Source organism: Drosophila mauritiana, chromosome X (assembly GCF_004382145.1).
Source record: "Drosophila mauritiana strain mau12 chromosome X, ASM438214v1, whole genome shotgun sequence".
NCBI classification, from domain to species: Eukaryota; Metazoa; Arthropoda; class Insecta; order Diptera; family Drosophilidae; genus Drosophila; species Drosophila mauritiana.
The window spans coordinates 7,017,895-7,275,902 of NC_046672.1; the positions used below are offsets into that span (position 1 = coordinate 7,017,895).

The window sequence follows — 258,008 nt, forward strand, 5'->3', positions numbered from 1 at the left end:
ACTAAAGCAGTTATATTTTCCCAAATTGCCTTAATACCGGCGATTTCCACAGTTTCTATCGACGAAGTTTACCGTGCATAATTTATCGAATTCGACATGTACTAAATTTAAGAATGAGGTTTTAATGCATTGTGTTTAACATATATAGAACATATATATAAAGCGAAAACTGAATAAACAAAAATCCATGAAAATTCAAAAAAAACACACGAGTTATGATTTATTTGGCAACATTTTTGGTTTCAATACTGATTTCTTCCACGAGAAGCAGCGCATAGGCGAACGGAAACCGAAACGAAACGAAGCAAACTAAAACTATCATTAAATCTTAGAAAATTAAATGTAGCTATAAAAAAGAAACCTTTATACTAAAAAAATTAAACCAGGACATTGTCTCATTTGGCCGAGAGCAATAGCAAGGAGCGAATTAAAGGAAAAACAAAACGGAAAAAAACAAAAATATTTTTCAAATGTGTGTAATTTTTTGAAAGTAACAATAACGAGAATACGAAAAGGAAAACAAAAACACAAATTTAAAAATTAATAATTAAATGATAGTTGTCTGTGTTACGAAAATACAAAAAATATAAAAATACAATTGAAAAACTGTAAGCGAGAGAGCGAAAGCGACTTTTATTTTCCCATAAATGATTTTATAGCAACGTGGAACCTACATCCCAGCCTAAAGGTAGGCAACCCATAAAAATCGCAAACGATCGTGCGACGAAAAAATTGTGTTGCCTACAATTAAGGGTAGGCAACACCCAACGCCAGGTGGCGCTCTCATTTCCGCTGTCTATGGTAAATGGGTCGAAAATACCAGAAAAGATGTAGGGAGGAAAATGAGAGCGATAGAAAGAGAGCGCCCAGCACATGACCCCCATTGGTCACCCACCTCACCCCCTTGCCCCAATTCCTCGTGACCACTCGACCAGCCGGTGACCAATCCAAGCACCACCAACCGCCCCAATTGTCATGTGCGGAAACTTCAATTGGCATCTGGCATCTGAAAGCGAGACCGAAACACTGCCCAAACGGAACCTCACACATGCGACGCCGCCAGCGCAGTCGCTGTCGACTGCAGCAGCAACCCTCCACCCACCACACAACACACACACACACCCATCGACGCCCACTGACCAGTTCGAACGAGCTCGCGGTCGAACAAGTTCGACGCCTCTGGCTCTTCGCCGGTTGCAAACGGACATCGAACGAATGGGCTTCACTTCAACTCGAAAATCTAGTGTGTAACGTGTATAGGCGATCATAATCAGTAGCAGGTGTCTGCTGAAAACCAACTTATCGTTGGCCTGGTTATTTAAGCCATCTTTAAAAATCTTCAAAATGTGAATTTTTATGGCAAATTTCTGGATTTTTGGTACCCCCTGGAAATTCTTTTCGCCTGAATCAGAGTTCATTTTTTTTTTACAGAAATAATAATTTTTTGGCTTGTGAGTTGTAAGACGGTAAAATTTAGAAACACAGATAAAAAACATAATAACCACTAATTGCCCTTTTTAGATGATTTGGTAAACATTTTTTTTTTCGAAATTTTCACTTTTTTATAAAGGGTTATAACACATTTTTTTTTTGAAAAATGGTAAAATTTAACAATTTTTAGCTGGGAATGCCACTCGATAGAAAATTAAGCTACAAATTCAACAAGGTATGTCATTCCACATTTGAACTAACCTTACAAAAGTTATGGGTAAAATTATGATGTTTTTCTTACTGAAAATCACATTTTTTTTGTTTATATTTTCGGCTTTATATTAGTTTTTAGTTGTAATAGTTTTAGTTTTTGTCGATAGGAAATTAAGCTGCGAATTCAACACGGTATGGCATTCCACATTTGAGCTAACCTTACAAAAGTTATGGGTAAAATTATAAAAATGTTCTTAAAAATCAAGACACATTTTATGACAAAATTATCGATATTTTTATTGGTTTTTTAGTTGTAACTTCGCAAAAAATAGACTCACGCATACGAAACATACTGTTTTTTGTAGCTGAAAACCTAACCTAACGACCCATTACTCATTTTAGAGGATTTGGTAAAATGAATTTTTTCGAAATTTTCATTTTTTTTGTAAGGGGTAACATCACGTTTTTTTTTTTGAAAAATGGTAAAATTTAAAAATTTTTAGCTGGGAATGCCACGCGATAGAAAATTAAGCTACGAATTCAACAAGGTATGGCATTCCACATTTGAGCTAACCTTACAAAAGTTATGGGTAAAATTATAAAAAATTTTCTTAAAAATCAAGACACATTTTATGCCAAAATTATCGATATTTTTTATTGGTTTTTTAGTTGTAACTTCGCAAAAAATAGACTCACGGATACGAAACATACTGTTTTTTGCAGCTGATAACCCAACCTAATGACCCATAAACCCTTTTAGATAATTTTGTAAAAATAATTTTTTTCGAAATTTTCACTTTTTTATAAGGGGTAACATCACGTTTTTTTTCGAAAAATGGTGAATTTTAAAAATTTTTAGCTGGGAATGCCACTCGATAGGAAATTAAGCTAGGAATTTAACAAGGTATAGCATTCCACATTTAAACTAACGTTACAAAAGTTGTGGGTAAAATTCTGATGTTTTTCTTACTGAAAATCACATTTTTTTTTATATATTTTCGGCTTTATATTAGTTTTTAGTTGTAATAGTTTTAGTTGTTGTCGATAGGAAATTAAGCTGCGAATTCAACAAGGTATGGCATTCCACATTTGAAATTTATATTTTGATATTTTTCTTACAACAAATAGTGACAACATTTTTTTGCATAGATTTTTTGCTAAAGCAGCGATTTAGTGGTGTTATATAATAATATACTAATATAGTAACCTATGACTTTCTGCACTTTGCTCTGCTCCAGATCGGACTACAAGGACCCAGTATTAAATAGTCTCTATTGGACTGCTTTTTGTTGGAAAAGCGGCGTACCGCGGTTGAAGGTGGGCAATTAATAACAGGGTCCTGCCGAATGTGTGGACCCCACTTGGTGCGCATTATTCATTCTCCATTTGCAAGGGGTCCTGAGTTCTTCGTCCTTGGTTGGGGCTTTAGTCCATTCCCTTCCCTTCCAAAAACTCGAAGCGGATACAAGGACTGCGATTCGGTCTGTGGCTTTACTTTCAGGCGGGTGTGGGAAGGGCAGGAATTTTGGAGGGACATTGGGGAAAATAAAGCTGGAGGGATGTGAAGGCGACATTTGTTCGTGCAGCGACTAATTCAAGTATGTGTGTATAATACACATGGCGGGTAGCTCACACACATGCGACCGTCTCTTTCTCGCTTTTCCTCTCCACAAGGGTGAAACTTTTACAGTTAGCTGGCAGAGATTCTTTTCTGATGATAAATTAATTTATTATGTTCGAATTGAAGCACTCGCACAGCTACCAATGTGAGCGGATGTAGCCTGTATTTGTATCTGTGAACGGAGTCTGCCAGGATATGCATACACATACATATGTACTCAAAGTGCGTGTGTGTGCCTTTCAACCCTTTCGAGTGTGCACAATTACAAAAACAACTACAGGAATAATGAACAACACCATCTGACCACTTGAATAATTTCAAAGTGGCGGGCGGCAGAGGGGATCTCTTGCGCCGGGTGATGTTTTAATTGAAACCCTGGCCGGGAATGGCTGCCACAGCTAGAGCAAAACCACCCAAAATCCACCCACAGCCATCGTAAATGCGAAGGGTTTATTTGGGCACCGTTAAGCAAACATGGCGTCGTCCACGGGGGCTACGCAGATCTTGCGAGATCCCCGGGCCTCCAGCTTAATAATATATATATATATGTATGGAGCACAACTTTTACACTTCTTTGCGCATTGTTTTTTATCATTAGACGACGCTTTTCTTTTTTCACGTTACCAAAACAATAAAAAGTCTCCGTCTCTGTTTCTGGCTTGCCAATGCCAATGGAATGATACCACAAACTTCTTGCACAGACGCGTATCGAGGGGGCGGAGGGGTTTGGTCAGAGGGGGGCTGACGAATGGAATGAGTGGGTGTCTCACCCGGAAAGCAAAGAAAGTCAAAGAACAAATGTCTATGGGTCCAAAGTCAGAACACATTCATATTCGCCAGTTACTACATAGGCGACTGATCAACTTTGCTTAACCCTTCTTTCATGGTCATTTAAATTAATGATTAAATTTCAGAATACGGAAATTCGATTGGTAAGATATGAAGCGAATTATGTATAAATTTGTTAAATATTTTGAAATAACTTCTATACATTTCCACTTTAAATTTTTGCAGTCATTCATGTGATTATTGATACATGCATATTTCAAACGGACTGATACACCCGGATTTCCAGGATATGCGGACAAACCGTAAAGGATGCACGCGCATTGCCGCCACAAGCAAAAGGCAACCGAAAACGGGAATGAAAACCGAAACTGAATCCGAATCTGAAGCGCAGACTACAGCGGCTTTTTCGTAGCCATTCCATTCGTTTCGTTTCCGCAGCTCCATTTTACACAGAAAGAAATATAAGCGAACATTAAGTAACACATTTATGCGCATGATAATTTGTTAAATGGTCTTCGTATATTAAAAAAGTGTATGTCACACAAATATATTTCTAAAAATAAAAATATTAGTATGTTTTCAAACTGTTGTGCTTATTATTCCAAGTGTAGTGCTTGGGCAGTGGGCAATGGAACCCTGCCGCCTCAGCCTCTTCGGATCCCCCTATCCCCCTTTCCCCGCAGGACACACACACGGACACACACATTATGTACCCGTGCACATGCATGTGTGAGTGAGTGTCCTGACGCTGGATATCGTGCTCTAGAGACCAAATGGAAACTTAAGCCTTTCTTTTGTGCCAGCTAAGGACTCTCATACTGTCCATGAACCTTTGTGGCGTCATAAAGCGGGGGGAGGGGATGGGGGAATGGGTGGATGGAGTGCAAGAGCGGATGGTCGAGGTCCTTTCAATGCATCCTTTTTGGTGCGAGCGAATTTCGTGTGCAAGTGAGTGTATGTGTGTGTGGAGTGCAAGTGCACATTGTCTTTGCATGTGTGAGAGTATGTGTGTGCGGGAGTGCCAGTGTGCGTGTCCACACACGGCAGGACACCAGGCACGCTCGTTCGCGCACTCGCTGGTTCGTTAATAAGAGCCCCAAAGCGCAGCTCCGGCGGCATCCTCCGTTGTCCTCAGGGGAAGGCTCTGGCCCCCGACATCCTGGTCCACCCGTCTCCTCTCCCTGCGGATGCACAGCCACGCCCCCAGCGACCGCCCCCCTGCACAGGCGCTGGCTAACTTGCGCCACTGCCCACACACACACACCTGCACGGAAAAAAGGATACAGAACACAGAACTCCTTCAATATATCCGACATTACTTTAATACAATATATAATATTAAAAACTGATTGAAGAGCTACAAAACCCAAAATTTGTAACTATAAATGACAACCTTCAAGTATTTAGCCAAATACAATTTTGTATAAATTCAAATACTTTCATACAGCTTAATTTAGTTAAATAGTTAATACAATTATTATGTTACTAGGGGGACTTATTTTCTTCACATGTAGGAAAATGAACGAAGAGCCGCAGTGTGAGTGTAAAAAAAGAGAAATAATGAATAAAAGAATCATTAAGCCGGCGTGTGTGCGAGTAAAAGAGTGAAGCGGGGGAAGAGGGGGTCAGGAAAACCCCCTGGAAAACCTGGCCAGTGGAGAGTGCAACTTTTCCGCTCGCCCCTCGTCGCCCGCTCCATTCTCTTCTTGCATGGCTGACATTCAATGACTTTTCTAACTTTTCACTGGGTTGTTTGCATTCTTTAAGCCGCCCCCCTCCCACCGGAGCCACCTTTTTCAACCAGCTCCACCGCCGCCGCCACTGTTTTTTGTTGTTCCTGGGACTCTTTCAAACAAAAACGCGAATGCGAATGCAATCCCGAGTTGGCTTTGCCTTTGTAGTCCGCCCATTTTCCCGCTTCTCTTATTTGGAAAATCCATTTGTCCACCTGGCCCACGCACACACACACACACACACGCCCCCTATACACACACACACATAGCTGCGTAAACACCTGGACCAAACTTTGTTGCACAATTACAGAGCTGAAAACGCCAAGATAGATGGGCAGGCAAATTAAAAAAAGTATATATAAATAAAATGGAAAATAAAACGTAGTGTCACTGTGAAAATGGTGGAAAAAGTATCGTGTTTTCGGATCCTGCTTCTTTAATTAAACTCTAATTGCGTGATTAGTGAGAATTTAGATGGTGCGTGCCTATGACAATTGCCCAGGGGTAAATAACCAGCAACTCAACCCTTTTGGGAACTCTGTACTCGAGCACATGCTGAAATTTTTATGACAACCAAAGAGTTGCGATGCACTGAGATAAGAAATGCTCAAAATATGCTATATACTTATTTTTAAAAATCCTGGGAAATACAAAGTGCAATGTGTTCAAAAGATATTCCAATGGTACTCCCAAATTAATTCATTTATTAACAACCCCTTTAACCATATTTAACATCTTTGCTTTGAAACTCAATAATATTTGTATTTTTTTGGAAATAGGAAGTAAATCTTTTCCCGTGTGCACAATTTGCATGGCTTCACGTTTTTCGCAGAGCTCACCTGAGAGAAAAATCAACCCAACACGGGCTCTAATTAAATTCCACACTCGGCTTAACCCCCCGATGTTTCCTGTTCCGGATGATGGTGATGATGCTGTGCATACGAGTGGATTCACTCTGTCTAAATGGCATGGCCAAAGGTCAACAAGTCGGCCCAGCGAAATCCCCCGAAAATTATGTCGAAAAATAACTAGTTTTCCAGCTCATTTGGAGAGTGATCTGTGGCCCAGCTTCCGAGATCAGTGGGGTTAATTGGTTTGATCTCTGACCCGCTGACCCGACAGCTTCCCCTTTTTTGCAATGAGATGAGGATGCTATTGAAAAAAACCAGAAAATATATACAAAAATTTGCCACTTTCCCCATTAAAAGCCCAAAGTACATTCAAATGAGCCACACAGACACACAGCAACCCCTGGAGCAGGACGAAGGACCAAAAGGACCAACAGACCAGAGAGCCAAAGGACCAAAGGACCTACATGGACCGGTTCTTTACTGCTGCTGCTGCCGCTGCGGTTGGATGCCTTTTTGTGCTAATGTCGCACTATTTATTAGCCTTAGGATTAATAAATTTTATTTGGTCACCGTCTTAATGAAATCAGCCGGGCAAAAACGGGGGGATTTTTGCAGATTTCGGATTTTGGAAGCCATTTCAATCTGCTTTTTTGGGCTGCCCAGGGGGCATATATGCCCCATGTGTCTCCTGTTTGTTTGTATTACTCACGCAATCGCACTGCCCTGAGATATTGTATCTTCACACACACACACACACACTCCTACAAACACCTACACACTCACAGTTGGGCAAACCACACACCCACACACAGAGGCATAGGCAGGTTGCCCTTTAAAAGGGTATTTTAGTGCTTTTTAGATTTTGTTAGCCACTTTGTGAATGCTTTTGTTAGGGTTTGCTTTCCAAGTTAAGTTTATAGAATTAAGCTGGTTCCTTACTAAATATTTAATACATCGTTCGCCATATTATCTATTTAATTGTTAATGCACAAATTAATTGATTTCCTTAACAGCGTTACTATTATATTGCATCCCCTTTTTGGGAGCCCATGCCGATGCCTCCAAACACATTCACATCCACATTGGGAAAGAGCTCAGAAGTTGCCAATTTGCCTTTTTGAATTTACGCATAGCTAAAAGTATCCTTTCGGTAACCACAAATATTTACCCAGCTCAAGGCTCAGGTCCTGCGGTTGCCTCTCCGCCAACCAGACGCGAATGCGGATGTGGATGCGGATGTGGAGATGTCCTGTTCCTTGGCCTCCGGGCAACTTGCAACTCGCCCGCCGGCTCCCTGGTAATTTTCAAAATCTGTCGGACCATCATTTTCAATCTCTCCCCCGGCGAAAGGGCCAGAACTTATTTTTCCATCACCAAGTTTTTGGACCAATGCTCATATTTACACATCCTTGCCCGCCTTCGAGTGTGTGCGTGTTAGTGTAGCTGTTTGTGTGTGTGTGTGGAAGGGACTTTTGAAATGAGATTAAAAACGGCAAATTCCTGGCTGAGGGCTGCCGGCTCCTGGCTAAGAGTAATGAATGCGGTTTCTGCCCAAGTCAAATTTTAGAAAGTGTTTTATTTGACTAGGTCTGCGATGCGCCCCTCGGCGCAAAAACACAAACACACACATACACACAGCCAGACGAACCACACACTCTCAGACCAAAAACCCTTACATACATATATGCACTCACACTTGGCCAGACGGAAATTGGAAAATTCGGTGGAAGTCAAAAAAAATACGGCTGAGAACATATTTAGTGGCGGCGAAAGTGAGACACTTTAATTAGATGCCCTATGCTTGGGAGTTTAGTTTCAATATTTAAATATAAATATATATTCTCTAAATATTTTACTTCAGGTCAGAGCTTTTTACTACCAACTAAGAGAACTAGCCATACTGACCAAAAACTACCATTTAAAGCTATATTCAACAATACATATGTATATCTTTGAAATCTAAGCTGCCCCCGGGCGTACAAAGTTCATGAACCGCCGTAGAGGCGCTATCGAAACGTTTATCGGGATGCGGCGGCCTATAATCGAAAACATTGAAACATTTTGTAGGCATTTATGCAGCTCATAATGATTTACGACGCGATGTCGAGGCTCCGGCAACGAGCACGTACATGCCACAAGCTGCTTCCCGGATTTCGTGTTTCTGGCTCTACATGTTTTTTGTGCATATCTTTTTTTTTTTGTATTTGGGCAAGGTCGCGAGTGGTAACCTTTAATCTCGGCGTGCGTGCCTCCCAGTTTTTTGGTGGCCGAGCTCCGAGAGTTCCTGTTCCGATCGCGAGTCCTTTTCTATGACGATTTGTAGCCAGGCAGCTGAAGACGTGAAATGTTTTTGAAACAATCGAAAGTCCGCCATGACAGACCCACTACTCCCTTGAAAACTTGAATATTCCGAATGGGTGGGGGGTGTCCTTTTTTGGAAACAAGTTTCCGCCGGGGGTTGCAAAAGCGTCGAATGTCCTGCCATCGAATGCAAAGCTGTAGCTCAGCAAATTACCAAAGGCCAACATGCCGGATGACCAGCGGCCAACCCACCACACCCTTGGATTCCCCCGATTCCCCGCGAACCCCATGATTTCACGAAATTATTGAGCCAGCAGGACTGCCAGAGCCTAAGCCAGGACACCGCACCACCCCACGCCCAGCGCTTCCTTGGCCCGTTGTGTGTAAATATTTTGAGGCACGCGTGTGTTCCTTGCTCTCATTATAAAGTTCGGCAATTCAACCCCAGCAACAACTGCGATTCCAAATGCAAACTACATCATTTTCATTAATGCGTAGCATTTAATAATTTACAAATAGCCAACTGAACTTCAGTTTAAGCTTTGACTTCGTTGTTGTTTTCCCATTCGACTATTTGAAAGTCCTATTGCATGATATTTTGTTTATTAATGAAATAATAAAAATATAAGCACGATTGTGTGGTTTCTTTACTGATTCAGCTTATTCAGTTTGGAATGCTCCAGACATGCATTTTAATATTTCAATGTACACTAACATCTTTTTGCAACCTAACTTAGGTGCTCTACCACATATAATACAAATAATCCAACCAGGCAAATTGTCTAGCAATTGGACTCTGATATCTCTGTTAATTTGAGATCTCCATATGAATAGTATATCCGTTTTAAAAGTACGGGAAGCATTATATGAATTCAGTACACATCTTTCGAATTCAAAAAAATACAATTCCTTTAATCAAAATTAATCTGCTATTTAGAAAAGTTAGGAAATCTATTCGTTTATCATCCTCAAAAATAAACCAGACATCTCTCAGAAGAACGACATCTATTCCCAGATTACCAGAACGAGAGGGCAAGCCTATTAATTGATTATATAATCGGAACAATTGCCTCGTAAGCTCCCAAATGAGATGCGTACATCGGCGGGCGGCGTGGCTAAGTCGCTTTCTAATTATTGGTAATCCCGAGGCCAACGGACATCTTGGAACCCATTCAACCGGGTTGAATAGTGGGCGAGAGCGAGAGGCAATCGTCGGTAGAGTGAGGCGGAGCATAATGGCGGCAGCGGGTGGATTTCTGGATTTACGGCTCGATGGTCCGCTGTCCGTATGTCCATGTGGCCGTATATCCCTTTTGTCCGCGCATCCCAGTGTCCCAGTGTCCCCGTGTCCGATTGTCCACGAAGGATGGCCATAGCGCCGGTGGTGTTTGCTTGCCGGCAGCATTAACCCTTTTCCAGCTCACGAGCACACATACCATGGAGAAGTCGCTGCCTTTGTGTGGGTCACCCACTCAGTGCGCCTGCCTGTCCGCCATCACAAGGACTCGTCGTGGCGAGGGGAAGGAGGTTAAAACACAGGCAAGGACCCATACTCATTAAAAGATTCTGACCATTTGAAAGAGAATTTAACCTTTTGTCTTCCCAGGCATCCGTTGGCTCTATGCGATATATGTATGTATGTAAGTCCTGGCGCATCCTTTCATGAGTGCGTGGCTTTTTTGCCTTCTAATTGTCACTTGATGGCATGCATGGGGATGTATGTGTGTGTGTGCAGTGGGTGTAAATTAATTTGAGACTACTTGAAAAATATTTAAATAACGCATGTGTGTCTGCGTGCGTTGGAAGGGAAAAAGTATTCCAAACAAATCACAAACAGATATTTCGGCATCCATTGTTTTAGGTCTAGACAACATTTGCCATTTCCTCTCTATCCCAGGACAACCCATCAACATCAACCCATTTCATCTGCCCCACCCACCTCGCATCATTTCGATGCCCCGGGAAGTCCCTCTTCAAGGATTGTCAAATATCGTGGGTTCTCCCAGGATTATAAAGCTAGCTTTTCCTGATGTCACATTCTCGGCCCCTGAAATGTATGTTATGGTATTTTGCGATTCAAACAAAAGCAAATGAAAGCGAACATATTCGTTAATCGTTTTTATACAATATTGGTAGCTTGGGAAAATTGTTCATTACTAAAAGCTAAACGCCAGCCGGTAAATTATGTTCCATGTTAATTCTGCATAAAATTAAAAGGTAACAATACTTAACCCTTTTATGACCATCTACGAAAAGAAAGTTGTACCAATTCTAAATGTAAATTTGAAATTGTGATTTACAAGCTATTGTTCGATAGAAATTAAAAACTTGCCGAAACCTAATCCGATTATGTAAATAACCCACCAAGCTCGCATTTCACCCGTCAATATATCACATCTATAAGTTACATGAGCTCTGGCTCCGATTCATTTTCCCTTTCTCTAACCACTTTGGCTATATAGTCATCTCTCTTGCTCTTCTGGCTGCGAGTCCTTCGGTTTATAAAATTAGGGGTTGATCTACGCTAGAGATCGTTCGCAACCCCTAAGTTTTAGGGAAGTCCGAGCGATTGGCCGCTAGAAATTCTGATCAGATCGGGGAGTTGATTTCCGTGTGACCTCTAGTTTTCGGATAGGGAACAATATTCAGGACGTGACTGTCAGAAAAGGAATCGTACAGAATTTTGGAATTCTAGGTTCCGCCATCAGTTGTAGACATTCCCTCGACGAACTAGGCAGCTGCTTCGGCAGCGCCAGTGGTTTAAACAAGATTTTAAAATATATATACCATATAATGATAAATAATACGGATTGAGGTTCTTAGGTAGCAATTGCCTTACATCGTGTAAGTATTACTTAGATATCTAGATATTTAAAAATTTTGAAACATATTTTCGATGTTCAATTCAATGATTGAATATTAAAAACAGAGTTTTCTTTTGCAATCAAAATTAAAAAGTTGGTAAAATAATAATAATAATAAAATAGCACTGGTTAACAAAATTTCAAATTGAACGAGGATTTAAATTACTTTTCCAAGACGCAACCCCTATATAACCATTATTGGCTTAACCCATCGACGCCTTAATCAATTTGAACTCTGTCCCGCTGCTAATCAAGATGACCAGTAGCAGTGATCTCGACCCAGGATACCGAGTCCAAGGGCCAAGATGACCAGCGACCAAAGATCGGGAGCAACCCCTGCCGAAAGGCGACGAAACGGGTTCCTCAAGAACCCTCATAGGGGGTTCATCTTAAAGGTCCTTGAGATGGCAGTCGACACACTTCGCCAATTGCCCAGTGGTCAAGGGACCGGGGCCAAGTGGCAAAACCCCAATTAGGCATTTTCATTAGTGTCGGAAAATGCAAATGATTGATCGTATTTCCCTCGGAAAAACCAAAGACAACTGACAGCGAAATCAGCGCTAAAATTAATCATGTTTGTCCGTCAAAAAATGGAAAACTTTTGCTGGCACTGCGACCTTGTCGGGATGCGAAAGGACTCGCCAGGACTATTCGAAAAAGTGGTCGGAGGTGATGATGCCGGCGGTGTCGGGTTTCCAATGCTGTCAGTGTTGTTATTGCTTTTTTATAAGCCATAAAAAAGCATAAAAATTGCACATTCGCCGGCTGCCCATTTGCCAGATGGGCCACTTGACGTCGGCGAATTCCCGACGGGAGTTCGGTCTCCAACTTTTCTGGGCCATAACTCTTCGAGTAATTGACAGATTGCAATTAGAAATCGATGCAAAAAGCCTAGTGGCCAACATAGCAAAAAGTATCGAGTTACAATTCGAAGAAGAAACGAAACAAATTTGCACCTTTTTTAGGGGTGAGAGTTGGGGCGATTTTCTTTTCGGCCGGGTGGAGTCAACTGGAAAACAGTTGATTTGGATTATGGATTCTGGTTTAAGCTGGGTCACTTTAGGGATGTCAAAGAATGCTCCCTTCGGGAATTCCAAAGTGTTGCCTGCTGTTTGGACACTCACTCACAAAATATGCAATATTATTTTCGGGTAATCGATACGTAAGATGTGAATATTAAAAAAAAACTGAAGCATCGTACATATACGATTTTAGAAATATTTATTCAAAATGTGTTCAATTTCCTTATATAATTCATTAGGCAATCGATTTATGCGACCATGATTGATTTTAAAAACCAAACCAATCGGGACATTACATTGTGTGCTTTCTTAAAAATAAAAACCACACTCCAAAACCCTTCATATCAATTCGCTTTCGCTACATATGCTTGTTAGCCGATAGAAATGTGTATATCGAATTTCAGTTAATCACAAAATGAGCCCAATATCCCGGACTAGGGATATTCAATGGCCTGGAATCCCCCCACACATATGCGGGAATAGACCCAAAAATTGGAAATGGACGTGGGGCAGGGACTATTCAAATAAGTGAATGATAGATGGCGAGGGGGAGGGATATACATACACATATGTCTAGAGAAGGGGGGTCGAAAAATGCTTGTTGCCGCAAAAAGCCTTAACAGTGGCCATAAAATACCCCATGTTTCGAATAAGAAACCCCAGCCACCAGAAGTGACAGAGCAACCCTCTCTACATATGTAGTAAGCCTGTATGTAAGGGTCTATCCCTCGTCCAAATGCTCGAAGTGACCGGCCGAATCGTAAAAATGTAAGACGAAAACGAGCTCAAGAATAAAAACACATTAGATACAAGCAAATATCCTTTCCGCAGTCGCATGTCCTTTGCACACACAAACACTGGCGCGCACATACAAATTTATCTCCATTTGACCCTCTTCAAAGTGCTTTTTATAGTCATTTAGTGTTTTGGCCCTCCCGTCAAGTACTTTTATTGTACACGTATAAATCCAATTCGGCATTCGGCGGCATATATGTAGGGTCCAAGGATCCAAGGACCCAAGGATCCCCGTTATGTTTGTGGGTGTTTGGGTGTGTGTGAAAAGGTAGGACGAAACGAAACGAGAGTCCAACTAATGAAACGGAACCAAGAGTCGGGAAAGGACCAAGGACCAGAGACCAGGGACCATGGAACCCAGGGACTTTCCTTGGACCGCGGCGCCCAAAAGGACCACAAAACACATGCATACACAATGCCCACGGCAACAACAAAAACAGCAACAGTTTGGTTGTCAAAACTACACCCGGAAAAGGCAACCCACACGCATACACAGCGAGAAAAGCCCTTTTATGTTGAATAAAGCTATAAGGTTACTAAACTACTTAATTTGTTTTCAAAATATTTCAAAGAGTATTAAAATAAATACAATAAATTACTTAGAAAGAGTAACATATATTTTTAGTTAATTTATCAATTGGGATCTTGGGGAGCATAAATTTAGTTGAAACTTTTTTCCCGGTGGACATATGCAAAGCAGATGCCAAGGTCCTTTGCCGGTCGGCGTGAGTCCCACCCAGCGAGTCCTTTTTAAAATTTTAAGACATGTAAAAGGTCCTGCATCGTCCTGCGCGACGGCGATTCGGCAGTATCCAACTCCCGGCTCCCAGTTCCAACTTGCAACCCCCCGAAGGTCCAAGGATGGGCATTCGAATATGTATCGCCCGAAAGGATCTATAGTCCTGGTCCTGGAGTCCTGTATGTGTGTGGGTGAGTTTATGGCCTTGTATGTTGCCAATGTTATGGTATTGGGGCTGGAATATCTGTTCGTTCGTTTGTTTGTTTGCTTGTCGCTCGGTTGGCGTTTGTGTGCGTTTGTCCTGTGTCCTGTGCTGTCCTGTCCGGCCTTTCCGAATTTTCCCCCTTTTTTCCGGCCCCTTCCCCACCCTCGCCATGCGGAAAACCAACCCAACATCACCGCATCTGCAAATGTTGTTGTCCTTTGGGTTGTTATTATTTTAAATTTCTGTTTTCAGTTGTTTTTTTTTCTGAGTTTTTTTCTTGTATCTTACTGTCCTCTGTTTTTTGTCGTTGCTATTTGCATGTGGTCGGCCCTTATCCTTTTGGGCCATCGCCATTTTGGTTCACTTTTTTGTTACACAGCTTCTTGTCCTTTGTGGCAATATTTTTTCTGCTCATATTTTTAAAATAATATTTTGTGGTTAATGCTAATTTAAATTAATTTCCAATATCCTTGTTTTTCCTAAACGACTAAAGATGCTTAGTAAGTTTCAGCCTTTGAAGCCTTTGGCCTTTCTTGCAAATCAAAGAAGCCTAGTCTATGATATGATTTGGGCTATCCACAAGAAGGCCCATTTTCGAAGCAGAAGCCGCAGGAATGCGACCCACTCACAATTTTTCAACCACTTTGCACAACACAAGAAAAAAAGGAGAACAGACAAAAAATGAAAACCCTTTAAAAAACAATACACGGGCTGTAACAGGGCCATTAATTTCCCAATTTACAGTCTATTCGCAAGCCGTTGCCAAAATTGTTTAAGGTTTTAAAACCCACATACATAGACACACACATGAAGATACTGATAGATGTGTGGGTGGTGTGAAGGGGTGTGAGTGTGGGCCAGTGGCCATATGTCCATTTTGGAGAGGAATTTCCATCCAACGAGGTGTGCGGTGCGTGTGTGTGGGTTGTCTTCTTCAAGGACCGCCAGCGAATGGGGTGGTAAATGCTGCCCAAGGGACTTGTAGCTGGATACCAACAAAGTTTTTCAAAAAATAAACGAAACGCAGAAGAAAATACGAAGGAGAAGCCGCCAGGAGCGCAGCAAGGACAATCGGCCAGGTGGATCACACCAATGCCCTTCCTGATCAAAAACAGAGAAATTTCGCTAAAAGCATGAACTCTGTCTCTCCATAATATTTGAATTTTTTTTGGAAATTAATTTCTTATGGTGTTCCAAAAATTATTTATATAGTACATAAGATCCAAGCCCAAAAAAGTACTATATAATAGTAGGGTGCTTTAAGGTCTAGCAAACCGATTCTCCTGACCGAAGGCAGCTGAAACGCAAAAGAAACGCCACCACATGGTTTTATTATATTGTGAATGTGATTACCTTAAGGATATGCAATAAGCACACACACATACACATGCCCAAGAGGCAGAGATCCGGGAACTGGGAATGATGTGTGGAGATAACCAGCGTCGGCGGAGCAACCCATTTCGAGGCTGGACAGGCGACGACCCATCTACCATCGCCATTGCCATCTGCAGCCCAACCGGATCCCCATCCAGAGACCATCCTCCATATCCTTGCCATCCTGGCACATTGCATGCCCAGCAGTCAGTCGTAAAAGCCAGCCGAAGGGGCGGTGGTTGGGTGGCTGGGTAGCTGGGCGGATGGGCGTTCGGTTGGGTGGGGCTCTGAATGAAACGCCGGAGCCACAAAGATACGCGAGATACGGATGCAGAAAAAGTATCTCACAGATACAGATACCGCGCTGAGCGCTGCATGAACATTTTCAATTAGTGCAGACAACGCGGGGCCGAACGAGGGGCATTTACGGATTTCTGAATAAACACAACTATACATTTGTTAGCCAATTACTAAATCACGTTGTCTCGCAGATTCCTATATATATGCAGTTTAAGTGACCTCAATCAAAAGTGAAGAAAGTTAAATTATTTTCATCAGAAACATGTTTGGAATGAACAATAGATAATTACATTTGCAATCAATCGATTGCCTATCTATAGTGTTGTAATAAATGTATGTAATATTTGCATCATTTGCATGAATGCGAAAGTCCCTCAAGCTGCCCTCGCTGACGTCGAGTCATGTGCATGGAATGAGTTGCAGTTGATGCAGAATATGAAAAAAAGAATAGGAGAAATGAAAGAGGATATGAGGGAGATGTATGCAGATGTCATGTGGACCGTGTGCAGCACGTAGCATCTGTGGACCGTGGACCACCTTGGCGAGTCCTGCGAGTCCTGTCAACCGTTTTTGCAGCCTTTCTGCACGTTCATCCTGCCAACTGCAACTGTGCGAATCTTGACAAGGGGCAGGGGGTAATGCGTAATGGCTAGGAGCCGGGGTAAAAACCGAGGCAAACCGAAAATCGAGGATAAGAACGGATAATCTAATGTCGCAAGGATCTGCCACTCACGGCGAGTCATCGTCATCCCAACACACACAGCCTATAAATAACTGCAAATAAATCAAAATCTATCAATGCGAACAATTCGATGTGTTACAATTGACTTCGCCGATCAAAGCCGTCCTGCCTCTGGCTCCGCTGCATTTTCGTCCTTCTTCCTGCGTCCTTTCCATTCGTTTTTTTGTGTCATACCTTTTGTGTGGAGTGCGCGACCAGAGAGTATCCTTTGTGTCAATATTATTAGCAGCAGCCGAAGCAAGCAATCGAAAGGATAATGGCCGAAAGGGTGACAGGGCACTGGGTTACGATATGCACCGGAAAAAATACTCCCTAAATCAAAGGTTGCCTTAACAAAATCAAAAAGCGTGCATTGGAAAATTCTACGATTTTAAAAATAGGATTGCATATGTTTTTTTTTTATTTATAGTACTTTTTATCTCTTCGCATGTTTCAATTAATTTAATTAATATAAGTTTTGAATATTTATGATCTCAGTAATTTACAACAACGAAGGCTAAGGATTTTTCTCGCCGTGCAAAATGCGTGGCTTTCAAATTTCCACCACTCCTGGCCGCAGTGAGTGTGCGAAATTTTACAGTAATTTAAAAGAGAAAAAAAATGTTTCACCAATTTAATCAATATTACACAACCCATTCGAGAGATACACGCACACCAGGCGTATCTGATATCGATGCGCTTCCTAATGGACACTGCGCTCTAATTTTATTTATGATCTAATGTGCCGAGGGAAAATCGGTAAATCCGCGAGCCGAGGTGCAGGGATGCAGGATGGATTTCAGGTCGCAGCGAAGGATGAGTGTGAAAGGGCATGTATCTGCGGACTGATATCCCGTTGTCTGCCGATTGAATTTACGCGCTCTGTTTGCCATTTGGCCTGTGTCCTGTGTCCTCTTTCTTTTCATCCTGTCACTGGGCGGTGGGCAATTTTTTAAAATAATTCTCTCCTTTTTTTTTTTTTTGTTGGTTCAACTTACCGCAATACAAACGAAACTGAATCAACAAGGGCGGGGAGGAAGGGAAAGAGAATTTGGCAAAGAGAGTAATGTGAAAGTGACGCCGAAATGATTTTGTAACTAATTAGAGAATGGGTAAAACTCACATTTGGAAACAAAAAAAAAAAAGAATATAAAACTAATATTCTATGCCATTTTTAGGATAATTTTGGATAGTTTAGTTGGGTATTTATTTCGAATGTTTTGATCAAAATACCAAATATTTTTTTCACAAAAAATCTGGGAAAATATTTTTGGCAAAAAACTTAAATTTCAAATTGGCTTTTTTGGCTATAACTTGACTAAAAATGGTCACAGAGCAAAAAAGAGTACCATTTTGTACTCCTTACAACCAATACTAACAACCCCTTTCACTTTTAAGCTGATTTTGTGAAATTAATTTTTGGCCAAATTTTCGCATTTTTTGTAAGGGGTACCATCATCAAAACTTGCAAAAAAATGAAACATCCTAGAATTCCCAAACTTGAATGCAGATCGATTGGGATTTAAGAAACAAACTCAACGAGGTATGACATTCCATATTTGGGTAATTATTTCGAATGTTTTGATCAAAATACCAAATATTTTTTTCACAAAAAATCTGGGAAAATATTTTTGGCAAAAAACGCAATTTTCAAGTTGGCTATTTTGGCTATAACTTGACTAAAAATGGTCACAGAGCAAAAAGGAGTACCATTTTGTACTCCTTACAACCAATACTAACAACCCCTTTCACTTTTAAGCTGATTTTATGAAATTAATTTTTGGCCAAATTTTCGCATTTTTTGTAAGGGGTACCATCATCAAAACTTGCAAAAAAATGAAACATCCTAGAATTCCCAAACTTGAATGCAGATCGATTGGGATTTAAGAAACAAACTCAACGAGGTATGACATTCCATATTTGGGTAATTATTTCGAATGTTTTGATCAAAATACCAAATATTTTTTTCACAAAAAATCTGGGAAAATATTTTTGGCAAAAAACGCAATTTTCAAGTTGGCTATTTTGGCTATAACTTGACTAAAAATGGTCACAGAGCAAAAAGGAGTACCATTTTGTACTCCTTACAACCAATACTAACAACCCCTTTCACTTTTAAGCTGATTTTATGAAATTAATTTTTGGCCAAATTTTCGCATTTTTTGTAAGGGGTACCATCATCAAAACTTGCAAAAAAATGAAACATCCTAGAATTCCCAAACTTGAATGCAGATCGATTGGGATTTAAGAAACAAACTCAACGAGGTATGACATTCCATATTTGGGTAATTATTTCGAATGTTTTGATCAAAATACCAAATATTTTTTTCACAAAAAATCTGGGAAAATATTTTTGGCAAAAAACGCAATTTTCAAGTTGGCTATTTTGGCTATAACTTGACTAAAAATGGTCACAGAGCAAAAAGGAGTACCATTTTGTACTCCTTACAACCAATACTAACAACCCCTTTCACTTTTAAGCTGATTTTATGAAATTAATTTTTGGCCAAATTTTCGCATTTTTTGTAAGGGGTACCATCATCAAAATTTGCAAAAAAATGAAACATCCTAGAATTCCCAAACTTGAATGCAGATCGATTGGGATTTAAGAAACAAACTCAACGAGGTATGACATTCCATATTTGGGTAATTATTTCGAATGTTTTGATCAAAATACCAAATATTTTTTTCACAAAAAATCTGGGAAAATATTTTTGCCAAAAAACTGAAATTTCAAATTGGCTTTTTTGGCTATAACTTGACGAAAAATGGTCACAGAGCAAAAAGGAGTACCATTTTGTATTCCTTAAATATTAATACTAACGGCAACGAAAAAAATGGAAAATAAGTAAAACGATTTTCATATTAGCAAGAGTTACGCTCTAAACCCTTTCGCTGATCCCATCTGGTGAAAGACCCAATCTAGCTAAAGTGGATAACCCACTAGGATGAATCAGCTCATATCCCCTCGTTGACCGACGAGACATTCCGCAAAATCATTTTACCTCCTGTGTCCTTAATCAGGAAACCCACAGGACACAGGACAGGGTTAGGCCAAGATCTCTAACTGCCACCCGAAGAACTGAAACCGAAACCGAGGAAACCAATGGAAAGGCGAAAGAAAACCCAAAGGGGCCCCCGAGGGCCGTTTTGCACTAATTAATAACAGTAAATTCCCCCAGCGGAAGGACTCTTCCTTTCCCTCTTTTTGTTTCTCTAGCTCACTCGGTCCTTTTTGGTTCTTCAGGACATTTAAGGACAATCCTTTGGGTTACTGTACTGACAGCTAAAAAATGTCGCATAGTTTTTTACGTCTTAACGAGTGTCAACCACCGGAGTCAGGAACTCAGGACTCAGGAACTCAAATGTCCTGCTGCCTGTCTGCGCATGTGTGTGTCCATGTGTGTGTGCTATGTGTGTCCACTGGCAGATTCTCCCTTTTAGCTAAATTGGCAAAAAAACATCCAATTCATACCATTCCGCTCCATTCAACGATGACCCCACCCACTCTACCTAAACACAAAGTCTATTTGAAACCCTCCTTGCTACGCAACTACGAAACGATGCTAATTCATATTCAAATGAATTCGAAATAAACCCCAATCACAATTATTATGAGACATGTTAAATGGACCAAAAGTCCTGACAACCAACAACAATGATGCCGGCACACGAAGATGCTGAGACTCACACACTCATCAGTTGGCCACATTTGTAGTGCAAGATGCGCATGTCCTGTCTGAAATCGTCGGACCAACGAGTGGACATGTGGAGGCTGGTGGCTGGCGGCTGAAGGAGTTTGAATGTCCTGGAAAGGGAGATGGGGCGGTAGGACGAGGGTTGGGTCAACAAAAGAGAAGCCCCAGGAATTGTTCGTATTTCAGCTGTGAATGAGAGGTATTCATTTGCATACTGCACATGAACGCAGAAGCTGCAGCAGCGCGTTTTGAATTCCTTCTTTCGGTTGGCGGATCATCATAGGTGGCAGACGGTGTTTTAATACCATCACTTGGTTTGAATTTAAAGCTGTGGTTGGAGAACGACTTTAAGAGCGTTATTTTCTTCTAGGTTTCGTTCTTCTACATTCATTAAGCCTCTCAATCGATTAGTTCTTAACAATATGACATTTTCCTCAAAGGGGATCAGTGATTCGAATAACATTTTGCGGACTTAAGTTGGACAATCTGGATACTGGATTTTCCCGGGGTGGTGGGAATGGAAGTGGCTTTTCCTGGGCCGCGCCAAGCAAATAAACATGCTGTCAACTGCCGTCTGACATCGCACGTCCTTGCCGCCTGCCGCCCACCGACCACACACCACCCACCGCCAAGTGCCGCCTCCTCCCCCCTATATTTCATTCCTATCGCAGGACACAGCCACATTTGCATACGTGCGGCCAATGTCCCAGGACAAACACACACACATGCGTTTCATGTGGAAGGGCCGTTGAAAGTTTTTGGGAAAGAACTTTCATTAAACAATGCGACTCAGCCGACGAAGGTCCAAAAACTGGGAACACACAGAACTCTTGGTCTCCAGCTCCGGCTCCCATTCAGCTCCAAGTCGTCCTGCCCCCCATATCCTCTGGCCACACACTAAGAAAATGAACATTATATTGAAATAGTTAGCTGTAAACATGCAGATCATAGTATTACTTAAACTATAGATGTATACACGCAAACAGAATATAATATTGAGTTTTATGAAATAAATCAAATTGCAAGCCGATTTTATGGGCTTTTATTTACGGGAAAAACACTGGCTAGTTTCTTTCAGTGTTGAACGAAGCAGTGGGTGAGTGCGTGATTGTTGATTGTGCGTATATGTATGTTTTTTGTGTTTTGCTCTGTTTTGTCAGTTTTTTGAGTGAAAATCAGGGGGATGGGGGGTTTCATGCAGTGGAAAACTGAGCGGAGGAAGTGTGGTGGAGGTCGCGGAGATTTTTCCGCTGCTAGCTCCCAGCGCCATTCAGTCTGCGCCCCCACAAACGAAAAAATGGAATGATTTTAATATTAGCTAATGGATATCGCGCCAGCACAAACACATCACACACATGGGCGTTCGTCCTTAGGTCCTGTTCCGACCACACCGCCTCCCCCTTCGGCTGCTCCCCTCCGCTGCCATCCTTTTCCCGCATGACGGTATGATATTTCAAACGCTTAATAATAGCACTCGAAAATAAGGAAATGACACAGCCATTATTTCGTTGTGCTCTTTATTTATTTTTTTATTCTGCTCCCAACCACATTCATATTCATATTCAAATCCAAATCGCTGACAGCGTCGCGCTTTTTGTGGCCCAATTATTTTGAAATTGTCTGCGAAATGCAAACGTTTAGTTTTTGCGAATGGCTGCACAGGATTTAGGGTGGGCAGATTTGCGATTTACCTCATCAGTAGGCACGACTAGTAAAAGTTATTGTTCAAAGAGGACGATTGCGGAATGGGGGTCAATTTTAAAAGCAAAGCTTTTAGCAATGAGCTTAATTATTTGAAATTAAAAGTTATGACATTTGAAACCATTTATAGTGGACCATCTTATGTTATAAGTTATTTATATGGGCACAATAAGACACTCTAGAATTTTACGACCTTGCATTACTTATTCAAATAGTGTACCCCAAACTTTCAGGGCCAAACAATGAAAACACAAATGCGAAATCCAATCGAGCGTATAAATTATGGCCAGTTAACCTTTTCGCAGGACCTGCAGGACCCCAAAGTCGCACTCAATCATGGTCAAATCTTGACAAAAGTATTTACTCGCATGCCCCGAATTATGTTTATCCAGCATGCATATTTCATGGATCTAATGGTCGACCCAAAAAATAGGGGGGGCTATGTAGATGTGTGGATATCAGGTGAGTGGAATGCAAACAAACAGATGCCAAAGGATCCGGGGATCCGGGCCCCGAGATCCGGGACAACTTATTCCGAATGCTAAATCGTTCGAATCCTTTTTCCGGCACACTCCAGCGAGCAGGAGAGCTCACGCTCAATAGCACAAGGACAAATGCAACTGGCCCTTGGCCTCCCAAATCGACCCACACTCCCACTCCCACTCCCTCTCTCTATCTTTCTCATTCTCTTTCTCTGGCCATGTCCTTTTGGGCATCCATTCATTCAGCCATCGGCATTCTGGGCAAGACCAAGGACCAAGGAACCCCCCGCCCACCGGCACATGTCCCATCCATCATCACACAATCACAAAATGAGTATCATGAGCCCAGTCCAGTCGTAACCCCCTTCGAAGTCCCCCCTTTTTCAAGTCGCACACGTAGCATTCTAAGGGCATAAAGCGTACTTATCGGCTTTTCCCCGAGCTCGGCCGAAGACCGACTAAACAGGAGCTGAACTGCTCAAAATACCCAAAACCAAAATCTCGAATGTCCATTAGCATACGACGAATCCACCTATACCCATTTTCAAGCCTTCAGTGGCGCACTAGAAGATATTTTGTAAGAGGGGTCTTTTAAGATATATAAATCACTAGTTTTACTTTCATTTGATTTCGATTTTATTATTAGTTCTTTGGCAAGATTTGATATTATTTACATTACATGAGAGCGCGCTTTGACCCCACATTGCCTACACCCCTGCCGTTCCGCAACTGCCCCCCTTAGCCCCCCTTAGAATTCTTAGCCCACCTCCGAGTTATCCTGCCCACGTCTGCAGCCTTTGGCTGGAAGTTTCTTTCGCTCCTTTCTGGCATCGAACCACTCAGCAACTTGCCACCCACACAGATGGTTATAGAAGGGCGGGGGAGGGGGATTGGGGATTGAGGCAAAGGTCTTTGGGTTGGCTCCGCTTTTGGCCAGAACACACAGACACACACGGTCAGAGGAAAATCCACACCATCTGCCACACCTTACACCTAACCCAACAATCCAATTCCGAGGCAACAATATGCTCCGCAGCTTCGTTTTCCTTGGACAGAGAGAGGGAGAGAGAGAGCAGGAGATGGAGTGGGAGCAGGAGGTTGGGTCAGGGGTCAGGGGTCATGGGTGGGGAAAAGGGGCTTTTGGTAAGCCAAAGGGGCAGCCATATTGCAATGTATGGCCAGGGCGCTTGGAGCACGCAGCCAGCGAATGTGGACGTGATGCTCGAACCTGGAGCCTGGAAACACCCACACTCGGCTCGTTTGAAACCAACCCCTTCATCATTTCAAATTTAAATTTAACCTTTTGTCTTAATACGGCCAGGCGAACAACGAGCACGAGCTCCTGTCCTGGGCATCATAAAAACATCGTCAAGTCGATGGGATAAGACCGGAGTCCGGAGTCCGCAGTCCGCAGTCCGGAGTGCAGACCAGAAACCGGACCGAATAGAGACGTATGTGAGGCAAGGAGGGAGCCAGCTTAGACCCGTATTATTGGGGGAGGCAACTAATTTACGGATTTGCCACCCACACCTGACAAGCGACTTAAGTGGTAGTTGGGAAGGAGTTATGCTTCAAGGATAATGTACACGTTGATCCATATAGAAGTATTCTTATAAAAGATAGCATAATACAGAAATACAGTGCTGGTCCAAGAGAATATCTTAAAAAATCTTTAAAAAAATAAATACGAGTATATTTAATATAAATGTCTTTGAATCTTAAGTTAGATTTATGGCTTTATAATGGGAAATCAGGTCAAAAATCGTCTTTATTTGCATTCAAGTTTTCTCTGTGTAGCATTAAATCGAAGATGGTCAGCTGAATGAGAGGGCTTAAAGTCGCCCCAAAAGTTACCTCAATCAATGAAGTGGCAACAAGGAAAAGGAGGATCCTGCGACGGACTAAGAGGTGGATAAATAGGAGGTTTTCAAGCAGGAGGCGTACGACTGCTAAAAGCAGGGAGGGCGTGGGTGGATGGTGGCAATGTCCAAAGGGAATGCTAAGGGAAATGGCCAAAATTCAAAATGGCCACTTGAGGGGTGAGAGTGGAAAGCCAACGGCGAGTTCTCTTCTGTAGTGGACAACTTGTACAGCACACACAAACAAACAGGGGAATGGGTAGGGGGTGGGAAATGAGAGGAGTGGTGGGGGGTGGTCGAGAGAAACGGAACGACACCAGAGTTATCAACATAAAAGTCAATCTGCTGAGGGGGTTGAATGCGAACACAGTCCACAAATGGGCTAAGCAGTCGGGGTGGGGGTGGAAAAGGGGTATCAGGGAAAGGAACGAGTGGGCAAGGGGCTGCAGCAGCTAGTGGGGCAGTCACAGTCGTTAAAGCCCCCCTTATTGACCCCTTTGTTGGAGCGCTTAAACGCAAAACCAAAACCACACAGAAAGAAACGTCTAGTGCAAGTTCGCGAAAAATTATATATATTTACTATTTAAAGAACAAACGAAACCCACATAAGCTAAAATATTATATTCAAAGCTGAATTTACATTTAAATAAATGTATAAATGTTGCAAAGGGAGCAATATATTTTTTCACTGCCTAAACTGGACTCGGTCGCTTTCTGTTTCTTTATTTTTGACCCACCGCCACCCCCTCGAAGGACTCGAAGGACATTGTGCGCGCTGGTCGTTAGTGTTGGTGGTTCGGTGATGGACGGCCCACGGAGCTGAAGTGGCTGCCAGTTTTGTAGCTGTTCGTGGATTGAAATCGCACATATTTCACCTTGTCAGCCGTCCCGTTCGCACCCGTTTGACCAGCTATCCCGGGCAGGTCCTGAGTGTTCCGAATGTCCTGCGTTACGTTTCGTTTCGTTACGTTTTCCAATGAAATCGAAAAGTCCACCCCTAATGGCTAGCTAACAGCGACCAAAAAAGCTGAAAACCCCTGGACCGCGGACATCGAACGGACCTGAAGCGGCCATTTGCCATTCAACCCCATGAAGCCGGTGTCCTTGGAACGGGACAGCCCACTCCCACCATCCGCTCACTCCGGCATTTATACAATTACATTTATAAATGCCTTTCTGCGATATCAAACAGAACGACATGGAAAACACACACACACACAAAAGGGGGAAAGCGAAGACAATCGAGTGCCTCCAAGCTCTTGAAATTGAGATTGGGGGCTGTTCTACCCACTCACCCCTCCATCTAAAAGCTAATTTTTAGCATTGGAACTCAATAAATTGCTTATTATTTAAAATATTGGTGTCCATTTTTTAAAATGGACTATTATAAGTAAACGAAATGAAGCTTTATTATAGTAAAATAGTAAATCAGATGATTCAAAAAGTCGACTAGAAGTATAGGATTGAAATTCTAATAATATATCTTGGAACGCCGATTTTGAAATCAGTTAGTTCCTCGTGTTATTCACAATTACAACTGGTTAGCCCCTAAAGCACTTGAGCTCTCATATTGACCTTATCTCCGATCTTCAACAAAGTGATCACGAAGGGATCAAAGATCGGGGAACAATGCGAATTGGCTAATTGATGGCACTTCGGCGGGACCACTTGACTTGATCGGTCCGTCCGATCGAGGACTTCGAAAAGCGCAAATCCGATCGAGGAGCACCGATAGCGATGAGTGTCAAGCGATAATTGCAGCTCGTAGAGCGATAACGCGTCCATCCGATCTTCGCGGCAGCCGATCGGCATGTGAATGTGAGCGAATGCGGATGACTCGCGGATTTGCCTATTCCGGGCTACCAAAGGGGTTAAATAGGCGCTTCCCTACCCCCGACGAAATAAAGGGGTTGGTTCGGCCCTCCGAGGCGGCGAAAGGAGTACTTTTTACCTGGGAACGCGACATGGAAATGGGACATGTTATTGGGACATCTTCGGATCGCGTAACCCCTTCGGGTAAATCGCGTTAATCCCGGCCAGGTAACCAGCAGGAAATTATCATTTTTCATTCCGGCCTGACATCTGGCTTCCTCGCGGTTCGAGGGATAGCAATGTTAAGATCCGCATCCTGAAGTGCCCACAAAAGGAAGTGCAAAGGGTCTGAAATGTCAGCGCAAGGACTCGCCGAAAGCCGAATAAAAAAGAAACGAGGAAGTGGAAATGTCACACGGTCAGAAACTCTGACTTATTCAACTCGCCTAATTGAAATCACTCGTCCATTGTTTTTCGACTCAACAATGAGTTCGACCTGTCACATGTCAACTTGGCAAACAAATAAACGAAAGCCAAACAATAAACCACTCGGGGCCTACTCCAAGCCAAATCGCAGCTATGTAAAAATATATTAAACAGTAGGCCTTGATTTTAACCGACGCTTTCATTCAGTTTGATTTGCTTGGGCTTGGGGCCACAATTCAGAGCTAACAGAGTCACAGAGTAGTTCAGTGGCAATTTTATATACCTTATTTTTTCTAGAAACGAACAAAATTTAAAGTAAACAAAATTCAGTTTATCTCCATTGTGCTTCTCTTTTCTGCTAAACATGTCGAAGGCAACAAAGCTGCGATTCGCACTGATCACCGAGGATGTGCTGGACAAGTTGAGGCCGCGCTCACAGTCGGAAAATGCACGATCAAATTACATGAACGAAATAAGTGTGGCCATTAGGATGGCAGTCAACGAGGTTTTGGACGAGAAGATGCAGCAGCTGAATGATACAGTTAATCGAATGGTTGAGGAGCGGGTGAGCAAAATTCTGGAGAACCACTTGATTAAGGGGTCGTTGGCGGGGCGCAGTAGCTCAGTAGGAAGAAAAAGGGATTTGGATCATAAGGAAAGCAAGGGAGCAAGGTTTGCTGCTCCAGCCGCATCAATTAGTTCACTAAAAGTTTCCAATATCAAACGTGGCCGAAACAAGAGGCAAAATCCCACCAAGGACCATGTGACCTTCGCCTCCGACGATCAGTTGACTAGGAGGCCTAGAAGCAAGGCGCAGAAAATCACTGTAATGCCCATCCATCGCGAGAGCCAGGTGAAGAGTACTCCCTCGAACGGCGACAGCAACCACAACAACACACCGATGACGACACCTCCACCACCACTTAGCACGGATAACAATAAGCTGGATGAGGACGACTACTATAACTTCTCTGATGTGGAGGAACCCTCGATCCTAAGCATGGCTGCCAAATATCTCAAGAAACTCGAGGATGTCCGCCGTCGAAAGCACTCGGCGCAATAGCTTAGGTAGCCTGTACTTCAAACTTTCGTTGATACTCCTTCGTATTTCTTTCCTCGTCAACTCAATTTTCAAAGTGAGCGTGCATATACCATTAAACAATGGATTCGGTAAAAAAAAAATAAATAAATGAGCCAAGTAAAATAATCATGTGGTCTTAATATATGTAATATATATGGGATTTCTATCCTGATACATTTTAAATGAACAATATGCATTTATTACAAACAATTTGAAAAGGCAAGGTGAAAACCATATAAATAGGCCATCTTCAAAGGCTATCCCATTGGTTTAACCCCCGGCAAACAAATTTCCATTTATGCTAGTTTCCATATACATCGCAACAACATCCGCCTCATACCCTCGCCAAAAAAATGAGAAAAACCCACTGTTGAAGACGTCTAATCCATGAAATATGTAAAGTGAAAAATTGAATCGCAAGCAATTGTAAAAATCAGCCTGGTTACATTTCAGAGGGGGTGGATGGTGGACAGGGGCTGTGTGGGGTTAAGATTCGCATAGTCTTTGCCGCTTATCAACGAACTGCAGACAAGGCCAGAGCATCAATCAAGAGTTTCCAATGAATGGCTATCGACTGAATTAGACGACCAGCTAGAATATTCCCAGTTCCCATTTGCCACTCCCGTTGTACACCGAGCGAAATTGCGACAGCTCTGTAATATTACCCATTATTATTTCAATTGAAAGACCATCAATATGGTACCAAATTAGATAAAAAATTGTACTCGGAAAATTATATAGATGAAAGATGAGTTCTTTTCACTTTTTTCTCAAGTGTATCTTTCCAGCACTTTTTGCGTCTTTTGCAAATTCTGGACTACCACCCAAAAGAAAAAAAAAGAAGTGGGAAGGACAGGCCATATTTTTGCGGCTTAATATGTGTTAAAAAAATGGAAATAAATAAATGCGAACCGCTGGCGAAAAAATGTTTTCCTGCTGGATGGCTGGGTGGACCGTAAAGGGGGCGGTGGGCGCTGGGCCATGGGCCATGGGCGGTGTGGGTGGGGCTGGCTTATCGCTATCCTTGTAGCCAGTGACAGGACATAACATAACCCCTGGTATCTCCAGTGAGCCATGCGTGGGCGCCTTTTCCTTGGATGTGTGTGGTCACCCCGGAGAGGTCAAAGGGCGGTGACGAGGGGGTTCCCCTTTTCGAAGCGAAAAAGGGGTAAAAGTTGCTGACTAAGTACTTTGGAAAATTGCTTACACGTCTGCTATCTTCTGGCCGCTGCCCGCCTTCGTTTAGCGGTAATACATTGTCATTTATGTATAATACTGGGCAGGGGATGGCACACCATTTTCCCAATCCATTTGCCAGGCCAGTGGACAAGTGTTGGGTGCCATGTTTATGTTTTCTCGTTGTCTATCATTTGAGGAACCCCTTCCATAAAATGAAAAACCCCTGCGCGCAAAAAATTCCTTTTGAAGCCAAGTTCGCGTTTCAATTTTTTTCGCTTGTAGTCGGTAATATAAAATCCACAAACGCGAACAGAACTTCACATATGACAACAGGGGACAATCGAAGGAGGAGCTCCAAAAAAAGTGTGGGGCTGGGGATGTGGTAAAGGGGGTGGTAGGGACGAAGGACGAGATGGCCAAAGACACACGCCGCTGCTCGGATGTTTGTGATTTTTGAAGCGGAAAATCAAAGTTAAGCCCTGTTCATACCGGAAAGCTATATTGGAAACTAAACTCATTTTTTCCATTTGCGGAATAAAATTCAATTTGATCTTCAATAAATTAAGTGCATTACATACTTGATATATTGTTTTTGAATCAAATTAACAAATATAAGCTCTAGTGATTACGCTATATTTTGTTTGATATATTTTGTATTTGATAATTTGAAAATCTTTATAGGATCCGGTGTAAACGAGACTTAAGGCGCTCAAGAACGAAACACTGTCCCATTTTTAGCAGTATGTATGTGTGCTCCCGCTCCCCTTTCGTTTTCGCGTGTGTGTTTGTGTGCGTTCGTTCGAGTTTCAGAAAATTGCATTTTTTCATATCATTAGGTTTTATTGGTTTCTTCCTGTTAAATATTTCGCAGCTCCCCGCCAACCACTTGCCACGCTCCACGGTCCCAGGACCCATGGTCCATGGTCCTTGGTGTCCTGCTCCTTTTGTCTCGCCGGTTGTCAAAACAACAACACGGCCGCACGCTCCAAAAAACAACCTGAACATCGCACATGAATATATATACATATGTATGTATCTAATGCGGGTATATAGTGTATATGTATGTATGTACATACTGATACACATGGGGCACGCATCATATCATTCGGAAACGACGGCACCGCGAGTCCTGCGACAAGCGCCTTGGCAGACCGACAGCTCCTCCTTCTCCTTCCCAAACTCATTTTTCCCTGCCCATCGCATCCTGAACATCCTTTTATTTCTGCTTCTGCGAGGCGACAAATGCAAGCTGGCGATTTCCCTGGGAGCCTTTGTTGTTGTCTCACCATCCCAATGGATCCCAACCCCACATCCTTCAGAGCATCGCCCACCTGCGAAGAACAATGCCCAATCGATTTGACAGCCCCGTAGCAATTAAAGGCCATCACTGGAGCGCAAAGATGTTTTCAGAATTTCCACTTAAACAAATGTATAGTAATATCTCATCTACAAAATGATAAAAGTGGGTAAACTCTCTTTCCCCCAATTCCGATTAGTAGCTAAATTTGAAATTTGTTGAGATTGATTTTTTCGATTTAAGAATCCGGAATTGCAGATGTCTCCTGTCGGCTCATCGCATTCCAAGTTGCTCAACTTCACTCCATTGACCAACTTAAGCCACAGACTGCGCAAAATATTTGTCCAGGCAAACACATTATGGCTGGCACGCAAAAAAAAAGACCGATTTCCATCCACCACGGCCCAATGCCTATGTAAATAAAGGTGGTTACATAGTGTACGAGGACATCGGCGCACGCACACAGACACACACACGCGTGAAATACGTGATACATATGGGTCCCACATCAAATGTCCTGGCCACAAGAACAACAATGCCCCTGGCAGCCCACCTGCGTAAATCAGGATCTGCAGGACCTCTGATTGACTGCCTGACACATGGGCGGGTGCAAACAGGGCGGGGAGGGGGGCTGATGGTGGAGCGCTCCTGGAGAGGATAACTGGTCAAGAGGCAAGACGACCCAGCAGGCAAATAGTGAATCTCCTGTGTCAGCGCAATATGCCGCTAAGCCAGCGAATCGAAACCTTCTGCACTGAAATAAAATACTTTCGCGATTTAAATGGTTTGAAATAAACTGAACATACGAATTCATATAAGCTTATCGAAATCCGTCGTGGTGTGTTATACTTTTGTCCAGTGTGTCCTTTCTGCTTGGGTCCTTTCTGGACCGCTCACATATGCCTGGGTCTGTGTGTGTGTGTGTGAGTGTGGGCGTGTGCTCCTTGTTGATGATGCGCTTCGGTGGACGCCGCCCAGCGGAAGAGGAAATGAAAAAATAAAAATGAAAGAAACAGGACGAACAGTCCGTGTGGCGTTCTGTCGCCCTTGCCGATTCCGCCCGGTTGGTTTGCGAAATTTTTGAATTGGATACCACTGGCACACCCCCGTCTCCATTTCCATCCCTTTCAACGGACCTCTGTCGTCTGTCGTCCTGACCAAAAGGCAGGTCCTGCGACTTGGTATGCGTGCGTGCGTGTGTGTGTGTGTGTGTGAGCGCGTTGTATTTGAAATTTTGCATATTAAAATATTGTCGTGCATGCAAAGGTCGTTCCTTCGAAAAGGAATACGGAAAAAGGAAAAAGGTGCCCGGCGCCGTGCGTCGCTATACTTTGGCGAACAGTGGTCCGCGCCCTAGTATCTTATAGTTTTAATAAATACTACTACTATATTATTTATTAAATTATTTGCACAATTTAAGAGTGAAGATATCTTTGTCCTATCAGCTGGAGTTCTATCCACATATGAATATTAAAGATTATATAATTTCGCTCATATTTGTCCCACTGTAATCTGTTGTTATTAGGAACTGTGGATGTTGATGTGGACGCCGGTTGGTAGATGGGGCAACATTGGGACACAGACACATCGCCTGTGGTAACACAATAACGAATTTCCGTAGCAACTTCATCGCCGAGTCCTGCTCCTGTTCGTTCACCCCCTAACCCACTCCCTCCTCTGCTGATCCCTGGATCCGTGGACCCGCTGCCGCTGAAATGTTATCCAGTTTACATGGTCCTGCTTCATTTGGAACTTTTCTCTCTGCTTTCCTGCAATGCTTTTTTTCCCGCGTTGCGATTCTTGCATTTGCCGGCTAAATTCTGCAAGGACACCGGGACAAGGACATGGCGAGTGGGTGGGCCAGGACATAAATGAAATTATACACTTTCCCGTGGCTGCACTCAGTCACACGGACAGACAACCCATATGCCAATAATAATAATAACAATAATAACGAGTATAAATACGATAAACAAACAAACTGAAAATAGGAAAAGTTGCCAAACAAACAAGATTCGCGGAAGTATGGGGAAACAAACCGAAAACATTTTTTGAGGTAATTTGATTTGAATATCAAACTGGACTGTCATTCACATATTTTGATAGAATAAAATATATACATAGGCATATTAAATCAAAATGGTATCCATCAAGAAAAAGGTACTATTTGAAATAATATTTCTCAGCGAAAGCAAAATTCAAACATATCCAAACTTATGCCGCCTAATCCTTCAGCTCTTCCCGATTTCGATCATAAATCCAAGTGACAGACCTGGGCAAACAATTTTGCCCATTTGTCGAACGTCAGTCAATGGGTGCCCAATTTTGTTTTCTACTTTTTAGAGGGTCTGCAAAACCCGTTACATTCCATAACAAAGAATTATTGCACAAGACATTTGCCGTTTTCCTTCGATCCGTTTTAATGGATTTCCATTTGTTAGCATCGCCAGCCTCTCCGCTCCTCTTTCTTTTGCCAATTCATTTTTTGTAGATCGTGAGAAAGTTGTTAACCCCTTCGAGGCCACATCTATAATTTATAATGATTAGGTACCGTTCGGAGAAAGGAAAAGGTAACAGTTGCTGCAGCGAAAAGACGTCCGCATCCTTGGGTCGAGAGGGGGTAGATCCTTCGAAGGATAACGGAGGCTGCCGACCGCGCCATAAAGGACCCGGGGTGCCAGCGTTGCCAACGGTGCCAGTGGTGCCTCCGAGGTCCTCGGCCAGCTGTGATCCTTAGTTTCACAGGTTCCAAGGGATCGCGGGATAACAGTCGAGCACTCGAGCAGACAACAATGGCCTGCGGCGCATTCCCTAACTAGATGATTGATCCACAATCGGTTTGCTTCGGGATTGCCTCAAGGACTTCGTCTCGGGGTGGCAAATGGAAAGCTTGGGGTGAGGATCAGTATAAGGATAACTGGGTTATCTTCAACGAACTCCTTACAGAGAATATATATTTACACATCCTGCTAGCAAACATAAAGGTATCACCAAATAATTTGTCACAAAACTACATATTAATAAACATAACAATGCGAACTGCATGTTCTTTAACATAATTAATATTAAAGCATATCCAATTGATTCCGATCGATAAGTCATCTTATCCCCGCCCACATAATGGTTAACCCAACAATTGCGCCAATGGCGTGAACTGACCCCTGGTCCGCCGACTGACCTCTCATCATTTCGGGCCAATTCATTAATCAGGCAATTAGTCGGGCTTAAGTAGCCGCTGCCAAAACACACGCACACGCAGAAGAGAGGGGGAGTCCTTATTATACCATAAACGTATAAATATCAATTTGATCTGTCAAATATTGACACATCAAACCCTAAACAAACCAATGACAGGCTACCCCCTGCGCCATTTAGCGGCAATTTATGAGCAACAAAACACCCAAAAAAAAGGACAAAAAATTGGTGGAAAAATAATAAATGAAAACACAGGACAGGAGAGGGGAAAAGGGATTCTTTTTCAGATCATTTCAAGGGTCCTTGACTTTCCGGCCCGGCCAATGAGCCAATGAATGATGCTGTTTTTCGTCCCATGAGCCGAGCAATTATGTGTATTATATAACATCATGTTTGCAGTTTAATGTCAAAAACTTTGTTTTTTACCCCAAAATGCGATGAGAGGTTAGGGGATGCTGAACCCGAACCTGGACCATAGATCCTGAATGGCAATCCTGTTTTCCTTTCTGGGCTCCGGGTTCAAAGTGCGTGTGAACTTGACGCTGTGCGGATGCTGCGCATTGTTCGAGGTGTGAAGGCACCGATTAGGGCCACAAAGCCAAAACAGGAGCCCGTGTAATGCGATAAGGCGCCAATCCCATTGTGATTGCCTTGCTGTCTATCGCATTTTTTAGGTGAAAAAAATACACGCACGAAACTAGGGGAAATTCCATTCCATTTATCCTTGGAGTGGCGGCGGCTGCAGCAGCAATTAGTCAAGTGGTTAATGAGTTGAGCGAAATCGCAAAATCGGATCGGATAAGGTCGCACAACTGTACACCTCGTGATGGATTTGGGATTTCGGTTTCCCGAATTTTCCCCTTACCCCTTCCCATTTCACTGGCGTTTTTTTTTTTGTGCGATTTTGTGCATTTTCCGGCACATTGGCGAAACTGCAATTGCAATTGGTCTGGGTCGAGGGTCTGTGTCTGCCAGGATGGATGGGTGGAAAAAAAGGGTTAAGGGCTTTAGAGGGTTACAAGGGACCGGGACGAGGACGTAAGGACAATGACAAAAGGCGAAAAATTAAAAAATGGCACAACAGGCAAATTTCGCTGATTTCTGTTAGGGTTGCAAAACGACAGCAGCGTAAAGAATGGAAATGAATTTTTCAAAAACTGTTTTCGAATACACAAATTTAACGATGCTAATGCCCATTGCAATGCACTGTAAGAAATTCGGGTATATTTTATGGTTTAAAAACGTTTGTGTAGTCAGAAATTGCTTTTGTGCCAAAGAATCCCATCTAATATTTGGAAAATAATTAAATGATTTTGGGAAGGGAAATGTATATAGATAAAGATATAATTGTAATTAAAAGGATGGAAATTGAATATTTATTCTTTTAGAGCGGCGGATATATTTCATATTTGCCTGACAATTAGAGCCAATAAGTGCACCTTCTGGCGGTCTCATCAACTCAGAATCGAATTCCTTACCCCAAGGCAGCAATGTGCGTACCTACATATGTATAATTCGAGATCCCGCATCCTCATGCTCATCCTCATCCGATTGAATTTCGAATTTCGGCTAGCAACTGTCCGCGGATATCGATTGCCGATGAGATGATGTTGGCCAGGTGTTGTGAGTGCCTGTCGTGCGTCTGGTTAGCTGGGATAGCTGGGATGCGGCTTATGAGGTCCGGATTCCGGATATTGGCACCAGCACCTACCCTGCCCTGCCCCCCTGCCTTAACCCCTTCCCAGCACACAACCCTTAATACCCACATTGTATCTACATACGAGCGCACATTTGCATGGCCTCATTTCTTTTCATCCATAATTTCAAATTGCGAGCGAATTTTCCCCGCTGCCGTGGCATAGTTTTTCAGTTCAGTTCAGTTTCGTTCAGTTCGGTGCGGCTTTTCCCGTACGCAGAGGGAAAAGGGGGAAAAGGATTATTTATTTATTACGAAATTTTCGTCATTCGATGCGCGGCTGTGGCGCGTGGAAAGGTGGAAATCAAAGGTGGAAGGACTCGGAAAAGGACGCCGCAAATGTCGAATTATTCAAATGATGATTCCAACCCCCTGTGATATGCAAAAAAAAAAGAAGAAGCAACCAAATAGGTAGAAATAAAAAAGCAGGAAGAGCGGAATACGCACACAGGACATACAGGACATATGAGATACTCGTCGCGTTGATTTTGTGTGCACTTTTTTTACCTTGCGGCAATCTGGCGGCTCACACACACAGACACACACACGTTCCAAGTGGAAATGGCCCTCATGTTGCCGCGTTGTTGTTATTGCTCGTCCTTTGTAGTTTGCATGTCCCGTTTCGTCATATGAGATCGCGAACGTTTACAAATTTTTCATTTTATTCAAAAACAAGAATGGCACACCCTTGCACTCCAAGCACAACGGAGCGGAGATACTCTAATAAATATTTCACAGATATAGACTCAGATATTTCCAGAAAACAAACTAAAATGATTTAGAATTCATTAAACTATTGAGGCATTGTGAATATTCATTGCATATCCTGTGAACAAGTGAAAACTTCTTGTACATCAATTTACATAGGCTTTTCAATGCGCTCGATTTGTTCTACTATCTGTAAATGCAATAGAACTGATAAGAGCCAACCACGTAGGCCATATACCCTTGGTCCTTAGAACCCACCTCCAACCGAATGGGCAGATAGGAACAGGACTCACTCGAGTGTGCGTGTAGCATAAAAAAGTCGCTTTTAAAGACATCTGTCCCATATATTGGTGTATCTCCCTTGTTCGCCCAACCCCCCCTTGGACAAAAACAAAAGTAGTGGCGACCGCAGTCGAAATTTGAATTCATTTAATTTGCACCTTGTTGGGCAATTTTTATTTATTATTTGTTTTGTTATCCGTTTTCCTTGTCGGTAATTTTATATACTATGCTGGCTAGCAACATCTGTTCTTATCGCGGGAAGGGAGAGCGGGAAAAGACAAAGGTAAATATGCTGGTTAGATCGTTAAAACGATATTAAAATAAGAGCTCATAGCCCTCATTCGATCAATTTGACCATGTAAGATCACCCGAAAAACTTAAAAAAAAATTTAGATTTTTGCATTGCTACCTTTCGAACATAAATGAAACCCAAATCGAATTTAAATCAAATTTGAGTAAAAGCCACCAAAAATAGACAAACACAGAGAGACCTTAACCCACCATACACATGCACATTCCCATACTGGACCCATATCCTTAACCCCTCACTGGCCCTTTCCCTTTCCAAAAACCAAATGCGCAAAAAAAAAATGCGAAAAGTTTGCATAAATGTCCACAAACATGTGGCCCAGTCACAGTTGCCTTTATTTTGGGGAAAACCCCCATCCCAAAAATCGAACCCTTAACCCCCAATCATAAGCAACTCTTTTATTTTCCTTCTTTTCTTATTTTTTCCTGGCTGCTCATTGGCGTCGTCGGCGACTTTATAAAAATGTTTGCCCTTCGGTTTGTTTGTTTGTCTATGCCTCGATTTGTTTGTCTGTCTGTGCAGTGAGAAAAATAAATGATACTTGCACGTCCCAGAAAAGGATAACATTTTCCACAAAACCTCGCTGGTAAGCTAAGAAAAATATGGTAAATACTATCGATATATAAAATGAAATCCTTACAAATTGTTTCAAAATAATATATTGCATTTTTTAATTAAATAAATATTTGCAGGCATTTTTTCTCAGTGCAAACGAGTGCGTGAGTGTGTGCTGTTGTTTGTTTGCTTGCCCGACTGCGTTTTGTGTCGTAAATTTAATGGGCAGTCGCAGCGGCAGAATCGAAAAGGAAACGAATCGAATTGAATGGCAAACTGGGAGCCATGCATAAAAAATTGCCAAAGCCAACGGGCGTGCGTGGGGTTAAGGGGCTGGCAGCCAGGGGTTAACTTCGATTAGCCCAAAATGTTGTCATGGCCTGTGGTCGCACATATGTGCCGTCCTGCGTCCTTCGGCTTACAGGGGCTGGGTGTGGGGAGGGGTTTTATATTTGTGTATGTGGTCATGGGGCCAGGGCTCAAATAATATCCATCCACACCGCACCCCCCCGACTTCCCCATCGAATTTCTGCATACGCGGCAAAAATAAATAATAATATAAAAGTCGAGAACCGAGAGAAGAAGTTAGCCGCTGCTAGGGAATATTTCAAATGGCACGACTAGCAGATACCCTGGATATCCCCAAATCGATTATTATTTGTAAGAAAAATTCAGTTTTAAAAGAAATATATCAGTGTTCATGAGTGAAAGTAAGAAGACGAATAGTTTGCAGTTTTAGGAGATGGTAATAACATAATTTTCACTTACCGAATAATATGGGTGCTGTGGGTGCAGGTCGTAGGTCGTTTGCTTCGTCCTTTTTCGGTTGGCGGACAGCGCTCGCCGGAATATAGGGCCATTGATCAAAATTGCTACAATAATGGCGAAATATCCACCCCATGTGCGCGGCCCACCCACATTTCGCAGGCCAGTCCGGCCACCCCCTTTACCAGCCCCTTTGCCACCCCCTGACCATCCCGCCTCCTCGCATTTCATTCCGTTTCATGGCGGAAAGGAAAGCAAATATCGCCATTGCCGTCCAACATGGCAACGGGAAAACGGACAACAGGACTTCGGATGTAGACTTTGCAGGATGGCGAGTTCGCGGAGGTCGACGAGCAGGCGGCGGGCGGAAAGGGTGATGGAGTGGAGTGGCGAGGCAAGTGGGTGGTGGCAGTGGCAGGACCTCGTCTACCATTGAAAGCCTTTTTTGATGGCTGCCCTGGATGCTGCCGTTGTTCGCCTGCTCGCTTGTTGTTGGCGGTGGCGGAAGGTCCTGGCAAGGTAGCAGGCGGTTGCCAACGCGCCTCTGCACTGAATGTCCAAAAGGACCGAGGGACCCGCTGCACTGAAAAAAAAAACAGAGAACCATGGTTATTTTCTTTGATCAATATAAATACTATAAATAAAATACAGCTTCTACAATTTCTATGTTTTACGTTTAATAATCATTAAATATACACTCTAAAAAAGTACTTCTTGCTGTCCATTTGATTTTAATGCTTTTTTGCGAGTGCACATGTGTGTGTGTGATTTCGCATCACATGGCTTGGCTTCGTAATGGCCACAGTTGTTGTTATGGCCAAAGTTCGTACGTGAGGGTCGAGTTGCAAATGGGTGGGGTACGAAAAGGGGGGTTGGGGGTTGGAAGGGGAGCCCGCTCACAGGACATCAGCCATTCGCATTTGGTCCTTTCTGGTGGCCGTTAGCTGGTCGGGTCGTTTGTACATATTGCATCAAAGAAAACTTTTGCCTGGGTAAAAATAAAGCACACCACACGCAGTCGCAATGGAAATGGGGAAAATGGGAAAACTGAGCAGGCGGGCAAAAAGAAAACGGCTATGGCAACAAACGGACAGGGGACAACGCCAAAGGACATGGCCAAATACGTGTGTGCAAATGCTCATGTGTACATTGTACATATCTAATACATATACATATATATCTATATATACTGCCTTGTGTATCGAAGCAAAAAAGCGAGTCCCTGACCACGCCCACTTTTCAGTTTTACGCCCAACTTTGTAGACGTTTTTGAAGGAAATTGACACTGGACAAGAAAAAAACACCAATAAAATATGTAATAAACTCCCAATCAGCAACCTTAAATATTTTGCTTACTTCGTACAGAAACGGTACACACACTTTAAATTAAATTGAAATATATTCGATTGTTAAATATATTTTTTGCCAGTTGTTGTTTAGTCATAGATCGCCACAAAACTGTATTAACAGCATTTTACGTAGCCTTAAAAAAACTTTAAGAAAACATTCAATAAAAAAAAGGTAAGATTGCAAGTGTCAACCAACCACCCCCCCCCCAATATGAAGCCCCACTCTGCTCCACCCACTCAGCCCAGTCAACCCCCCCCCCCACATCTCCAGCAAGCAGGCAATCAGAGTCCAGATTTCCATGGGCAGGCCAGTAGCACATGAGGACCGGGGCTGATCTCTGCGACAAAATATTAGTTCTGTCAAAATAAATTTCTTTGAGTAATGTAATCCCATTTCGTGGTTTTGGAGGGGAGTTGCCCATTGCCCGTTGGGCGGAGCGGGGGAGTTGAACTCATTTTTTGAGGCCTCCCCTGCCCGCTTTTCACCCTCTTGGTCACATTTCGCATCAGGCTGAATATGAATGCGATAAATCTGTTCGTGATTGTTTTTTTCATTTCGCACACACACACATGTGTGGGTTTTTCAGTGCATTGTGGGTGGTGCGGAGGTGTCCAAAAAATAAAAAAAAATGGCAGAGGAATTCGCTAATCCCGAGCAAAGGGGCGGAGTTCAGGCACGCGGTCTCAGTTTCAGTTTCATTTTCAGCCGAATGTAAATCTGAATGTAAATCTGCGGTTTTGGCGGCAGCTTCAGCTGGCCTTTATTACACTATTTCCGAAGCAGTCCGCTAGGCTTAAAAAAGGAACGAGATACACTGAGGAAAATCAACTGCAATCGCGCAATATCAACATTCGAATATTTATCTTTTATATATTATATTATGGAGTAAGTAGTTTTTATTATTTTGTATGTGTAATACTGATATTTAATCTAATCAGTTACTAGAAGACAATACTCATGTGTCATAATAATGTCTGCGATTTGAGTTCCATGTGTAAATGATTTTTGTAGCATACTTTTCAGCACAATTTTCTGTGAGCGTATCCTGTGCTGCCAACTCCGTCGATTATGGACACATGTATGGTCGTTTCACGCACATGGGGACGTGACCAGGTGGATGGATTGCCCCCCCCACCTCTTCGGTTGGTTCTGTGGGGGTGTCGCTCCTGACTTGGTCGCTGGATGATGACAATGTCTTGTGACAGCTTCTGCTGCCGCCAGTGATTGCCAAAAATGGGACACGATGACGGGCACGAGAGATTGCAAAACGAAAAGGAAAAAAATAAACCATAATATATATGTGCATGTATAAAAAATGAAACCCTGAAATGTAATACACTCTTACACGCACTCCGATCCCCGAGCCACAGACATTGATGAGGCCAAATTTCTGTGATTCGTCATCTAAATAGGTTTTCCCCTCCCCCATTCACACACCCACCATCACACACACACACGCAAGCACTGCGCGAAATTGCCACGCATTACGCACACGCACACGCTGGCCGGAGAAAATTGTCCAATCTATGGGAAAAATACTCGTCGGCTGGGCAGGTTTGTAGAGAACGGGGTTACCCAATCAAATTTAAATGGTTCAGCATCTCAAATATGCATAATTTAAATGTTTGAAGTATTCTGAATCTTTGATTCATAGTTGTATAGATAAAAATATGACTTGTTTTTTTTGTGTTGGCATTTATTAATATTCTATTATAAACATAGTATTTATGCTCTTCAATTGGCAATAGTCAGGGTAGGAAAAAAATGGATAATGATCTTTAAACCTAAATGCATTGAATTGTATTGCGATCGAGCGGCTGCACGCAGGCCAAGGCAATATCGAATACGATGCGAATGTTGTGTAACCTCTAAGTATTTTTCGATGCCGAACCGGTATCCATCGGCTATGTTTAGTTTTTGTGGGTGGGCGATTTAGGGGGGTGCTATTTGCCAGGGAGTGGAAGGGAGCCAGTGGTCTGATTGGGGGCGTGGAGAAGTGAGCAGATAGCTTGATCAGATTAGCTTGGAACGCTTCTTGGCGATCGCATCCTCGACGGCTCGCAATTGCTTCAGCAGCTCCTCCCGGCGTGACTTTTTGCCGTCCTTTTCCTTGACCCCGTCCTTCTCCTTGTCCTTCTCCTTGTCCTTCTCTTTGCCATCCTTGTCTTTGTCCTTAACGTGATCCTTTTCCTTGTCCTTCCCGTTATCGTGATCCTTCTCCGTGTCGGAGTCGTCTGAGTTGCTGGGTGAGGCCAACGCCGAAACACCCACCATGTTTGATGTTTTCTTAATCTCAATGGAAATAGGCGAGCGCTTCTTGGTTGATTGTTCAGCTGCTGTGAAGATGAAAACAATTCATAGTATCTATTAATAATATTAAGAACAACATAAATTGAAAGCCATCCTTACGCTTGCTAATAAGCTTACGCTCGTTGAGCGCCTTGTCGGTGGCCCTCACTCGCTTCTGGGGCGTATCTCTTGTAACCGACGAGCTGTCCGACGACGACGATCCCGATTCCGATTCGGAGTACGACGTATCCGATGATTCTAGAAATTATTCATAAACATATTCGAATGAGAGTATTGGTTAAGTACGATAATCCCTTACCTGAGTCGGAAGAACTCGAGCTGCGACGGCGTCTCAACTTGTCCAACTTCTTGGGTGTTGGCGATGACAGCTTCTTACGCTTGGAGGACGGGCTGTGGCCAACGCCACGCTTGTCCACAGCGGGTCTCTTATATGAAGGCGAAAGGCTTCCCTCTGAAATGAGAAAATTGGGAAATAAAGGATCTCCTAGCAATTAAGAGACTTAAACAAATACTCACTGGAAGTGCGCCGGGGGCGTCGCGGTATCTGGCTGGGCGAACGGGCCGCACGACCGCCATGGCGACGTGAAGTAGCGGTGGCGGTGGCAAGTTTGTGCGAACCGTAGCGCCGTTTATGATCGGACGGACTGCTTGAGCGGGACGAGTCCGAACTGGAGTCACTCTGCGAGCTGTTCGAGGTGGAATACGACGAGTTGCTGCTGTAACTGCGCCTGTCCCGACGCCGGCGGTCCTCGCGTTCGTATGATCCCCGGCCAACAGATTTGGATCGCATCCAGGGATCACTCCACTCATCACCCCGTCCGGCGGCCTCTACTCGCTGTACGATGACCTCGCGCATTGGCCTCGACCGACGATCGTCCTCATAGTGCGGCATCCGATGGGGCGGCAACTCGCGATATCTAGCCATACGGCCGTACGCATCCACATCATCGTACTGCGGTGGCATATACTGAGGTCGGCCGTAGCGATCTGGCGGCGGTCCGTAAACGGAGTACTGCAAGGGCAGGAGAGCACGAGGATTTGCATGGGGAACGGCATGCGGATGCATGGACAGAGGCATACTGAGTGGATTGAGTGGCTGTTCGCGCACAGCGGCCGAAGGAGGCGGCGGTGATCGGGCGCTGCTGCCGCCCCGATCCTTGAGGTAGTACGAGTCCTTCTCCATTTCATCGGGCGACAGTGTTAGGTTCATCTTCTTGTCCTCAAAGTCCATGTCCTGCTCCTTGCGTTTGTTGGCTTTGCGCATCATCTCCTTGGCGGTGCGCAGGCCGCGCTCCCATGCATTCTCCACCACCACCGGCGTTCCGTCCGGCAGAAGAGCGCGGGCGTCGTGAACGGGGGCACCATAAGCACTCGGGGCATGGAGGAGTGGCGGTCGGTGATGCAGCGAGGGCCGCTCAGTTCGATATTCATGATAGTCGGCAGTCGCCGAGGCGTGCGAGCTATAGGTACTCCCACCGGAACGGGCGGCAGCGCTAGATGATGGAGCTGCTGGAGCGCTAGCTCCGGTTGAACCTCCCTGCATCGGCACCGCCCGTATTATGCTCTCGAACATCGTGTAGTTGCCCTTGTCTGTGACGCCGGGGTGCAGGAAGCGGCAGCTCATGCCCCAGGTGCACTGACCGCGAGTGTAGAATCGACACACCGGCTTCGGTTCAGTCTCCTCTGGACGCTTTTCATCCTCGTCGGACACCTCGCCCTCCTCCAGCTCACCCTCTTCCACTTTTTCGTGGCTGGGTGAAGTCGACACCGACACTATATCTTTTTCCTCCTCGCCGTCCTCGAGGCAGCCATTGCCTGCGCCGTCCTCCAGGCAGCCATTACCTGCGCCGTCCTTCCGTATGTCTTTGTCATCGCCGTCATTTTCATCGTCCACCTCGCCGTCGTCATCGCCCTCGTCCCGCGATACCTTGGTCGAACTCTTGGTCTGGTTTGTTTCGTTGGCTGTGCTCTCCTCCATCGGTGTAGGCTCCTTAGCCTGCTCCGGACACTCGCCCTCCTCCGCCTCAAAGTCCAAGGCGTCGTCGTCGTGAGTCTTGACCAAGTCCTCCTGCAAAGCAGGCGCTGGTGCAAGTCCATTGGACGCGTCGTCGGACTGGAATAAATTTGAGTTATTAATGGTTCAAGCTATATAGATTGGAAACTACAATTCGAAACTAGAGCTCACATGGGTTTCTTTTGCGAAAGGCCTTTCCTTCTCATCCACGCTTGACGCTTTGCCGTTGTGCTTGAACTGCTTTTTCTGGACCTCATCCTCCTCGCCGAGAGGGGGCAGTGAATCATTGGATATAGCGCCATCCTCATTCTCATCCACCGGATGCATCGAATTTTTGGATGAGGTTCGCTTCTCCTCTCCCTCGATGTCGCTGACATCGCTAAGGTCGTCGTGACTGATGTTCAGATCCACGGCCTGATTGTACAGCTGGGGACTGACGCTCCGACTCCGAACGGATGAGAGGAACGAGCTAGGCTGTGACTTAGCGTTTGGCGAACCAGGATGCTCCGCTTTAACAGCAGCAGACTCGGAGTCCCGCTCATTTTTGGGCGACTGCAGTTGCTGCTCACGTTGCTGCTGGGAAAGACGCTGCACTTCCTGTTCCGGTTCCTGGTCGCCCTCATCCTCGCTAGAGGAGCCGCTGGAAGAGCTACTGCCACTCCCACTACCACTTCCGCTACTGCTGCTCGAGCTCTTCTTCTGCTTCTTGGACAGGTCACTTCGATTCGAACTGGAACTGGAGTTGGACGATGAGCTACTGGTGGAGGGGGCTCGATCGGTCCGTTCCAGAGTGGGGTCGCCACCTCCGCCAACCGATTCGTCACCATGATCCGCGGCAACTTCCTCCTTGGTGTTGGTGGGCGAATTCGACCGTGACTCCGAGGAATTGGACGGCGAACTGGCACGAGAATCGTCCGATTCCATGTCAAGGACCATGGGTTCGCCTTACGCCGGTGCGGGCAACAAGTTCCTTGGCGTTTCTGCAGGAGATTCGAACAGATCGAGAATTAGTTGTGCTGGCATGGCTAAACATACTCAACGCTTTGGACAAGGCTCAGACGGTTAAAAGCCACCACGTCCTGGTGGGGGGGAATGTCACCGGGGCAAAACTAGCGAAGCAAGTCGATATTTTATTGGGGGCTTCTGGTGACGATTACCGGCTAATTGAGCGGACAAGTTTTGAATCAAAACAGCCAGTATTACTAAGCCGGCAAGGAATAAAGCCATTTGTCTGTCCAGTTTCGATTCATGATGATGGTAACCACGTGGTATTCTAATTGCAAATTACAAGTGAAAGGCCAAAAATCGATAAGAAAATCGATCAACTAATATTATGTAATCGCAAAAATCGAGATGAGCATCGCACTGGGTCGATAACTAATAATTGATAAAAGAGGCCTTAATAGAAAGGGGATAGAAACCAAAGTCAAGGTCAAAAGCCCCCAACAAATGCCGATAGCTCCGATAACGCGATAACAATCGATTTTGATATAGTTTTTTTTTTATATTTGTGGGAATGAGAGATCAATAAGTTTTTGTTTGCTTTTAACTTTTAGTGGGGTTCTTACCTTCATTTCTTTTATAAGCTTTTATGTTTTTAATTTATTGATTATATTGTGTGTGTGCCAGTATCTTTTTTTCTCTTTATACTTTTTTTTTTGATTAATTTTCTTGACGCGAACGAGGGACAACAAAGAGCGAGGGAGAGCGAGGTTGTAAGCGCAGTGCAATTTGAAAAATTCTTTCTATTCTGGCGCTCTCTTTCCCTCACACACACACAGTTAAGGACACGCACACACACACAGGCGCACACACAGAGGAGAGTTAAGTATTTGCATTTTTGCGGACTTTTTCGCACTTTTCGCGACCGAAATTTAATTTTCTTAACAACTTTAACCACTTTTATTCACTTACTGACTTTTACTTGAACGGTAACTGTGTTACTTTTGAAACTTAACTTTTTACATTCTCTAGTTCAGTTTTCATTTCATTTTTTTTTTGGAGGGGAAAAATAGAATACTTGAAAATATATCAATTTGTTGCTCTGGTTTTGACAATATGCTTGATTTCTTGTTGCTGCTTACCTATTTTTGAGTAGTGTGAGTGCGAGCAAGAGCGCCGCTGCGCTGCCTCTACCGCTGCCGACGTCAGCGCTGCGCTTTCCACCTTCAATCTTTTACCGCTAAAGACGAACCGTAGGGCCCGTTTTTCCGGCGGCGACTGGTTTACCTGGAAGCGCTGGAAATTCGATGTTTTGGGGCTGCGGGAAATGCTCTGGATGCGTTTTGCGATAAAGAAAAAACTGTTTCCGACAGAAAACGTTCGCCTCAAGAAATATGGCAGCCGCCGGTGTGGCTGTGGATGGCGTGCCCGGAAATACCGCGAATATCGTGCGCCGAGTCGGTGATGCTGTCTTAGCTTTTGTGACCGATGCAGATATGACTAATTAAATATCCAAGTTGGTTCGAGTCATGGCTAGCATCGCGGTATTTTCGCCTGTGCTGCCACTTTGTCAACAGAGCCATCGTGAAGAAGGGATTTAAGGGGTTAAGAGCCCCTTTAATATTTGGTAAATATTTATGATAAGATGTCTTAGGTCTATACGAAAAATGACAGAGTATGATTACGGTCAATTGTCAAAGAAAAACGGGTTTCTAATCAATTTATAGCCAAACCATTTTCAACGAGTACCTACATATATGTTTGTATTCATGACTTAAAATTTTTCTAATTAGTTATTTCGTCTACGCCCCTGACAATTGCCAACCTGCATGTAGTCGAAAAACAAAACACCGGTCAGCTGGACTCCGTACAATTGGCGAAATGTTTAATGTTATCAAAATTGCTGCAAATTCACATTAATTACGCAACGAACCCCCTTGCCAACATACCACTGCCTAATTAGTTTTCCCGCCGGTGGCGTGTGTACACACTGGCCACCAAATGCAGCGCCTGACGAAATCGTTACGTTCTCTTCCATTTCCCGCGGGAAAGATCCTGCGAATCCCATTGGGGGTCAGGAGGGAGTACTCCTCGGAAACACCGGAGCCAGTTGAACTGAGCTTCGATTCGTACACCGGCGAGAATCCAGAGACGAGGCCACCACTGCTCACATATCATGGGCTCTTTGGTTCCAAGCAGAATTGGCGAGGAATCAGCAAGGCTCTGGTGCGGAAAGTTTCCCGAAAGGTGAGCTACCAACTTATGCAAGTAGCTGTCAATGCTCAAGCCAAAGTATTTATTTACCCTGCAGGTGTACGCCATCGACGTGAGGAATCATGGCGAGAGTCCCCATTCGAGTGTCCACAATTCCAAGGCGATGAGCGAGGATTTGCGATTGTTTATGGAGCAGCGCAGCCATCCGAATGCCGCCTGCATGGGTCACAGCATGGGCGGCAGGTCCATGATGTACTTCGCCAGAAAATACGTAAGTCTGCCACTTAAGCACAAACATATGTAGATGTTGAATAATCATTTCCATCATCACAGCCCGAGTTGGTGGAGCGTTTGATAGTGGTGGACATATCGCCCATAAGCGTGCCCCGTTCCACCGGCGAGATGACGGAAATCTTCGACGCGATGGTCTCTCTGGACCTTTCGCCGAGCATGTCCATGTCTGAGGGCAGGAAAATTGCACGGGAAAAGCTGCTCAAAGCCACCGAAGACGAGACCGTCGACTTTATCATGTTGAATCTCCGAAAAGATCCAGATTCCGGCGCGTAAGTTCGGCACATAAGCATCGTCATTTTGGAAGCGCTTCAATCGAGTAATCTTCCTTCAGATTCTCTTGGGCCTGCAATGCCCTGGTTCTTCGTGATTTCCTCACCCGCTTCGACAAATACCAGAGTAATTTGGAGGAGCTGCCGCCGTACACGGGACCCACTACGTTCATCTGCGGCTCGCGATCACCTTACATGAGGTAACTTGGATCTCTAGTGCTAAGAAAACTAACTAATTGAATCTTTACGTCATTTTAGACGCGAGCAATGGCCACAGATTCAAAAAATGTTTCCCAATTCGGAGATCCACTGGCTGGAAGCCGGACATCTAGTGCACTTTGAAAAGCCGCAGGAGTTTCTAACGATAGTCAGCGAGTTCCTGAACAGAACTGATTAGACCAAATTTGATATTTTAGCCAATTGTACAAAGAAGTCAATAGTATATCGACTTTAGCTAAATTGAAAGTACACCTTTGTTTCTCTTGGGAACGGGAATTCGAATTAATTTCACTTAAGAACTCGAGAAGACATTCCTCAACGATCTCCGCAGATCTTCAAGAATCTTCACCGAAAAGAGCGAGATAGCATTATTATTTTTTTTTATTATAACCAAGTCGCGCGTTTTGAACTTGATTATTTTTCAGAATATTATACATTTCTTAAGCACCTTTAGTCACGAAATGCCCTCGAAATGACGACAGCCTGAATTTACCCCCCTTAAAAAAGTTGCAATTTATAGTGGTGTATGTACATTTAAAATGTATTTTAATTTATCATTCTTGTTCGGCGTGTAATCGTTACATTTTTTAGATTTCCAGTTACGTTCGTCTTTTTCCGTTTGGTATTTGTTTAAAAATATACATACACAGACACGAAAAAAATGCCATGAAGAAGCTGATAGATTTCGTATGATCGTATGCTGCATACAAAAATTGACGGCAAATGGATTTTCCTCAATTTTTTGAAAATTTTCAATTCGCTTCTCTTAGGTTCTGTGTGTGTGTGTATACGTACGTATTTTATATATGTATTTGTTGTTCCTTGTTGGGTGTGTGAGTGTCCTTACTTATTAGGATTAAATAAGTGTGTACAAATACATATATAAATCAGGGGAAATCACATAGCACTTAAAATTATATAGTCAAAGTGGAAATCATTGATAAATGAACACAATCCGCGTGCTTCAGTGTGTGTTGTTGTGTTTGTGTGTAAGTGGCCGTTTGGAGGAGCTCCTATCCTTGCCAAATACATCAAACAGGAATGGTGGGTAAAACTCTTGTGTGCTAAGGCTAAAATGGCTGTGATATTATTCCGCGATTCGATTCGATGTGTTGTGAGTGTGATTGTTGACTTTGAGTGGGTGTTTCGAGTGTGTGTTTTGTGTGTGTGTGTGACAAGTCATTGATTTTGTCTCACAGCTTCTTTAGTTTCTAGTTCTTTAGTTATTAGTTTTGCTCTAGTTGTAGTTCCATTATAGTTGGGTTTCTAGACTATATTGCCGCCATCGTAGGCGTAGTCGGCTTTGTTGTGCATGACGAGTCGGTTTCCCACAAAGTAAAAGCTGTCCGAGCGCGTCTCAAAGGGGCTCGATATCATTTCAGCAACTAAAAATGAAAAACGAACGAACATAGTTATGTGAATCGCATTTCACTAATAAGACCACATCCTACAAACCGATAGCGCAATAAAACGCATAATTTTTGTTGAACCAAAAAAGACCATGATAGTTGGTCGCAATCTGACCAATAGAAGCCCACTAATGTGCATTGGACAACCCTCATCTCACAGGCGCAAATCGTAAGCGGCCTTGACCCACAAACCCCTTAAACTTTTGGCAACCACTTTCAATTGCGTGTCCTGCTGGCTGGGATTATGTAAAAATGGCTCACCTAGGTCGGGTGGAAGGTTAGGAAACTCGTAGATGTGCTCAACAGTATTCTTCGAAAATGGAAAGCAGAAGCCAAACTCAAAGTCAAAGGTCTTTAGCAGGCGATCGCGGAAGAAGTGGCGTTCGATCATACGGAAATTATTAAGAGGCTGGCTGCCCACAGTGAATTCCACACTGCAAATAAAGGAGTTACAAAATGAGAGGCATTCCAAACAACAAATACTGTATAACCTACGTGGCTCCCACTGTTTTGAGGTTGAGAAATGCCGGTGTGAACTGATAGCGCACATAGCGTCCGGCATTTGGATCGGCAGTATCGTCCAGCGTCAGTTTCTCGGCTGCCGCCAGCATGGTTTCATCCAAGGACAGTCCTTCCGGATATTGTTCGCTCGGCGGCTTGGCGATCTCAAAGAGCACGGCGCCGCTCTCCAGGTCGCGGATCTTGAACCGCGTGAAATCAATCTCGAACACATTTGCATTGGCGGAGCAGAGATAGTCGTCCGTAATCTTGGTCAGGTGCAGCACCTCGTCGGGAGTCACGCTGGAAGACTCCGCAGGCCGTTTGACGTCACTGGAGGCACCACCGCTCGCTGCGGCAGCTCCCGACGATCCTCCACTGCCGCTGTTGGCCTCTACTCCACTGCCTGAAGAAGAGGATCCTGCGGCCGCGGATGAAGACGTGGCCACTGCGCCTGCACCCGAGGATTGCACCGGATTTAGTTGCTTGCCCACCACGCTCATTGTGCACGGAATCTGGTGGTATTATTTGTCTATAGTCTGCGAATCGGGTTTTTAAGGCTCCTGGCTGGATGGCTGCTGCAGTGGTATCCTTTGATTTGAAGCTACTCCGCTGTCTCACTCTGCGAATAGAAAGGAGTTGGCATTGGTTATTAGGGAGTTTAAAAAATATAGCACAAATACGTTTAAATTACTTTTACTAAACCGAATAATGACAATTCACAATTTTCTGAATATGGCAAAAAAAAAGTCATAGTTGTCAAGTTACTCACCAACACAAACACACAAGTGTAGAGTTGTCATAAATTGTGCCAGGATTTTCTGGTGGAAATATAAGGCTTCGTATCCGCTTCCCTATTATCCTTTCGCTTTCCACTCCTCACTTTTTGGGCAAAAAAGTAATAGTTATTTGGAGTAACACAGTAATAAGTAAAGAAAGGGGTTAAGTTAAATAAATGCGTCCAGTAATAAGTTCAACATAAATGAAAACACTACTTACCCACACGAATTCAGGTTGCAAGTGTTGCCATAACATTTAGCTGTCAGCGACAACAACGTCCACGACCATCAGAACAACAACAACAACACCGAACCGACGACGACAGCAACAAATGAAATTCGTTTGAAAATCACCAGCAACAGCAACAACAACAAATGACCCAATTTCTGGAAAAGCTGCGCTCTCCTTTTCCTTTTTTCCTTTGTGTTTGTTTTTCCCTTTTCGGTTCGCGTCCTTTATGCGAATGTATGTGTGTGTTTTATATGTTTATGTATGCAGGGATTAATTTGTTGGTTTGGTTTTAGTTGTTGTTGCGCTGCCCGAAAATCAATTAGATCAATTTGACCGGCAATGTTGCTGGTGTTGTTGTTGTCGTCCGCAAAGCAACTTAACGCACTTAAACGCTAAACATTGCACCTTTTTTGCCCACTTTTTTTGCACTACTCAGTAATCGATAGAGTATCGATAATGCGTTACAGAAAATCGGTAGGACCGTTCGCGAATGGGGGGAAAACTTAGGACCAGCGTTGCCACGTACTCGCGAAAAACTTTTTTACGATCTATCAGGGTTCACGCTGTTGGCGCAATATTCAAAATATTCTACATTTTGTAGAATTACTCGAAAAAGTGTGAAGATTTTTAACATTATTTTTTGTATAACCGTAAGTAAGCGAACGTTTGCAGAAAGCTTAGTCCGAAATAATGAGTATAGAAAAATATTTATAGATTGATTATAACATCTTAAGCTTAAATTCTCTTTTAAAACACAAACTAAAAATGAAAATGCATATACCCCGTCACTCACCAGAGTAAACCACAAAATACAAAGCAACTTCGAAAAGGAAATACTTTGGAAGCGTGCAAATGTGTTAAATGGCGTGTTGCGATCGCCTTCCCGTGCATTTTTGTGGCCGACAATTAGTTAATATCCATGCGGACTGCCTGCTTCTCCTGCTTCTCAAGTGCGCCGTCGAGCGCCCCTTCGAGTGGTTTCCTTTCCTCTCCTTTCGATTCCCCTCGCTTCGCCTAGGATGCAGATAAGCCCGGCCTAAAACTCAAGTGTCCTATCCATATCCCATCCCATTCCATATAGAACGCACCCATACTCGGACCCATTTCGATTTCCATATTCAGACGCACGGGCGCCAATGCCAGATCATGTTTGTGCACTGTGAGAAATGCAGGCTACAATTGCCAAGGATAAAAGTATTATTTAGATCTATTTCGATGTTTCACGCTAAGTGAATCGACATTTTAGTTTATAGATTTCATGTAAATTAAATAGCACTATGATATTGAGATACTTTTCTTTTCATCCATCTATGTATTTTTTTCTTTCTGTGCGAGACGAAAGTACTTGAGTTCAATTCTAGCTCCTCCTTTTCACATTTTCTCTGCTTCTTGCCGCTGTTATTGTTGGCCTTAAGTGGGTATTTTAATATTCGCAGCCGGAGCCAAAGAAGTGTTAAGTTTCAGGGGCCACATATGCACTTATCCCCCGTCCCCTGTCCGCTGTCCTCTGCCCCTGCCCCTGTTTTTTTTCTCCATTGGCGTCCGCGTTTCCTGTATTTTTTTTGTAGTTTTTTTTTTTTTTTTTTTTCTTACGTTGGTATTGGTGTGTATCTGTGTGGCAGCACTGGGAACGTGTTCGGCTCTATCTTTAGTACAGTTTGACTGGAGATCTCCAAACTGACCCCCTTGCACCGCGCCGCCCCCTCACTTGATTTATCCCCAAAAACTCACATAAAATCTGCAGACAGCCGGGCACCTGAGGAATATGCCATCTGACAGGCCGAAAGGGTCGAGAAAGATCCAAGGAATTCGCGGGATAATCCATCTCTTGTATCAGTGGAAATGCCATAGGCAGGATTCGGTTTCATTTTAGTTAAATTTGCAGTTCCTTGAGATTAAATATTTTCGAAACAAATTTTAATGACTGCAGCAGGTGGGCACTTAAAAATACCAACTCTATATGTACAAATATATCTAAGGACACTTTAAAAGAGAATGGACCCCAAAATACTTAACCGCATGTTAACATGTCCTGTTTTATTCAGAATTTATATAAATACTAATGCTGTTACTTTCTAATCTTTCGAAATGGGTAAGCTTTTCCAAATAGTAGCTTCTTCCGACTTATCTCCATCGATTTACATTTACATAGCAAATGCAACTTAGCGTTCGATTGTTAGTTGATGAAATTTGTTTGAATATTTCTTTCTTTCATGGACGGACTACGGGGAGGGGTTTTCGAGCCATAGAACTCAAGTACCCCCTGCGTACTTCAATGTGAGTTGGTGTGTGCGTCTGTGTGCCTGGGTATCGAAAACAAACAGTAGAGCAACAAAAACCAAAAATCGTGGGCGATAAAATTCGTACTCGAATGGTCGAACAGGGGCGGCACAAAAAGGGGCTAAAATTATTTTCCAAAGCTTGTTGCATCGATAAAATGGTATCTTATAGTCAAGTTTTTCGTTGCTCACTTTTTATAAAGTACTGCATACTTTCTTGCGAAAATGTTACAAGATAGTACGTCTGCGCAGCCTGTTTGTGTGGCTTTTTATGAAACCCCCTTCGCAGAAGACGCCACTGACCCTATTCCAAGTGGCGATGACGTTATGCGCGCCGGACGGTCTGGCAATGCAATGCACACTGCACTCGCACTCACACTCGTTCACCTCACTCACACACAGATGCAAACACACCACACACACTCCACATCGAGTGGCCGTTTCGGAGAGTGTGTTTTCGCTGGGGTTCATTGCGTGTGTGTGTGTGAGTGTGCACACTCCATAGAGTAACACCTCCCAAGCAGCGCGTTCAGTTCGTCAAAAGCGCCAACAACAACACGAACTGATACACTGAACAAAACATGATGATACTACACTAACAAAAAGAAGAGAAGAATACTGAAAACGAAAATGCTGGAGCTGCGTGCACTCTAACAAAAGATGAATGTGTAGTTGCAGTTTGCATATCACATTTTTTCTGAGTGCAACCCGAAGAAGAAGCACAAGAGCCGCAGAGCATAATCTAAATGGAATTTAGCTTCGAGCCTTGCTTTTCGAGCGATTTCTCAGGCGAGATACAACAACAGTGGACAGCGACAACGACGTCGACGCCTTCGCTGACCACTCCCCCGCCGCCCTGGCCAACTTCGGCTTACCCTTTGTAACCCACCCCTCGTTTCTCGCAGTGCACGACCCTGTGTTTGTGTGCGTGTGTGTGTGAGTGCGGTGGTGCATGTGTGAGTGTGGATTTTTCTGGCGACGGACTGTCTGGCCTGACTCTGCCGACGCCTCTGCCCGCGTCACTGCCTCGGTCGACTGCGACGCCTCTGTGCGCGTTTGTTTGGCCTGCCTTTATATGGTGAATGCGTCAATGTGTGCAAGTGCACACCAAAGGCCACTTAAATAGCACCCAAACAGAGGAAGTTGCCAATAGCAATTATGCTATACGAACTTTGATTGTTCTGTTAAAATTTTCCTGTTTCATCGCAAATGGATTAATATTTTAATATTGTAACGCCAGGTTCTTGTTCTCAAACCTTAGAGATCACGACCTTTCCTTTTTTCCTATTTATTATCTCAATTGAAGAAAATATCTTAGACCTATTTTCTTGTCCATGCCTGTAGCTCTAAGAACGTAGGTGTGCCAGTGTGCATGTCTGAACTTTCCGTCCGTTCCGTTTGTCCATTTGTCCGGGGCACGAATGTTTTGTTATTGCGGCGTTTTGTTATTGTTCCTCCGTGCTGATATGGATTCTCGATGGGTTGGCGTTGGTGTGTTGGTGAGTGCATTATTGTGGGACGGTTGGAACTGCTGGATTGTAGGTATCCCAAAACCGAAACTCAAACTCTAACTCAAACCCAAACCCAGACCCATACCGAAACCAAAACTCAAACACTCACAGTCACATATACAGTGGGCACATTTTGTAGAGCTTGAACTTTACCTTTCAAAGGGTTGCTCTTGCTCCCTTTTGATACTCTGACCTTCAGAAGGAAAAGGAAACCCGGTGCTCAAGTCCCGGAGTGCCTTTAATTGCCTGAATATTCGCTATTCTTCTGCTGGAAATTCTTATAAAGCGCAGACCTTTCTGTACAGCAAAATGACAAGTAAATAGATCCAAATAAGCATATACTTTTTGTGAAAAATACCAAAGCATCTCTACACATTTAAAAAACCGAATGCGAACCAAAGAAAAGGCGTACACACATAAATATTCGGAAATAATTAATCTATATATATTCGAAATAATGCGCACATAATGTCTGTCCGCAAGCAGGGCCAGAAAGTTTATTTGTTTGCCCTCCCAAGGAATAAACTTTTATTTGTTCACCTCCTCTCGAACATAACGCCCGCCGCCCCCGTCCCCCTTCCACCTAGAAACACCCACCATCAACAACCGCCTGCTGCATTTGCAGCATGCTTTATGCCCCATATGTTCAGCGCACATGCGTTATCGGACCCAAATTGGATTTACATAGATAGTTGACCCCAGCCCTATAAACAAACCCCATTCCGGAGCTCAGTTGGATGTCCCACGTACAGTAGGCACTGGAGAAGTGTGCTTAAAGAGGTGGGGACTGAAAACAGCAGGGGGATACATAAATACCAGATCGAAAAAAGCTGTCCATGCTACAATGCTACAATCTCACAACTGAAACTTATAATATGTTAAGAATTAAATCATAGAATTCATCAGGATTTAATCTATGTATCATATTGATCTCGCTTTAGTTAAATGCAATCCAGCGAACAAAGTGACAAGTACATCCTATCGACTTTGAAGAAGGACTAATCCCAAATCCCCCTACCACGACAAAGGGCCACAAATCAACTGAAAGATATGGGGGGTTTTCTAAATCTCAAAAGCGATCCTCGGCGAAGGGTTTTCTTTTTGGCCTTCACTAATGCGATGGCCCGTTGACATGGGACACTTGGGCACAAATCATTCCCGGTGTGTCTAGTGTTTGGTATGCGGCAGAGATCCCATCCGATTCTTATCTACAATCTCTGCCTTTCTCTTTCGGATCCCCGAAATGGTACGTCGGTTATAGATCCAAAACACCTACTATTTGGTGCCAATGTAACGCCTGCGAACGGAATTCGAATTTGATTTATGACGCCCCATAGATTTCATACCCATAATTAGTATTTCGGGTGCGTTTCCCCCCTGACACACTGCGTATACATCGTATTGTGCCATGGTGCCATGGGCTCCTCGGTCTGAGCGATTTATGGACAGGTGGCGATGTCGGCTGGCTACTGTGCACCCGATGATTTCCTCAGCCGATTGTTCATGCCACGCGCGTATATCGCAGATATAGAGGCATGCATATAGATAGAGAGATGGATTGATAGATAGATAGACTGGTAGATGGCCAGACAGGCGGACAATCGGACAAACGGGGGGTGCGTATCTAATGAGGTCTCCGGTGGCTCATTTAACTTTTAAACGAGAGATACCGCCGCCTAAATTATGGCCAACTGCGATGTCCCCAGCTGAATCACCAAATATCGACATCGACGCTATATGCATAAACATGACCACGTATCCAATAATCTTGCCAGCTACCGGATATGGATCCATTCATCATCGGAACATCTCCGGTAGACCCATCATCATTAGACGGCTATGATAAACGACTAAGGTTTTTTTGTTTTGGGATGACATCCGAAAGTGCCACTACAATTGCCATACGTCAATAAAATGTATAAAATATTACAATATCTATAGCTTGTTAACGTTTAAACAAACAAACTTGAAATAAGGTTTTAACTCCTTTGGGTGTAGTTAAAATATCAGACTTTCTATCTTCCCCGATGAAATGATTTATATTTATTATCCGAAACCTTAAAATGGAAAGAAAATTGGTATTCAAACTGAAAATCAATCTAATAATCAACCATTGATAACCTTTTATTGTATCAAACCAAAAGCCAAATTGATTCCTGAATCCAAAGACCCGATGAAAGATCGAACAGGTACGATACTAGTTGGCAAAATACCTGCGCATCCTGGTGGTTTATGGTGCGGCCGTAAACGCAAGCCAAGTTCTTTACGGCTTCTCTGGCACAAACCCTAAATGTGGATTACGCTAATATTGCCCCCTAATAAAAACGGTCGTGGTCCAGGGCCGAATATTGCGTCTGATTGGTTTTTCCCACGATTACAATTAGCCGGACGGACACAAACTGACCTGAGCTGACCCGCAAAAAGACACGGTTGTCGGCAGTCGGAACTGAAGGAAACTAAAGGAAACTGAGGGCAGGTCAGCGCTATGGATTGTGCACTAAGTTGCTTAATCCGACGGGAAATCCAAAACACAACCCGAGCCCGATCCTTCGCTCCTTCGATTTAAGCCAAAGTTAGAGGCACAGGCACACATGTGTGTTTGGTTTGAACGGGAAAGCCCCATTTTAAAGCTGGACCAACGGCAACACATGTTAGGACCGACACAGGTTCACATTCCCTGGAAGGATGCACCTCTGGGAGTTTCCCACAACCCGCAGCAGGTCATGTCCAACCGGGCGTCGCGGGAGCCACTTGTCCCGAAAAAATCCAAGGAAACTATCAAGTGGCGTTTAGGGAACCTCGAAACTTTCCAACCACACAATATCTCCCTAACGCCACACAATAAACTGGTGCGATCAAGGGGATATAGAAGCACATGTACCCAAAAAGGCCAAAAAAAAACCGATTATTGATCTTAACGTAAGGAAAGGATCTTCATAAACTGAAGAGTTTGCTATTCTTTGATATAAAAGAAAAGATCATTATGCGATCAGCCAACAGCAGGATTACATAACATCCCACAAACATCTTAGCGCTACAGACCTACCCACCGATGATGATTAATCCATCCCAAAAAACTATCCAAACTGATGATAGCTTGTACTTTGTAGAGATCTCAGATTTCTTAAGACACGATCACCAACTGATCTATAGACTTCTTAAACCATTGGGCTTTCGTTGCACAATTATAGGGATTTGTATTTTTTTTTTTTTGATTCCACATCCGATTTCTTCTGTGCACTTCGATCTTCTCTCACATCACTTTGATCGACAATCGACGATCGATGGGGCTGTGTGAAAACAAGTTTCGTAACTATGTAAATTAACCTCCATACGGCCAGATCACGCGTTGCCAGTTACTTTTCTGACTGATCACGAAAGTGCAGGCCGTTGAAAAGGGAGAAGCTCTTAATGGAGACACCCAAGATTGACCATCCTCTCCACACCTTCGGATTACACAATTAACTGGGATGGAGTTTGTTGACGTTAAATATGATCATGCGATTAAGCAATAAGGTCAACATTTCATCTTTTAGCGGCGGTCCACGATTTGGTTAATGTTACTTTCAAAAACCTCAAGCGAATCAATATGGTGAAAACAAAATCACAAACCTAGGCAAAATTAAAATCTACATACTCTATACATATATGATATTTGGCCAAGTAGAATAGATCAGGGCATTACCAAAAAAAGAGATTGGTTGGCCAGGCCACCCACACGCGCTCCTAAAAAAGTCTGGAAAATGCTGAAATTACCAGAAAATATTGCTGATCCAAGTGGAGTGCAGTGGGGAATGTGGAAATGCAAAAGCGAGTGAAAGTGAAAGAACTTCCCCTCATACATACAAACATACATGCAAGCCATGCTATACAAACAAACATATTTAGCTAATTTTATGTTGACTGGACAGAAAAACTTTGCAATTCTGGCCATCGCGAATACACAAATTCATTCAGAACGTACTCCCACAAATGCAAATTACGTATGTGTGTGCAAGTTTTAAGTTATATGTATCTGAGAGACCCCAAAAGAACTGCATAGCAAAATGCCTTATATGGCTGTTCTTCATTTGCAGCCATTTGGCAACAAAGTATGTTCTTATATACAAACATATTGCATTTTATTTCTTGACAAATAGGGAATTTTTGGGTTTCTATATGAAAGTTGAAAGTAAATGAGAATGAGTTACTTTTTATAATCACACAGTAAGAATAAACAATGCGACTATGAATCATATAAAAGAGTTATGTACATGTCCTATCGTTGGTTTATATTCACATATAGATAGTTAAAGTTATTTGGATTACGATGAACCTTGTATTGAGCTGTCTTTTTTCAAGTAAATTTCACACATTTCCTACCTTTCAGTTAGGCTGATATCAATTTATTGCTTGAGTTAAGACAGTCATAATAAGAACCTTCTTATGTATATATATACATTAACCATAGTCATCGCTATAGCCATACCCCTTAAGTGGAAAAGTACCGAGCCACATTCCGAACTCAGTAGTTGTAGTTGGCCGGCGATTGGTGGTTGCGTGGTGGTGCAGCAATCGATCGATCGATCAGTTTGCCAAAGTCGAGGTCGCACCACAAAGGGGGATATACTAATATATACATCTGTGTATGAATAAATGGGGGTATATACATGGGGTGGCATGAGCATGTGCGCAAAAACAAAAGCCTAGGGGGACCTAAAACTACAGTGGAGCCTCTAACGCAGTCTTCAGAATGAATTCAAGATTGAAGTTGATCCCGAAAACCATTTAGTATCTGATTTGTTATATAGGCTACAATTTCCATAGCACCATGTAGTGCTATGAAATCTAGGAGATCAAATGTTTTGAAAAAAAAAGTGGGGGAAGAATTGAATGAGTTGGGGAAACGAATCGAATGTGTTTCGTGGGGATCCCAAGAAAAAGCCACTTTTTGGAATTTCGCCTGTACCGCAGAGCGTCGACGTCGGCAGCGGCAGAGTCGTCGGCAGCGACGACAGAGTGTCTGGCGGCGTAGCAAGACTGGCGACATTCTGTCTGGTGGCGATCGCCGCAACGTTGCCACTTTTCATTGAATTCGCTCGCTCGCTCGTTCGCTCTCTGTCTCTCGCTTGTTCCTCGAGTACCTGTTTGGGCGCTCTCGCTTGCTCACTCCCTTTCTCGTTTGGGAGCAGACAGAGCGACGTCAGCGATGAATGTGGATGAACATGAAATAAATGTGTGGCAACTCCAGCCCCCGTCCCCCTCTTCCCCTCGCCCACTCACACACAGGGCTGTGCTCCTTATTCTCTTATTCATTCTCTCTGGCGTTCATCCGCACACACATATCGCCACACACCTACACGCTTACACTTTGGCGCTTGCTGCCCACGTCCGCTTCTCTGTGCGCCATCTCGCTCTAGCGCCTTGTAGTACAAGCACAATGTGTGAATACGAAAATAAATTAAATAACATTAGCTTGGTACACCTTGCGATTGCCACTGTGCGGCTCTCTTTCTCTCTGGCTAGCTCTCCCTCTCTTTTGCAGCCGAAGCAGACGCAGACATAGAGGCGCCGTTGTTGTGTTGTTGTTAACGTGGCAAAAGCCAAGATCCTGCAAAGCTCTGCTTTGCTCCTGAAATGGGAAAAAGAGTGGGAGCGAGATAGTGTGAAAGAGAGAGGGGGATCGCAGCTATTTCCTGTGTGCAGCTACCAGGGCTGGAAGCCCAACATGGAACATGGCGCCAGGGCTGGCATATTAAATTAGCCAAGCTCCCCTCTTTCTTTCTCTCTCTCTTTCCCACACACTTTTCCATTTTTGCTGCCGCTCTGTCTGTCTTTCCAATTGAAAATCGACAACGGCGCAACAACAACAAAGTGTGGCGCTGCAAAAGAGCTGTAGCAGGGGGCGGCAAAAGAGGAAGAGTGAGGGGATGTGTGAGGGACGGTGACGGGGACGAGGGGACGGGGGAGAACAGCTCGACAGACGAGTTATGTGTGGCTGGCGGTGTAAAAAAAAACCTGTTTGTTTAAACAACAATTTTGTACTAAAAATACACACAGATACACACACAAAAGCTGTGAAGTGGAAGAAGAAGACGCGGTGGAGAGAGAACGGCAGAAAACAAAACCAACGAGCACGAGTGCGAGAGTGAACTCGTAATCGCACTCGCACACACACTCGCACACGGTGTGGCGCTTTATGCTGCGCTGCTTGGGGCGCAGCCGAAAGAAGAAGAAGAAGAAGCGACCGAAGAGGAGCCAAAGAAGCCGAAGCAGCGCCAGAATGCAAAGAGTGAGAGCGAGAGAGAAAGACAGTGAGAGAAGGGGGAGAGCCAAGAAGAAGAGGAAGAGCCGCCTGCCAGTTTGTCTGCCAAGAGTGCGCCACACAGTCTTCGATTGTGTTCCCTTCCCCCCAGCCCTTCTGCGCCCACTCCACTGTCACCGTCGCTTGCCCCCCTTTATCGCGCTTAGCACCCCCTCCCCCCCCACACACACCAACCACGCTGCCCGCTGTGCACACAGCTGCATCGGCAGAGGCAACATTTCGTGCGCTGTTGTTGTAGTTGTTGCTGCTGGGCGAGCACGTAGGCGTCCGCTCGTCTGTCTCTGTAAGCACAGACGCCGCCACAAAAATATAACCGTATATTAAAGCAGCGATGGATAGCTTGAGCATCCTTAAAAAAAAAGAAATGATCTTTTTAAACATACATACATATGTATATGTATTTGTGTCACAGTCGCTGTCAGAAAAATAGGGCTTTATGGGTAATTTCTAAATGCTAACGCATATTGAGAATTTCGTAATTGCTTGCAATTTAAATTGCTATTTTTGATTCGTCATATGGCATGACTAGTGCTTTGGGCACGAGTAAATCACTCCGCCTGATAAGATAAGATCTCGGAATAAATAAGTAAAATATGGTATAACAAATGGTATTAGGTAATACAAAATGTGTTAAAATAAGATTTTCGATTTCTTTGGCCCACATTGTGCGTTACCTGCTTTCTGTGCTTCTATTTCAATGTGCGCGGGTGTGTGCGTGTGTTGGCGTTGGAGGGCTCCCAATATTTTTGTTGAGGCACAGGCCCCAGGCAGCGCCTTCTTCTGTTGCCCCCCCCCCCCCCCCTCCCTTTCTTGGAGCTCTATGGATGCATGTATGTTTTTTGTTGTTTTTCACGTTTTTATGCGCAGCGTTCACGTTCGACTGCAAAACAGAAATTGACTCAAATCGACGTTTCACCCCCGTTTTGCGAACCCCCCTTTAACGACGCCCGTGGTCAGAAAAGTGCAACCGCAAAGCTGCGACGCGAACAGCGACTGCGCAGCCAGCGCCGACGTCGACGCTTGCTAACTAGCCAAAGACCAAAAAAAAAGGATGAGAAGAGGACGAGAGTCAGAAAGAGAGAGAGTGTGAGAGAGGTGGGGCGGGCGAGAAGTGAAGGGGTGCCAAAAGGAAGAAGACGGCAGCGACAGAACACCTGAAGCTCAAAGGCTGAGCTTTGCATGTGTGTGTGTTTGTGTCTGTGCGAAGGAGGGAGCAAATAAGAAGGAGCCGTGGAAGAGGAAAAAAAGGAGGCAGAGGCAGCGCATTAAAAGTCAGGCGAAGCGAGGCGAAAACAGGCAACACAAGGATCCAAGAAATTCCAATTCTCGGAAAAGTTAATAAAAGTTTTGCCTTCGCGCATTGCCTTTCTCATGTGTGCACTGCAACAAAAAGATGGGAACACTTTCTGTATGTGTATAAAAATAGATACAATGATCGAATTAGGAGTCAAACTGCATTGCATAAGAATCAAAGTAAAAATAGGAACTTAGATAACTAAAATTTACAACTTGTTAGAGAATTAAAAAGATTTATTTTGTTTACCACAGTGCAGCCCTCCTGACCACTCCCCCTCCGCCACTTCTTTCCGCTTCCTTCTTTATATATATATACATATATGTATGTAGTTATGTGGTGCGGTTTTTTTCCTTTGTATATGGTCAGCGTGCATTTTTATGCGCCTTCCAACCGCCAAGGCGGCCAAATGTCTGGCCCATAGGGGCCACAAGAAACCATGGGGGGACTGCGGGGGTCTTGGGATTCCAGGGGGCAGGGGCAGGAACAGGGGCCGGGGCTTGGAGCAACGGGGATCCAAGAGGGGGAACCTGGGCATGGACACTGGGGATGGGACAACGACAACGTTACTTTACCATGACGTTGGCTTTTTGGCTCGCAGCTTTGGCAGGCCGCTTTCTTTTCCGAGAAGAACTATCCATTAGGCGCCTGAGTTCGCTTCGGTTCGTAGTTACCTGGAATCGGACTTGCGAGTCGATTCTTCGAGAATCGGGAATTGAGAATCGGAAGAGGAGAATGGGGCATGCGGCATGGGGTATGAGGTATGGGCCCTGGATGGGGTACCAAGTTGAAACGATCGTGCAGCGAACGATCCTTAATGTTACCATTGGAAGTCGTTAAGATTGGGCAAACACCAGTACTTCGAAAAAGGGAAGATAAACATTCGAGGAGATGAACTGAAAATGGATATTTCACACATTCTCAGTGGCACAGCAAATAATTAACCGGAAAATCGGAAAATGCGAGCGTCATTCGAAGGAAAAGCATAAGAGTGTGCAATATTCAGTCATCGGCACATGATCTTCGTGATGTTCACAGCCCAGGAGACTCAAAGGAGACCAAACTACATCTCATTTGTGCGCCGACTGAGAAGCTTACTAATCTCATTAGTGAAAATAATATATTTCACACTAAAAAGCTTTAGTTACTAGCCGTAAAACGTTGCGATAAAGAGCTATTAAAAGCCTAGATGGCAGCTAGACTTTCCAATAGACGTAATCATAGCATTTCAAAACATTGTACAAAAAAATGATTAGTTTTAGCTTGTTTCACAAGCTAATCAGTTATTTTTAAGAATGTTTACTCTCTTTACATTCCAGCAGTTTGATATGAATTTATCAGAATGCTCAAGAGACGTGTTCCAGTCAAGATGGCTTGCCATATAGTACGAGTAGGTGCGAAGAATGCAAGAATGGAACCTGCACTTTGAAACAACGATTCGTACGTACTATATCATTTAGGCCTTCAACTGATATAATTTAGCACTCGTACAATGTTTTCCTGAATCTAGTTTTTGTTCGCCGCCCGAAACGTGATCGACCCACGTGGATCGGTGGGGGCACTAGCGAATAGGGCTTATTCGAGGGGTGACGTACCCCCAAAGCCCCATAAAGATACCGGTGTGGTCAGTGGCGAAGAGATTGCAGCAGGGGCCCCAACCGATAACCCGGGGGCAATACGTGTTCGGATAGATAGTGCCGACACATGAGTGTGCGGCCGCATATGTATACACATGCACACATATACATATATAAATACACCCCGTGTATTCACGATTTCGATTGTGGATGCCACTATATAGTGCACTTTGTAATTGCTCGAACCCCATTCCGTCGAAAATTGTTTACAGAATCGACTTTTATTGGCCGACAAATAGAACTTGGCACTTGGATCGCCTTTGTTTGATCTTATCACCTGATAAGACTCATACGTACCTATATTTTTGTTCTCTTTCCGTTTAGTCATAGGCTAAATGAGTGTGCCTGCCTTCACAGTTGAGGAATTTACAGTTTTTTCTTATTATTTAATTCGGTGCAGATTCATAAGAAGGTGTAGGTGTGGGTATAAATCAAAAGAGATGTCATACGATTTCTTGGGAAGACTAACATTTAAGATAGAAGACTGTCCAAAAATAATAGTTAAGAACACAAACTTCAATACATCGGTATATAAAAACAAAAGAGGGGACATAAGAAACTTTCGATCGTATCCTGAACACATTCTTCTGACTATATCCTGGAAATATATTACAAAATGATCTTTTTAATGCTAGGATACGCAAAGCGCCATATCTTCTTAGGGTTTACATTGGTATAGTTTTCGATACTTCGGTTCCAGTTTCGGAACATTGAGCGCGTATCCTGGCATTTGTGCTTCATCTTCTTGGGGCTCCATCTTGCGATTCTTCAGTCTTCAAGCGCTCGTTCTCCTCTCCTTGCCTCATCTCTCCTTGTTTCATTTTTAGTCTGTTTGTTTGTGTGGGCTTATTCAAACGCAGACAGCGCGGCGGCAGCGTCGATGAAAAAAAGCAACCTGAGGTTCTTCTACTCCTACCACTCGTCTTCCGTCTCCGCCACCACCGCCTTCACCTCCATCTCCTGCCCCTTCTCTACGAGATTGGAGATCATAAGTGCCCCAGCACGTCGTTCTCCTCCTTTTCCTTTTTCGTCGGCTGCCGCGCCCTTTCCCTTTCCCAATTTTTTATACTTCTTTTTTTTCTTCAACTTTTTAATCAATTCATGGGTATGGGTGGATGTGTGTATAGGTTTCTTCGATTTTTACGTTACCTTTTTATATTCAATTTTTATCTCTTTGCCTTCGTCTTTTCCGCTTCTTTTTGTTTTGTTTTTGATAAATCGATTTAGAAGCCGACGGGGTCTAAATAAAAAAAAAGTGGAATTCTTTTGATTTTTCTGTGCCAGTGTGTGTGTTGCTTTTGAACTTTTTGTCGGTTGAATTTTTCGGCCCGAGTGTGTGTGCGTTTTTCGGCATATTTTTGGGTTGTTTGTGGCCGCTTTACTTGGAAATGCAATTCCAAAATGTATTTCTCTCGCCTCTTTTAAAGGGTTTTATCTTTGGTTGTCCTACAGATTTTTTCAAAATTTCTATTAATTTTTAATATTAACATATTAATTAGTTAATTAGTGATATCTATTGTTTTTAAATATTCTTGGTTATTGAATTTTAAGTTTAAAATAAAGTAATTTTTAAATTTATTGCTTTGGAACCCAACATTTTCTTTAGTTTTTAGGATTCAGTTCGTGTTCGATTTTGGAGCTTCTTTTACGTCATGATCATATCTCTAAGCCCTTTTTTGTCAGTGCATCCAAGTTTATTTCTCGCTGTTCTTCCCGCTTGTATTTCTTTATTTTTTCGTGTGCAGGCGCTTCGCAGGCTCCATCTTGTCTTGCCATCCCTTTCCAGCTTCCTTGATCTTTCCAGACAGTCCGTCGTCGGCTTTTGATTCGTAGGCACAGTGGGACGAGTGGCGGGGGCGGCGGTTCGTTTTAGGGTACAGTGGGGCGGGGGCAGCAGAGACGTGGGAATCTGGACCCCAGATAACTATGTATTGTTGTTGCTTTTTTTCTTATGCTGGTTTTTGTTATTTTTTTTTTAAGAGCTACATAGGTGACTCAAAGATCGCTAGTCCTGTCCCTTTCCCACTTCATCTTACCATACCGCACGCGCAAATTGATGCTCAACAACAACACCATATATTTGATTTGTTTTATGTCATTTTTTCTATTTTTATTTTCATAAATTTGCATACACACGCAAGCGAAGCAGCCCACTGTCTCCGACAAAAAAATCACGCACACACAGAACCACACACGCATGCAAATAGCGAAAGAGAGCGAGGTGTCTGCGGCAGTGTGTGTGTGTATTTCATTCATGAATCCAGATTTTGCCGAGGCAGGAGAACAGCAGAAGAAGAAGCAGAGTAAGCTGGCAACGAAGAAGAGGCAGCATTTCGGTTTGTCATTTGCAACAAGTGCGGAGAGGCTCTCTTGTACACATATTGTTGCTGCACTTATTGCATGCCCTTTTAGTTCTTTTTCGTTGCATTGCTTTATTTTTTCAATTTTTTTAAGCTTAGACAGAACGGCGGCAACGTCGACAGAAATAAGCTAAAGCTATATGGTATATATGCACCCACGGCCATAACAACGAGTAAAAAAAACCATGATAGTTGGAAACCTCTGTTCGCCTGGCTCTATGTGTGTGTGAAAATATAAAAAATGCAGCAATGCATTCAACAGTTGATTCAAGGGAGAGCAAAAGGAAGAGAGCGGGCGGTTTGGTTAGCGAGAGAGCGGCGCTCAACAAGTTCGTTTGACGATCTGTTGCGTCGTTTCTACGGATGTGTGTGTGTGTGTGTATGGTGGTGGGGGGCGGGGGCACAGGGGTGTGGGTCAAAAGGGGGGGGGGGCTCTGGCCGCCGTGGAAGGGGGTATGGGGGAGGGGGGCGTGTGGAGTGGCAGTGCCAGAATGTCTGGCAGCCACGACTCTGGCGCACACACGCACACCATTCAAAGGTGCCTTTTGCACACGTGTGTGTGCGTGTGTGTATCTGTATGAGCAACTGGCAGAGCCAGCGAATTTGTAGCGCAGCCAGAAACAACAACACAGCGCAACACGGCAACAGCAACCGCAGCCGCTAACCAAAGTCGCAGCACAGTGGCACAAAAAGCTGCCAGCAAAGGGTTAAGTTTGGCCCTACTAATACATTAAAAAAAAAAACATTCTTGCAAACAGAGATTAAAAACAGAGATTTGGGGTTATTCTTAAAACAATAATCTGTTGTTGGCAAAAAGCTAACAATGTTTTATAATTACAGGAATTTGAAATACCGCTTCAGTTATTGATGACCAATTATAAATTATAAAAAAAAATAAAAAGGTTTTACATTTTTTCGCTGCTAAAAATGTTATTTTTTAATTTATTCTATTCTATGCTTCACTGTATTATTGTTGAAATAGTCACATTATATTTTTTATTATTTTTCATACAAAAAATTGCGATACGAATTGGTCCCACTGTGCTGTTCGCGGTGTTTGTCAGTTAGTCAGTCAGTCGGGTGACTGTGGCAATCGAAAAGAGTGGACAAGGACTGGGGGCGCACAGGGGTGGGGGAATGGGTTGCTCCGTCCCATGTTGTCCATTCGGTCCCACCGTGCACACAACTCAGCACAGCACGGCACAGCAGCAACAACAACAGCAGCAACAACAACAGCAGCAATAGCAGCAACAAAAGCGCCGCAACAGGGAACTGGTATTATGGCATCCCGCTCGCACTTGCACTCCAAGCACGCACACATGCAAGCGCAGACACCTCGCGACACGATTGTCGTCAGTTTGTCTGCAATGCTCAGCTTCAGCGCCATGCGCTCTCTCTCTGTTGCTCGCTCTCTAGCTCCCCCTCTCACTCTCTCTCCCACTGCACGCACACGAACACCCACACGAACAGCAGCAACAACAACAGCAGCGCACAGCAGACAGGCAGGCACTTTACGCCTGTGTGCGTGAGCATTTCTGAGTGAACCGCAGTCGACGGCGGCGCCGGCAGCGACGCCGGCCGAGGAGCGGCAGTCTAGAACGTATCTTCGAACTAGAACGCCGAGGGCAGAACAATTGTGTTTTGGATTCCTTGCCGTGCGGATCGCAAACGCGAGTTATGAGAAGAGCGTAGTAAAACGTACGAGAAGTAGCTAACAAGAAAAGGAAAAGAGCAGAAGAAGCAACAGCACGCAGACATATATTTTTTTTAACTGTGTTTTATTTATCCGATCTATACCAATCGAAATATACACAACTATATAGATTTGAAACGGATTTTGAAAAGTGCTTTCAAATAAACTCCAAAAAGTATCTGAGCGAGTGTGTGCCAGTGTGTGTATGTGAGACGCGTCGCAGTCGACGTCGCTGCTTTGGGGACAGAGCTGCCAGATCGCGAGTTATGAAAGCGCAAGCGTCGCACGCAAGTAGCAACAACAGCTACAACAAAAGCACCTAAAACTTACTACCTACTACTACTGCAAAACACACTTTTATGACTGTTTTTTTGCTAAATCAAAATCAACAAAAATACATACAAAACTGACCAGAATCTTGGAAACAATAAAAAAAACAATCTGTAGAGAACGCCACGAAAATAAACCATAATCATGGATAGCAGCAGCGAACAGTTGAACGGATCGGGAGCTTTGAATTTCAAGCGGCCCAAGGATTCTTCGGAGAATGCCACAAACAGCCACACAAATAATGGCAATTCTTCGGGCAGCCCCAAAATGGGAAGTCGTCGGATTTTCACGCCCCACTTCAAGCTGCAAGTCCTCGAATCATACAGGAATGATAATGATTGCAAGGGCAATCAACGGGCCACGGCCAGGAAATACAACATTCACCGCCGGCAAATCCAAAAATGGTTGCAGTGCGAGTCAAATTTGCGATCATCGGTAGCCAACAATCAGCAACAGCAGCAGCAGCAGCAACAGCAGCAGCAACAACAGCAGCAGCAGCAACTACTCCCACAGCAATCGGTATCGCCGACACCGGCGGTCAAGGTGTTCCATCAGCTGAGCCATCCGCTGGTGCACCAGTTGCATCACCATCATGCCGCGGCGGTGGGTCATCATCATCATCATGCCGCCCACCATCATGCCGCCCATCACCATCACGCTGCAGCAGCAGCGGCGGCAGCAGCAGCGGCAGCAGCAGCAGCAGCAGCCCACCATCATGCCGCCCACCATTTGCTGGCGGCCAATGGCATGGTTCCACACCCCCTGGCCGCCCATCCCCACTTGCATGTCCCGGTGGCAATGCATCCTCAAATGCAGCATCAGAAGGAGCAGCAGCAGCAGCAGTTGCAGCAGGAGCAGCAGCAACAGGATCAGCAGCAGTCACAGCAGGAGACACCTGCAACCATTGCCACAAATGGCAGCAATCAGGGATCCTCGAATGTTCTTTCGGCGGCCAAAATAGCCGCTGTTGTTGCCGCCGCCATGGCCACCAGCAATGGCAATCCCACACCGACAGCAACAATCCCCGCCAGCAGCAGCAACACATTGCCGAGCAGCAATAACAGTAGTTGCCACAACAGCAGCAGCAGCAGCAGCAATAGCTGCAACAGCAACCAAGTGCCAATACAAGTGCCAATCCTGAGCGGATCCCCGGGATCCACATCGTCAGCCAGTCACATTCCACATGTGCCCTATGCCTACCATCACCATCTGCATGGCTATCTGGAGAATCGACTGGAGGCAGTTGCCACACCAGGCCCCATGGACCTCTCCCTCGGATCCTCTGCCCGCCGTCAAATGCAGTTGAACGAAAAGGATCCATCTGGTGTGGATCTCACCTTCCGCAAACGTAAGGTCATCACTAGTCCGATGCAGCCGGATAAGATTAGTAAGCTGGAGGAGGTGATTAAGAAGGAGCCCGAGACGGAAACGGAGAACGAGGATGTGGAGGTGGACGTGGAGACGGAGCAGCCCGAGGAGCACAAGCTGCCCTCCAAACAGGTCAAGCTATTCAAGCCCTATTTGCTGGACGATGATGAGGAGCAGGATCATCATCATCATCACCATCGGCAAGAGGATTTGGATGAGGGAGCTGCCGAGGAGGAGCAGGACGACGAGGAAGAGTCCCGCTATGCCGACGATGATGAGGTGGACCCCAAGGAGGCGGCCGATAAGAAACAGCGTCGCCTTAAGAAAAAGTCATCGGCAATCAACGAACAAAGGGAGCCCATCATCTGGAGCAACCATCCGTATCCCGGTGGTTGTGTATCGCCCGGCAGCTCGATCACCAGCAGCTTTCAGTGCCCCACCAATATGCAACAGCAGCAGACATTTCCCGTCGCCGGCGGGAGTCCTAATCAGCAATTTCAGGACAACTGCAGCTCCAGCAAAGCCACCACGCCCCTCAGCCCATTCTCGGCGCCCGCCCTCTCGCCCACCGGCTTCTGTTGCCCCAAAGGATCGCCCGTTTCCGGTTACGAGAGCAGCTCATCCACCTACAGCGACAGCGGCAGCAACTACAGCCTCAATCTCCAGCTGCATGCCGTCTACAACGACAATCTGATGTACATGCAACAGCAGCAGCAGCAACAGCAGCATCACCTGCAACATCAGCAGCACCTGCAGCGCTGGCTGGATCAGGAGTCCTTGGCCACTGCGAGGACATCATCCGTCAACCGACCCCTGATCCTCGTGGCCGATACTGCGCCCACAAACCTGACCCTGGTGGCCTAAGAACACACACACACACACACACACAACAAACAACACACACAATAGAAACTAAGGAAGCAGCAATCCCACCAATCGGATGTTATAATGGCAGTCACTGGGCCTGGCCTTTTAGTTCCCTAAGCCATATTTAAGCTTAAAAACGTTTTTTTTTAGACCTACCACCTATGTTTACCTTAATGAAAAATTGTATATCTAAGCGCAAACATATATCTTCCAAGCATATCAGCAAAAAAAACCCCAACCCTAGGTATAGACCTTTTTTTTTTGGTTACACACTAAGAACAAATTAAGCTTAAGTTCAGTTTTTTCTTTTTTTTTCTTGTATTAGCTTGTGTAAATAATTGTGTACAAAAGGTAAAAAAACAAGGCGAAACATTTGAATTTGCTTAAGAATTTCAACGCTTCATTTCATTTGTATAACTTGTATGAGAGAGTATGTTAAGAGAGAAAATGTGAAAAATGCAACTGGAAAAACTGAGAAAATTGTTAAGAGTAAAGCTTTAAAAACGAAACAAATACACACCTTTACAATACACACTTTTTATTTGGAAATTGAAAATTGAAAATTCTTGTGATATGACAACAACAAAACAAAATTTTAATAAAATTGTTGAAAACTGAAGCTTATTGAATATATAGCTATATATACATAAATATATATTTACAAACACAAAAGAGAGCAAGAAATTTAACGTAATATTAAGGGTTACATCTAAAAGTTAATTATAATGATATACAATATACATATATACAATATATTTATATACAAACAAGAGGAAAACGTTTTTTTTTTCATTGCCAAGGGAAATATTAAATGCGCCTATACATAGAGAGATATATACCTAAATGTATGTATATATATAAAATCAGTATTTTTATATATTACATTTGACAACAACAATAATAATTGTGTGACCATACAATCAACAAACAACAAAATCAAAAAGAAAACGAATTGATTAAATTAACAACTGAAAACTAAAAAACTTTAAATCAAACTGGTTTTATTATTGCATTTGCGTTGGGTTTCCAATGAAGTGATTTGATTTTTAGATGACTGCAAATATTTCAGGGATCTATAAGTTCTTTTTCGTTTCTGAAACATTACATTTTCTCCGCATCAATTGGGATAATCTAGATTCGAGAAAAATCGACCTGCCTTCAGCTTCGTAATTCTTCTTAGCTGGCAGTGTGAGGTTAAGGCCCCATTTATAGAACCGATCGCCGTTTGATCTTTGCGATCATTTGTGAATGTGCCATTCAAATGTGTGTGCGTTATTTGCGTGCCTCATTGTGACAACTCATGGGTTGTCAGTCAGTCAGTCACTCAAGTCAGGGCATAGCTTAAGGCTTTGGGGCTTTCCATTTCGACTGCCTGTGCCACGCCCCCCGCCCACGCCCCCGCCCCTCGCACACACCACAGACCACCCACCGCCCTCCGCGAGCTACTCGGTTTCTGGTCAAATTCGCTTGGCACATTTCAACGGCGGGGTATGACTAAGCCGCAAATTCTATAATGATCGTATTTTTAAAACGTTTAAAAATAAAGTGCTCTCGTTTGCCAATGTGTGCGCCAATCACGAGCCCCGAGCCGCAGCATTCAGCACCACTGCGATCCATAGCCACATCCACATCCACATCCACATCAGCATTAGCATTAGCATCAGCATCAGCATCAGCACCACCGCAACTGCCACCGCCGGCAGCTATCGTATCGTATCGTATCGGATCGGATTGGATCGGTTTGGGGGATCGGTTCTCGAGACAGAGCGGCATACTCATTGTTTTCCACTTGACGCGCTTTCCCTTCTGCAGAGCAAAAGGCAAATCCGAGCGATCGCTGCCAAAGAATTTTTGCGACATTTGCGGACAAAATAGACGGACAGAGCGATCGCAGACCCCACGGGATACCCTCTAGTCATGCACAAGGCGAAAAATATTCCACTACTTATTGAAAAGTAATATTTCATAGACACTAGCTGCCATTAGATGAACAAGGTGAACTCTCATGAATACCCTAATGTTCTTATCACTTATCCAACGTTTGTTGCATTGCAATTTTTTCTCTGTGTAGAAAAGGGGTGGGGACTGGGCTGGCAGATCGGAACTGTTGGCATCTATGCGATTTGATCGTTCAGGTGATCGTTCCCACGTAGTCAAGTCAAACTAGGGACGGACTTAAGTGGGAGGGGGATCAATTCGGGCGGAGTGTACAACAAAAGTCAAAAGAACACAGCGAAATGGAACACTAAATCAGATTAGGAAGTACCAACAGTACCAAAGTTTACTTAGAGTATAAATACAGTAATATAATCTTTAATCTATGAAAGATAAGAAGTTTTGGTTGGAAATGAAACTATGGAGAAGAATCAATGGAAAAGATCATAAACAAAACGGGAAGGTACAAAAAACTGGCTAAGATCAGGGGCCAGAATCCCCGAGAGGAGCATATGTCGAGGTCGGGTCCATTGGTACCGGGAAACTGTGGGAGGAGCGACCGACCGCAGATGATTGCTAAATTTCAATTTATTTTCGTGCTATTTTCTTCGAACCGCGTTGCCCCGTGTAAACTTTTGCTCGCTTTTCTTTTACCTCCCAAAAATATGTGGTTTTTGTTGCTGCCTTTCATGCCACGTGACAAATTTCGATCGTTCGGACGTAACAAAAAATATATATATATTTTTTGATTTGCAGCCAGCCAAATTTTACAAAGTAAATAGGGGACGAAGACACTGGCACATAGCACAGCAGCAGAATTCACCTGAGTCCCGAGACTCGAATCACGAATCTCGAGTACTTTGCAGATGGCGATCGTCTCTGGCAGATATCTCTATATGCACATATATACGCTTATATAGTTTGTTATTGATCAAGCGAGTTTTGCGCACCGTGTGATGTTGTAATCACAGGAACGAATCTCGCGCGATCCCATCGACAATCGTGACATAATCTCTTATATGAACTTTCAGTTGTGAACTGTACCATTGGGTTGGATAAATCTTTTGGCTACATACTAAAAATTTTGTACTATTTGCACATCATCGTTGAGTACAGCGCCCATATACCTAATATTCCTGATCAATCAGAACTGGCGAACATATCCATCAATGTTACGGCACCAGTTCGTTGGATCCATCAGATTCCTGATAATGCTAACCCCATAATGTCTCAAAAAAAAAAAAAAATCCCCACATTCGATTTGCGCTAATAATTCATACGAAAATTGATTTTAATTTGGATTGGCTTTTTATCTGATGTACGTACAGTTTATTTTTGGACTCGCTACGGCAAACGTGCCCAGACAAACGATACAAATAACAATCGAATAAATCATTCTCGAGTGGTGCAAAAGCGTTAACTAATTATAGATCAGGACAATGTGGTTGTTACTGTTCGACTGACAGTGTCAAATCGATGCTCTTCAAATAAAGGAGACGCACTGAAGATCTCCGATTTCGGGGTTGGCCAAAAACATATTGTGTAAGGTCCGTCTGGTTGCAAAGCAATAACAAAAAAAAAAAATTATATAAAGCAAACAGATATAGCACCACCACTCCAGACCCAATTTTCAATTCCAGGCACTATCTTGACAGACGGATAAATCGCGAACGAAATTGATAACCTCGGTTCTTTTTTGTATTTTTGCGGGTCTTGACCAATTTCCGGAGGCTTAAAAATTACCATAGGAGGTTGATTAACACAGCCATGAACAGATCTTTCGATCCCTTCGCAAATGTATAACTTATCGATTCTTAATATCTGTCAAGTTAAATGACCTATTTTATTCCCACCCCCGGAAAAATACAATTCTTTTATAACTTTCGTATATATATATATATTTTTGATTGGGTCGATATAAAATAGCTTCCATTAATCATTAGTGTGGCGTGATGTTGTTTTAGTGTATCAAATAATTACATAAACGTAATAAAACTGTGCTTTAATTTCAATAAAGTTTGCCGCAACTGAAATTGGCAGATTAGGCTCCGAAATAAAAAAAAAGTTAAGTTTAACTGTATGTTGGTATTATTAGTTAGTGGGTAGTTTCAGTAATCGTTTGGTTTGCGCTGCTCGCTTCTTTTAAATGCTGGCATATATCATAAATATAACATACAGATTAGCTTAACTATACGTATTTTTGGATATATACATGGATCCGTATATATGTATGTAAGTCGTATGTAAATCGATCGCAGAGGATCGCCCTGGGATTTGCTGGAATCGAAAAATAGAACTGCACGCACACTCACAAGCACACATGGACACGAACACAAGCATAAATATACACGCACGCGAACTGGGCAAAACATAGGGCTATATACATATAGGGATAAGGCTAAACATCCTTGTAGTCCACCGATAAATGCAAAAAGTTGTCGGGATAGCTCAGATGCTCGGACATCCATTGGAGTTGGGTCTCCTCGTGAAGATCGATGCCGTGGGTGCGACATCCAACTGGAAATAAGAATATTGGAGTAGTACTATAGCAACACCATATCGGGCACCCAACAAATTGGCACTCTAAAAAACCATACAAGCGTAACTCAAGTCCTCACCTTCCGTAATTAAAAGCTTGAAGTAAGCTTCTCATTATATATATTATTTATTTTTCCAAGGATCAACTTGGAAGTCTTTAATGCGGCTAATTTAATTTGTAAATTGCCTTAGTATTTCTATTTTGGGTTTTAGACAAACAAAAATATTATCTATCATTGCTAAGACTGCAAAAGGCAGTTTATAAACATATCGATCTTCATAAAATTTAATGTGATTATTTAAAGTACAAAGGAATGTACCGCTTCATTCAGTCCAGGAATACAACAAAGTCAGTATTCCAGTCTTTTCTTTAAAGAATACACATTCTTGATGACCCGTACTTTCATTTGCTAAATGCGTACTTAACCATTATGTAAAAGATCACCAATCAATATTTTATATTTTATTAATGAGACAGCGGTCATGTGAAGCCTACATATGCAAGTACCTATATTATAATGAATGAGATCAGCCAGCGATTACTTCACACTGATAAGGCCGTATCTCAGTCGCTTCTATATGCCGCATAAACAGCGCATCTGATCATGATACATTTGCGGGCTATAAAGATTATGGCAATCGAACCAAAAGATGGGAGGGCGGGCTCTTCACAAATTGAACTGGCTTGGAAATCAAAGTTTGGCGCCTTATCTACAAGTGTGTGTTGCTATTCTTATTTTTCGGGCTACCTACCAATCGTGACAAATTTCGTCATTTTTAATTTTAGCATATAAAGTGTAATTATAGATTGCCGATTGCCAATTCTCGATGCCGTCCGATTGCCAATCGTCGGTGGTTAAAACTAGCGTTACGGACAAGGCTTTATACACATATATATATGTATATATCAACTTATATGTACTTATGTATGTATGTACACATGTATACTGGGCAGATGTGGAATGTGTGTAAGTGGATGAGCTGATAATGGCTGATTACAGGCGGTGGGAGGCGGTGGCGATAAGATTTGTGCAACGGACGCGAGTTCAAGTAGGCTCTATAGCTTCATAGAACCCGCGATACTATACTACACAAGCGACACACCGTTCCATTCCATTTCGATCCGTTGCGGTTGGGAGAGTCACGAGTTTAATGACCAAGCTAATGGCGCTACCCCAAAAATAATAAATGAACGGCATACAATTGCCTCGAGTGGAAATATGGGAAGCGAATTGATTGGTGATACAGGGGCATATTCAGGTGGTTTCAGAATACATATGTATGTATGCTTCCACTGCGATATTGGCATGAAGATGCAAAGAATTCTACGAAATGATCACAAAGCTAAAATATTGGAATGTGTGACCAATCAATTTCACGGCAGGGCTGTATTTTAGTTTTAAAGTTAATATAATTACAAGCTAAAAATAAATAAATTTGTATATTTAAGGCCAGGCACTAGTTAAAAGTAATAAAGCAAAGCAATAAATATTAATCGCTTAAAGTGGAAACGGGGGAAGTAAATCTATTAGATTGTTCCAAAGTTCGCATGTTGACCGAGTGGTAAAAAGTAAATGAGTGATTAAAATTCACAATCATTTTCAAATAAAAATGTTTAATGACAATAGTCATACCTAGTAAGTAATATATTAATACGAAGGCTAATAATATAGTCATTAGTTGGGAAGTTTTTGAAAACTAAGAGCTAATGCTGAAGCATTACGATTTAGAATTGTTAAATGTGAAATTTCTCGTTTTTGAATTGACTCTCCTGTGTTATAAATCGCCCTAACCCTACTAAACCCATATCTTGATCCACTTTTATGTTAAAAAAAAAAAAAACCGTAAAGCAATTAAACGTAATATCTTCCAAGGTGTCGTCCAATCGGCGATGCATCCGACGATTTGTGAAGAAACCATAAAACCAAAGACACCTCCAAAGCGCGAAAGAGATCATAAATCTTGAATAGGAAACCGACCCGAACGATATAGACTATTAAATGGGGGACAGGCCCGCAGACAAGCATATGTATATATACACCTCTGATCTCGATGATACGAGTATGTGTGCGGTCCCCCGCAGAAAGAGTGAGCGAGACAGCGGCGAAGAGAAAGAGAGGAGGGAGCGGGAGCGAGAGTGGCGCCAAACAGTCTGAAAATTTATTGATCCCATTTTTATTATCGTCAACGTGGAAAGTACGATGGCGATGGGCAGAAGCGAAGGTGTGGTGGAAAACGAACGACATCGCGCATAGCTCATGTCTAAAAATAACAACGCTCCATCGATCTGATAAGGCGCCCCAATCATTATAATCACTTAATAGATTGTGTTCCATAAAGCCATTAAATAGCAGTAAAATACAAAAAAAATATTCATACATATATAAAACTCTATCTCCGTTCCACGATTCCAAACGTTTCGCGCCAAGACACGATTGCACTTGGAAAACTCAGCTTTTTTTGCAGTTCAGTGACGCCATTGAGGAGTGCGAAATCGAAAAGTGCTAATCAATTGTTTTTGCTGGTGTTTGTCTGTCTTGCTGTCAATTCTTTCTTTTTGTGCGCCCCATAATTTCAAATTTAATTTCGGTTTATTTTCATCCAGCTACAAAGTGGGGGAATTACGATCAAAGGGGTGGCTGTCGGGGGTTGCGGATGTTTAGCAAAAAGAAATTAAATCGGATTTCGTTGACGGTGCAGTTGAATTGTGAATTGAAGACTGAAGATTGCACCCGATAATGGCCGATCAACCAGACAAAAAAGAAACAAACAAACAAACCAGAAAGTGGGAATTTAAGTGGATGCACAACAAGGGGGCGTGGCAGGAAGTGCAAGAATCGGGGGCTTTTCAAGTGATTTTTTTATTGGCATGGCAACAGTGTTTCAACTTCGATGATGGAAACTATAGAGATAACTTTACAACACTATCCAATGGATTAGTCAAAGAACAAACTGTTAACACTTGTTAAGATTTTCGGTTTTAACCTTATAGGGGTTACTTTTGAAGTTGAAGTTTCTTTTAGGTTTGGGGTATCATTCAAATGAAGTATGATTGATGATCACCGGGTGTTAAAAAAAAGGTGAGTTTAAATAATGATGCTGTGAAGATCAACAGCCAAACACTCACACACACTCGCACACAGCTGCAGCCCACCCAAAAAGCGGGGCGTGGCACCGCCAATTGTCGCACAAACACAAACAAAAGGAAACACACACACCTGCTGCACACATGGACACATGGATACATTTATACAGACGCATACATAGGCATTGTCCAGGTTGCATTTTGCAGGTTGGCATTTGTATTTGTATTGTTTGTCTGATTGACGAAATGCAAACGAAAAATGTGTCGAAATGGGACTAAGCAAATGCGCCGATGAAAGAGCGAGCAAGAGGGAGATCGAAAAACGGGGATGGGGCGTTCGGCTGTTTGGCTAGGGAGCAACAGAGAGGGGCAAAAAGTGATAAACATTGAGGTGCGATTTCCGTGCGCCGCCGTTTTCACCGGAGTTTTGTTGGAGTGCAGCGAGAAAAAATAAGCAGAAAAAATATGCAGCAGGCGGGGGAGAAGATGAGAGTCATGGAGTAGGAGTAGGAGGAGATGAGGGGCAGGGGGCAGGGGATCGAGGTGCCGGCGAAGGTGTAAATACAAATAAGCGGAGGTGATATCTCAGAACTTCCTTTTCACACATTCGAGAGCACCCTACACAAATACAAGCACACACACACACACGCATGTACTCGCGCTGAAGCAGCTCAGCCAGTTTTAGCTTGTTTCACGCTACATCTAGCTATTTTTACACAGAAAAAAATATACATATAATACTTATACGAAAAGACATTACTTATAATGCAACATATTTGTTGGTGAACATTTTTAAAAACTGTCGTGTAATATAAAGAAATACTATTGAAAAGTCGCGGCATGCCACAGGATAATAAAATTGAGGGAATGTTTGGACATTGTTCAGATTTGTACTCTCTTTTAACTCCGTAAACGATTTATTTTTGTAAACTTTAAAGCTTGGCAGCACTGAAAGCCACTTGCATTTATTCTCGCTGCTTTTCGGCCGAGGCAGCGCAGTCGGCGTCGCTGCCGGCGGCAAATCATGAAAGCAGCAACAAATGAAGCGAATGCCAATGCACAAGGAGCAGAACGAGTGCGAGCGAGACGGGCAGAAAGAACGAGTGGGATAGAGATAGAGGGAGCAGGAGCCAGAGGCAAAGCCAAAAGAAATGCGTTTCTTTTATTTTTGACGCGTCTTAGATTCTTCCTCTGCCGCTTCTTCTCTCGTTTTTTTCTTTCACTTTTTTTTGTTTTTGATTTCTTGGAATCGCATCTACTTTGAACCTTCCACGTTCCGACGGAAGACTCAGAGACTCGACTGCATTGTATATTTGAATTTCATTTCAATTTAAATACGATTTTCTATGAAAATGCACGCACCACAAATACGTGCAATCGTTATCCAAACCATCGGCACCTCCTCCTCTTTGCCTCCGCCGTCCTACGTTTTTTTTTTACCCCATCCATGTACATAATACGATCCAAGTTTCATGAAAAACCCGGGGAAACAAATTGATCATGTTTTGAATGCATTTCTGTTTGATTTCAATTTCGATTTGTGTACTCCGAAAATGCGAAAGATTCTTGGATTGGAGTTGGGGGATAAAATGGATGGACATATGGGTGGGGTAAATCAGAATTATACGGCATATGCGGATCTAATCTTATAATTTACAATATTACTGAGTTTTGTTCCTTAGAAGTCGCACATTGATTAGCACAACCTGTACAAATTAAACACGCAAAATCCCCCCAAAACACGCAACACTCTAACCTGATCCGAAAGATCCTAAAAGTTGAAAATCCACCTAGTCGAGCCAAAACCAAATTGTCAGAGGATTGCCTTGAATGGCCCACTTAAGCCAGGCGTGCGTGCGGCTGCAAGGAGCCGAGGAATCCTTGCCGAATCCGAATCGGAATCCTGTGCCAAGGACACCATGCAAAGCACCGCCGAGTGCCGAATGACCTTTGGGAAAATACGTGTTGATCGACATCCATCGGCAATTGTTTGGGATCGTCGGAAATCTCTCACCTTTCGAATGGGAAATTCCTTAGGATCATCGAGCTGGGCAGAGAAGGCCGTTCATAAGCATGCAAATAAAGATTTCACACCTCGGCCAGCGCACTAGGGTGCATGGTGCAGCATAGTCTCAGCATAGCCAAAGGACACGAAACGAAATGCATGGAGATCGGGACACCTGGGAAATACCCAACCTGCCCGAAACATATGGACGCACACAGGAGGGATCTCTCGCTCTGAATGGAAAGCAGAACTCTATAGGCACTAGCCATCCATCCAAGTGGTTCCCGAAAAAAAAACCCTCACAATATAATTCGTAAATCCCAGCCGCAGGTATTTAGTTCCGCCTTTTGTCCATCTTTGGAATTCCCAATGCTATTATTGCACCTAAGCCACTGGAGTGGGAGGTTTTGCAGTGTGTGTGCGCGTTGCAAGTTGCTGCCGGTGAGCAACACATCGAAATAGTCCCATCTCTGTCTGGCCGTGACTCGCCATCTCTCTCTCTCTCTCTGCTCTCTCTGTCCCGCTCTGGTTCGTGCTCCTGCTGTCGCCGGCGCCGCAGGTCAACAGCGATGTGTGGCATTTTCTAACAGTTGCTGCTGCTGTCGCAGGTTGCAGGTTGCCGGTTTTGTGGCAGTTGCTGCAGTTTCTATGACGCTTACATTTGTTGTAAGTATCTGCCACTAGGGGTTTTCCGTCGATGTTGCAGGTTGCATAGCTAATGCTGCAACTTCTATTGATAACTAATTTGTTGTTGCTTGATTGCTTAAGCAAGTGGCTTTAGGTTTAGGCTAAAACTGCACGTTTCTTGGCATCAGTTGCACTCTCTGTTGGTTTAATTGTTGCTGTTGCTAGTATCAAGTCTACTAATGTTGCAGGTGCTGCGCCTGCATATGTTGCAAGTCAATGTACCTGTAGTTTTCATAAGCTGCATAGATTTATAAATAAGTTGTCAATGCTGATGGGTGTTTTAGATTACTCCCGTTTCTACTATTACCGCTCAAAACTTGATTTACATTCAATCTTGCTCATAAAATGAGTCAAATATATATATAGATTTGCTGCACTCCCGACTTAATTCTTCCAAAATGGCTGTTAAATTTCAAACTATTTCCCATGTTGTTTTCGTTTAAATCGCTTATGGTTTTTCGGATGTTGTTTTTCGTTCAATTGCTTCGCTGGCTGATTTTGTTGCTCTCCCGAAAATCCACACGCACATTTTCATTGTCGACAAATTTTCAGCCGGCAGACAAAGAATTTTTCATTCGTTTGTGTTCGACGCACTCGGTCTGAATGGCCAAAAAGGAAAATGTGACGAGCTAGAGGGAAACAGGGCACATTTTTGGCCAGGATTTTCATGGGGGCAAGCGAGATGACCAAAAAGACCTGCGATCCGATCCGATCCGCTCCGGGTCGCTTTTCCACCCCGGGGCATTGTTTCCAGCCCGAGAGTATGGTAGAATCTCCTTTTATATCTTCTATTCCTATTTGTATTTGTATTTTTTTTCGGCTTTTTGTTCAGATGGGACATTGATGAATTGAAGAATGATTGCCGGAGAGTGCCGCTCAGGGCGGATTTTTCGGTTCGGCTCGGCTCGGCTCGTTTGTGTTATTCAATAGAAAAATAAATAAGTCAGACGGGTGGGTCATCTGAAAGAGATACAGATAGACATGCACTTGGCCATGCCAGACTGACTGGCACCTTTTCCCTAATTTCCAAGAGACGCTGCGTCTGCGCAGACAATGGGTTTTTCTCGTTTTCATTTTCTTTTAGAGACGACTTTGAGTTTGGTATTCAGTTTTTTAGAGTGCCTGCGGTAATTGATAGCCGGATCCAAAGGCTAAAAACGAAAATCCCAACTCACCCGCTTTGCGCACAGGTGTCGATAATTCGGCCATTAAATCGGCCAAACTCTTCTTTTGTCCGCCCACGCTGATCGGCGAAATCAGTTTCTGGGTGTACGTGAAGTCCTATCAATAATGGAGATAAAAGAGAAGCAAGACGAAAATCCATCAATTTAAGCTGAACGGATCTGATCCTGCTTTTCCACTCACATCGTCTGTGTAGATTCGCAGGGGAATGTTTTTGAAGGACTCCAGATCGCCATACGGTTCCATTAGCCTCCGATTGACGGCCCAGAACTGATCGAACTTTTCGTTGACCAATCCCAGCCACAGCTGATTGTGGTCCTTCTTCTGCATAGCGGATATGACCAGGCCGCGGTGCTTAAGCACATCTGCCTCCTTCAGGCAGGACATGTAGTGCGATTCCAGCAGCTCCCTAAAAGTGGCGGATCATCAGTGAAAATTCAGTTGGAAACAACAGTTTGTGTACCCTTGCCGATGTAACTATGCTTTTTTCAAATATTTCAAGCTATACTTATTGTGGTACGTTGTTGTAAGATGTTGTTAATAATGTTCATGTTTTATGTATTTCATGTTTTTAAAGCCTTTCAGAGTGGAAACTGTTCGTAACGGGACATATTTGGTCCAACTTTTATATGGCATTTTCTCTATAACATTTGCTTGATGGTCAATTGTTTACCCTGTTATTAATTCGATATGCACGTTGTCTGTACACTGAGATTCGAATAGGCCAACTATATATGATTGCACTCTGTGCCCAAGTTACGACGTGTTAAAGATAAGATTTCGCAATCACGACTGTGGGGTACACAAACTGCTATGACGATTTCTTTAATAAATACTTGGAGTTGAGCTTGACGAGCGTGTCCTCGGGGAACTTGGAGAAGTGAATGGTGAGGCACCAGGGCGTGCTGTCCTCCTCCGGATGCAGCAGATCGTATAGGACACCTAACCAGGGTTCAAGACAGTACCATTAGTATCAAATGGGCATGCTATGATATCATCTCGTGAATGTAAACCCCACCAATTGGATAGTGAAGGCGCAGGGGCGTTCCATTGAAGTCGAACCACACAGCTCCGTCCTGGTGTTCGGCGCTTATATAGCGTGAGAAGTACTTGCGAACCTGCCAGGATATGTACGACAGTCATTGGGATCTTATTATTGGTACGGTCATTCCCATTTGAAGCCATTGTTTACCTTGTCGGTCACCAAAGGCAAGTAGCTGAGTCGCGATATCATCAGATAGAAAGGCTCCGGTTTGATGCCCACGATCTCGTCTCGATCCGCCTGGAAGCATATGCCTATCTGACCCTCCCAGATCATTCGCAGCACCTCGCGGTCGTGGGCCATGTTCCTTATTGGGCTTTTGTTTTGGCTAAATTAAATTTCCTTTTTGCACAATACGACTTGCGGTGTTACCAGATGGGTGAAACAATGATATTTGATAATAGTGATGGCACTGGGCATTCGATGATGGCAACGCTGAACTATCGCACGCTACTGCGTTGCCAGACTGTTTGATTTGTTTTCATTCATTCCAATTTTTTAAACACACACTTCACAGCCACTAAAATATTTGCTCACAGAAAATTTGTTCACCATAAATATGTAACTTAAAAATATATTTTCATGCAAAATAATATCCGATTTGTAAGCAAACAAGGTTTTCGTATTGATCGAAAAGTTGATAACACCAAAAACGCAATTATGAGTAATTAAAATTGCGCGCTAGGCAGGAAAACATACCCAGATTATAAAAATGTGATATTCATTTATAATTTTAGACCTAAGAAATATTTAAGCCGGTTTGTTTCCAAAAACCATAACTTATCGATCGCCATTAGTTATCGATGACGATTGCAGCAGCTGCATGCAACCGTGCAGCGCATAAATAAATAAAGTCGACTTGCCTCAGCTCGCTTTTTGGTGATTTTTTTTTTGTGCTGCGGCTGCGCTTTTCGAAATTCGAATCTCCGTATTCGCTGTGCGATATGATGTGATGTTTACTATGAAGTGATCAACTTAATGCGACCGCGAAGCTATCGTAAAGCACAGAAAATCGGATGAATTGAAGGAAAACTCCAGAAATCGCATAGCCCAACTCCAGCAACAACAACAACAATTCGGAATCGGAGGCGCATTGTGTGAGCTAGATCGGCGAAGGAAAGGGAAAGAGAGCAGGAGACGAAGGAGAGTGGGAAGAAGGAGAGGAGAGGTGGAGGAGTGGTGCACAGAATGGATGTTGAAATACCTGTTTTGGCTGGATATCTTAATGTGCCGACCCAAACTGGATTTTCGCTAAATCGCATCTCGAAAAAGGTATGGAAAATCGCCGTATTCCGCCCTTCTATATAAATATTTCCCCATTTATCAGTGTTAAAAAAGTTACTTTCTGTTTGTAATTGTCCTACAAGTGCGTAGTTTTCGATAAACCAAACAGGACCTATGTGTTATGTGAGTGTGTGCGTGTGTTTCTGTCTGCATACTTGTTGCATACAAATGAGGCCCACTGTGCGAGTGGGAGTGAGACAGCGATACGCGGTAGAGGGAGTGAGCGAGAGAGGGGCCGACTTCATACAGCTAAGGCCATAATATTAGCATATCATTTTTGATAATATTAATATTTCAACATCTAAGCAATCCTACGTTGCATTTTCTATAAATCTTTAAATGAATTAAGTGAAACCATATTTATAAACAATATATTAAGCAGTAACAATGTGATGTTATAATAATAATGTTATAACCTCGAATAACATGCTATGTAGTGATCTTGTATGATGTCCTAATAACTTTACCCCCAGCGTTGGAGTTTCAGATGGCACACACAGCTGGCGATTCATGCTACTTCGTGGTATTTGTGTTTATGTGCGACAGGAAATTCTTGAGCCAGCAGAAAACTGGGGAAAAAGGGTGGTGGAGGGGGTCGCAAGGAAGGGGCAGAGTGAGGGCGAATGAGTACTTCGCGGCTTAGCCCATTATGCTCATACTCTACTTTTATATTTTTAGCATTATCCAATGCAGGATACTACAAAATCTCAAGACAAATTTGAATTAGTTATGGTTATTTATACACTGCATTTACACATATATGTATAATATATAATAAACAATACATCTTCTTCAGTACGTTACTAAAATGATGTATATAACTGATGTAATTGAATCCCAATTCTTTTTCGCAGAAAGCATGCAGTCGCTACTGTTTGCTATTCAAGGCCAGTCGACATGGGATTGCCCGCCTGGAGATGTGCGAGAGCAAGGAGGACCGAAACCCCAAGATCTTCACCCTCGAGAACTGTGTGAAGATCACTCAGGAGCCGCCTCCCGAACGCCTCATCCACATCGTCAAGCGGCAGGCTACCCTCACACTGAGCACAAGTAGCGAGGAGGAGCTCAAGGACTGGATCACCGCCCTGCAAACGGTGGCCTTCTGTGACACCTCACCATCGGGGGGAATCGGGGCCATCGAGGAGGACAACGACCTCTACTGCAGCTCCTTTGTGAGTGATCATCTCTGTATAAGCGAAAACATTCTGGGGTGTTTCGTTATATTTGCGTAATCTTATAGTTGCTTAAGCGTTCTTAACAAACTAAGGTGAAAAGCACCTCTATCGTTTCGAATGGCTCTAGAGCCCAAAGATACATGATCACAAAGGACCGACCATCGAACTGGGCAGCAGTCGCCGGAATAAGCTTGAAAGCACTTGTAGCAGTTGTAGAAATAGCGAAAACTTAAATATAAAAAAAAACGGAACCTCATAAAATAATCCATAATAATCCATCCCTTTTAAACATTTGCAGGACGGCTTGTTCATTATCACGTTGATTCCATCCGAGGCCTCCATTCGCTGCTGCATTGAACCTAAGACGTATATGCTCCAAATGACGCCCACTGAACTTCAGCTGAAATCGGAGGATTTGGGCGCCACAATCGCTATGTGGCCATATCGTTTCATTAGGAAGTACGGCTATCGCGATGGCAAGTTCACCTTTGAGGCGGGCAGAAAATGCACCACCGGCGAGGGCGTTTTCACCCTGGATCACACCAATCCGCAGGAGGTATTCCGCTGCATGTCCGCCAAGATGAAGTCGATGAAGAAACTGATTAGCGGAGATAGTCTGAGCACCTTGGAGTGCGGTGAGAATCAGTTTAGTGCGGCAGCTGGCATGGAGCCCGGCTCGCGAAGCCCCCTGCCACCATCTCCGTCGAGTAATCCCCACGGTGGAGAGTTCGAGATCAACTCGACGCAAAGTTGCATATCCCTGAGGGGCTTCATTAGCTCCAACGATTCTCTTAACAACTTCTCGGCGGGTGGAGGTGGAGCAAGTGGCGGCACAGCTACGGGTGGTGGTGGTGGAGGCGTTTTAGGAAGTACCGGAGGAATCACGCTATCCGTACCCGCAAATAGCAATAGCAACAGCAGCAGTAAACACATTCCCAACAAACCGCCACGCAAAAGCCCGACAACCCATTGTGATAAATACAGGAACATTGTGAAATATGAGCCTGTGGCCATAACTACGATATCTTCGCCATCCGCCACCTCCGATGTGAACAGTTCAGTGATACTGAAACCCCTGGAAGGTGAATCGATATCCCTGCCGGAGACAGCACCCGACTTACCGCCCGACTTGCCGCTGAGAAATGAGAGCGCATCGAAAGCACCGCCTCCGGAGCGGGATTACGAGTGCATCGAAAACATCACAGAGGCGTGGCGCACAAGGGGCGTGGGCGATGTTAGGCACAGCGAACGTATGCCCATACTCTGCGATACCTCAGAATTTGTACGCCAGCGATCAGTATCGAAAGCCACCTGTGGCACCCAAAACACACCCAAGATCATAGACATCGACATCGGTGAGGGTTGCACAAGCGCCACATCCATTAGTGAATCCAATTACGATCGCTTGGACTTTCTATCGCCGAACAACAAGACATCGAGTGGCTATAAGACCATTGTGAATGTCACACCCGGTAATCGCATCCGATGCAGTCCACCGCCACCCAATGAATACGAATTGATCGCTAGTCCCGATACGGAGAGCTTCCGTAAAGCCGACGACAGTCATCGCGGCTACGGGGTGCTGCGAAAGGCTAGCAGCACTACGAACAACAATAATCTAGGAATCTCCAATAGCAATATCAGCGGCGGTAGTAGCACCATCACAACTGCCACGGCCAACAACAAAGGCAACCTCGAGGCGGCAGCCATTGATCATCGCAGCTACAATGGCCTCAACTACACAATGGTCAGCAAACCGAAGCGAGTGTAAAATATCTAAGGATTTCAGATTCGTTAGCGGGGATCCAGAGATCCTGGCATCGAACTGGGTGCAGTGGGGTTTGGGGTGGATCGGGAGGAGATAGTCCTAGTTTTTATTTGTCCCAGAACTGTTGCTGTTTTCAATTTAATTCAACAAACTTGTTGACATGTTAATTTGGATTTTCCCAGTAGTCAAACTCATGACTATTTCGTTATTGGACGCCAGATGAATAAGCTTGTGTGCTTTTCGCGATTCATTTTAAGTGTTGCGATAACATTTGCCAGTAAGAAACAAATGTATATGTATGTTAAAAAAATTTCGATATATTGAAAACAGTAACGTGCCAGTAACTTTCTACATATTTTCATTAATCGCATTTTGAGTATAAGTGAAAAAGAAGAGACTGCCGAGTGCCTTACAGTTCTACAAAAAGAAAGAAAATCCAGGCTGGAAATCGAGGGAAGGAAGTGCGTCGAATCTCCAAATCCCAGAAATTGTCCTTCCCTTCGACAAGCCAAAATGAAATACCATTCGAATCGTTCAATTTTTTTTGTAATTGTTTTTCGTTAATTATGTTAAATTCGTAATCTGTGATTGTATTGTTAATTGTAAAACTGTTACATTTTTAGCAAGCACTGCCCGCCACTTGATCGCACTCGAAAAATTCCCCCGGCTCTTACTTAAAATGTAGAGTTAAATTAAAGCAAGAGACAAAAGAAACTCAATCGAATCCTGGACGTAACGAAAACTTACACATTGTGTATGCGATTTGTGCTAAATATATGTGTTTTTGTATATTTAATGGAACTAGATTTTAAATACACTGCAATTGTACTTGTTTCCGTTTATCCGTCCGTCTTCTCAAGGTTTTGCTGCCATATATATCGGTTATTCGAATTGTTATTCCTATACGTTTTTGTATGATAGATCATATAGCTGCCATAGGAACAAACGGTGTGATGCCATTCTCAAAAAAAAATCTCCCAAAATAGTTGACTCTTTTTTTGTTCAATCTTAGACTGTAAATATAGGTTTCTTAAGTGTTGTTTTCGATTGCACCTCCTCTCTCATAACCCAAATAAAAACACCCATCGTTACCCCATGCACGTTCGAGTTCTCAAGCCAGGATTGTTGTAAACGACAGTTTCGAGTATTATGCAAAGGTCACAACAAAAAAATTTATAAAAAACAAACAAACGAACAAACGAAGGCGAACACAAATAAGAAAAATACCAAAAGAAAAATTGTGACGTTCATTTTACTTGAAATATATCATTTTTTTTTACTTACCTTACGTTTACGATTATGACTATTGTAGTTATTAATTTTTGTGTCTGCAAACTATTATTGTGTAAATAAAGACCAACAAAAAATCAAACCAATCGAATTAAACGACTTTCAATTGTGTCATTTCAAGTATGTCATGCTATGAATCTCAGAATCGTTTTGGCTTTTCAAGCGATAGCAACTGAAAATCGGAGTTAAATTTTGCTCTTCGTGCTATTACATAAAATAACTGCATTCGCGCTCACACCTCCAAGTAATCTATAAAAAAAAAAAACAAACAAAAAATAAGATGCTGCTTCTTCGCCGTTGCGACAAGTTAAAGTTGTGTGCATTGGTACGCTTTTGCTCCGCCGAATTGATACATAAGGTAATATACTTATATATATAATATTTAAGTAGTTGTAATTCCACGATTTCTATTGAATCTTTGCAGGATGGCTTCATCGAGAAGCTGCGCCGCAGTTTCGAGGAAGAGGAGCGTAGTAATCTGGTGGTGCCCTCGTTCAAGAAGGCTATGCTTTATCCGGATGAGATCGCCGTGAAAGACATCAATGGGGAGTACACTTATTTCCAATTGTACATGGCCGCCAAACGTCTGGCCATTCAGATCTCAAATATATGTGGTAAGCGAGAAACCTATTTCAAAAAGTTCGCAAATTCTTCTCTTTTTCGCAGGCAGCGCTGCGCTTTCGAATGTGACATACTTGTGCTCGAACAACGCCCTGTGGATAGCTATACAATGGAGCTGTTGGATCTCCGGACAAGTGGCAGTTCCACTGGAATCCGGCCAGGCGAAGGATCAACTGCATCAGCAGACATCGAACTGCAAGACCAAGCTACTGATAGCCACTAAGGAATTTGAGTCACTTGCCCAGGAATTGTCGCAGGGTGTGAAATCAGCTACCATCATATTGGATCACTCATTTGTCCCAACGGCGGAGAGTGTATCCTCGACATCGATGTATGCCAAACAACTGGTGGCGTGCCAGGGAGTTATCCTAACGGAAAGTACGTTTCCAAATGATTTCTATTCCAAGGCACCAGCCATGCTGATCTATACGCCCAATGCGGTCAATAGTCCCAAGCCAGTGATGTTGACCCACCGGAATATCGAAGCTCAGGTGCGATGTTTGATCGGCAGTTGGCGTTTGGGACCTACAGACTGTATGCTGCCAATACTATCCATGAATCGAATGCATGCCGCCTTGGCAGCAGTGCTCACTGTGGGCGGTAATGTGGTGCTGCAGCAAAAATTCGATGGTCACAATGCGTGGAGTGCTCTATTGGGCATAAATAGCCCATCCAAACAGCGGGTTACGCTCTTTTTGGCCATGCCAATTGTCTACAAGCGACTGATTGCCGAGTATGAGAAAATGTTTGCCAAGGATTCGAGAATGGTTGAGTACATTGTTAATCATTGCCGGCAGAAGATACGATTGATGGCCACAGCTTTTGCCTTGCTACCGGATTCGGTGTTCTACAGATGGCGCGAGATTACGGGTCGAAATATATACGAATACTATGGAATGATGGAAACAGGCTTGGTTTTGGGTCATCCATTGAATGAACCACAACGCGAAGCTCCACATAATGGTCCAACATCGGGTTCTACGGCCAAAAATACCGCCCCCGACGACCATCGACCGGGTACGCTGGGTTCGCCCTTGAAGGGGATCACGGCCCGATTGATCAGCAACAAGGGTGACGAGCTTATAACATGCAAAAACGAACTCGGCGGATCCGTGGATCATGGCTTAATACCGGTGGAGGATATCGGCGGAGATACATCCTTGGCGGAAACCATAATTGGTGAACTCCAAATTGCTGGTTTCAATTTGGTGTCCAGCACGTTGGCTAGCAACAATCAGGACATGGAACCGGGAACCACAAACAATGAGGAGCAGAACACCCAAGATGGTTTCTTTAAAACCGGTGACATTTGCGCCTATCGGAACGGAAACTTTTATTTTCTGAGTAAAAGCAGCGATATCTTCACCGTCGGCGGTTATAAGGTATACGGATCGGAGATCAAAAAGGTATTGATCTCACACCCTAATATCAACGATGTGGCTGTCTTAGGTATTCCCAATAAAATGTGGGGCCATCGACTTGGCGTCATATGCATTGTATCGCCGGATGCGGATATTGATTTGGATGCGATCAAGACATACTGCTATCGCCACCTACCGGCGCACAAATGCCCTACCGTTTTCAAGACCCTCGTTTCCAAGTAGACATAAGACCCCTGAGAACTTAGCTGAAAATTTAAGTGATTACTGACTGTTATGATAATGATAATACTAATAATAATAATAATAAGATAGTAAACAAATGTTAAGCTTATGCAATAGTGCTGCTAAATCGCTTTAAAATCATTGTATTTTAGCACACAGCGGTGGATACTTTAAGTCAATTTCCTTTGGGCACTCACTGCCTGCCTTGGCGCATTCTTCATAAACACGCTCGCCAATAACATTTGTATAAGCGTAGTTACAGGCCAGATTGTATCGCCTGATTTCACCCAGATTATATGAAACTAAGCCACAACCCACAGCATTACTTTTCTCGTTGATCAAAACGGTCAAGTGGCCAATAACACTAAAAAGGGCAAAAGGAAGATGCAACTAATAAATGGGGAAGAAAGTAAGTGACATACTCTGGTGGATTAAGGGGCGTTTTCTTTAAGTCCTCGGCGGTAATGTCCTTTTCCTCGCCTGCCCACTTTTGAACTGCCATCTCGAAGAGCATGCTTAACGTCATATTCATTTTAGTTTTCCTTATCCCAGTATGCCAAAATCCCATGGCGAATAGATTCTGTCCAGATAGCCGAAACTTTTCCGTATTGTGACACTCATCATGCCGCATAAGACATGTTTTGGCATTTAAGAGTGCCATCTTTTCCAGGTCCTTATTCCATTCCATTTTGGCCATTTTGCAGGCGGTCCTTTTAATTTTTGCCTTGCCAGTAGCCCACTTTTGTCTCACCAAGTTGTGGGCCTTGGTCAGAGCATTTTTATCCCCAAGATTGAGTTTAATCACGGTTGCATCTTTGGGACAAGAGCTACCAAAGGATCCGTTTACATTCTGCTGCTCACATAAATATTGAAATTTGTCGCTAAGTTTTCGAAAGGTCACTTACACACGCTATATGGGTGGTTCCTTTGGAACAGAGATCCTGCCTGCAAAAATTCTCAGCCAGACTATGGAGAACTAGTGATAGTACGAATATAGTGACCGTAAAGACTGACATTTTAAGATTTTCTCTGGACTTTAACAAATACAATTTGCTCTTATATGCATGCTATAGTGTTCCAATTAGTGTTATCTGCTTACAATTTGCACGACAGTACTTAAATCTAGTATATATAGATCTAGTATATAAGTTATAACCTATATTAATTTTACGCTATCGCCTACAACCCGTAAAAACTAGCAATAGTTTTTTTTTGCCAATACAATGTTTCAATGCCAAAGACCACGCCCACTATAGCGCCCACATATTACAAAAGCATGCAGAGATATGGTAGATTACTTCGTAATCTTTGTTTACAATTTTGTTTACGCACAATTTTTGTGTTAACGTGCCGGGAACAACGTAGTCGTTACCCTTTTCGCACTCTTCTTCTTGGGAGCCAGATAAAGCCCTAAGCAAATTCTAATTGGCGGCTAAAAATAGCAGACGATGGGAAAAACAAAAACCTATTTACAATTATTTCAAATGGCAGTTCACACTGCACAGGGGAAAAAATATTGAATAGTGCTTAATAATAAAAGCATAGTGATCGAATGCCTTATTAGAATTTTACCAAGTTTTTAAACAATAGCCCAAAATGGCTTCAAATTCAAAAACGCAACAAGTGATGCTACAAAAGTAATTGAAGTGATCTTGTTTTTGTTTTTTTCAGTGTGGTGGATCTCCACTTGCCACTTAAGGAGCTTTCAATCGCCCGACATCAGGGTTAAATGTTATATGCCGGTGTGGATTACCAAAAAAAAAACTCACATGCCTCTTATGTTTGTTTAGATTTTTAGCATGTTTTTGTTTTTCTGGGCCACGTTGTTGATTTTTGTTTTCCTTTCTTAGAATGCTGTTGTGTTTGAAGGCCAATTACACAAGCCCTAAAAGTGTGTTTATTGGCCATAAATAAAAGATTAATTTGGTTTATTTATCATTACCGATAAAGGCGAATGCAAGCGACATAAATCTATCAATTTTACTTTTCTAAATACCATACTACCGAACTTACAAATAAATTATATTGCAATGAAAATTACGATTGTATTTAGTTTAGTTAATGAAATCTGCCTTTTTATTCGAAACAAAAATGTTATTATTAAGCAAATATTGCATAAGCAATGCAACATGGACATTCAAATATTGTTTACCAAATATATTATTACTCAAACCCATCACCTTAAGTGACTCTCAAACTGTAATCGGAAATCAATAGCCTTGTTTACCCGCCAAATTTGTAGGCCCCTCTATTTACCGAACATTTTCGAAAAGCAATTTCGAATTTTCAAATCTGTTTTGTGTTTGCCTACTTCATTTTCATTTCGTATTTGTTTTCTGGCCTAATCTTTACCGTAAAGTTGGACTGGCTTTTATCTCTAGCCTTTTGGGTTTTGTAACCCGCGATGGTCAGAAAGTCATGTGTTGTTATTTTTTGTTTTGGGCGTTGCTGTTGTTTTTGGGGTTTTATCAGCCATTATAAGCAGGTCGCTGCTGATAAGGCGACCGTCAGATGTAATTTAATTAATTACACGACAAAAAATACATTTAAACTAACTGAACGATTACAAATCACACATTTTCAAATTAAAAATATGTAATTAATGCATTTGTTAAAAAGCAATTCTCCATTGCAATAATCAAGCAGTAATAATTAAAGATATTAAAGCATAATTTGCTTTTAAAGGAATGAATTTGAAAAATCGAAGACCTACGACAACAACGTGGAAAAGGATGCGTTGCAAGTGGCACGTAGTCGCTGCTTTTTTCTTGTCTTTTTTTTCTTTTTGTTTTCTGGTGGTGCAGGCAACTGGAAAACTCACACGCACACACACCAAGGCACGACGCAATTAAATTTTATGACATTTTATGTAAAGTCGCAGCACGACTTCTCTGCCGGCGTCGGCGTCGTTCCTCTGTCGCCGGTGTGTCGACGTGCCAAAATCCGCATACTGAAAGAAAAATAGTGAACCCGAAACATAAACAACCCTTTTGCTTAACCCTCCAAATACCCGTGTGAAACACTCTATGCACTGACCGAAAAAAAAAACAAAAATAAATTACAATTTCCACTATGTAAATTAACTCAAAATGTTTATTAGACCATGCATTTGATAATATTATTTCCTTTAAACATTCCACAAAAACTATGTTTAACTGTTTTCATTTTAGAGGGTTAAACTAGCATCCAATGCGAAGAATAATTTCTGCCTTAATTCTTTTTTTAAACTTTTATTTTGAGCCGGCGTTGGGGCGCAACACGTACGCCAAAAAACAGAAAGGCAGGGAAAACAACAACTCTCGCGCATCACACACACACGCACATCAATATAAATGGCGTTGCGGAAATCTGAAATGGCATCAAAACTGTGGAACTGCGGACCTTGAAAAGCGCGACAAGAAATACTAGAAACGCAGAAGCAGAAAACACAACATCACAAATTCGTGGAGCATGGAGCACAAGGCTTCCACTTCGAGACGAGACGAAACGATCTCGTCCAATATTCTCGGGTACCTCGAACCGCACACGTGTGTGCGTGTTCGCTCGACAACGATCCACCCATTTCGATTGGATCCCCGGCACACGCCCAAAAAACACATGAAACAGAAGCAAAATCTTGGGAGCGGACTTACAATTACAATACAGTGGGCACTAGCTAAGATGACAGTCAAATTGTAATATAAAGTTATAAATATTTTCAATTATGTTTTAAGAACTCTTGATTATAGATGTATGTATGTAATATTAAATTAAAGTATTAAATTTAAAGATTTGAAGTCTATTATTTAAGTAAAATAGTTTTTGTAAAGGTAAGCGTGCGGACTTCTACTGTTTTCTTTTGCACCTCTTTCGCGCGCGCGTTTAAATTACGCATTTTAATTTTCGGCAATTGAGTTTTGGAGCTATGTTTTATGTATGTATTATGGTAGATGTCATGTGGATCGTGGGTGTAATGTTAAAAGCTATTTGTGACGTCATTAGTCGTGTGTCTCCAATTTTCGTTCTTTATTTGCTTATTTGTTTATTTGTTTGCAGGTGCAGCAGCAAATAGATCATAATTTATGTATTTGTAGCGGGCGCATGCTAAACTGCACACACTCTATATACATACATATATACTACATGGTTGAGACCCTGTTTTGGTGGTCATATGTTTGCAGTTGTTTTGTGTTGCTTTTGTTGTCCCTGGACCTGGTGTTACGTGACGGTCGGAAAGTCAGCAGACAGCCGATGCGCCGGTTGTTCTCGTTCCAAGCACACGTCCACCCCGAAACAAGTGACGTTTATGCATTATTGTGGATATTATTATGAATAGTTATTTTCGAGATATCAAATACGCATCTATGTCACAATAATAAAATAATAGAAATAATATTTCGACTTCAAATACATTAAATGCAGAAGCAGAACGTTCTAGCACATATGTATATGTATAGATATGTTCCATTATCTTTATAAGCGGATTATGTTCAATTTACCTTGAGTTCACCGCCGCATAATCCGCTTTGGAAACTTCCCGGCCGCTCACATGTTTTGGTTTTCCGTCTGTATTTTCAAGTTTTTGCCTCCACAGAGTGCAGTGCACTCCGCTTGCCGCATTCGAAACGGTAAAGTGGGGGGCCTTCGGTGTTTTTTTATTTTGTTCGTAAAATGTTGCACTTCTTGGTGGGACCAGTGCTTGCAAAACTATGGGGATTTTTGAAAGCATTGATCTTGATGGGCAGTAAAAACTATTAAAACGAACCAAGATTAAAGGGAATTAGTGGAGCTGATAATTCCTTTTAATTTTTGCCGGCCACTGATATATCCAGTCCGAATCACTACCCTCTTATTAATTTTTCGGTGGTTTCTTTTTTGTTTTCGTTTCGATGCAATGTTTTTTGGGTCCAAGTCCACTGGCGCTTATTTGATCAAGAGACTATTATACAATCTTACACGTATGTACAGCTGTATGTATGTCTGTGTGTCCACAGTGAAGGTACTAGAAATAGTGCTGCGTTGCGAAGAATGATCAGCATAGTATTATGCTTTTGGACACTTTGGGTAATAAAAAATAGTTTAAGATAATTTTAATGGTGGCAAAATGCCCAGTGCTTGGTAACTGAAAACGATCTTTCAATGTTATTAGTTGTAAAGTGTTGTAATGATCCTATAACATTTACCGCACACGTGTGGGTGTAAACATGCGTTTTGCTGTGGAGCAATGAAGTAGAACAGCAACGGAAAAACAGAAACTATTAGTGCGTAGGTATTTGTGCTACTTCATGTGTATGTGTGTGTGTAGAGGGCACTTTTGGGGGAAGTGCGCCGCGAGGGGGGAAGGGTGTCTTGGGGCATATTGTATTGGACCGACAGTTTGTCACACGCAGCGACCTAAATACGCACACTTTATGATATTTTCATTTTGAGTTTTGGCGTTTGTTTTTGGATTCCTTCGTTTACGTTATCAATGGAAAACTGTAATCCATGTATGTATATATGTGTGTGTAATCCCATGTTTATATAATGCATTTTCTTTTGGGCATTTATTTGAAAATGAATAAAGTTCTCCAGTTAAGCGAGGTTTGACAATCACTGGGTTTTGTGTTTGTTTGTTTTTGCTTCTTCTTGTGCTCCTGCTTCCTCTCCATTTTCTTCTTCAACCGGCTTACATGGTCTTGCCTGTGTGTTTGTACTTAAATACAGCCAAGGGCGCAAAATTATGAACTAGACTAGAAACTTAAATACGAATTGCTCCGCATCTGGTTTTAATATTTGGGAACGCTCATATTTAAAGTATTCTTGAAACACATATTTATGCAGTTCAAAATATGACTTCGTGAAAATTTTAAAATGTAACTACTATGATGTTGGCTTCAATAGTGTGTATTGTCTGTTTGTGGTAACCATTCCAAGTAGCAGCTGTTCTCCCTGCTCCCTTCCTATGCTGTCCTCTCCCTCGCACAAAAACACACACACACTCGCACTCCCGCTCACACACACTTAGAAAGACCGCTCTGCTTTTACAGGCGTCGACGTCGACTTCTTTTCTTTGCGCAGCGATGGTTTTCAAAACGAATTCGAACGCTTAAGCGAACGGTTGTGTTTACTCCCAAGCAAAGATATCCAAAAAAAAACTGAAACCCCAGAGAAATCAAAATACAAATTAGCGGACTCAAAAACAAAGTGTAACAAGACAAAGCAGAAAAATAAAGCAAACATTTTTTTGTGGTGCATCTTCGAAAAAACCGGTTGTTAAATGCGCGTTGCAATCGAAATAATAACAAGAGTTCAACAACAAAATCCCTAATAAAAGCAACGTTGCACATTTTCTCGAGTGCAGTTCAAACTGTAAGGAAAACGTAGCGAAAATTGAGGAAAAATTAAAGAAAACCGAGGTTAAAACTTGAGCGAAAAACAAAATGGCATTCTCCATCGTGAGCCGTGGTATTTTGCGCACTTCAAGAGAAATTCTGGAACGCAACATGGCCGCAACTGTCGGCGTTCTGCAGCAGACCGCCTCCCCGCCCCCAAACACGCCCATTTCGCACAGCGACTGTCACGTAAGTGTAGCTTTTCTTTCAGTGCATTGTAGTTAAGGTGACTAATTGAATTGAAAGAAACAGGCAGTTAGAAAAACGTAGGATCATCATGCTAAACCAAACTTAAAAGCAACAGTTATAAAATAAAGAGTTTAAAACCAGTTCCACAAAAGATGTTCCACCAAAAAGCAGCTTCCGCAAGATATAAACTCAAAACAAAGCAGAGAAATAGAATCGCAATTCGAAAAACAGTAAGTGGTGGAAGGAGAACTGTAAATGGGGAGGAAGAGTGGAGAAACGGAGAATGAAAATTGGGAGCGGGAATGTTCACGAAACGAGGCCAGTGCTAAGTAAACTGTAGCAATGCATTCGAAACTGTAAGAACTCAAACTCAATTCTTGATTAAAAATAATAGATATGCCCAACTGTAATTTTAGCAATACGAAAGAGATTAGGATTATTAATTCTCTAATTTTCATTACCTTTTCATTCCCGCATTATTTTTTCGTTGTTAGCAGCAGCATTATATATTGCTGATTTTTAATTTCAATTGATGATTAACTATAAAATACGTTTAGGTAATGGCGAATTTCTTGCAAATCAATCATTAAAGGGCGCCGCACTTCAATCAATCAATAAGACATTGAAAACCCGGCGCCGAAAGAGGCATATCCCTCAATGAAACAAATAAAACAAGATACAGTAAGATAAACAAATGGAAATTACACACAAAAAAAATGTTGTTATTGAATCAATACATTAACAAAATAGTTCAGTTAATATATAAACACGTTTCATTTTACACCTATGTTGTTATCTTTGAAAATACCGGCCAACAGTATTTGCATAAATGTTTCGGTTTCGAAACGAAATTTATGATATTATGTTGACACAACATACATTAATGTAACCAGCTAATCCAATATTAAAACTTATTGGTATTTTCCACTGTGTATTCAGGTGAAAGCTTGTTTTCCTTTCTCACCAACAACAACCCCCTCATTTTGAAAGTCGGAAAACTGCGCAAATTCTGTAGCAGGAAAATCTTGCGCAAAAGCATTGGAAATTATAACAACAAAACTCCCTCTCCCCAATTTACTTTTTCTCTAACCGGAAAAAGAAGTTTTAGAATCACAGGAAATGATTAAAGTGATTTCATTCGCGATTTTTCTACTTCTTGTTTGCTGCTAAATTAACATTGACCTGTTGCTCGACTTTGATTTTTATTTGCCGTCTTGTTACTCTCTGCGTCTTCCACATAAATCATTGGCATTGTTTTTTGTTTTATTTTCTTATGGTCGAAACGTGTTTCTCTTTATTTTCGAGACGCACAGACATTCAAATGAAAGGAGGCCCGTTTTTTGCATTCATTAATTCGTATATTGGAGAAACTTGTTTACGAAAAAAATCGAAAAACAGAAACAATCCAAAGTTCGTTTAACCAAACGAAGCAACTGGAACCGAAAAAGGTCCCAAAACAGTCCAATACAATAAGTGTGCGGGCTTTATGATAATGTTATATGGTATGATGCATGATATCATCGTCGTCGGTGGCTGGCAACATCTGTACTTGGATTCTTTCTTATCGAGAGCCATTGAAATTCAAAGCGTTTACAAGAGAATTCGGTTTCTTGTAATTAAAAAAGTAGCGAACTTTTTTATCTTTTCCTAATGACATTGACAGAAGCACAGATGATGGAAAAAACCTTTCTCCGAACTGCTTTTTGGCATCAATATTTATCTTTTTTAATTTTCAAAGTTGCAATGTTGGCAAAAGGGCATTGAATGTATTATATTTTGAATTCTTATATATATTGGAAACTCTTTTCCAACTGGTTTTCAATTTCTTCTTTTAAATTCATTATATGATCGCCACGTGTTTTTTTACCATTACCAAGCGCCTCTCAAACTGTAAACCGAGTTTTTTGAGATACATTTTGACAGTCACTCTTTGGCACTTTTAAGGCGAACCGAAGATGGAAAACTCGTAAAAAACCAGATAACGACGAATCGGGTTTAGAATTGTTTTGTGAGTAAACAGAACTGACCTTAACAATGGGAAAAATAACAAGCACAACAAAAACAACACAGGAAAACAGCAGTGCGCTGAGTTGTAATTAAAAACATAATGATGCTTACACACCGAAGGGCATCTAGCAACCATATCAACAACAAAAAGAGCATTCAGCATGGGGCTGTGAGAACCGAAATAAACAGAAACAATACAAAACAATAGCATAATGATTGGGTAATATTATTAATGACACGTTGGCATCTCTTTTTTTAAAGCACAAGCAAAATGACTTTCATGATAGGAAACTTATCCAATACATTTTACATTCAAATTTTTCTAATTTCTCATTTCCTTCTGATTTCAGCGCCTGGCATCTGGTGGCAATATCTGTGGACATGGAGCACATTCACTGCTTTGGCATCAAATGCCAACTGCCGTGGTCCAGGCTGTCCGTCAATATTCAAAGAAGGCCGGAGCGGCCAAATTGCGACGGGAGGTGGAAAGTGATAGCGATTCCGACTCGGATGATGAGTTCGAGCGTCGTCGCCAGAAAATGGATTCCAAGCGCAGCGAACGGGTGAGTGAACTGCTTGAGAAATGCATAATCCATTAAATAGACCCATAAAACACACGGTCCACGTGGCTGAGAAATTTCAATTGTGTGTGAGAAACGTGTTTCGAAATTTGGTTACCGTGCTCAATGTCGTTTTTTGAACCTGCTCAGCGGCATTTAAAAAATAGCCCAACATTGTAACCTGGTTAACAGTGGCCATTTAACAGTAGTAACTGGTTTGTGTGCAGACTGTTTTAAGATCAAAGCTTTGGTTTTGGTTATGAATACCAAATTTCAGCTTTCTCAAACAAAAAAAAAAAGCGAAGCGAATTTAAGCTTAAAGCAGGTGCTTGATAAGAATGTATCCTGACTCTAAAAGTCATCAAGCAGTTCTTTAAAGTCCTTGCAAATCCTGTTGGTAAAAGCTTATAAAAGCTCACAAGCAGTCCCTGCCGGTCTATGAGAAAAGCTACAAAATTTATTAAAAGCATTTTTATAAGGACAGCCAAATCCTTCAAAGCTTTCAAGCTTTACTTTTCAAGTCCTTATTAGGTAGTTTGAAAAGAGCAAAGGTCTCGGTTGAAGAATTGGAATGAGCTTTATAGTTTAAGAAGCTTTCAGCACGCCCTGTGTATGTTTTAAATCAAATATCATTAATATTTCTAATTAAAACGTAAGGCAAACCAATTAATATGTATGTTTTTCCTCATTTTTAGGGCGACTCAGCCTTCTGGCGCCGCAAAATGCGTACTCTGCACCGCATTTTGGACGTTAACCACGACGGCGTCGTGTCCTTCGACGACTTTAGTTTGCTGGCCAAACGCTTCAGCGATCTGGGCCATTTGACCCCAGAGGTCGCTGCCGAGTTCAACGATGTGATCAAGCACACTTGGGAAGAGCAGTTCGGGGAGATAACCCCATACAATCTGGTGACTGCCGAGCAGTTCCTCACCGATCTGCACCATCGTCTCAACGACAAGAAGATGGCCAAACGCATCGGTCGCTTCCTGCCCTACTTGTTTAAGGTTCGTGTCATTGTTAAGTTGCTATTATCCGATAATCAGAAAAATAATTTTCGGATTTTTTCTTAGGCTGTGGACTTCGATCACACTGGCCATTTGGATCTCGAACAATACAAGCTCTTCTTCCGCTGTCTGGGACTGACCGAAGACGATGCTGCCGTTTCATTCGCTGTGATAGACAAGAACGGCGATGGCCAATTGTCGCTCAAGGAGTTTGTGCATTTGGGCCGTCAGTTCTTTTTAACCGAGGACGACTCGAAGATATCGAAAATGTTCTGGGGACCTCTGGTCGCTGATCATTGACGGGTTGCAGTCACTGCTGTAGATTACAATACAACCAAATCAACAATAACCCAGCAAAAAAATCCTTACTACAATCAAGATTATCAGAACCATCAACACAACAACGACCGATGCCATAACATCGGCAACAATAACACCAATGAGCCAATGCTATATTATACATTAAACACGACAACGATGTTGGCCAGTAACAATTACAATAAGATAGCGGCCACTTCGTTGCCAACTCGCGTGCAGGCGGCAGGCGGCAGTTGGCTAAATCTACAGCATGTGGCGCCGCATAAATCGGGACCGATAATAAACATTAGCAACACCACCATCGTTATAAGGAACATGAGCATTTACGACTATTTTCGGCAACACTTGGCCAGTTCGAAGCGCCAGCGCTCGACCTTTGAGCCCCATCCTTCGCCCAGTACGTATCCCGCCTCCAAGTTGCGCAAGCACAACTTTAGTAATTACCAAAAGGAACGGGAAAGGGAAGACCGGCGGAAAGATAATAATAATAATCATCGAACCAAGGGCAAACCATCATTAGATGACTACGATATAAGATTCTTTGTCTACCTTAACTCGCTAATATTATTCACAATGTCGTGCAGTCGTCAATCGGCCGCCGAGGGCGATGACCTCAAGCATTTCATTTGCGACCGGATCCGGAAATTCGATCGCCTACGGCGAAAGGCAAGAAAGCGCCGCAAGCGGAGGCCCAAAAAGCTGGTCGAGGATCAAATGCACCATTTATAAACTCTGAAAAGTGGAGCTACATACTATTCACGGTCACCCTATTTACCATATAATCGATTATTTTTTTGTCTAGTTAAGAGTTACGTTTAACTGATATATTACACAATACAGCAAGCATGATATAACGGAATAAAACTGATTTTTAAATATACCATACAATTATATTTTAAATTATTGGGTGATCATGCGACAAAAATGTTTCTCCTAAATCTTTGCGACTCTATCCATTTACAGATTTTAGTTTATTATCTTTAAACTATTTCACTAATTACATATCGTGATTTGCTTATAATTATGCTGCTGCAGGTTTATATTTAATTCATTCGATCGGAGGAAGCCCATTTTACGCAAATTGCATGCAAATGGAGGAAGGCAAGCCAGCAGACGCTACTTCCTTCTCATTTTATTTTTAAATGAATTTTTTTTTTAAATGTTCCCTCCCTTGGCATCTGCGGCCACATATCATTATGTAAGCGCCAGCGAAAAGGATTTGCGATATCAACTGAAAAGTGTTTAGCTGGATGTTGTGAGGCTACAAAAAATGTTACCTAAAATAGAAGACGGGTTGCGCAAAGTTTTCAATACTCTACTCTACATTTTAATAAGACTATACGCTTTAATGAAATGCTAGGAACTATTTTATATCTCCATCATATGAGTGGTGAGTAATATTTGGTTATAACATATAGTATCAAAATCTAAGACATACCCTTTATTTTGATACAAAATAGAACTTGGCAAGGCATACACCCAAACTCTATAGATAGGGCATGAAAAAGAATTACGTTGTGGAAAAGGGCAAGAAAAACTTGTCGCGCGTAAATCTCTGCGATGGCAACCTCCCACAGCCGTCTAGGCTGGCTGACCAGAGCTCATTATGCGCATTTGTGCTGGGCGGGATAGAATGGGGGTTCCAGAGGGCTTCCCCCGACATAAGGATGGTACGCCCGTTTCTTTCCTTTACTTCTAGTCCTTCGCACTAATTTTTTTCCAGCTGCCCCGCAGCCTCCTCTTCCCCCCACCCCGCTCGTTTTTTATTCATTTGTAGCTAATAATTTTAATGCTATTCAAAATTATGTTTAAAAAAAAGAATATATATATTTATATTTAAGAAGGGAGGGCTGAGTGGGCGATGGAAGCCATGTGAAAGCATTTTTCGGGACCTCTCACACACACGAGCTGGCGCTTATAAATTGCATTTGTATCTAAAAGGACATTAATTTTGGTTGCACGTTAGAAAAATCAGCCTTTCTTTTTAATTTCTGAACACAATAAAACACTTACAGTGGTTTTCAAATCTAAAGAAGTATTATTAATTTCTGGAAGATTTGCCTTTGCAATGATCTTTTCCTTTCTTAAGGAATGCAATCACATAGAACCCAAAACGAAATTATCTTCCAGTGCATTTGTGAGCAAGCAGTGTTCTGCTTTCTGTCCCTTTTGCGCATTTCTTACTTGCTTCAATATTTTATAATTTAATTTTTTTCCTTGCTTTTTTTTTTGGCTGTGCCACGCACATGACGACCATCGCTAATCCTTTTGCCTCATATATACTCTAGGAAAAAATCACACACACTTGCACTGCTACATCTTTCATTATGTAAATGCACGCTTTACACATTTTTTTTCAGATGCACTGTCCTCTCTGGCAGACCAACCCACCACCCCCAACCCCCCATTTTTTAACCATATTTTTTATTTCCCCAACTTGGGATTTGGCCGAGTGTGTGTTTGTGGTTCTATATGAATAAAATATATATCACATACTCACATGTAACTGGTTAAGTACATATGTAACCCGCCTTCGTCGACTCTTCTACTAATTTACATCTTTTACTCTCCTTCGCTTGATTTTTTTCGTGGTCCACCCTCTTCCGTCCTCTATTTGCCATTTCAACGTGTTTTATCGCGTTTTAAGAGCAGTTTTTAAAAATTAAAAGCACGTCCTAAGTCCACATTTGGTCAACAGCTGCTGTCCAAGATGGAAAAGCTACCATTGCTTTTCCTCCCTATTTCTCCTTTTTTGTTATTTAATTTTAGTTACAGTCTACTGAAGCTTGATCCAATCTCTATATTTTGTGAAATTATTTGCTTTCAATATAGAAAACTTAAGTGAAAACTTTCGCAATCCATCACATTTTTTCATGGACTATACTTAGCTCATGTCCTTCTAAATAGGCACTGCAGGTATTGCTGTTTTTAACTCTTTGCCGCAGAATGCCTTTGCGGCTGGCATAAATTTCGCAGCTAATCATAGAAAAAAGAGACTCAACTGGCGGGGGGTTAAAGGACATATACTTATCCAACGGAGGCCATAAAAGTGCGCTAATGTTAACCCGTTGGCTCCTGTTTGAATTACAACACCGCCCACATTCCAAAAACACATGCGATGCGGCTAAGGCAGCGTTATGCTGTTGGCATGATAATTTAATTACAGCTCTGGGATTGGGTTTTGCGGCAAAGGCGGCATCAATCTGGAGCTTAGACAAGACAATCTTCCACATGAGTATATGGCATCTTGGTCTTAACACCGTTTGGCCAACCTTACGAGTCAGATAAAAAAGGAACAAGCACACGGTGTACAACCGGAACCGAGAAAATCACTGCCGGGGTGGGCATATGGGCATAATAATGGAAGACGAATGAATGCCCTAGTTGAATATATAAGCAAACTCGCTTAAATAAATTTCGTAGTCACATAAGAAGGTTGATAGATAATCGCATACAAGGGCACTGCTTATATTCAAAATTTGAGAATCGCATAGGAAGGCGCTGAAAACATAATGAGGATATTTCTTAGATACTTATATATAAAAATACTAATGGTATTAAATACTCTCGAATTCTTTTTGATATAAATGCATACACTAACTGATGTAGCCCTATCTTCTATGGGTGCCTTCCTGCGATGTCAGGGTATAATTATATATTAAATTAAGCCATTTGCATGCGCGTATTTTTGGGCGTCGACCCCCCTTTTTGCGCCACCCCTTTTGTGGCCGGGCTGTGTTGTAGATTATTAAAAATTATGTCTCACAGTAGGACATGCAATGCTGGCAACCCTTTCCCCACATAGCCACATAGGCCACATTAACGTGCCTGAGATAAGGAGCAGGCAGCAGTTGCAAAAATTGTTTCACTCTTCTTCTTTTTTTTATTTTTTTGGTGGGAGGTTTCATACCCCCTCACATTTATTACTGTTGCTGTTGTTGGGCCAACGCAAATCCACGCAAAAATTATATTTTGACGTTTGTCAGCGGTTGGCGGCGGGGAAAAAGAGGTGGGAAATACGAGCCAGAGAAGCCTACATGGCAAAAAGATAAAGAAGCAAAACGAGAAAGTGCAGAAGTATATAGGGTTTAGGGAGGTCGCAGGCACAGTGCCGAGGTAACCCTAACCCTAAAACGTATGAAATGCACTTTGGGGGACTGGGGTCGAAAGCTTTTTCCAGTGCCCTACAGTCGGGATTATTATTTTCTTATATTTAACATTAAAATATTAATTAAGATTTAAACGATGTTCTATTAGTTTTGTATATGTATACACAATCACAACAAAAACTTAAATAATATTGCCTAATCTTTTTCTTTAAAAACCCAAAACTTTAAGATATTAATTATTGAATTATATATATATAACATTTTTTTTGAATAGAAAACGTACAGCCCAGTTCTTCGCGAGAAAACTTGTACATGTCAGTGGCAACTCTGGCCGCATTCGTACCTTGGGGAGGTCGCCTCTTCCGAGATTTGTTTAACTAAATTTATATTCTAAATGCCGTCTGTCCTGTGGTTCTGCTGGGCTTTTTTGCTGCTTTGTTTTGTGACACTCTTTTTGTGACATAAGCCACGCTGCTTAGTTTTAAAAACTTATTTTAATGTTGGAATTTAATTTTTTTTGCACTTTTCGCCATTGTTATTGTTCCAGTTTGCAAGCGTTGGCCTTCTGCGATTTGGGCCTGGCCAGATGTCCCAACTCCACTCTTAATACATTTAAATTGCTCGCTATGTGGAATGGTGTTCAAATCGTTGGTTAACGTTAAATGTAGTATCTTGAGAGTCAAGAATAGATAGTTACACATTGTTAGCATTGCTTGCACCCTTTATTCCTTGCACTTTTTTAAAATCAATTTTGAGAAACATTTGGTAAATAATTTGTGTATACAAATTTGGAGAGGACGCCAGACTAAAAGTACATGTAATCGATTTTACGGTGATTATAATGGATATAACCAAACACCGAACGGAATTCGAACTTTTTTAGTTGTGATTCTGAGAGTAGACGGGGGAATAACACGTAGTCTCCGATCCGTCAGTTGCGCATTACATCTATACGTCCAGACTAGACCCGCTTCTTCAGAAGACGAATGACTTGATTCCACAGCTTGAAATCTTTCAGCTTGAATTGAAGGTCGTGCAGAATCTCACCCACATTTTGAGCCTTGTTGTGGGGCGGCATTGGGAGCATGGCATCATCGGGAGCAATTTGGGGTCCGCGATAGGATTCGACGACAGCTCGACGGACTCGTAGGGTTGCCGATGACATTTGCGGCACGGGGAAAATTGGCTCGACTAGGGGACCTGCCACCCTACCCACATATTGCTGCACGTAGTTTATCTTGACCTGGTTCTGGTATTGATTCATTTTTAACGCCATGACTTCAGTCCCCACTGGATTGAATTGGATTGTATTGGATTTTCTTAGATACTGTTGTTTGCGAATTTGTAAAGAAAACAAATTTTTAAATAAAGAATTGTATTCATAAATTTTTGATTGCTTATCGTTCAGCGGGTCAGAGAAAACTAAACTATATCCAAATGTTCGAGCCGTAGGACTGTGACAATCAACTTACGTTTCTGGCTATGGTATCTATGTTTATTTCCAGTATTGAGTGAATCACATTCATATTTATAATCCAACCAAAATGTATTATTACCACGGTCGTGAAGCTATTTTATCAACACAATATAAGGTCGCCTCTTTTTGTCCCGTTTTATTTTGATTTCATTACGCTATAGTTTGTTAGATTTTTATAGTTGTGACCTAAACAAATAGGACAAAAATTGCGTACACTGTCCACCCAAAAGAACTATGGGTTTTGCAGAATTGTTGGCTTGGTTGCGTGGGTTACCATAGCATATGGGTTCATACATTTTTAGGGCAGTATGACATTTGTGCGCTGTTGTTCTGTGGATGTGTACGGAAACTTAATAATCGTTAACGGATTTTGTGGTTTTGTGGCATTGCCCAAAGCGATTTGAGTGCTTAATATTTCAGATGCGATCTTGAGGTTCTATCTTAAAAATATGCTTTGAATATGTAAGATAAAAATAAATAGATATGTTCGCTGTTTTTAAGTTTCGTGTTCATAATTTCTAAAATCCACTTAATATGTGCATGTTGAAAATAGCCATTAAATTGTATTTTCCAGAATTTATCAAATCGGACTGTGGAGCTTAGGGCCAAAAATCTCCCGGCCATACATAGGTAAGCTTTGGGTTTTTGTTTTTACTTCCGTTCTGTTGGCGGTGCGTGTGTTTTTGATTTTTGCAGGTGGCACACGGCGCAAAACGGAAGCGAAACGGCAACGACACCTTTGAGTGAAATAAATGATAATGGCCTCAATGATTATGCATCGGCACGTTTCTCATCGCGACAACACACACACAGCTACACCACTCTCACACACAGAAACAGGGGGAAAGGATTGAGGACTCGGGATTCGGGCGGTCGCTGGTTTACCGTTTACCCGTTAGCTGTTTTTAGCTTTGTGGCTTTTCCTGTTGCTGTTGCTATATTGGCGCACTGAGAAAAACGTTTTTTTTTTTTTATATATATATCACACATTTATAGTTTCGAAAAATCTTGTATACCTGCTTACAAGCTTTAATGCTTCAGATGTGTCCATAAAATATGCTCTATATTGTCATATACATGTTTGTACATTTTTTTCGGTGTCTTTTTACCGTCATTCCCGCGATTTGCCAAACAAATTACAAATTGGGTTTAACTACTATTTTTTCGCTTGTTTTTGTTTGTGTATTTGCGAGTGTGTTGTTCTTTTTTTTCCGCTGCCATCGCAATTTTCCTGGTCCAGTTTGGCTGCTGTTGTTGTAGCTACCTTTCTGCGGTTTTCCCCTTTATTTTTTATTGTTGTTTGATTTTCGCGGTCGCGCGTTTGGCTTTTCATTTCATTTAACACGCCCGCCAATGTTTTTGCGGCGTTGGCTGTGTCAACAAATCGCGACCGCCCCCTTTTTGGTCACTGCCCCTCCCACATCTCACATTTAACCCATGTTAGAAATGCATTAGAGTCTGTTTGGCAGGTGGGTTAATATTTTTGGGTCTCGTTTTGGAGCCATAAAATATCAGCGTTCCATTTAAAAAAAAAGGTTTACCAAAAAAAAAAGGCGGGAAAAATAAGCACTTGCTTGTTGATTTTATTCGAGACTTTGACTGGTAAACAAAAATGGTAGCAAGTCAACCATGAAATGGGGTTAATTAAAAATATTCTTAAAGGACAGCAAGCTATCACTTTAAAGTATCTTGAAAACCCCCGGGATACAAGAAAATCTACGAAATAGCATTGAAAAGTGCTCACCAATCCGTTGTCTATCTCAAGTTTTAGTCAATGGATTTAAAATAAGATCTCAGCCATATGAATATATAAATATTATAGTAATTTGTGCATTTAATTAAAATTATGATAAAGGCATGCAAAATATTTCACAAGCTGGCAGACTTGTGTGTGACCAAGTGCTGTGTAGCATACGTACTTGCATATTAGAGGGTACACATATAGGGCAAAAAAAAAAAAAATAAAGAAAAAGGAAACGAGGAAAATAAATGAGTGGGGTAATGGAGAGAAAGAAGAAGCTGGGGGAAGAAATTAAAATAAAAATTGCTCATAGCAAAAATCTTGCGCTGTAATTACATCATTTATGCAGGACGAATATGTCGTTTTGTTCCTCGCCTGCAGGACAAAAATACAAAAAAAAAAACCAAACCCACCACACAGATGTGTGTCCTGCGCGACTGCATGTGTGTTGGTGGCTGCCGGCAAATGCCTTTCAAATAAATACGAAACGGTCAGCGGAATAATAATCAGCAGTCGCGTCTCAGTGTCTCAGATATATATGTGGATATATATAAATACATATATAGATATGTATATATCTGACAAGGAGACACGTACTGCCAACCAAAGGAGGATAGTGTAAAATGGCGGGAAATGGGAGGAAATCATAGCAGAGAACCAGAAGAGAGAGATCAGCGTTTCGGTGGACATAACCAGGAAACGGATATGAGCCTTTTTAAAAGCTCTAGGGATGATCACAGGCTACAGAAAAGATTGAAACTTTTAGAATATAAATACGTAAAATGTGATCATTCTTCAAAAGTAAGGGAAAGCGAAATCTAAAGATGGTTACATCAGCAACTCCTTGATTTGTATGTTTGCATTGCTTTGGGAGGACTGCTTGCACTCAAGTTCTTGACTGCTTGCGAGCAGATGCAAACGCTGGCCGATGGGGGGCGCTACACTCATTATTAACTGCTGCTGTCACGCCCCCACCGCCTCTTCGGTCGGCACACATTTAATATGAGAAAATGGTTTCAATTTTTTATGCGCTCACTTTTCTATGCTTTGCTAAACACACAAAAAACGCATAATGCTCGAGAGTGTCCTGTAAAAAAAGGGGTTTTGGTTGGGACATAAGGGACGAAGCGGAAGGGGTCTATTCGTGCTGATGTCGCTGCGATACTTCCGCCAAAGTGGCGCAAACAGTTGCAAAAAAAATATAATATTATATATCAGCGTTGCGATTGCTGTCCGGTTGTCCGCTGCTCCTTCTCATTTTTTTATAATTCTTTTTACACATTTTTTTAGCCCATGCTAAATGTACAACCGAAATAATGTACGAGTATTGTGAAAAAAATCGTATATATTTTGGATAGATGCATGTGTGCATATGAATGTAAAAGAGCACTAATTTTGTAAGGACACGCTCTCCCTTGGACAACGGACAACTCACGTAGCAAGCAGGAGAAAGCACTGTAGAAAATGAGCACGAACAATTAATTACCGAAATACATCTTTGGCACATTATAACCCAGCTAAAAATGGTTGGATCCATTAAATGTTATCACATGCGCAACTCAGGGCATGCACAAATTGTATCTAAAGTCAAGAACTAGTTGCATATGTTTCGAACAAGTTTTCGTTCATTTTTGACAGAAGTCGCAACATTAAAATTGTGAGAAAATTCCAACAATTAAAATTTAAAAGTATAATGTAGACTCCTAGATAATTAAACTGTTACAAGTCAAATTTCGGGTCACCCTAATCCAAGAGTATCATAACTCGGCTAAAAACAGCCGGATCATTGAATGTTATACCTTCCGCAGCTCTGCTCAATGAGTACTTTCATGTGGTGTGAATATCACAAAACAAAATTTTTGGTCAATTTTTTTTTTATTTTTTATGGGGATAAAATAAAAAAAAAATATTACTAAAAAATTTCAAAAAATCGAAATATAAAATTTGAATACAGATTTTTAGATAATTCAATTACAAACTTTTAGAGGTATGCCACTTTGAAATCGGACGTCAATAAAGAAAGTTATGATTGCTACAAGTCCAGTTTCGGGTCACTCTAATTCAAAGGCAATTTTTCACTAAAGCTCATAATTAGCATATCATAACTCGGTTAAAAACAGTCGGATCATTGAATGTTATACCTTCCGCAGCTCTGCTCAATGAGTACTTTCATGTGGTGTCAATATCAGAAAACAAAATTTTTGGCCAATTTTTGTTATATTTTTTATGGGGATAGAATAAAAAAAAATTACTAAAAAATTTTACAAAATCAAAATCAAAAATTTGAATACAGATTTTTAGATAATTCAATTACAAACTTTTAGAGGTATGCCGCATTGAAATCGGAAGTCAATAAAAAAAGTTATGGGTGTTAATATCTTGCTTCAGGACACTCTAATACAAAGCCAATATTAATATTCTAATTAATTTTTCCGAGTGCAAAGCGAAGCATGTGGTACATAAGTAGACGACGACTAGGACGATGACATAAAAAACGCCTGGCTAAAAAAATAGAAAAAAAGACACCAGGATACACTCACACACAGTTGCGTATGCTAAATGGCCAGCGGCCCTGGGTTTTGGTCATCGTCATCTCTCCGTGGCGTACAAATGACGGCTTCCGCTTGTGCATATTAAGCGTGAAGGATAATAATTTTACACACACCACCCACACCCCACAACCCATCCACCAAGTAACCCACACATAAAGCATAGTCCTCACTTTTTTTCGGTTAACAAAAATGGGTATTAATATTACTTATGGTTAAATATATGCGAGCTGTACGCTACGTTTGTCTGCGGTCGTTGTGAAACAGGAAGAGAGTAAGTATTTCGAAGTCAGGGGGAAGAATGCAAATAGATAGTAACTTTTTAGATTAAACACAGGCGTTTTCTATTTAGGGAAATTTTGTTTTATTATTTACTAAGTTTGGGGTTCAATATAATAGTTAAGAAATCTCCGCAGGGAAATAATCTAAGTATTTTAATGAGGCCGGACGGGAGTTTTATTCCTTTATAGGTACAGTTGTGCTTTCAAATATTAAGAACCGTCTTGGCCAAAAGTTCTTCAGGTGGAAATCAAGCCTTCCTCCTGTTGCTGCTGCTACTGCTGTTTAACCAATTCGAAAATGCTGCAGCTAATCACATACAATTCAATTCGTTTTACAATTTCAACTAATTTCCATTTCAATTAACTTGCTAAAATGTAATTTAGCAGGACTAGCAGGCCAGGACGAACCCATCTAGAATCCAGGTGGTGAGCTGGCCGAAAACCGCGTGCAAACCGTTCGGAAGGAGCATGACCGACTGAGGACGAGAAACAAGGACGAAAAGGACGATGTTGCAGCGCTGACAGACAGTTACAAGCACGGGACACATGTGCTCATAATAATAGAATATTACACAAAGGTTCCACAACATTTGAAAGCGGAATGCAATTCGCACACTAGAATTCCAGGTGAATTCCAGGTTAAAATTACTTTTACTTTTATAAACGATTTTTACTTGTGCTTGTGATACTTGTCATAATGATGGGTTTTGTCATTTGTCCATTTAAAATGGGTCATCATTGATTTTCTCTTTAATTTTAGTCTCTAAACATTTTTTTGAGCTTTTAAAATTTGTACTATTATTTTGACCGCAACTGCGGTCGTACACATATAGCTGAAGGCAGAAATCTGTGCGGTTGGTATGCGCTCAAAATCGTAATTGGACTACAACTGTAAAATCAAACAACTGACTCGACGGATAGACTGAGTGGGAGGATTGGATGGTGCTAGTGGGCGGCGGGTGGTGGCTACTTGGTCAGACAGGTGCAGCAAACTGCCGCTACCACATTGCTCCAGCCTTCTCCATCCGCATTCACAGCTGCTCACTGACGAACCTGACAAAGGCATAAACGAATCATGCACATGGCTGAATTTTCGTCCCAGCCGACCAAGGAAATTACTGATGGACCTTTGGATGTCCTGTGCTAATTACTATATTACTATACCAATTTCAGTATAAGATCATTTTAATATTGTTTTAAAATTAATCAACTTTTCAATAGAAATTCGACATCCAGTTCAGTTCTGTGGGAAACCCAGTTATATTTTGGGCTTTCAGTCATTTCAGAAAGTCATATACCCCTTGAAAAGATGCTTAATAAAAAACAGATTTTTTAATCTGAAATTTATTCTATTTCAGCTTCAGTTTCATTTTTGGACTTCTCCGGCGCAACAGTTTGAAAATGGTTATTAAGTTGGAGGCTCATAGTTTTTCACTTATCAACAAGCAGTTGGTTACTCAAACCAAGCAGTGCAGCCAGGATAATTCCTGGGGCTCCTAGAGTGGTGGCAGAGCCGGGCAATTTCAATAAATCAACAAAATTTTGCAAATAATTCAAAAATTTGTCTTCAACTCATTTGCGAGCACATTAAAATGCACATTTCACAATTATAAAATTTATGAATCCTTTGTGTGTGACTGTCTGCCCCTCTCTTATCCTCTTCGCGTTTATGTATATTTATGTCAGAAATAAAAAAAAATAAAATATAATAAAGCTCAGAGGGGAATGGGCGCCAAAAGTTTATTTAACCGTTAAAATGGGCAAAGCAATGTCTTGCGCAGGTGAAATTTTACGTGTAATAAATTTTTTGGCTTTGCCCAGAATGTTACAACGAAAATTGGCGGGCGGTTGTTTTGGGTGGAAGGATATAGGGGAAGGATAGTCCCAGACGAAGCAACGGATGCGCCCGTCCGCCAAAGTTACGAACGACAAATTTTAATGCGGCTCGGCTTCAGGAGCGAAAAAGCCCTGAATGTCGAATGGTGACCTCGCAAAAAGAAATACAGGGTTGCCAACGTATTCGATGTATTGGAGCATGTATAAGAGAGGTGGTGGTCAAAAAGACACATCTGATTACTTTATAGTTTTACGCAAAGTGGTTTCTTCGTAAAAACATCTTCAAGACCTAAGGGCTTTAAAAATATTATTGATTTTGCTGTTTGGTATATACAACTTTTTATCATTGATCAATCAATTTGGAACAAAGGTACAGTCGCGACCATTCGGCTGCCTCGACTTTGGTTTTCTCCAAGAAATATGAAAAGTCAAAGTTTCTACGGCGCTGGCAACGACAACGGCAGCAAGCAATGACAATGTTTCCGCTGCGAATAACTTTTGCCCAAGGATTTATAGTTGAGCGAGTGGGAGAAGCAGGAGCTAGATCCTCGGAGCTTGGCTAAAACCGAGTTGTCATAGCGATGGAGCAGCAGCACATCCATAGGCAGCGAGCTTCAGCTCCTGCCAAAAAGGTAGCAGAGATGGGGAGCCAAAGGACTCAGGACTACGTGTGCCCGCCTCGAAAGCCATTTGTGCTTAATTGCGTGTAGGGCAACTAATGAGCGGAGTTATATACCCAACCAGGAGTCGTAACTGGCGGCAAGGACACCCGGGGACACCCAACTGTTTATAATTTTTACGAAAATGCGAAAAAGAAGCACACGGCTCGCACTCCTGCGCCGCCTGGCAAATTTATTTGTAGCGCTGCGAAAATATTTATATTTTCTTCTTCAAATAAAATGTAACATTAATTTGCAAATGAGGGGCGGGCATTTTCTGAACTTTGCGCCGTTTGAATTATGCGTGCCAAAGGGTTTGCCAGTTTACCACTTTTACCGGCCATTGCCAAAGAGTCTGCTGAAAGGCCATTAAGCGCGAATTATATTGGCCGAAAAAGTGTTGTAAATTGCCAGACAAATGACTGGCAAAGGTGTTAATATTGATCACGATTTGGGGTATGGGGTAACGACTTTAAAATCCTTTATCTTCGCTTAAGGACGCGTTTACCAAGTAATTATATTATATATTATTTAAGGTGTTTTTAAAAGTAATATAAATCATACAAGAAATTTGTTAAGACGCTTCTATCTTTTTAGCACTATGTAAATACAAATAGAGCTTGACTGTACTCAAAATGGCGACGACAGCAGCGCAACATCGACTCCGGCGGATGGAACCCAGAACTTGCGGTCACTGATTCATGTGATCCCCATCCCGAAATGGGATGGAAACAAAAAAATAACTGGCTATACGTATAATGTCCGAGGATGGGGACTTAAGCAGCTGCTGCCACTGCTACGGGAACCTTCTTACGAATGTAATTTTTATTTACACAATTTTAAGCTAATATTACGTTCGAGCCACGCCCCAGAATATCCGAGCTGGAATACAAGAAAAAACAGAAGCTGAATCCTGCAAAAGAACCAAAAGAACAAGAGGGCAACAAACAAAACGCGAGACGGACAGAAAAAAAAGAAGCGACAGAGAATTTGTCCCAAAAAAGGATTAATGAAATAAAATTATCTCTTTTTCGGCGTAACGTGAGCCACTGGCAAAGGGGATGGGGGAATGAAGGACCTTGTAATGCGCCACCCCCTTTCTGTGTACTCCGCTTTTTTTTTTTTATAATAATGCCTATGCTTGCACAGGAAAAAATATATCTAAATAATTGTGCTTATACGAAAAAAAAATCAATCTTTTGGCCACTTAAAATTCAGTATAAATTTATCTTATAACAATGCATATTCCAAAAGCGGGTATTAATAACTTTTCGATTGATGTATTATTTGATCCTAATTAGGTCTCAATTTCAAAGATGATTTTGTAGTGTATACCCCCTTTCCCTTTCCTTTACCATAGCCCTTATCCTCGCCTAACTCTTTTTCCTTCGCTCCGTTCGCTGGTTTTTTAAGGAATTTTTTCGCGTAGTATTTGTCATGGGCATGGGGCTGATAAAGACGGGTTTAGGGGGGTGTTGGCCTCATCAAGTGGGAACACGTACAAATCTTTTGTGTACCGAGGCCTGGCCGAACTATATGGCCATCTCTCTCGCTTAAGTTAACGTTCAAAGTGCGTGTCTCTGTAGATAAATTCAGCCTCTTTTTTTCCGTTTGCCTTGGTAATTCTCATATTTTAACATTTTTAAATGCATTCGAATTAAGCAAAAGGGGTGAGGTCGAGCCTCAAAAGGGTTGCACATACAAAAATTGAAGGAAAAAGCAGAAGAATATGCCTAAATTGCATATAAATAACAGGGGCGGAAAAAAAGAACTTCTATTATCCGCAAAATTCCATTCCAGATGTTCTACGGATCGACGTTAATTGGCTGGTTTGGGGATTATTTCGCATATCCAGCAGCTGCTCTTTTAGGTCACATACTTTTTAATTGGTTGGGTGGTCGCCCAGAAGTCCAGATCATTAATTTCAGTAGATTTGTTTGGTTCAGATTTCTAGATGTAAACTAGAAGTCTAGATGTAAAACAAAAAAACACAACTAGACTCCTTTTCATCAAAATACATTTGTAGGTAAATCCATTTTTCTACCTCAAATTGTAAGCGTCAGCAATTAAGAATCTTTATGTTTATCCAAAATCCTTTAAAAGCCCTCCAGCCACTCCATTGCCAACCCACCGAAAACGTCTGAATTCCATTTCGGAATTAATTCAATTATGAACAAATGTCATGATGAAATTGTGGTTGGATTGAAATTTTCGCTGACACATAATGGTTAAATGGCACAACGAATTCACCTGACCTCATCCTAAATGCACCCCATCCACTCATTTGTCCAAAAATCTTGAAGGAGCTCTGGCAAAAGTTGATCAAACAAAGGACATAAAGATTTGAAAAACTCGCGCATCATTTCAGGCAACCAAATGGCCTCCACCATCTTATTACCACCTTACTTGCCTCTTTTCACGACCTTACTACCTTTTCATCAAACAGTGATGCTCTTTTCAGCTTAAATTGCTATTGCAAAATAGTCACCGAAAGAACTTTAATTTTATTTTATTCAAAAATAGGCGGTCGGTAATTTTTGGTTATTTTCGAAATACATATATCAGTTCTTCAGTTTTTAACAAGGTTATGATAAAACGAAACGAAAACACGAGTTCGTAAGCATCGGTTGAGGAACGCATCTCTAACATATCTGAGCTACCACCTCGCTTTCTACCAAGTCTCTCTTATCCATTCTTTGTAGCCACCATTCAGCTCCTTAAGTCGAGTCCTTGGCTTTGGCTAAATGAAATACATAAATGTCATTCATTCATTTATGCAAAACTTGTAATAATGACAATCGTCTTAGCCAACGAGACGACGAAAACTCCCGGCTAAAGAAGTGAAGATGAAGCCCCCACAAAGCTCCTGTGAACTCCCTAAACAGCCACACCCTTTCGCTGACGCGGACCGAAAATCAACGCAAAAATAAAGAAGCGAAAAAACAACAACACCAACAGAAACCAATGAAAATGAACCAAAATGAAATGAAAATTTTCTGTTGACACCGAAAGATTTTCATGGCAAATGCCTGTCAAAAATTTTGTGTGTACGCTCGCGAAAAATTTTTCTACCAAGGTAAGCGAAGGGGTTTCCATAGCCCCATTTCTCCAGCACCCATCATACCCCTTCTACAGCACCTCCCTTGCCCCCACCCAAGCACCTTATCACGTTGTTGTTGCTGGGCGGCGGTAATAAAATTCTTAATGTGCCATTAAATCCTTCCACTGGCAACGTCATCAGCGCGTCATGACTTTTGTCGTCGCCAAAAAACCAAAGAAGATGCTGGTGGCCGGGGAAACCCCCGAGAGGAGCGCCCTGAAAAATTCCGAATGGGGGGCACGGGGTAACCTGGACCTCCTGACTGAAGTTGTCTTGGAATTCCGCCAGGCGAATGAGGAAAATCTAACGAAAATGTTCGCTACGAAATGGCACGTAAATAAATTGCGAAGATTTGTCGTTCTCTCTTCTTTTCGGTAAGAAACGATGATGGGAAAATTGCGAGGGAAAGCCCCCGACCATTTTCACCTGCCCTTCTGTGTGGTTTTCTTGGCTGTCAGCGAGCCAACTGAAAAAGGACAACAAATGAGTTAACATTTTGGCGGATAACAATTTTCATCACCCCCATCCACCCACTGTCATTATGATTATTGTCATTTGGTTGAGGTGATTCAATGCATTTAGATTGCATAATTAAGTTATATCCAACAAGAAAATGCTCTCTTTTGAAATTCCACGTTGCAGATCGATGGAAGTAACAGAAAGGGTTTGTCCTGTACATAAAATTATGTTGAAAGTGACAAAGTTCTGTTGGTATTAAAGAAAGAAAGATACAATATTTCATAAAACAACTTTTATATATAGTTTCGTATCCTTTGAAAAAAAACATTAAATAAAACCGTTTTTTCGCCCTAACTTTAACTGTGCACCCTCGAGGCGCTTAACCTCTTTTTTAAACATTTTACCATTTTTAATTTTAATTTTGTTTTGCCCCAAGAATTTCGATTGTTGGCGGCCGCCCCACGAGTGTTTAATATTTCCCCACAACAAAAGCAGCAGTTGGATGGCCACTTGTCGATATTTAACATAATTGTGCCATTGTTCAGAGACCACGCACATATGCGAAATCAAAAAGAGTTCAAGTGTCAACGTTTAAGTCCAAAAAGGGTGGCTCGAAAGTACCAGCTCAGGCAGTTAATGGTCGTCAGTAGTGCCCGTGTTCAGTTGGATTTTCCCAGGCGGATGTACTGCCACAAAATTGCAATTGCTTCAAGACCTGGTCCCTATAATTATACTCACATACATGGGGAAATGTATATGAATTTTGCTTTGTTGTGGGAAATAAAGGGAATTCGGGAACATTTCAGCGATTTTACGCCACAGGCTTAAAGAATTTGCTTGTAATAAAATAAATATTCGTGACTTACCAAAATGGTTGAATACCTTTTACGAATGGCACAAGTTTATCTGAAAATATAAAATAAAATCATTATATAATCATATAAGATAAGATAAGATAAGATATACATATATATTGATGAGATATATCTCTTTTATATAATCTCATTATATAAACTTCCTAACGAAAGTTACATTTCCTGGAATTAGATAGCCTTGACTTTAGTGTTACTTTGCCTGTCAAGGCATTTGGCAGAGACTCTGAGATTTTCTCATTCAGTCTTAGAAATTTCAACCGGCCAGACCGGACTCTAAATCTTACCGTAAAAAAGTTAACTAAAATTCAAAATTTTACAAACATATGGTGAAATAAGATTTTGTAAACAAAATCATTTGTATATATCTAGGTACGTTTTACGATTTTGGAATCGCGGAAGTGTTACAAAAATTTTCTGTTTGGGCATTACGTCCTGAAAAGTGATATTTATTTCTAGACATAAAAAGCGTAGTTTTAACAAAAAAAAAAAAAAACAAAAAACGCGTGCGTCGTATAATAACTTCGTTTTCGTTTTCGGTTACAGAATCATGCAGCGTTCGTCTTATCCTCTACGCCACATTGTGCGACCCAGCTTGACTGGGCTTTTAGGCGGCGGATGGATTGACCTCCGAAGGACTATGGCCTCAGATTCGTGGGGACGGGGTGACGGCAATAGCGATCCCAATTCGTCAAAGGCTGGCGTTCCGCGTGCCAGTGCCACATCGACGGTGATGAGTAATGCCAGCTCCTACTCGCGTGGCGCTAACACTGGTGCTTTCGAGCGACGCATCAATCGGGAGGATAATATGTGGAGGGATCAGAGCTATATCGATACACAATGGTTAAATCCTCGCGATCCCACTGCCTATCGACCGAATTTCCGTCCAACAGAGCCGACATCGTTGCGCAAGCAGTTCATGCGCTGTCCGGATGAAATATCCCGTGAGGTGATGGGTCGGGATTGGGAGGAAACGGTCAGGACCTATAAACGCAACGTCCGGAGCAGACGCAGTGTGGCGCATACAGAGGAGCGGCAATCTGCGGATAACACACGTAATCGCCAGCAACATTTGCAATTGCTGCACATGCAACACCAACAAGAGCAGCAACAAAACCAACAGCAACAACAGAAGAAAAATCAGCAGCAGTACAACCATTGGGGCAGGAGTGTGGATTCCCCCGAGGATCAATAATTACGGCCCGAGATCAATAGACTTCAGCCTAATTCCCCCAATATATCACACTTATATATATATATAATATATATATGTGTGTATATCCCAGTCAAGCAGAGTTGAACTCCTAACAGTGATTCATATCTTAATTCCGTCAGAGTTAACATTTGTTAAGCTTGTTCAGATGTTGATAGCAAAAGTTGAATGCTTGCACAACGAGATTCTATCATGTAAATCGAATCACATGATCAAAGATATGATTTTTGGAAATATATAAATCTTAGGTATTTTTAAAAAATAGATTTTTATTATATAAGTATATGTATTATTTCGGCTATTTGGGAAATATTTTCTAATTTGAAGAGACTGCCGGGATAATCTGTGCGTGTACCGTTGACTAATCATCCCCGTAATGTCCTCAAAGCTCGCCCTGTTCCCAAAACTCTACCAGGTGGATTACCTACGAAACATAAGCAGCATCATGTACATCGTCATCCTCATCAGGCACGTTCGCTTCGGTACGCCCATTCGGTTATATTAAAACCATTTTTCGCTTATTACCAAAAAATTTAAATATTTTGAAAATAATAAACTGCGGGTGAGTTACTAAGTGGCAGCAGCGACGCCCACAAAAAAGCAAACAACGTCCCCACTCCAAAAGGAAATGGTATTTGGATTGGGCGGCGAGGCAGGTTGATGGGTTGGCGGATGATGTTTCGTGGAGGACGGTATCGTCATCAGCATTTGGTATCATCAAAATGATGCTGCTCCTCTGCCCACCTTTGTCCCACACAGTCCTGGCCATTACTAATCCTCCAGCCCAACCGAACCGAACCCGAAATCCAAGTAACTCTGTACTCGAACAACACTGAAAGTCCACCCACACCACCCAGCCACCCACTGCTCTGCGATATCAGCACCGACTCGTGTTGATTGTCGCGCGTTGCCATCAATGGGAACCCCCCGCTAGCCACCGTCACTGACTTTTCCTCAAACTCAAGTCGTTGCCCCTTTTTTGTGGACCCCCCTCTCTAATGAGCATCATGCGTTCGTCATCATCATAATGATAATAACCAGAGGCTCGCGAACGAAGAAAGGGGTTCCACAGAGAAAATATACCCAAAGACTAATCTTGTTTTTAATATAAATTGAAAACCCAAAAAGAGGAACAAAAAGAAAAAACATTTTTTTTTTAAATTAATATAATTGATAGATGCCAATTTGATGTAAATTTTAATTCAAAATAATACAAAATACAGAATAAAGCTTTGACCACCCCTTTCTCGGCGCCTCTGTAAAAAATGATAATGCTGATGGTCCTGGTGGTGTGCTGCCATCTCATAGTGTCATATTTTTATGATTTTTATGTTAATTCGGAGCCAGCGACAACGTCGCGGTTGCCAGTTCTCGAAACCATCGGCCATCTCCACCCTTTCGGCAGACTCCTTCTTCTTTTCGCCAAATGCTTTTTAATCCTTTTAATGAAAATTAGTTCCTCTCAATAACATTTAATATATTTTCCTTTGCTTTTGGCTACTCCTCGCTTCTATCTCCGCGTGCCCGTTGTTTTCACAGGCATTATCATAATTTCTGTTTGCAACCCTAAATCAACACTGCTGGTTTTTTGGGCTTCCTCCCACCTCAAACCAGTTCGATGAAGGGTTACTGGTCCAGTCCATTTTCGGTGGTTCACCGGATACCAGGATTTTCAAGAGGGCGGTTGGCTGGGATGGCACACGAAGATGCTACAGACACACAGGAGGAAACTCCATTTTTGGCATATATCACAAGGTGATAACCTAACCCACCCATCCATCCACCCACCCAGCTACCACAACCAACCCATCCATAAACCCATAACCCCATAACCCCCCGCCTTTTTGTCTTTGACCTTTCGCGCGTTTGATTTCCTATGCAGCGTTAAATGGCATTCTGGTCCACGTGGCTTTTCCGCGAGCTCGGGAAAATTGAAAACCCAAAAGCAGTAAAACTTAATGGGCGTAGCGAAGGTGTTTGCCGTCTCAGTGCCACTACGTTATCGATAATCTATAGCAGTAATTGGACTATTACAGTGGTTGTGTTAAAAATTTAATTTTTAAGTGAATGTATGTATGTAGTATTTAAAGTTTAAGAGAAACTGTTTGAAATCGTATTTCTGAAATTCTCTTGCATTTTCGAAACGAATTTGTTGAATTTCTCCTCGGCCAAACAGGGCGCCATAGACACTCCGCATTAACTATGCGAATGATGCAGCCATAAAGAAGTTCATTAGATGCCAAAAACAGCGGGGAAATGGAGCTCCGTGGAGTCCATGGTTCGATAGACAAAGGACGGCATCTCCGGGAATATTTTGTTCATGCATTATAATCATTATCATTATTAGCATTATTGTCAGCCAGGACGGACGAATGAACGAACGGGCGGACGGGCTGGTGGAGCAGCAGACTCAGCTGAATTATGCAATGCAGTCCGGGGGGAAATGGGGCGTTTGGGTACTCATTTTCATTTTTAGCGATGGGAATGGTGAGAAAACCCAACTCGTTCATTTCGTTTTCGTTGTCAAATGCAAAAATCGCGAGCCGAAAGGCAGCGCTTCCTTTTCCTTTTTCCTCTTTCCAGTGCTGCGAAATTTTCCAAAAATTCTATTATTATTAATAGAGGCGAGGGAGAGTGTGAGCGGGAAAAGTCGGCGGCATTGAGCGAGGCGACCATGACGACTGCCTTGGCTTTTGGATTTTGGTCCTTGTATTTGGCTCCTTGTTCCATGTTCCTTGCTGCCGGTATGCGTTTGTCTTTTCGCCCGAAAGCCGACTACAATAACCCCGAAAAATGCACACAGTTTGCATTATAATGCGAAATTTTCGATTGCTCATTTGTGGCATTTACTTTTTACTATAAAAGTTTTATAGCCAGCCAGTGGAAGCATCCGCGAAAATTACACATTGAGAAAATATTCTGATGCACCAAGACACAGAAAAATCTATAATATGCAGCCTAAACTGGTATTGAAATAATAGTTTAGTTATGAGTTATCATCATGGCTAACTTAGATAAATTAGAATTTTAGAAAGATTGATAAACAAAAAAAAATACGAAATGGCGAGATCTTAAGATGTTGCATATTTTTGAATGGATTATTTTGGAAAAACATCTGAAAGTTGCGCCAGCAAGTTTTAAAGTGCAGCAGCAGCAACATCAACGACAACGGCAACACGAAGCGACGACAGCAGCAACAAAATTTTACACAATGTCATCAACGGTGGCTGACAATGTTGGATGTGGGCTGGGATGTGGGCCATTTTTGGATGTGGCTGGAAAACGGAGGAAGGACACTGAGACTCTAACAATTGTGTGCAATTTTTGGGTACTAAACTTAAAGGATTACTTTTGGCTAATTTCGCACTGCTTTTTGCCAATGCCTGAGGGCCGGTGGACAGCCTCGAGAACTAAAGGTTTCCTTGTTTAGGCCGCTCGACCGAATCTTTGATGTTGCTCAGTCCAGGGAGTTTTTGTTTCGAACAAAAAGGGCAGTTAAGATTCTCATACCATTAAAAATTAGTGTTAAATGCATAATTTTCAACATCCTTTTGCTAGACTTGATTTAGAATATATTGGAAAAGTTCTTGATGTAGTAAATCAATACTAAGTAATTCAAATGTATGTGAATATTGAAATATATGTGTTGGAAAATACTGTAGTTTTCAACGGCTTAGAGGCGCGAATGTAAATGTGAGACAGAAATTACTCCGTCTGGGAAAGTTTTCCTCAACTTGAGTAGAGTTTTTCCGCCAACAGCTGCGGGACACCACCTGACCCCATTGCTCGCCACTTTGCCACTTTGGTGTCTGTTCATAAGCCATAAAAATGCCAAAAACTCATTGACTTATGAGGCATTAGCCAGGCTATAGTACCCCCACCAAAATAAATTGGCAGCGTTGGGCTAAAATTCAAATTGGATTCCCCGGAATGCACAGAGATATATATTTTACTTATTACTATATATACAGACGGCGAGAGAGTACATCTATCTATATATAAATTAGCATTTTTCGACGACCGACGGTCGCCTTGGAATGGTTTATTAATGGCAAATTAAAAGCAATAAAAAACAGATGTGCTTAACGTGGCACATTCCGAAGGAAGTGGGAGTGGGGTTCGTTTTTGGGCGGGTGAAGAGGGGGAGCACGGTGATGGGTTTATATTTTTCTGGACTGGGTTGCAGCTCATCAGGAGATTTTGCTGTGCGCACCTTTTGCCAAGTTCGGCGACTTTGTTGTTGTCGTTATGAAAATTACTTTGCTCTTTGCTGCCGCTGCGGCATTTATGGAAAAGAGGCGGCTGCGAAAATTGGGGGCGGGGCCATGCGGAGCGTACCCCCTACACACGGGCGAAAAAATAAAGTTTTGCATTTGAAATTCTGGTTCGTTCGTTCGTTCGTCTGTTGTTGCGCTGCCGTTTTGCCTTATGCACTTTATCATTTTTGCAACGCGCCCCATTATCCCCATCCCCACCCACTCTATCCATTCAGGTGGGTAATTTTAATTTTAAGCTTGAGTAATGACAATATTTACTTCCACTTTACCGTTATAGTCAAGCGGTACACGCTTTAATGGCATTTTGATTTGAGATTTTCCACTTTGGCCCCGGCTCTTCCTTGACTTTTCCCTGCTTGTCCTTTCTTTTCCCATAGTTGACTCCAGCTGTTGCCTTGCCCCACTCCTCCTGTCGATTTTTGCATGTGAAAAACCTCCGAGTCTTGCACGTTTGCAAAAATATAACGTTTTGGTTCTGGCTGCGGTACTTAAAGTCCATTAACTTTACTTTTGTATACTTAGGTTATAGCTTATAGTATCTTAGTATGTTTCAAATACCAAAATACGCCAATTCGGTAAGATAAGCATTTTGTAGTCCAACCATAATTAAAAATCACGATTGCAGTTAAACACACAATAAAAGAAATACTTTTTATGGCCAAGCATAAGATTTAAAAGTTGTTCCGCCAACTTTTCGCCGTCTTAAACAATAAGATGCATCCGTTTTATAGAACTTCTGATAGGGATTGTAAAGCATAAACATGCCCCCAACTACACCCACTAACCGTTTTTGGAGAACTGCCCTAGCTGCCAAGATCAACAGAAAGTCATAAAAAATATAGATATAAGAATGTGCACATACACATACAATACATATGTATTTGCAGCTGGAACGTAGGACACTCGAAAAACGTCGACATTGTCTATAGAAATTTTTGTGTCTAACAGAAAGATGAGAAAAATTTCTACGCTTGTTAACAATGCAAACACATACATATATACACATACTGTATATGAGTATAACCTTGCCCCCACAACAATTACACATCACACGGGTTGAGTGGAATGGTCGAAAAGGGGGGTTGAAAGTGGGCGGTACGATGTCGGGAAAAGTTCAAGGCAAGTAAAAACAAAAGCAATTGGCGCCCAACTCCTTCGTTTTCGCCATGTTTCTCAGTCGTATCTTAGTCAAGTTCTCTTGTCTAGGAAAAATGTGAAGGAGTGGGCCATTTTATGAGGTGGAGCTGCAAAAAAAAAAAGGGTTGCTTAACATCGGTAGAGATGCGTTACAGATTTAGATATATCTTTTGATTAAATTCCAAAATGAAACTCCATACATCTTATTTACTTGCAGCAACAAAAAATCAATTAGAGTTATATTTATTTATGGTATCGAAATATTCAAATTTATATGAATAATCGTGACACGATTTCAAAGTGCGCATCTCTAGCAGGTTTGCCATTTCTGTTTTCTCTTAAATGTGAGCACTAATCTCGTTTATGTTGCGTAAAATGCATGTAATTCGTGTAAACAAAACGCTCTCCTCGTAGGCTGCTCCTTTTTGTCTTATATTTTATTTTTTGGTGGGCGGTGATGCATAGATACAGCTTTGATAATTGTGTGACATATATGTGAAATGAATGGAAAGAGTGGCGGACGAGTTGTATAAGTTGCAAAGTCAGTTTTGCTTGGCTTTTTGCAGTCCCGCAGATTTTTAGATACTCTTCGAAAAGTTGAAAATAAAATATCATTACTTGATTTTAATACTACATATTGTGATATATTTTATTACGAATGTTTAGGTCTATATTTAATTTCGTATACATCGTTTGTTATTTATGTTAGTTTCACTGGACTGGACAGGGAAATAAACTCCCTTTACTCGTGAATAAATTTCTTACCCACAATTTTCTGATAAAAATGTGGATCCCCCTAATTATTCCATTCAATGTGATATGAGTGAGAACATCAATGAGCAGCAAAAATTATGAAGCTCATCAGAAATGTGCGCTGAATTGTAAAATTGCCGCCTTCCTGACGGAGGGGCTGCAAGGGGGCGTGGCAGGATTAAATGTTGGGTGGCAGAAAGTTATGTGTACTTCTTATCTGAGGCAATTAAAAAATGTTCCTTTTTGTTTTTTGTTTTTGTGAGCATTTTTGTTTCTGACTTCCGTTTTACAGACGACGACATCGTCAGTCGTCCAACAACAAAGACGCTAGAAATCTCATATGTGAGCTTCTTAAGGGTTAAGGTTATGAAAGATTGGTTGTGAAGGGAGAAGGGAGGGGAGGGGAAGGAGTTGATGTTGCCGGCAGGCTGTAAAACTTTTGCCTTTTGTGTTGATGTGTTTATTTATGCCGACTCTTGGCTCATGATTCTAGTGATTTGCAGTAACAATTCACACGACCACAGAAATCTTCGGCTCTCGCTGAGTATTTTCACGATTTTCCATTGTAAGTTTTTTATTGGTTAAGAATGGGAAATCTTTATTTATTTATCTTTATTAACTCAACTTAATGCAATTAGGATTTTTTTACAAAATAAACCTAACTAATCCAACATTCCCGTGGCTCTAAAGAGTATATGAGTTTTCTTTTCGAATTCAACTCACACTCTAGATGTGATCACCCATCCCCATTAGCATTTTTCCGGCCATCTGAATACCCTGACAGGGTCATAAATCTGGTGTTTAATCAAATCACTCGACCAAAGCCAGCTGATTGATTGAAATGTCACACTAAATGCGCTGCCGCTGCCATTTAAGAGCACAGAGAAGAAAAAATAAGGAAAAAACGCATCAAAAATACCAAATGAAACATAAATGTCACAGGGATTCAGGAGCGTTGAAAAACGAACGACAAAGGGGAACCGCAACCCGTAAAATCCGAAACCCCCTTTCCATGCGCGTTTGTTTTGTATTTGATAAGCATGAAAAAATGGCAAAAAAGACACAAGATTGTTTTAGGGGGTGTAAGGATATGTACGGTTCTGATGGACGCCCAAAAATAGAATCCTTAAAAAATAGTGCTACTTAAAAGTGAGAAGTAAAACAGAAACAAGCGGCGAAGAAATGAAAAGTGGCTGTGGGGTGGGTTTTATTTTTTATTTTTTTTTTTTTTTGTAGGGTGGCAGTGGCCGGCAAATGTTTTATCGCTTATACTTTTTATTTCTGCGTTTGTTAAGTTGGAAAAATGAGCGTCGATTAATTTAATAGAGACAAAAAGCCTTCGCACACAAACGAGCCTCGGAGTTCGTAACCGTAAGCGAATGAAATGGGAATTTTGGGGTGAGGCTTAAACAAAAAATTGGAAAGAGGAACAAAGAAATATACATAAACATATATAGCCCTGCAGGCCTAGTACTTGTTAAGGTCCGAACAAGTATGACCTAGAGATTATGGAGCTCCTTTCAATATACAGAGAAAATATAAAAATCTTTTTTTTTTAGGCCGAACTAAAACTTAATGAATCTTTACAATTAATGTAAAAATTTAAACAAAAAAATAAATGCACTTCCTACAGTTTTCGATTCAATAATAAAACTGATTTGGAGACCCATAATCATATGTTCATATGTAGAACTTCCAGATTGTTCCAGATTACCCAACTGACCGCTTGAGAGGCGATAGCTCCCAACAGATTTCTCGTCCGGGGGAACTTTGCATATCAAACAACAGCGATAATACAAAATAACAAACATTTGTCCAAACGTTTAGCCATTTATTAGGGCCTTCCCCGCCCCAAAGGATAATAAAAAGGGAAACAAAAGTATCGACCCATTAGAGAGCATATAAAAAAAAAATGGAATAGAATGTAAAGAGCGTAGCATATAAAACTAATGAAATCCTTATTAATATGCCTTGGACCTTTGCTGTGTGCTATTTGGACGCCCTTGATGTCCTGCAAAGAACCCGAAAAACTCAAACCCGAACCCGAAAACCTAACCAAATTGAATATGCAATGAATTGTAAAACGCAAAAGTTTTGCATAAAACAAGAAATATATGGATAGGAGTGTGGGAAGCGAATGAACGACTCTACTTGGTCAGCTTTTTGGATAAAAAAATGTACGCACATTTTTCAGCGCATATTATGTAATTTTTCACATTTCTCCACCGACCCAACTGACCGTTTTCTTTTTTTTTTGATTTTTTTCTTCAGCTCCATCTTCTTTCCTTGGGGTTTCCATTATGCTTCTTTTTTATCGTCCTCTGTGTGTGTGTGGGCGAATTTTCCTCTTTACCAAAAAGGGAAATGCGTCCAATCAGCTGCCTGCAGTCGCACGATTGGCTGTCCTCGCACTCGTGGATCCGAAATCGAAGACAGGACCTCGCAGACCGTCTCTTTCTTCCGTCCATCTGCCATCTCCCTCACAATTCCCATGTACGAGCATGTGCGTATGTGTGCGGCGATTGATATCTGATGCGTATTCAATAGGTTTCGATGCGGAGGAGACTCGCGCACGCGTCTCTATATCCATATCCTTATATCCATATGGATATATGGGGGGTGAAAATCCGGACTGCACTCGTTCAACCCTTTGGCGTGGGTACATTGGCACATTGAGTGCATGCGTATAGGATGGGTACGGATATTGAGTGGAATTACTTGTACTTGGTTGAAGTCCATATATTATCAATATGTTCTCTGGACATTGCTGGGTCAATCAAATTCCATTCTATGTAACCATTCCCTTTCGAATGCGTCTCTAATTTTCTCCAGTTGTCCCAGAGTGTACGTAAATGTGCCAATAAAAATACTTAAACTTCATTAATAAACAATTATGTGCCCCGTTATTGCTAGCTAAGCGCAACGAATTAATGGCCCTTTGTCGGCTTCAATAATTTTAATGTCTTTTTGCAGACCTCCTATATTCGTGCCTCCTATTCCAACCAACTAGACCAGAGAATAACAACTACCTTCCTCTATCGCCCATAAAGCTCCATTAAAATGCCAATGTGTTTGCTACTATGTAGCAGGTCATAAATTAAGGGGCACAGTCAAAATAAACGGGGAAAATGTAAAAAAAAAATAATTAATAACATACGAAGAGTATGTGCGAAAGAATTAAGCGTATAAATAGGAATCTTTATGGACTAATGATTACTGTGTACTTATTTATAAAAGATATTAACTTTGAATTATTTTGGTTAAAAAAAACTTGTAATCCCCATTGAAGATTATTTTAGAAAGACGATACAGCTGCAGTATCAAATTTAAAGTAGATTAATTTATGAAAATGGGAAAACCTTTCAAATATACTATCCCATTTAAGGACTAATAATGAAAGTGCTACCCTGGACCACTAAAATAGTCCCCACGCCCCAACAGAAATGATAATACATTATCAGGCCGGAGCATTAATGAGCTGAAGCTCAAACGCAAATAGAATCCGGCCCGAAAAAGGGTTTAGTGTGTGTGCGTTTGGGTTAGGGAGAGCCATTAAATTTATGGGCCGCAAAAAAAGGACCAAAAATCAACGACAGCCAAACCAGATGAGAGTGCCAAGGACGAAGAAGAGAGTATCAATGTGTTTGTCATGGTGGCCGCCGGAGAGTGAAAATGAAGTTTCTTCGGCGGGCATCTTGGCTGCGAAATAATTTTATAGCATATTTTTCGGCTGTTTTTATATTTATTACATTGGGGACTTTTCATTGTTACGCATCGGTCGTTTGCCAACACACCGAACACACCACCCACAACCTTCCACTGTTGACAATGTCTTAGACGACGTTAGCTCAGCACCACCTTGCCACCCACTATATCTCCTTTGGCCGTGTTTGTTTTAGCTTAAATTAACAAATGTGCTTTTGTGTGATAATTATAATTTTACATTACCTTTTGTTAATTGTTCAACGCTATACGATGGTGGCGGTGCTGCGCCCCAGAGTGGGTGGTGCAAAGGTGTTAAAAAGACGTAAATAAGATGATGATGTCGCTTTGGTTTAGTTTCGCATACTCACACACACACATGGAACCCTTCCAAAGGATGTGTGTGACATATTGGCAATTTGATCAAGCCATGTGGGGTACAGTCTGCGGCACAATAATAGTAGCAACACTTTTTGATGCTTTAGCACCACGAAGAAATAATCCTACAACTGCTTCAAACGCTTGCAAATGTACTCATGTTCTTTTTTTTTGTAAATTATATAAATCCTCATAATATATATTATATGTTTATAAAAACCTCTAAAATGGTTGATTTTCCTGTTTTACCGCAACTGTTCCTACTTGTACCACTCCCAAATTGTTGTTGTGTGTGTTACGCATTAATGGCACAAAATTTTTAATGATGTGCTACGTGTTAAGTCATCTCCAGAGTGCCGCAAAAAGCCTAACGTGGCAAGTGGAACGTGCAACACCATCGGCACATCAGCAACATCACCAAACCATTGCCAAGGTAATAATCGTAAGCAACAAAATTGGTAATTTTTGGGAATATGTTTTGCTGCGGGACACGCACCCCCATCCTCTTGCCACCATTTTATACAAACATATATATATATATGTATACGTATACGAAATTGTAATAAGTAAAATTATGTTTCCCGCTTCGGATGTGCGAGGCTTTCATTATGCCCATCTTAAAAGGTGTTGAATGTTTTCGGGTATTTTTTGTTGTCGGTTGGCGTTGTTGCTGCATCTGCTTTTGCCTAATAATAAAATAGTGTTCGTTGTGTCGCTGCTAATAGGCTTTTTGGTTAATTAGAAATTTTATGTGGCACCTGCTAATGGCTGTGGGCGCCATTTGGTGTCATTGTGGCAGGTGGCCACACTAATCGGCGGACAGTGAGGCCCTATCGAGATTTAATGCGAGTGAAAAGTTATTACACAAATTAGGGTTATCAAATTCAAACTACTGTTTAACAGATAAAAGGTGAATATAGTTTGGAAATGGAAGCTTGCCAAACCCCTGTACGCAAATCGATTGCCAGTGCTACCACTCGGCCAATTCGGTCAGCACAATATAAGAAATGCATTCATCAAAACAGATAAAAGCAATGACCGAGGGCCGGAGAAGCGTAGCAAAACTGTTTGAATTATTTGCAACATTTGTACAAATTAACTTTATGACCGCTGGCTAAATACAGTCAAACATGGCACAGCTAGAAGATTCTGGAGAGGTGGGGCGCAGGTGGTCCAGGTACAATGTGTATACAACACACAAAGCATAACAAGGCAAACACAAAATATGAACCGAGCGAAGAAGCAAAAATACTCGACCAAAAAAAAAAAAAACGGAATAAAAACGAAAACGTCGGCATACATACATACATATATATGCTGTCTGTTTTGGTACCGAAGAAGAACGAGGATGTTGGCGGGGTGAAGAAAGAAAATTGTAAACATTGTTTCCGCTTCATTGTTAGAACCTGGGTCCTGTTCACGAGTCTCAGGTCTCAGGTCCGGGGTCTCGGGATCCGGGGCGGGGAACTGTCACAGCTCTCAGCTGAGATTCAGAGATCCAGCGCGAGCCGTTCCAACCAATCAGCCACCCAATCAGACTAACAAGCCCGACTCGGAGTCCCAGGCTTGCATTTCATAGCAGATGTCCTGCGCTGCCCCTGCACCGCAAGGAAAAATTCGCCAATTGCTGGGCATAACTGGTAACTACAAAAGGGTTAAGCTAAGAACAAGTGATGCCCAATCCCAACATATAGATAAAAACAGTGTCACCTAACTAATATGTAAAACACGTCCCTGGTGGCCAATTGCTTCTTTGATTGCCTTTCCAAAGGTTATTAACAAAATAAAGCGTTATGGATATTTCAGAACGTATCCTTTTGTCGATTAGTTTTGGATATATATGTGATATATTTCTCGCAGTGTTCCGGTCTTTTCTCATGTCCAGGTGCAGGCCCGGTCACAGTTCACATTTTGTTTTCTTACCGCGCTGACTTTATTTACATGGACAGTCAAGTCAGGAGGCAGAAAGCTGAGGCTATAGCGCCGGGCAACGGCAGACAGAAAATTGAGGTTGATATGAGGTTGGCAGCGTCGAATGCCGTTCGCCAAACTGCAGTAAAAACTCAATGATTTAACAATGAATGCAGCCAGCCATCGCGAGACGCACCCAGAACATCAGTACATCGGAGCTTCGGGGCTTCAGAACATCGGAGCAGCCGGTAAAAGCGAGCCAGCAAGCTATACAAATATATGCAAGTCAAAGAATAAAAAAAATGAAAGCAAAACATTGACAGACAACATGAAGGACCGAAAGGATGCTGCTGCCAGTCCGAAGTACACTCAAAAAAATGGTAAGAGGTATCAATAAAGTAGCCACCAAAGTAAAACTTAACCTCAAGTGATATCTGTGCCAAACCGAATACTTCAAGTATCTGCCCTAGATATTTTATTTCTACGAAAACAAAAGCAAGTGAATGCTTTTTCCAGTGCATCAGCATTGCCTGGACCACAGTGTGCGTGTCGAAGGACGTCCCACTCTGGGCTGCAGCAGAAATATGAATGCCTCACCGGTTCAAAATGAATTAATAATCAGTAATTCTTGAACAAAAAAATAAGGAAAAACGACATAAAAAACCAGAGAAATCTCTTGGCAAAGGTCGGTCGCTGTCTGCCTTTGGGCTGCCATCTCCCACCGTTTTCCCCACCCCCATTTCCCATTTTCCGGCGCTTTCCTTTTCCACCTGCAGTGACAAGTACAGCCGGACCTGGTAGCTTCGGTGGTTGACTGGTCTGTGACTGATTGGCGCAGCTGAGCACCTGACTGAACCACTCAGTTCCACCCACTCGCAGCACCACCCAACGCCACCCCAAGTGGGCTGGGGACTGAAAAGGCCATGGATTTTAATTACAAGAAATTGTATGCTTTTTTTCGCTACTGCTAGCTTTACAAAAGATTTCGGGGGACAGCGTTGGACTAAAACAAAAGACTGCGTTATGATTTCTATGTAAACACGCGATATACTTATGTATGTATGAGCATGGAAAAGGCATCACAAATGCCAAAATCGAATTTTCTTCGACAATTAAATTTGAATGATAATATCGTTGGTTTAGACATGTTGTCGTGATAATGTTTTCTTTTTAACACAGGTATTAAATAGATATTCAGAATGATAAGTGCACATTCCAATTTTATTATTTTAGTGTGCATATTCATCTTGCCTATTTATCAGCAACGATTTTTCCACACATGACTCTGTAGTGGCAATGAACTACTAAGCGAACAATTAAACTGAAGCTCTGCCTCCACCTATGCAACTCCACACCCTGTTGCTTCTTTCATAAAACAAATTGCATTTTATTAGCCAAAAAAAAAAATGTGAAGAAGAAGGCATAAATGTGGATGGTCGTCCGCTGAAAAGCCGTGCATAAAGCAACTATTGTCACATGATTTGGCCCAGCTGGGGCAATATTTTGTAGCCTGCCACGCCCAGTCGGGTGATGCACAATGAAAAGGGTTCGACACCGGAGCAGGATCTGGGATCCAGGATTCAGGATCCGTGGAACCGGAGTTTCGAGCCGGAATGAGATGCCGCACAAAAGGGCCACCACAATGGCACGTCTGACAAACAAGGCGCAAAAAAAATGAGAAAACACGAATGCAAGAAACCGAAACCGAAAAAGGTATCTCGTAATATATAAAAATAGCTAAATTTATTGGACAGTCGCACGCCACCCATTTAATTTATATTTATAGAAAATAAACACCAAAAGCAATGCCGCATCCTTTCACAAAAAAAAAAAAATCAACAAGAATGATATATGAAGAGGGATACAAAAATTGCTGAAGGATGCTGAAGTTGAAAAGAATGAAAATGATACGCTTGGTTTTTAAACAAAACAGTGATTATAGGCATTTGAATTTCAATTCTTTAAAAGATTTTATGGTATTCCTTGTTTATGAAATAATAATATTAATGCTAATTATTACCTGGTTTTACCTAAAAATTAATCTTGAACAATCTACTATAGCCCTGAATTAGCTTAAACAGCCCTCCTTTGCGAGACGTTAATTTCGTTCTATTCATTCTCATCTCAAAGTACACGGCAATACATTAGCCTTCATTCTTTGCAGCTCCTTTGCCTCAACAGGAGCGCAACAAATTAAATGTCAAACGACAAGGGGTCCACAGGACAAATAAAAAATAAATAACGAAAAATTCTCACTTCGGAAACGAAAGAAGGGCTCCTGTCGTCTTTTCTTCGCCTTGTATTAAAAAACAATTTGCTGGCCAGAAAAAAAATCCGAATAACACATGAGAAAACTTGCGACACGCATTGCAAAAAAAAAAAGGACACAAGGGACACGAGAATTGGCTACAAAAGATGCTAATGATTTATTTAATCGATTTGACCATGAACATATGTCCTTTTTGGTCAGGGCGTGTGAAAAATGAACCAAATTTCCGGGGGCAAGTGGGTGGGCCATCCTCTTCAATTTTATTTCCCCATTTTTTCGCCCCTTTTTTCTTACCATTTCTTGTTTTTTCTTCTTCCTTTTTGGCAGTCAAGTGTCCGGCTGATCTTTTTAATAGTTTCGGTTACGCAATGTTGACAAGGGTTTTCGTTTTCCAGGGACAGGCGAAAGGGTCAATATTGGTTGGGTGTTTTGGTCAAGTGTAAGTCGTTACGGCTTTGCTGTGTAAATTATGTTAAACGTTTGTCAATTTGTGTGATTTGTCTTGTCTGTCGAAAGGCAAAAGGTGCGAAAGGGGTTAACCCGTCCATGGTCACGCGCTATTAACTCCAATAAATGTCCAAAAAAAAAATGGGGTTGGTTGTCCGAGGTGTGGATTTGTGGCCATGTTCAATGATTTTGAGGTCTGAGATAATGCACTGTATTTATAGACTTATTTTTGTGTTGAAAAGTAACACATGTAAAAATGTTTTAGTTTTGGGCGGATTTTTTAAGTAGGTTGCCCTCTATATCCCGGTTACTCTCTGTTTTTTAAGAGACAAAAACATAAAACGAAGATGTGAAGGAAAAGCGTAGGACAAGTTCTTCTCTTTTCGTTAAAGAGGAAAATGACTAACAATGGGTGTGGCTAAAATGAAAAACGTAAAAAGGGCGGCTAATAAATCGGTTTCAATATATCAAAGACTTAAATTTCAATTTTTTTCAAATTTCCTGCCATTTAAATGCACTCCTTCGTCCGAGGGATTTTCCAGGGGGAGGGGCCGTGGGTATGGGTAGTCCGAGGTCCCCATTGTTATGGTTGGCTGGTAAATGATGCGCAAGGGGGGTTGGTTGGACATCGTGGCATTCGCTGCAGAATTGTGCCTTTTTGAGTGAGCCAAGAATTGAATATTTCTCCTCGCCTTTCTCTCTTCCGAGTATTTTTTCCCACTTCTCTGGCGGGTCTATCCAATTTTTTCTTTGGCGACAGACAACGACGCAATTCTTTAGCATTTTATTTCAATTTTCCTTGGGTTCGGGGAGTTGGAGGAGTCAACGCAGTGTACAGCACATTTACTGCCTCATCTATTTAATACCATAAATAATTGCATCTAATTAAATATGCTCAAATGAAAATGTCCGCTTTTCTTTCTTTTTTTTTTGCTCTCCCCTGTCCAGGACTTTTTCGCTTTCCTTTCTTTTTTTTTAAAACCATCCCAACTACGTGCCATGAGTTGGCTGCAGTTGACGCGTGATGGAGCGAATGTCATTCGAAATGAAATTCAAGTTCCAATTTGGACCCGCCAGGCAAAAAAAAAAAAAAATATGGGGGAAGGAGGCGGTGGAAAATAGCGCGGAAAATGGGAAAAGATTGGGTGCCAAGGAGAAATTAAGTAGCAGCGGGCAAAGGGAAAAAGAATTTAATAGTTTTCAATTAGGAATCGTTTGCAGCCTTTTCTTTTCGCACCCTCTCTGTTTTCCCTTTCCTTTATGGCACACACTTGATGCCACAACGCCACTCCCCCGCATTTCCACACTTTTCCACCGCCCTTTTTCCAAGTGTCAAGCAAATGAAGTCACGACTCGTCCTCCCACTTTTGTCAGTTTCGTTATTTTTCCTTTGGTTTTGCTTATCAGATACCCTGTACAGATTTTAATTGCGGAAAAGGAGTAGTTTTGTAATTAAGGATGTTGATAGTGTTCAATATGTGCAATAATTGCTACATTTTATATTGTATATTGTTGATTTGGCATTGATTTTACACAAAAAAATAATAATTTCTTTGAAATTTGTTATTATTCACATTTGAGTTAATTTAAGGATAATATTTAATTGACTTAATACAAAGCAAAAATTAAATCAAAAACCAAAAATCACTGGGCATAAATAATTCGTTATCTTAAGAAAATCTCCTTACATTCTTCAGTGTTCTCCTGACACTGTTGTTGCTTTTGCTGCTTTTAATTCAACGTAAATTTTATTTTATTTTAATTTCGCTGCAATTCTTTTAGCACACTCCTGCCGTTCTGTCCCTTTCTGTCTTTTGAGTCCATCTCCTTCTTACACACAACTGGTTCCTCTTTATGAACCCAGCGCTGTTCTTGAAGTATTTTTTCTGTTTTGTTGGTGTGTATTTTTTATTGAAATGATGTCCCGTGTATTTTGTCACGTGACTTTCATTTCACTAAAATTGTCAAGCATTAAGCGTCTAATTATTGCTGGCATAGCTTTAATTAAATAAATATTCGTCAAGGAAATATAAACAAATGTAAACATTTCAGGTAAAGGTGAAGCACACTTGAAAAGAAGGCCAAAATATGCGTTCAATAATATTAATAATAATAGTAATTCAAATAAGTTAAAAGTCCATTGATATGCAACAAGAGAATTGTAGTATTTATAATTATTTCACTACCAACTATTTTCATCAAGTGCAACTGACTACTTACTGGCATTTCGATTAGAAACCAATAAATAAGCCTAAAATATTTGCAACTAACTTTCAGAGACACTTAACTTCTGGCTTGTTTCGGGAACTGGGATATTTATGGTGACCCCAGCGAAACTTTCACCCCAACTTCAGAATTCCAGGGGCAATCAATGCAGAGGGCCAAAAGAAACAAGTCAAGACAGTTACCTAAATAACTTTGCAGCAGCAGCAGCAACAGTCAAGGAGGAAAAACGGTGGAAAACGAGGCAAAGACAACGGCAAACAACGCAGAGGAGTTCGCGGAAAATTAACGGCAAGACCGATGGAAAAGCAAGAAAAGTGGGAAAAGCCGGCGGAAAGTTATTGAGCAACGACCTAAAACAACAAAATCCTTAGCCGCTGAATTTCTAGCCTGTAATGGTTCGATGAATTTATTACTTTTGATGTTCAAACACGAAAACTGCTGCTGGCCATAAAACAAGGTCTCCAGACCTCCAATATTTCCCATTTTCCCCATCGTTTTACTTCATCAGACTTTGGCGGAGTGAAGCAAATGCTATTAAAAGTTTACATGTCTCAATAGAGTGTTAAGAGATTAGTTGGCATAAAATATTTACAGAATTTCAACGGAAAAGTTGAGCAGACAGCGGATCAATTGTTGGCGGACAGGTGAAACGGGGATTTGAAAGAGGGCAAATTCAAATACGTCAGTAGTACACAAACGCATTAGATGATGATCTATATATTTTAAACTTTGTATTAACGAGACGAGTTCTAGTAAGGTCACTTAAATGGTGTTCACAGATTTCAAACAACTATTACGAGCTATGTTCATAAACTAGTTTTAGCCTTGTCGCAAAATTTGTGCGATGCACGAAATGACAACCACAATTAAAAGTCATAAAAATTACGATTATAAGATACATCCAGATAGAGTCACATAATAGGATTCAAACAACGATTTGGCGTGCGAGATGGGATTTCCTCAGTAATTTGTAGACATATATATTTGGAGATTTATTCGATCAACCGACATTGTAGTGACAGTAGCACAATGGCTGGGTTCATCCGTTTCAGAATGAGTCCCATTACTCTATTGCTTTCGATACTCTTGGTTCACAGTTGTGGAGCCGAAAAGCCATACAGTGTGGAGCTAAACACCTTTACGATGGACGACACCATCGAAAATCAGGAGAATTGGGTGGACTGGGGAACGCTGAGTATGAAAAAGGTCTCACGAAATCAATTTGTGGTTAGCGGGGACTTTGAATTCAAACTCAATATGGCCGATGAGCAGAAGGTAAGTGACTTATCAGTTATAATATACTTTCTTGCGAGCAACTTTCCTTGCAATCTTTTATTAAACAATCATTAATATATTTCATTTTAGATTGTTCTCATGGTCTATGTCTACGATGCCAATGCCAATCAAAGAGGTTCGATGGTAATGGCTCTTAAAAAACCGTTCTGTCAGTTCATTAAAGAGGATGAGGACTCGTATCCAAGCATACAAAAGGTTTCCAATTTACCGGATCAGGATACATGCCCATTTCCGAAAGGCAAATATACCATCGATAACTACGAAATGGAGACCAATTTCCTACCGGACAATGCACCCAAAGGCGACTACCTGTTGCAGTTATCCTTGTTGGATCGTGAGGTCCCAGTAGCTGGACTTATGGCTACTGTTACCCTGACCTAAGGGAATATCAATTTTTTTTTCTTATTTTTTTTTTATATAGTGATTTTGATATGTTCCGGGTGGATCCATATGACACGACAAGCGTTCTTCTTCTTCATATTTAAGTTTACTTTTACCTTGAATATCAATATAATGACTTCACTTTCAAAGACAAAAATATTTCGTTATGGCTTACGATCTGCTGGGAATAAGTATGGGGTAGCCAGTCATCAAGTGCAATACGCTTGAAATGACAAACACAAATCCAATTGCACCGCAAAATTTCAGCTTCAACACCTCATCTAATTGAAATTTCTGCAATATCCTGTTGAGCGCGTTTGCATATGTCTCATTGGCAACGCCCTATTCTGTCATTTTCCCACTCAAGGCAAAGGCTCTTCAGAATAAATATAATTATATGTGCGCCACTTTTTTTTTTTTGCTAAAAATGATTATCTTTGCATTACAATCCATTGATTCCACTTAAGCACCGCTAGAATGGCACCACATGCTGGGTGTTTGGGGGTTTTTCACACACATGCGACACTTAATTAACAAATATGCATTACAAACACCCGCAACGAGCAGCAATTGGTTGGTCATGTCATCCCAGAATCCCTCGGTATCAAATATCTAGTCCCCCGTTTTCCATCACCGAAAAAGCCAGCTTAACCCTTTATTTGCCACGCCCCAGCAGAAAGACCCAGGAGTCCACAATGATAACCCCTCAAAGAGGGGATTTTTCACGCAGGGTTGGCATGTGTTTAATTGAAAAATCATATGCAGCGCGCATAATTATGTTTATTGCAATAATCCGATGCAAATTTGCAAAAACTCAAACTGACACAATCACCGAAATGCTTTAGACGTTGGCAAACACCTGCAGTGGCGTAGTGTCAAAAGGGGAAAGTTAATCAAGGTCTAATATGTTGTAAAACGTGTAAGAGGAAAGCATTGAAGAAATAGTTGAATACGGAAAAATACTTATGCACAACTGATTTTCTTGTAAACAAGGGCTTTTGTTTGCTTGGCAAAGATGCTGCCCCATTGTAAATTAACCAACTACGCCACTGTTAAAACCCCACAGCCGTGGCAATAGGCAACCCCCCTGATTTCCACCCCCGTGCAACCGGTTGCTGTTGCAGCGACGCCCTTGCGCTTTTGTGCAACTGCAACTGCCTGGTGATTTGTGTTTATATCTGCATCTGTACGTGTAGTTGTATCCGCCATCCATAACCGTATCCGTATCTGTATCTATATTGCTGCGACTGTATCTGCATCGGTGTTGTTGTTTTTGGCTGCTGGCGCGCATTAAATTGCTCTTTAAATTGCACATTTCAACGCCTACTGATTATGACAGATAATTATGTTATCGAGTGCCGCCACACGCCGCATTCAACCCTTTACCACCCACAGAATGGATCTTCCCTTGGCGAATGCATAAATGGCAAACAGGCTCATTTTAATCATAAGGAAGATATATTTTAACTTGAGGGATGTCAGCATAAATTAATAAAAAATTATGTGTATGTTTAAAATATGTGTACATATTTTATTTCTCTGCCTTATCCGTTGCGTATTCTAAAATGTATATTTATTATATTATTTCCTTTAAGAAAACGCTTTTTTCTCCACCTTACCAAAAGTCAAAGTCAAATGTGAACTCGGATTCAGTCAAGATGGAGATGGCAGCATGTGTTCGCTTTGGGGACAGGTGTAGTCCCTGCACAATCCACACCTTCTTGCCATTTCATTTCCGCAGGTACACATATTTTTAATCATCATTAACAATAATTCGAGAAATACTTTTAATTTTGTGTTCGCGGCAGGCTCAAGACGACATGTGGGCGCGATGGGGGCAGGGGTTTCAAGGGGGGCTTGGGTTTTGTTTTCTATTCCCCCTACTACCCCTTTATATTTTTTCCCTCAATGACATTGCACTTACTGTCTTCGCCTTCAAGATTTATGAAAAAATGTTCCCACCCCCTCGGGGGAATTGTTTTCGACGCCTTTGCCCGCCTTCTGTTTCGTTGTTTTCTCTTAGGTTCGCTTCGCTTTTTTTTTGTATTTTCTGGCATTTTCTTGTGTGCAATATTAATTATTATGGGCGCCCCGCCACCCACACAAATAAATCATAAATTAAAAGCTGGGAAAGTGGCTGCCACACCCCCGTCCGTTCGTTCGCTTAGACAATTTTTATCATTAAACGCATTTGATAATTAAAAATTGTCATTTTTTAGCAGCCCCCCAACTTTGGAAAAAAATGAAAAATATTAAATTACCAAAGAGAGGGGGTTTAGGGTGAAGGGCATTTATCATTTTGCCAACTGTTTGTTTGATAAGGGAAAAGCGAACCAAAAAATATATATTAACGCATACAGACATAAATAAAAATTAATTGGTGAAGAGAGTGCGAGCGAAGGATGAAGTGGGTGATAAAGTCACATAAATATTACTTAAAATAGATTCGGAAAAGCCGAAAAGTGCCAAGCCAATCTCTTCATTCACCTTTTCCGGTTAGCTTTTTCAAAGGTTTCATTTCATTAAGTTTTACAAGCTCTTCGATTGCCTCGCAAAAGGTAAAAAGAAAAATAATATGTACAAGAAACAGAATGCCGAGGAAAACCAATGTAGACAACCGTTAAAAGTAATGCCAAAAGTGGAAACCATTATAATTGTTGTTAAATGAACCAAATAGCGAAGGCAGACGGAAGTGGAGCGGGGAAATGCGGAAAAGCTCATGGCAAATGTGTTTCCAATTGATGGAAACCCGTTCAATTGGCAAGGTTTCCTTTGCCGGCGAAAATGGCAACAGAAATAAACAGTTAACATGAATGAAAGAAAATGCGGGGAAAATGTATCCTGAAGGGACAAAGACGAGAAAGTCTATTTCCATTTAAAGTGATTCAATGCGTAGATAACTAAAGTACTTGAAATAGGTTATAAATACACACCATTAATTAGTAATTTTTTTGTATTCTTTCACATGTTTCCTATCAAGTCCTACAGGATATTTACCACATTTGCCAGCGCCGAATTCTTCCCTTTGCAAAACAATTTTCCCAGCCCTGGCATTTTACGCGCTATTACCACTTTTCGAAGCAATAAAATATTATTAAAATTATATTTCGCCTGCCGTGCGCACACAAAAGCACAGACGGAGAATCTCGTGGCTGTAAATCAACGTCTCGATGACATTAAAATAAAATTTTAATGCCGCCACCGGGAGAAAGACGACGCACTAAACGAATACTCGTAGAAAGTGAAGAAAGCGAAGAGCGGGTGTAATTTCTCTGGCGCATTTTTGATCGAAAACTTTTTCACGTCTGTAGTTTTGTGGGGGCGTTGCCCCTTGCCCGCTTTCCACGAAAACGGCTCATCATTTCCACCTTGGTTACAGTGCAATGCCAAAAATTTATTTGAATTTATCTGCTACCCCAACAATATCTGCCGCGGCTCGTCTGAGCGCCTTTTTGGCTCATTTTCCTGGTACTTGGGGCAAATAATTGTAAATATTTGATACACAATAAGGCAATAAAAATAAAATTGAAAATTTTTCGCTTTGTGCTACGTTGCCTTTTATTGTTATCATCATCATCATCATCGTCATCATCTTCCCCATTTCGTCTGGGATTGTGTCGTAAAGGAAATTGATACATAAGTCATTTTTATTGGCATATTCTTTTGTGTAATTACGTTGCAGGTAATTTAAATTTCCGTTTCGGGTTTTCTCCGCGACTGCTTTTGCATGCTGGAAATAATTTATGCCTGATGAAAAAGCCTATTAAAAATTATGTGTAATTTACGTAAATCGTATCGATTTTCAACTCGAGTGGAGATGAAAAAAGTCAGCCCACATTTTGCGGGTATAAATGCAATATTTGCCATCAAAAAGAGGAAAAAAAAGAACAATACAATTTTGAAATAGATGCCGCATTTTATTGATTCCGTATTCTGGCCCCCAGGATTATCCAGCTCAGTGTTCCTGGACCCTTTGGACTAGATGTTCCAGGACATTAACACAGATGCAATAGATGAAAATGATCTTGAAACAGTGCATGCTGAACTGCAGTAGGATTAAGTGGCCAGGGGACATGGCTGGTGGATTGTTTGAGATCTCGAAGTCAACTAAAACTTGAACCAATTACGAACGGGGTCCTACTTCCACATTTTTCTTTCCAGGAACGAAATTATTCTGACGTTCTAGACAAAGTGAACATGTGTTGTATGAATGTTAATTAAATTATAAATTTAATAAATATCAATATAACATAATTGCTTAGCAAAAAACAAGAAGAAGCATGTTTTACTGACTCCGCCACTTAACCGTTCAATTTGGGGTTCCAACAATCCGCCACAATTGGCCCCCTATTTCCCTTTATCCCCTACCATTTTACTCTGTATTACCTATGTGTATTTTCCCGAGCTTTTTTGGTGCAAAGTTTTTGCGGCTTTTTCAATATTTTATGAGTCAAGCTTTTGCGTTAACACCTTAAGTACGGAGGGCGTTGCGGTCGGAAGAAGGGTGAAGCGAACCCCTTTCTCAAAGAGAAAGTGTGTGTTAGTGTGTGTGTGTGTGGCAGGAAATAACGCGCAAGTTGTAAGTTTTAACTAGCGAACAACTTGCGTTGGACCAAGACCCGGATTCAGGACCCCCTTCTCCGTATCCTTGTGCAAACGCCGCCCATGGAAACCGCAAAATCGAGCCCGAGAAGCGGGCAAACCGGGGTTAAGGAAGGCTGAATGCAAGGAAGGAAGAAGGAAGCAAGGACGACTGTTGCGCCTGTTGAGCAAGGACGTGTCTTTGTTGTTGCCGTGGTTGCAATGAAGCATCGAATATTGCACACAAGCAAACCGGATAGCCCCCACCGTCTAAACTTTCTCCTCACTTCATTTCCCTTTGATTTCCAAAGAACAGAAGAAAAAATTACGCATAAATATATTTATATTACAACTAGTTTTGGCTTATATGATTTATGGTAATTGTTGATACAATTTTGGTATATGATGGATATGAGTGTATACAACATTATAGATGTAAAACTGCGCACATTTTATAACTTTTTTCTTCTCTGTGTAGCACATTGTAGACGTCAACAGCGATTTATTTCCCAGGCAACTTAAGTACGCCGTTTCTCGGCCCGGAACAATGCCCATTCATATAACCACGCCCACACGCCCCCTCAAACACAATCACCCATACACAATCTTGCTAGGAAATAGAGAAATCCAAGTGTGGGGCATTTTTGGCGCTCCAACTCAATGAGTCGAAATTAAACAATGCAAAAGATTAAGTGCAGATTTGGGACTTTATCTGCTTGTGCCATAAATTGGTATTTAAGGGATACCTCACAAATGTCTATAGCACACATACACGTATACACCGAAATATACACAGACAAATCCAGGGAATAGAGCTATGTATGTGGGTGGCGCCTTCAAGTATGCTGCAAAGTTTGCTTTGCCAACTATAGATCACAGCACCCAAACACAACCACACTAAATTGGTTGCTTCCTTTTTGCAGGTGGCAACTCTGACGGAAAAAAGGGGAGAACCCAGTACCGAAAGCCAAATGCAGCACAAGTTTTCCGTTTTGTTGTTTACCAATACAGTTTAACGCTTGTGGAAATTTTGGGAAGGGGTGAAGAGCGCTAACATGCACAAGATTAATTGCAATCGGTGTTTTGGCATATGTTTTATACTTTGTCTTCGGCTTTTGCCTCAACTTCTCCTTACTGTTTTGTGTGTTTGGGTTTTCTTTGTGCAGGAAGTTTTTTGCAAACAGCGAAAAATGGGATGAGGAGGGAGGAGAGGTATATTATTTTCCGGCCAGGTGAGTGCACTTGGCACTTGAGAAGGTAATTAAGCAACTATTTATGGGGTTTTGGCGCAGAGACACGAAACACATGTAGTGAAAAGTTCCTCCAGCGAAAGAACCAAGCAAATTGGTACGAAATTTGCATTTCAAATTGTTCAATACAATCTAAAACATTATTTTTTTTACATTGCCACATATGTGAAGGCGTCCTTTAAAATCCAGAAGTTCAATGCACGCATTTTTCAACATATATCATTCAACATATATCAACATATATTCATACATATATCATATATCTTACATATGTATGCTTTTACATTTTAAACAGTTTACCATTCATAACTCCCCCTGCCAATAGTTATATAGCCAGATCTCTCAGCCAGATTGGCCTCTTAAATGCCTGCTCCTTTGTTCCATTGTTCAGCTGGATTTTCCCAGTGCCTCCTCCTCTGGCGTTGCTTATTCAATTTCATTTGCAGGCCAGGACCATAATTCGATTGCCTCATGTCTTAATGGCATAATCCTGGCAACAATAACAACACACATTGTTTGGGGCTTCCTTTCATCCTGTCCTCGCACAGCAGCCCCATATGAACTTGCGAGCATTTCTTCCTTCCCTCCTGACATCAACACCATATCACTTTGATTACTTTATTATTGGTGGGCATGCACACCTTGCCGCCCCCTCCTACATTATTTATTTCCCCCGATTTTTCCCCACTGATTATGGTACTTCCCCTTCGACGTAGCCTTCACTTCCCATTCCACCACAAATTCCTGGCATTATCCCACTTTACTTATTAGAAGCAATCATACAACGGGTCCAACCCCGTCGCAAAAAAAAGTGTTTGGGAGTTGGGGGGTATTTTTGGTGGAGTGAAAGAAGTAGACGCAGCAGCTGAAGAAGCAGCCAAGAAAAATAAATCATTTTTTCTGTTTTTGTTGTTGATTTATGCGTTTATTCGATGTCCCTCCCTCCGAAATCGTCTTTCTTCTTTTGTCTATAAATGTATCTCTGGTTTTTTGTACACTTAAAATGTGTAATTCATTGTTTGACATGTTTAATATCAATATTTTTTATATTTTACCTAAATCTTTTATTGGTTGTTGATCTATTCGGTTAAAATCAATAAAATCCATTTTTTAAATGTTACTTTTGATTTTTGAACATTCTTTTATTTCCTTCTGAATTTGAAGATGTTAAATATATTATTTCCTGTGTACTAGCTGCACTTTAGCTCCTGTTGATAATGAGCCAAATCATTTTTCGTGAGATAAATTTCGCCCCGACTATGGCGGCATATAAGTAGCTGGAAAACTTATGTTCTGACCTGGCCCCAAACTCCGGTTCCTAAGCTAGTTACTATGCTTTTGTCTGGCAAGTCATTCAGTGGCCTCCCGCCCCCTTGACGTCCCTTCGCTCACCTTGAGGAAAATGGTTGGGGAATATGGGTGGGAAAGCGAGAGAGGGGAAGTTGGCGTCGACAAGTTCGAGTTTTGGTGCGCTCCTTGAAAGCGTTATAAATCATTGACATGATTAAGCGACGCGGCACGACACGACATCCTTTTGTTGTAGTGGAGGAATATATACATACATACATACATCCATATTTTATATGAATGTGAGCGTGTGTGTGGTAATAGTAGGGAAGGGGTTAGTGGCGAGGAGAAAGTTTTTCAACCATCCAGGGAGGTGATGGGGAAAATGATAATTTAATATCGAAAATTGTTTTTATTGAGTTAATTTGTAAGTTGATTTGAAATTGGAGTGAGCTTACAAAGGTACTTAAAATTCCGTAAGTATTTGGAATTCAATCATAAAAATAAAGTATAAAATGCATTTTCCTAGAACCACTACCAACTTTTAGGCTCAAATAATGTGTATATTTTTCGCTGTGTTCATCAGTCAAATTTTGCGAATTATTTAAAGCAGCTTTCAATATCCCTGTGGAAGGAAGATGGCTCCCCTGAGCCACATGGTAAAATCGTATGAAAATTGTGGAATATCCGCGCTTTTCAATGCAGCTAGCTTGGGCAGTCATAGTCGTCGTCGTTTTATATTTTATATTTTTTCCACCCAGGGGCACTTGAAAATGCGATACTTATCCGCCACTTTGGCCCCGGCATCTTACATAATATTCCGTTTGCCTTTGCACTTGTGTCTCCCGCCTTTTTCCATACTCATACCCAGACCTTTTTTCCAGAGGTTTCCCATACCAATTTTCCCTTTTTCCTTGGCGTTCTCTCACACATCAAACATATTTATGTGTACTTTAAGAAACTTTGCTAATATGTTAAAACTGTTCATTGACACCAAAAAATGAGCAAAAAGCGTGCCAGCATAAAAAAGGCCAAGGAAGAATATAAGGGAAGGGGTTCAAGTGCTTTTCAGCGCCCCCTCACCATTTTCCTAACCCCTCTGTTTGAGTTTCGCTTGCATGGAGGAGATTTTCCTCATATGTATGTGTTTGCAGTGTTGGAAAACACAAACACAAACTGTGAGCTTATTAAACGCCAGACGCCCCCCTTTTTACAAAGGAGGAGGGCGAAGGGAGTTCTAGTCAAATAGCAGAAATAGAAACAACCGGAACAAACTTTGTTTGCCGCTTCTGCAATATTAACTGTTAATTATGGCAGCCATTTTCACCCATAGCCCCGCCCCCAATTTCCATCCTACAACCCGCCCTCCATTTTTCGTCTGTCAATATTTGTTGAAACACTTTCTGATAGGCGAAAATGGTTTTTGAATATGCCCGAAAAGTTCTGCAATTGCAGAAATTCACAATTGCAATTGCTTCCACGCTCACTATTTTATTAGAAAAGTTTCCATCAACGATCCGGACAGCTCCCCCAAAATGTTTGACTTTATGCGCTATTTTTTAATATTTATTATGGTTGATTGCGATTCCTCGAAAAAGTCAGTGGGAGTCAGACCAAAGGTCCCCCCTTTCTGTTTGCTTTGCGGCGGGCAAAAATGGTCGAAGAAGTGGAAAGTGGAGAACGGAAAAAAAAATATTGTAAAAGTTTAGACAGAGGGATGACTGCATTCACGCATTATAATTTAAGTGAAACATAAATATTGATGTAATAAATTAATTTCTGTTAAATGGAAAAATGGAAACCGAAGTCTGGCGGGGAAAATGCCAGACTGGCCTAAACAGTCTATGCGCAGATGCCCTATTTTCAAGATTTTTAAACGTTAATGTTTTTTTCTGTACAGCATAAAAACGAAAAAATCTACACTTAAATTTTAAATAAGCAATAATTTGCACTAATTATTAGCATTCAAACTTTCGTAAATTATTTTCAAGTTCATATAATTTAATATTCTATTACATCTTTTATTCTCCAGCTAAATCAATATACGGCCAAACTTTTTCGATATCTGCGGGATGTCTATGCTGTTTAAAGATCTCCAAACAATGAACTTGAGTTTCCTTTCCACTGGGAATAATAATTTTATTTTTCGACAAAATAACAAATGACGACAATGGTATTTTGCCTGCCCATCCTGCGGCGCAAGAAAATTTGCCAACCTATTGTCTTTAAATGGAAAATTCAATTTGTATTTCGCGAGGAAAAAAGAGGGGAAACTGAGTTGTAGACGACATTTGATGCCATTGCATTTGGGTAGTACAACCCCCAATGTAAAGTCGCAAATCTTAGGCTGTCCTTCTCGAGTGGTGACCCCGATCTCCTTCCACTATTTTATGTTAATTTGAAATTCAAATTGATTCTGTCGCTGCCCATTTTCCAATTTTTGTTTGTTTTTCATTGGCTTCTCGGTGTGCTTTTTCTTTGCATTCCGTCCTGAATGAAATTAATTGGTGTGAAATGCAATTATCTTCTTACAAGTGATTTCCTTCATACTTCACCTCCATATTTTGAAGCAGTCTCCTTTGGTTTCAGCATAGTTTATAAACTATTTATGGACCGTACAACATAAAAAAGGGTCAACTCAACTATGCAACCTCTTTTTTCTGGGCACATAACTTCGATGATGTCTTCGACGTTCAGTTCCCGAGACAACAAAGAGTGCAGAAAAGGAAAAGCATCTTGGTTGGCCTGTGCAAAGTTTGCAATTCTTGTGGGAACACTTGATCATAAGTTGCACATTTTTCACTGATTTATTCTGGCCTTCCCTTGCTGTTTTTTTTTTTCTTTTTTTGTTTTGTTCGTAGCATCATCATCTTTTGCATACTCCCAGGTAGATGGCAAAAATTTATAGAGTCCGCCGGAAGCGGAAACCTTGTTTCAGCTCCTTGTGCTCCTTGTGATTCCTGTCCTTCCTGCCGTGCATTTCACCCCCTTTATTCGTTGTTGATGTCCTGGCACTTGACTTTGGCCAACAAGCTCTTTTGGGCCATGAGCGATACGCCTGTTAAGCGAGTAGCCAAAGTTGCCAACTTTTGCAAGGTAGATAAAGCCGAGGAATGCCAGGCATGGCATGGCATGGGGTTAACTCGTATGTCACATCCTCTGCGGTCTCAGAGGGTTAATCCATCGATTGGTCGGAGGGGGTGGGGAACTAGTGGAATGTCCGTCGACGGCATGAAGGGTCACCAAAAACAGGAAAGAGTACCGGGCAAAAGTGCATGTTGCGGAGTGCACAGAGTGGATTAGATTACGGGTTAAGCAGGTGAAGTGTTGTTGATGAACCACCAAAGGACTTTGGGTTGGCATTTCATTTAAAAAAAAAGGCTGAACATAATAAAGTAGCTTGGAAATATTCCCGCTTCATATGAAACACACAAATTTCAACTAATCTTAAGCTTAAAACTTATGGCAGACATTGTCAACTTATTATGCAATCTTTAGCCAAGTCTTGGGCAAATCAATTCCCTTTAGTGGCATTTTCCACATACTCTTAAGTATGCACTTGCAGCACCGTCTTAACCCACTAGTTCCCGGGCCCCAAAACTTATCCCCAACCACTTGGAGTACGGACACAACAACCCACACGACACACCGCTGATATGCCACAAATTTGTCGTTGCCTTTGTTGTTGTTTTGCTGCTAAGACAAACACACCTTCGGGTGTTCTTTCAAGTGGGTGGTGGCAGGTGATTTTTGGTGTCTTTTCGGAGGGATTCTGGCTGAAGCGATACAAAGTTGAGACGAGCGGTAGATAAAAGTTAGTTTTTTGTTGACTTCAAATGCACAGCAATTCTCTCTAGCCACGCTCCGCCCATCTTTTTGTGAGGCTGTCATGTGTCTTCTACACCAGCACACGCACACACACACTCGAAGCGTGTGAATTATTAAAATCTAATAAACCACAAGATTTTATGTTACACGAAACTCGTTCATCGTCGTCGTCGCCTTTCCAGCCAAAGTTCGTGTGGTTTTCTTTGGTTACGGTATTGAACCTTAAATTAAGTTTGAACATAACTTCCGCCTCAGCCGCACACTGGCAAACACACTTACACGCACTCTCATACTCACAGGATACCTTTTCTTGGGCTTGTTTACATAGGTAAGTTTAATTTTCCTGTAGCACACTTTTCGGCGTCCAACATGAAACATGTGCGTCCCAGCGATGCCACTTTTTGACCGCCAAAAATCAGCAATTTCTAAATTCCTGCTGTTAAACTATCTTTTGTAAGATTAGTGGTGTTACTGATTATTATTTAGAATTCGTAGATGTATTATTATAAAACATGTTAAATGGGTGGAATTATCAATGCAATAGAAGCATTCACATATAGCAGTATAAATTGCTAATATTTCAACCCAAAAGGTGTTCAAAAGTGGACAAATCCAACATCACTGGTGCGACCCTGCGTGTGTGTATGTATGTTCATAAATTTCCTTAACGTCTAAGTGTGAAAATCTTTGCCGTTCGATGGTGCTTTTCACACTTTCCGGACCTTAGCCGTAGCCCCATTGGCCCAGTGAAATCAAGCAGCAATGTGTAAACTTTCAATAGGTTCGTTAAAATTTTATGATTTTCCTGGCTGGTGGGGAAAACGTGTTGAAAATTGTTGAGCCACTTCCGCCCCAAGTTGTTGCTTTGCACACTGCTGTCGATGAGATTTTTAAGTATTTTCCTTCTATTTTTTTTTTTGCGACGACCGAAAGTTTTTGTTTTATTTTTTTCTTATCTTTTTTTGGCTCAACTTTTCCCAGCACTTTTATTGGTATTTATAGAATATTTATACGTTATGGAAACGAAGCGGAAAGTTTAAAAAGTTGTTTGGATGCCCAGCTCAGGATTAAGTCCTCTTGATTGGATCTCAAGTTGCTGGTCATTTTTTGAGTGCTCGTTGATTGCCTTAACATTATATCGATAAAGGTTTCGGGATATAAATAGGGAAAATAAATAAAAAACGATAGGAATCCATTGTGAGTTTTATAATTTTGGTACATTAATCCTAGCATTTTCCATTTACATCTTTAGCAAGTACCATCCATCACCCATACCATTTAAATATTTTTCCAAGTTCTTTTGAAAGTTTTGAAACTTGGTGGCTGGGCTTTGACAGCTGCATGTACATATGTATGACCCCTAACCCCCGGTAACACCATGCCAGCCTGGCCAGCTAAATGCCTCTGGTGTTCTTCTCTTTTTGTGTAGGAAACAGCTGATTTGCCAGTTCTTCGTCCTGCAGATTCTTCAGCTTGTCTAGTACCAAAAGGTTAAGAAAAAAAAATAAAGTTGAGAACAAGAACTTGCACTGCTTGCAGGTTACAGGTAAAAAGTAACATCACAAGCTGAAGCAGCTGTCAAAATGACAGTTGAAAAAACATGGAGGACGGTGCAAAGAGCGTGCGGAGGGGGATACTGCTATATAAGTTTCGCCCAGAAACTCAGGTGAGACTTTTGCTGCGCCTGTTTGAATGCAACATATTTCTGGACTTGGCAAAAAGGTGAGGTAAGGGTAAGGGTTAAGGGCGAAAAACAGCAGGAAAAACACAAGGCAGCCAGCCGTCAGTTGGTTTCAACTTTTGACTAAACTAATTATATGCGAAAAGAAATCAAAGCCCGTGTGTACTTGAGCACTTCTGCCCGTACACGCCCACAAGTGGACTCAATGTCTTTGTGCTCGCCACCTGCCCCCATTTCCACCACACAACTCCCACCCATTGCTCAACCTCTGTGCAACACCCAGTTTCGTTTGATGTGCGGCCCACAAAAGGCGATCGGCAGTTAGAGAACAACAATCGGAAAAAAAACTCTTCTCCCATACTTGACTTTTCAACAACAACAATAATAGGCGAGTCGAATAAAAAAACGCTAAGCAAAATACGCAAATATAAAGGAGAGAAATCCAAAACTCAAGCGCTTTTCTGCACGCATTTTCAATAAAATTCTCAAGTGTTTCTCTGTTGTTGTTTCTGATTTGTTCGGATTTTTGGTACTTTGGGTGCTATTATTACTCTCGTATTGAAATTATTTAAGCGGGAAACTTTGAAGTGTTGTTTAGGTTCGACTTCTTTTATTTCATTTGTTCGCAAGTGATGTGATTCCGTAGATTTTCAATATTCATTAATTTAATGAACCATTAATATAAAATAATGCTTGTAAATCCAAAAATTTAACTGACTGATTAGGTGTTAATGTGTTACCTTAGTAATTCTTCTTATTCATTATTCGTTTTTTGTACACCCCTTTTCCGTACTCCTTTCTTGTAACTAATAACCTGTTGCCCCTCCCACAGATTTTTGACCTGGGGCTCCATAATGCCTCCCCACTCTGTTGCCCTGGAAAATCCGCTTGTCGGGCCTCCAGCTCCATTTTCTCGAGTTGAACACCAAATCAACCATGCAAATTTCTTAAGCTCACCACAAGGCGGTGCCGCCCTCTCGGAAAAGCGGGGAAAACAACGCCACCCACTAGACAAAAAAGTCCGCGAGGCACAAAACAGGAAAAGCGGGAAAGTGGGAAAAGCTGAGCCAGCGAGGCGGCAAATGCGTCAACTTAATTAGCAGCGTCACGTTTTGCGGTACAAGGGGGGAAGTTAAAGATTGGGCAAGCATATTGTTGAATATTGTATTTCTTTTTTTTTTATTCGTTTGGGTGATGCTCCCCGAAAAAACACCCAACGCCCAAGCCACCAACCCCTCGATTCGGTTTCGTGCTAATTGTTGCGCCTCGCACAAAATTAATGAACTCAAGTTGTTTGCCGTTGTTTTCGGGAGGGTTTCCCTTGATTTTTCTCCTTGTTATTTTCGGAGAAAATTCCTTAACGGAAATTGATACGTTTAATGTGGCCAGGGTGGCGGTAAAGTGGGGAAAAGCCGTCGTCGCTGGCACTTGAATGACATAATCTAATTGAAAAGCCATTTAAGCGTGCTGCATGATAATTTTTTTCCTCACTTTGCAGGGCGGTGAATAAGAAGAAGAATAACGTGATTTGAATTGATAATTTGGAAACAATTAGCAGAAAGTTTGATACCGAAGTCACCAATTCGACATGATTTTAACCCCTTATAAATAAATAAATAATAAAACCCTAAAAAACCCCTAAATAAATAAAACCCCTTATATAAAAATTCTTTTTACCAAATGATTCTAAAAATTGATATGAATCGTTCGTTTCCTATGTGTCGAAATCTAGCAAAGTTACAACTATAACAACAATTTAAAATCCCATTATTTTGGCAAAAACAGAAACATGGGTTTTGATTTTTTGTAACAAAATTTTACCGGAATTTTACCCACAACTCTTGTAATAGTTGCTTAAATTTGGAAAGCCATACCTTCTTAAATTCGTATCTTAATTTCCTTTCAAATGGCATTCACAGTTAAAAATGTTAAAATTTGACAATTTTTCGAAAAAAATGTTATTAATAAAAAAGGGAAAATTTGAAAAAAAAATTTTTTTTCAAGATCACCTCAAAGGCGATAGGCATTGTTTGCCGAGGTTGTTAGCTGAACAAAACTATATGTCTTTAAGTTTTGCGCCTTGTTTTGACGGAATGACAACGAAAAAACCAAATAAAATAACGAAAATTGTGTAAAAAATAAAAATTGCGATACACATTTGATTGCACCCTTTTCTACTGTTGCAATCCTCCATTCGAAAATCCCAATCCCACCAATTTTCCAACTTGGGCGTTTTGTTGTGTCATCGGTTTAATTGAAAAGTGTTGTCCCTGCTGCTTGTCAACATTTTGATTTCCAATATGTCGTCCTTGCTGAATGCTGCTGTTTTGCCTGTCGTTTTTGGTTGCCCTTTTAATAAATGGCCAGTATGTGTGGAGTGCGAATATTTTTGGCTAAAAATTTCACACGTCGCCCGCGACATATGTGTCCGCCTCCTTTCTGGTCACTGCCGCCCCTTTGGTTTTAACCACTTCCGCACAGCCGTCAAATGCAGAGGTTGTCCTATGGAAACCCCGTGAAAGCTGCCCAGCCGCCCATCCCCCAACAATTTTATGGGCCGCATTTACCGTTAGCATATCAATAACACACACAGCGGCGTTGAACTTTTGACGGCAGGGGAATGGGAATCGGATTCAGATTCAGATTCGGATTTGGATACGGATCCAGACGGGGGACCCATAAAATATGGCAACGGGCGTCCGTCAACCTGCACGTGAATGAGAACGTGACACCAGCGACGCCTGGTAGTGAGCCACTGTCCCCCTAGCCTACCAGCCACGCCCCTTTTGTTGGCACTGAGAAATAAAATGTAGATTGTGAATAAAATTCGAGCATAATATCATCGTGCTTGATAAGCATCGAGCTGTGGCGCTATTAAACGATTAATAGATACAAAATGATGTGATAAAATATTATAATATATAAACATATATTTCCAGCACCCATTCATATGATTTTCCCGCGGTGTCCGCTTTGCTATTTGCCCACTGTTACTGTTTCATTTTGTTTGTAGCTAGTCGCGAGCCGTTTGATTTCACATTTCATGCAAATTTTTGTTGGGCAGACGACAGGCCAAGCTCAGGGGGCGGTGGACGGCGGTAGGCGGGGCAGATCCGCCCGGCAAGGACGCAGGACGCAGGTCGCTGTCGCATCATCGGAAATGAATCATTTGCTTCGTTTGTTGGCATCCGCTTGGCGCTTATTTCCGTTGCGTCTTTCCCAACCTCGACGTTTTGCCAATTTTCCACCATTTCCAAACGAATTTTTCGGCCTAAAACCCGGTCCCCGGTTTTGCCGGGGTTTTTCGAGGACATGTGTGCACGGCACGCTTCCGTGACAAAACACGAACCAAAATCCAGGATCAGGTGAGGAGGTTTCATGTTTTGTTTTTTATTTTTTATTTTGTTTCGGAAAATCTTTGCAAGAGTTGTTCCGCCATTTCTTTTTTCGCTTCTGCATTTCTGGCGGCCAACACCTGTCCGTGAATGTGGGTAATATATATCCTCAGTTGGCTATCGGAAGTGTTGGATAGGATAGTGGCAATCCAAAAAGGAAGGGCCCGCATGTGTTGCAACTGGCAATGGAAGCCCATTACATTAAACCCATCTATTGCCGAGTTAACCCCCTTTTTGGCCCTTTGCGGACTCTTTTATGTGTCTGTCCCATCCATCCATCCATCTATCCATTTGTGTCCGCACTCATTTGAGTCCCGCATAAATCAATTGCACTTGTCATCAACTCAATTAATTTTTGGCAAACAAAGTGCAGTAAATCAATTGCTTTGGCAGCTGGGCCAACGGGTCATGGCATGGCCATCAGAGCTGCCCTTTAACGCCGCTCGGACAGGGCTTAACCCATTAAAAATCGCTGAAAATAATGTCAGCCTCGATGACCGTATACTGTATTGAGTTCGGCAATTTTCGATAGTTTGTATGTTGTCAATAGTAAGTATATTAAGTACTCGTTGAATAAAAAAAGTAGATTTAAATAATTTAAAACTTTTTAATAAGAAAACAAAATATTTAGAAAGCATATTTTTATATATCGACATTGAAACCAATAAAAATAATTGTATATCCTATATATATTTGGCAATTTGTTGTCTTTGGACCAGGACCATTGATGGGTTAATTCCCTTTTGGTGGACACACTTTTTTTTTGTCCCATTGCTGTTTGCTTTAGTAGGTTTTGCTTTCTTTCTGCGTTTGTCATTGGCATTTTTTCGCCATTCTGGCTGCGATATTTCCCCACGTCGCGAAAATCGCAAGAATATTTTTTTTTTCGAGGAGAATGGCGAAGGGGGTTTGTCCATTTTATGAGCCGCCGCCCCATGCATGTTGACACTGTATCAAATGGGGTTAAAAAGTGATTAAAGTAGGTTTGGCAAATGTCAACAATGTTTATACCATCGGCAGGGTCCTCGGACCTTGGTCCTTGCGTTTTTGGTCCTGTCGAGGGCTTAGGCGTGTAACTGTCGTCGGAGTGCTCTTGACGTTTCGGTATGTAGTTCCCATTCCCGTTTAACTTTTTTTTATGCCACCCTTCTCGTTTGGCTACCAATTCGATTTGCAATTTTTTATACAATATCCCCATTCCACTGACCACCATCGAAATGCACATAGATATGCGGCATTGTCCTTTGGGGAATTTCAGGGAGTGTCAGCGGTAAATTATGCAATTTTTTTGCTTTCGGCAAATTGAATTTATGCATTTCCTCTTAAGGTTAGGGTGCGGTGCAAGAGAATAAAAACGGGTGAATGTTCTGGCTGAATTCATATTACTTTTCGGCTGAAAATCTTTTCCTTCGATAGCTTTAATTGTTATTCAATCCTTTTGTCTTTTTCCGGGTAGTGCAGAGTACGAAAGGATATCGCTCAGAGATGCCATATGAAAGTATTCTCCCTGCCTGCACTTCCATTTCTTCAGCACTTTTAACTCAGAGCTTTTCGGTCATATGTCATGCTTGGGCAGGCGATTTATTCTCAACGAAATACTCTTAAAAATGTTGCGTACATAAAATGCAAAATGCAATGCAAAGGGTCTGAAAAGATGTGAGTATGTGAGTGCACCCGAAAGCCAAACAGACAGCAGGGCAAACAGCTTGGATTTTGGATTTCGGAGCCTTGCCGGCTAGTTGCATATATAAATTACACACCCACATATATAAATTACCTTTTGATAAATCTCAGTCGTCGCTTTAGGAGGGGGGACGAAAAACTAGAAAGCCCTAGAAAACATATAGAAAAACGAACGGGGTAAGTGGCGCCCAAGTTGAGTTTTGCACAGTTGAGAAATCTTTTCGAACGTAAATCAATCCGTGCAGCTACATCATCGTCCGACTGACGACGCATTTCCGGCTCTGTTCAGGTCCGCTCTTAACCCTTGGCCCCTAACTCAGCCCAGTTCTAGACCCCTAACGAAAACGGAGTGCACCAATTGCTTTTCTTGATTGTTTTGTGGGCTGAAGTATAGCTGTATAGCTACTGGTACTGCTACTGCTGGCTGGACCAGTGCCACATATCGAAATGCAAATTCAACTTGCAGTTAGAATATCCTAGGGGCTGTGGGGGGTTAAGGCGCAGTCTGCTGAGTGGGTGGGTTAAGGGTCAACACAAAACAAAACTCCGCAAAACGATAACGACACTCATCATCAACCAAAGTCGGATTTTGGATGCCTGCTTCTCCGCCACCTTAACCCACTCTTGACCCACACTTGCCCCCGTCTTTTCACATGCATTTCAGAAACGCAACAGTAAACGCAATTTTTGGCCATGGCCACAATTCGTTTACTTTCAACTACTGGCTGCAGTGGATGCCCAGTCGGAGCCGTAGTCCTTCTCTTGGTTTTCGCAGCACCACTCCCCAAATACTACTGGTACGGCTACTTTTCCTCCTGGAAGCCTCCCCCGTTGGGGTTTTTCCTAGGGACAATCATCCTCCTCAGACGTTGCCGGGTTGCATTTTCCGTTTTCGTTTACGCATCGTTTGAAATTTCTATGAATTGTAGATGCAATCGTCCAGGCCATGGGTGCTGCCTAAGACTCATGTGTTACATGTGTGCCTGAAGCCCCTTACCCAACCCCTTGGAAAAGCCCTCGGAAAACCCCCTTCTACCGCTGGGGTTATGGTTCACGAACCCAACCGACCCCAAAAGTCAGTCGAGTGCATTTCACTTGCAGTGCATTTGGTAAGCTCACGACGAAGGCAAAGTTGACGATTCTCCTCCAGCTCTGTTTTTGTCGCCAGGCTTGGGTCCACCAGGCAATGCAAATTGAAAACACCATTTCTCCATCCCCCATTTAGGTGGATACGTGGAAAGCCCCCCCTCCCATCTGAAGAAGATGAAAGCCGGGGAAAGAAATGTACAGTTGGCCCCGTTGGTTGGCCAAAGGATTAGAGTGAGAGGAAATGGAAACTGGTACCGGTAGCGGGGCCAATCTTTCATGACGAAACAAATATCCTCATAATTCAACAGGAAAATTGCCCGCAGTTGGCAGACCCTGAAGGATGCACTCGGCGAGAAACATTCAAATGGATCATTCGTTTTCTATTAGATGTAAAATTAATTTAAATGCACATTTTTAAATATACAACATTTAATATGTGTAATATAATCGGTGAAATATATTATAACAATGTCTGAATTGACTCTAGTTGAGCCATATTTTTGTCAAGTGCATGCACAGGGGTGCTAGGAGTTTTAGGGGCCTGAAACTGAGCCCGGGCCTATGAGGTTTTTCTGCGCCATCGTTTGTTACGCCTCCGGTTTTGCGTGAAAAGGGGTGAGGCTGAGTTTCGGTGGTCAGAGATTGGGGATTGCGGGGCTACAAAAGGAGGTGGACCAGAGACCCTTTGTTGGTTTCTGGTGATTTGCTTTGTCAGTGACAAAAATAATAACAGCCAGCCGCAGGCGAAGCCAAAGAGCTCCGTTTTTGCCCAGGCCACGTCACCGGTTTTCTAGTCCTGTTTTCTGCTCCTGATTCGGATGAGGATTCTGATTCTGTTTCTGGCTATGGCTATGGCTACCCATATGTCAAGTGCTCCGGCCAGCATGTGTGTGACCATTTTTAATTACCACAATTTGAATTTCTTGAATAACTATTTGGATAAGAATCACAGGCAGATGAAGAGGCCTAATGGATGGGGCACACATCACAATCACAATCGCACTACACCACACCACAAATCCTGTTGCGTTTTGTACCTCTGCTAAGACAAACGCTTTCAAAGTTGCCTTCTGTCTGGCCAAAGTTGCGTCTCATAAATAAGCAAGCAATTATTTTGCTGTCAATTTCAACACGGCCGCCGAAAACGCAATGCCAACGCCTAAAATGGGCAAAGGACAACGAACGACGAACTCTCTGTTCGCAGGACTTTTCCAGAGAAGAAACGAGTGAGCGGGGAACATGCAACCCGCTGAGTCCTTCGGACACGCTACACGGCCTCAAGGAACAATAAATTCCTTCTGAGTACGTCGGCCAAGAAATGCAAGCACTGGCCGAAAATTCACCAGAATCAAGGGCTTAAGACACCATAAAATGAATTCATAAAAAATCTGGTATACAACAATTTGTATGGTCTAATGCTGAAGTGCAGTTCCAATATTTTTTCACGGTGCATCGAATGCACAATGGCGATGCCAACTGAGAAGCCTTCGAGTCTGGCGGTCCGTGGCCATAGTCTGTTGATTTTGTCGAGCGGCCCAAGGATCGGGAATCCTGGTAGTGAAACTTAAAGTCTTTTGTGCAGTAGTCCCCTCATCCGGTTGCGATTCGATTTCACGGCCGTATATCATTGCGATTTCAGTTACAGAGTTCCGTGCCAGTTGCTTCGCATAATATATATGTATCTAGATTTTTCCCCGTTTCTTTGCTTTTCCACGCACCGGTCGGAAGTCCTTTAGCAGATTATCTGGGCAGGCGAGTCCTGCGTATATCCCGTGATTTGTAATTGAAGGGCGTGTTCGCTGTTCCCCGAAAAAGGAAAAGCACTCGCCGAGCGGTGAGTTGGGAGTGGAAAAAGAAATAGAACTGGAAATGAAAATGGAACTGGATCCATGCGCTTGTCTAGCTGATTGCATTCCTCGAAAGGAAGTCGGAAGGGGCCATTAAGTGATGCCAATGATTAACAACGGAAGTATAGATTTGGCCTACGAGTCTGGAATATATTTTTTTGTGGATGGGGAACTGGCAATGAGAATGGATATGAAGATGAAGGCACGACGAATCGATGGCCTTGGCAGAGCACTTAATGGCATTTCGCCATAAATCAAATCGCCGACTAATTGTCCAGCAATAAAGAAACGTTTGTTCAACGGTGCACAAGGGAAAATATGTTAAAGATCTCAGACATTTTTGTGGACTAAAGGATATTTTGTAATTAGTTTTTGCCATACTTAAAATTTTACCCAATTGATAAAACCTTTTATTAATTAAAGGGACATTTCCTGGCTATCCTTTGCATGCCATACAAGCAGCTGGAATAAAACAATAAACGTAAATAACTTTCAATTGAATAGTTTTGTGGCGGCAAATTCACGTTCGTCGTAGAACGGGTGCGAAATTCTGTGGCCGTTAAAACAGAGGACTGAGTACAACCGGCATTTCCGCTCGACAATGGTCCGCCATTAGCAGCATTATTCTTCTAGGGCGCCCTGTGCCATTTGAACGCCCCCTTGGACCCCCGGTCTATAAAGTGCTCTAAATGAACCCCTCTATAAAACCCCTTCTCTGTAAAACATTTTTGCAAATGTCCCTCTCATATGGGTTACGCTTTTCCGTCCCTCCACCCGTCCATCCCTTCTCCATGTTTGATTGTAATTTTGTAATTTTCTCAGTTTATTATCTGTCAACATTATCGCACACACACTCGACCGAAACGGGCATTAAATTCTTGGCCGTCGCCATCGCTCTTATCTTGTGTCGCATAAAACGCCGAGCGACTTTTCCACATTTCCAGCACGCACAACAAATAAACTCATCGAATTTCTCTTGTTAATTGAAATAAAACTATTTCAACTCCATCTCCTTTGACCCCTTAACAACTTGGGCTTTGAGGCAGAAACTTTTCATTTGTTTTGGGGTTGCAAAAGTTTGAACGAACCCAAATAATAAATACTAAAATACTACACACCACAGTTTTCAAGATATTTGTAGCGATTGTAACTGATGGACTAGAAATTTCTATTAGTTTTGATTTCCTGAGAAGTAAATGCCACCGTCCCATCAACAGATTAGAAGATCAACCTTCCAATAACTTCAAATTCTTGTTCGCCACTCTTCCACCGTAGTACTAAGTTTTTTGCCAAAGTAAATCCGAAGTTGTGGCCGTACTAAGTAAAAAGCCACTTAAAATAAAAAAGTGCAGTCGTGATTCCAAAAGAAAGAGACAGAGTTACAGAAATGTGAGAGACAGAATTACTCACACACACAACGAAACTCATAAAAATGCTTTGTGGTTTGGAATTTCTTTTCTCTTTTATTTTTTCCTGTTTTTTTTTTATTGTTTGATGGCAAGGTTTTTGTGTCCCATCCCCAAACTCACGCTCGGAATTCTTCAACTTTGGCTTCTTTTTTTTTTTTTGTTTTTTTTTCTACAAACTTTACAAAGCATTAACACCTCATAGATGGCAGACACAAAAGCGGGGGTTAAGAGGTAAAAAAAATCAAGTTAAAAGCCACAAAACTCCAAACTCAAATATCGTATGTCACGTCACACATTGGCAGGACCAAAAAAGGAAGCAAAAAGGACATCGGTGCAAGCAGTGCACGGAGATGGTAAAAATTTGATTAAGTTTATCAGGGCCACGACACTTACTTGGCATTTTGCACAGATTTTGTTTCTCAACTTGTTCATAGTTTATTGACCACTTTATTTTGGAGAGAACATACACAGCGCAAGCACCTTAATAATACCAATATCAGTAGCATATGATAAAACAAAAATTTTATTACACCTTAACAATTTTGTTCGATAAATTGCATAGTTGTAGGCCGAACTTGAAACGAAAAGAGGTACAAAAAATTGGTTTGTGATGCCAGAGATGAAAAAAAGTAGTTTTAAATGATAAATTATCTACTACCAGTGATTATTTCTGTAAGTTTTTTGGGGCCAACTTCTCTGAACAGCTGCTACAAACAATTGCGGGTTTTCGTCAGTAAAATATGCTTGGAAGAGGCCGTTCAATGATTGTTCTTCTTGGATATCCGATCTTCCTTTGTTTCCCTATTTGATTCTGCGGGTGGCTATTCTAGACGACACTGGCCAATAGGACCGTAATGTCATCCGGTTTTCCACCCCATGCATCGATATTGAGTTTCCGGGCATTTTGACTAAATGGAGAATCGTGATTCCGATTGAAGCCCAAAGTACGGGCCATTAAAGCCACCGTATTGGCGGCCATTTGAAGCTGTACGGAATTCGATATGCCAGACATTTCCGTAAGAACCTCCACGAGAACGCTTTCAAGTACATTATCGTAGACCCCATCGGTGGCCAGCAGAATGACGTCGCCCTGTTCCATCGGAAATTTAATGGTATCCGCTGATTCGGGTCCATCCGATAGTACATGGAATTCATAACCCGGAGGCGGCGATGACAATTGATAAGGGGTGTTAAATTGATGCTGCTGTTCCTGGGACCGGCAAACCACCTTACCAGATCGCACCACCAAAAAACCACTGTCTCCAATATTTGCTGCATATAAGGTGTTATTATCTCGATTAAGAGATAAAATACATGCTGTACAGCTGCCAACAATGGAACACTTTTGGTCTAGGAGATCACAATAGGCTCGTTTCAGCAGTATTTCCGGTCTTTTCGGCTCAAAATCGGGAGCATGTGATATTCGTTCACAGGATCGCATAAGGGACATACTGAATTTTCCGGGATCAACGCCATAATTTCGCCAACCGCCCACTCCATCGGCCACGCCCATTATATACGCCTGTGGACTGGAGGACATGAACCAGGCATCCTCACCAAACTTTCCACGAATATATTCCGGATATCTTATGTGATCCTTGGCAAAGCCGCAAGTCACGCTTACAAGACGCGGAAGTTGATTGTTGATATTATTCTCCAGCCGCAAGTAGTCACCCTCGCCAACCAAGTTTTCGGATCCTAATATAGTATATTGTGCACCTATAATGGGATTGAGCCTTTGATAAGGATTTTCAGACATTGAACCATCACCGATATTTTGACTATTTTGGAAGGGCTCCGGGACTGATGCTCCCCTCAAACGGCGCAATATCTGGCCACCTTTATTGGTTAAAATCGTGGCTATTTCAAGCAGTTGCTCGCAGCAACTGATGATGGCTTGATGAATCGTTCGGAGAGTTCCTTCGATATCCAGACTTGTTTCGACATCCATAGCCTGCGCTTTTCCTTATACAAAAGTATGTGTATATGCAATACGAAATCTTCGCGATTGTGTGCTATTCAAACAAATGCCAGAAAAAAAAACTAAATTGAAGGTGTGTCACATCAATCTGACATATATTTGGACTGAATCAACGCCATCTAAAATGTATAAGGTGTTTAAGATTCCACCCAACATATTGTATTGTTATATAAACCTTTATTTTGTTATGTATTTCTTCATAATATCAACCACTTTGCTTATCCAATCGAATCCCACCTATTTAAATACTTAGTGAATTTAAACTGCCTATAATCATTTTGGAACATAGATATAAAGCACTTTGCCCACCCGCCTTTATTCCTCTATACCATTTGCCCGTGCCACAAAGATACCTCTGAAAATGGAGGGCTCAACTCAATTATGCACAATTACGGACACAAACAGATACCAAGTGGTGCCACATGGGAATGGAAGCTGGAATGCCCCTCGATCTGCAAGCCCCATCAAACCAACCGAAATTTTTGGGGCTTCCCCGTGGACTGCGCACTTTTTTGGTTGTTGTCTGGGAATCGGAAGGCAGTCACTGCAATTGCAGTTGCATTTCCAGTTGCACTTGCAGATGTGGCACTTGAATTGCATGCATAGCTCATTGCTTGCCACTCGACTGGGATGAAGTGGGGCAGCTGCGATGTGGGTGGTGCAGGTGGCGCTGCACTCAAAAAAATTTGTATTCATTTTAATTAATTTTTATATTTATAAATCCTCGTATGATTTTTTGTAAGTAGTTGTTCTATGTAAAGTATTATATGGGTACACTCTTTACATAACATTATAAATTAGTTCATCCACTTTTTATGATGCAACAATACTTTTCTAATTAATATTCATTATTTAATTAAAAAATTGTTCTTCTTTTTTGAAATTTTTTTGTACTGTGTGCTGTTTTTGAAATACCATTGAATTGCTTAAATACATTCATCGTCGTCATCGCTTAATGGCTTGCCTTTTTTGGTTGCCATGTCTACTTGGGTTCGTGTTTTCGGTTTCAGTTTGGGTTTGGGATTGCTCCAACCCAAAAAATGGCGATGCAACATATGCGAGTGGCATGAATAAACGGCCTGCTTGAACGAGTGAATGAATGAATGAGTGAGCGAATCACCGACTGGATTGGATGGCTGATATGAAGTGCAATCAATGCAAAAACGTTTTCAAGTGCCCAGCATCCAGTTAGTCAGTTAGTCAGCCATCCATCCAGCTATTTATCCAACCATCCAGACTAGACAATCCCAGCACCAGATGCATTTTACTCTCAGTCCCCAAAAACGTGGCTTTTCCTCTGGGGCTTGGAGAATGGGAATATTAGATGCACACCAACCATGTGCGTCGGTGTGTCGGTGTGAAAGGATTATTCACACACTATTGATTCCAAATTGAGTTGACTTCAAATCCGTCTGAATTGACAGCAGCCAGCAGATGGCAACACATACTATTCTCACTCTCGTTTCCCCATATACCAGATTTACCAGCCGGAAGTTGACTAATGAATTTCATTTCCAGTGGGTGTTGAGGCAAATACTCGTAGAGCAACTCTTAGGACCCTCAGGACACGCAGGAATCACAGGCTCACAGATCAGCGAACCAGGAACTGACTGATTGACTGCTCCACTCGATGTCCTGATATCCTGATGTCTGGTGTCCTGATGCCGGTAAGTAGGCAACTGTTTTTGTTTACCCACTTGAGGACCCCACATTCTCGATTCGTTCGCAATTGATTGTCGTTGCCGGTTTGCCACAAATATCTGACACAAAAGGATTTTTGGATCTGCATTTCTGTATTTCCTGTGTAACAAGAGTTTCTGGCTTACAGTAAAAAAAAGTAAGCGCACACTAAATATATACATATTTAAGTGTATACCAATTAATAATTAATCTTGATTTATGATTGATTTTCTGTGAAATTCCCAATTTAAAAATGCAACATTTCGTGTATATATGTAAATATAATATGGAGTTAACTTACCGATATGTAAAAATAGGTTATGTTAAAACAACAAATCCACAGAGATCGAATCACGCGCACTTAGGAATCACGCGCACTTACGAAACACGCGCACAAAAGAAAAGTAACGGTTCCTGCATTGCAAGGTTTGCTGCCATGTAAAAAGAAGCGTCACTTGCCAAATATATGCTCACTACATACATATATATATGTATATGTATATGTGTATATGTGTATATGTGTATATATGTGTATGTACATGTGTATACCAATTAATAATTAATCTATATTTATGATTGAAATTCTGTAAAATGCCCAATTTAAAAATGCAACATTTTGTGTATACACATAATTTGGAGTTAACTTACCGTTAGGTAAAGATAGGTTAGGATAAACAACAAATCCACAGAGATCGAAACACGCGCACTTACGAAACACGCGCACAAAAGAAAAGTAACGGTTCCTGCATTGCAAGGTTTGCTGCCATGTGAAAAGAAGCGTCACTTGCCAAAAATATGCTCACTACATACATATATATATGTATATGTATATGTGTATATATGTATATGTACATGTGTATACCAATTAATAATTAATCTATATTTATGATTGATATTCTGTAAAATGCCCAATTTAAAAATGCAACATTTTGTGTATACATATATGTAAATATAATTTGGAGTTAACTTACCGTTAGGCAAAGAAAGGTTAGGATAAACAACAAATCCACAGAGATCGAAACACGCGCACTTACGAAACACGCGCACAAAAGAAAAGTAACGGTTCCTGCATTGCAAGGTTTGCTGCCATGTGAAAAGAAGCGTCACTTGCCAAATATATGCTCACTACATACATATATATATATGTATATGTATATGTGTATATATGTATATGTACATGTGTATACCAATTAATAATTAATCTATATTCATGATTGATATTCTGTAAAATGCCCAATTTAAAAATGCAACATTTTGTGTATACATATATGTAAATATAATTTGGAGTTAACTTACCGTTAGGTAAAGATAGGTTAGGATAAACAACAAATCCACAGAGATCGAAACACGCGCACTTACGAAACACGCGCACAAAAGAGAAGTAACGGTTCCTTCATTGCAAGGTTTGCTGCCATGCGAAAAGAAGAAGTCACTCACGAAAAATATGGGAAATGTACACTTTAAACTTGAAATTTGTTACCGAATTCACTACGCAGTTGTTCGATCACATTTAATTAAAAATTTTTTTTCGTTTTTAACAATTTTATAGCCGAAAACACGCGGAATTTCGATTATTTATATTACAGGCAATTGTTTTTGTTTACCCACTTGAGGACCCCACATTCTCGATTCGTCCGCAATTTATTGTCATTGCCGCCAGTTTGCCACTAATATTTAACACAAAAGTAATTTTGGATCTGCATTTCCTATGCAACGAGAGTTTCTGGCTCAAAGAATAAATAATAGTAAACGTTCACTACATATACACATATACATGTGTATACAAATTAACAATTTATCTTTTAACCGTTAGGGTAAAACAACAAATGCACAGAGATCGAACAAGTGCGCACTTACGAAACACGCGCACAAAAGAAAAGTAACGGTTCATGCATTGCAAGGTTTGCTGCCATGCGAAAAGAAGCGTCACTCACGAAAAATATGCGAAATATACCATTTAAACTTGAAATTTGTTACCGAATTCACTACGCAGTTGTGCGATCACATTTAATCTTAATGTTTATTGCGTTTTAAACAATTTTAGAGCCGAAAACACGCGAAATTTCGATTATTTCCGTTTTTGTCAAACAACTGCGCACCTTACTCGCGCTAGCGAAAATGAAAACTGAAAGGAGGCGAAAGAGAGAATGTGGGAGAGCGCCACACCTCACGCAAGGAAAACGGTAAAAGTTCGATCGATCTTCGAAATTCTCTCTTCGTAACACTGCTCAACAAACAAAAGAAATAAATGTTCCCGAATTTTCGTCAGTGCTTTGAAAATGCCAGACAATGAATGGGGTGTGATGGTCAAGTGGACAAAGGAGCTCGCCGCAATTGTTGACTGACCAATGATCAATTTAATAGGAAAACAATATTGATGGCCGAGGAGGAGCACTTGGGCGGAATTTCCTGTCCAGGAGTAGATGCTCGAAATGCGGAAGTGTTGCGGTTTTTGGGTAAATTCATTGGGGTACGAGTGAGTTGCTACTCCAGAGTTTTGTTTGTTTGCCTCGAAAACTTGGCAAACTTTTGGTGTTGTGTGTTGTAACTAAATTTTCGAGAGGACAAAGGGCAACAGCAACACTTTCACTTCGTCTCGGGGAAAACTCTCTGTTTGGTTTCTTGTGGTTTATTATTCACGCCTGAATTGATTGTAAATTAAAGTTTGTGTCGTTGTGCATTTTGAGGTCAGCCTATGGCAAAGTTTTCTTTTGTGTGTGTGGGCGTGTGGGGATCTTGGGTCCTTGGGTCCAGCCTTTGTCCTCAGCTGTCCTGCTGTCCTGCTATCCTGTGTGAGCTTGTGTGTGTGTGTTGAAGTCCTGTCGTCCTGGGTCCTTGATGCCCAGCCATATTAGAAGCCAAAAGGCATTCGAGTGCACATAAGACGATTACACATCATTTAACCGAGGCACATTGCAAAACTATGGGGCAAGCCCGAACCACCACCCCATCCAGGCCCCCAGCCTTAATTCCCATCTATTCCCCAGGTCCTGTGTAATTGTTGCTCCTTCTTATTGACTGCTGCATATTGATTATAGCACCCGTCGCCTTGGAGTTTCCTTTCCAAGTTCATTTTCCTCCTTGACTTGACTTGACTTGATTGCCGGCATTTCTCGTTCTTGTTTAAAATTCAATCGCTGCACTCAACTGTGCACGAGAAATGTATTCATGTGTGTAACATTAGTTTGGGGGTTTTTGAATTCTACATACAAATATATATAAACTATACGTATGTGTGTACATTTACTTGGGTGTTTGTTTCGAGACAAAATTAATTTGGTGTTAATAAAGTGAAAGTGCGGCCAGGCTTCAGCCTTTTGTCTGTGTTATGGAGACTTTAAGTTAAAGAAGGCTTAAATTGATTGGCCCCTTAAAACTTTAAAGAGCCCATTTGGATTGGTCTACTTAGAAAAGTTTAAATTTAAGTTTTACGGCTTGGATAGGCTCGTTAGTTTTTGTTTGAATAAAAATGCTCAATGAACATCCGATTTTAACGTCAAGCATAACATTTACCATACCTTGAATATTCTTTTTAAAAATTTTCATACCATAAATATTCTTTTCGATTCGGGCGAAAAATATACAGAATCAAAATGCAAGCCAGTAAAGTCTCTCCGTCTTTTAGTGACTATCTACCTCTGGCGGGCACGGTTGTGGCAATGGGCGTGACCACCTGCTGCGTTGCCGTCCAGGTCTACAGATCGCCCAACAGCACCAAGACGATTGATCAGCTGAGGTTATGTTTTGGAAATCTGGGAACCGAACGCTTTTATAGCGGATGTTTTCAGGTAATGGCTGCACCTTTTGTTCAAACAAATTCATTTTCTTAACATAATTATGTCATCAGAAACGGATGACACACCGTGAAGCATCTAAAATGCTGGGTACTAAGACTAGCCCTAAAGCTCTATGGATCCGACGTTTCATGCTGGCTAAAGACCCGGATCGAAACGGCTCACCATATCTGGCGGGAAAAATCCACAAGCCCAAGAATAAGCTGTTGGACTAAAGAAATCGGTTCAGATAGAAATCGTAAGATTAGGTGGCAGGAATTGAAGTTCAACAAAGTGTGGGCAGTTGGTCTAAATTAAATGTAAATCATGCCCATCATGGCAGGTTATTAAATTATTAAGCAACGAGTATTATTTGCTTCATCTAAGTGTGTAAACATTTCTAAGTATGTGGTATGTATACCTAAGAAAGACTGCTGCTAATGTCCTGTCCTGCGAGCTCCGCCTGCTACTTTTCCGATCCTTTTTCCTGTCCCACGCACGCCACAAAGTACCTGTTGGCTTGGGAAGCGTTGTGTACTTGGGTCAACTGAACTGCTTTCTGCTGCTGCTTAAGCTGCCAAACTTTTGCCACTTGGCCACATGGCTCGTTGAGTGTGCGAGGGCGGGCTTTGCAGGGTTAACCCCTTGTATCTGCTAAATTATTGTCCACGAATCTATTTATAACATTATTGGGATTTGTAATTCAACTTTTGTTGTAGACTAGACTTTGTAATATAGATAATATTGTTTCTTAGGAACACTGATGGGTAAACAAACGTTGACATTTCTGACTTCTGGTTACTAATGGGTTAATGCGCACGGGGCAACTGGCCAATGTCCAGGCATGCACTTGACGGTTGCTCTCCCCGCCTCTAAAAAATGCATCTCCTTTTCCAGTCTTCTTGGTACATCAAAGTTGGCAACTTTCGAGTTGAGGAATTTTCGACAAGGCAGGGTTGGACTTGGCGGAACTTTTGTTACTTTACCTTTACCTGAGAAAGGAGCGAAGGACTCAAGTCGGCAACCGAAAAAGGAGGTGGAATTAGAGGCGGCAAGTTTAATTGTTGTGTGTTGTCCTGCCTTTTGGCCCGGGCACGAGTATAAATTCAACCGGCGCTCAGGTGTCCTTAGTGGTGTTCTAATTACTAACAAACTTAATTTGCTACAAGTTATTTTCTTGCGGACACCGCTTACTCGTACTACCACTTCCACTGTCTTTTTATGACCGTAGCCACTTGACTCGCCACTCCTTTCGGCCAGAACACTTAAGCCCACGCGAATCCTGCCCTCTTATTTTCGAGAGTTTTCGCTGTACCGAAACACGAGGGTCGAAGGATCCCCCGAAAAAGAATAAACTCAAAAACTAAGTCGGTAGATAGCTCTTGGTAAGTAGTCCTGTGACAGGGGGACAATTCACCGGCATGCAAATGAGTGCGATTCCGAGACTTACATTTCCAGATAGTTTTGAAAATGTTTAGGAGTAAGCTATTCATTTAAACAAATATCTTCATATAACGAGTTTTTAAGTCTTTTAAATTGAAATTTATATTACATGTATCTTTCTTCTCTACACGATCAGAAATCGTTTGGTTTTAAGTACATAATAAGCAAAGTAGTATGAAATTCAAATCAGATATTAGCGTTAGGTAAACTAAGCAAATATTTGTGTTATTCTGGACTATTAATTATAGCTCTTTTGCCAACCTAAGCACTGTTTTTCTTGAGGGCAACCACAATCGGTGTTAGTTGCCTACTTGGGTCAAAACTTCGAATGGTTCTCGTTGGGGTACCCAAGATGAACTGGCCGCAACCGGCACTTCATTGGCCAAGATGGCAAACGGGGCACTGGATACGGTTTTTACGGTTTGAGTATGGGTATGGGTTTCAGTTTCTAACTGTGTCTCAAGACCTAGAAGACGGGGCTCCCCCTGTTGTAAATTATGCGCTTTGGCTTACAAATTGCATGTGCCTGGCAGCATGAAGCATGTGGCCAGTCAACTGGCTGACTCCTGCCGAGAATGTTGCTCTTCTGTCCCTGACTTGGCATCGTCACCTTCGTCCAGCTCCTTTTGCCTATTTATAATGCTTGTTCAGGGGGTCCCACTGCTTTCGGGACAAATTTTGCAACATAAAATGAATAGTACTTCACGCACTTATTATTCTGTATTCATCAATCTGAAGGACATCTATATTAATTCTATAGACAAGATTCACCTATCTAAAGACTGTTAACCTAATAAAACTGGCTAATAGCGTTCCAAACTATTGGAAGTATTACGTTTTTAAAGGTAGTAGAAAATATAAGGCAAACTATGTGACTATGATAATGTCCATAATGCACTAAAGTCTACAAGAATGTATGGTTATCATCTTCTAGAGTATTATTAGGTTCGGCCTGCCAGCATTTTGTTTAACATTTGCATCTACAGCTTCCAACAAATGCGTGGTCAAAGTTGTTTGCATGTCCGAGTTCGTAGCCGGGTATTCAAATGAGCGGCTTGCAACTTGTTTTTGCGGCAACTGGGCAACTTCTTGGACATACTTTAGACCCCGACTCAAAGGCAAATATTTTATGCTTTACGTGGTTAGGTTACTTGAGAAATTACGTGGCTTTCAGCGCACTTTCCACCCCGTTTTCATTGTCTTTTTTGATGGCGATGGTGGAAGGGCCCATTTCCTGCATTAGTATTTAACATGAGCTGCTGCTGCCTAAAAGTATGCAAAGTTATTTCTTGTGTGCGTCTTGCGGGTTAACTAAATGCTACATCCTAACTCTAAACGCATTCAACTTGACTTTTTATCTTCTACCACCCCATACACATCCATATCCCCTCTTCCGGTGCCCCCTCTTTGTAGACAGAATGCTTTTGTGTACTTAGCGGAACCGCAAAAAAAGTTGTAAAAATCGTGTAAAAAATTCTCGCACACAAAACGTGCAAAATGCGTTTTAGTTTGTGGCCACACTGGACTCTAATAATTTATTTTAATGATAATGCATGCTAGTCATTCAGAGTGGTCAGCCGAAAGTTGCTTTCTGGGGTTAAGTAACCGCGATGTTTAACTGACTGACTGAGTGTCACATTCTGGCCCAAGAGGGCAAAAAAAGTTTATAGAGCACCCATCCCGAATCAGTTTTCGTGGATATTGTGTTCGCCTAATGATATGCCAGAAATATTAAGTGCTCGACACGCCCATTTGGACAGTTCGGGGGCGTGTCGCATATAGCGCATCATTGTAAAACCCTTTCGGCAAGACAAGTGCAAAGTTTTCCCCACAAAAACTTTTATGCTACCATAAAACTTGTGCATTTTTCTACAAAACAAAGACGAAACAACCAGCAAAAGAAAAAAATGGATAAAGAACACCCGAAACAGAAACAGAGTTGGTCTCACTTTTTTCTGTCTCCTTCCATTGCTTAAAACAAAATGCAAATAAAAAAGTTCTTCCTAGGAGGGCCGCTTTTTCCACGGTTTTTTTTTTATTACTTTTCTAAGAACTACTTGGGCAGAAGGTTGCTTTGGTTTGGTGGGGATAACCACAACCGTGGGTGGGTTATTGGTGGTAAGTCGGTTTAGCCCTCGGGCCCGACGCAAAAAGGTTTGACCCAAAAATCCTCGAAGGAATTGTTCTTTTACCACATTTATGGTGTCTTGTAATATTTCTATAGTAGTCAAAAACTCATTTTCATTACGTAGAAATATATTTATAAATATATAGATTTTTTAATATTGATTTGGATTAACGTTCTTTTAATATAGGCTTCAAGCATTCCAACCACCTAGTACGATTAAAATGTATATAATAAATATTAGTTGACATGTTTAATGTTTTCTTAAGCTTTTCATTTAAAATAATATCATAAATAGCATAGTCAAAAAAAAAGTTGATGAAAATGGTGTTTTTTAAATATTATTCACATTGTACGTAATCATTTGGAGTATCAAGTATAAGGAATGAGTAAGTATTCCTATCTTCGCTTAATATCATCGACTTTTTGGAGAGGAACACGTTCCCACAATTGTCGAAATCCCCCATCTACTTTGCGAGGATTAAAGTGAGCGATCGTATCCCTGGTATAACCAGTCAAAATTGCAGGCACTTCTGCGGACTCTTCGTCCAAGTGATGACCATCATCGTTGGCCAGGAAGTCTTCATCCATAAACTCCAGTGCAAGTGTCTGCACAAAATAAGATGTTAACTTAAAAAAAACACCCTTATATTGATTTACCACTTACCATTTGGATAAAAATGGCGGCCACTGCCAAGAGGGTAAGTAGTTTAAAAAGAAAAGCCATGACCGGAATAGAAAAATCGTCAGAAATAAAGGCAGGAGTTAAAACGCCTCGCAGAACATTTTACGTTGAACGACGAATGCGAACTGAAATCGGAATTCAGTAGCGGATTGAGCCCAGCAAATCGGCTGAAAGGCATTATAATCGGGGCCCCACGTGTGCCGCATACCGAAAAAGCTCCGTTGACCCTGCCTAACACTATATAGTATGTGGTGTACAGTATATAGGGTTTATTTTTAGCCAACGGCGTCATACCCTCCGCCCACTTCTCACCTTTACGATTCACCTGTCGGCTCTGTTGACTCATTCAATTGCCCGCTTTAATAATGGAAATTGCTTTTTTATGCCACTACCGCTGTTGCCATTTGATTTGTGTTTTAATTTCCATCAATGGCTTTGCGAATTATTGACCAGAACGCGGTTGAAAAAAAAAAAAAAGATAACACGATGTGCAATTTGTTTGCAATGTATGGAGCGCAAAAAGTGTCAGTTGTCATGTTTGGCTGTAAATTATGACCATTGGGGACTGAATTGGATTAATCGCTAGAATATGGCAGCCAAATATTGAATATTTACTTTAAATTGTTTTCTGTTTAAGCTAAAATAGTTATAGTTATATGATGTACCCACTCAAGTGTGCCACATTAGAACGTGAGTCTGTTTAACAACTTCAAGTCTAAACGTATCTGTAACACGATTTATATTAAGTCCACGACTTAATTTCTTATTTTTTTTTCAGTAATTTTATATCTTAAGGATGTAGTATTTTGCCTATAAATACCTCTTTGTCGAGCTCTCTTAGCTCAGTTTCTATTAACAGTTACGCCAAGATGAAAATTACCATTGCAATTCTAGGACTCTTTGTGGCATTTATCTGCACCCAGCAATCGTCAACCGCAGCAGTAAGATCTTTAAATAACTATCAAATCAAACCGTTCAGTAAAATTTTATTTTCGCTAGTGTGATATCCAAGCAGTTTATAATCAAACCATTAAGTACTGCAAAATCAACTTCTTTGCGAACATATTCTTGTGCACCGGCTTGTCTTACGTAAGCTAACATGTTAAAATTAATATTGAATATTATTATTTAAATTATTCAACAACCCCTAACGTTTAGGGTGTCAGCAACGAGAAATTTATTCAGACGATCCAGTCGCAAAGTCAGATCTTGTGTGCAATACCATTTTTTGCTGAAATTTGCAAAGTCTGCGATTTTTCGACGATTGTCTCAAATGATCAGAATGCTACGATTTCAAGCGGAAATTCAACTGCAGACGCCACCCGAACTTTGAAGCTTTCTGATCTGACGCGTTAAACAAAAATCTGTTATGGAAAACAACTGGAAAATTATACTGGAAAGCCGAAGGATATTTAATATACAAGATCGTAATGAAAACCATATTCTGTTTGCACTTTGGCATGCCAGCCGTTAAATAAATTACCCAAGCATATTCAATGTTTTTTTATTAGATAAACAAAGAAAAGATTTAAGCATACTTGCAAGAACTGTAAACTGAAGCTTTAAGTAATATTTATTTAAAGTTCTTAGGCATAAAAAACTATAAATGGCTGCTTCTAAGAATATTATAAAATAGTTTTAAATAACTTTCGAAATATTTCTTAAAGAAACAAACTAAAATCGCACGTTAGGAATCTTAAGAAAAAGTTAAAGTGAAATGCAAACTTTGTGTTTGAGCAACTGAGTTTAGAAATTATAACATATAACATTATTAGTCTGTCTGTTTTTGTAAGGCGGTATTATGTAAACTACTATAAAATACTAAACTACTTTAGATGAAGCAAGAAAGAAGTAAAATGTTTGTTTATCTTAAACCATTCGTAGGCGAATTACAAGGCAAAGCTTTTCCATTAAGATAGTTGACTTACGTCTCACGATTGGTATTGAGACACGACTTTAGTTAAGTTCTTATCGCCAGAAAGTTTAACAGCAAAAGTAAAGAAATTCTTGTCCATATAAGCCGACGTTTGGAAGTTAGAGAATCAGTTGGAATTTTCTCGAGGCAAAATGAAGATTTCCCCTGTCGTTCTTGGCCTCTTTTTGGCTTTCTTCTTCAGTTCACAAACGCCAACATCAGCTGTAATAACCCAAAGATCACTTTTTAAATTCTTTAATAAAATTGATATTTTTCAGTTTTTCGTTCCACGGCCACCGGATATTTTCTGCAAATATTTCCCTAAATCTATTTTTTGTAACAAAAATGATAATGGAGGATCAGATGGATCGGGAAACTCGACTTCACCTGCAACACCTGGAAATTCAACCAGCAATGGAACTACACCAGCAGGGGGCATAACCCGTTCTTTGACTCCACCATTTGAAGTTTTTTCTGACCTGGTGAATGGATAATGTTAATTATCAGTCTCGCTCCCTATTATATCTAATAATCCTCAGTTTTTGCACCCTGGCATGCCAATTTCTGAAAATAAAAACTTTCGAACATTGCAAATCAAAGTGGAGAATCAAAAATTATTTGCTTGATAAAACCGACACCTAATTAATCAGTGATTTATTAGTCAAATTCTCCATTCAACCACCAAAGCCAAACATTTCCGTCTACTTAATCACTCCGCTGGATTCCACACACCTTCCAGAAGTCTTTCGGTAAAAATTCAATTAATTGCGAGCTCTATCGGCGAATGCAATCGGTTATGAACTCATAAGCACATCAGCGCCCTCCATTTTTTCCAACATCAACTTATTACACACTGTGCCCCGTATTTAGTGGACATAGTTAAAGATCGTTATCCAATTAGTCAAAAGCTCGTGTAATAAATTGCCCGAATTAAGGTGCGGAATTTTAATTACATAATTTACGCGTGCGTTGCGTGGCCATCGAAGATCCGGGGGATGGTTACATTAGGCCACCGAATCGGGGATTCCTGGTCAAAGCCAAAGGCTAAAGAGCCGAAAATAAAACAAACAAGTCAAGCGCAGTCGGAAAAGTGCGTTTGATAGCTCATCTTAATAGAAAAGTACACGCAATTTGGGTGCGCGGTCGGGTCATTAGAAAAATGACAGTAATAACAATAATTATGAATTTTATCCGATTAACGGGAAGAGCCAACTAACGGGTGTATATATTCAAATATTTAGTGCAATGCGTGCCATTGAACAATTAATTCTTATCTAGTTGGGCTGATGCAACAGTCCCTCCGACTTTTGACCCCTGACTCCTGACTTTCGAGTACTGACTGCGGACCTCGGTGGCATTTCTCACATGTCATCGTGAAGAGAACTGTTAGAAAAATCACACATAAACCGACTAAGCCTAAATAAAAATAAGTTAATTTTAATTCTCATAGGAACTATTATACAACCATAGCTAGAAACTCAATTGGCATAATTCAAGTTTCCATATACATAATGATTGTCTGAGTTGCGTAGTATGTTTTTCTCTCAGTACATCACCAACTGTGGGGCAATTGCGTGTCAAATGCGCTCAATTTTGTTATGACAATGCGATGTAATTAGGGGCCACGCATAGGCCCGATGACGATGACGATGCCAAAGCCCATAATATATGAGTCCTGCTCCCTGAGTTCCACTTTCCATTTTCAGTTCCACCAGCTAATCGCTATCCCAGTTTTTGGGTGTGTTCCGCGCACTTGATAAATATTGTAAATGGCAGCACCCATTACATGCCATTCCCACTGATGATGACCGAAGTGTGAATGACAGTGGCTCGCTAAAAAGGGGGTAGGATTTTAATGGAGGCGTTGCGCCGGGGGTGGACATTTGCATATGTAGAGTGTCATTGCGACAGGGTGTGGTTTCAAATCTAATTGCTGCAGTGGCATAATACGAAAATACGTTGGTACTGTTTTTGTAAGGAGCTCTTTTCAAATGGAGTTCGATAACAAAAGTATTATTCTTCATTAAAATGTTATTATTATTATTATTTTACACTATGGAATTCGGCAGAAGGATATGAAATTACAAGGACGGCAAAATGAGGCTTAGGAAAAATCAGGTGCGGGAATTTAGGGGCAACTAATTAAAACCACTTAACAAAAGCTTTCTCAACTGTAAAGTTAGCTATAAACAACGAACACACACACACACGTGCAGAGAGACATATGCAACTTGAAACAAAATTAAAAAGCAAATAATTTTCATGGCATTTTCCGAGCACAGGGGCAAAAAAAAAAAAACACTCGCAAACGTGGAGCAAAGAAAACAAGAAATTCCAACATAATTCCAAATAATATTACAACACCTGCGAAACGGTTTTGAGTGGCCCACCAAAAGTGGGGACGGATATATACATATACGAGTATATGTACGTACATGTGTGCGAAAAGGGCTTTTTCTTGAAAAATCGCTCCACTGGAATTAATTAATTTGCCGTTGACGCTGTAGAGCAAAAAAATACACAAATAAACAAGAAATGCAGGAGAAAATCAGCCAGCGAAATCAAAAAGTAAAAAGAAATAACAAGAAAGATATATACGGCGATACACACCCATTCAAATTAATGAGTAAACGACGAATTGAATAAAAACTTTATAATGATTAAAAAATAATATTTTCTAGTTCTAGTTATGGCTATGTTTTTACGCAGTAAAAATTACTCTTAACATTATTATTTATTCCATTGGTCAATCCGACATCCCCAAGAATTTTTGGTAATACCCTATTTAGAAATGTTTGAAGCGTTGATGAAGCCAACGTAGAAAATGTAGCGCATTCAGAATATTTGCAGTATTCATTTGAAGAGTGGCGTAAATAAAAATTCACTGGGTACCCACTGCAACGCATTTTCAAGGTGCAAAACGCATACAATTTTTGATTCTGATTCACCTGTGTGCTTCTGTGTGCGTGTGTGTGTATGCGTGAGCAGGCGCATTTGTGTGAGTGTGTCTCCAGCTGTATGTGTAGTGGCACTTGCTGCTCATTTTATGCTTCGATTACCGCTAAAGTGCAGACGTTTTTTGCCACAGCTGAAGCTGAAAACTGAAAACGTAAAACTGCAGCTCAAAGCATCTGCGTTTTGGATCCAATTTTTTAGTTTGAAAAATGGTTTTTGAAAATTATACGAAATATTAGCTTTCTATGCGTAATTATTTTCTATTTTTATATAGCATACATTAAATACCGTTTGCTTTTAAAAAATTAAATGTGAGATATAAATCGGGTTTAGTTATGGGTCATTTGACATTTATTGAGCCATAACGAGCAAAGCTTTTTTTGTTCTGTAATCGACCGTGATACTGGTATTATTTTATTTTTTATTAGAGCGGGTCTATAAAAGTTCCAAGTTCTGAAACATCCATAGCACAGTTCTTCGTTCACCATCAAAGCAATGGAATACAATATCGTTATTTTTCTGGCCCTGACTTGTATCCTATTTATCGGCCAGAGTTGCTTGGCGGCTCCCTCGGCCGATGATTTGGCCAAATTTGGTGAAATGGAACGTTCCATCAAGGAGCTGACCAGTTCGATCCTGGCCATGAGTGGAGCTACTCCCGGTATGTTAACATCCATACATCATCAAATGAATTATTCATTGTATTTATTTTATTTGCAGGCTTTAGACCCGGTGCTAATAATGTTTGGCCTGAAGATCTTCATGCTTAAGTTCTGGCCAAAAAATCAGTCAGCTCGGTTTACTAAATCGTATTTAGTAGTTCTGCACTTTAATATTTAGCAAAAATATTTTTTTTTTCTTTTGGGTAATAAAATATTAGGCACAACTTAAGCGTACATGCGTTCATTTTTTCTTCCAAAATCGTATTATTTCCTGTGTATTTTTAGGTACACCGGCGAAAAGAAATTCCCCTTGATGGTTCCAAATCTCATTGTCTTTGCTTCGTTTGACACCCGCAGTTTACATAAGCAAATCCGAGAGGCCGCAATCCAAGTGCCGATCGCGTTTATAGAAAATTGGAGTGCGACGCAGGAGGGGCGGTCACAAATTGCCGACTAAATCTAATCAAGTTAATTTACACAGTCGCACCCCATTCCTTCTACACTTGGAAATATTCAAAGTAGGTCTATTTGCGAAGTTACAATCAATTATTTAAGAGATTTAAAATATCTATAAAATATCTTCGAAAAAACAACCGAAAAGTGTTGATAGTTTGCAGCTTTAGTTGTAATTTGTGCATATTTTTTAATGGGGAATAATGTAAGTTATTTTTAAGTGTAACCAATTTGACTTCTAAGTCCCTCGATCTGTGCATTCTCCAAGGCAAAGACAACGCGTTGGCTTAAGTGCCCCGCTGGCGACTCAATTTGCTATACTGCAACCACTGACTCAATTAGCCCACTGGGTGGGTGGGTGTTTGGGCTGGTGGCTTTGCGGGTCTTTGAGGTGGGTGGTTGTACATGGTGGCATGGAGGCATGGGGTGGTGCTTCTACGGAAGAATCAGCTGGCCAGTCAGCTGTTGCTCCAGATCCAGGCAAAGTTTTAGTCGCCGTCGCAGCTGGCACGCGAAAAGTGACGATGATCTCGCCGTCAGTTGAGTGTGTGTATGTCATAATATCATTAATAAAAATATAAAACAATAATAGTCGGTGGTGGTGGTGGTTTTCGCTGTGTGGCAACAGCACAATTGCACTTCCATCTCACTGTGATCTGGAATCTGGGATCTGAAATCCGAACCATAACCCACCAGTCACCTCTGATGCGTGCCTCCGAGCGGTGCGATCGCTGCGGTTCTCTTAGTTTTTCTCCTTTTTTCTCTTTTTTTTTTTGAGTGAGCAAGTGAAGTGCCGGGAAAATGCACGTGGAGGAGCTGAGAGCCAGCCTGCAGAGCTTTGGATGGCTAGATTATTTGGTCTTTTGCCTGATGTTGGCCATCTGTGCCGTAATCGGCATATATTTCTGCCTGCAACTGCGCCGAGAGTCCAGGAAACAAAAGGCCAATGGCTCAGAGGAGGCGGCGAGTAGTGCTGCCTCGTATTTGGTTGGAGGCAGGCAGATGAAGATCTTTCCCATCACCATGTCACTGATATCCAGGTGAGGAATAGCTTAGAACTCTACGATAAATCATTAAAGCGATCACTTTTACTACACTCGTTTTCACTAACTATTATACCAAAATAAATCTGATAGAAACGTTTAAGGAAACTATAAACAACTTGACACAAGCCAACTTAATTAAAAACAGCTTTTTCCACTATAGCCACTTGCTAAGTATATTATAAAGTCGAGATGGAAAGCCCCATTCTCTTCTCACTATTAAGTGCTTAATGTGCCAGAGATAAGATAGAATTAATCAAAGTACCGCGGAAAACCCCGTTGGTCCTCAACTAGAGAGCTTGTCTGAAGATTCATACAGCCATACAGGAAAAAAAGCCGACATAGTGTAGGTCGTAGTTTGCTCCAGTTTTCGACCCGTTATAGTCGGCTTATTTTTAGCATACTTGTACAGCTCGCTCCTATCAACGCACCAAATCAAAATGTTTCATAATTAATAATTGGCTTCCACGTTCGCGGGCAATTCGAGCTACCCGCATATGCAGGGCATTCAAATTGGCGACGGTCAATTGGCGACTACGACTGCGAGAGTCCACTTCCACTTCCACTTCCCCGAACCCCAAATACCCGATCTCCAAGTGGCAACTAAGAATGTATGACTTGGACACCAGAGAATTACGACGACATTGGTGCTAATTGAATTGTATAAAACGCACTTTGATCTCTTACAGATGATGGATGATCGGTGTAAGGCCTTTGTCGAAGGTCAAGGCGACTCTACCCAGGAAGAAATTCCATTTAATTAGGCTTAAGTTTTGATGTCTTTACTAAAATCAAATTTGATTTTTCAGCTTTATATCTGGAATTACACTTTTGGGTACACCCACAGAGGTTTATCTTTATGGAGCTCAGTACATGTATATTATGGGATCGCTGGTTTTAATGGGCTTCTGCATGTACTATTTCTTCCTGCCTGTTTTCCATGAACTCAATTTGATATCCACCTATAAGGTAAGCTTATATCTTGTTTGACTTACGAATCAATTTGAAATGGAGGATTTTATTTCAGTATTTGGAACAGCGATATAATAGAAGTTTAAGGCTTTTCGGATCTGTCATGTTCATTGTGGCTTCGGTGAGTTAATCTCAATTATAGCTAGACTCTCTTTTATAATTTGCTTTTCTTTTTCCTTCCAAGCTACTTTGGCTTCCAATTGTCATTTATGTACCGGCTATAGCATTCAATCAGGCCACTGGAGTGAACATCCATATAGTGACGCCCATTGTGTGTGTGGTTTGCATTTTCTATACTTGCATTGGAGGTTTGAAGGCGGTGGTTTGGACGGATGTCATCCAAACGCTGATCATGTTCGGTGCGATGGCTTTGGTTTTGATCAAGGGAACACTGGATATCGGCGGACCTGGAGTTGTGTGGCAGAAAGCCCAAGAAACAGCTCGATTGGAAGTACCCAATTTTAGTGCGGATCTAAGTGAGCGGTATACCTTTTATTCCCTGGTTTTGGGCGGTGTAGCTCATTGGCTGAAGTCAAATGCAATTAGTCAAAATATGATCCAGAGATATTTATCGCTACCCACGCTTCGAGATGCACGGATTGCAATATGGACTTTTATCGCTGGTGTTTTGGCCTTTTTGATGATTTGCGGCTATACAGGTCTTTTGATCTATGCCACCTATTCTCAATGTGATCCTTTGGAAACGAAATTGGCCCAGAGAAACGATCAACTTTTGCCACTTCTGGTAATGGACACTTTGGGCTCATATCCGGGTCTACCAGGAGTATTTGTAGCCGGTGTTTTCAGTGCGGCATTGTCTTCGTTATCGACAGGGTTGAATTCTCTATCTGCAGTCGTTTTGGAAGATTTTGTAAAGACCTTTAGAAAGAGTCCACTGACCGAGGGACAAACAGCTTTTGTGATGCGCAGTGTGGTCGTTGTATTTGGCATTATATTCGTAGCTCTCGTGTTTGCCGTGGAAAAATTAGGTGCCGTTCTGCAACTGACCATCACTCTTTCGTCGGTGGCAAATGGACCACTCTTGGGTATATTTACCGCCGGAGTTATGTTGCCATGGGTTAATTCAAAGGGAGCTTTGCTCGGTGGATTCAGTTCACTTATTGTTATGGCCTGGATGTGCATAAGTGCCCAGCGGGATCTGGTCACCGGCGATCTCGTCTATAAGAGGAAACCATATTCAACGATGGGCTGCAATTATACATTCGCAGGAGAACCACGGGAGTTTGCCAGCCTGGCACTAGATGGTGCCATCAGGTAAGCATTTATCTAAGATATAATCGTTAAATTTCGTTTTCTTAAACCCCTTTTATTTTATTTTGTGCAGTTCCGGTCCAAGTGCTCCCTTCCAGCTGTATCGCATATCGTATCTCTATTTCACGCTTTTTGGAGCCCTGGTGACGATTGTAGTGGCGCTGGTCACAAGTCTCCTCCTCCGGGAGACGGATTTGGATGGAGTGGACACACGTCTGCTCACACCATTTGTGAGACGCTGGTTAGAGCGACGTCGCCATCGCCGATCAAAGATACCAGATCCTGGTCAAAAGGCCAGCAACAAACAGGAGACGAAAACGTGAAGGGGATTTGGATGGCGGTTCAAGGGGAAGGAGAAGGAGAAGGCTGACCGGCATCATCCTGGCAAAGTTCCTTTCGGTAGCTTAGCAAATATTTAAAATAAAACACAATTCATAATTATTTGGGCTCCTGTGTCCTGTGCGAAATGGGTTCAAAGCAGTTTCCTGTGCTGCTTTCTCTGTAATTAGAAAAATGCCCGCAGTTATAGCCCAGGTTTCGAAAAATGGGCAAGTGCAGAAAGGAGCGGGTGTAGGCACATATAACCTGACCCGACAAATCAAAACGCCGGCTGCCCAAATAGACGGAAAATCACAAACAAGAAAAAAGTACGGGTAAGAAATTGCTGCTTACAAAGTCGAAGATTTCTATACTCTTTTTTATTCGCTGAAGAAGAACTTGCACCCGGCGGAGACCCTGCACCACGCACCCATCTGAACAAGAATATATACATTTTTCAGGATTGAAAACGCTTTCTTCTAAATGTATATATACGTACTTATCAACGAATTTAGTATACCCTAATACTCTACGAGCGAGCGTCTATTAAAATGACCAAAACTAGAGAACCCCTGTTTCAAGTAAGGGTTCCGTTCCGCTTTCAAGTGCCAGGCACAAGTGATTGGGCAGTGAACTCTGTCTGGCCAAGGTCAAGTGGGTGGGGGTGGGGCGCCCAACAAGGGGTGTGGCTAACCCAAAGGGTTCCGTTTTCACATTAGTTTTACCCTGTGCCGTTAATTGAATATTTACTGCTTTTCATGTGTGGTCGGTCAGTCTGCATCCGAGTGGGCCCAACTATTTCGTTGGGGTCACACAACCCCCATCTTTATTTGTATGTTTAGGTCGTTTATGCAGCAAATTGAATTGTTAATGAGCTGACAAATGTTTGCGAAATTAGTTTTTGCCTCAGTCTGTGCAACTCCTTCATCTACTTACTTGCTCCAAAACTTTTATCGATGAAGACGACATATGCCATGTTGCCATATACAGGTACAACACACTCCCATGGGTTTTTGTCTCTTAATTAGCCGACTACAAAAATAATTTTGCACAAAGAAGAGACGGCGGCGAAAATATCATCAGAATGCATAATGACAGTTTCCGGGCTGTGTGGGTTTTTAGTTTTTTTTTTTGTTTTTGGCAAATCTGGACAAAAGCGTAGATGACACAGGTGCGCCACCTCGCGGCATATTCAAAAACTATGCTGTATGCATGGCCAGTGACAGGGGTTAAGGGTTATGGGGCTAGGGGCTAAGGGGTTAAGGGGTTAGGGGTCAGGGGCCAGGCGAAGGGGGCACAGCGACAGTTGTCATATGGGTGGATTGTTTTTTGGCCACGGCAGGAAACGGAAGCTGGCAGCGCTAACGTGCCAAACTGCCAACTACAAAAGCCAACAACTCCTCGCTCTGTTAACTTGTTTATGTCGCCGTGTTGCTTTTGTGTTACTTTTTATGCTCAAATATAATTTGCTTGCTCCTCATCCCAATCTCCCACTCATTACCCTTTGGTTGTGAGTAATGTCATATCGTTTGAAATCAAACCATATGTTAAGATTCTAAACATTAACTTGTACAAAAATGTGTTAAAATAAACCATTATATTTTATATATTATATATATAAATAAATTATATATATTAAGTTTAATTTCTCAAACAGTTTTTCGCCTTAAGGACTGTCAGCAATAATTTATTAATATTAGTATATGTTATAATTTTCAACTATAATTAGACATTATAGGGTATATAAACTATTGGACTTTTTCCCATGCAATAATTTTGGAAAAACAAAGCCTTCGCGTATGTAGTTCCGTTTCCTAATTTTCAGATGCCTGGTGGCCATATAAATGCTAGTGACAATTTGCAACGGGCCCACCTCTAGCTCCTTAACCCCACAACCAACATTCGTTTCTTTTTGGTGGGAGGAGAGGGCAAGCGGCACAAAAGTCATTTTTGATTGTTTTCATGAAAATGAGCATAGAAAAATTATAATTAAAATTCATATGGAAATTGTCGAAAAAAGCAGCCACTACAAAATGGAAGGCGAGAACAATGGCCCGCTGATGTTGTTGTTGACCAAAAGATTTCATCTAAAAGAGACCCAAGAAATGCAGTGGTCGAAAAAGAAGGACGCCGAGCTGCGGGTTTATTGTTTGCGGGGAACATGTGTTCCTCCAGCAATCCCCTTCCCCTTCGAGTTTCCCTCAATCTTTTCCCTGCCAAAACAATGTCAGCTTACAGAATTAGAAGAGCTCCAAAAGGGGTTACAAGGGAAGGTCCAGAGGAATGAAGGGGTGGTCTCTACCTGTGCACCACTCACATAGCCAAAAGCACTGAAAAAAAATGTTCCATCAAAATACTTTAGACATACTGTAATCTAGTTTCCATGTCAACTACCATCAGTATAAATCACTTAAGGCTAAAACTATTTTTGATGCTGTTAGGGATTATCCAATTAAGTTTATTTGAATGCTGTGTTTCGAAATTGCAATATACGGAATATTATTCATAAAAAACATTTTTTTTTTGTAGTGTACACAAAGCACAATGGTCAGAGGAGCCAGATGGAAAAACGCATGCCGGCTGCTTATTTTCTTGTTGTCGTTTCATTTTTGGCACTTTTATGCGATAAAATATTTAATTATATTCGGCAGCTTCGTTTGTGCATTGTGCGGTGGCCTTTCACAGCCTTTTTAGCCCATTTTACATCACCTTGGGGAGTGGGCGTGGCTGAAATTGCATTTCGAGTGTCTGCCGCAAAGTATGCAATGATTTCGGATGCCTTTTCCATTTGAAAAGTGGAAGGAATGGGCCTTATAACGTTTTCAACAGATTAAATTAAAGATTACCATGCGATAAAGGTAGAATTTCGAAAAAAGTACGGTATTCAAGAAACTAATTGGATATTAGACAATTTGATTTAATACCGCAGAAATGGTTATATGCTGTTATATCCTGATAAACCAGAGATTATTAAATTTCGAAAATATTCTTAACCGTTGTTGACCAGAGGACTAAGTGTATTTCTACACATTGTTTGTGTTGAATGTAGTATATTCCTTTTTAACCAGCCATGGTTGTGGCTCTGGTTGTGGTGGTTGTTGTGGTTGTAGTTGTTGTTGTTGTCGTGGTGGTGGTGGCCAAAGGTCGCTTGATGATCGTTATCCGTATACATCCGGCATGATCCGGATGCTCACCGATGGGAGCCGTGTCGCCAAGGCTCAAACACTCCAGGGCAAACAACAGTGCGAATATGTACTTTATGGATTGCCTCATCGTGATCCTCAGTCTGAGAAGTCCCCCAAACAACTGATCGTGTTCCACGGCGGTTCCATTCATTTTTATAGTTCGCTTTTCTTGCAGCTCCATTCAATTGGCCACAATGACGACGGACAATTGGATATGTTGTATCAACAAATACGATCACAAATTGCAGCCTCACCTCTGACCATGGGCGATGTGGTATGGCCCAGCCTATATATGTATATCGTATTTTCTCTCCAACATCAGATAGCTTTAATGTCATTTATTGTCGTTGAACTTTTGTCAAATTAATGCCGATTTTAATCACTTCGCGGCGGGAAGTCCGGTTAAATGGCCATAGACATTAGATATCAATAATGAAAGTCTCACAAAAGCGAAGAGATTTTGGATAATAAATATTGCAAATTGTGCAAAATGTAGAATTTTATATTTCAATGCTTTCATTTCAGTATCTTTAAGCAAGATAAGATTGATATATTGCCAATTACGAAGAAATAAGTCAATAAACACACCAAAACGAATATTTACTAAAACTGTGGTTTAAAACACTGGAACTATTTTTTTTTTTGCTGGAATCGTTTTTCTATATTTTTTGAAGCTAAAGGATTACATAATGGTAGGTTTCATTTAAATGGTCCGTCAATGGAAATTTTGCCAGTTTTCTCATGTTTTGTGTTCAATCCATTTAACCCGAAGAGCTGGCGGTGGTGGTCCGAGGTGGTGGAGGAGCACCACGCGGTGGTGGTGAGCCGGTGGAGTTGCGATGATGACCGGCAGCCTCCAGTCCGCGCACCAAATTCACTCCAGCCACGGAGAATTGCTAGAATAAAAGGCACGAATATTTCGAATATCCACAATCTGTAATGTTATCGGCCATTTAAGTTACCAGCAGACAGCAGCTCAGGGCCAAAAAGAACAGTAGACAGAAACGCATTTTGATGTGGAATGGTTGACATTGGCCTCGAAAACCTCGCTTTTATGGGCCCCCAATTGTTTATACGATTTCAAACAAATATATAAAGAGTACATCTGTAATTGCTTACGTAATTGGTATGTCACATTAAATATCTAATTGAGGTGTTGATTTTGTAATAACATTATTTCAACTCGTCTGCAATTATCATGTGCACTGGAGCTCTCTCGTTTTCGATCATACAACTGTGTATCGGTTGCAGTTCAAATGTACTCAATTCTTTGGGTCTAGGTCGAGGTTATATAGCTTATTCCAATGCGAATAGCATTTTATTGAACGATTTTAAAAGCTTCCAGAAACTAGAGACATGTAATATTTATGCCCTGCCCTTGGTGATTGTTTTCATGCCTGTTTTTTTTTAACCAAAAGTACCAACACCGTATTCATTTTATTCACATGGCCCCTTAGTGAAACACGTCTCAGTAAAAAGCGCTTGTGATGTCTGACTAATGAAATGTATCTTCCTTATAAGCAGATATACCAACCACCCCCGACTAATAACTAATGCCATAAGCCACTCCAGATTGCAGCGCTCGTGACTTGTCGTCGAGCATTTGATGAACTGCCACAGAATGTGGATATATTTGGATTGGCATTGAGATTTCAGATCCACAACCCAGATAGGCATAAACGTGTCGGGAAAGTTTTATGACCAGTTCCTTTTACCTTACTCAAAATCCCCCATCGAATACGGCTACTGAACTTTGACATATTTGCAACACTGAAAAAAAACATTGCTCCATATCAAGGTAACAATCTCAAATGATTTTATATCAAAACACTAAAATTCCTTTAAAATATGCAAAAGATATAAAACTAGCAGATACTAATGTGATTATTATTATTATATCCGCAGAAAGTTAAAACTTCTAACTGAATTATTTTATTTTGTTCTCTCTGTATCGAAACCAAATCCAGTCATAAACTACCAAATGTCAGCAGGAACAGGGGAAAAAATCATAAAAGCCCCCAAACCGAATTCTGTGGCCCACTTTTATTGGATTTTTACGATAAGCCTGACTGTGCGTGTGTTACTTTTTAGGATTCTTATTTTTGTCAATGATAATTCGAAAAGCACTTTCGGCGCAAATTGCAGCTGTTATCGCTAATCAAATGGCACAAAGGACGCAGGACTTTATATATACGAGTATAGAGGGATATACAGGCACAAATCTGGCGAGTGTCTCCGGTCAGAATGCAAATCAAACAAACAATAAATTGAATCAGGACATTGTTGAATGTAACAGATAGCCCCAAAAACAATGAGCAAGCCTAGCTGAACACATGCATATCCTGGAGACATTAAGGATATCCTTGAGTAGATGCAATTTTCTAACCAATATAATTCATAAATTTATTTTCAATCCTTTCCGCACATAAATTTTCATATTATGCACACTCACTCACAGACAGTAGTCGTCCTTACCTCGACCCTATTTTTCTCCCAGGCCTATTGTCCTGCGGCATGTCCTGTGTGCGTTTGGTTATTATTTGTCGTCGTGCTTGTCATTATTTATATGGGCAGGCGAGAGATAAGTTGCTGCAATTGTGGCACCCCCTAAAACAGAACCCCAAAACCCCAATCCCCAATCCGCAAGCCCCCACCCCAAAACAGGATGCAGTCCAGGTCCTGGCAATTACACAAGCACAGATACAATGATACACGGATGCAGAATGTCCTTCGGTGTGCGTGTGTTTGCAGGTTGTTGGCCCAAAATTTTGATTTATAAATGCCAACACCGAGCAGGTTATACCACCAGCAACAGCCTCCTCATCCCTCCCGCATTTTCGAAATTTCCCCCAGGAAGCTGCAGTTACTTTTGGCTGACAAACGTCCCCAGGATCTGAAGAGAGTGCAACTCAAGTGGCCATTAATATATCAGTTCAATTCATATTTGAAATTTTGCATTTCCTAACAGGACGGGAAACGAGGACGAGGACGAGGCCGAGGCCACAGATCCTTGCCCAGCTGGCACCTAGATATAACCACTCCTTCGCCCGGAATTCCCCCGCTCCCACCACGCATACGATTATGATTTGTGTCTTACTTAATGCACAGAGTCCTACGAATTTTGAACACTTTGCAAAATGAAAAGTTTCAAAATTTAAATGTGGGAATTCTTCATTAAAATACTAATTAGTATACTCAATATAATATTAAGAAGAGTTATTCTGATCAATGGATATAGCAAATGAAATATTGCATATATTTTAATATATGAAAGTTACCCAAATTTTGCCACTGTGTAACAACAGTGCCCAACGGCACAGAACTGAACTGGTTAGCTGTTAGCTGAGTGGAGACGGCGGCGTCGTCTCAATCTGATTGATTTAGAATTCCAATTGAGACTGCATGAAATATGTTTGCTTCGTGTCTGGCTTCTGGCTGCTGTCGTTGCCGGAGGACCTGAGAGTCCTTCCGTGTGCCCCCTTAGCCCGTTAGCCCCTTAGCCTCTTAGCCTCTTTGGCCCCTTGGAACCCCCCTCCGGCAGCCCAGCATTTATGCATGGGCATATCCTTTTGCAAAATTTGCATTTTCGAACAATTGCAAACGGCAGCAGCAACGGCAGTAGCAGCAGAGGGAGCAAAACAGCAGGAAGAGCAGCAGGACAACGACAACGACGACGACTTATTGGTATTTCATTGATTTATGACACTTGTGAAACAATTTGGAAAATCACAGATTAGCAGCCGAGAGCAGGACTAATTATACCCTACGGCTGATTGGGAAAGCACCTGCGACACACTCATTCTGCTCTCATACCTTTGGGTAAATGCCGCACTTCTTTGCACTTTGTCATGTAAATCGGTACTAATTGCATACAAGAGACTAAGTAGAGGGCATTGGTATATGTGTTTTAGTTGCGTAAAAAATAATTTAAATAAAATAAAGGACATCTTCGGTTGTCACATTTCAGTTTATTTTACTTCTGCCTAACAAAGTGACTATTCGCTTCTAAAATGTAAATTGCCAAAAATGTCAACCTATAAATTGAGCAATTTGAATTGGTTAGGTTATGGTACCTCAGACTTTGCATAAACCTAAGTCAACCTATGGGTTGTCATTAATTTGACACTTTTTTCGTACAGGGTGTAGGGCATCTTTGAGATATCAGCAAACCGAACAGAATTAAGCCAAGCGAAGCTCCTTCATCATCATCTTCTGCAAGGCTCGAAGTTCCAAACCAGCAGAGGACCTGCAGACTCGAACAATTGAACTTTGCCACCCGCTGTCCGCTTAACCCCCGTTCGCCTTAACCCACCAGTGGCACATGTCCTTCCGCACTTTCTCTGCCATTTCTGGCCATCGTCTTTGCCAACTGCGACTCCAACTGAGATTTATATGTCAGCCAAAGGGTGGGCGGCCTAGCCCCTCGTTGCCCCAATGTCCCCCTGAATGGACGTGCAGTGATTAGGCTACCAGGCTACAAACGATTTGTTGCATGTTGTTGCAATTGATTGTTGCAATTTCAATTTTGAATTATGAGGCCTGCCTTGCCTTTTGGATCCTGGCATCCGTTTCCGTTTAACCCCCTCAGTGTTGCTGCTATGCATTTGGTGTTGGTGCTGATGCTGGTGTTGCTATTGCTGTTGCTGCTTCTGCCTGTGTGCAATGTGTTGCAAGTTGCATTGGCAGCGTCATTCAAGTGTTTAGTGATTTATTGAATGCCGTTAGAGTTGTCGTTGTTTCTCCACTGCTGCAATTGCAATTGCAATCGCATTGTTGCAATTGCTTTTGGCCATGTCCTCTCTGTCTGCCCAGAACCCAAAACTCTGAGATTAGCACAATGGCTTTGAGCACTTTTGACAGCTAAGATTTGTTTATGCCCAAACCAGCAGTCCTTCTCTCCCAACAGCCACCTCCACTCTTAACCCATTAGCCTGCGTCTGAGAGATGTGTCCTTATCTTGCCGGAAGTCTGGGATACCCGTGATTCATGTCTTTGCATATTGGTAACAAATTTGTGGTAATTGATTTGAAATTGATTAATTAAGTCTCCCCCTCTTGGCTGCAACGTAAACGATGACTGTGCCATTATGGTGTCTCGCTTTTAAAGAATGAACCCCTTTAAAGAGGGAAGTGTATTTTAGTGCTATTTAGCTGGGCAACTAATCAATCGGAGCACGACTTGTGTGGTTGAACAGTTCAATGTACATGGCAAACTAAAAAGTTTATTAAATTAATAGCGTTGATGGCAGATCGGCTGCATGAATATTTGGGGAATGCAAATTGAAGCCTGCTAATTTTCACACACCCTGCGCCAGTGTCCTTGGATCGGACCAAATGTCCTGGCTGCTGGCTTCCTTTTTGGCAGGCGACAACCGCATTTTGCAGCCACAAATGGCGGCATCGTCAGCCTGCCACATTCTGCCTGTTAACCCTATGGCCAATACCCTTTAACCCTCTACCTCCGACTAACTTTGGCTTGTTTGAACGTTATCGACACGATTTTGACATATTGAATAGCAGTGAAATGTGGCCTCCTGCGGCAGCCAGACAACATGACAGACGTCTGGCAGGATTCGGGATGCTGCGGAATCGAGAGGAGTCCTTATTTGGCCCCCTTCAATTTTGCGGCTCCACTGGCGCGCATGTTTGTGGCTGGCATTTTGGCATTCAGCTGCCAAATGGTGCACATGCAAAAATATGCCAAAATTCATCCAACCAACCAAGCAACCATCCATCCATCCATCTATCCATCCATGTTGACACATGGCCCCTGCCTCCCGAATCCTGCTCCTTGTTTTCCTGCTCCTGGGTGTTAACATACATCAAATATTGACAGTTTGCTTAGCTCACACACGCAATCGATCCCATTCCCCGATTTTCCGCCGCATGAGTGTGTGGTTTCTAGTTTTCAGCCGGTTGTTTCGGGAAAATCACGAAGCTGTTTTGCGATCGAGTGATAGAAAATTTCTGCTCTGTTTCGAGGTACATATACATATATGCTATATATGTATATAGGATGGTGGAAAAGGGATTATTTAAAGCTCTTGTCCGGTTACCACAAAGCATTCTCACTTGCCGAGCACTTTGCATAATGCTCTCTACTTGAAAGTCCTTTGAATGAGATATTTGAAGAGCACACTGTAAAAAAAGAAATATGCTTCATAAAAATTGAAGCTACTTATGCTATCATTAAAGGTTGTTTTAAAACGCCAGCGAAGAGACCACCAGACATTGTAGCTAACCTCTTGCGTAACCACTTTCTAAAAAACAAAACAGTAAATTAGCTTGAATTCGCTTGAAGAACAAATCTGCTCCTCAGCGTTTTGTGGTTATGATTTATCAATGCTTTTAACTGCAGCCCAATGGGGAGGTCGACATAATTTGCATAAGACGTTTCCTCAGCCGGCAAATGGAAAATGTCAATTGAGGCTGCAGTTTTACAGGAGGATGTCATGATTAATGGCTGTGATTTTTTCACATTATCTGCGGGAGTTTTGGAATTGTAATTTAATTTAGAGGCAGCTAACTGCCCACCCACAAGAGCCCTATGCAAATGAGCGGCTTTGTGTTTTAAGCTGGAGACTAAGTACAGGAAAAGCTGGGGAGTTGGGAAATGCGGATGGGAAAAATCGAGGGGAAGAACGAAGTGGGCAGAGACAATTGTCAATTGCATATCCTTTTCGCATTAATATTTCATTAACAACATTTGTGCGGAAGTTTGATCTTCTGCATCAATGGTTTGTAAAATTGACTTGGCCCAACAAAAAAAGCAACAGAAAGCCGCCAAGGCAACAAAGTTGCCCTCACCGCGCTACAAAGTTGCCTTATTAGATTAATTTCATTTGAGTTTTATTTTTTGCCAGTACGTTCATCCTGTTGATTCAAAACAACTCGAAAATCCCGTCCCCCCCATTTTTTGGTTATGCAAATTTTTCGTTTTTTCGCCCCTGCCGTCTGTACTTTCTACTCACAATTTTGGCAACCCTCTGAGCTCTACTTTCAATTTGGCTGCTCGTTGGCTCGTCTCTGGCGTCATTTTCATTATTTATATTTTTTCCATTTTACTGATTATGATTTAAAGCCGCGGTGCCACTCCCCCCGCCCACTTTGCGCGCACTGATTGCCGCGTATCAATTTCGCCAGCGGTTTGCCAATTTTTCAAAATAGCAGCGCCCAGCGCCGCAATTTTAAATAAGCCATTAACCGCAGTCGGGCCATGGGGGCGAAAGTCGCCCGTCGCCTGTCCTTTTGGGTCCTTGTTCCTCGGTCGCCGATGTTCAATATATCACAAGCAGTTTCAAATGGTGCCGAGGGTTTCTTCGAAAATTACTGTTGATTATGTTTTAAATATTTTTAGAATATAATTCTTGATATATTTAATACGATGCATGCAATAATTGATTGGCACATAGATATGCAATTGGAAAACTGCTCATTGCCTCAGTATTTATAATAAAGTTGTTTCTTTAATTTTTATATGTATTATTTAAAGTTTATCTTTGTCCTTGCTGAACAGCAATCTTTGTGTCAACCCTCGCCAGTTGTTGGCATCATGACTGATATTTGCATGATGCCCGCTAACTACGCCTGTCAAGTGGGATTTTGTGCGATTTTTCTTGTAAGCGAGCGCGACCCCCGGATCGAACGGTGCCCAATCCACCACCCCCGACCCCGCGACCTTGTCTTGGCAGTGCGTTGGGGTTGGCGGTGGGTGGTTGCTTGGGCGGTGCTGCGGCGGCATGCATGCCGAAAATTGCGTTGTTTTGCGTGTAACCGCGCGTGGTAATCAAACACGCAGAGCGTCCCGCTATCCGCATTTCGTTGGCAAGGGCAAAGGGCGCAGGGGGAAGGGGTAGGGGGACGGATGGGGCAAGTGGATGGTCGGTGGTGCTGCGGGTAGCTGCTGCTTTAGCCTTGGCTTTGGCGTGCCGTCGTCAATGTCGCGGCTTTCGTTCGCCTTATTTTCATTTTTTTCCAGACTAGCAAGGATGTACCCTTTAAGGATGTTTCAGGGTATGCTTTGTTGTTAGGCATTGCGGCATGAACGGTATTCGTAAACTTGTATTGATAATGAGACTACTGTTTTTAGGTTAATTCAGGTTGCAACACATACTATGTATAATAAACAAAAATGAAGCGGTTTTGTGGGACTCTGGCCCCAGAATCTTCTTTCCCAGGGTGTCGTCACTTCGATTGCTTTTCAAAATCAGAGCACTCTGCTTAGCTCGCTGAGCTCTCTCTTTATTTTTTCGCATATGCCACAGGCTTTTGAGTAGCAAAAAAAAAAGGAAATAGGAGGGGTAACTGATTATGAGAGGGGGCGTTTCGCGCTTTCGACTCGCGGCTGTTCGCAAATATGTTGCCAATTCGGCGGCGCATTGACGTTTGCCTTTTGTTTGACGACTCACCCACGACGGACCGCCACACCCCACAACACCCCGCGATTTTCAGCATTGCTCGAAATACTCGTATATAACTTTAGATTCAGCTCCATATCGGCGTCGTCAAACAGCTCGACTTAAGTTGCTAACGAGCTGTGCGCGGCTTTTTGCCATCGGCGGCTGGCGCAACATTAATAAAAATAAAAGGAAGCAGGAATACAACAATTTTTGCAATTTTTTTTTTTTTGCTTTGCACTTCATGGCCCTGGCATTTTTCCACCCCACCCATCGATTTCCATTTTTTTTCGTGTAATTTTTCAAATATTGTTCAATTTGCAAACGCGCGTTTAACGATGTGTGCGTAATTTAAGTGCCGCTGCAGGGTATCAAAAGGGGCGTATTGGTAGGGGGTTCTCGGAGGTGGGTGGCGCCTTTTGAGGTTTCACTTTGATGCTGCTCAAATGGGCATTCGACATTCGACATATTGTGCAATCGCTTGCGCGCCATCAATTAAATATATGATTTAATTATTTTGTTTAACCAGAGTTTTTTATTTTTATTTATTGAGCGAAATCAAAGGATATGATAGAAGGAGTAATACTGTTAATGATGGTGTTGATTAATGGATTTTGATAAGGCAATAAAACTAATAAAAACTTTTTCACCGAAAAAAAAAGAGTAATATACTTGAGTATTTATTTTTACCCCTTGACAACGTTTAGGCCTTTTTATTTCCTCCGAATTTCGTTGGCCAACCACTTAAATAGTTCTTATCTTGTAATTACCGCCATCGTCATCAAGCAGACGCTTTCTCGTCCTCACCCTTCTGAAATTTTTGTCGTAGTTTTTCCCTCAAACTCCCATATTTTTCTCAGTAGTTTTTGCAGCGTCGTTTTCCAGCTTCCTGCCTGGATTTTCTGCAACTGCGAGAGTGGCCCTGATTTGTTCAGCGAACCATTCCGTTCACATGACAGGCGGCGGTGCTTTTTTTCGAATGAGTTGGACTCGCCGAAGGGGGCGGCGGGGCAGTGGGCGTGGCCAGACCAAAGTGTCCACCAACTGCTGGGCATTGCGTGTGTATTACAATAATTTTTAATTACCGGCGTAAACGTAATTATGAATTTTTATTTCGCATTTGCTTTCCATCTCTTTTTCCCCCAGCCTCACAAAAATTTCTACATTTTTCCTATTTGCCGCACATTTTTTTTTTCGTTTTCCTGTTTTTTTTTATATTTTTTGTTTTCACTTTGTTTTACTTATATTTTTTTGTTCTCTGTGTGACGTTGGCTTTTTCTACTGCCTGATCCGGTTGCCTGATATGCACAAAGGGGCTTCAAATGTGTGGGCTAAAAGGCGGCTGCAAGGGAGGCAGGGGGCGTGGCCAGATTTTTTGAGTTTCTTAGAACCGCGAACGGGCGAGTGGGCTGGAATAAGTGGGAGGTAGGCGATGTCACAATCACAAGGCGCGACCGGTTGCACGCAATTATCACAAGTGACGTGGAGCGGATATGCTGGGCCAGCAGTCTCCAGAAGTCCCCTACACCCCCTAAAGCGCCTAAACGCCCAACCCTTAACCCCATACCGACCTCCTAGCAGCGAATAAAACAATAAGTGCTGCATGCTTTCAGGCGCCACTGCGCCAAATGCTTCACGGCAGCCAAATGGCCACCAAAAGTGGGGATTTCTGGAGAAAAAAAAAGCAGGAACGAGGTTGGGTGGTTTCGGGTCCTGAGATTTTTATGGTTGCCCGCAGCGTTGGTCGCCTCATTACTGGCTACTGGAGAAATGTGGGCGGAATGGGTGGAATGTGAGGGCGGGGAGCGCAAGTCAGGCTCATCAGCCTTAACCCTTTTCCGCCAGCCGGCTAAAACAGCCACCCCATCAATGCACCGCAGAAATATCTTTGCTAAATTGTCTTTTTCGATCGAGAAAAGAACTACGACCTTAGCATTAACATATGTTTCTTTTCGTTACACATTTCATAATTAATTTCTTCATTACTTCTTTTTTACATCTATAATAAGCACATATAAATTAACATTTTTGTTCAGTGCAATGCATCCTTCAGCCCCCAGCCCCTCATTTCCTTTCTCATATATTTTTTTGTAGTTTAAGCTGACGCTGCCGCGTTGCATTTTTAGCTTCTTCATTGCGCTTAAGGACTTTTGACTTTTGTTTTATTAGTTGTGACCTGCTCGGCCCACTCACCCCCTATGCCAGCGACCATACCCCCTTTCGGCGGACTTCTTACTTAACCAACTCATTTTTTTTGCAAGCCCAACTCGCAGTGTGTGTCTCGCTCTCCCGCTCACTCACTCCATTAACCCGCTGTTGCCGTCCCTGTCTGCCGTAGTATTTCTCATATTTTTAATTTCTGCACTTTGTCCCTATTTATCCTGGCGTTGGCAGTTTTTAATTTCTCTGCTTTTCCGGTGCAAAGTTAATGAATAATTGTGCGCACTTTTGCGGCAAACGGAGACGGCGAACGGCGACAACTCTGAATCTCTGTATGTGTGAAAGAGAGGGGTATAACCTGTACACCAGGAGGTGAAAGAGAGGGGCATATAGCGGTTGGAAAGAGGGAGATGGGGGGATATAGTGGAGATAGAGTGGCGCGCTGAATGGCGCAAAGTGTGATTGCATCCGGCGCCTTAATGAGTTCTTGATTTAATTCTTTTTCAGCTGCCTTTCGTTTGGTTTCTCCTCTCTGCAATTCTTCCCCAAGCTCTCTACCAGATTCTCCCACCACTCACTGACGTTGATTTCGTGCCATTTGCAGAAGTCCACTGCCGATGTCGCTTTTCAGTGTCATTGTGACTGAAAATTGGTTGACACGGCCAAAATGAGTAGGGGGGTTTATCCGAAGAAGGAGTAAATGTCAAGAGCCACGGAAACGGAAAAGAGCCAAAAAGAGATGGAGGGATAAACAAAATTCGAGTCGACAAATGTAGAATCTGGACTGCGACTATTCAAATTACTTAATTAATTTAAATACATTAACAATAAATGCAGCTTTTTCTTCTGAACTTTAGATCTTTAAAAAGCCTATAGTACTCCTACAACCTAACCAGTTTTCCTTCTTCATCGACACTAATTTGTCTTCAATGAAGTACAAAATGAGCCGCTCAAGTGGCCTCTCTCCATTGCATTTTCCAAGTTCCCTTGTTGGCCATTTTCCGCCTCCACTTGACTTCGGAAAAGTGCGTGACCAAAAGCAGGACAACAAAGGGCAGGACAATGACCAGGCGACAAAACAGCCGGCGACACAAAAAGGCAAACCTTAAATCCCAAAACTCAAACTCTAGCTCGCACCAAAACAAAAAAAAAAAAAAAGCCCAGAGAAATACGGAACGCAATGAAATCAAACTGAAGTGCCAAAATGACAACGGAATAGGAACGGAATGCCATGGAAAAGGCGGAAAATCCAAAAGGAAAGAGTCTCCGGGAAAGTCTGAGCCGGGACAAAGCCAATGCGTAATCAAAGTGCTCGAATGGCGGCAGGGAGGAGCAAGAATCACCTACTCAGACCCCAACGTTCTTTCATATCACACTGAAAAATTTGAAAAATTTTTGACTAACAGTAAAATTTGATAACATCAAAATATAAAAAGGTACAATTGCAGTCAGTTATCAGAATTAATCAAATGCTATGCGGTTTAGTTTTATTTTTAAATGAATATCTATGATATATTGATATTTTGCATTTCTTTAAGTGCTTGGCCGAAGCAGGAGCTACAAACCAGACGACGCCACATCGTCGTTGTCGTCTTCTTAGGTGGATCAGCATCAGCATCAGCTATATAGCAATAGCCATAGCTTTGGCTATAGAGCGAAGAGCAAAGAGGGAGCTCCTGCATGGGTCCGTTCGTCTGCCTGTCAGACACAATGAGCATCATTGTGTTTTAAGTGCGTTTGTTGTCCTGCCTCGGAGTCCTTTTGGGTACTCCCCGCCACACCGAACTCGTACCACCCGTTTTATTTTGGCCCTGAACACCACCGGTTTCCAAACGCCCGGTTCGGTTTGTTGTTTATTTATTCTTTTTCTTGCCCATCCACATTTTTGGCATCGGCTTGCCATGTATTTCCGTCCTTTTTTGCAGAAGAAAGTGGCCAGCCACCAGGCCAGACACTTTACTTTTGCCATTGTCTCTCCAAATCACCCTGCCCCCCCGATATATTCTTCCCCCGATTGCCAAATGAAAAGCGTTTTCAAATTAATTGATTAAAGTCCATTACAAGTTGCTACCAAATGACAGTGGCAATTGTATGAGAAATGACTGCCAAGGACACTTGGACATCGGAGATGGCACAAATGGGATTGCCTGAGGGGCAGCCGAGGCGAAATGAAGGGAAAAGGAAAAGGACATTGGTGATCCATTGAAAGTGGCGGCTAAGGATGGGACAAGGATTTTACAAGGCTTACACATATGGCAAGGCTCATTGACCTTGCCGACTCCAAGGATGTGAACAAAGCATTGTGGGGGGCATCGACTATATTCAGTAAATTGTATGTGCAGTTTTAAACATTTTTTTTTGCGATATATATGGTATGTTAGTTAAAATACAAAATGCATGGTCTAAACTGACAAAAACAATAATGTATTGTAAGTACACAACTGCCCGTTTGCGATATATTAACATGCACGCATTTATTTGTCCTGGCAGACTTTTCCCAAATAAAAGCCAACTAAAATCCAAAACTAACAAGCGCCTAAATCACTCAATCACAGGCGGAATCCATTTGGAATTTCCTCATTTGCCCGACAAGTCGAACGGCGGAATTTTCCGGACCGAAAGGAAAACACCTAAGTCGGATTGTCCGGAAAACCTTTTCCTGCATCTTCAGGGCCGGACGATGGATTTTATTTATGTACGGCTGGCCAGAAGAATGCCCGGGCAATTTCTCAAAGCCCAAAAACCGGAATTGAAACGAAGCGAAAACGGTGAGCGAATGTCAAGGAGGAGAAGTCCTGCGGAAAAGGAAGTGGCTGTTCGTGCACGCCGAACAAATCAAACTTGTAAATTAGCAATACTCATTGACAAATATTTCATTCAGACAGTCGACCTGCCATCTGCCAGTTCCCTCTGAATTTTGTGAACGGAATGGGTATTCGGTTGCTCCTTCGTTTGGTTATCATCGGCATAGTCCTTTTGTTTTGGTTGCCTCTGCAGAGCGACGACTATGCAATATTTCAAACACGAACTTTGCGCGCCAAAGATTAATTAACTTATGTCAAAGTAATTTTCAACGTTCGTTAGGGCGACACGAGCCATCGTCCTTGGTTCTTCCACCGTCGAGGATTCTGCAGTCAAGCGAAATTGATTGTCAGTCATTCAAAGACATTTTTTCTTATTTGGCCAAGGCTGGCAGGGCTCAAAGATATTGGCTTTTAATGGGGGTTGGCCGGCAGTTCGCCTTGTGGCTTACCGAAGGTCAGAGGCGGGGGGCCATTTCCCTGGAATATTGTTAGTTATTTGGCGGGGGAGTCCAGAAATGGAGCCGCAGACACAGTCAATAAGTAAATAAATGAATGTAATTACAAGCTAAATAAACACCAATGCGATTAATGGGGATTTCCCCTCCACATGAAGCAAAAAAAACATCGAAAAAATGGGGAATACGCAACTTTGTCATGTGCCTTTAAGTTGTAGCTAAGCTAAAGATTTTACCTGGTATTTAGTATTATACTTGAAATAACCATACAAAAACAAATGCGATATAATTTGAAACTATATATTTAATGTTTCGGGTATTCAAATAACATGTACTCACGCTTTTCAATATGTTGACCTTTTCATTGCATCCTCTGGGAATTTTTCCTTATCTGTAAATAACAAAAATTAAAAGGAAAGGTTTAATAATTGTTTAAACAGATTTAAAACTGGATTTTACTTTTTGTTTAGCATTAACTACTTCAAAGGCACATTCCTCCCAGCTTTTTTGGACAATTTTTTTTGGTATGGACAAATATGCTAAGAAGTCGCGGCCGCAGCTTCTGCATAAAGTAGAAATTTACACATTCTTAGCGAAATAAATACGCAGCACAAAGCAAAAACAGTATTAAAAAAAGGCAAAGAGAAACATGCAGATCTTGCGGCGAATGTGGAAAAAATCTGCCACACAAATGGGAGAGATGAAGTAACCAACTTGAGTACAAATTCTTATAATTTTTCCAACGCCCACACACATTTGCACAAAGTAACTCAGGTCAGGCGACGGTTTTTTATGTTGTTTTTCTTTTTTCGGGAGTAAAGGCTTAACAAAAAATGCTTTTTAACATTTAAGTCGGAGATGGGGAAGCAGGTTAAAGAAATGCTTTGGTTGGGCGGCAAAAAGAAACACACACACTCGACAACATAAAGAAGATTTCAGCTCGTCATTTATGCGTTTATCTGCGGCCGCCAACAAACGCGCAACGTGGCAAGTTCTCTTTGCCACTTCGCCGCCCGCTTTTCCACAGAAAAATAGAGGGATCGGACAGGGGGGTAGGGAAGGATAGAAAAGCGGTGGAGATTGTGTGTGCATGGGGAATAAGTGATGCCCCTACAATTTTCAAAGATTTCTAAGGTAAACTTACATTTTGAAGATACTTCTAATAGCAATCGATGGACTGTTAAAATTTTTTTTATTTAATTTCTTGGACTTTGTTGTCATAATACCCTACGCTACAAGTCGTTACAGCCGAATTTCAAAGTCCCCAAATCGTGGAGGCTAAGTGACAACTTCCGACAGATGCAGTGCGCCCAAAAATTATGCAACTGCAGGCTGCCAACCGAGGAGCGAAAAGGACGAAAAGGACTCGCATTCACATGTGCGACCGCTTCGCAAATCTTTTCTTTTTCACCAGACCCACAAAAAAAAAAAACACGCAATGCAAAACGACCAGGAGAGGTTAAACAAACGGCACGTGGGCAAGGGAAAAATACGCGAAAATTATATTTAAGATGACATTTATATTTTTTGGAATGTAGAGAGGGCGATTCAGCTGCGGTTCCCGCTGCGTGTGAGCCTTGTTAACCTGTTTCTTTGTTTGTCGGCCGTCTGGCAAAAAGTACAGCGGCCAATTAGCCCAAGACTTGCCCAGTTTACAAGCCATCTCTTAATTAGGAGTGTTTATGTTTATTTGCCAAAGGATTTGGCCAGGGGAACAAACAAAAAAAGAACACTAGAACCAGTTAAAATAAAGGGATGCACAACTTGCACCAAGCCTCGTGTCTTGGCCAAAATCTTCTAAGCCTTTCATTCTTGGGCCATCTTCTTCCCCACTATATTTTCCCTCGTTTTTTGTTTTTTTTTTGTATGTTCTGCTGGTGCTTTTTAATTAACATTTAACACGTTTGAGCCCCCAGACTCTAGAGCGAAAAAATGACATACATCAAAAGCGAGCAGAGACAGACAGATTAGGACAGTAGTGGGCGGACCCAAAAAGAGATGGGTGCGGGCGGGGCTGCCATTACACGCGTTAATTTCATTAAAATTAAACACATGCATGGCCAAAAACAAAGGGCCAGCTCACTTTGGTTGGGTTAAGTAGCCAGCCTGGGTAATATAAAAATAACATTAGCCCCATGTCCTTGTGCAGGACACCTTTTTGCCACTCGCAGGTATTTTATCCTATTTTATTTCATTTTATTTTATTTAACATTACTTCTTTTTGTTTTCCGGTCAGGAACGAGCAGAAACCTGGCCGACAATGAGCTGCGTTCTACGTGTGCATCCTCTTGCGGTGCCATTTTCCCATTTTGCCCGCTCAGGCTGCGCTTTTTTGTCAAGCGTTGAATTTTTGTATCTCTGTGTGTGCGAAACGTCTGTCTGTCAAACGTGGACTGCATACTTTTAGGCTCACTGTGCACCTGGCACCCTTTCTCGCCCTGCCACTTTTCGGCATTTTCCCCACAGCTTTCCAACCACAAATGTAATGCCGAATGGGATTACACGGCCTTAGAGCAGCTGCTAGAAATGGTGACTGTCTATAAGTGAGTGGCACTTGACAACGCCCAAGTGCATTCCACTGGATGCGTGCTCTTTTCTGGGTGCAGTAAATATCCTTTTAGCGTGCTAAATAAAGAAAATAAGTTGAATTATAGCCTGTTTTGACCAGTTAACAACCTAATCTAAAGGGAAGTGTTATATTTTTGGATGTTAAAAAAAGTCATGCTTTCAGGAATACACTACATTAAAAAATAGCAGGATTTTTTTTGGAAAATTGGTAAAATTTGAATATTTTTAGTTGTGAATGCCCCTCGATAAAAAATTGAGCTGCGATTTTAAAGAGATATGACATTCCAAATTCGTACTAATATTTATTAAGTTGTTGGTAAAATACTGATATTTTTTATACATAAAATTAGTCAAATTTTTAATACACAAATTCAGGTTTTTGTATTTGTTTTTTTATGTAACTAAGTGAAATTAAGAGGCACAGATAGAAAACAAATGATCTTATGCAACTGGCAACATAATCTAACGAACCATATCACTTTTTTGAAATTCAAAAAAAATTTTTGTTTTTTCCAAATTTTGGGCCTATTTTGATTAGATTTTTTTTTCGAAAAATGGGCAAATTATTAATTTTTAGCTGGGAATGCCACTCGATAGGAAATTAAGCTACGAATTCAACAAGGTATGGCATTCCACATTTGAACTAACCTTACAAAAGTTATGGGTAAAATTCTAATATTTTTCTTACTAAAAATCAAGTCACATTTTTTGCCAAAATTATTGATATTTTTTATTGTTTTTTTAGTTGTAACTTCGCAAAAAAAAGACTCACGGATACGAAACATACTGTTTTTTGCAGCTGATAACCTATCCTAACGACGCGTTACCCATTTTAGAGGATTTGGTAAAATTAATTTTTTTCGAAATTTTCACTTTTTTGTAAGGGGTAACTCACGTTTTTTTTCGAAAAATTGTGAATTTTAAACATTTTTAGCTGGGAATGCCACTCGATAGGAAATTAAACTACGAATTCAACAAGATATGGCATTCCACATTTGAACTTCAATTTCAAAAGTTGTACGTAAAATTCTGATATTTTTCTTACTAAATATCAAGATACATTTTTTGCCAATATTATCGATTTTTTTAATGGGTTTTTAGTTGTAACTTCGCAGAATTAAGACTCACGGATACGAAAAATACTGATTTTTGTAGCTGACAACCTAACCTAACGACCCATTACCCATTTTAGAGGATTTGGTAAAATGAATTTTTTTTCGAAATTTTCAGTTTTTTTGTAAGGGGTTACATCACGTTTTTTTTTTCGAAAAATGGTAAAATTTAAAAATTTTTAGCCGGGAGTGCCACTCGATAGGAAATTAAGCTACGAATTCACCAAGGTATGGCATTCCACATTTGAACAACTATTACAAAAGTTGTGGGTAAAATTTGAATATTTTTCTTACTAAAAATCTTGACTCATTGTTTTGCCAAAACGATCAGTTCTTTTCATTGTTTTTTAGATGTGACTTCGTAAAATTAATCATGGATAAGAAAAATACTTTTTTTTGCAGCTAACCTAACTTAACGGCCCATTTAAAATTTTCACTATTGAAAAAGTTGTGCGTGAAATGCTAATACATATTTTAACAAAATTCGGAATCTATTTTTTTTACAGAAATTAGTTGATTTCTAGGGAAATTTTTGTCTAGAAATTTCCGAAAATTTCAGAACTTTAAAGCAGTCAATTGCGTGCCACAACAACAGCACACATCCGTGGTCTCCATTCAATCCAATCCGTTCGGTATGAAAGCCCACTGAAATCCTCAAAACAAATAACCAAAGACGAAGACGCGTAATTCTGCTGGCAAAAATTAAAAGCAGCTGTCAAATGCATTTGATAGTTTTTAACCCAATCCGGGCAGCCTCTGCCTCCCAAATACACCTCCCTAAACCCTTTTTTGGGATTCTGCCCGCAAAACAACAAATAGAAAATTATGCTTCAATAAATAAATTTGCCTATGAAACCAAGTGTTCGTATGTGTGCGTGAGTTTGGGGGATTTTTCGAGTAGTTCGGCGCAGTTTTGATTAGGTTGGGGTATTTCCTACCGTCTGTATTCAGAAAAGGTACGATTAATTGAAGAGCTGTCTGATGGAAAGGGTAGAATTCAGAACGAGCCATATGTGCCACACGGTATTTCTACAAGCCAATATTTAGTAAGATGTGGTGTACATTTTATACTCTTCTTTTTATGTTAAAAAATTAAAATCATTAATCGCCAAGGGAGCAAAGGTTTTCAATAAAAATGATAAATTTTCCAAAAATTTAATCAAACTTTTAAAAAAGAGTGTTAGTCTTTTATTTATATACTTATATGGGTAGCATGGAAAATCAGCAGCGAACTTTCACAACGGCTACTAGCTTTTATTTATTTGAGTATCCCACACATGTGGCTTTTTCCCTCTCATTTTATTTATGTGGCTGTGTGTTTTCATTGATAATAAAAGGATAATAATAAAGTGCGCGTCGCGGCAAATATTTGGCTGTCCCAAAGATCGGCACTCGCATCCTTATTCGCTTCAAAATCAGACAGGCGACCCTTTCATCTGAGTGCGCCCAGAAGTATGCAGGGATTTCGTGTGTATGTTTAAATGCTTGTTTGCCTCTAAGTTCCTTTGCAATTTATTGTTTTCGACATATTTGTGGCTGTTGATTTGGCGCGCAGTTTCACCAGAGCCCCCTCTACAGCATCTCTAAATATCGCGAGGTAGTGGCTGTCTAGGCCTTTCGGTTCTTGGCTCTTAGCGATGGCATTGCTTAATTAACGTGAACATGATTGCATCTGGTTTCTTTTCAATTGGCGTGGGATTGTCTGGGCTGGGATTTCGATTCGCTCATAGCCTCAGGCAACTCAAAAAGTATTGTATTTGCGATGAGTTGTCAGCACTCGATATCATCGGTGTTTTGGCTCTAAGTAATTTGGGAACAAACCTTTTATTACCACTTCCTATAACAATTCGCAGCTATTTATTGCTCCATTATTTCTGCTGCCGATAATTTCCACATAAGGCTGACTATTTGTATATCTAATACGATGCATCAATGCATCAACCTGTCTCCCAATTCGGAGATGCAAGATGCATTTCCTTCTAGTGGACTAACCTCTGAGTAACCTCACAGGGTCTTCGATCCATATTAGGGATGTAAGCCATGGGGATATTGCACGGCGACAGGAAGTAAAACGGAGCGTTGACAGTGGACAACATAAATTAACCAAAGTTGTATTTAAATCAAATGCGATTGTCATCTACAAGCGATGATTACCCATCCCCTTTTCCAGTTGCCAACCGCTTTCCCTTCGAATTTCATACTAGTTTTCTTCCAAGATGACCCATTTTTGGGCTTTTCGCCAAGCTGTACTCCACTCTCAACCTTTGTTTTTCTTTTGTTCCATTCGGCTTTTCATTATGCCTATCGCAAATGTGCGATGCGGCATTTTTGGACTGGTGTCTTAGGACCTCAGATGCACAGCCAGAAATATTATTATTAAATGTGATAAAGACAACTTATTTTCAATATTCGCTTCTTATTTGAATTAACTTTTAAGCTATATTAGTTAACTGTTATATTTGAAAATAATAGTACAAAAACTAATATATTAATTGTATTTTATAGCTTATTCTTATATGTTATTCTGAGATACAGAATATGTGTACTTTGATATGAAATTGCAACCTTCCTTTCCATTTTTGAGTGCATTTTCAGAGGGTATCCATGGCATAAGCAACATCTATCAGTAGCCACAAACATAATTTGCCATTTATGACAAATTGATAATCGTTTACAACTTTTGTTTGGGGCACGCACCAAGTGCTGTTCTTCCTCTTGTGCCTCTATCTGCCTTTATCCTCGCCTCAGCTGCTGTCCTTGTTTTTTTTGGATCTGCAGCTAATTTGCATACAATGGCTAAGCCACGAGTCTTTGGTCTGGTTGTCAGGTTTATACGCACTTTTGGCCACATCGATAAGCGCCACTTGTCGTGGGTTAAAGGTTGTGGGGGATAAGAAGAATCGCGCTTGGAGCCAAACAGGAATTTATTTATAAAAGCTTTCCAATCAATTAGTTTATAAAGGCGTTCTTTTTCATTGGTAACTTATAGTTTCTTGCTTAAAATTTAAAAACAATTTAACCATCTATAATTTTTTACGTTTAAAATAAATACTCTTAAAATGTAATTCACCTGATCTTAAGCACAAAATACCTTTGTCTTCTTTTTTACTAATTCACTCAATTTGTTGCACACTTTTTGTTTGCATTTATCTCTAGCACTCACGCTCATTTGTTTTTTCTCTCCGGCGATTTCCCCTCTTCGAGTAGAAATCGCACCAACAGATGTGAGCGTTTTCGAATTTCCCCTTGTTCGAAAACGTGTTTCACTCAGAAACGAGTGAAACGGAGAAAGCAAGAGAGAACTGAGAAAGGGGAAATCCCCGAGTGGTTCAGTGGTCACTCAGTGTTGTCATATGCCGGTGGTTGACTCGCAAGAACAGATAACCATTCCGAAGGAAAGTACCAGACCACCGAAACAACTCCTGAACTCTGACGGGGATCTTTGTTTTGTCAACTATTTAATAAATCATAATTACGGCACTGCTAGAATGAAAATGGCTGATAGAAAAAGAGTGTTTTCAAATAATTCAAATTTTAGCTAAAACAAAGCATATTGTTTAAAAACTTACATCTCCAAAAGTTTTAAAAATGTGCTCTGAAAGGTTTTCTTTGTGATAACTAACCCCTAAGATCATCCATGATATCTCGTTTCACATTCGCCCAAAATTGCCCGGCTCCAAGTTCATTAGAAACCCGTCAGCGGGAGATTGGCACACATATGGACAGTGGACAAGGGCCAAATTGCACTCCTTTTGTGTTCGGCGATGGATGGACTAGGGATTCAAGTGCTGGCCGAGAAGGGATAGTAGAAGTTGGGTGGGGAAAGTGGTCAAAAAGGACGCGGGCACCAAATGATGGCGACATCATTTGTCAAAACAAACTTTTTGACATGGCCGCGCATCGCAGCGAAAGTGCGTGGCCTTCCGCCCACCGACCGACGCCCAACTCCCATCGCTTTCACCCATTCTCACACACTTTCACCCACTTGTGTGCGTGTGACAAACCCAAATAGCCACTCGATTGTCCCCGACTGACCGGACCGATGTTTATCATTATTATCGCCACTCGCGGACCAAAATCACAGGCTCATCCTCTTTTGACTCTTTCACTGTTAGATAGCAGTTCATATATCTTGGTTTCTTTAATGGTTCATTTTAAACAGATGTTAGTCCAGAGTATTCTTTTTTTTTGACTTTCTTGCTGAAACACTTTAAAAGTGAGCCTTCAAATTTGGCTCGACTGTATTCTTTCATAAATAAATTAATAAAAACAGCCAAGATCAAAATTTGTATAGTTACGTACTTATATAATTTTATAAGAATTTTAAATCAGATTTTGCAGATTTAAAAAAAAGTGTGAGGGGTTGGCTGTCCACTAGTGCAAATTATTGTGAAATACACAAGAAGCGCAGCGGAAGGAGAAATATAAGAGAAGCCATAGCATACTTTACCAAAAAATGAAGTCATCGAGCAGGAGATGTTTTTGCCACAAAGAGTGAGGAAGAGCAGGAGAAGAGGATGTGCGTCCTGAATGTGTATGTGTGTGAGTGAGTGTATGCTGCATGGAACCCTTAATTAAATAAATTCAATATGCGCAACGGGCAGTCAAAAGCCACCCAAAAAAGAGTCCCTGCTCGGGCGCCATCCCACCCCAAACGCTCCATCCGACAGGCAAACTGAAAACCCAAATATCGTCCGGGGCCAACTACAAAATTATATGGCGAAAATGTTCGTTGGAAATCGTCATGGATTTTAATATTTAAAAGCGTTTTCAAAAATTGTCCCCTTTCGTGACGAACCGGGTTAGAGAATGAGATGGCAATGGGGGAGTGAGGATGACTGAGAAAAGGGTTGGATATGTAGGTGGCAACCGGTCTGGACATTTGCTGACCAACAGGGTCCCAGTTCAGAGGGCAAACGCATCGACTTTCTCTGACTCCCTTGCTCACCAACGTGCTAATATCCCAGTCCTGCTTGGTTGTGTCCCAAAAGTCGACCCAGACCTAAAAAAGGAACCCAAACCCGTTCGACAGGCAGCGGCAACATTTTGATAAGCGCCGCATGGACATTTGCCTGGGCATCCCCAAACCACTGCCCCAACCACCCGAAAAACACCCACTGACCAACCAACCAACCAGGCAAGGAAATAAAAAAGTAACAGCCTCACCCAGGACACTCACTCACACTTACACAGCACACACTCTCTCGCTCGTCGCCAAAAAGGATATTATTTAATGAGCTACACTTAAAGCATTGGACATGGAGGGCTTCAGAACTTATCGGGGGTGTGGGGACTTAAAAGGACGCTGACCAAATCGAGTTGACCTGTTCGAGAATGAGTGTGCACTGAAAATTTATATTGAATTAGTCAATAAACAATTAATGTATCTAAAATAGTAATATCCTGGATTCCATTAAATATTAAAACCACTTTCTACAAGAGCTGAACAGAAATCGTACACGGCATTTAAAAATCTAAAAGCAAAGGTAAACAACCTATGTACTTTGTTTTTGTTGGAATAAAAATTTAGTTTTTTTCGCAGTGAAACTTTATGGTTGAAAATTTGGTAGTTTGGTGCATAGTTTTCGAGACTCAGCCGCTTGGCTTGCATATTGAATTGGAGGCTTTGGTCCTGTTTTGAGTCCAACTCCGTGCAATTGTCCTGCCAGTGAGCTTTGGGGTCAGGCGTGTGCGTGATTAAAAATTCAATACCGAAACGAATGTGGAATTGAACGGTAAATTAAATGAGCCAAAAGGAAGGGGATAAATATGGCAGAGAGTAGATGCCAAAAAGGATAATACATTTGGAACAAAATGAATTTCTTTAAAAACGGGAGCCAGTTAAAATAAATGATTAAATCGAAATTACTATTGTGTATTATTAAATGAAAATGAAATTACAGTTACAAAATTAATTAATTAATGTTATTAACATTTGATATAGTACATATTTACTGAATATTTAAATGAAATCATACTAAAATCCAAAATGTTTCAAGAGTTTGCCCCTATTCAGAGTCTTAGAAGGGGAAATACTAATAAAATCCAGCTACTAGAGTCCTCGAGCATCTTGAGCCGACTAAAAGCCCCAGCTCCAGTCCACCGAAGGAGATGGAGGTGCTGTGGTACGTGGCCCACAAGGGCTGAGACAGGTTCTTATCGTAATGCCCACCTTGGCTGCGCCATCATTCTGCTCCGGCGAGGAATGTTTACATAAATTCATAAAATTATTGCTATAATCAACATTATGCATTTGGAAACAAACAAAAAACCAGAAACCGCAAAAGAGTTTTCCACCCACAAGGGGTGGAAAGTGTTCCGTGTACTGTACCGTTTGGATGTATGCAGCCTCGTAATTATGCTCGCTTGATTTGCCAGCAACATTTTCTTTTTAATTATTTATATTTGGGGATTTTTAGGCAGTAGGCAGTCAGGCAAAACGATTCAAAGGCCTTCCAAGTTTTCCACTCGCCTCGTATGTTAGGGATGGTATTTGCATACATCTGACTGCCTGACTGACTGACTGACTGACAATATCTTTTTATGCTTTGGCAGCCAGCAACCCCTCCGAAGAACCCCGCACCATCCATTGGTTCGCTTTTTTGGGCATGTGTTTTATTAGGCATGTTAATTAAAAGACATGAAATGAAAATAATTAAAAATATGTATAAAAACACACGCACACACTCATTCATTCGCATCTGCATATGTGTGCTTTATATACAGCACACACTTAGATGCATAAACGCTTTTATAGAGAATATATAGAATCTATGGGCACACAAGATATGGCTGTCGAACAGGTTTCATTACTCTTCGGCCCAGATTGCCATTGAAAATGTCGGTTTCTGAATTCAAAAGGGTATATGCGGCTGTCTTGATATGATATGACTGTTCATAAGATAAATCCGAAATAAAACAACTCTTTATAAAACTATTATATAGTATTAGTATTGGTATTAAAATAAATTTAGTTACAGAGAAACTTAATTAAGTCAATGTTTTGAATTAAAGGGATGTGCACTTTTAAAAAACCGGTTTCGGTTTTATATTTATGCATCCCTAATATAATTTTGCTTCATAAAGCAGGGTATCCTTCAGTGTTAGGCCAATTTTATAATTTTATTCATATGTGGCCATGTGTAAATTACCTTGAGGAAAATAATGAGGAAACATGGACCCCTAAATAAATTATCAACAGAAAAAAGTGTTTGATTTGCAAAAGGGTTACAGCGAAATGAAGGGGAGAAGAAGCTCATCCTTGGAGGCCTATCAATTTTCTTGCCCACTTTTCCACCAGATCGCCTTATTAACTCATTGCTGTGGTGTCAATTTACACGACAACAGCACAAAACGAACACAAGACAAAGGCTAAAATATGGCAACATTACTTTCCACCAACCAACCAACCAATCCCCCAACCAAACCACTCTTCGCTCCTTTGTCTCAAATTTCGAGGCTATGGAAAAATGGCCCCCAATCCAACAATTCCCAATTGCCGGCGTCTTAAGTGTTGCTAATAACGCCTACAACTAAAAACAGAAAACAGCTGCAGGGTCAAAAGGGTGGCGAGAGGTGGGTTCCAAAAAGTGGGTAGAAGTGGGTGCCATGGTTGAGCGACACTTTTAAGAAATTGCAAAGTTTTCGTAACAAAGGCAACTTGAACAATACTTTGATGCGATTTTGCGGATATTAGGTGTTAATTTTTCAAAGAGCCAACGACATTGTACGCCATCAGAAACTCACACCCTTATGGCGTTTTTAGAGCCCCCATTCTCATTCTCATCCACATCCCCCATCCCCATTCCCATTTTATTAGCCCCCACTTATTTTTCGGTGGCCTGGTTGCCATTGCCATGGCACTCTGCCTTTTGTAATTTTAACTGCTTTTGGTTAACACTTTTACGCATTGCCAACTGTGGTGGCACCACCTACCTCCTTCTCCGCATCGATATCACATGGCAGCACCACCATCTTAACCCCCTTTGTCTTCCTGCCAGCAAGTCATCGATGGGAAAACTTTGGGCAACTTTTTCTCAGCTCGCCTTTTTTGTGTATTTTAATTGCCCCCAATGGGGGGATTGAACGGTGGATGGAGGTGCTCAAACAAGCGCTGAGTTACTGTTCTGCCAATGGAAAGTGGAGGGAACTGGGTGGGGCATGCCATTTATTGAGCATTTTAGCCTTTCATCGATGCTTTCAGCTGAAATTATTTTGCTCATTTTAATTATTATAACCACCAAGTACAGCCCAGCAACAACAATGGCACGACAATACCATTGTGAGTGGGTGGTGCTGCAAAGTGGGTGGTTGGGTGTTTGACCCCACCTCTACCCCATTTACAAGTGCCGCAAGAACACAAATTTTAACGGTTATGCCACGGCGAAAAGGGTCGACTAAACGGGAGGAGTCTTTTGGCCCCTTCTTGGGGCTGGAGTTTGCTGATTTGGGAGCGATCGTTCAGTGGGCGACGCCACTTTGCGGTGATGTCCCCGAAGAGGTCTTTCCGAACACCAGAACTATCTTATAGTCGAGGAGCAAAACGGATGGTGCTACATTGGTCACTAAAATATGCAGACAACCCGAGCAGGACCAAACCATTTTACGCATTAACTTTGAAAACATTACTCATTACATAGCCCAAATAGAGAAGCTTGTGAATTGACAGTGTAGATGAGGCTTTAGTGCCTTTCAAGTCAACACTTGAGTAACGGGAAACACTTTTAAATTCCTTTTTTTCTGGAGCTCATATCTGGATTAAGGACTCAAAACCATGTGCATTTGCTTCTATGTAGTTATCGCTCTGATTATCCTGCTCGTCATAGTGGTTGCATCTATGAACTTAACCCGCAGATGAGCCGAACCGTTGGAATGGAGTTCAAGTTCGAATAATCCAGGTAGTGAAATAAACAATGTTACCGCTCGCCACTTGCCTCCTGGTTCACTAGTTTTACCCTGTAACTCTTTTTCGGTATTAGATAGCCAGCAAGTTTTTGGTGTTTTATTACTGTAAACATTTGCATACAAGACTGCTCTCCCCGCTCCACGCTGGTTACTATAATTAACTGAATATTTATTACTGCGGTAGATAAAATGTTATGCGGCTATTATTTTAGTTTTACGGCCAACCAAGAAGCCAACAAGCCAACAGGCAAACTCGGCTAACTGAGCTTAAGCCTCAGACGGAACATGAACATGGCAGGCCACCAAAGTGGCGGCTCGTACATGAATATGCAATCCGAGCCAAAATGCAGTCGGCGCCCCTTCGGTTGGGCCATCCACGTGGGCCACGCTACCTGAACCACCTTTTATCCATCAAGCCAAGCCACCTCCACGGATAAATCCAGTCAAGATACACCTAAACCATTGAACAGGCGTCGCCAATTAAGTCCACGAAAAGATCGGATGGAGGGTTTCAGAGATGATGTTGTTAGGAAAAGACATGCGAACACATATGAAATACAAAAGTAATTTCCTTCTTTCTAATAAGTAGAAGACGGACGTCCTTAAAACTTGATCAAGGGTCTACAGTTGTTAATTTTTCTTGTTATACCAATCAAAAATTCTTATATTCGTTAAAAGCTACAACTAATATTATAATAAACAATAAAAGCTACAATATGGACAAGTTGGCAACACGAATTCTGGTGTAAAATTTTACGGCGCGCGAGGTGGAACAATCGCTAATTGTTTTAGGACCTTCGCTCCAGATGCGGAGGCAATAAGGTGTGAAATTCCAGACCGGGTTTTGACTTTTCGCCCGCGGCACAAAAGTTTTTAGCCAGCCAAACGAAAATTACGCATACGCCGCCTTGTCTTACACTGAAGTAAGGAGCGCAAATGAATATAACTCATACGCCACGTAGCAGCTGCCGGGTAATTATAATCATTTCATGAAGAGCACTGTAACGAGAGTTATGAGAGCTTCACTAATTTACGCAAATCTCGTGCGCATTCAAAAAAATGATCTATAATGGGTTAATACAGGTTGTCTGATTGTTTTGTCGCCGCAATTTTAATTGGTGTCTGTCGCAGATGAAAAATAACAATTTCGCTCAATTTCACACCATGGCTAAAAACTCAATTCGTATTAATTGCGAATGAAAAGCCGGGTTTCGTAATGACAATTCGACACGCTCGGTCGATTTAATCGGGGAGCTATAAAAGCTCCTCCCGCAACTCAAATTGTCAACAGTTAACATCTGGACATTTGGCAAGATGCATCTGAACCTGAAATATTTCATTGGTCTGCTACTGGTGCTGCTTTGCAGCTCTTTTGCGGTAAGCTAGAACATTTGAACTATTTCCTAGTGATTAATTTGTGACTTATATGGAACTGTTATCCAAATAGGTGGCATATCCCCAGGGGCCTGGATGTGGTCCACCACCAAGTGGAACCCCTCCGCCGGGCCCGCGCCCATCGGGCCCACCACCTGGAGGTCGCTGCGGACCACCACCATCGACCACGGCTGCGTCTACCGGTTAAATTTGTCCACCTCTGCGGTTCCCGACTCCAATTCCAATCATAAGGCTTACTGAAACGTCACCTAGAAAATCCTTTTGTTAAGTCCCTTTTTTTTTGACAACCAAATTAAATGAAAAGTATATGTATGTGTGTATAACTGCTTAATCTAAAACGACTTTCCGTGGGTGGTTCATATATTTAATTTAATCCGATCCGAAAATAATCCGATTTAATCTATTTGCTTTACTTTATAATTTTTTAAACAAGGTAAACAGCTGTGGGCGGATCAGTCATAACGTCCTCCTTGCATTTGAAATAAAAAGCGTACGCGACAATCCAGAAATAAATGCATAAAACTATGAAGGGTATTCAAATTTAAACATATTTTTAGTGTTCTTAACAACGACTTACGCAGTCCAGTGATCGATATGCTTATATCAATAATATCTGCATCCCAAATTAAAACTTCTGCTACAAGAAAAGGAGGATACAGCAGAGTGTGTAAACAGCTTGTGATAAGAAAAATAAGCACTAAAACTGATGTTTTCTAAACAATTCGAAAAGATTTAATTAACCAGAACAAAACTCAATGACAAATCCTCACCACAAATGAGGCCACGAATAGCATTAGACAGCCAACAAAATGCACCATATCCAAAATTCCATATACAACTAGCACTATACCTTTAAAGTTATCGCAGCAAGGACTTGCATTTCTCATGGGAACGGCAACAAGTTCGAAGAAAAACAATGATAGAGCACTGATCATACAACCCACTCTTAGGGATATGATACAACAGCATTTTCTCAAGCGGCATCTCATGGTTTTTGTTTATTTTAGTTGATTTTACAATTTCTGACGTGCTAAGCACAGATAGTTTATAGATTTATTAATTTATAGACTATCCAGAATATACATACTTTAAATGGTCTGAAGCGCTTCGTTCTACCTGTTACATACTTTTTAACGAATTTAGTATACCCTCTTACTCTACTTGTAACGCTATAAATATTAATGATCTGATTACAATTCGGTATAATTATTCATGAACTGATTGCAATTCGGTATCTTAAAAAATACATTTAAGATATCTTAGAACTCAGTGTCCCCTTAAGAAGGATTTGTTCTATGATGTTAACATTTTCGAAGCTAGGAAATATGGTACAATTTTTCGTCTGCATCAATTTGTTCTCCTCTGCGTCGCAATTTACCCACTGGAAATTTTGTATTCCCCAGTCAATATGCAACTGGCTGATGAGGAATTTCCATGACTTTCCACAATTCATCCTCCCATTTTTCGACCCCGCCTGCTCATCTATTTTGCATATTTTCCGAACTTTAGCTAGTTGCTTGTACAATGAGTAAAAGTAAAATTTCGCAGACTTTTCGAGACTGTAAAATATTACACCAACACATCCCCCCCCACCAAAGTACCAGCCAGTCGATATTAAAAAAGATAAAGTTTTATTAGTTGTGCGGTGAAAATGGGCGTGGTGAGGGAGGCGAGATATAATAAAAGTAATAAAAGAAAATATGCAACACACACACAAACACCAATGAAGATGCAGATGAAGTTGAAATGTAAATTTTGTCCGAATGGAAAGTTCCGTTTCAATGATTGCAAACGGAAGCGGAAAATGCCCAGCCCAAAAGGAAAATGCCACCCGCCGCCAATGCCCTCTGGGGAATGAATGGCAAATGAAACGCAAGTAAATACGATAAATAAATGTTTAAATAAATAAGTAAATAAATATGTGGACAGTCAGCAACAGGAATTGGGTCCGAAAATGGTGGCGAAAAAGAATCTGAGGGGGCCAAAAAGTCCAAATGTAATAATTAAATTGCATTTTGCGTCTGTGGCCAAACAAAATGGCGGCCAACGTTCGAATAAGTGAGTGTGTGCGGTCGTGAATGTGAGCATAATGGTCCAAACTAGCGAGATACCGTGTACAAGTATATAATTTACAATATAAGAAATATTCATAAATTTATATCTCTTGTATTTTTATAATAAAAGTTTAAAAGAGTATTAAAGCTTTTTGACCTTATATGTGGGATTTGGAAAATCATTTCAAATCAAAACATTAATCTGCATTTTTTAAACCTGTATATTACTATAACTTATGGTATTCGATATATTTCTGTATACTAGTAAGTAAGTCCATTCCAGAGTTGTTTCAATCCGTAGTGGCCAGTAATAATATTTATATGCCTTGGCCACAATCATTGGTTCACATAAACACAAACACACGAGGGTACATTAATATCTTTTTCTTTTTTTTTTGGTCTGATTTTTCATCTGTCCTTATTTCTTTCTCCAGATTCCATTCCTCGTAATTTACAATATTATAGCTCTGAGTAACGTTGATTGTGTGCATCAATTGTTGGCTTTCGTGTATGGGAAAAGGCTTAAATTTATTTATCATTCAATTAAATATTTAAAATGCCAAAAAATGCTTTCACCGCCAGCGAACTTATTTAAATTTCCACGCCCACAAGTACCGCACACCTTTAATATTGAAATTGAAATCATAAATAAATGAGAAAATTTGCGTTGGATGGCGAACGCAGATACTCGCAGGAGGTGGAAAAAAGGGGGAAAATTGAGGGAAATTGTGGGCGGTTTGTTTATTTTTGCCGCGTATGCGTAATGTGTGCATACATACATATACATATGTGCGAATCGCATTCGCTGTAAATTTTATTGTTATATGTATATATTTATGCCCATATATGTGTGTGTTTTTTTTAACCGTGTATTTTCGCTGCATCGCTGCAATGTTTGTAAAATTAATTGACATTTTATTTGTTAATTAATTGTTATGGCAGAGTGTTGTTGTTATTGTTTGGTTGGCCAGGCCGAGAGTTCACAGCTTTTGGCCCGGTAGAGAATGGCCAAATGACCAAATGGCCAAATGGCTTTTCATTATTGTTATTACAAATGCCGCGGTCATTATTATTTGCTCGTTAAGCGCACCTCTGCAGCTCCCCCTTTGTTCAAATGCAATGCATTTGTAATTTAGTTTTGTAGTTTTAATTGCAAAAATTGTTAATTTTCTGATAATTTATTTATGCATTTATTTATGTTTAGCTGCGGAATGCATTTGAACAAACTAGAAAAGGGCTCTGCTGAGTTCGTTAGCTTTAAGGTATTTGAAAAGAATTTGCTGACGAAATATAAAAATAATATTGTGACTAGTTAACTGTTCAGTTGTTAGCTATAGAACTGTCATAGATAGTTCATCAGGAAACCTACGGGTGCCATTTTAAGAAAAAAAAAATCAACAATGCATAAAGATAGATTACTGTTAAAACTTTGGTATAAGCATAAAATACGTATCCGCGCAGAGAAGATCTGTGAAAAATTGAATTATCCTAGGCAGCAAGCCCGGACAGCGCCAGCCATCAATTTTTACAACTTTAAATACCAGCAGGAAGTAACTTAGGAATTCAGGATCAGCTCCCCTAGAGCAACATTTCGAATGGCAATAAGAAAAAAGTCATAACAAAATTTTTACGACAACTTTGGCGGCGTTTTCATTTCGCTGCTGGTCCGCCAAAAAGTGGAAGGAGGAATGGAGATGGGTTTTTCGGGGATACGAGATTCGGGATTCGGATGGATGGACTGGATGCAAAATGCAAAACAAAGGGAAAATTACCGAAACGCCAGAAGAAACGACGTATTCTAATGGGTGCCATCCCGCTGGTTTCTCTTCTTTCTGCTTGTTTTTTTTTTTGTGTTTTGTCTTCATGGGGAAGTGTGGGGCATATAATAATCATCTATATTCATGGATTAGGATTCAATTTTTATGCCACACGCGAGAAGGTGAGACGGAAAAAACCTGCCAGAGAACAATGAGGGTTAAATTGAAAATAAAGCGTTACCCAAAGAGAGAAGCCACAGATACAAAAAGGTGCGGGGGCGGAGTTGAAAAAATTATTCAAAAATTTATGCAAGAAAATATTACCAAAGAGCTAATAATTTTCTCCATCCATCGTTCCCAAAAAGGTGGCAAAAGCGCCGCGTGGGGGCCGCCAGGGGGTGGTGGGTGGTAGGTGGTGGGAAGGGGCGGATTGGGTGGTTCGGTGGGTTTTTCCTTACCCCGGGTCTTGTATTAATGAATAATATCGCGGCTAAGGCAAAGGCGAAACGTGCACTTCGTTTTTTCATTTTTTTTTTGTGGCGCGCCACAGGGGTTAATAAGTAATCTGCATTTTTTGACATTTATTTATGTCTTCAAATATGTGCGAGGAGTCCTCGTTTCTCTTTTTATCGCGGGGGCCAAAGAGCAAGGGAAATCTAACAGCTGTTCAAAGTGTCATTAGAGCAAAATATGCCCGCGTTGTGGCTCCATCTTCAATTTTCATCATCGTGGAAAATAAGAATTATACGCGAGGATATGCATGCATTTATCTCTGTCCCTCTTCCATACATATTGTTTTCATTTGATTAGCCAAGCGTCTTTGAATAGGTGTATTTATATGCGTTGCAATTCCCTTATAGCTGTATTCTAGATAAGGCCATACAAATTTGGTATTTATATGGTAGTAAAGGTCGCTGTTTAGCCTGTGAGCGTGACATCGGACTTTAGTTACCTACATACGTGTCTGCACAAATCTATATTTACGATTATGGAAGTTTATGGATGTTTCTTCTTCGACGTTTTAGTGTCATTCAGCGCTGGGCTGTAAAGGGCGCATAAAATGGTGGGGCTGGGCGGCATGGTGGACCGTCTGGTTGTGGATGGGGTTGGGAGTGGGGGTGTGGTTGGAGCAGTCCTAATGACAAATGCCTATATGGAATGGTCACACACGCATGGACCTTCCCCTTCCGCTCTTTTCTTGCTTTCGCCGAACTGGTGAAAGTGAAATTGTCATAAAAAGTGAAAGGCAACTGGGGAACTTGAAGGTGGGCGGTGGGTACACTGTGGGTGGTTTTCACATGTCAAGGTAATTTGGGCGCACTTTTTGCACCCGCCTCGTTTTATGGGCGAATTCAAATAGTTCTTTTAACCACGCCCACACGCACACACATGTGTAATTACTTAGTTTATTATATTGCAAGTATCAAAGTGGACCAGCCAACTATGCTACCGTTAGGCCCCCTCTCCCTGCCTTTTTTTTCGGTACCCCCGCTTGAAAGGCCTTACCCTCTTTTATAGTTTGGCAAATCGTAAAAACTTTTACAACATTTACATGCAAGGCGAAATTCAAGGGGGGTGAAATAGTGTTGAGGGGGGCGGCAGGGTTGCCCTGTGTGCCAGAGTTGTCGCCGCAAAAGTTTGCACTACAGTTGCGCTCTCTATTTGTCTTTTGCCTCCAGTTTTAGCCTCCCCACTCCACAAATGCCCCGCAATTTTCCGCCCACTTTTCCACAGACGATGCTTTTTCAATTACTCAGGTCTGGCCCCCTTTGGAAAGGCCCTCCCCCCCCCCTCTCTTGGCCAATTGAGTCGCCACTTAAGTCGCCTGACCAAAAAATCATTAACTATTTTAATTTCAGTTTGCAAATTCCATGCAATTTAAATTCGGAATGGCAGGGGCGTGGCTTTGGCCCCTTTTTATGTGTATAAATGCATATATATATACTATGTATGTGTGTTCAATTTAGCCAAAATGCTAAGCAAATACAATTAAAGCGTCTAAGAAAAAAGCCAATAATTAAAAATGCACAAAACCAAAAGTGAACACTGCCCTTCAAAAAAGAAGGACCAAGATGTTTGGCAGAGCAAAGCAAAAATGGTGGAGGAGCTTCGAGAAAGGGAAATTGAAAGCAGTCAACTGGATTGCGGAGTCCAAAGTAAACTCATTTGTTGGCTTAGCTGGTGAGTTCGAAAATTTTCAGAAAGTACTCTGCAAACTTGAAATAGAATTTCAATTCCAATTCTTAAAGTTTTAAACTGATTTTAAGGAAGGGGTTTAAACTCTAAATATGTGTGATACGGTGATATTAAAGTATCTTACTTTTTGGCAACATTTCTGGTGGCTTCTTGTGTGCATTAAACGAAGGAAAATACTTTTGCTGCGATCACCTTTTTTCATAATTTTTCCGCCTCCGGTTTTCCAGCTAATCTAATCGATGGCGGACATCGACGACTTTCCGTTGAGGTTTGCCCTACAAAACAATCGAGGTGGGCCAACGAAACGGAAGCGAACGCAAACACGGAAAAGGACATGGCATATTTTCCACGCAGTTACTTGCGTTAATTTCCACGGCATAAAGCACTGGCAAACAACAAGAAAATAGACAAAAGGCGACTGAGGGAAAAGCGAGGAAAATAAAAAAGGGTCGTCGGTCGCTTCCGTTTTGTCTCACGCGTTTTTATTTACTTGGCGCGTTTTTCTCATTATTTTGGTCAGGTGGCTTGAGGTTTTCAAGCCTTTTTTTTATTTTTTTTGGTTGTAGTCCCCCAGCTATTTTTATGTTGCATACTTTCCGGTGCGGTTAGCTGAAGGGTCACAAAAACCGACCGAATGGTAATAATTTAAAATTAAAATTTTCTTTTCTGTTGCTGTCCCGTTGCTTAATCGGATAATGCGAATTTTTGTAATCGAAGTTTGTCGAGTCCTTGTAGTTGAGTTTACTCCTTTTTGCTCCTAGACTTTTTTGCCTTTGTACTTGTATACCCTTTTAAACCGGACGTTGAGTGTTTTGACACAGTTGAAAGGCTTGTCGATATTACCTTTTATCATGCTTTCCTTATAAATAGTTAAAAAGCCCGAGCACTTTGATGTTTTTGAAAAAGAAGGAAAATAGACCTCTCGAATCTCAAGTATTTAAGTTTAAACAATATGCAGGGTATTTGAATCTCGGCTTGCAAATGGTATCTGCCTCGTTCGCTTTCTATGAAGTTTACTTTGGTGTACATGACTTGAGTCAATATATGCAGTATTTTATGAAAAGTTAACCCTTTTCTCGATTTGCATGTCGCGGCACAGACGACCCCGAAAACCACCGCTTTCCCACCCACCAGCGACTTTTGTTTTAATGTCAGCGACGTCGCTGCTCAATTGTCTAACATTATCTGATTTGGCGTTTAATGCTTAACCCTTGCCGACACACGCTTCGAAAAAGTTGAAAAAAAAATAGAATTTGAAACGTACCAACACACAGAGGCGCAAGGATAACGAATTAAAAAATTAAAAATCGAAAGGCAACGACGACAACGAGACGACAACAAAAGGTGGAAAAAAAGAGAAGTGAACCGAAAGGGGTGAAATGTGATTAGGCCAAGGGGGTGGTGGGTGGTCTGGATGCCTGGGTGGTTGGGTGCTTGGGTGCTTTTCCCTGATATACCGCCGCTGATTAGGCAGCGCTCCAGGGGAAAAATCGAGGGGACTGGGGGGAGAAAGCATAATTAAAACTCGCAGCGCCGTGTAATAAATGCCAAGGCAGGCACAGCCAATAAATAGCAACAAGAAAGGAAAGACAGGATGCGGAACTGGATATAAGCAACCCTTTTACCCGACAAGCAACGACGACCACCAACCCTCGGAATAAAAGAAACAATCGAATTTTAATCAATTCGCACACCGTCCTCGTCATTTGCATTTGCTTCTCGGCGGCTTTGTCTCTAGGCAACCAAGCATCCATCCATCCAGGAATACAAAACCCAGGAGTCCAGGAAGCCAGAACTCCGCTTCACTTCACTCGAGTCCCCGAGAACTCAAGAACTGTTATGCTCTATAGGTCTAATTCTGATCCCCCGATTATTTCACGCTCTCGAAATGCAAAGTCCTCGAGGAGGAACTCTTCAGAACCTATAAGAGGGGATCTAATTGCGAATAAAAATTAATGCTACATCATTATTCAAGAACACAAGTTCTATATATTTGTATCGGGATGTTTCCTTGGAATAAATTCAATCAGGATTTTTAAAATTGGTTCTTGTGACATTGAATGTAAATGTTTTACCTTTTGTGTTAATTCATTTATAAGAGTGGAAAATCGTATGCTTTTTTAAAAAATCAAAGCTTTGGTAAGGGGAAATTTTTTATCGTTCTTTCTCAGCACTGCATTGTTTTGGACCATTTGCTTTGGCAATTTCTATTCATTGCAACTCATCAGTCGCTCCGTCTACATATTGCACTTGCTTTCTTCTCGTTTTGCCGCTTTCTCGTCCTATATAGAGTCATCATCTGGTTTCGTCTCCATTTTCCAGCTACACCTGTTTGTTATTGCGGCTCATCATCTTTCGACTGGGAAACGAATGCCCCCAGTTCTCCATGGCCATTCTTTTGCCCATCCGAGTGCCAGGTATGTACGTAGCCTCAATTTCCTCGGAGTTTTCCATTTCCATTGCCAGTTTGGTCGTTGCTGCTGTTATTTATAATTTTCGTTTATTTGCATTCGCATCCAATTTGTTTGTTCGTACCTGGTCTTCTGGTCTTTTCGCATTTTCCTCGGCTCTGTCGTTTTTTCTTTGGCTCCTGAGCAGAAGGACCGCCACCAGCCCCCCATTGGATTTCCACACACATTTCCACTACTTTCGACTTGTATTTTTCTGGGTTTTCTGTCTGACTTCAACCATTTTACGCCATTATCAACGTCATCGTTGCTCTCGTTCTCATTCGTTGGCATCTTCTGTTTGCGTTTTGTGGATCGTCTACACGGCAAGAAATATTACTTGAAAGATGTATCCTTAGGTTCAGAACTAATCTAAGCATTTCTTGCTACTTGCATTATCTTAAATAGCAACATAAAGCAAGTAAACACATTCATATATTGAAAATATTAAAACTAACCATTTTAAATGAAGTATTTTAACTGATAAAAGACATACGAGTCTTTCATTTATTAGTTTCTTTAGGTGCACTGAGCCTGGCATTGTTGGGTTTGGCTTGGCTCACCTTTGCCGGTTGTTGTCTCATTGTTGTCGCAGCTAAACCCCCCCAATTTCCCACCGTATGCCAGCCACCCAGTTTCCCATTTTCCAACCATACCCTGACCTGGCTGCCTGTCCAGCTGTCAGGGCATATTATTGGTGTGCGGAAAATGTTCGCGTAATTGGAATGTTGACATTCGCATTTTCAGATGGGGGCTCCGGGCTCCTCAACGCCGTCCCAGAATCCACCATCCATTTGAGTGACAAGACTCCTATCAAAGTGCATCCAATGACGCCGAACAACACGGATATTGCCTCGAGGCCAGCCGGAAAATCTTGGCGTGTCCTGAGAATGAGACATCACCCCGAAAAAGAGAGTTCTGTAAGTCCTGTTGACTTGCACCCTGGTCGTGACATTGCTAAAGCTTCGACAACTTGTCAAATTACCTTGAGCAAGCCGCCGGCCCAGCATTTTCCCCCTCACTTTTCTCCGCCCACTCACTCGTTTGTCAATATTTAAAATTGAAAAATACAAAAATACACCCCCTGTCAGGTATTTCATATCATTTCAATATCATTGATGTCAAAATGCTGCTCGCCCTGCTAATGTGCACATCGCAGAGCAAAGACAAAAAGCAAGTCAATGAATGCGCGAATAAGTTAGTAATTCAGATGGGAATCGAATTCGGTGATACCCTGTTAAAGGGATTGGAGGGAATGCTATTAGTATCAACACGTTTACTCAATTAACTTTTATTTTAAAAATATTTATATTTGATTTATCTAAGAAATCAAAATTATGTTTATTTTAAATAGTAGTAACATTAAAGACTTTATATTGAGACATCTGCTAACTTAAATCATTACCCTGTAATGAGACAAACCTTTGAATTGGTTCAGTTAGGTTAAATATATAGGTGGGGCTATGCAAAAGACACGACTGCGACAACGTTGACGACAATCGGAAGACACCCTTAGACACGGAGTCACCAAAGTCACCGGGGGTAACCATTACCGACGTTCATCCATCCATCCATCCATCTATCCACCCATCCATCCATCCACCTATCCATCCCATTCATTCAGTCGTATGTATATTTCATATGGATCGGGAAATGGTAATGGGGGAGGCGTCTTAGCATTTCTCAATGTACTCGAAAACGATTTATTAAAAAATATCTTTGGCACGGCGGCGGCAGCCAGGCAAAACAACAAGCAAGCTTATTAAAAATTTATTACCGAGCTTAAAAAATGTTACCCCAGTCGCCTGGGTATATATACGTATATATATCCTGCATATCCGTGTATATATACATTTGTTCCTTGCGACCCGCAGGGCATTTCCCTCAATGAGAATTTAGATGCGGGGTGGCGAGCACCTTCGACGACAGTTGAAAACAAAAAATGCCAGGGGCTGAGATATTGAAAGGTATTTTGGCTGATTTGTTTGAGTTGGAAATTTAATTTACAACTGTAAATGGTTTTAAGCGGGCCAACCGTGGAAATGGAAAAGCCTCTGGCCAAAAACTGACGAGACATTGAGCTGGGGATCGAAAATATTCACCTGGAAACATAGAAAAGGTAATAATCGGGTAATATGGTGCAGAATAAAATATATATTAGGTATATCTAGGTATAAATGTCACAACGCATCTATGAACGTAGTAATTTAATGATTAATACTCAAAGCCCTAATGAGCCGACGCCCAAATGAGACCTCGAACCCTAGCAAAATGTAATCCTTTTTCCCCCGATTCATATATGATATGAGCCTATCTCCAAGGCCATTAAATGACATATCAGTGGCTGGCAGAGCTGTAACCTTTTTTTTTGTGTGCTTGGGCATTGGTCATCATCATCATTAGTAATGAGCGAAACCCAAAATTTAGCCACCACCACGTAACCCACCCATACATAGATATGCACCATATATAGACAAAGCCCATGATTCCGATTGCGATTCCTATTCCAAACACTGTCTCAAGTCCAATGACAAATGATCAAATGTCACACATGGAATTTAAAGTAGCTGCAGCTGTGCGGGGATCTGGAGTGGAATTCCTTGGGTTGGAGGTGGGATTTTTTTTTGGATGGGGTTATTAGCCAGGGGGTTGGCTACCACTATTTTTGATAACTGAAACTCATCAGCAGCGTTGTGTCATCATTTTTATGATTTAGCTGAAATGATGAAACGAAAGCCCATGAAGGCTTAAGTGTCAGGCACACATGAGCGTTGGGAATGGGGTTTCCCTTTTCCATGGCAGGGGGAGGGGGGTGGTTGTGCTGACACACATGTGGCGGTAAGCTCCTAGGCATTTTTCAATATTTGACAAACATTCGGTGGTGCAGTGTTCCATTTACAGTCCACAGTGCCTATGAAAAATGGCAACTTTGACAGCTTGACACTTGAGCCACCGAACCCAGAAAGTCCTTTTGCTACAGTTGCAGTCAACCTAATAGAACATAAAACCATATTTTTTACGAGAAAACATTTTATGATCTCGCAATTTTTAGAAATATTTAGTGCATATAAGGGGTGATGATTGTATTTTAGTTGTAGACAATGAATGTCTAGCATTAAAAATGTTTGCTATTTTAATAATTTATTGAACTGATAGTGAAAATATGGCTTTCTATTACTAACAACCGGCGTATAGAGCTGTCTTTCTAATGTATATATCGAATATATGTATGTTCTTGACTACAGCTGTGAATCTTGCTCACACATGCAGTCCTGACAAAAACTGGAATGCTTTAATTTTAACGCTCTTCCTCTCCAGTTGAGCAAACGTGTTTATGCTACTCTCCTCCTTTTGGGGTAACGGAATTCTTGGCGCTCTTCCTTTTTCCAACCCATACTTTCCGAGGAACACACCAACCCACCGAAAACCACCCATTCCGCTGGTGATTGGCTGATATTTTGACAGCCAAACGTCACGGCTGACAGCTGAACCATTTGTCAAGACCCCAGTAGCCCTACTCCGAAGCTTTAATTAGTCAATTTCTGGGTGGGGGTTGGCTAAATAAAGATGTCTCTTGCAATGAGTGTACGAAAATTAAGGCTTCACTTAATTGGCAGCAAGTGGAGCAAATAAAAGAAAATATTGTTTAATGTAATAAATAAGTAAATAGATGATACGATTCCGTTCTTTCGTTTAATAGCTGAATTGGTGTGTATTATTTTGGGTACAATTAACATAAGCACTTATTTAGCATTGCTCTAAACCTTTAATAGTTATAATCACAATAACACAAGGCTGCACTCAACTTTTAATTGCGACAAAAAATACTATAATATTGACTAACTTTACATCTATCTATTCCTGGAAAAATGCTAGCTCGTGTTGTTTTTCCCACTCATCATCTTCATCTGCAGCACCTTGTATCAACTCATTAATTTCTATTTCTGTTTGTCTTGGCCCGAGAGAGTGCAACGAGCTCTGGCCCCTTCAGAGACGTACCTGTACCCCCCTTCATAAATGGGGGTTACCCCGCCATCATAACCCCCCTGGTAACCCCTTCGTTTTAAGGACGACCTCCTCCTCTTGGGCGCTACTACACATATCTGAAATTATACTTTGTCCTTTCTATAACAATAATTATTATTTTGCTTCAAGCATCAGCTACAGCTACAACGAGCAACGACCAAGGAAAAAAGCAGGGGTGTCGGGTGAAATGGGAATGGGTTGGCAAAGTGTGTGTGTGTGTGTGGGTGGGGGGGGGGGGGGGGGGGGGGGGGGGGGGGGGGGGTGTCCAACAGTCAGCCCAAACAATCAGAATACGCTCTGTGAGAATGTGGGGTTTTTTGGGGGGGGGGGGGGGGGTGTCGGAGACGCTTACTGGGCAGAGCCAGCAAACACTTAAAAATGCTAAATAAAACATATTCCACTTACACATACATATACAGAAGCAGCAGGGGTTTGGTGGCTCCGTTGGGCTCAGAGTGGGGATGCGGTAGGGGGCTAGGTGCCAGCTCACAGGTGCCGCTTGTTAAGAAGCAACTCGGCATGCACTGCGAGAAATTTTATTAGAAAGTAAGAACGATTTTATGCATTTAAGATATATTGTTTGACTTGTACATTTTCTTGTATTGCTTTTTTGTATTATTTTTTCTTGGTAAGTCTTAGAGAGGAACTTGTAAAAGCCCAAAAAAGATAATCCTTTTTCTCTGAATGTAGGTACCAAAAGCGCCTGGGTTGGCAATACTGTTTTTGTTTTCTTTTTGGAATGGGTTTTGGGTTTTTGAGTTGGACTGGTGGGCTTGGGTTATTTGCAATTCATATACAGCAGACATTGCACACACACGCAGTGGAAAAAATAATTTGCAAAAGTAGCGTCGTGTGACAATTGCCGAGGCTCAAACCCGGCCTCGCCCTCCAATGCTAGCCGCCCCCTTTTTGGATCTTGAGCCTAGGACTTTCTGGCCAAAGAGAGAGAAAGAAAGAGTGGGATGAAGATAGAAAAATACGGCAGAAGCCTGCTTTTCGTGCCCAACTACAGTTGCTGTGTTGTTGCTATTTGAATTTTGAGGACATTGTGATGAGGCTTTAGTTTGCAAATCTCTTGCTCACATACACACACACACACAAAACACGACACACAACAACAGCAGCCAAAGATGGGCGCCCTTTTTTACAGCCACCCAACCATTTTCCTAGCGCTACTTCAACGCTTGATATCACATAGCCATGGCCAGAATTTCCCATTTTCCATCTGCTCAGGTGTGTTTGGTCTGCATTTGGCGTTGCATATTTTTAAGGGGCATCGCCTATTTGGATTCCCGGCAAAATCAAGAGAAACTATTTTATTTGGTTAAAAGGCAGGTAGTAAAGTTTGATGTGGAGAAAGGTGCCAACGATATAAATATAAGTTATAAATATCAAAATAATAGTCGGACATCTTATCTATTTATTCTCTATTATATATTCTATACCCCTCGATTTTTATATTATTTATAATCATGCCTTTGGTTTTCTTGATAATATATTTATGTAATTTTTCATCTATCATTTCAAATTTTTTAGACATTCTTCAATATTTTTTGTGGTAATAATTCTTTGCAAGCCTTTATGAACACTTGGCGCGAAAAAAAAGGCATGGGGATTGGGTAGGAAAGTGGGTGAGAGAGGGGCTGTTCTGGGTGAGTTGGTGTTTGGGTAGTGCAAGGTGGTTGCATCATCTACGTGGTGCAGGTGTCACGCCCAGTTTGGATTGTCGAGTGCGCTTATGGCTGTCAGGACGCCCATAACATTGTCATCAACATTAGTTTGTGTATGTGTGTACATTTTACGCCTGTATGTGTGTGGCTTGTAGTGCGTGGAATAACAGCTAGGTGGCGTTTTACCTTTCCCTTAACATTTTCTTGTGTTTCCAGTTCGCGTTGCTGTTGACATCGTCACGAAAATTGGTGCAAAATGCTTCAGTTTTGTAAACTGTGCGTTTTGGGTGCACCGAAGAAAATAAAGCAATAATTGATCACTCAATCACTCCGAACAGCTGTTTTAAACATCGATATCTTAACCGTGCGGGATTTTTTATTAAATTTCTGGTACGCAACACTAAAGTCTACTCTTATACTAACATAATGGCGTAATCAAAACTTAGTATTACGGACTTTTGAAAAATGGCTTTTTGGCCACAAAAAGGTACCATTCAGCCTATAGTGCACTGTCGCAAAATAGAGTGGACCAATAGGAACAAATTTAAAAAATAGACATTCATACTTGCGTTAAGGAGAATATGTACCCATTAATAAATTATTTTTTTAAATGCAAAACATCTGCATTATTTTCACAGTTGTTTATGCCAGAGAGTTATAAAGCCCTATAACTGCGTTGTCAGCACTCCACACAAATAAATGTTTTCCCCAAAAATTTATAAATTTGGTTTGTATATTTACGGTATAAATAGTTTTTCATTTTTCAATCTTGTCCAAAGGGTAAAAGTTAAATAGTTATCCCCTAGGTTTAGCATTAATCTCGGGTCCTTCCTAACGCACTAGCACAAATAATTAAACGTTGACTATTTGTAATTTTTAATAAGACAGGCAGGTAGCTGCTAACATCCCCATTCCCAATCTAGCCCCACTTTTTCTCCACACGTTACTACACCTTTACCACCGACAAAGTAGCGCCCATACACAATATAAAATAAGCATGAATAATTAGAATATGTTAAGTGTTTGGTGGGTGATGTTAGGCGAAATATGCACCGCATATGGTGTATTTATATACAGTCAGTGAGTCAAGCCACGCCCACTCCCTCTCACGCGGATATGTTTATACATATAAATATATATATATAAATTTGTATATGTATATACAGGTACTTGAGTGGTGGCCCACCTGACTTTTTGTTATTCAAATGAAAACTGTACATACGTTGTCGTCATCGTTCTCAGATTCTTTGTCGTCACAGTCATCATCAACAGCTCAACACACACACTCACTCACACAAATACAATTCTAACACACACCCACACAGTAGCACCTGCTCTGATTGCTTTGTTCAGCACTTTTTCACATTTTTTTTTGCTCACAATTCCTTTTCTCTGTTTCAGTTTTCTGCATCTTTTTGCATTGCATACACTTAGGCGCGACATTTTCACTTGTGTGTGTGTGTGTGTTATTTTGCCCATGTGTGTGTGTGTTGCATAGAAAAAATTTACAATGCAATTGAGTATGCAAATATTGCCTACTTGTCATGTAGACAAATACACATTCAGCGCTTTCTTATTCCTTCTCTTTTTCTTCCTCAGCGTCGACTGTCTCATTCACACACTGTCCCATACATATGCAATAGCCGAGATGCATATGCATGTGTGTGCGTGTGCTTGTTATTGTTAGCAGTACTGCATTGTTATTGTTGCAATTTTCGAAATTAAAATAACAATATGGCTAAATCTTAGTGTGCACAACTGTACCTCGCATCGTTCACATAAGACAATTAAAATAAAATAACGACATTGACCACGAATTTGCCATATTTGAAGAGTTATAATGATAAATACCATCATTGATGGATGCTGTTCGATCCAAAATATAAGCCATGAATCCCTTATTATTTAAATAAAAAATTTTAAAATTCAATCTTCTTGAACCAATTACCACTGTAAAACAACTCAGGTTTAGCATCCTGTCGTAGCTGACATTTATGCCATTGCCCTTTTATTTATTACAAATTGTTTGATATTAAAAATGTATGCCGACAAAAGTTTTTGCTCCGAGTAAATCATTATTTTTAAGGATATAAGATGGGGATGTGGTCCTAGGTATTTCTTTTGGGGTGCATATGCATATAGAATGTCAAGAAATTAATGGCACTTGGCGGAATTTATGAGCATTCTGATATTTATGCGTCTTCTTCGTGAGAGGTCCTTGGAGACCCGTCGCTCGATATATATTATTGTTCAAAGACTTTACACAGTCATCGCAGCCCAACCAAATGAAATACCTACCCATTCCCATTTTTATTAACGGCCTTGTTAGGGTTTCTGCATTTTTGTTTTCTTTTTCCTTCCGGATCTGGTCAGCAAAAAGGGTTTTTGTTTTTTCGTGTAAGTGAATTCAATTTACAAAATTAGTGCTTGTATGTGTGTGTAGGTAATGCAATTTATTCGGACTCGTAATAAAAATTAATAACGAAAACGTGTCGGGCCGAAAGTTGAGTTGCTATGTGCCACTAATATGACTTGGCACAAACGAAAAAATATCATAATAATAATAGAAAAAGGGGCTGTATTTCATAGCCAAGGATGGTCCGGTTAGTGCTCTCACATATTGTCTATCTAATAAAAATCAAACAAATTATGCTAACAAACAAGATTTCATTGCTGCCGTTCGTTCGTTCCCTTTTTGTCGCCCGGTGATTTGCTCAATAACCCTTGTAATATAAACACAAAACCCACATATATAAATACCCACACACAGCCACACGCCCCGACATGACATGACTTTCTTTTTGGCAGCAGTCCATCAGGGCGCAAACACCAAACACCAAAGGAAAAAAGGACATGACTTGAAAATCACTTAATCTACTTGGCCAGCAAAGAAAGCAAAGAAATGGAGACGGAGGACAAACAAAGAAATCGAAAGCGATGCCGAAACTGAAACCCTTTTGGCTTGAGGGTTCCCCTCCAAGAAAAGGCCAAGAAAAAAGAACAAAAACGAAACACATGCGGGCAGCAAAGTTAATGCACTTGGAAAAATTTGAATCGAAATGGGAAATACATAGATGTGTAACATTTCATAGCAACTCCAGTATAACTACATTTGCAATACAATAAATGAAATTCTCTATGTCCTTACAAAAAGGAGGCGTTAACGTCTTTTCTCCAGTGCATTTTTTTCGGATCTTTTTGAGTGGGTTAAGGATGATGGGTCGGGGGTTAGCCGGAGGACATCCGCACTGAATAAACAAACCATGACAACGGCATATTTCACATATGAGGCGAGGCGGGCATCGAAATTATTGCAAATCACTAAAACCAACAACGGCAACAAAAAAAGGCCAGAAAAATTGCAAACAAGCGGCATCACCCCAATGAGAATACAAAAAAAAAAAAAACAAGCAACAAAATTTGCGAAAGGGGTTGGCGTTGTAATTGAATTCAATCAAAATTGTTTGGTCCATCAAACAGACAATTACAAGCAATACATTCTGCCACACATCCCAGCGAATTGGCAACAATACGGGCTCGGGTTGGGAATATATGGTGCATATATAGTACGGATTGGGGGTATATTCCACCCTCTCCGTCATATAGAGTTGTCAGTCCACACACGAACCAACCAGGAAAAATCACATTACGATGGCTAGAAACCGAGGAACACACACGTAGACAAGCAATTTGTCAATCGCTCGATTTGATGAGCTTAACATTCGCATTCACATCCGCAATCGGAATCCCCGGAACGCTCATGATAAAAAAAAAAACGGCCAAAGAGTTGCAATTTATCGAAGGGTAGTTAGTTGCTGGAAATTGGGCCAAGCACATGGCATTCGAAGTCGTTGAGCTTATTGCTCTATTTTGTGATTATTTCATTTAGGTTTTATTCAATTATAACGATGGTTTATACTATTTCAATACTAAGACTAAGAAGAAGGATCCTAATTATCAAGCAAAATATTTGCTGTCCCAATTTCGATTCGGTAGTCTAGTTTTCTACCCCTGCATACTTTATTGTTTGACCTGCTGACCCCCTCCCAATTATATACACATGGCCTATGGCCTCCCACTCAGCCACCCGCGTCCCGTTTTCCGCATCTTTTGGTCCATTTTTTGTGCAAAATCACTTGACCAATTTGTCAAGTGGCAGTAAAGCGTGTGGGTCGCACTTTTTCCGGGTATCCGAGTATATTTTTTTTTTGGGGGTTGACGCGCTCTACTTTGTCGTCATAGTCGTCTTGTTTGCGGTGGTCTTTTGAGAGTTTGCCATTATCCTTGTTACAATTTGCATGCATTGTGGTGCCATTCGGCAATCAGCCATACCCCTTATTTTATGCACAGTAAGAAACTGTTACGCAATTGAAAGTATTTGATATATTGTGTAAGGTAAGTCCGAAATTACAAAGTCTAAAGAAGTACCCTTAATGCAATCTCTAACGTTATATTTAAAATTAAATATATTCTTTTTTTTTTCCTCTGTGTATCCCAATCTCGAATACAGACCCTTTCTTGAAAAAAAAAAGACTGAAGGGAAAGCCATTCATCCATACATCCATTTTCTTTGGACTATCGAGGCCGGCGCCTTCTTACCGAATTTAGTGATAAAAAATCCACTTGTCATTGCCATCCTAGCCCTTAACTTCCCCCCTTGGACCTTATCCCTCTGGCCACTTATGCCCGGCTATTTGCTTATTTTTTATGATTTTATTAGCTGCAAAAACAAGCAATCCTGCAACAATGTTTATTGGTTATAGTGTTCTTCAGGGTATCCAAAAGAAAGAAAAAAAGGGGTTCAGTCTTTGATGTGCCCTTAAAAATCATAAGCGTGAGTTATGCTTTATGCCTGAGATTTGTCAGATCTTCGTGTGCATTTGGGGTTGTTGGCCTATGCTTATAGCATCTATATATGTATGTATATTTATACGTACGACTTGGGTCCAATGTTTGCCAACGGCAATTTGCGACAGCGATTTGGCCTGATTTGTGTGATTTGATTTCATTAGATTGTGTGTAATGTAATACGAGTGAAATTGTTAGGATTTCCAACGGTTTGCGCCCCAATTAGGTTGTCTATTGAGCTCTCGGGATCAAAGTGCACAATCAATACAAATCAATCAGGAAATTATTAATAGACTGTTATTTATTAGGTCGCGGAATGGAGGATTACGTTTGTAGGTCTTTTATTTTCGAAATTGTAAGTTTCAAAAGGTTGAGCATACGATTTTCTTGCCGAAATACCAATAAATTCTGTTTCAGAATTAAAGTCAGTGTAATTACAATGTTTTGGGGTGGCCGGGGCTGACCCATCTGACCTTTGGTCGAATTTCTTGAAGACATCTTTATGTCCAAAGAATCCGATGGCCCTTAATTGCCCAATGACCCCCGGGCCAGGTCATCTACTTCGACCCCGAAATCGCGCCCCCAAAAATGGTACCCAGAATTCATTTGAGCCATGGCCATTTCATTAACTGGCCCAAGGCAAACCGAAAACGCTGCGGCGATTAGTTCACAGTCATAACACACGGCCAATTCCTATTTGGACAACCTGCCCCGCCCCACGAAACTATAAAATTTTATGACTTTCTACAGGCCACTGTCCTCCGTGCCCACAAACACATACAGAACATACATACACTCATACACTCGCGCTCAATTGGTTTCTGTTTTTTTCCATGTTTGCAGGTAGTTTAAGCCCCCTTTCCCCACTCTTCCGCCCAAATTGCGCAAAATGTTAACAAGCAATTGAGCAGACAAACAAACAACTGTTGCCGAGGGGTGAACTAAAAGTGGGTGGCACTGCGTTGATTAGTTTAACGCGTCCAACGTAGCGGAAAGTTGCGACGTCTGCTCATTAAATTGAACCAGCCTTATTAGTTTGAATGTCCTTGCCGCCCCATTCGCCACCCACACCCACCCATCCCCCGCGATGACTGCTATAAAATGTAATTTTATATTAAGGCAAGCTACTTCATCTGCAGTTGGCAGTGTGCGGTTTTTATGGCCTCTAAACGATCGAGTACAGTCCAGCACATGGAGAAAATTATCATGATTTTTCTAGTTTTCAATAATTGGTCGCACTTTAATTTGTAATTAATTAATTAATTAATTAATTTGTTCTTTTTATAATATTACTTAAAGGTTACCCAAAACTGCACTTCTAGAACACATAATAGCCTGCATTGACTTCCGATCTTAACTTGGCATATCTCTAAAAGTTTGTATTTGATATATCTATCAATCTGCATTCAAATTTTCATTTTTACTTTATACTAATTTTTTTCGTATTTTTTACCATGCTGCCTCTCGAAAAATTAGTCGAAAATGGGCTAAAAAAATCGGTTAGTAAGCTTTAATATAATATTATAGTATTCAATGAGCTGAACTCTGGAAGGTATAACATTCAATGCTCCGACTATTGTTAGCCAAGTTATGAGGTGCTGAAGTTACGTTAAACTGGCGATCGGGTCACAACTTGATATCTGGGGTTTGGATATTTCCAACTCATTTTTGGCATGGTAAAATTAAAAAAAGAGTTGGGAAGACAGCGAGCTTAAAATTCAATATTGACACTTCGCACAAGTTTGTTCGCTTCAGTTTCAGTTTATCCACCCGCCGGCGCATAATAACTGTCAAAAATCTTTCAAATTTTAATCAACTTTATTTTTGGCCCAGACGCACGTCCCTTTCTTCTTTCAAACTGAAAACTTTGTTGGCTCCTTTTTTCTTCTTGGCCAAACAAACACATATGAACATTAATGTAAATGTGCGACGAAGGATGCATCTTGCGTCTCTTTCTCGCCATTGCTCCCTTTCTCTGTTTACCATCCAGCCAAAAGTATTAAAGACGCATTTAATTAAGTTGAAATTGTTGGTTGAGGTTTTGGGTGGTTAAACAATCAGCCAAGTTTTTGGCCAGGTAATCTTTGTGATGCAGACTCTCCGACTCTTGGTATTGGTATTTTCTGGTGACATATTGATAGAACGTATAAACTTAACCAAGTAATGGGGTTGATGTAAATATAATGGATTCACTTACGTTTGTTTATTCGTAAGCTTCATTTCATGAGTTTGCTAATATTTCCCAACCCATTAAAATGTCTTAGAAACTTTTTACTATCTGTAGTTTCGATAATGGTAATACTCAAAAAATGTCTTCAGTATGTCAGGACCTCCTTTGGACCGCACTGTACATTTTATGCAAGACCTCAGAAGCCAAACTCTCGACCAGAGCAATTACAATAAGGCCACCCTCACTCCCATTCCGCCAAGATGCCAGAAACTTTGATATATTGTCAACTATGTTTGCCCAGCGCTTAGGACATCGTGCTACTCCCCTAATATATACGTGTATAGGGTGTATATAGAGCCACCTTATCCCCGATCCCCACGGTTCGACGTCGCTACTTTGTCTTGTGCATGCCAACAATAATTTTTGATTAAAGATGAATTTTTAATTTAATGTATCTCACAGATAGAGACGCAACCGTTGGCCACGGCCATCCGTATCCGTATCCGTGGTGAAAGAGGAACGATGAAAAACATCAGGGAAATGAGGGAAAAAACGCACGAAAATGTTTTTTAATCTCAACGGCAAACGGAAGCGGAAATCAAACGACCAGAACAGCGGCCGAAAATGCTAAAGCCAAAAAAAAAGCTGAAGAAGTGATGTAAGTGGTGGCATACGATTTTTGGAGTGTGGGGTGGGTTTTCCTTTTCGTTTTTCGGTGGGTGGGGTGTGTGGCAGCAGCGACCAAAGTATCAAACAAAATTTTTAATGTCTTCGTCCGAGTCTACCGTTTTCTTTTTTTTGGTGTCTTCTGCCTGAGCGCCTTGTTAAAAAGCCCGCGAAATTCTACAGCCCAACATTCCCACCCTCTTTGGGAAACGGCCTTTGATTTTTTCCGAAGTTTTTTAACTTTTTTTATTTTGGTGGCTACTGCTCTTCTTCGCTTGGCTCATTAGGAATTTTTCTTCGCCAGTTTGTTGGAAAAGCGATAAAAATTTTAGAGGCCCCCCGCCAAATGGTGTTTAATGATTTATGAATAATCGCCATTTTGCATTTGAGTGGTGGTAAGTCAGTCAGTCAACGCACACCCAAAAAAAAAGTCCATTTACACGTTTCGCTGGGAAAGGTGAAGGATACTTTTTTATTCGATCTTTTTGTTTTGCGCGGGGTTGGCTACAATTTTGCGGCTCTTATCAATGTTTTGGGTGGTTTTGTCTATATTTTTATTAGAATTTTTTTTGGGAAATTCTGTCTTTTCGTTGAATTTACAATTTTTCCACTTAGAAATTAAATATTTTTGACAAACAACAGGCGTCAAATTTCGTGCTGTTGGGGGTGGGATGACAACCTTGACAATCAAAAGGGAAAGTGGGAAAATTGGTGAGACCGCTGAAATGAATTGCTTGGAAATTACAAGGTGTACCTAATTGAATTCGGCGCTTACTGCTGTATCAAGAAAAAATCATATATGTATAAAAGTCATATATCTTGCGTGTCTTTATTCACATTTTCATTGAAACACAATGTCAGTGCATAAATTCAGTTCCCCTTCCTCAAATCCTGTTTAACATCCGATGAGGCATTCTTAAATCATCAATTAACCCACACCAATCATTTCCCGAGCGGTTAAGGAGATCAATTTCGATTCGAATCAAATTCCAAATCGCACAAGTCAGCTGCCAGTTAACTCCTGACAGAAAGGTCTTGCAAAAAAACAAGCAGAAGAAAAGCCAGGATAATAAAAGTATCAAGCCACACACATGTCACACTCGCATTTGCCTATCAAAAAGTTTTGATCTTTGATTGTCTGGCTGGGCTTTCTACCTAATTTGCGACACCGAGAAGCCATCTCCCATTTGAATTTGCCACCCAACCCTGGCAGTTACCTTAACCCTCAATCACCCCCCGTACGCTAATTTCGCTCCACAGACGCTCAAACGCTTGGAAAACGCGAGAAAACCGCATGCAAAACGCGTCACATGCAGTCACTAGGGAATTAACGCCGCACACACACACACGACCCTCACACTCCTCAAAAATATTTTGCATGCACTTGTAGAAATTCTACGTCCAAAGCGGAACAAATTATGAGACTTCACTTATAAAATCTTAAGGATATATGTAAATAAGTTAAATATTCTAGACATAAAAATGCACTCATGCACTTTACATTTCTTTAGATTCATTTCAAAATGATTATATGGTTATACACATATGTAAATGCATTTCTCTCTGTGCACTCTTCTTTTGTTTAAGCTGGTGGCAATCTTCTTGCCATTGACGACACCCCTGGCTTTATTTGCGCAATATTTTTCTGATAATAACAAATTCGCGAATATGTTTATCTGCGTTTTCATTGCCGTCTGTTTTCGTTTGCGTTTCCTTTGCCGTCTGCCCATTTTTTCTTCGCCTCCCGATTTTCTCACGTCTTTTTTTTCGGGTATTTTTTTTATGTTGTATGGGAGCTTTCGTTTGGGGTTTTTATTTGGATTTGTCCTTTCTGCACAGGTCTTCCCGCCTCCGTATATTTTTTAGCGTGCTACTAATTCCATTTGAGACGTAACGAAAACGAAAATGACATCAATTTATTTGTATATTGTTGTTTACTTGTTCCCCATTGTATTGCCCCCGCTTTCCTGGTTTTCCCACCGCTTTTCATTGGCCGGGACCGCCCTTGGCTTTTCATTTCTTGGTGACAATATCTTGAGGGGGCGTTGGATAAAAATAGAAGAGGGTACAAGATTCCATCGCCAATTGTTTGCCAAAGTCAGTTAATTGTGTTTCCTCCTTTTTTTTAACAGGCTTCTGTTTTTGCTGGGGCCACTGAAAGCGTGGGTGCATTCGATAAATTCCTTAGTTTTAGAGAGGTTTTAATTGTAGCCCTTTATATTTTCTTTTCTGTGGTTTTGTAACGATTATTGAACAGTAAATAAATTTTACCATATTTTTCGCAATTTAAAATGCATTAAAACATTTTTTTACTGTCTATTAGTGTCATTGAGATTCCCTTGTGCGCTTTGCATTTTATAACTAGATTTTTTTCATCATTTTGACTTTTGGTTTACCCATTTGCGGCGTCTTTGAGTTTTAAAATGCAAACAATAACAACAATTACACCCAAAGGATCAGTTGAAAAGTCAATAAACTCTCGCGGGCAGAATATATTGGAAAATGGGAAAAAAGGAAAACGCGGAACCGCAAAATAACCGCAAAAAGTAAATAACGGCGGAGAGCTTACTTTATACTTTACCCTTCCGCAACGCCCCCGATAAAAAGCCACTATATATGTTTGTGTATATAGATATTCCTTGCCCTTTTTCCAACTGCCCCCGTGGCGCAACCTTTTCGAGAATTTTTTTCTCCGTTATTTACAAAAACCATAAATCAATTGGACACGCCAAACACACCCAGACAAACAAACAAATGCAAATCTATTTTTAAATGCGAAATAATACGGAACCCAAAAATAAAGTGGTCGGGGGGAGTGCGAGAAGGCAAAGCAGAAGACAACCCCTGAGGTTCATGCGTTGAAAATCGCGAAAAACCCGAGAAACCAAGTAAAAAAGGCTGAAAAAAGCCAATGGTCGTAGGAAAATGCCGAGAAAGGAGGGCTGAATAAAAGTACATGGAGAGGAGGTTGGAAAACAAGGAAAAGCGGGGCTGGTGGCAGGACAGTGGGCAAAAGGCCACGCGGGAAAAGCCGCTGATACGACATGTGGGAAAAGTCGAAAAGTCACTGGTAAAAATCAGGAAATAGTGAACACTGCGACAATGTAATACCCTGTACTCACTGAACTGTTAAATAGGAAGCCATATGTCTGTCTATGAGAATTTTTGGTTGATTGAAAATAGTTTTTCAGCTTTTAATAATAAAATACTTAAGATAAAATGCTTGTGATACCTTGATGATGCAAAAACTGAGCAGCAATGCAAGATACCCTATACCCTTCAACTTAAAGCGTAAGGGGCATTCAAATATAGTCAGAAAGGAGGGCGTAAGGTGTGGTAAGGAGTGTGGCAGATCGACGGCTGAAGATGCGCCGCCCGCTGGCAATAAAAGAGAAACACGAACAATAAAAATTTTACATTTCACAGGCCCAAAAAGTGAGAGGAAAGCTGAAGAAAAAAGCAGGAAAAGGGGTGTTGTTGCAGGCGCACCGTGAAATGACACACTTTAAGGTCGAGTTGCGGTCTACCCAGAAAAAAAACCGAATAATAATAATAAAATAAATAAAACAGCAGAGTCCACTTCGTTTTACCCCGCGGGGCCTTCAGATTTTCTTTGCGTTTCCAGCCCGAAGGAGAAGGAAATGTGGAAAACGTGGGCGGAGGCCATTGTAACATTAGTTTTGATAGACTTGCACGCATGTCCTTTTCGCCATCCTTGGACGTCTTTTTGTTATGCAAACAAATCAAGCGCAAGAAATGCCAGACACAAATCTGATTTCCGTTTGACGGCCTTTCCACTTTAAGTCCCTCACATCTAAATACCTTAACCCTTGGCAAACCCCCGTATTCTTTGGATGGCAAAGTGGCTGGCTTATTGGCTTTCGACAAAGGGTTCCATCTGGGGTTCCTCAAGAAGGGCTACCGTATGCTAAACAAGTTCTTACCACAACACTCCTCAATAAATTGCAGGGATTACTCGTACATTTTTTGGAGAAGATATGTATATGTTGAAGAACTCAGATAGCCAAATCAGAGTATAATTCAATAGCATAGAAAAATATTTACTGGGCGATAAGAAGATGCATTTGCGACGATCCTAACTGCATATGGAGACTGTCATTTTCCCGGTGCAGAATTAGTAGTGGAAAAGTAGTTGGTGCTTAAACGCATGACACGACAGAGAAAGGTATAGCTGGGGAAAAAGAGAAAAAAAAAATGGGGAAAAGACTTGGAAGCAAAAAAATTGATGGTGCGCACTTATTCAAATTAACATAAATCAAAAGAATTTCCAGTGCAGAGAAATGCAAAAGAAAGCTAAAAAATGGAATGAGGTGGAAAATGGGAAAATATATTTTAAAATCCAGGGTGTTACAGTACTGTGTAACTAAGATATATCCGATCTTGATTGAACCAACGTGGGAGGTATCCAGAGTATTGATATTAACACATTCCCCAAAAACTGTTATGAAGTAATAAAGCCCTAGCCACTAACTATAAATTATTTATTTAAAAATATATTTTATTTTTGATACTTAAAGAATATATTTCTAGTTTGAAGGGTTTTGGTTCTGTTGAATTCTGCTTATACCAATTCCATAAGATTTTCCCAACCGATGCAAAACCTCGAGGACTTTCCGTCGGAAAACCTCGAAAGTCCACGTCCGCTCTTCCACCTTATGTCGTTCTGTGTGTGACTAACGCAAACATTTTTGTGATTTTTCATCTTCATCTCTGTTCGCTCGTTTTTTCACACCTTTTGCGGCTTCGCTTCATTCGCCGTCGCATTTCCATTTCCATTGCCACTTCCGTTTCCGTTGATTTGTTGCTAGCGCCCCTAAAAAAAGGAGGGGCGTGGCAGGAAGTGGCTGCTTAAAACGCCGCACGCAGAAAAGGAGTAAAAAAAAGCAACAAAAAAAACTAAGTGTTAGAAGAAGCAGCAGCTTCAGCTTATGCTGCACATAATTTGTAACCATTTCACACCCTTCCTCTGAAATAGGTGGAGTTTTTTGTACTTTTTGGGGCGAGAAGGTGGATCTCTCCAAATTGCTCCAAATTTAAAATAAACCAAAGCCAGCTCCCCAAAAAATATCACTCTCCACCTCCCTATAAACCTTATAACATTTCAAGCTCATTCTTCTAGCTGTTTCTCCTTCTAAATATTCTTCATTCTTTGCTTTTTTGTTTTTTACATATATATGCGAATATAAATGAAATTTTTGTTGTTTGGACGTGACACATTTAGTTTGAATATATGGCAACTCAGTCGTCAGTCAGACGAGCATCGGAACGTAGATGGTTTTGCTTTTGGGAGGGGGTAAAATGTTAGAGGATGTGGGTCGAACAGAAAAAAAGGGAAGGGGGTTGACTGACGACTGTTGATGACGTAAACGCAATTTGGTTTACAAAACAGAAAGAAACTGTCAGAAACCAAAGATTTCGATGGTTTTATTTTTTTCGCAGGTGTGGCCAGTGGCGTTTCATTTACAACTAAGCTTCGTTTGTCTTTTAATTTAAAAGATGCAATACTTATATACTAAAAACAAATGGTATTTGAAGGCAATATTTGATATAATACAAGTGACATTGATAAACGAGTTGAGCACCTGTTTAAATCGCAGTTGTGTATTATGAGTAAACCCCTTTTAGTAGCTTCATTCCCCCATTCGATTGCCTGACAAATGTTACACCTTTGCATACAGCTCAACCCTTGAACCCCATATATTATTATGATTTCAACATCTCCGTTCTCGTGTCTTTGGCAGGCAATGGCAGAAAGAAGTGGCAAAAATCCAACATAAATCACAAGCACTCAATGTCAACTCAATGAACTGCTCATGCATGCAAGGACCCCTTTCCATTTCCCCCTCTAGCGAATCCCTGGAAAATCCAGCAAAGTGAGTGCAAGTGGAGCTGGCATCGCGTTATTTGTGGAATTTTCTCGAGTACATTTCGATGATAAGGAGCAGGCTACAAGAGCTAGGGAACCACATGTGAGAGTGGTGGTGGGTGAAAAGGCGGAAAAGGTCCTTTCCACTGCGCTTTCTTAACAATTTGTCATGCATGGAGCGCCAAATATGCCGAAAGTAGAAAAATGTATTAAAAGCAGCTGCGAGTCCTGGGTGGAAGTCCTAGAAATGCCACAAATAAATCATTTCTTTTTGCCATCTTCAAATATGCGTGTGTGTACAGATAGCGGTGAGTATCTATATACAGCATAGGTTAAGATAATAAGAACATGAGCAAATAAAAATATATTACCTGTAGATATTTAGTTAGTTATAACTTAGTTACATATAACTAATATATATAAAATATAATATAAATTATATAGATGCAGTTTAAACATTAATTCATTTGAAAAAAACATTTGATGTCAAGATGCGCAATAGTTATCTTTAATACATTGGCCAAATTAACCTCCATCGTCTGAGCTTGTTAGTCGGTGGAGAATTGGCTTTTGATTCGAATTGGGATGACTGTCTGAAGTAGTTTCGGTTTCGCTAGCACTCGAAATATTTTCACGTGTCTCGTACAAATGTCAAATGCACACACACCCACGTAAGCACATACAGGCGCACTCGCACATAAATCAAAAAACGAAGGGATTGTGGCAAACGTATTGAAATGTAACGCATTTATTTTCATTACAACAACCCAAGCCCGCAAAAGTATGCTATGCAAAAATATTAGGCTGCGATGCGTCGCTAATGTGACAGACAAAAAAAAAAGGGGAAAAGAAAAGCGAAGCGAAGGAAAAGGGCCATGAGGGCTCGGCCATAAGCCACCGTTGCGATATAAGCACTTTATTGGATCATCAGACTTATTTTGATATGTGACCAAATAAATATGGGAAGAATTCAAGGGCAGGGGAAAAGTGTGAGCCATTGACATTTTGCAGCCATAAATTCTTGTCAGTGGGGAAGAGCCATATCAACTTTATTCAAGTTATTTTCATTTTTGCATACTTGTACGGCGCGCATCTCGAGCACGTCTCTTCGCCGACTACTTTTTGACAAATCTACTTAGGCATTTCTCCTTGCCTTCGGTTTGTTTATTTATGTTTATTTGTGATTTATTTCGATAACATAAGAAATATCCCCAACATGCCGGCATGTGTATGCTGCCTGTGTGATAATGGCATGTCTATTATATGCGAAAGGCATGTCTGAGCTGTAAATTCAAATGCTTGAATATTCAAATCACCTTCAGCGCTCATGAAAATAGGATCAGAGATCATCAAGGCCTTACTTTGATTTCCGTAAAACAAAACCCTTGGGAAAATAAATTAAAACATTTATACATATTTGATATTTAATATATTTTATTTACCAATCCAAACGCATTACAAGTTCCAGGCAAAATGCCTTAAATGCTTAGCGTACAATTACTGTAAGACTCGTAAAAATTTGTCAACATTTGCATATCAATTGCCGCGAAGAAAATACATTAAAAATTATACACTAATAGAGAAAATCAAGTTAAGGACGACATCAACTTATCTTATCCACCCAGTTTTCTCCGCTTTCCCATTTGCATGCTTCATTAGCGCGGTCCGCGGAGCTCTGCGAATTAAAAGTAATGTTAATTGCGCCCCGCCGACTGCGTTCATCCATAATCAATTTTGGCCGCTGGCCCAGCAGCACAGGAAAAAATTATATGGAAAAAACCGAAAAGAAACGCACAAAATATGACATAAAAATTTTTCATTTCCTTGAGGAAAAATGTAAGCAGCAACAAAAAGAAGCGTGAAAATCGACAAGCAGAGCATCGCCTGGTGGATTTTTCAAGCTCAATTCCCAGCGGACGACGAACTTTGGCAATGAAGTAGAAAATGAAGTAGCGCCACGCCCACTTTGCCCACCATTTCCCCCCCTCACCCACCAACCCACCACCTCTCTCAGTGGGCCAGTGAATGTATTCATCAATGCAACACATTTGCATATTTCGGGCGTAAAAATTAATCACTAATTTTAATACGCAACGAGGCCGAAACAGAAAGAGAGAGTGAGTGGGCTTTCGAAAAAAAAGAAAAGCGAAGGAAAACCAAAGGAAAACCTCGCCCCCAAAACTTGTTAAGTGGGCAACACTAATGTAGCAATTTTGAAATTGATGAAAAAAAAGAAAGATAGCCAGATGTAAGGTAAACAAATTGCGCGATGGGGCGTTGTCATTTATAAGAGAAAAGGACCCAAAGATATTTCCTGTTCCCCTCATAATAATAAAAAATAAATAAATGGAAAATGAGAAAACGCAGCTCGAACATAAAAATGACCAAGGCAATAGCAGCGCCAGCGAGACCAGTAAAATCGCCGAGGGGTTGGAAAATGGTTGGGGAAAAGCTCGGGTGAATCTATCTAGTCTATCGAAACGCTCGCCGCATTTTACCTGCAGCACTTTGATGGCCACGCGGATGGGCGGGATGGGCTATTCCTCCATTAAAACTAATGGGAAATTTGCTATAATTTGATTTCAGAGACCGAGAAGAAGATGTTACTTGGTCCTTGACGGCTCAGGTAGATTGAAGATAGAAAATTGCTTGAGATTTGATTAATTGCAAATTGGAAATGAATTGGGCAGGCAAATCAATGGCAAGATGCTCGGAATTTTGTGGCACGTAAGGCGGCACTGTAAATAACTGGATATTTTATAAGTAATAAAGGATTTTAAACCATTTTTAATCTTCAAATTTCTGTATACAAAGATTTAAGCCAATTGAAGTGAAATGCAAAATGCCAATTACTCCCCCTTATCTCCTTGGCATTTCTCCTACCCCTTTTTTTTGTGTGAAAATTTGAGTTGCCTAATTCCAGGCGGGACGTCTAAAAAGGGGACCAAGCTTGAGGTGGGTGGGTCATGGGCGTGAGGTCAGGGGTCAGGGACCAAGGGGCACGGGAAGTGGCAACTTGAGTCTGGGCCAAGTACACGCGCCTGCACATGCGAAATGAGAAAACTTTTCGACCACAACATCGACGTGGTGGCAAGCGTTAACAGCCGGCGGCCCACACAACTACAACGCAAATACAAACACCAATCCTCGTGGAAAAGCGCCAAAAACCCAGCCACTGCCATGACCCCTTCTACATATTCTCCACCTCATCGCCGCCCCCTTTTTTCACAGTGCATCGTTGTTGTCTGCCCGCAAAAGATTGCTTTTAGAAATTTATAGTTTCAATAATGTGGCGACCGCGTTCCACGAACCGTTGCATTGTTAGTGGGTGGCGAATAGGTGGTAGGTGGTGCAAAATGAGGAGGGGAGTCGGATAGGAAAAACAACCGTGCATGTGTGTGTGTGAGTGTGCATTCTCATGTGTATTTTCAATTTACGCGTCCATAACTTCAAGTTTTGCAACTTTACCTACCGAGCGAGCAACACCCGAAGGAACAAGTTGTCGACGGGCCGCATATCGAACACTTGAACAGCAGCCGCACACACATACAACGTACACACACAATGAAGCGCACTCACACTACTGCAGAGCTATAGTGTTGCAGCTGAAATCGGAGCTAAGATTCTAGCTATGCCGAAGACAAATCTGCACTGGGAAAAAAAAGATACAGAAAATACAGGAAAATTGATATTATGCCGGTAGTAATCCCACTTAATATTTCAACGCTTAATTGGTAAAAAAAAATAAACAAACATGTAGTTCTACAATTCCATGTGACATTGTTATGTTGTGTTTTGTTATGTATGTTTTTTTGAGAGTGCACAATCTGGAGATGGGACTTGGGACTTAAACTGCGACCGAAACTGAAGCAGTTGCCGTTTCCGCAATTACAAAACTTCCGCAAAAATAACAAAACACTCGCGCGGCAAGCCCCGCTGAGTGTCGACGAGGGGGCAGAATGGGTGTAAAAATGTTCGGCGAAAAGCTGGCAGCACATGTGAACCCGGCCAGCAAACACACACACACTTTTCTGTGCATTTTTCTGGGACAGATTTTAATTTCTTAATGCAGAAAGGGCAAACCGGTGGGGTTAAGTAGGTGGATGCTGCAGAGTGGGGCTACCAAAGGGTTAAGCACCGCCGGACAACTTTGTCTTTGTGCATTCGCAATGAGACAACACAACCGGTCGCATCTGTTGCCAGTCAAACTGCAAGTCAATTCGGTAAAACTGAACTACCCCAAAAAAGCAAGAATCTGATGGATGTCCTATTATTCTCCCCCGTGCCCCCGCAGCTTTTGCCACTGATTTTTTTCCCAGTTTTCTGAACTGTCATTAGTTGGCTGCCGCCCAGGAGCCATTAGCCTCGTTATCCCAGCTCAATTTTCTCGTTACCTACCATATTTTTATCCATATAGATAGTATACGCGTCTTGCATCAAAAGAAATTGATAATCTCTTAATAAGCCGAGAGGCAAACAGTCTAAGAATATTTTTCCTTAGCCGGAAAACCAACAAACAGACGACTTCAAAAGGAGTTTCCCCAGACACGTGTGTGTGTGTGTGTGTTTGTGTATGTGTGTGGGTAACTGAGATCCCCGATACTATTTCCCCGACCCAAATCCCAAGATTCTCGGACAACTCCCTTTTGACACGCACACAAATCACTTGATTCAATCATCTCGAAAATTGATAACATGCTATTTACAAATGACATCACTGAAAAAAAGCAAACTCATTGAGGGTCTGCCACAAATTATTTATAGGCCAACGGCAAAAAAAAACAAGATACCCGAAAAAATTAGGACACGTGCCGCCAGTTGACCAGCCTCTTGGCCACGCCCCCTTTTTAGTCTCGGGTGAAAGTTGCACTGGCCAAGTGAGAGTAAAGCCTTGTGACCGCACACGGCACGCACCCAAAAAAAAAAACGCAGCCCAAAATAATAATAAAGTCTAGTGTCCCAACTATTAGATATCCTATACTTGACATTCCTTTTAAATAGTAGTTTAGTTTTCTGTTGTTCTCTATAATTATCCAATCCTTTCTAGAATTCGAAATAAATACAACAATAAACAATCTATATTTTTTTATTTAAGTAACACCAAGAAGTCAAAGATACCCTCGCTAATACTGAGTATTATAAAAAAGAAAAACAAGAGGCAGGAACATTGTACCACCCCTCCTCTCAAGCAGCCTCATTTGGGATGCGTTGCACGCTGAGCTTTTCATTTCAATTTGAACGCATTTTTTTGCGGCCAAAACAAGGAGGGCAGAGTAAAATTTGAGGGGGATGCAGAAGGCTAACCATCACAATCTGAACAATCGGCGCAATCGGACAATTGATTCGAACGCATTTGCGTGCTTGCCTCAAATAACTGCAAATTATTTTCAGTCTTTCTTATTCTTTTGTTGTGTGTTGTATTTTTTCGGGGATTCCCCATTGTGCCATCAGCCTCATCAGGCGGCAAAATGCCAAAATGGGGGGTGGTCATGGAATCAAGTTAAGTGATTCGCTACGTGATGCTCTTTTGGGGCCAAGCATCGTAAAAAGGTTCCAGCAGAAAGTGGAAGTGGACAAAAAATAACAGAAGGTTTTACCAAGAAAATCTGAGTGCAAGCAGCCCAAGAAAAATCACAAAAAATATGCCCACAAAACTTATCAAATTAAATATAAAACACTAAAGTATTATGGTAATTAAATCTAAATTTAATATATAATTCCAGTAATAAGCACACATTTAGCATTTTACATTTTAAATACATAAGGTTTCCCAGAATTTAATTGAATTGGAATCATAACTAGTTTTCTTTGTCTGAAAATGTATTGGGTATGAGTATGCTTCGTTTCCCTTTGGAACGAAGCCCCCCCAATATCAAACTCTCATTATGACCCAAGGCTGGACGATCCATTGAGCATTAAACAGTTGACCAAACTTTAATTAAGAGCACAACGAAAACAGTCAAACAAAACCCACAGAAAAAGCCAAACAATGGAGGGGGGCTAAAAGAAAGACCTAACCGAAAAGTCAGCAACACTTGAGCCAAATGTCAAATACACAAATATCCGAAATGCGAATGGAAATGGAAATGGACATGAAAATGAAAACGAAACGAAAACGCCCTCCGGGGTGCATTTGCCAGCCAAACTAAGTGACCGGACCCTATAGGACGACCCGATTGAATAGAAACTATAACGAGACAAACAATAAGTTGGGCAAAGGAAAAGGTTAACACTCCATAACCCCAACCCCCACCACCCCTCTCTATTATGGTATTGATAGCTAAGCATACGTATGTTAGTTTGTTCTGGGTAAACCGGAGACAAAAAATGGACAAAGAGTTAAGGCCAAGTCAAAGTGACAATAACAAGCGCAAAATGGACACCACTACTGGCTGATGATGATGATGATGATGACAATAGACCGGGATCGAGGACTTTCTGCTCCTTGGGACGACTTGACATCCGGCATAAATGTCAAACGCTAACTTTGGCCGCAAATCTAGATGCTTGGGTCAATGCTTCGAGAAGAAAGGACCACCGATGACCACCAGCATAGCAGCAGGGCAAATATATTCATGACGATTTTCGAGACAGGACCTGCACAAGTCCATCAGTTGCTAGGCCGAAACTTAAATATCTATATGTAGATATATATAAATATATATGTGTACACCCATCGCATTTAAGGCAAATCTCGCATCCGCATCCAATTCCCATTCCCATCCCAAATCCAACCAAGTGCGTCGCTTAATTACAAAACGAACAACGCATAAAAACCAACAGAAACAGGGTTCGTCGATGGGCCACCTCCTACATTACCCCCAAGGAAGGACACTATTGTCTAACGGGACTCAATGCCATACCATGCCGTACACTGCGAGAAAATGTATTACTTTAATGAGAGGTAAATACAAATTCAAATATGCATATGCTCTAACCGAGTAGAAAATAAATATTGCTGGCATTTGAGTCAAATCTTGTGATAGTGCATATCAAAATGGTCATCGCGTGTTTGGACAGTGTATTATCCCGTATTCCCCCCACACTCTTTCACTCGCCGTCTCATCGTTTGACATTTGCAATATTTGACATTCAAGTAAAGGCATAAATTTGCCTTTAATGAAATCCAAAGGCGTCCTGGCCATGGGGATGTATCTCTCTATATGGCGGGGTGTCTGCACCATATGAATGTGGTTAAGGGGGGTGCTGGCTGAAATGGGGGTCCTTCGGCCCCGTAATTCGTCCCCTTTGACGACCATTAGGCGGCCAACCGCAGCGACAGCTGGCACGGCCAGCAAATTACAACAGCGGAAACGAGTAGAGTCTATTGAGCGGCCATTGAACATGATGGCAGGAACGTGTCCTTGGCTTTGCTTTTTGAATCACATTCGGTTTTAGGCTCCATTTTAAACATGCTAATACAATAATACCATTAAAGGGGTTTTCTTCAAACACCATCCAAAAGAAAAAGAAAAAAACTACAAAAGCAGACAATTTCATTGTAACAGTGTTATATTCATAAAATTCGAAAGGAAAAAAAATTACATCAACAATTTTGGATAGACTTCTTGCTATTAAGGAATACCCCAAATCTACTGATACATCTCAAAAATGGGCCCTACATTTTTTCATGACGACGGATTTTCATAGTGTGGAGTCGATGGATATACTATGGACATCACATTGATCGACTCTTGATGTGCATTTCCTTATAAAAGTATTTGACTTATTAAAAATATATATTAAAACAAATATTTAGACTTCGTTGTGATCTGGAGAAGTATTTGTTTGATTCAAGGGAGGGTATACATTCTTATTCATCTCTGTGTCTTGAGGTGCTTCCGAGTCCTTTAAGTATTTATATTTATTTATCCTTTTTCTCATAGATAGTAGCGACCTTACTACTTGAACACTACGGTTTTGCATTCTGGGATTTTGCTTTGTAGCTTTCATTCCATTGTGATAGGGAAATAGGCTATGTGCAGTATCAGTAGCATTCAGAAAATACTTCTCAATTTGTGATTGCTTGACATTCTCCATAACCTTTGGTGCCTTGACCTCTTCCTCAACTTGTGGTGGCTTGACCTCCTCCTTTTCATCTACCCATACAGGTTTTCGATCTTTGTTACAAGCAGTTTTGCAAAATAAAGTCTAGTATTTTCAATTAAACAAATAGGATATACAGATACAAATAAAAAAAATAAATCCAACTTACATTGTACTTTTGCACACTCATCATGAAAAATATAAAGATACCTAAAAGACCAATGGCACATGAGGTCAATCCAAACACTAGCATCTGATCATAATGTGTCTCCTGCGTATTCATCATATAGTCAATCCCCATGCATAGCTTCAGAGCAATACTTCCTATAAAGCCGTTAAAGCCCTCTGGAATACATTAATCATTTGTATGGTAAAGCACGGGTAATAATAATAATATACGATCTCAAGTGGAAAGTTAGTGTGTTTAAATGGGTGGTGTTTTAGTGGGCGTGAATGCTTTGAATGGAAAAAGAGATTTGCAATTAAAAACTTGAAATCTGCGCAGCGAAGGCAAATAAAATGCAATTAGCAAGATTTGAATTAATTAAGTAGTAAGTACAGTCGTCACCGGCTACGGCAAACAAGTTGATATGGAAACCCCAGGCTCGAAGTTTCACATTATTAATAGCTGAAAAGTAGTGGAATACGGAAACTGGGTGTTGTGGGCGGGAGGCGAAGACGTGTGCCAGACAACTCATACACAAACACATGGAACAGTTGTCTTTTGTTTATCTTGCGCACAGACATAAGAAAAGTGGGAGGTGGATGTGAGAGGTGGAGTACCCTTGCAAGGACGATAAGGAGCGGCAGCAGGAGCAACAACAGCAAAGTGCAATTATCGCAAAATACCTTAAGGTTTACATCGTCAGTGTGGCGGGAAAGCAGGGAAAATAGGAAAATTCACAGTGGCCCACAGGTGTGCCTCCACCGCCGCCACCGTCACACGTTTCCCCGCCCACACTGTCTGCTGGTGTTTACCCAAGTGCTTTGTATTGAAGTGCATTTTGGCATGTAATTTGTAGTTCTTTGCTATTTGATTTTTCAAGCTGCGAGCTTAACCCAAACCAGGATCACTTCCAAACTTAGTAAATCGTTTGCCACAGGGAACCCCACGTAATGAGTATCGCCGGAAACTTCATTGATTTACCAATTAAAAGATCGCTTATACCGTCCAGCAATTCTTCCCAAGCAGCGATCAAATTTGTAAGATGATCAGCACAAAAACGAGTAAAACGACGAATGGTGGTACAACAGACAAAATAAAAAAAAAAAAGGTGATATGGGAAGAGGGCCTTTGAAGTTCGATAATTGCAAATTCCTTGTGCATGTTTCAGTTCGCATCAAATCGTCGCGCAATGATCGGATTTAAATCAGCGGCGACCGTGGCGCAACTAAATTGATCTTTTATCGCTTCAACGACACTGCTGCTCGCGGGAATCGAGGATCGTTTCGTATCAGAGATCGGAACGGAATGAAGCGGAAGGGGGATAATACTCCTATGGGATCGGATTGGATTGGTTCGCTTTAGTTTGGCTTTGAGGGGCTCTTGGTAGCCGGCGCGTAAGAGCTTACAAAATACGACAACGCACAGAAGCACATAACTCAGCTGATGGAGCAAAAAGGCAATGCGAGCCACGAAGTAGTACGAGTAGTGCACTGGAAAAAACTTATTGCCATAAGCCATATATGTATGCATATTCCGGTCAGAATTGAGGAATAGCAAGCAATCACACAGCTAAAAAGCTGCCAAAAGTGGGCAAATTACTATATTAATTTCTTTCGGTGCAACACTAAAGCAGCAACCACTCAACCGATTGGAACATGAGGATCGACGACGACGACGACGTTCACGCGCTGGGATTAAATCGGAAGTTATGCGAATGTCAAAAGCTCGTCTCGTCTCCCGCCCCTCGAGGAGCCTTGATTGGTGTGGAAGCCACGAGATTCAGAGATGCGACCGATGAAGAGATGGCCATTCGGCTGCCGGGAGAGTGATGAAGTAAAAATTGTTACCGTATCGAATGCGGATTAAAATCAGCTAAACAAGTTGCCAGTCGCATTGGTCGCTCAATGTCTGTCGATCCTCCTCTCTCGCTTTGGCTCTTCCCTACAGCTTCTTTTCACTTTTAGCCATATTGATGGGCCGCGGAGAGGGTCAAAGCGAATCGATAACGAATCAATTAGGAGTTGTTCGTGGACGAGTATGGGGGTAATTTAAAAACGCATTTAACTGGGCATATTAATTAACAGGTTATTACGTTGCAAGTGTAACGCTTTTCCCTATATAAAATCTATATTATGCCCAACTTTTAATAAACGCCAAGAAACGAATCGAAATCCTACTTGTAACTTCTGTTTCTTTCTCTAATCAGCAACATTTCAAGTGGCTGGGCAGGAAAATAAATAAAAAGAAATCGGTCGAAAATGAAAGGGATTAAACAAATAAATCACTTGGCTCCGTTTTCAGGACATTTTCGTCCAGATTTTTCACAACGAGAGGGTGAAACCAAAAGGGCAGAACAAAAAAAAAGGGTTGCCCACACCAATTAATGAGCTAAAAATTGTGCAGCATTGAATGAATTGGAAAGGATAGAGGCGAAGGATTTGCCGCTGTCCCGCAGCAAAAGAGCAAAATTAATGAAGATATTTCGCTGTCGTCGGACAAAGAAGGTGGGTGGGGGGCAGACTTTTGAGTTGAGGACCAAGAAAAAATCATTTGATTTTTAATTACGCTGATTTTTTATATTAGAACGGAAACAGCTTGGAATAGCAAACACCTTGGAAATTAACACGCCCCAAGTTGAAACGAGAGACTCGTCGACGACGACGGTTCTTGGTGACTGGTGACTTGGCCACTTGAGCCACTTGGATCGAAATATCTCGGGGGTCTGGAAAGTGAGTCCGGTACGGTACGGCCGTGGATTCGCGGATGGCACTGCCAACTGGCCCTGGCACGCACGAAAGGGTTTCAACTTAATTAAACCGTTTCTTCTTTTTTCGTACTTTTATTTTTCCTTCTTTTTGACGCAATTGAAAATGGTCGGTAATGTGCCGGGGGGAAATGTGTTGAATGAGAGGGGGGAGGGGGGGTTCTAAACTGGCAACTGTCATCGTATTGGCCACTGCGAAAAGTGGGCACAAATTGACATATAAAGTGCTTAAAATTTTCTTTAATTAAGTGTGACAAACTGTGGGCAAAATAAGCCAAGACGGCTGATGAATGCACTGCGCCGAATAATTAATAATTTAGAGCAATGTCATTTGATTTTCTTTTTACCAAAGTAGGCTTTTAAATATGTCAAATGAATTAGAAACACGAATTTTACGCGTACATTTTTGTTTGCCAAAACCAGTTCGTTTTACGCTAATGACTCATTGGGTACCCATTGGTATACCAATAAATAACCAAAAAGTAAGAACGAGGATTGAGAAGCCAGGCGAAGATAGGAAAAAAAAACGCGGATGAGGAACAGTAGTTGCCCACGCAGAAGCAGATAATGCGGACGACACTCAATGGTAGTAATTTGGAGCTCGTAAATAAGCAAAGTGCAGCATTAATAGTTGCTGATTAAGGAGCGCCGACGATAAATAAAAAATAAAGTAATTTAGATCCACGTATAAGAAGCGAACCCGAATAAAAGCTGGATTACGTGTACTGAAACTAGTGTAAGAACTTACCGAAGTCGCCTTCCGTGGAATTTGAGAAATGTAAGTAATCACGTATAACACTTTCCATTTTGTTTGTTTTGTGTTCTTTTTTCACTTTGGAAAATTATAAAACTTTTTTACTTTCCACAAAACTAATATATATTTTATGGTTTTCAGAGTACCCGTCCTTCTCTCTTACCTACAATTCTACGACTGACCTATAAGCCAACATTTTCCCCATATTTTTGGAGAAGTTAAAATTCCAGGCCAACTTAATTCACACAAAAATTGTAAGCAGCAAACTGAGTGTTTTAGCAAACAAGGAAACATAATTCAAAAATTCCAAATATTCATTTATATTATTCGTTTATGTATTCCAAATGCCAGAACTACATATGTAGATCCAGCACTTCGCCAAATTAGCCAACCAAAAGGGGCAGAGGCAATTGGTCCCAATTCGACATAAATAATAATCAATTTGGTATCAAATCGTACCACCAAAAGACGACAATGTCCTTGCCGAAAAGCGAAAGAAAAAAAGGAGAATCAGAATTGATGATTATTGCTTTTTGACAGAGATTCGCCAAGGCGACAATAAAAACAAGCCGGGGCAAAGGGAAAGTCCAAGTCCATGTCCTTTTATGAGGATTCGTGAGTTTTTGTGTTAGTATCAATAAAATAGCCGCACACACACGCACACACACCCGAAAAATGGAAGGCCGAAGGAAAAATATTTATGTGCATGTTATAGTAAGTGCAAAATAATAGCCGGCGGTCGAAATTAGGGGGGAGGAGTGACGAAAAAAAAGGGGGGTGGAAATGGGGATGGGAAATGTGAATGTAGTGGCAAAAAGGACACAGACACGTAGCACGCAGACTAGTACTAAAATTGTTTCAACAATTACGAAGGAAAATGATATGTGCTTCTTTTGGTGTTTGCGTGGGTGAAGGCATATGTGTGCGTGAGCTTCTGTATGTTTTGTGTCTGTCTGTGCGTGTGTGTGTGTGTGAAGGCAATAATGCACTCGACACTTTTATTTCTTTTTCATTAGCCAAGAAGCGACTTTCTCTTCTTTCCTTTTTCTTGGCATTTGGCATCTAATTCCCTTTCCACATTTTGGGTCGTGACCTATACATGTGTGTCTCGCCACGCCCATCGACAAAACAAAATTGGGGAAAGAGGCACTGAAACAAACACATTTCCAAAATCTGAAAGACATGGCAATAGTAATTTTCTTATACAATTTCGAATAAACCATATTCAAAAGATTTTTTTATATATAAGATAAGGTGGCATTACCTTTTTGATATATTATACGTATAATGCCTCATGGTTGGTTTAAGGGACATGCATATATATATATATATGCGTATATATGATATATATATATGAAATCAAGTAGGCATTCATAAAAATAAAATACCTGATCAAACTATCCATGCTTTTTACTGTCACTTTTAACTTTCCACCTTAGCTCGTCGCACAATACAAAATTCAGTGAACAATAAGATCTCGTAGGGATAACAACAAAATTCAACAAGACAAACATTCAAATATTTCGGATAATTTTTTGGCTTTTTTGAATACAGTATTTGTACTTAGTTTTAAATAAGGTTTAAGCAAAAAGTATTGAGAGAAAGAATATAAGAAACTAATTTTACACATTTAATATTTAATATTAAGAACACGTGAAGAAGACGAAATCGCTTTATGCTGCTACAACTAGCAAAAAACGTAACCTTAAGACGCCTGACTATATAGAATCTACACTTTTAATACACACTTTTAACACACACTTTTGACACTTTTCACACATGTAAGAGCTGGAGTAAGTAAGTACCTATCTAAGCTGTGTTATTCTGTGTATATATTTAACCACATGTGTATTTTATCTTGCAAACAGCTAACGTAACTAAGAATTGATGGTTTGATGACTCATCACATAAGAAGACATGAAACATAAATTCGCAGTTAACATTTTTGGAGACTAAGATCAAAATTCATGGAAAAGCAAAGTACTTTGGCCGAGCAATGATATAAGCTCTCCATTGATCAAGTAATATGGTAAGTTGTCAATAAATAGCTCGCGTTGCTCATCTCATAAGACTTTTGCTATATTATTTCAGGAGAAACATGACACCTGTCATAATCGGCATGTAAATCGGAGCTCAACAACCTCGACCACCTACCAGGCCATTCTATTCCATTGGACAACGTCTTTTCTTTTCGTATCCTATTTGTAAAGAAACAAAAATACACTTTGCGAAGAAGCACACCTCCATTCGTCTTTGTGTCTTTATATAAATTCCAGGATTTACGGGGAAGGCGCAAATTGCCCTGCGCTGTCATAATTTCTAATACCCCGAACCCCCAGAAATGTATGGCGCTCCATAACCCTACTTTATTGGCATTATTAGACGCAGTGTGTTTCTCCCAATAGTTTGCAATTAGATGGCGGGCAATAAAATTGGCAATCAACATAGGAGTAATCGAGAAAAATCGTACGGTCATTCAGGGCATTTTTATTTGTAGACTTGTAGCAAATAATTGAACATTCCACGCCTTCTATGTTTTTATTATCAACAACAACTGCGCACATTTCCCACCGCAGAAATCTATTAAAAAATTCGGTAGAAAGTAGCCCAAAAAGTAAGTTTCATGTGCGCGTTGTATCGTACAAATTATGTAAACATCGTGGGTCGAGGGGGTGAAAAATTATGAACCTTGAGGCAGATTGAAGAGAGGTTTTTTTGGGCTTTTGGGTAGGAGGGCGGTAAAAAAAACAGGGACAACTGCGGGCCCAGATGAAAAATTCGACCCTAGGCAATATTTACAATTAAAAAATTAACGTAAAACAGACCGAAGAAGGTCCATGACTTGGGGTTGTGGCTACGAGGTTTGCTGGAAATAAAAATTTGGGGGAAAATTCAAGGAAAAAACTGTGAAAAAGCCCTAAAATCAATAGGAAAAAACCTCAAGTGGAGTGAGCTGTGAAATATCTGACAATGTTAAAGTTTTGCATACATACACTGCGACAAAATCCAATTTCGACAAAAATTGTCAATGTTCTTGGACATATAACGTTGCACATCAAACCAATTTTTAATATATTATTATCATCAAGCACTTATTACTACTCAATATTTTCATATTGAATTGCCAACTGTTGCTTTACTTTTCCGTTTTACTATATCTATTATTTTATGTATAATAAATAATAATAGAATACCAAACAGGATGTGTTGCATACATACATATGTATATCGATAAGATGACATTTTTGCTGTGCATTTATATGGATAAGAAAAAGCATAAATGTGCTTCCAGGGGATTTTCCGCGAGGCCTAATGGAAATTGTATTTATCTCGTTTGAAGTTTTTCTCGTTCCACCACCGAAAATTGTGTCTCGCACCTTCGCCCCACACCACCCACTTTTCTCCACCCACCCGACGACACTTGGCCTCACCTTGCGCCCTACTCCCAAAAAAGCCCCCTACCCTTGGCCCATCAAGAAGCCTCAAGCGTTTTTTATAAATTAACAAACGAAGCAGCAGCAGCGAAAAAAATGATCAGAAAAAAAGCATAAAAAAAGGAAAAGCGAAATGAATATTTTTTTCTGATAATTTCTCTACCATTTTTATACTCGGTTTGCGGCTGTCAAGAACGCAGGGGAAAATATTTAAAATATTTTCATAGGTAGTTCGGTGGTGGATTGGGATATCTTCTGATCCTTGGTGTTTTTTGGGCTAATTTAAGCGTTAAACCGACTCCGGACAGCCAGATATATAAAAAAAGGGGGAAGCTGTAAAATGAACAGTTGGCTGAGTGATTGGGCGGATGGCAGGTGGGTGGAGGGTTGGAAATTTATGGGAACTGATTATTTAAATCCAGAAATTTGTGAAGCCAATTTGAATACCTCAACTTAAGTATCGATGGAATAATTCCAAATAACTTATTCTGAAAACATAATGAAAATTAAAACAATTTTTTGACTGAATCAGTTGAGTCATGCGGTGAAATTAGTCTTAAAATAGATTAAGAGATTTTCCGCATCATTGGTTCCGTATGCATAAAACAATGTTATTAGATCCGTTTAAATAACTTCTGAAATGCATAGAAATTCGTTCCTAAAACGTTTTGGGTCTGGAAATTTAATGCTGGCTTAATTTTTAAGACCAATACCACATATCAACATAAAATAACTATTTATACGCACACGTACGTTTCAGCGCTTGCAAAACACTTCACAAAATAGCCAAAAATTGCCAATAAACTTTTGCACAGATGTACAAACATACATACACAGGGAGTTTCATAATGAATATTCCCATTTACAATCGGACACGTAAAACGTGTGTGGTGTGGCCAGGACGTGCCTGTTTTGGCCAATTGCCTCTTACGCTTCGATGATGGGAAAACTTTTTCGATAATACTCAAAAATAAGTGCGAAAATTGTTGAAAATTGCATATGCAAAACACACAAACAATTGACGGAGATATGCACACTGACGCACACTACATTTTGCATTAGATTTTATTCATTTTATTCAGTAAGAGGGAAAATCAAATGAGTTTTCAAGGGAAAATGATTGAGGAACTTGTTGAAATTCTTTAAATGACTAAACGCACATAGTTGTGTATTGCAAATTGACTTGAATCCCTTATCTTTCACTTGTGAAAAATTTCGTCAGACAAATGCGCCACATGACGTCATTGATTTTGCATATGGGTTCAACCAATAATCTTTTATAAAACTGAAAGTTTCTTTAGAATTAATATTAAAACAGGTTTGCATATTCCTTAAAGTGTAAACAATAAGCTCGGTTGTAGACACTTGGAGAATGTGATAGAGGGTCGCAATCCTTTCCATCGGCTTTCTTAAATGTGAGTATCCGTTTCCGCCGGGAAATATTTGCATACTCCGAGCGATTCGAGGAGGATGCCAATGGGTGGGCGAATTTGTGGGGTAAAAAGAAGGCCTGTCAAATTTTATGATATCGCCAAACATAACTCATTGACAGCTTTGCATTTTCACATGCCGCCTTCGCCACGGGGGGGGCGTGGCGGGGATAGGGCCTGATATTTTCCGAAGGGTGGTAGACTTTGTCGCCTTCTGCATATTGCACAAAGTTATGAGCCGCAAATGATAAACGGCCTTGAGGGTTTTCCTGCTTTACCGATTTGGAGAGGGGGGAGTTATTGATTTTTACGTTTTGCATATTTAAGAAATTTGAAAATATCAATAAAATGACAATTTTGTACACTTCTTTGACCCTGCCAGTGTCGACAGCACTTAAATTTACATTTTCCAATTCCATTACGTATATTCTTTCCTTTTTTTCGAGCTCATCAGCAGCGCGTTTGTTTTGTCATCAAGCTAATTAATTAATTAGAAGCGGCAACAACAGCCACCGCACCGCAAGTGGTGTGAAAAATCGCCGGGACACACCTCGAAAGGCACACACACCACCTCCCTCCGCCGCGACCTTCGAACTCTAAGTGAGTGTGCAATAAAATGGTGTCCCCGGTCTAATTAGATGTGTAGTTGTGCTGTTGCTGTTGCTGCTGCTGCTATGCGTGTAATTCATCAAATGTCAAAGCCAAAAGCCAACTGACATCGACTGCACCTTTTGGGCGTGTTGTTTTAATATGCGTTGTACCCCTAATAGAAGCTCGCTTTGTACCTTTTCATTTCACTTTTCAATTGAAGGGGCAAATTGAACGAAGATCGAAAATCTGATACATTTATGTACTATTATTGTATTTTATTTTGGTAAAATTGATTACCAGCCTTTCGTAGTTTCTACAGTTGTCAATTCCCTCTATATACACATCCAAGTCGCCAAAACATAATTCCCACCCAGCAGCGTAGAGATGACTTCATCTCGAATATGAGATCAATTTAAAGCAGATTGCTGTATATTTAACCCTTTCCGATTCAATGGCCCTTCAACTGCACCCCTAAAAAAATAGAATACGAACAAAAAACACCCAGACAAGCCGCAAAATGCTGTTAAATCTCTCGCTCTCCTCGACGATTTCCGTCTTAATAAAGATAGCATATTCTCATACATCCGGAGTTGTCGCCAATTCATTTTTATTGCTTTGCTGTCAGTTCATTTTTTTTTTTTTTTTTTTTGTTTTTTATAGACGTTTATAGTTTTTTATGTTTCATAAATTTCTTTGTAGACAAGGGCAGCAGTTTAGCCAGCATAAAAGGGTAGTTCAATTGATGAGGAGGGTTTTTGGATTTTGGGGCATTTTGTCAATTTCGATATTAGCGCGTGCGCCAAAAAATATGCAATAACAATTGTCATGCATGCAAATGACTTCATTTGCTGGCAATATTTTCGTCATGCTCTCGCTATATCCAAACCCCTTCCAAAAAA

General features: G+C 41.2%; 27 protein-coding genes and 1 long non-coding RNA gene across 30 annotated transcripts; 16 read left to right on the forward strand and 12 right to left on the reverse strand.

Moving 5' to 3' along the window:
* The first annotated feature begins 27,163 nt into the window (after nt 1-27,163).
* Nucleotides 27,164-28,154, forward strand: LOC117146974. The gene has a single exon (XM_033313643.1). The coding sequence runs from the start codon at nt 27,302-27,304 to the stop codon at nt 27,998-28,000; it is 699 nt and encodes a 232-aa protein (XP_033169534.1). The 5' UTR covers nt 27,164-27,301; the 3' UTR covers nt 28,001-28,154.
* A 12,876-nt stretch (nt 28,155-41,030) lies between these two features.
* Nucleotides 41,031-46,052, reverse strand: LOC117146964 (zinc finger CCCH domain-containing protein 18). Of its 3 annotated transcripts, none has more exons than XM_033313631.1 (6): nt 45,764-46,052; nt 43,851-44,659; nt 42,182-43,778; nt 41,964-42,116; nt 41,765-41,902; nt 41,031-41,688 (listed from the first exon to the last, which is right to left on the reverse strand). In XM_033313631.1, exons 2-6 carry the CDS (start codon nt 44,613-44,615, stop codon nt 41,369-41,371), a joined length of 2,973 nt encoding a protein of 990 aa, XP_033169522.1. In that variant the 5' UTR covers nt 44,616-44,659; nt 45,764-46,052; the 3' UTR covers nt 41,031-41,368. The 3 variants fall into 3 exon arrangements, with proteins under 3 accessions (XP_033169522.1, XP_033169520.1, XP_033169521.1); XM_033313629.1 differs by having other exon boundaries at nt 41,031-41,691; nt 45,764-46,051; XM_033313630.1 differs by lacking the exon at nt 45,764-46,052 and adding an exon at nt 45,248-45,649 and having other exon boundaries at nt 41,031-41,691.
* Nucleotides 46,053-46,414: 362 nt separating this feature from the next.
* On the forward strand, nt 46,415-47,863 carry LOC117146970 (protein ABHD11). Its single transcript, XM_033313638.1, has 5 exons — nt 46,415-46,868; nt 46,933-47,106; nt 47,169-47,398; nt 47,461-47,598; nt 47,657-47,863. The coding sequence occupies exons 1-5, from the start codon at nt 46,623-46,625 to the stop codon at nt 47,793-47,795; spliced, it is 927 nt and encodes a 308-aa protein (XP_033169529.1). The 5' UTR covers nt 46,415-46,622; the 3' UTR covers nt 47,796-47,863.
* Nucleotides 47,864-48,146: 283 nt separating this feature from the next.
* On the reverse strand, nt 48,147-50,984 carry LOC117146973 (protein unc-119 homolog). The gene is made up of 5 exons (XM_033313642.1): nt 50,524-50,984; nt 50,297-50,406; nt 49,522-50,146; nt 49,288-49,460; nt 48,147-49,002 (listed from the first exon to the last, which is right to left on the reverse strand). Exons 3-5 carry the CDS (start codon nt 50,025-50,027, stop codon nt 48,884-48,886), a joined length of 798 nt encoding a protein of 265 aa, XP_033169533.1. The 5' UTR covers nt 50,028-50,146; nt 50,297-50,406; nt 50,524-50,984; the 3' UTR covers nt 48,147-48,883.
* Nucleotides 50,985-67,542: 16,558 nt separating this feature from the next.
* On the forward strand, nt 67,543-71,052 carry LOC117146965 (DNA N6-methyl adenine demethylase). Its single transcript, XM_033313633.1, has one exon. The coding sequence runs from the start codon at nt 68,088-68,090 to the stop codon at nt 70,173-70,175; it is 2,088 nt and encodes a 695-aa protein (XP_033169524.1). The 5' UTR covers nt 67,543-68,087; the 3' UTR covers nt 70,176-71,052.
* A 2,949-nt stretch (nt 71,053-74,001) lies between these two features.
* On the reverse strand, nt 74,002-83,046 carry LOC117146972 (autophagy protein 5). Its single transcript, XM_033313641.1, has 6 exons — nt 82,803-83,046; nt 82,629-82,728; nt 82,447-82,552; nt 81,794-82,019; nt 81,604-81,709; nt 74,002-74,630 (listed from the first exon to the last, which is right to left on the reverse strand). The coding sequence occupies exons 1-6, from the start codon at nt 82,953-82,955 to the stop codon at nt 74,512-74,514; spliced, it is 810 nt and encodes a 269-aa protein (XP_033169532.1). The 5' UTR covers nt 82,956-83,046; the 3' UTR covers nt 74,002-74,511.
* A 442-nt stretch (nt 83,047-83,488) lies between these two features.
* Nucleotides 83,489-87,975, forward strand: LOC117146966. The gene is made up of 3 exons (XM_033313634.1): nt 83,489-83,924; nt 84,791-85,108; nt 85,410-87,975. The coding sequence occupies exons 1-3, from the start codon at nt 83,841-83,843 to the stop codon at nt 86,880-86,882; spliced, it is 1,875 nt and encodes a 624-aa protein (XP_033169525.1). The 5' UTR covers nt 83,489-83,840; the 3' UTR covers nt 86,883-87,975.
* Nucleotides 87,976-88,291: 316 nt separating this feature from the next.
* LOC117146967 (malonate--CoA ligase ACSF3, mitochondrial) lies at nt 88,292-90,937 on the forward strand. Its single transcript, XM_033313635.1, has 3 exons — nt 88,292-88,527; nt 88,594-88,783; nt 88,836-90,937. The coding sequence occupies exons 1-3, from the start codon at nt 88,450-88,452 to the stop codon at nt 90,392-90,394; spliced, it is 1,827 nt and encodes a 608-aa protein (XP_033169526.1). The 5' UTR covers nt 88,292-88,449; the 3' UTR covers nt 90,395-90,937.
* Nucleotides 90,533-91,410, reverse strand: LOC117147103 (antigen 5 like allergen Cul n 1). The gene is made up of 3 exons (XM_033313869.1): nt 91,300-91,410; nt 90,817-91,247; nt 90,533-90,758 (listed from the first exon to the last, which is right to left on the reverse strand). The coding sequence occupies exons 1-3, from the start codon at nt 91,408-91,410 to the stop codon at nt 90,533-90,535; spliced, it is 768 nt and encodes a 255-aa protein (XP_033169760.1).
* A 5,025-nt stretch (nt 91,411-96,435) lies between these two features.
* On the forward strand, nt 96,436-101,708 carry LOC117146971 (sarcoplasmic calcium-binding protein). The gene is made up of 4 exons (XM_033313640.1): nt 96,436-96,936; nt 99,294-99,506; nt 100,199-100,507; nt 100,574-101,708. The coding sequence occupies exons 1-4, from the start codon at nt 96,796-96,798 to the stop codon at nt 100,805-100,807; spliced, it is 897 nt and encodes a 298-aa protein (XP_033169531.1). The 5' UTR covers nt 96,436-96,795; the 3' UTR covers nt 100,808-101,708.
* On the forward strand, nt 100,985-101,554 carry LOC117147104. The gene has a single exon (XM_033313870.1). It carries the CDS (start codon nt 100,985-100,987, stop codon nt 101,552-101,554), a length of 570 nt encoding a protein of 189 aa, XP_033169761.1.
* A 3,924-nt stretch (nt 101,709-105,632) lies between the features above and the next one.
* Nucleotides 105,633-106,354, reverse strand: LOC117146981. The gene has a single exon (XM_033313648.1). It carries the CDS (start codon nt 106,208-106,210, stop codon nt 105,896-105,898), a length of 315 nt encoding a protein of 104 aa, XP_033169539.1. The 5' UTR covers nt 106,211-106,354; the 3' UTR covers nt 105,633-105,895.
* Nucleotides 106,355-118,139: 11,785 nt separating this feature from the next.
* On the forward strand, nt 118,140-119,368 carry LOC117146975 (PH domain-containing protein DDB_G0275795). Its single transcript, XM_033313644.1, has 2 exons — nt 118,140-118,280; nt 118,455-119,368. Exon 2 carries the CDS (start codon nt 118,459-118,461, stop codon nt 119,101-119,103), a length of 645 nt encoding a protein of 214 aa, XP_033169535.1. The 5' UTR covers nt 118,140-118,280; nt 118,455-118,458; the 3' UTR covers nt 119,104-119,368.
* Nucleotides 119,369-137,232: 17,864 nt separating this feature from the next.
* On the forward strand, nt 137,233-138,044 carry LOC117146976. Its single transcript, XM_033313645.1, has 2 exons — nt 137,233-137,496; nt 137,587-138,044. Exons 1-2 carry the CDS (start codon nt 137,251-137,253, stop codon nt 137,896-137,898), a joined length of 558 nt encoding a protein of 185 aa, XP_033169536.1. The 5' UTR covers nt 137,233-137,250; the 3' UTR covers nt 137,899-138,044.
* A 3,396-nt stretch (nt 138,045-141,440) lies between these two features.
* LOC117146986 lies at nt 141,441-142,077 on the reverse strand. The gene is made up of 2 exons (XM_033313654.1): nt 141,684-142,077; nt 141,441-141,628 (listed from the first exon to the last, which is right to left on the reverse strand). Exon 1 carries the CDS (start codon nt 141,971-141,973, stop codon nt 141,854-141,856), a length of 120 nt encoding a protein of 39 aa, XP_033169545.1. The 5' UTR covers nt 141,974-142,077; the 3' UTR covers nt 141,441-141,628; nt 141,684-141,853.
* Nucleotides 142,078-160,442: 18,365 nt separating this feature from the next.
* Nucleotides 160,443-162,016, reverse strand: LOC117146969 (protein phosphatase PTC7 homolog). The gene has a single exon (XM_033313637.1). The coding sequence runs from the start codon at nt 161,897-161,899 to the stop codon at nt 160,775-160,777; it is 1,125 nt and encodes a 374-aa protein (XP_033169528.1). The 5' UTR covers nt 161,900-162,016; the 3' UTR covers nt 160,443-160,774.
* A 5,086-nt stretch (nt 162,017-167,102) lies between these two features.
* LOC117146980 (mitochondrial import inner membrane translocase subunit TIM14) lies at nt 167,103-167,741 on the forward strand. Its single transcript, XM_033313647.1, has 2 exons — nt 167,103-167,397; nt 167,457-167,741. Exons 1-2 carry the CDS (start codon nt 167,203-167,205, stop codon nt 167,616-167,618), a joined length of 357 nt encoding a protein of 118 aa, XP_033169538.1. The 5' UTR covers nt 167,103-167,202; the 3' UTR covers nt 167,619-167,741.
* Nucleotides 167,742-171,130: 3,389 nt separating this feature from the next.
* LOC117146983 lies at nt 171,131-171,745 on the reverse strand. Its single transcript, XM_033313651.1, has 2 exons — nt 171,618-171,745; nt 171,131-171,559 (listed from the first exon to the last, which is right to left on the reverse strand). The coding sequence occupies exons 1-2, from the start codon at nt 171,675-171,677 to the stop codon at nt 171,350-171,352; spliced, it is 270 nt and encodes an 89-aa protein (XP_033169542.1). The 5' UTR covers nt 171,678-171,745; the 3' UTR covers nt 171,131-171,349.
* Nucleotides 171,746-172,492: 747 nt separating this feature from the next.
* LOC117146977 lies at nt 172,493-173,127 on the forward strand. Its single transcript, XM_033313646.1, has 3 exons — nt 172,493-172,576; nt 172,635-172,724; nt 172,794-173,127. Exons 1-3 carry the CDS (start codon nt 172,505-172,507, stop codon nt 172,989-172,991), a joined length of 360 nt encoding a protein of 119 aa, XP_033169537.1. The 5' UTR covers nt 172,493-172,504; the 3' UTR covers nt 172,992-173,127.
* A 557-nt stretch (nt 173,128-173,684) lies between these two features.
* LOC117146982 lies at nt 173,685-174,149 on the forward strand. The gene is made up of 2 exons (XM_033313649.1): nt 173,685-173,774; nt 173,829-174,149. The coding sequence occupies exons 1-2, from the start codon at nt 173,703-173,705 to the stop codon at nt 174,042-174,044; spliced, it is 288 nt and encodes a 95-aa protein (XP_033169540.1). The 5' UTR covers nt 173,685-173,702; the 3' UTR covers nt 174,045-174,149.
* Nucleotides 174,150-177,000: 2,851 nt separating this feature from the next.
* On the forward strand, nt 177,001-177,288 carry LOC117146984. The gene is made up of 2 exons (XM_033313652.1): nt 177,001-177,166; nt 177,226-177,288. The coding sequence occupies exons 1-2, from the start codon at nt 177,001-177,003 to the stop codon at nt 177,273-177,275; spliced, it is 216 nt and encodes a 71-aa protein (XP_033169543.1). The 3' UTR covers nt 177,276-177,288.
* Nucleotides 177,289-178,421: 1,133 nt separating this feature from the next.
* Nucleotides 178,422-181,348, forward strand: LOC117146968 (sodium-coupled monocarboxylate transporter 1). Its single transcript, XM_033313636.1, has 5 exons — nt 178,422-178,660; nt 179,473-179,632; nt 179,691-179,756; nt 179,820-180,910; nt 180,981-181,348. Exons 1-5 carry the CDS (start codon nt 178,422-178,424, stop codon nt 181,228-181,230), a joined length of 1,806 nt encoding a protein of 601 aa, XP_033169527.1. The 3' UTR covers nt 181,231-181,348.
* A 2,352-nt stretch (nt 181,349-183,700) lies between these two features.
* On the reverse strand, nt 183,701-184,513 carry LOC117146987 (probable helicase DDB_G0274399). The gene has a single exon (XM_033313655.1). It carries the CDS (start codon nt 184,496-184,498, stop codon nt 184,286-184,288), a length of 213 nt encoding a protein of 70 aa, XP_033169546.1. The 5' UTR covers nt 184,499-184,513; the 3' UTR covers nt 183,701-184,285.
* Nucleotides 184,514-185,074: 561 nt separating this feature from the next.
* On the reverse strand, nt 185,075-185,454 carry LOC117146985. Its single transcript, XM_033313653.1, has 2 exons — nt 185,373-185,454; nt 185,075-185,306 (listed from the first exon to the last, which is right to left on the reverse strand). The coding sequence occupies exons 1-2, from the start codon at nt 185,418-185,420 to the stop codon at nt 185,172-185,174; spliced, it is 183 nt and encodes a 60-aa protein (XP_033169544.1). The 5' UTR covers nt 185,421-185,454; the 3' UTR covers nt 185,075-185,171.
* Nucleotides 185,455-212,102: 26,648 nt separating this feature from the next.
* LOC117147798 (basic proline-rich protein) lies at nt 212,103-212,534 on the forward strand. Its single transcript, XM_033314847.1, has 2 exons — nt 212,103-212,185; nt 212,256-212,534. The coding sequence occupies exons 1-2, from the start codon at nt 212,123-212,125 to the stop codon at nt 212,388-212,390; spliced, it is 198 nt and encodes a 65-aa protein (XP_033170738.1). The 5' UTR covers nt 212,103-212,122; the 3' UTR covers nt 212,391-212,534.
* Nucleotides 212,535-212,627: 93 nt separating this feature from the next.
* On the reverse strand, nt 212,628-213,192 carry LOC117148734. The gene is made up of 3 exons (XM_033316302.1): nt 212,974-213,192; nt 212,781-212,916; nt 212,628-212,725 (listed from the first exon to the last, which is right to left on the reverse strand). The coding sequence occupies exons 1-3, from the start codon at nt 213,190-213,192 to the stop codon at nt 212,628-212,630; spliced, it is 453 nt and encodes a 150-aa protein (XP_033172193.1).
* A 34,226-nt stretch (nt 213,193-247,418) lies between these two features.
* Nucleotides 247,419-251,818, reverse strand: LOC117147503. The gene is made up of 3 exons (XM_033314407.1): nt 251,649-251,818; nt 248,140-248,315; nt 247,419-248,075 (listed from the first exon to the last, which is right to left on the reverse strand). Exons 1-3 carry the CDS (start codon nt 251,704-251,706, stop codon nt 247,680-247,682), a joined length of 630 nt encoding a protein of 209 aa, XP_033170298.1. The 5' UTR covers nt 251,707-251,818; the 3' UTR covers nt 247,419-247,679.
* A 1,318-nt stretch (nt 251,819-253,136) lies between these two features.
* On the forward strand, nt 253,137-253,900 carry LOC117147834. The gene is made up of 3 exons (XR_004459876.1): nt 253,137-253,451; nt 253,523-253,683; nt 253,746-253,900. It is a non-coding gene; the product is annotated as an uncharacterized LOC117147834 (long non-coding RNA).
* The last annotated feature ends 4,108 nt before the right edge of the window (nt 253,901-258,008 follow it).

Excerpts from the sequence above, each read along its gene's own strand:
- LOC117146974 (XM_033313643.1), top strand. The coding sequence starts at position 27,302 with ATGTCGAAGGCAACAAAGCTGCGATTCGCACTGATCACCGAGGATGTG.
- LOC117146964 (XM_033313629.1), bottom strand. The coding sequence starts at position 44,615 with ATGGTCCTTGACATGGAATCGGACGATTCTCGTGCCAGTTCGCCGTCC. Across the intron at positions 43,779-43,850 it reads CTTTCGCAAAAGAAACCCAT|TCCGACGACGCGTCCAATGG; the intron begins GTGAGCTCTAGT and ends AATTTATTCCAG. Across the intron at positions 41,903-41,963 it reads CTCGAGTTCTTCCGACTCAG|AATCATCGGATACGTCGTAC; the intron begins GTAAGGGATTAT and ends AATAATTTCTAG.
- LOC117146970 (XM_033313638.1), top strand. The coding sequence starts at position 46,623 with ATGCAGCGCCTGACGAAATCGTTACGTTCTCTTCCATTTCCCGCGGGA. Across the intron at positions 47,399-47,460 it reads AAAGATCCAGATTCCGGCGC|ATTCTCTTGGGCCTGCAATG; the intron begins GTAAGTTCGGCA and ends ATCTTCCTTCAG. Across the intron at positions 47,599-47,656 it reads TCGCGATCACCTTACATGAG|ACGCGAGCAATGGCCACAGA; the intron begins GTAACTTGGATC and ends ACGTCATTTTAG.
- LOC117146973 (XM_033313642.1), bottom strand. The coding sequence starts at position 50,027 with ATGAGCGTGGTGGGCAAGCAACTAAATCCGGTGCAATCCTCGGGTGCA. Across the intron at positions 49,461-49,521 it reads CTCAAAACAGTGGGAGCCAC|TGTGGAATTCACTGTGGGCA; the intron begins GTAGGTTATACA and ends CTTTATTTGCAG. Across the intron at positions 49,003-49,287 it reads TAACCTTCCACCCGACCTAG|TTGCTGAAATGATATCGAGC; the intron begins GTGAGCCATTTT and ends TTTCATTTTTAG.
- LOC117146965 (XM_033313633.1), top strand. The coding sequence starts at position 68,088 with ATGGATAGCAGCAGCGAACAGTTGAACGGATCGGGAGCTTTGAATTTC.
- LOC117146972 (XM_033313641.1), bottom strand. The coding sequence starts at position 82,955 with ATGGCCCACGACCGCGAGGTGCTGCGAATGATCTGGGAGGGTCAGATA. Across the intron at positions 81,710-81,793 it reads TGCGAATCTACACAGACGAT|GACTTCACGTACACCCAGAA; the intron begins GTGAGTGGAAAA and ends CATTATTGATAG. Across the intron at positions 74,631-81,603 it reads GACACCTGTGCGCAAAGCGG|TTGGATGTCGCACCCACGGC; the intron begins GTGAGTTGGGAT and ends TCTTATTTCCAG.
- LOC117146966 (XM_033313634.1), top strand. The coding sequence starts at position 83,841 with ATGGATGTTGAAATACCTGTTTTGGCTGGATATCTTAATGTGCCGACC. Across the intron at positions 83,925-84,790 it reads TAAATCGCATCTCGAAAAAG|AAAGCATGCAGTCGCTACTG; the intron begins GTATGGAAAATC and ends TCTTTTTCGCAG. Across the intron at positions 85,109-85,409 it reads ACCTCTACTGCAGCTCCTTT|GACGGCTTGTTCATTATCAC; the intron begins GTGAGTGATCAT and ends AAACATTTGCAG.
- LOC117146967 (XM_033313635.1), top strand. The coding sequence starts at position 88,450 with ATGCTGCTTCTTCGCCGTTGCGACAAGTTAAAGTTGTGTGCATTGGTA. Across the intron at positions 88,528-88,593 it reads CCGCCGAATTGATACATAAG|GATGGCTTCATCGAGAAGCT; the intron begins GTAATATACTTA and ends GAATCTTTGCAG. Across the intron at positions 88,784-88,835 it reads TCAGATCTCAAATATATGTG|GCAGCGCTGCGCTTTCGAAT; the intron begins GTAAGCGAGAAA and ends TCTTTTTCGCAG.
- LOC117147103 (XM_033313869.1), bottom strand. The coding sequence starts at position 91,410 with ATGTCAGTCTTTACGGTCACTATATTCGTACTATCACTAGTTCTCCAT. Across the intron at positions 91,248-91,299 it reads GAACCACCCATATAGCGTGT|CAGAATGTAAACGGATCCTT; the intron begins GTAAGTGACCTT and ends TTATGTGAGCAG. Across the intron at positions 90,759-90,816 it reads ACGCCCCTTAATCCACCAGA|TGTTATTGGCCACTTGACCG; the intron begins GTATGTCACTTA and ends TGCCCTTTTTAG.
- LOC117146971 (XM_033313640.1), top strand. The coding sequence starts at position 96,796 with ATGGCATTCTCCATCGTGAGCCGTGGTATTTTGCGCACTTCAAGAGAA. Across the intron at positions 99,507-100,198 it reads ATTCCAAGCGCAGCGAACGG|GGCGACTCAGCCTTCTGGCG; the intron begins GTGAGTGAACTG and ends CCTCATTTTTAG. Across the intron at positions 100,508-100,573 it reads TCCTGCCCTACTTGTTTAAG|GCTGTGGACTTCGATCACAC; the intron begins GTTCGTGTCATT and ends ATTTTTTCTTAG.
- LOC117147104 (XM_033313870.1), top strand. The coding sequence starts at position 100,985 with ATGTTGGCCAGTAACAATTACAATAAGATAGCGGCCACTTCGTTGCCA.
- LOC117146981 (XM_033313648.1), bottom strand. The coding sequence starts at position 106,210 with ATGGCGTTAAAAATGAATCAATACCAGAACCAGGTCAAGATAAACTAC.
- LOC117146975 (XM_033313644.1), top strand. The coding sequence starts at position 118,459 with ATGCAGCGTTCGTCTTATCCTCTACGCCACATTGTGCGACCCAGCTTG.
- LOC117146976 (XM_033313645.1), top strand. The coding sequence starts at position 137,251 with ATGGCTGGGTTCATCCGTTTCAGAATGAGTCCCATTACTCTATTGCTT. Across the intron at positions 137,497-137,586 it reads ATATGGCCGATGAGCAGAAG|ATTGTTCTCATGGTCTATGT; the intron begins GTAAGTGACTTA and ends ATTTCATTTTAG.
- LOC117146986 (XM_033313654.1), bottom strand. The coding sequence starts at position 141,973 with ATGTCCCCTGGCCACTTAATCCTACTGCAGTTCAGCATGCACTGTTTC.
- LOC117146969 (XM_033313637.1), bottom strand. The coding sequence starts at position 161,899 with ATGGATGTCGAAACAAGTCTGGATATCGAAGGAACTCTCCGAACGATT.
- LOC117146980 (XM_033313647.1), top strand. The coding sequence starts at position 167,203 with ATGCAAGCCAGTAAAGTCTCTCCGTCTTTTAGTGACTATCTACCTCTG. Across the intron at positions 167,398-167,456 it reads TTTATAGCGGATGTTTTCAG|AAACGGATGACACACCGTGA; the intron begins GTAATGGCTGCA and ends TTATGTCATCAG.
- LOC117146983 (XM_033313651.1), bottom strand. The coding sequence starts at position 171,677 with ATGGCTTTTCTTTTTAAACTACTTACCCTCTTGGCAGTGGCCGCCATT. Across the intron at positions 171,560-171,617 it reads CCGCCATTTTTATCCAAATG|ACACTTGCACTGGAGTTTAT; the intron begins GTAAGTGGTAAA and ends TATTTTGTGCAG.
- LOC117146977 (XM_033313646.1), top strand. The coding sequence starts at position 172,505 with ATGAAAATTACCATTGCAATTCTAGGACTCTTTGTGGCATTTATCTGC. Across the intron at positions 172,577-172,634 it reads AGCAATCGTCAACCGCAGCA|TGTGATATCCAAGCAGTTTA; the intron begins GTAAGATCTTTA and ends TATTTTCGCTAG. Across the intron at positions 172,725-172,793 it reads TGTGCACCGGCTTGTCTTAC|GGTGTCAGCAACGAGAAATT; the intron begins GTAAGCTAACAT and ends CCTAACGTTTAG.
- LOC117146982 (XM_033313649.1), top strand. The coding sequence starts at position 173,703 with ATGAAGATTTCCCCTGTCGTTCTTGGCCTCTTTTTGGCTTTCTTCTTC. Across the intron at positions 173,775-173,828 it reads CACAAACGCCAACATCAGCT|TTTTTCGTTCCACGGCCACC; the intron begins GTAATAACCCAA and ends GATATTTTTCAG.
- LOC117146984 (XM_033313652.1), top strand. The coding sequence starts at position 177,001 with ATGGAATACAATATCGTTATTTTTCTGGCCCTGACTTGTATCCTATTT. Across the intron at positions 177,167-177,225 it reads CATGAGTGGAGCTACTCCCG|GCTTTAGACCCGGTGCTAAT; the intron begins GTATGTTAACAT and ends TTTTATTTGCAG.
- LOC117146968 (XM_033313636.1), top strand. The coding sequence starts at position 178,422 with ATGCACGTGGAGGAGCTGAGAGCCAGCCTGCAGAGCTTTGGATGGCTA. Across the intron at positions 179,757-179,819 it reads TCATGTTCATTGTGGCTTCG|CTACTTTGGCTTCCAATTGT; the intron begins GTGAGTTAATCT and ends TTTCCTTCCAAG. Across the intron at positions 180,911-180,980 it reads GCACTAGATGGTGCCATCAG|TTCCGGTCCAAGTGCTCCCT; the intron begins GTAAGCATTTAT and ends TATTTTGTGCAG.
- LOC117146987 (XM_033313655.1), bottom strand. The coding sequence starts at position 184,498 with ATGAGGCAATCCATAAAGTACATATTCGCACTGTTGTTTGCCCTGGAG.
- LOC117146985 (XM_033313653.1), bottom strand. The coding sequence starts at position 185,420 with ATGCGTTTCTGTCTACTGTTCTTTTTGGCCCTGAGCTGCTGTCTGCTG. Across the intron at positions 185,307-185,372 it reads CCCTGAGCTGCTGTCTGCTG|CAATTCTCCGTGGCTGGAGT; the intron begins GTAACTTAAATG and ends CTTTTATTCTAG.
- LOC117147798 (XM_033314847.1), top strand. The coding sequence starts at position 212,123 with ATGCATCTGAACCTGAAATATTTCATTGGTCTGCTACTGGTGCTGCTT. Across the intron at positions 212,186-212,255 it reads TGCTTTGCAGCTCTTTTGCG|GTGGCATATCCCCAGGGGCC; the intron begins GTAAGCTAGAAC and ends TTATCCAAATAG.
- LOC117148734 (XM_033316302.1), bottom strand. The coding sequence starts at position 213,192 with ATGAGATGCCGCTTGAGAAAATGCTGTTGTATCATATCCCTAAGAGTG. Across the intron at positions 212,917-212,973 it reads TATTCGTGGCCTCATTTGTG|AAAACATCAGTTTTAGTGCT; the intron begins GTGAGGATTTGT and ends CGAATTGTTTAG. Across the intron at positions 212,726-212,780 it reads CATATCGATCACTGGACTGC|TTTTATGCATTTATTTCTGG; the intron begins GTAAGTCGTTGT and ends TACCCTTCATAG.
- LOC117147503 (XM_033314407.1), bottom strand. The coding sequence starts at position 251,706 with ATGGAAAGTGTTATACGTGATTACTTACATTTCTCAAATTCCACGGAA. Across the intron at positions 248,316-251,648 it reads TTCCACGGAAGGCGACTTCG|AGGGCTTTAACGGCTTTATA; the intron begins GTAAGTTCTTAC and ends AATGTATTCCAG. Across the intron at positions 248,076-248,139 it reads TGAGTGTGCAAAAGTACAAT|ACTTTATTTTGCAAAACTGC; the intron begins GTAAGTTGGATT and ends TGAAAATACTAG.